Source organism: Phascolarctos cinereus, unplaced genomic scaffold (assembly GCF_003287225.1).
Source record: "Phascolarctos cinereus isolate Bilbo 61053 unplaced genomic scaffold, phaCin_HiC Scaffold_2;HRSCAF=192, whole genome shotgun sequence".
Lineage (NCBI taxonomy): Eukaryota > Metazoa > Chordata > Mammalia > Diprotodontia > Phascolarctidae > Phascolarctos > Phascolarctos cinereus.
In genome coordinates this window covers 43063310-43351667 of record NW_027555625.1, presented here as the reverse complement: position 1 = coordinate 43351667, position 288358 = coordinate 43063310, and the positions used below count along the sequence as shown (strand labels likewise).

Genomic DNA, 288358 nt, shown 5'->3' with positions numbered 1-288358 from the left:
CAAATCAGCCTCTCTCTGCCCTGGCCAGGCTGCTTGGGGCTGGGGTTGGAATTCTTGAAACTTCAAGGTGTTTTTCATATCCAAGTCATCCGTTGGCCTGTGATTTTTGCTTGAGCTAGCCAACCTACCCAAGAAGGAAAAGGTACTACAAAAGGGTTGTGACATAAGGTGAGGCTGTTTTGTTTAAAACAGAAAAACACCCACGTTCTCATTGCTTGATGGCCCCAAACTGTCCGAGTAGTCCGCTTGGAGGTCTGTGCACCCATTCCTCTGATGCTGCCATTGCTGTGGACCGTTGATTCCGTCATTGTCTTTAGTTATTTTCAGAATCACATGAGAAAATCATCTTCGGGTACTCCCTCCCTGCCTCCTCTTCCTTGGAATGTGAGGAGAAGTACTGAGGGCTCCCAAGCAGAGAACCATGAAGTACGCCAATCCTGACCACCCCTTAGGGTGAAGGCGAAGGGAGCCGGCCTGTCGGGAAGCCAGGGAGAGGTGGAAGGAAGCAGGAGGATGACCAGCTGAGCTGGGGTGCGCCTCAGGAGGCAAGGGCACCTGAGCTTCGTGGGAAGAGGCTGCTAGGAGCTCAGACTCTGAGAATGCTCAGGATTACATCAGCCCCCTGGGCCTGGAAAATTGAGGTCAGATGAGCTCTTAAAGTTCCTTCTGTTGCTGTGATACTGGGTGGGAGGGACATCAGTCATTATTGCTGGTAGGAGCTCCTAGCAGACCCTAGAACCTGACCGAGGAGAATAATCTGAGAGCTCCCTAGGTGTCACAGAATCTGGTGGATTCTGTCCCAGGTAAGCCACTCGGCCTCTCTGGTCCTCTGTATACAATGGGGGACTAGACCTTTAGGGTTCCACCTCTAAAACTCCATGATCCTGTGATTATGATGATCTGATATATAGTACCATGACTCTACCAGGCTGTCTTTGTCTCTCCCTCCCTTCATTTCTCTCTCTCTCCCTTCCCTTCCTCCACCACACTCTCATTCTCCCTCCCTCCCTTCGTTTCTCTATCCCTCCTTCCCTCCCTCCACCACACACTCTCATTCTCTCTCCCTCTCCACTCTCACTCTGTCTCTCCCTCTTTCTCCCTCCCCCTCTCCCTCTTCTGTGCTTTCTTTATGTCATTTAGAGCTGTTTTAGGAGAAAGCTTTCTTCCTCACTTCCCCCTCCTGCCACTGAAGATAAGCTGGGATGGGAACCAGTTCCATCTGGCCGGCTGTAAATGAAACCAGGGGACCCCTCAGCTCCCAGCAGCCCTTGCAGAGGAGGCAAGATCATAAAGGACTTTGGATATCATCAAGTCCAAACCCCTTATTTTCACAGCTCCAGAAGCCCAGAGAAATGCTGTGGTTTACTTAGGTCACACAGCTGATTAACTGCAAGTGCAGGACTAAAACCTGCTTCTGGATTTTCACCAATGGTGCCAACAACCAGGTTTTTTCCTTCCTTTTTTTTCCTTCATTTTTATTTAAAATAATTTAATATTTCATTTATTTTCCAACTAATGTAATATTCCTTTTTAAAAAAATTTTGAGTTTCTGATTCTCTCCCTTTCTCCCCTTCCTCCACAGTGAAAAGGCAAGCAGTATATTGATCATATTTTTTTTATAGACGAGGAAACTGAGGCGGAGGGATATTAAATAATTTGCCCAAAGTCACACAGCCAATGACCCTAGGTCTTCTGACTCCAGAGTCAACTGGATCCTTCTTGCCCTTCTTTGCTGATGGTCCCCCTTCCCCGGACTCCTTTACTCTGGGACCCCAAGGCCCAAACAAGGTGCATTGTTCTGTGCTTGCAGCTTTTTTTTTGGAGGCAATCAGAATTAAGTGATTGCCCAGGGTCACACAACTGGTAAGTGTCCAAGGCTAGATTTGAATTCAGGACTTCAAGGCCAGTGCTCTATTCACTGTGCAACCTAGCTGTCCCTTGTGCTTACAAATTTTAAACTATTGCGCAAGCAGTCTCTGGATTGAGGCAAGATGAATAGGGCCAAGACAAGGTGGACCAAGTTTATTTTGACAGCAGTCAGGGAAAGAAGGCTTTTTCTAAGCTGTTTGCTTAGCTACCCAGAATGTAAACTTATTTCACTTCATAAATGTGACTCTTTCTTGTGTCTGTTTCATTTCCTCAACTAGATCATAAGATCCTTCAGGGCAGAGAATATGCCTTGTTTCTTTTTAAAAACCTGTTCACATTGCAACGTGGCTAACTTGGAAATATGTTTTGCATGATTTCACATGTATAATTATATCACCTTTCTTGCCTTCACAATAGGGTGGGAAGGGGTGGGGAGGGGGAGGGAGAGAATTTTGAAACTCAAAAAAATTTTTAAATAAATGTTAGAAATAAATAGATAATAAAATTTAAAAACAAAATAAGAAAAAACATCAAAGATGTGGGAATTAACTCACCCAGGAACAATTTAGGATTTTTATGTGGACTAATTACTGAAATAAAGAAAAGACTAAATAATTGGGACAACAAAAAAATAACCATTAAAAAATCTGTTCACACACAATCGCTAGGGCAGGTGTCCCCTAACCAAAAACCATCTGCAGTCCCTTTCCCCTGTATGGGCACCTTAAGCTATTATCTTTCCTTCCCTTTCACTTTCAAACTCCTAGAAAGAATAGTCTATACTCGCTGTCTCATCACCCAGTAACTCCCCAAACCCTTACTCTATCCCTATCAATCTGCTGAGCCGATTCTCTCCAAGGTCACCAGTGACCCTTTATCACCAGCTCAAGTGGTATTTTTTCTGTCCTCATCCTCCTTGACCTCTCCATAGCACTTGGCACTCTTAGACTAGCCCCTCCTTAATGTTCTCTCTTCCCTTGGCTTCTATGACATTGTACATGACTCTCATGGTTCACCTTCTACCCCTCTGACCACTCCTCTCTATTTTTTGCTATCTTTGTCAATCTGACCAAGGCCTTTGATACTGTCAGTCAAGAGGGCTTCTGGGAAATTATGTCAAATAGAGTTCATCACTATTGTACATCAGTGCCATGATGGCATGCTCCCACAGGTTCATGGGATGACGGATGATGCTCTCACTCTTTCCCAGTCACCAATGGAATGGAGCAGGGCTGTGTGCTTGCCCCCATGCTTTTTAGCATGATGTTTTCAGTCGTGTTGTCAAACACTTTCAAATGGGGATGAACATGGGTCAGCTACCACACCGATGGGAAATTATTTACCTTGAAGAGGTTACAAGCCAAGACTAAAGTGGAAGGAGAGCTGGTGCATGATTTTTTGTTTGAAGATGATTGAGCACTCCATATAACCTCTGAAGAGGAGATGCAACAAAGTATGGATCAATTCTTTGTTAATTTTGCCCTAACAATTAACATCAAGAAAACACAGGTGCTCCACCAGTCAGCACCACACCATCAATACGTGGAACCACAGTTACAGCAAATGAAAAAGTTTTGAATACTGTGGGAAAGATCACTTACCTTTGCAGTATACTTTCCAGGGAGGCACACATTGCCAGAGCTAGCTCAGTGTTTGGGAGGCTCTGAAGGAAAGTGGGAGAGAGGTATTGGACTGACTACCCAACTGAAGGTCTACAGAGCCATTGTGCTGACCTTTGAAACCTGGACTATCTTATCAGTCATGCCAGGAAACTGAATTGCTTCCATTTGAATTGTTTTAGATGAAGCAGAGAAAGAAAATTATAGACGATTCATATTTGTATCATAGGAGTGTGGTAGGATCCTTTCTTTTCCCATTTTTGCAAATGATTTGTGTAATATTGAAATTAATTGTTCTTTGAATATTTTATAGTACTTATAAATTCATCTGGAGTTTTTTATTTGGGAATTTACTTATGTCTTGTTCTAATTCTTTTTCTAAAATTGAATTATTAAATTCTGTATTTTTTCTGTTAGTCTGAATATTTTATATTTTTATAAATATTCTTCTATTTATCAATTTTGTTGACATATAATTGGGCAAAATAGTTTCTCATAGTTTTCTTTATTTCACTTCAATTGTTTTGAATTATCTTCATTTTTTATAGTGGCAACTGGTTTTCTTCTCTTTTAAGAAAAAGTTAGACTAGTTTATTAATTTGTATATCTGTTTACATTTTGTAAGTTGGTGGTTTTTTTTTCAACTAGTTTCTGGTTTTATTGACCTGTGGATTTTTTGCTTTCTTAATCTCTTTTTGAGTTTTTCAGAATTTTTAATTCAGTGGTTTGTTTTTTTTGGTTTTTTTCTTTCTATTTTTTGTTTTTATTTTTGTTTCATGCTCCATTAATCTGTTCTTTTTTTTCTTTCTTTCTTATGAAAGCATGTAGAGATATATACTTCCCCTTAAGGACTATTTTAGCTACATCCCAAAACTTGTCTCATTGTCATTTTCTTTGATGAAATTATTTGTTATTTCTGTGATTTGTTCTATAATTTACTAATTCCTTAGGATTAAGCTTAATCTCTGATATTTAACCTTTTCTTTGATAGTTCTTTATTGAATATAATTTTTATTGCATAGTGGTCAGCAAAGTGTTTAAAATATGTTTAACATTTTTGCTTTTCTGTATTTGTGAGCTTTTATGAATCAATCAACAAGTATTTATTAAGCCCTTGTTATGTGTCAGTCACTGTTCTAGTTGCCTGGAATACAAGTACAAAGAGCGAACCAAATCTTACTTGGAAGGAGCTTACATTTGTAATGGAAGAGACAATACATACATATATAAATACAAAATGAAGTATACAAACATACACAAAATAATTAAATGCAATTAATTTTTGTAAAGGTGCCATGCACAATGGAGAAATACATATACTCCTTTCAGTTTCCATTCAGTAATTGCCAAAAATTTATCATACTTAACTCTTAAAATATTTTATTCTGGTCCTTAACTTCTTTTTTTCCCCTTTTTTGTAGATTTTCTAGATCCGAATATGATAGATTGAATCATCCTAATATTATTGTTTTATTCTCTATTTCAGTACTTCAATTAACTTTTCATTTAAGTATTTAGATACTATTTCATTTGGTACATACATATGAAGTATTGTATTGATCATTGTCTATAGTAACTTTAAGCATAATGTAGTTTCTCTTTTTATCTCTTTTAATCATATCTATTTTTACTGTTTCCATACCTGAAATTATAATTGGTACCTCCTCGTTCTTTTGAGTTGACCTGAAACACAATAAGACATTCCTTTCTGTAAGGACTCTTTCTTTGTTTCTTGTCTTCTCTCTTCTCTCTCTCTCTCTCTCTCTCTCTCTCTCTCTCTCTCTCTCTCTCTCTCTCTCTCTTTCTCTCTCTCTCTCTCTCTCTGTCTCTCATTTTCCTCTGGGTTTACCTCTTGGGTTTCTTTCAAGCCACTGGCCATTTTCTTTTGTTTACCCATATCTCCAGCCTTAGTTTCTGGACTGGGACCTTGCTCAGATTCTGTTCTTCCCTGTACTCTTGGATGCAGTCAGCAGGCCCTGCTTATTCCCAAAGATGGTGGCAAAGACCAGGCCTTACCATCTGCAGGAGATGCTGGGTTTTGGTTTAGGCTCTGGTGGCTCAATGTAGAGTTTTAGTTTGGGTTTCTGGTTTTCTCTGTCGCCTTTTCCTCGTGTAGCCCCAGACCCAGCATTGGTTTTGTCCTTTCCTCTGCCCCTAACAGGCCCAAATCCAATGTTGTTGACTGTGCTAGTAGAAGGCACCCTAAAAAAACCCTAAGTACTGCTTTCCAAGGCGCTGCCTTGGATCATGATGTGGCTCCAGCAAGGGTTGAACAGACACTGTAGTCCTCTTTGGGTGCCTTCTCTGCCTGAGCGTTGGATTACCTGAGTGCCAGTCTGGCCTCGTCTTCTGCTGTGGCTTGAATACAGGCCTTCTGGGCATTGGACTGGCATGGGTTGCCTGGGCACTAGTCTCGCTCTGGCACTGTCTCCTATTTTGTCTCTGGCAAGACTTCCTGGGTGCTGATCTGGCCCTGTCTGTCTCCTGTTATGGCTGGGGATGGTTACCTGAGTGCCCCACGGCCTAGGCATAAATAATCAGAAAAATACAAATTAAAACAATTATGGATATCACCTCACTATTCAACCAGAACAGCCAGTGTGATATTTCTGGTGCATCTGGCAAAAGCTGGGAAAATTCAGCCGTGAAGAGTCTGTGTGAAGCCAGGTATGCTCATCTTCTGCCTGTGGAGCTGAGGCTTTGGCCTGGGCTGTCTGCCTCTGCTAGCTTGTCTGTCCTCATAGCCTTTGCAGATTTCTGGCAGTCTGCTGGAGCAGTTCTCTTTGGTTTCTTCATGACTCTTCCTTCTGGTCCAACTTCAGAACTTTCCTGGGTCCCCTATATTCTCTTCATTCACACCGCCACAACCCCAGGGCTATCCCTTATCGCTTCACCCCTGGACTGTTTCAATAGCCCTATCTATGGCTGGTGTCCCTGTCTTAGGTCTCTCCCCGGGCACCCTCCACTCAGCAGCTGAAGTAATCTCCCCAAAGCAAAGGCTGACCATGACCCCTCCCTGCTCAGTAAACTTTACCAGTGGTTCTGTATTATCTCCAGGATCAAATATAAAATCTTCTATTTGTCATCCAAGGCCCTTCACAACCTGGATACAACCCCCTAGTCCAGTCTTCTGCTTTACTCTCCTCCAAGGATACCATGATTTAGCTACATAGGCCTTCATACTGCTCCACACACACAACATTCCATCTCCCAACTCAAGAAGATGATTTCAAGTGACCTTCGTTTTCTTTTCAGTAAAGTAATAAGAGCACTACCCTGCTACAGTGAAGGCCCAGTTGAGGTTGCATAACATGAAATTGTAATGTGCCCCATCAGCATATTTGTGAGACTTCCTCCAGCTGCATTAAACAGCTAGGGTTAAGAGTGGAGGAGGCTGATAGTGAGAGTAATTCAGAGCAAGAGATAAGCAGCAATAGAACAAGGGGGCTAGGGATTTGAGAGCAGAGGACAGGGTAGGGTTGAAATGGCTAATTATTGGAGTGGAAAGGGAGGAAAGTGAAATCAGAGCAGGGTTAATGGTCTCAGAAAATATGGGGGTCATGATCGAGAATAGGGTGGCATTTAAAAAGGTTCAAGAGACATAATTTCTGGGTAATTTAATCATTTTATTAATAATGCCAGCATGTTCATTAATAAAAGGATGGTCATTTGGCCATCTCTCTCTTAGACCAGACAATTATGGTGATGGTCATGGGTTTATATGCTCATTGAAAGGGGGATGTTCCCAAAGGTGGCATTCAACTCTGGTTAACCAGAGAAAATGAATATTACAATGAGGGGCTGGACCCGAACTTTGATTATGCCATTTACTTCTCAAATTGCTCCTCACCCCCACCCCCAGCCTTGGGCAATCTATTCAAAGAATTTAGCCCCGACCAAACCTGAGTAGAGCACAATGGCTTCCTTCCCTGGGTGGGGTCTGGATAGAAGAGAAGGTTAGCTCACTTTCAGAGACTAAGTTCTTAAAATGAAGTTAAAAGAAAAAGGGGGAAATCTGAATCTCCCCAAATCATTGGTTATTAATAATCATTTCTCTCAATAGGTTTAGGGTGGGTAAAGCATAGGGAGAAGTAGAATCATAGGAGGTTATGGTCAGTTGGGGGAATTTGAGAGTGTCTAATTTGGGATATGCAACACTTAGAGGTAATGGTGTGTGAACATCCCTATGCATAACTGAGATTAGGAGGGGTAGGTATGGGGCTTAAGGAGACTGAGAAAGGTAGGTTAAGGAGTTTGAAAGAACATCGATTTAAATGCTGAAGTCTCCTGCTATAACAGCAGGCATGGAGGAGGAAAGAAAGGTGGCGAGTCAGGTGCTAAACTCCTTGAGAGAGGAGAGAGAATGAATGACTTGGGGTCGGTATATTACAGCCACCCTAATTTGGACTGGGCAAGAAATTTTGCTTGAGTGGATTTCAAACGGGAAAAGGAATCTGAGTGCTGCAGATAAAGATAACCTGGAAACAAAGTACGTGCCCAGTGATTGGGGAAACTGCAGGAACTCAGGTGTGAATATAATGCAATATATTAGAGAAGCATAAGAAGACTTGAGTGAAGAAAACCAAGCCCAAAGAATACAGAGACTCTTATAACGAGAAATTAAATGTCTCAGAATCAAGTCCACTCCAACGGCGGGTGATGACACCATACTGCGAAAGTCACAGAAAACATCCTTCCTTTCTCTTACAATCAGTAAATTACGAAAGTGGAAGCTCACTGATAGACCACCTACAACCACACACCTGGGGGTTTTGCTTAACTGTTTAGGGAACTTAGGGTTCATGTTGGCTATACCCTTCATTTTACAGATGAGGCGACTGAGACCCAGAGAAATCATTAAGCAGCTAGCTTAGTATAACATAGAGAGTGAGTGGGTTTGGTGGGTTGAGATAGTGTATGTGGAGGTCATAAATCTTGTAACTCGAGGTAAGTGTGAGCCATTATTACTTTGTTGGGAGCTCCAAGGGCTCCCTATTTGATCCCACAGAACCAAATACAAATTCCCCTATTTGACATTAAAAACCCTTCACCTCTTGGCTCCTTCCTCCCCTCCCAGTCTTCTCACTCATTACAGCCCTCTACACACTTAATGATCTGGGCGTGCTGCCTATTTGCTGTTCCTCACTTGACATTCCATCTCCATCTTCTATCTCCAGGCCTTTGCAATGGCTGTGCCTCATACCTGGATTGCCTGGTCCCTCCCAATCTCTAACTCTCAGAATTCCAGCTTCCTTTTAAGATTCATGCATTCTAGGGCAGCTAGGTGGCACAGTGGATAGAGCACCTGCCCTGAAGTCAGGAGGACCTGAGTTCAAATTTGGCCTCACACCAAACACTTGATACTTACTAGCTGTGTGACCTTGGGCAAGTCACTTAACCCCAATTGCCTAAAAAAAAAAAAATAGAAAAGATTCATGCATGCTCAAGGTCTACCTCCTCCAGAAGGCCTTTTCTGGTCCCCATCTCTCCCTCCCTTCCAACCTCCCTGCTGCCAGCCTCTTTTCCTCTAAGACCTCTCCTCTTTCAACTCCAGATTCATTATCCAAGGGTTGATTTATATGTGATGCCTCCTCCATTAGAATACAAGCTTCTTGAGGACAGGGACTCTTTTTGCTTTTTCTTTGTTAGGAAATTTCTGTTGTGCGAATGTATCTATAAAAAAAAAAATTAAAGGAACATAAATGAACACTAAAGGGGCCACAGTGATGGCACTATGGGCCCGAGGTGGTCAGGAGGGCTTTGCAGAAGAAGCAGGCCTTGAAGGGTGGCTAGCACTGGGTGTTTGGGGAAGAGGGCTGAAGTGAGCAAAGACACTTGGGCATTCCCCGTGTCCCTCCATGCCTGCCAACTTGATGAGACTAGTCTGAGTCAGGCAGGGACACAGTCTATTTGGAGATATGTATCATATGCACACAGAGGTGATGAAAGCAGTGCCAGACTCCAGAGAGAGGCGGATGAAGGCAGCCAGAGGGGAAGGGCATCGGAGGCAAGGCAGCTCTCGGCATCAGGATTCCTCCTCTCCCTGGCCCATGGACCCACCTTGGGCTTTGGCTGTCATGTTTCTAAACTTCTAGAAGATAGAATTGGAGTGGAAAGGGGAGGATCCCAGAACCACAGAAAACAGAAAAGGCCTTAGGGATCATATAGTCCAACTGCCCCATTTTATGGAGGAGGAAACTGAGGCCTCACCCAAGGTCACACAGCTAGTTTATAGCAGAGCCGGAATTTGAGCCCACATCTTATGGTTCCAACTGCAGTGTTCTTTCCACCCCTAGAGTCAGAAAAGCCAGAAGTCAGGAAATTCAAAGTCTTTTATTTTTGCATTTTTTATTTGTTTCTTTAAAATTTTTTAAAGAATTTTCTTAAAAAATTTTTATCGATAGCTTTTGCTTTTCTATCACCTAAATATCTCCCTGGATCCCTTCCCCTTCCAGAGAGCCCTCTTGTAAAACAAAGATTTTTTTTTTTAAGAAGAAGAAAAAAATCAGCAAAACATTTAAACATCAAGGAAAAAATAATATATGCATGCAATATTCCACACCTGTGGACCCCCATCCCCCCTTGCCAAGGAGTGGGGGGAGGGTCTTGTCATATCTCTTCTTTGGGGCCATGCTTGTTCTGGGTAATTTTGAAACATTTACTTTTGCTGATTTTGTGGGTTGTGGTTCTTTCTATTTATGCTGTTGTGGTCTTTGGGTAAATTGTTTTCTTGGTGATATTCACTTTCCTCTGCATTAGTTCCAGTAGGTCTTTCCATGCTTCTCTGTGTTCATCATGGAAACTCAGGCTGTAATGTGAGCTCTGCCACCAACTAGCTTTGTAACCCTGGGCAAACCCCATCCATTCTCTGAGTTTCAGTTTCTTTCTATGTAAAATGAAACAAAATTCCATGTCTAGCTGGTCTCAGACACTCACTAGCTGTGTGACCCTGGGGAAGTCACTCTGCCTGCCTCAGTTCCTTCAACTGTAAAATGGAGATCATAATAGCACTTACCTCCCAGAGCTGTTGTAAGGATCAAATGAGATGATATTTGTAAAGTGCTTTGATGACTTTAAAGCACCATTTATTTAAATTCTAGCTATGATTATTTTTATTATTGTCCCTCAATGTAATAATAATAATCATACCTCACATTTACATAGCACTTTAAGGTTTTTCAAAATACTAAACACTATTTTATTTATTTAATAGACCTAAAATTCTGCTCCTGACCCCAAATAAGTTCTGCCATCATACACGAAAGTCCCTGGGATTATGGCATTTATGATCATGGATTAAGAAATGGAAGGGATATCTCATTTTACAGATGAGGAAACTGAGGCCCAGACAGGGGCAGCGGTGGTAAGTTTGGATTCAAACCCAAACGCTCTGACTGCAAGTCCGGTGCTGTTGCCACCACACCAGACCCGATTTTCTGATGGCCTTTAGGTACCCAGTCAGGAGGGCTCATGCTCCCAGTAACATGCCCATGAAAGGCTATGGATTTGCACTGGCTTAGCCATGCTCTTTTATCTGATGTGCTATGGGATTAAGAGCCTTCACTTAGAAGATAACTGGCTGACCCTAGGGCTTTAGTCGGTGACTCACAGGAATATTTATGGCCTTTATGGGAATTAAACCTATGGCTTCTGCCCCACTAGAGGAAATCACAACTACTCAGCTCACCTGCCACAGATGGACTGTGTGGGCTGTCAAGTCTCCAGCCCAGAACGAGCCGCTAGCAGATGCTGGGGATGGGCAGAGCCTGCTGGATAACCCCAGTGGGAAGATCCCTAGAAACCCATGACAGTTTTCAACCCTTCTTCGCATCCTGTTACACCAGCCCGAAGTTGCTAGATTCATCTCTTACCTACCTTGTGTTTCGTACCTCCCCCGTGTTAACAGATCACTACTGATCCCCCTAACACACGGACAACATTAGTTCCAATTCAGTGCTTTGCCTCCCTGTCCGTGGTCCACCCCCTCTCATCATTCCCTCAGATCTCGCTGGAGACCCCCATCCTATATAGGCATGTTTTCCTGCACCTGAAGGCTGATATTGATCACAGCCTTTGCCAGACAGTGTTATTAACCTGGAAGATTTTGGAACTAGTCTTTGATGAAGGGTAAATTCCTCTTTCATTTTTATTTTATTTTATTTATTTTTTGAGGGGGCAATGGGGTTAAGTGACTTGCCCAGGGTCACACAGCTAGTAAGTGTCAAGTGTCTGAGGTTGGATTTGAACTCAGGTCCTCCTGAATCCAGGGCCAATGCTCTATCCACTATGCCACCTAGCTGCCCCTAGTAAAATTCCTGTTTCTCTTTTTCCTCAGTTCCCCCACTGTAAATTAGGGATGACATATCTTGGATTAATCTGTCTTTTGGTCTAATGACCATTGCTGTTTCTTGAGTAGTAACTTTCTTTTTAAAAACTCATTTTTACACAGAGGCAGTAGTTGAAAAAAACTTTTTTTTTTGTCATCTAACTCTGAGAAATTGTCATTGGACCCACAAGGGTAGGGATACCAAATCTGCTCTCTGTTCTGTATACAGGCATGTCATTGGACCAGGTTTAGTCCTGGGGAACCTGGCGTCCGATGACACCAGGGCTAGGCTTCCTGCTTTCACATTCTTGTCTTGTTCAGCCCACGCTTTGGTGTCATGTGACAATTTTAATTATAGCTTAGGTTATGGTTTGTGTCTAGGGCTTTTTTTCCAAAGAAGAGAATAAAAAAGTGGTAATCCATGTACAATATGAATCAGATTAGGGACAGGTCATTTATTTCTACACACAAAAGAAATGCCAAACATAGATGCAGAGCAGATTAACAGAACAATTTAAAACAAGATTCAGTAATTTATGATTACTGTTACAGTCTTCTGAGAGGCTCATTAGAATATAAAGCACTTTCTAAAATATATACAGAACTGAGTCAAATTTATAAGAATACAAGTCATTCTCTAATTAGTAAATGATGAAAGGATATGAACAGGCAGTTTTCAGATGAAGAAATTAAAGCTATCTATAGTCATATGAAAAAAGTGTTCTAAATCACTATTGATTAGAAAAATGCAAATTAAAACAACTCTGAAGTACCACATTGCACCTATCAGATTGGTTAATATGATAAAACAGGAAAATGATGAATGTTGGAGAAGATGTGGCAAAATTGGAACACTAATGCATCGTTAGTGGAGTTGTGAACTGATCCAACCATTCTGGAGAGCAATTTGGAACTATGCCCAAAGGGCTATAAAACTGTGCATACTCTTTGACCCAGCAATACCATTTCTAGGTCTGTATCCCAAAAAGATCATAAAAATGGGAAAAGGACCCACATGTACAAAAATATTTATAGCAGCTCTTTTTGTGGTGGCCAAGAATCGGAAATTGAGGGGATGCCCATCAATTGGAGAATGGCTGAAGAAGTTGTGGTATATGAATGTAATGGAATGCTATTGTTTCATAAGAAATGATGAGCAGGAGGACTTCAGAAAAACCTGGAAAGACTTACATGAACTGATACTCAGTGAAGTGAGCAGAACCAGGAGAACGTTGTACACAGTAACAGCCACATTGTGCAATGACTAACTTTGATAGCCTTAGCTCTTCAAAGCAAAGCAAGCATCTAAGACAACTCCAAAAGACTCATGATGGAAAATGCTATCCACATGCAGAAAAAGAACTATGGAGTCTGAAGGAAGATCGAAGCATACTATTTGCTCTCTCTCTGTCTCTGTCTCTCTCTGTCTCTCTGTCTCTGCCTCTCTCTTTCTCTCTCATGGTTTCTCCCATTGGTGCTAATTCTTCTTTACAATATGACTAATTTGAAAATATGTCTAATGTGAATGTATATGCAGAGCCTATATCAGATTGCACACAGTCTTGGGGAGAGGAGAGGGGAGGGAGGGGAGAAAATTTAGAATTCAAAATCTTATGGAAGTGAATTTGAAAACTAAAAATAAATAAATAAATAAATTGATTTAAAAAGACAGAAATGATGAGCAGGCAGACTTTGGAAAAACCTGGAAAGACTTGCCATGAACTGATGCTGAGTAAAGGGAGCAGAACCTGGAGAACATTGTGCACAGTAACAATAACATTGTGTGATGACCAACTTTGATACATTTAGCTCTTCTCAGCAATGCAATTATCTAAGACAACTCCAAAACACTCATGATGGAAAATGCTATCCACATCCAGAGAAAGAACTCTGGGGTCTAAATGCAGATCCAAGTATACTGTTTCATCTCTCTCTCTCTCTCTCTCTCTCTCTCTCTCTCTCTCTCTCTCTCTCTCTCTCTCTCTCTCTCTCTCTCTCTCCCCTTCTTTCTTAGGGTTTTTCCCTTTGGTTCTAATTCTTCTTTATAACATGACTAATGTGGAAATATATTTTTAAAAAAGAATATAAGGCAGGCTGCAGGGCTGTCAATAAGACATTTCACATGCCACCCAGGATCTGTACTGTCTAAATAATTTCCCATGTGTCTGCTGGGAAAAACCCAGTCCTCTTGTTGGTGTCTATCCTATCTAAGAGCCCTGGGATAGCTGCCAGGAACTCCTGCCCTTCACCCTAACTGAATGGGACCCAGGACAACTAGACTTCTCAAACGCACAAAGTCACCTCTAAGCCTGGGAATGTCCATCTCAGGATAGAAACTCATTTGCCAATGATCATGAAAAAATAAACACAGAAACCAAAAAAGGCAGGCAGGGGCCCGGGACCCCATTTGCCTAGTTAAATCCCCATGCCCTAGCTACCATGTGGGCACGGTCACTACGATGCTGAGTGCAGATAGACAAGCTCTTCCCCACCACTCGTGGAAGTTGTGGAGTTACATGAAGTTATCTGAAAGATCAGAGGAAAGAGAGACTGAGACAAAAGCTGCCTCTTCTTCTAACTGGTGCAGCCCCCTGCCCCTCCTGCCCGTTTTGGAGTAGAGGAGTACTACGGGATCATTCAAAGTCTGCCATGCTGTACCAAAATTCCAAGCCCATTTGGCACTACGTCACTGGATGGCCAGGAGCCAAGTTCCTGCAAGGCCAACTGGAACCAGGTAGAGCAACTCTGAGCCTTCTACATTGTTGGCTTAAAAGCCAAACTCTGTTGGCATGTTTGTGTCTTAGATGCTTCTGCTCACTGAGGGCAGAGATCCTGAACATGTCACTTAATCTGTGTAGCTTTCCAGATAGTGCTGGTTACCTATTAAACATATTTTTATATGATGATAACCAAGAACTCCCAACTCCCAAATCTTTCCCCCATACACTCGAAGATATTTGAAAATACACAATTAGAGAATTCTTCCTTTGGCTTAAGGCTTTGCTTTGTGAAAATACAAAGAAAGATCTCTGGAAAGGGACAGCACATTAGGACTTTTCTTCATGTGAAGGAGCTTCTCAGATCTTTTCCTGACACTTGTTTCAATAGGGAGAAAGATTACCACGTACCCAAAAGAAAGAGACATTGATGATGTCACTCACAGCTATAAAAAGCATACAAAGGGGAAACCAGGGTAGGGAAGAGAAATGACCTATTTCTCGATTTTGTTGAGATTCAGCCCTGCCTGGGAGATGCTAGGTGTGGGAGGACACATCTCTCCTCTGTGGGCTCAAGGTCAGCCCTATTTGTATGACAAATATATGCTCCCCTCAGCACCATTTGACAGATTCCCACCATTAGAGTCTCCCATTTGTTCTCTAAAGTCAAGGAAGGGTCTGGAGCATGGGATACTGCACTGATGGGCCTTAGCAACCAAGACTGTCTGAACAGTACAACCAGAATTCAAACACCAATCTGCTGACTTCAGACCCAGTGCCCCTTTCTCCTAAATCTCTTTCTTACTTCTTAAGGTTCGATAGCTACCATGTCCTAGATTCCCAGAGTGGTTTCTGGAACGCAGGTGAGATGATATTGTCACTCACACTAGGCCTGTGGATTGGATCAATCGTATATCACCAGGGAAAGGAGGAGAGATGCAAGAGAGCCCCACTGGCTGGCTGGTGAAGGCTCTGGGATTGGGTTGGAGCCAGGTACTTTCCACAGCTGTTTCCCACAGTCCTTGTGGCATTCCCACGTGCCCCCGCCCCCATGCCAGCTATCCTGGCTCCTCCTTTGTTTCACATTTGGATCCTCGAGATTTGCTCCAAGTCCCTTATTTCTTGCCTAAAGGCATTAGGGTGATTCATTACGAAGACTTTCCCTGGCTACCTATAATCTGATTTGGGGTTTCTGTTTCCTTGTGGATACAAACCTCTGGCCCCAGCTTTTGTAATCCATAGAATGAGACCTGGGACTTTTTTTTTTTCAGTCTTTGTACCCTCAGTGACCTGCACAAAATAGGTGATTAATAAAGATGTATTGAATCGAATTGACAAAGGCTAGGGTCTTCCTTCAGGATGGGGGAAGGGCAGGAGGAAATTATACTTTCAATTTCCCCTAGCCAAAGAAAACTCACTTGTTATCTCTGAGTCCTAAGTAAATAGAAGTGCTATGCTTAATATTCTTATCAAGCTTTTCTAGTAGGGACCCTGTTACCTACATTTCGGAGTGACCCTAGACTCTTGCCCTTGCTAAGTTTTTAAAAGAGATTTCCCAAGAGTTTTACCCTTGGATGGGAGCAACAAGTCAGAGAGCAAGACTGACCTCCTTCCTCTCTTTAGGGTCAGATTCACCTCTAGAATGAACCTGTATTCCGTCAAAACCCCGGGAGGGAGGCGGTTCCCTAAGCCAAGACAAAGACCTGGAATATATTCCCTTCTCACCTTCAAGCTACTCAGCTCCAGCACGACATGAAACCTTTCTGAATTCCCCTCGTGCCTTCACCCACAACAGTGACCATCTATCTAGTTGGTAGACATTCTGCATATATTTATATCATACCCTCAGGGCTAATTCTCCTCATTTGTAGCTGACCAGCAGGTTGGGTCCCTAAAGAGCAGCAACTGCTTCTTCTACCCTTTGGATTCTAGGGAGCAAACCTCAGTGTTGAGTTTCTTCTAGTACAAATTCTTATTGATTACCAGGCAGACTTAATTAGCTTTTAGTTGGAGTTACTTCCTGAGATAGTGTAGCAAGAACAGTTGGTATAAATACATCCCCCTCCCCCACAAAGCCCAGAATGCATACCCCCCAAGAACAGAATCCAGTGGAAGAGGACTCAAGCTTTGGGAGCACATGGGGTAAAGGGTAACTCACAGTTCCAAGTTGGAAGGGAATCTCTCCCCCGCCCCAACCGTTTCCTAGATTTCTCATGGAATTCTCCTGAGGGTGGGTAGATCTCTGACTGATGGACCCTGGTGCTGAGGCTGAACTTCTCTTTGTCCCTAGAGGTTGGGGGGTTTGGGTGAGTGTTAACAAGCTTGAAGAGTGTGAGAAAAGGTAGTCTGACCCCTTCTTATTAGAGAGCAGGCTTCATGAGCACTGAAGCATATTCGGACTAGATTCCCAGGTTTCTGGAGTAAGGCATGCTGAGGGAGACAGAGTGAGGGAGAGCCCCCAGCCCTTGAGTCCATTAGTAGCTCCTTACAATGAAATTAATACAAATATTTGGCCATAGCAGGTACTTAAATGTCTGTTTATGGGTTGAGCTTCAGTTTAACCCTTGTGTATCTCCACAGTGAGGAAACTTGATGTAGTAGAGCTGACTCCAGAGCTAGGAAGACCTGAGTTCAAATCCTGTCTCTGACACATCTTGGTTTAGTGACACTAGGCAAGCGATTTCACCTCTTAGGGCTCCAGACAACTCTCTAAGACTACAAAGTTGCACACACTGTACCAATGTGCCTTGCTAGATTCCCAGATTCTTCATTAGGGAGGTCCTTATCGTAATGAAATTACAGGTCCAGTCTCTATCTCTATCCTCCCCAACCAGACTATGTACATTCCTGGAGGGCAGAGACCATGGTTTTGGTTTTTGGTTTTGGTTTTGTTTTTTTATCCTGTATCCCCTGCAGCCTAGTCTCAGGATAGAGTTAAGCACATAGTAGGTGTTTAATTGATAAATTAATTTTCAATAAGTACAAGTGGTATTTACTTGGTGGTGGGTCCTTTTCAATCCCCTCATCCCCTAGTAAAATGAGGGGTTGGAATGTGGTATTCTGCAAGGCAAAGGAGCTAGGACACAACCGAGAATCACCTATACGGCAAAACTGAGTATAATCCTTAAGGGGAAAATAGATATTTAATAAAATAGAGGACTTTCAAGCATTCCTGATGAAAAGACCAGAGATGAATAGGAAATTTGACATTCAGAAATAAGACTCAAGAAACATATAAAGGTAAATATGAATAAGTAATCATAAATTACTCAATAAATCACAAATTATCTCATAATCATAACTCAATAAAGTTAAACTGTTTACATTCCTATTTGGGAAGATGATACATGTAACTCGTAAGAACCTTATTATTAGGGCAATTAAAAAAAGTTTGCATAGACAGAGGGCATGGGTGTGAGTCGATGATGTTGGGATGCTCTCCAAAAAAAAAAAAAGAAAGGAAAAAGAGGGATGCATAGGGAAGAAGGGGGAAGGGAGATGCAGAATGGGGAAAATTTTCTCACATAAAATATGTGCACAAGGGGAAGAGCTTTAACAGTAGAGGGGAAAACATATATATATGTATATATACATACACATATATGAAATGAAATATGTATACCACATACACACTGTTGTGTATAGAAATGTAACTTACCTAATAGGGAAATAGAAGGAAAAGGGGATAAGAGAAAAGGCAGGGAATGATAATAGGGAGGGTGGATTGAGGGAAGCAGTGTTTATTGGACTTTTGAGGAGGTACAAGATAAAAAGAGAGAAAAGAGAAAAAGAAACAAATAAAAACGAGATGGAGGGAAATGCACAGTTACTAATCATCGCTGTGGACAGCTACGTGGTAGAGTGGATAGACCTCTGGGCCTGGACTAAGGAAGATCTGAGTTCAAATCTAGCCTCAGATACTTAGCAACTGTGTGACCCTGGGCAAGTCATTTCACCCTGTTTGCCTCAGTTTCCTCATCTGTAAAATAAGCTGGAGAAGGAAATGGCAAACCACTCCAATATCTTTGCCAAGAAAACCCCAAATGGGGTCATGAAGAGTTGCAGACAACTAAAATGACCCAATAACAACAGTCACAACTATGCATGTGCATGGGATGACCTCACCTGTAAACCAGAAGCAGACAGCAGAATGGATTAGAAACCAGAATCCAACAATATGTTGTGTATAAGAGACACACTTGAAACGAAATGACAGAGTTAAAACGAAGAGCAGGAGCACAATTGAATATGCTTCAGCTGCACTTAAAACGGGGGATAGCAATCGTGATCTCAGACAAAGCAAAAGCAAAACCAAATCTAATTAAAAGGCATAATCAGGGAAAGCACATTTTACCAAGAGGTACCATAGATGGTGGTGTCATTTAAAAACATTTTACAGCAAGTTTCTCTGATAAAGACCCCATTTCTCAAATATATACTGGGTATAGAACTGAGTCAAATTTATAAAAATAGGCACTATTCCCCAATTGATAAATGGTCAAAGGTTATAAACAGGCAGTTTTCAGAAGAAAAAACTGAAGTTGTCTATAGGCATATGAAAAAATGTTCTACATCAACATTTATTAGAAAAAGACACACTTAAAAGAACTCTGAGATACCATCTTACACCTATTAGAAATGACAAATGCTGGAGGGCATGAGGGAAAATAGGTACACTAATGAATTGTTAGGGGAGTAACAGCCATTCTACAGAAGGATCTGGAATTATGCTCAAAGAGCTATTAAGCTGTGGACACCCCTCGACCCAGAAATACCACTGCTAGGTCTGGACCCCAAAGAGATCAAAAAAGGAAAAGGACCTAGATGTAGCAAAAATATTTACAGCAGCTCCTCTGGTGCTGTGGAAGAATTGGAAATTGAAGAGATGCTTATCAGTTGGGGAATGGCTGAACAAGTTATGGTACTAATATGATTAGAATGGAATACTGTTATGCTACAAAGTGATAGAGAGGGGTGATTTCAGAAAAACATGACAAGGCTTACGTGAACTGATACAGAATGAAGTGTGAAGAACCGGGAGATCACTGTGCACAGTAACAATGTTGTAATGATCAATTGGGAAAGATTTGGCTTCTCTGCTTAATACAGTGATGCAAGACAATGCCGACAGATTCATGGTGAAAAAATGTCCTCCAACTCCAGAGAGTGAACTGAGGAACTCTGAGTACAAATTGAAGTATATTTTTCTCACTTTATTTTTCTTGCTTTTTTTGGAAATGTGACTAATACAGAAATATATTTTGTATGATTTCACATGTAGGATTGATATATTGCTTTCACATGTATAATTAATGTTATATCGACTTCACAGTGGGTGGGTGAGGAGTGGGAGTGAAGGAGAGAATTTGGAACTCAAAATTTAAAAAGAAAATAATGCCGATAAAAAAATTTTTTTAAAGTGAGTGTACTCCAGGATAGACAAGGAAAGTAACCTCAGTTGTGAGGAGCAGTGTCCTACTCTTTTCCCTTTCCCTTCATTGAGAGTCCAGTCAAGATCCCTTTCCTTTTAATCGATAGCCAGCTCTTGGTGGAGAGGAATGACAGAGTAGTGCCACTGTTGGGAAGAAAGGTGGGTGAGTACCTGGGGGTGGCTGGTTGCCTTCCAATGACCATTGTCTATGGCACATGAGAAGTTCTTTCAGATGGAAGGGTAGGGCCAAGGCCTTGGCCAGAAGGAGGCTCAAGATGGTGAAGCATCCAGGTATATATAGCTGGACAAAGGCAAGAAGAGGGTTGGGGGAGACCAGAGAGCAAGTGGTAGCTGGCTTTTTCCAGAGCTGGAGGAAGCAGCAGGAGGGAATTCCATCTCACTCTCTAGGGAGATGGAGAAACTGAAAAGCTCCGCTATTTGGCATCAAGGTATGTGATTCCTAAGTTACCAAGCTTGATGAAAAGGAGGAGAAGCAATCAGATCTGGGGACAGAAGGATAGTCATGGAATAAGCCCTGGGGGAAAGGAGAGAGAGAAAGGGGAGGGGGGAGAGAGAGAGAGAGAGAGAGAGAGAGAGAGAGAGAGAGAGAGAGAGAGAGAGAGAGAGAGAGAGAGAGAGAGAGAGAGAGAGGAGGGGGGAGGGGGAGACAGAGAAGAGAGACAGAGACAGAGACAGAGACAGAGAGACAGAAGTAGAGAGAGAGAGAGAGAAAGAGAGGAGAAAGAAGTAGAGAGAAATAAGTTGATAGATGATAGGTGGGTAGATGAATAAATAAATTGATACATAGATAAATGAATAAACAGATGGGTGGGGAGATAGATGAATAGATAAATGAATAAATAGGTGGGTGGATAGACAGGTAGACAGACAGAGGTAGCTAGGTGGCCTGGTAGACAGAGTACTGGACTTGGCATCAGGAAGACCGAAGTTAAAATGTGCCATACTTCCTGACTGTGTGACCCTGGGCAAATAATATCTGTCTGCCTTGGGTTCCTTGTCTATAAAATGGGGATAATAAGAGCACTTGCTTCCTAGGATTATTGTGAGGATAAAATCAGATAATCTATGCAGAATGCTTTGCAAATCTTAAAGTAGCTATGGAGACAGTAGTACTGAGGTCCTCCACTACCAAAAATTCTCTCTCCTCCTCTCTTCCTTCCCTCATCTCACTCAGAAGTCTTCCTCCACTATCTCCTCCTTCACTCCTGTCTCACATGATGATGTGGCTCTCCCTGACATGTGCACAAGTGATCCCATCCCATCCCGTCTTCTCCAGCAGCTCCCCCGCTTTATCACTCCCATTCTCTCACTAATCTCCAATCTCTTGCTCTCTCCTGGTTGCTTCCCATCTGTCTACAAACATACCCATATCTCCCCCATCCTCACGAGACTCTCACTTGATCCATCCATCCCCTGTAACTCTTGTCCTGTGTCTCTTTTGCCCTTTGGGATTGAATCCCTGGAGAAGGTCATCTACGATGGTATCTCCACTTCCTTTCTTCTGTCTCTTTTTACTTCTCCATATTCTGGCTTCCAACCTCATCATTCAATGGAAAGTTCTCTCTCCAACATTACCAATGATCTCTTCATTGACAAATCCGATAACCTCATCCTTCTTGACCTTTCTGAAGCCTTTGAAACCTGCAGTCATCCTCTTCTGGGTTTTTGTAACCCTGCCCTCTCCTGGTTCTTCTCTTGCTCTGACTGCTCCTCAGTCTCCTTTGCTGGATTTTCATCCAGGTCACACCCATGCCCATGGGCATCCCACATAGCTCCATTGTGGACCCTCTTCTCTTCTCCTTCTCTTCTCCTATCCCATCTCCAACTGCCTATTAGACATCTCAAAATGGATGTTCCATAGACATCTTAAAATCAACACATCCCAAACTGACCATTATCTTTTCTCTTAAAGCCCTCAAGTGTGGGCTTTTTAATCCAAATTAAAATTTGGATTCAGTCAAAAGGCCCCATGTAAGGATTTAGGAGGCCACATGTAGCCTTAAGGCCATAGATTCCCCACCCCTGCCCTAAACCTTCCCCTTTTCCTCATTATCCTATTACTGTGGAGGGCACCACCCTCCTCCCAGTCACGTGGGCTCAAAAGCTAGGTGTCCTCCTTGATTCCCCACTCTCCTTCACTGCCTACATTCAATATGTTTGCCATGTCCTGTGGATTCTACCTTGTCAACATCTCTCTTACGTACCTTGTTCCCTCGGATATTGCTACCATCCCGTGCAGTCTGCCATTGCCTCACACCTGGATTACTGCAATAGCCAACTGGTGGGTCTCCCAACTTCAAGCTTCTCCCCACTATAGTCACACAGCACTTAGCTGCCAAATTAATATTCCTACCAAGAGAAAAAGATAAAAAATTAACATTCCTAAAGCACAAATCTGACCATATCTTTCTTTCTTTCCTTCTCTTTCTTTCTTTCTTTCTTTCTTTCTTTCTTTCTTTCTTTCTTTCTTTCTTTCTTTCTTTCTTTCTTTCTTTCTTTCTTTTTCTTTTCTCTCTCTCTCTCTCTGTCTCTCTCTCTCTCTCTCTCACATACACACACACACTCCCATTCAATATACTCCAGTGACTTTCTATCACCCCCAGGATCAAATATGAAATCCTCTGTCTTTTAAAGCTCTTCATAAGCTTTTTCAGCTAGATGGCATAGGGCATAGAGTGTTGGGCCTGGAGTTAGGAAGTCTTTCGTTAAAATCCTATTTCAGACACTTATTAGTTGCATGTCCTTGGGAAAGGCACTTAACACCCTATTTGCCTCTGTTTCCTCATCTGTAAAATGTGAATAATAATAGCACCTGCCTCCCAGGGTTGTTGTGGGGGATGAAATGAGATCATATTTATAAAGCAGTTAGCATAGTGCCTAAAAGACACTATATAAATATTAGCTATTATTATAGCTACACCAGAAATTATTCTTATTAAACTCTCCACCCCCACCTTCAGTGCACTCTGCATTCCAGTGACTCTGGCCTCCTTGCTGCTCCATCTTCCAACTTCGAACATTTTCTCTGATTGTCCCCCATGCTTGGAATGTTCCCCCTCCTCATCTGCCTCCTGGCTCTCCTGGCTTCCTTGAGGTCCCAGCTAAAGTTCCCATCTTCTACAGGAAATCTTTCTGAATTCTACCTCTGAATTCTAGTCTGTTCCCTTTCTTAATCATTTCCCATTTATCCTCTATATCACTTGTATGTTGTCTCTCCCATTACACTCTCTTTTTTCCTTTCTTTGTTGACCTATTACAAAGCATGTATTAGGCACTTAATACGTACCAGGTACTGTGCTAAGCTCTGAGGACACAAACCAAGCAAGAAATACAGTCTCTGCCCTCAAGGAGCTTACAACCTAATGGGGGAAGAGCACATATAGAGGAGAGAGATGGAAAACCATTGTCCAATGGTTCCCTGCCTTCAGCCTCTAGGAGAGTAGAAAATGGAGGTACAGGGCACCAGGAAAAGACTTAGGACCAGAGATCACAGAATTAGAGTTGGAAGGGATCTCAGAAATGACTTCATCCAAATCTCCTCATTTTATAGATGAGGAGACTGAGTTCCAGGGTGATGAAGTAACTTACCCAAGGTCACACAGGCAGTGAGGGAAAGAGGCAGGATTTGAACACTCCATCTGAGGACTCCCAAGCTGTGTGCTTTCAACTTGACCGAGATTTAGATTAGAGATCATCGAATTCCCCCATTTCACAGAGAAGGGAAATGAGAATCAGGAAAGTTAAAGGACTTGACCCAAGTTATGCATACAGTATTCAAACCCCGGGTCCTGGTACTGTAAAAGTCTCTAGCCTTGATCACATGCTGCCTGGGTTCTGAAGCCTTCCGGGTATCTGAGCCATGCAGGATCAAAAGCTCTGCGGGGAAGAGCAGAGAATCGCTCTGAGCCCCCAGAGGCCTATTTATTTATCCTGGCTCTGTCTTCTGGCTCCAGCATGTCCTTGCTGCTCATTGCCTAACTTTGGGCTTTGACAGAATGTGGGGGTGTGGGATGGGGGTGGAATCTTAGTTCCCAACTGATGCAATTACGACATCACCCAGGGTGAATGGGGCAGAAAGCTAAGGAGTAGAAGAGGGGGTCCCTGCTCTCGGGGAATTTAGAAGAGAGTGGAGGGGAAAAGGATAAGTGCACAAATGACAGGAGGAAGAGAAATGGTAGGTGCCCTAAGGGAGGAGGGAAAAATGGCTTAGGGGTGAAGGGAGGGATAGGGAGGAATAGGGTAGAAATCAGGGAAGTCTTCATGAAAGAGGCGGCGTTGGAGGCAGCCAGGTGGTGACTTGGCTAGAGAGTTGGATCTGGAGTCAGGAGAACCCAAGTGCGAATACTTCCTCAGAGACTTACAAGGTGTGTAGGCCTGGGGAAGTCACCTGTTCAGCCTCAAATTGCTCATCTCTGAAATGAGGATAACACTAGCGCCTGCCTCTTAAGACTCTTGCCAGGATCAAACGAGATGACATAGGTAATTTTCAAACCTTAAAGTATTTTTATAAATGTTAGTTATTAGTTATTATTATTAGCTGGGCCTGGGAGGATGGGTAAGAATTTCAAAAGGTGGAAATCTGGGGAGAATGCCTTCTATCTGCAACAGGGGATATTAACCTGGGATTCACAAACTTGTGTGTGTGTGTGTGTGTGTGTGTATGTTTTAAAATATTTTGATAACTGTATTTCAACACCAACAAAACCCAGCAGGAAGAGATAGAAAGAGAAATTCCATTTAAAATAACTGCAGGCAGTATAAATGCTTGGGAGGCTACCTGCCAAGACATACACAGGCACCCTATGAACACAATTATAAATCACTCTTCACACAAATAACGAGAGATCTAAACAATTGGAGAAATACTAATTGCTCATGGGTAGGCAGAGTCAATACAATAAAAATGGCAATTATCAAATGATATATTAATCGTAAATTAATATAGTAGAACTATATTGTTTTATCATTATGTTACTGCATAATCATATGTTACAGTAATATAATACAAAATATTTTATAATATAATTATACATATTATGTTAAATATAATTATGCCTAAATTGTGTTTTATAGCATAATTAATATAACATAATATTATGATAAAATTATTATTCTAATATTAATTAGAAATATATTTAAATGTAAATTTTATCATATTTAAATGTCCTATTTTATTTTTATAATAAATATATTCCTTTATATATTATAAAATATATATTTAATAACATCATATAATATTTAAATATAATTATGCCTAAAAATTATTCAGTGCTATATCAAACTACCAAAGAATTATGTTATAGAATTAGGAAAAATAATAACAAAATTCATCTGGAAGGTCAAGAATATTAAGAGAATCAATGGGGAAAAAAGTGAAAGAAGGTAGACTAGAAGTACCAGATCTCAAACTATACTCCAAAGTATATGTACTCCAAAGTAATCATCAAAACAATCTGGCACTGAATAAGAAACGGAGTGGTGGATCAATGGAATCTATAGATTAGGTACATAATACACCAGAGCAAATGAGCACAGTAAGCTATGGTTTGATAAACCCAAAGATCTCAAGTATTGGGGCAAGCACTCACTATACAATAAGAACTGCTAGGAAAACTGAAAGCAATCTGGCAGAAACTAGGTGGAGACAGACATTTCACACATGTAGAACAAGATAAAGTCAAAGTGGGTACATGATTTCAACATAAGCTAATTAGGGGGGCATGGAAAAAATTGCCTGTAAGACCTATGGATAAGGAAAAAGTTGATGACCAAACAAGAAATAGAGAAGATCACAAGAAATAAAATGGATAATCTTGATTACATTAAATTAAAATGATTTTGAACAAACAAAACCAAATGTAGCCAAAATTAGAAGGAAAGCAGGAAACTGGAGGGCTCGGGGAGTTTGCCACAGATGTCTCTAATAAAGGTCCCATTTCTCAAATATGTAGGAAACTGAGCCAAATTTATACAAATATAAGTCATTCCCCAAATGATAAGTCGTCAAAGGATGTGAACAGCAGTTTTCAGAAGATATCTGTAGTCACCTGCTCTGTAACTGTATTCTGATAGAATGGGTTTCTTTCGCAATCCTAGGTATTTAATTTTTTTTTTTTTGCATTTAAAAACTTTATCCTGAGAAGGAGTCCATAGTCCCCAGACTGTCACCCAAAGGGTCTATAATACATAAAAGGTTAAGGAACCCTGGTCTAGAAGGAAGTGGGGCATTACATCAGGGAATAAGCCCTGGGCTGAGAGCCAGAAGGCCTGAGTTTGTATTTCGGCTCTTTTCCCTGCTGCCTTTGTGAGCTTGGGCAGGTTACTTAACTGCTGTGACCCTCATTTTTATCTGTAAAATGAGAGATTGGGATTATATGATCTCTAATCCGTTAGACCTTTTAGCTCTGGTCCTGGAGCAGAGGTTTGGCTGGCATGGAGGGCCCATTAGAGCAAATTGTGAAAGACAAGTCCAAAACAGGAGACTCCTGGCAGATTGGGGAGGGGGTGGGCACATAACACCAGGTTAAGAAATTTGAGATTTATTCAGCAGGCATTAGGGAACCATTGAACAGTTTTGAGGAGGGTGATGTGATTAGCAGAGTGTTTTAGGAAGATTAGTATGACAGCCTGCTTAGGGTGAGTTGGGTGGAAAAGCAGGAGGCAGGGAGACTGGCCAGTCAAGAGGCGAGGCCAGGAGTGAGATCATAAGGATAATCTAGGGTGGTGGCAAAGGAGGGGGCTGGTTTGAGAAATACTGCAGAGGCAGAGCCTGCAGGACCTGGTATCTGACAGGATGTGTGGGGGTTGGGACAGAGGGTGTGAGTGTGGGGAACGGGGGGGGGGGGGGAGGCACGGCTGTCACTTGGAGTTTCAAACCTGGGTGACTGGGAGGGGCAAGGGCCATCTGCGGCCGTGAGAGGAGGGATATTTGGACTGATGAGGCAGAGGATAGGACTTCCTAACAAGCTGCCCCTTGCATTCTGGCTTCTGGCTGAGGAGATGGCCATCAGCCAGCTGGGCCAGGCCTAGCTCAAGGGATTGCTATCGTTGCTATGGGGACCAGCTCCAGCAGGAACAGTTCTGGGGACAAGCCCCCACCCACTGCGGTCATCTCAGAACTTTTCAGATCACTAGAAGACTCAACCTCCCTCCCCACAGGTTCACTTTCTCAGTCTCAGGGTATGAGTAATTAATGATAATTAATAATAATAGCTGGCATTGCAAAGTGCTTTACCTATATTCTCTCACTTTATGCTAATAACAGTCCTGGGAGGTAAATGCTACAGGTATTGTTATCCCCATTTTACAGATGAGGAAACTGAGGCAGACAGGTTAAAAATGACTTGCCCAGGGTCACACAGCCAGTAAGTGTCAAGTGTCTGAGGTTGGATTTGAATTCAGGTCCTCCTGACTCCAAGGCCTGAGCTTTATCCACTATGTCATCTAGCTTCCCTAAGGCAGGAATTAAAGACAGGTCTTCTGGACTACCATTCCAGCACTCTACCCATTGCCCCATGAGTGAGAAGTAGATGGGGTGAAGGGAGAGAGTGAGAGAGAGAGAGAGAGAGAGAGAGAGAGAGAGAGAGAGAGAGAGAGAGAGAGAGAGAGTGTGTGTGTGTGTGTGTGTGTGTGACTGGCTGTCTTCCAATTTCCCTTTAAAACTCACCTTAAGTCCTTTCCTATGCCTCCACCTCACCAATTACTTTGTATTTATGTTGCATAGAAATATACATGTTTATCTACAAGCACACATATTTTTTCAATAGTAAATTTGTATTTCTTTATACGTACAAAAATATTTCATTGGGAATAGGTAGATCACATAGATTTGTACATTTCTGTAATTTTCATTCTGGACAACACGTGAATGAGACACAGAATGTAAGTAAGAAGGACTTTGTAAAATGGAAAAAAAATCCTTGGTTTTAAGGCAGCTAGCTTGACCTCGGAGAAAGATGAAATCAATGTACATGTACATGTACGATATATATACATTTTCAACAGAAATAGCTAGCATTTTTTATTTTTTTATTTTTATTAATTTATTTTGATTTATCAACAATCACTTCCATATGCTTTTGAGTTGAAAAATTTTTCTCCCCCTTCCTCCCACCCCCCCCAAGACAGTGCACAATCTGATATAGGCTTTATATTTACATACCCATTAAACATATTTTCACATTAGTGAAGTTGTAAGTGAAAATTAAAAACAATAGGAGGAACCACCAGAAAGATGAAACAAAACCCAACAGAAGGTAAAAATAAGTGATAGCGATTCGACTTCCATAGTTCTTTCTTTGGATGTGGACAGCATTTTCCATCCCGAGGCCTCTGGAGATGTTTTAGATCCTTGTAATGCTGAGAAGGGTTTAGTTTAACAATCTTAGTCATTGCATAACGTGGCTGTTATTGTGTACAAAGTCCTCTTGGTTCTGCTAACTTCACTCAGCATCAGACCATATAAGTCTTTCCAGGTTTTTCTGAAGTCAGCCTGTTCATCATTTCTTGTAATAGCTAGCGTTTTTATAGCACTTGAAGGTTTACGAAAAACTTTTCTAAGCATTGTACATGTGTTATCTCATTTAGCTGTGCAGTAAATAGAGAGCCTGGCTTAGAATCAGAAGGAGTTGAGTTCAAATCCAGCCTCAGACACTTCCTAGCTCTGTGACCTTGGACAAGTCATTTGACCTTTGTTTGCCTCAGTTTTTCCATCTGTAAAAAGGGGGTCATAACAGCACCTATCTCACAGGGTTGTGAGGCTGAAATGAGATATTTTTGAAACTCTCTTTAAACCTTGGAGCGCTACGTAAATGCTAGTGTTAACACTGAAGCTTTTTTTTTTTGTGAGGCAATCAGGGTTAAGTGACTTGCCCAGGGTCACACAGCTAGTAAGTTTCAAGTGTCTGAGGCCACATTTGAACTCAGGTCCTCCTGACTTCAGGGCCGGAGCTTTGTCTACTGTACCACCTAGCCTCCCCTAACACTGAAGCTTCTACAAGAATATTTCCTTCCTAAAGGTATAATCACAAATATACAAACTGACTTCCCCAACCGATAGGAGGCACAATCCCCCCAGCCCCAGCCTTTGAACCGTCTCAGTCTCTTGGAAGGGGGAGGAGGGATTAGGTTCATAGCTTAGCTCAGTTTCTATAGAACAGAGTCGAAACCTGCCCTGGGCTCAAGTCCAAGGTCCTGGCTTCTCAGGAGTTCCATGCCAGGCTAATTGGCTGCCCATTCCTCCTCCCGTCCTGCCCCCAAGGCTGCCATGGCTTAAACTCCGAGGTTCGATGGGGATCACCTATGGCACCTGAAACTAAGGAGGGCAAGCAGCACAGAAACAAACACCCCCAGACCTGTGTCTTGGAGCTGGGGTTAGAAGGATCAGGGAAGGAAAGTCCTTCCCCTCTCCTTGTTCAGTTCCTCATGCAGCAGATAAGAGTTCAGGCAAAACATGGTGGAAAAAACCCAAATGATTGGGGTTCATAGCTTTTAAAGACACAAGCAACTAGTCCAAGGGGGCTCCCTCCATCCACATGGAATTGGACACAGCAGGCTCCATGTTGAACAAGGTGGGCATGCTCTAAGGTCCCTTAGGGACAGTTCCATGTCAGAACTGGGCATGCTCAGAGAAGCTGAGGCTATACTAGCAATTAATTCATTACTTGTCAAAGTTGGACCTCTTTGAAGCATACTACGCCATCTCCTCCTCTGGACTGCAATATGTTTAGACGGCCTTGGTTTTGAGTAAATGACAGACTAGGACCCCCTGTTAATAATTAATTGACCTCTTTCAGTCTCCCATTTCCTCATCTGTAAAATGGGGATACTAGTACCTATCTCCCAGGGTTTTTGTGAGGATAAAATGAGTTGATATTTGTAAAGCATTTTGCAAACCTTAAAGTGCTATATAAATCCTAGTTATTATTATTATTATTTATTATTATTATTATTATTATTAATTATTATTATTAACTTTCTGAAAGGAGTTCAAGACCTTACTGCATTGTACCAGTGGGAAACACAGCTCTACTCTATACATGCCAGAGGATGCTAAAGGACAACACATCCTCTCCAGAGGCAGGTTTCTTTGTCTTCCTTCCTTCCTTCCTTCCTTCCTTCCTTCCTTCCTTCCTTCCTTCCTTCCTTCCTTCCTTTCTTTCTTTCTTTCTTTCTCTTTCTTTCTTTCTTCCTTCCTTTTTTCCTTCCTTTTTCTTTCTTCCTTTCTTTTTCTTTCTCTTTCTTCCTTTTTTCCTTCCTTTCTTTTTCTTTCTTTCTCTTTCTTCCTTTTTTCCTTCCTTTCTCTTTCTTTCTTTCTTTCTTTCTTTCTTTCTTTCTTTCTTCTTTCTTCTTTCTTTCTTTCTCTTTCTTTCTTTCTTTCTTTCTTTCTTTCTTTCTTTCTTTCTTTCTTTCTTTCTTTCTTTCTCTCTTTCTTCTTTCTCTCTTTCTTTCTCTCTTCCTTTCTTTCCTTCTTTCTTTTTCAGTAAGTAGTATTTCATTTTTTCCAATTACATGTAGAGATAGTTTTCAACATTCATTTTTTATAAGATTTTGAGTTTCAAATTTTTTCTCCCTCCCTCTCATTCCCCTTCCCCAAGATGGCAAGCAATATGATACAGGTTATTCACGTGCAATCATGTAAACATATTTCCACATTTCTTATATTATAAAAGAAGAAACAGAACAATAGGAAAAAGCCACAAAGACCTCCCCAAAACAACGAAAAAAGTGAAAATGGTATGCTTTGATCAGCATTCAGACTCCATAGTTCCTTCAGAGACAGGTTTCGAGGACAGAGGCAGAGAAACAGGTCAAAAAAATCCTTTCTGAATCCGTATCAGCATCCCACTGATTCCCTAGATGATTCAGGAGGAAGCACTAAGACCCATTCTCTTCCAACTCAGTAGGATGCTGCCAGTTCCAGACTTGCTGGAAAGAGAGTTCTGTATCTGTTCTTCAGAACTGTTAGGACTATTTGCTACTAAACCTTTTGGCAGAGGCTCGCCAATCTCTTCTGGTTTGAAATCTATTGATCTGTACAATCAATGGAAAATAGAAGGTCAAGAATGGGTCCTCCTGTCCCCCAGGACAAAAGAAACAAAATTCTACAAAGAGAGGTGTCTAGATGCTCACATGACCCTACATGGAGTCCATTCTTCTTGGTCTGGATGACAAATGCTAACTAGCTCCATGAAAGGCTGATCAATGGATCTGAAGATGAAAGGGGACAGGGAGAAAAATCTAGGAGAAAAAAAGGGAAAATTACATGTAAGAGAACTCTTCTAGGCTTGACTGCCTGAATCAAAGGCAACCTCATTAAAGATGTCCTCTGACCCACAGCCCAGGATGAAGCCAATCCTCAGTCTTTCAGAGAAACATTTGAAACACAGAGAAAAAAAAGGATTGGAAGATACAATAGCTAAAGAAGTCAGTCAACAAACATTTATTAAGCGCTTAGTATTTGTGAGGCACTGGGCTAAATGTTGAGGAGGAAAAGGAAGGCAAAGCAAATTGAAACCTAGTCTTGATAAGAGTGGCTTTTGTCCATAATCATAAAAATAATAACCAGCATTTATACAGCACCTACTAAGGGCCAGACACCATGCTAAGCACTTCACAAATATTTGAGAATTTGATCCTTACAACAACCCTAGGAGGTAAGGGTTACTATTATCACCCATTTTGCAGTTGAGGAAACTGAGGCAAATGAAGGTTATCCAGCCAGCAAGTGTCTGAGGCCAGATTTGAACTCAGGTCTTTCTGACTCCGATACTGGGCCATCTAGCTGCCTCTAAGTACAGAGGAGATAATTACTTTGCATTATTTCTATGCGCTACTGGGCAAAAATCAAAAGAGGAAAATACTGACAAGTATTTTATTTTTTTGCTGGGGGGAGGGGAAAGATCAGCATGAACACGTGGTGCCTAGGTGGGTGCTTGCCACGATGGCACTGGGCAGGGGCAGCAAGAGGAATAAGTCTTTACTGCCTCAGCTCTCATCAGTCCTTGCCTCTCCCTTCCTATGGCGACCTCTTACCTCCTAATTGGCCTTCTGGCTTCTGGTTTCTCCCCGTATTCAGTCTGTTCTCCATACAGCTGCCAAAAGGGTCTTCCTAAAACACAGGCTTGACTATGTTACTCTCTTGCTTAAGAAACCACAAGGGCTCTCTATTGCCTCCGGGATAAAGGGTACACAATCCAGCATTTAGAGACTCCTTCACAATCTGGTTCCAACCCACCTTACCAGACAGGACTTCAGGGTAAAGTAAGGACCAAGGGTTACTTTCCTGAGAGAGCACCCCAGGAATACACTTTAGCACATGCCCCATTTTAGAGATAAGGACAACTGAGGCCTGGTGGTATTTGGAGCCAGCTGATCAGAAAGTGGTAAGTCCAGAGCCTGGATCTGAATTGAGCTTAGACTTCACAAAGCACTTTGTTTTACAATCCTCTAAAGGGCTTGAATTGTAATATATTTTATAATTATCTGTATTTGTAACTCAACCTCAAAAAAGCTGCATGAAGGTACAGACCATACCTCAGGTGAACTCTGTATATCAAATGAAATAATATTTAGCATGGTGCTGGCACATCGTAGGTCCCTCATAAATGCTTATTTCCTCCATACCTCTATAGTTCACTTCCCTGCACACAGTAAGCATGTAATAGATATTTGTTGTATTTTTACCTTATTAGTCCCTGAATCTGGTTTCTTGCATGAGTCACCTGGTTTCACTGTTTGTTGGGGCACCCCTCTCCTCATTTCCTTCTTTGTGCCTGGAAAAGAGACAGACCTTCTCAGGACAAATTCCAGTCCCAATGCCAGTCATGGGACACTTCTCTCCATTGTCCTGACTGGTCAGTGGGCCGATGCCAGGAAAGTTCTCTGGGTTAAATGAATGAGAAGATGTCTGCTGCATAGCAGGTATAGACATGGAGTGAAGAGGTCAGGTATGCACAGATTGCATAAGTCTGAAGCCAAGGAAAGGAGGGCAAGGCCCAGTGAAAGGCCATTCAGTAAATAGCCTTATTATATTCCAGTCTCCACCTCCACCCTCCTGTGATATATCATTGTGCCTGAGAGGTAACCCAGGGTTCTTGAGGATAATGCCAGCTTAGCAAGTTCTGGCAGGGCCTGCCTGCCTAGAAATATCTCAGGTGCAGTCTTGAGGATGGCCATGCTTGTCTGAGGAACAGCCTGTTTCGGTTCAGAGAGATTCTCTTCCAGGTTGGCTGGCCATAAAGGGATGAATTTTCAGCTGCTAGCAGCTCATAAAGTCTGGATGCTAAAGGTACAAGAGATGTCATCTGTGTGGCAGAAGAACCCAATTAGTTACTCAGATAGAACAGTCTAAATATAACATTTAATGAATTAATAAGAAATAATATCTATTTATAATATCAATATGTTAATGTTAATATTTAATACATAATTAATAATAAATCCTTGCTTTTATTTTTTAGACAGCCTTTTAAAAAAATTCTGAACTTAATGAAGAAAATGAGCATTTCCATATAATTAGAGAACAGAAGGAAATTGTACATAAAACTGCAAATCTCTCCTATGTAGAGCCTGCTTTTCTTTTTAAGTATGTGATAAATTTCTCATATAGTTTTCAAAGCAATTCTGCTTCTCTGTTATTCCTTCCAACCTTGTTCCTATCTTCTTTTCATTTTTTGGGGAACCCTATCTCTACCTCAGTCTCTCTCTGCCACCTTCTCCTCCCAAGTGAAAAGAAAAACAAAACCCATGTCACAAATGTGTATAATCAGCAAAACAAAATCCCACATCCAACATTTCTAAAAATGTATTCCTCCTTCTGCATCTTGAATCTATCACTGTTCTGTCAGGACATGGAAAGCATTCTTCCTCATCTGTGTTCTGGAATTATGGATGTTCATTACATTGGTGAGATATATTGTCTTTCAAAGTTATTTTTCTTTATGTTGTTGTAAATTAATAATATTAATAAATAATAACAATATAAATAGTATAAATTGTCCTCCCTTCACTCTGCATCAGTTCATACAAGTCTTCCCAGGTTTCTCTGGAACCAACCCCTTCATTATTTCTTTTTTTTTTTTAATAGGTAATTGGGGTTAAGTGACTTGCCCAGGGTCACACAGCTAGTAAGTGGTCAACTGTTTGGTCTGAAGCTGGATTTGGACTCAGGTCCTCCTGACTTCAGGGCCAGTGCTCTATCCACTACGCCACCTAGCTGCCCTCATCATTTCTTATAGCACAGCAGAATTCCATTAAATTCATATGCCATAATTTGTCCAGCCCTCCCCCAATTGATGGGCACCTCTTTAGTTTCCAGTTTGTAGCTACTATGAAAGAAGCTGCTATAAACATTTTTGTACATATGGGTCCTTTTTCCTCTTTTTTTAAAAAATATCTTTGGGGTATAGACCTAGTAGTGGGATTGGTGGGGCAGGCATGGTTCAGTAGCTTTGTGGGTACAATTCCAAACTGATGTCCAGAATGGGTGACCCAGGTCACAACTCTACCAACAGCATGTGAATGAATCTGTTTTTCCCCAGCCCCTCCGATGGTTTTCATTTTCTGTCGTCTTTGCCAATCTGATGGATATGAGGTATAACTTTAGACTTGCTTTACTTTGTACTGCTCCGTCAGTGACTCAGAGCATTTTATTGCCATATGGCTGTTGATACTGTAGCAGCAGAAAGATGAAACGACTCGGGGAAACAAAGGTTCAATCTTCTGAGTGTATCGATTTATTAAGCAACACATGCCAATTACCCAACAGCCCAAGACCAGACCTCCTTAGCTTAGGCCTGGACTCCAAATACAAGGTGAGACAGATTTTTATACATTAAATACATTCTATATGTTAAAAACAATTAATCAAATAAGACCAATTAAGTAAAGGGAATCAACACAACATTAAGCAATCTGATTTCTAATTGGAAGAAAGATTAGGAAGAAAGTTGGGAGGGGGAGAGCAAACAAGTGTAATTCCCTGAATTCAGAAAAAGAGGTATTCTATTCCCCAAAAGTTTCTGTGAACCATCAAAGGAGCATGGAAATAATAACTGATTGCCCAATGTGGGGCCAGTTTTCAGATAAGACATATGGGTTGCTCTGAGATGTATAATTGTGCGTAAATTCCTTGCATCCATCTTAGGATCTGACCAAGTTTTTGATCAGCATAACCGAGGTCCTTAGTTAGGGATCTCTAAATAGCAGGGAGAGGTGGTCCAGCTTCCTACACACACAGGGAGTTAGGTTCAAACAGTGCAATAAGATTTTCTACAAATTCCCACAACTGAATCGTATTTTTACAAGACAGAAATTGGAGCAGACCTATAATTGACTAGAAAGAGAACTGAGCTAGATCCAGAATTGAGTCACAAGATGGAGTTAGTATGGTTGACTCAATTCCCACTACCATTTTCTGCTCCAATCCCCTCAATTCTCTCAACAGCTGGGATTTCTTCCCATGTACTGTTTTCTAAGGTTACTCTGGAGCACTAAGTCTTCTGTTACAAGAGAACCATTGATTGCCTGTCAGGATCAACAGGCCAGCAAACACTCCTAACTTTGGATTCTGAAGCAAGGCCTCTAAGGATCACTGAGACTCTCACAAAATCTTCAATGGATTGATTATAACGTTTTTACTGAATCAGATGCTCTTTATGAAACTGAAAACATTGATAAATTAGCGTAACCGCTTAGGGACTTGTGGTATAGTTACTGATTGTTTGATGGTATAGTGGGTTTATAGATTGATTAAATATGGAGTCAAATGATGTGGGTTTCAACCTCAACTCTGTGTGGCTTTGGGCCAGTCACTTACCCTCACTTTCCTCATCTGTCTAAAACAAAACTCATTTTCTTTTCCCCAAAACACATCCCTTTACCAAATTTGTCTGTTTCTGTTTTGGATACAACATTTTCCCAACTTCAACCTTATACTCTCAATGTTAACCTTAACTCCTTGTTCTTCCACACCCCACGTAGCCAATCAGTTGCAAACATGGCCATTATTAGCATCACAACATCCCTTGCATCTGATCCCTGCTGACTCAAGTATCCATCATTTCTCACCTGGACTATTGCAATAGCCACCTAATCGGTCCCAAGTCTCTCTCTCCACTCCAATTTCTCCTTCACCTAGTTACTAAAGTGATTGTCCTCAAATACAGATCTGACTTTGTTGTCCTCCTGCTCAACACATTCCAATGGTCCTTCTGTCCTCGAGGATAAAACACACAATCCCCTGTTTGATTATTAAAATTCTGAATAAACTGGTCCCAAATGATCTTTCTAGCCTCATTTTGCATTACTCCTTTTCCTGAATTCTGCAGGCCAGACCTCATGTTCCATGGAAAGATGTACAGCTCCATGGAAAGTACCCCAGTCTAAATCAGAGGGTTCTCCTCATCACCTCTAAATACTGGCAAAAAGAACTTGGGAACTTTGAATCAGAGAACTTGGGCTTCAGTCATGCTCAGACATTGGCTTCCTGTGTCATCTTGAGCTTGCTCTGAAGAAGTGTTTAAAGACTGGAAGAGAACCAGTATGTGTAAGGTGACTCCCAAGAAGTGAAAGAACTTTTTTTTTTTAAACAGAAGGCAACATAGGGTAGTGGAATGAATACTGCACATGGAGTCAGAAGACCTGGGAGGGAAAGAGAGACGAAGGAAGGAAGGAAGGGAGGAAGGAGGGAGGGAGGGAGAGAGGGAAGAAGGAGGTTGGAAGGAGGGAAGGAAACAAAGAGGGAAGGAGAGAGGGATAGAAGAAAGGAAGAAAGAAAGGAAGGAAAGAGGGAAGGAGGAAGGGAGGGAGGGAAACAAGGATGGAAGGAAGGAAGGAAGGAGGGAAGGAGGGAAGGCAAGAGGGAGAGAAGGAGGGAGTGAGGGAGGAAGGAAGAAAACAAGCATTTATTAATTGCCAACTATATGCTAGGTGCTGCACTAAACACTACCATACTACATCTTTTGATCATTGTTGAAAGTTGCTCTTTCAGAGCAGCACCGTGGGGATTTGTGCTGATGAGGCTCCCAACACAGCCCAACTCTGAGTCTGGAACTGCCCCGAGTCAGTTTACAAGCCACACGAGAAAACCGGTGTAGTTTTTTTATATTAACATCCATTTAGATCTTAGATAACCAGGGAAAACGTGGACACCTAAGCTCTGGAGTAGGGGTTCCTAATCCTTTTTGTGACATGGACACTGCGGGCAATCAGGGGGAGCCTTTGGAACCCTTCTCATAATTACAATTTTAAATGCAAAGAATAAAACATGGAGGAATTCAAAGGAAACCAAATATGCTAAAATATGATTTTCAAAAAATGTTTAAAAACATGTTCATAGACTCCCTGCCCTATGGGTAGTTGGTCTCTTCACTGCTTATCCCGTCTCCCCCCATTCCCAAACCCACCCCTACTTTTTCTTCTTTTGCTCTCTCCATTAGATTCTTAGAGTTGTCTACTAGGCTTCAGTTTCCTTATATATCAAAGATACATGAAACCGATGATGTGAAGGCCAAAGAAAAATGGATTTTCCAAACAATATCTGATATACCTTTGTTTCCTCCCTTATGCAGATTTTGCTTAATTCTTTACATCTCAAAAATAACTTATAAACTTTGAAAAACTTGAAAAGTTGCCTGTTGAGATTTTTTTGGGGCTGGAGTTGTGATGTTGTCAGTGTGGGGAGCTTTCTTTACCAACACAGGTCAGCACCTTTTCAGAAACTTCTGCGTAGGGAGGTTGCACTGTGAATAGAGCTCTAGGCTGGGAGTCAGGAAGACCTTAGCTGAGTTCAAATTGGGCCTCTGACAATCACTAGTTGGTGACCCCTGGCAAGTCACTTAATCTCTGCCTCAGTTTCTTCAACCCTAAGATAGGGGTAAATTATACCACTCACACCACAGGGTTGTGAGGGTCAAATGAGATCATATTTGTAAAGCACTTAACGCAGTGCCTGGCACTATATAAATGCTAGCTATTACTATAGTCTTAGCTTCCTGGGACATTGAGAGATTTGTCCTGGGTCACATAACCAGAAATGTGTCAGAGATATGATCTGAAGCCAGGTGTTTCTAGCTTGAATATTATCTCTGTATCAATTAGACATTTCTGTCTGTTAAAAATACCTACATAGTTTTCAGAGGAAGAAATCCTAGCTATCAATAGCCATATAAAATGTTCTAAATCACTGATAATGAGAAAAATATAAATTAAAACAACTCTGAGGCTTCACCTCATGCCCTTAATAGTAGAACACTGGGCCTGGAGTCAGGAAAACCTGAAGTTCAAATCCAGCCTCAGACATTTACTAACTGTGTGACCCTAGGAAAATCACTTAAACCACTGTTTGCTTCAGTTTCCCCATTTGTAAAACAGGGGTAATAATGGCACCTACCTTGGGGGGTTGTTGTGAAGATCACAACAAATGGGATGATAATTGTCAAGTGCCAGACACATAGTAAACCCTTCATATATTTATTTAAGCAATTGGAGTTAAGTGACTTGCCCAGGGTCATACAGTTAGTAAGTGTCAAGTGTTTGGTTTGAGGCCGCATTTGAACTCAAACTTCAGGGCCTGTGCTCTATCCACTGCACCACCTAGCTGCCCCTAATAAACCCTTTATAAATGTTAGCTATTATTATTATTTGGATTGGCAAAGTAGACAAAGAAGGAAAATGACAAACGCTGGAGGGACTGAGGGAACAAAACTGTCATGGGAGCCATGAACAGGTCTACTTATTCTGGAAAGCAGTTTGAAACTATGCCCACAAAAAGATTACAAATTGTGCATCTCCTTTGATCCATCAATATCACTACTAGTCTCTAGATTAAAAAGATCAAAGGCAGAGGAAAAGGACCTGTATGTACAAAAATGTTTATGGCAGCTCTGTTTGTGGTAGTAAAGAATTGGGAAGTAAAGGGGTGTCCATCAACTGGAGAAGGCTGGGCAGATTATTGCACAAAGTTTGGTGGAATACTATTGCACTATAAGCAATTATGAAAGGTTGGTTTCAGAGAAATCTCGGAAAACTTGTAGGAACTGATGCGGAGTGAAGTGAGCAGAACTAGGCAGTTTATACAATAACAACACTGTTGTACAGACGAACAACTTTGAAAGACGTAGGAACTCTGATCATACCAATAGCCAACCTGGACTCCAGAGGACTCACAATGAAACAGGATAGGATGCTAGAGAGGTGATAGACTCAGGCATGGAGATGGAGATCAAAATTTTTTTCAGGTTTGTCCAAGACAGGAATTTCTTTTGCTTGATTATACATGTTTATAACAGGGGTTTTGTCTTTCTTGCTTTCTCAATTAGAGAACGGAGGAGATGAGAGGGAGAGAAGGTGGATCTTCCTTTGGGGAAAGAAATTGTTTAAAAAAAATAGCTTACATAAATGTGGGACACGCATACATAATAACTTTTGACCCCTTTTCCAATAGTCTAGCAACAGATTGCAGCATTTAAAAACTTTTTCATCATGGCTATTACAGGAATCCAGTGAGATAATATATTTAGATCTTCTAAAGATTTCTGAGCCACCACTGATGTTACATTACTAATCTCAACCTAATTACTGCAAATTTAAAGTGAAAGCATTTAATAAAATCGACTATCGGGCAATATTTGGGAATGAAATCTGGTGTCAGACTTTCCTGGTCCCCATTTCCAGGGACTACTAGTCATCCTCCTAACTTTTGGTCTCACTCTCCCCAGACCAGTGAAGGGGGGGGGTGTCACATCAGCTCCTCATTCTTCTCACCCAGCTGTCTGCTTTCCAGCTTGGGACCTGACCCTTTTTGCTCACTCAGTCCCCAGACAATGGCTCCTCCTCACCCTCCCTCTCCATTAGCTACTTTCCTTTTATCTCACCTCCCTCCCCTTCCCACCCCTCATTCACTAGTGAGATTTCAATTGTTCTTTTCAAACTGGGGGCAGTGAAAGATACTGACTTGTGTAACTGCTTCTAGGGGAATGCAGTTTCCCACCTTCAAGTAGGAAGGCTATCATCTGGGCCTGCCTATTGACACATAAATATATCTTTATTTTCTAGCCATACCAAGTACACACAGTTCTTGCTTTATGTAAGCAGACCATTCAGCAGACCTCTACATAAAGCAATTTTTACCCAATGAGAATTTGAAAAGGACTTGAGGAAGGGAGGGAGGGAGGAAGAGAAGGAAAGGAGGAAGGGGGTCACATATATCCCAAGGGCACCTGGGGGGGCCCCTGACAAAGAAGCCAAACCAGGAAGGACTAGCTAGCCATGTGGGGGCCTGGCCAAATATAGAGGAAGGGGGTGGAGTAGACACATGGGGGGCCTGATGAGGACACAGACAGGAGAGGGCAGGGGTTGGGGACAGACACCATGCCAAATGCATACTGGACCCAGACATAAGGGCGGATGTATGGTACGGGCAAAGGTCTCCTTTCTCCAAATAGGATGTCCCAAGCAACCTCCTCCCCACATCTGTCCCTACCTTCTCTATGTCCATCCAGCTTTCCTGCTTTCACTAGGAGGACTTTTTCTAGGGTTTTATTTTTGGTGATTGTGGTGGGGGGAGAGGCCATGGAGGACCTAGCTGAACGGCAGGAGCAGGGAGAGAGAGCAGGGTACTGTATAACAAGGTTAACATAGATGTTCTTTTGGAATGTACATTTCTTTCTGAATTCTTCAGATTTGCATAATGTGAATCTATGTAAAGCAAGAACTCTCTGAGAAGTACTAGAAGAAGAACAGGAAAAGAGGGAGAGATTTGTGGATATTTGACCCAGCAACTTTATCAAAAGATGCTAGATCCCCCACATTCTCAACAACCACAGCTACTGAAGACCCAGTAAAGAAAGTTGGGGAAGTGGGTGGACTGGTATGGTAGATGAATATTTCAGGGTCAGTCATTCTGAGTCAAGATGGTAAAGTCCAGAGAGAATGAGAACTATTGCCAGGAGGGGAGCGAATCATAGATGGCCTGGGGCCATCCCCAAAAGGGAGGGCCCAGAAGGAACTCACCAAAGAAAAAGAGCCAATATGGCAGAGGGATGTTTCTAGGATGAGAAGGCAGTTGAATCATGGTGGCAAAGTCTAGAGAAAGTCAGAAGCATAGTCAGGAGGAGAATGATCTGGGACTTACTCATCCATTTGTGCCAGAGATGATGTGCTTTGCCTCTTCCACGAAGCTGGTTGCCTTGACAATGGGTACAAGGTCCTGGAATTTTTCCACTGTGTCTTTGGGCAGGTGGTAGTAGAAGTAGTGGTGGTTTTACCCACTTGACTCGTACTGTTCTCTCTTGCTGCTTCAATTAAGCCAGTTTACCTTACCTGCAAATAACTTGAGGGATATTGGATGCCAACCCACCTGGCTACATAAAAACCAGAATAGTAATATCATCTCACACTTCTGCAGTGATTCAAGGTTTACAAAGTGCTTTGCTCCCACTTAGTACCGTAGGTAATAAACAAGCCCTATTGCATCTAAAATCCTACCTTTTCTATAAGAAGCCTTTCCTGATAAACCTTAATGCTAATGCATCTTTCTATAGAGTATCTTTAGTTTATTCTGTCTACAACTTGTTTGTACAGAGTCATTTGCATATTGTCTCCCCCAACTAAATTGTAAGGTCCTTAAGGAAAGGAATATTCTTTTTCCTTTCTTTTTTATCCCCAGAGCCTAGCACATGCCTGGTACATGGTGAGTGCTTAATAAATGATTGTCTATTGACTGACTGACTTATCTTTAAAAATAAAATATCATTTCTCTGGATCATGGAGCCAGAGCTGGAAAGGAGAGTAGAGATCACTTAATTCACCCCTTTCATTTTACAGAGAAGGAAACTGAGGCCCAGAGAAGTTAAGCGAACTTTTTCAAGGTTCCACAAAGCTAGAATTGGGGCTTAGATCTCATTCCAGATTTAATAGTGAGCCTTTCACGAAGCTACCATTGAACCTTTCCTATGTAACACAAAGAAAGATAACATGGGAAGATGTGACCTTTAAGCCTCATGATTAAGAAAGGGGACAACTGGCAGGCCAGACCTAGAATGAATATCAACAGAAGAGTGTCAAAAGCAGAGACAACACAAAGATTTTTCTTCAGAGGCTGGACCTGCTCAGCGTACTTTATCATTTTCATTAGATACAGAAGAAAGACCTATGAAAAAAGGGGAAAGGTACTGGGAAGGTTTGGCCTGGAGAGGAGAAGGCTGAGGGACAGTTTAGTAACTACCTTTGAGTCAATGAAAAGCTCTGATGCAGAGAATGGAAATCATTCTTTCCCAAGGACAGAACAAAAAGGTACATATAGCATGAGGGACTGAGTTAAATATAAGGAAAACTCTCCTGTATAATTAGACTGGTGTAGTATGGGAAGCTTTCAGAATCTTCTTCTCAGGAAGATTCATCTATCTGGGAAATATTAAGTCTGGACCTTTCCGAAGGCAAGGGGTCATACGATGGCCTCTATTTAAATTTCCTTCCGGGACTACGATTTGCTCCAGAACGCTCTCAGACAAGACTGTGTCACCAATTCAGTGAACACTCCTTAAGAGTCTGCAATTTGCAAGAATCTGTGCTTGGTAATGGAGGGGAGGGAGGGGGAAATGGTGGAGGTGGTACAAAGATAAAGAATGATACAGTCCTGTTTGCTTTTCTAGGAGGATAGACAGATCCTGGGGCCAAAATAATGACAAACCAGAATGTCATAAATGCACAGGAGAGGTTCAGCAGGTAGGTGTGAGAAACTGAGGAAGGACAGATTACTTCTGGCTTTGGGCGCGGGAAGTGTTCTATGTACAAAGTAGCATGTGAGCTGTACCTTGAAAGAAGAGGATTTCAGCAGATGGAGATGAGAAGAATGACAGCTCACATCAGTGGTGTGAACCTAAATTGGTCCCGAAGTCAGCATTTCAGAGAAGGGCTCTGTTAGCTTTGAGCCTATGCTTCAGGTTTTGGGACTGACCTAGAGAAGTCATCAAAACATCTGGGCATTGTGGACAACTGTTGGTCTGCCTTTCAGGGCATTCTGGTTTAATCCATCTGAAACATTCCCTTCCATTCCAACTAACAGAGAAGAGCTATTTCTTTTAGAGGAGTCCCTTACGATGGGGAGAGGGGGCTGCTTGGGTGGTATTTGTGATTATGCATGTCCCAGCTTTATTCAAAACCAGATGTGGTTTGAAGGATGCTGACCCAGGCTACAACCGTTTGAATAAGGGGAAAAAATAAAGAAAAGAGGTATAAGGCCAAAAACAATTTCAAAGTAGCAACAGGAGAACAAGACCTCTTGCTCCCAAAGCCTTTTTGCAACAGAGAGCCTTACAGACACTATCTACTTCATGCTTATCGATGTCCCAGAGGGTCTAATATTATGAAGTAAGGCTCTCAATTTCTCAGGTAGGGAAACTGAGGCTCTGTGAGGAAAGCCTTTCCTGCTCTACTTAATGCTAGTGACCTCTCTGAGAGTATCTCCTCTATCTTATTTGGACATAATCGTTTGCATATTGGCTTCTTCTCTTATACATGAGCTCCTTGAGGGCAGGGAATATTTTTGCCTTGCCTTGTATTTCCAGCACTTAACATAATGCCTGGCACACAGTAGGTGTTTCACAATGCTTGTTGACTTACCCTGGATCACATAGCAAGTCGGTGGGGGAGCTGAAAATTGAACTTGGGTTTCCTGGCTTCCTGAATATGTCCATTGGACCCCACAGTCTAGCATGCTGAGGCCAAAATCTTTCAAACAAAGCTTCTCTGTTCACCAAGAATTCAGCCTTTCCTTTTGTCCTCAACTTGGGACATTCCTGAATCAGTCAGGGAAAAAAAATGTTTTCAGTTTCCCAAATCCCTGATGACTATCACAAAGTATTTGGCTAATCATTTCTACTACCTGACTACAGAGCTGTAATTAGGGTTAGGCAATTGGAATTTCCTCCCAAGGCACTAACAGGGGCTATGCCCCCGCCCTCTCATCTGCTCTGCAGTTACCAGCCTCAGGGTCCACAGTAGTGTACTCCACTCTTGGGGTCTGCCTGGTACAGTGGAAAAAGCACTGGCTCCGGAGTGAGAGGATCTGAGTTCAGATTCTGCCTCTGATACTTACTACTTTCGTGAGCTTAAGGAAATCCCTAAATCTCCCTAGACCTCAGTTTCTTCATCTGGAAAATGGGGGATTGGACTAGATCATCTCTGAGATCCCTTCCAGCTTGGGGTCCATAATCCTATGCACTCCTCATCTCTTACCAGGGCCGATTCCATTACTGTGTTTCTAGGCTAACAGTCACATGACTCACCTTGCACAGGAGATGTATGGAGTCTATGTCAGTATTGGGATTGTTCAACTGAAGTGGGATCCCAATCCCTTCCTGTTCCCAAGGTGAGCTTTCCCTAGCCAGGTTCCATCCTTTCCCCTCCTCAGATGTCTAATCTAGCAATGGTTTTCCCAACATCTTTTTATGTCCCAAGGTTTGGACATAAAGATCTCTCTCCAGGTCTGCCCTCTCTGCAACCAAATTTGCCCTCTCTACAACCATGTCCTGGAATTCCTAGTTTCAGCTCTGCCTGGCTGAACTGGAATCATGACTGTCCTTGAAATTTTGTAAGAGCAGGGATGGTGATATGGGGGGGGAAGGTTGGAATTGACAGGCAAAATTGCCATATGAAGGAGTTAATTGTGGTACAGAAGAGAAGAGCATTGTACAGTTACCTCTTCTACATCACGGGGGTTAGGGGTGCCCCCACGACCTGGAGAATCCACATAAAATTTTTTGGTCCTCCCTTCATACCAAAGAAATCTGAATTATTATGATATTAAAAGATAAAATATGTTGATATTATACAATACTGTACATATATTTCATGCATTTTTGAGTTTCTGAACTATTTCTGTGTCATCCGCAAAATTCCCATTTAATTTCTTATGCTGACCTGTGATATATTGAAACCATAATAGTCTTGATGGGGAAGCAACAACTGTATTGAGAACTTGCATCAGAGGACCTGGGTTCAAATCTTAGCTCTTCCAGTCATTCCATTTGGCCATGGGGGGCAGAACCAGCAGCAAAAAGTGTGGAAATTTAAAATAGGCCAATATGAGCTTGGTGTCAGGCGCTTCCTAAGTATTGGAGTTGTCCAAAAGTAGAGTGGTTGCCTTGAAGGATGTTGGGTCCTTGGGAGTCTTCCAGCACAGGCTGGATGACCATTTGTTGGTTATATTATAGGGGGGATTAATTTCATGGATGGGTTGGACTGGAGGCTGCTGAGGTCCCTTCTAATTCTTCAATTTTGTAATTTTTTGATGTCTTGGATAAGCCACTTAAACACCGAGTTGACACAGGTCTAATTATTGTCACTCCCCTATACAAAAGTCTTCAATGGCTCCCCATTTCCTCTATGGCACAATACAAAAGTCTCAGCCTGATATCTGAAGGCCTTTACATACTTTATGTCACACCATTCTCATTCAAGCATTTTATATTCTAGTTAAAATAGAACTCAATAAGCCATCTTGTCTTGTGTTCCTTCTTCACCTCCCCTTCTAAGAATCCTGAGATTCCTTCCATGGCTCAGCTTAGGTGTCACCTTATCTCCTGATCCCCTAAGTTGCTAATGCTCTCTCCTCAATTTTCCTTGGACCATAATTATCCGTGTAATTTGAGGAGGGAAGGGTCACCTCCTCTCCCTTCCCCCCCCACCCCAGAAAATAAGGTCTTTGAAATTAGGGAACTTTCTTCTTTGTCTATATATCTCCAGCAAGGAGCATAGTGCTTTGTATACAGTAGGTGCTTAATAAATCTTGGTTTAATTGGAACTTGTTTCTTCCTCTATAAAAGTTGGAGTAGATGATTGCTAAGATTTGATTTAGCCTGTTTGGGACCTGGCTTCAAATTCTATTTCTGAGTCTTACTGGTGGCCTTGAGAAAGTCATTTCCCACCTCCCTGGGCCTTAGTTTCCTCACACTTGCCTAAAGGAATTGGTTTTTCACTGACCTAATCACAGAGAAGGGGCTGCTTAAACAGGTGTCAAATGAGCTGTAAAATCCAGCCACTCCAGGTGATCCCAGAGGTTAGAATGGTTTCTCAAATGACTCAGAAAAGGAATAACTAGATAATGCCTCAGGGTGACCTTTAAAAGTCAGTTCCCTGAGTCCAGGAGACAGATTCCAAAAGGAAATCTGTTTTTTTTTAAATTAAAAAAAATTTTTTTCTAAGAGGAAATCTGATCATAGGAGCAAAAGCCAGGAGCCAGAGAAAGGATAACTGTAGGAGATGAGAGATGCTCAAAAACGGAAATGGCTTCAAAGGGACAGAACCCTGCGGTAGAGGTTACTCGGGCCTGACAGGAGACATGTGAGGACAGAAGTTGTAGAGGTGAACTTCGCCCCACCCCCACCCCAAATCTCTTTAAACTCCTTAGTGGAGTCCTGAAGCCTTTCCTATGGGGTTTGGGGGAGGAAAAATTTACCTTTCTGTTAAATATTTAGTTTGTCTTTCTAAACAGTGGTGACCACCAGCAATTGCTTACTGAGGTTGTACTCATTGGGAAAACCTGGGAAAAACTGAATGGGGGTAGGGCGGGGGGAGAGTGTTTTCAGGGAAGAGACAGATCTAACTCTGAGATGTTTTTCCGGAAGAGCGGCCTGTGGCTGGAGGCTCAAACTAACCAAAAAGTAAAGGGAATTACAGATCCTTTAAGGTTACTTTCAACCTGAGGAAAATCCATAGGCAAAGAGTTAAGCAATGGAGTGAGGGACAAGAAGTTGTTGAATAATTCCAGACACTTCACTATCTTCCCTAACCATTCATTGCTACATGAACAACACCATGATGAAGAAAATTCTTTGTTGTTGAAGAAGTGCAAAGAAAGCAGGCACAAACCAGAAGCTCCCAATCTGGACTCGAGCGAGAGCTTCCCCCTGCCTCGGGGTGTTGACAAAGGGTGATCTGTCGTTGATTCTCTGCCAAGCAGGTACCCAGCTAGTCAGGTGCTCCCCCATTCAGGAGGTAAGGGGAACGAGGTGCCCGTTTGGGCACCACCTTCTGCCACTTTGGTACCACCCTTTGTTATCATTACTGCCAAGAAGATATTCAGGAGGAGGAAGCCTGCCAGACAGGTGGGAATCTCTGTTTGTGCCTTCACGACGGGGGAGCACTAAAAAAGGGTGGGACCTGGGCTACACGTGAAATAGGCTGAATTAGATGGTCACTGAGGTCCTTTCCAACTCTAGACTGAAAATCCTCAGCTGCCGGAATGCGGCTACAAAGACGGGGAGTGAGAGATTGCCTCTGCCAGCCTGGCCTTGTCTGGTGTAAGCAGGCTGGCAAATGCTACCCACACACGCAGAAAACTACATTCTGGATGATGCCCGAATAGCTGCTGCAACCCACATCGCTGGAATCTCCGGGATGGATGGTCCTCCTTTCAAGGGCGTTTTTCTGAGCCCTGGGGAAGAATTCCCCTCCGCTTTCCGGGAATTCTCAGGGTTTCTGGCTCCGACTGATGCTGCCGCTGCCACCACGCACCGCGGCTCTGAGTCATCTGCGTGGCAAGCGAAGCCTGGGAACGAATATGCGAGACCCTCGCGGGAGTCAGCGCCAGCGCCGGGCGGGCGGGCTGCAGGAGGGCAGGGAGGCGCGCGCTTGAAGGCGCGTGACCGGCGAGTGGGGGGGCGGTAGGTGGGTGGGTGGAAGGGTGGGGAAGAGAGAGACAGCACGAGGAGCCCTGGAGCCCAGGCAGGCGAGCCGCACGGCCGCGGCGCGGAGCGGGCACGGACTCAGAGCAGCTAGTGAGACCGGCTGCGCCCGGCGCAGCCCAGGTAAGCGGTGCGTGCCGAGGTGCAGTGCTGCGCTTAAAGTTCGGGTGGGCAAGCCTGCCCGTGCATGGATGTGCATGTGTGTCTGTAGCCAAGTTGGAGGAACCGCAGGGACTAGTGGAAGAGTTGGCCCTGGGCATCCGGTGGGGAGCCTCTGAAGCCGCGCTGAGCCGAGCTGGGCAGGGCTGGGGGACCGAGGGGAAACCCATGCCACGCCGTGCAGCTCTGTGAACCAAGCTGGGGCGAGTTGCCTGCCAGGTGGGGCTGCAAGTGGCCCTACCCTGCCCGGATCCGCAGCCCACGATCACCCTTTGGGCAAGGGCTCCAGCTAGTCGAGGGGCAGCCAGACTTCTGCCGCCCCCTTACTTGGGCATTTGGCGAAGGTAAAGAAGCCCCGCGAGCGGCCGCTGCTGGAGCTGAGAGCGACGCCCGCGTAATTTGGGGTCTCACTGCCGGTTACGTAAGAGCTTGGGGAGCGGGGCGCTGATGATTCCAGGATCCCCGGACCCGCGCTCCAGCCAGGTCCCGTTCTCCCTCTTCGCCCTGTTTCCCAGGGCGTCTAGGGGCAGCAGTGAATAAGCAGGGCTGGCCCCTGGCCAGGCCCTGAAGGGGCGCGGGGCGATTGATGAAAGTGGTGGTGTCTGCGCGACTCGGGCGTCGGGACTGCGCTGCTGCCTTCTAGGCTGTGGGGCGGAGGCGAAGGTGCTTCGGGCGCTGCGCCCCACTAGGGTCTGTGGGAAGGACTGGGGGCGGGTGCAGCCCACGCGGCCCCGCCCGTCCACGTGCAGACAGGTGTTTGCTAGTTCAGCTCGCCCTCCGTCGGCCGTGCCTAGTCTGCCCAGTGCCTGCCCGAGCGACAGTGACTGAGCGAGCCGTCCGGAGAGCCCCGCCCGGGGAGGGTGGCAGGAAGCTTGTTAGGGGCAGGCCGGGCAGTTGTCTGCCAGCCGGCACCCGGCCCCTGCCTATCGGTGAGTGCGTGCACGCTTTGGAGCCCGCTCTGCGAGTACAGATAAGACTCGTGCGCTGGGGGAGGGCAGTGGCTGGCTGGGACGCTCCGCCGGGCGAGCCGGGGCTTCTGTTCACTGCGCTTGCACATAACCAAGGGAGAGGAAGCGGCGCTTCCCGAGCGTTTTCCTGGCTAGTGTTGGGTGACTGGAATAATAACTGACATTTTTATATAGCGCATTAAAGTTTCTGGGGGTGCTTTCTTGCCACGATCTCATTTGACCCTCAGGAAGCTGTGACTCAAGGACCGAGGGCATATCGAGGTGTATAGACAGGATAGTTCTAGGTCTTGCAGTCCTCAAAACTTGGGTTCAAATCCCACCTAAGACACTTGCTAGTCGTATGACCCTGGGCAAGTCACATAGCCCCTCAGCCTCAGTTTCTTCTCCTGTAAAATGGGGATAATGATAGAACAGTGTTATTGTGAAGATCCAATGAGATGGTATATGTAGGGTGCTTTGCAAGGACCCTTTGCTTAAGGAGCTATAGAAATTCATAATTAAAATGAAGGGGTTGGATGGGAGGGCCTTTGAAGTCCTCCCTATCCACGGCCCTAAATCCATGACTTGCTTGTACCTCATAAGTGTGTGTGTGGTTACTATGGGGGGGAAGGGGAGATTCGAACCCAGGTCTTCCTGGTGCCAGGTTCAGGAGTTAGGCTGTCACTGGGTGAGGAGCCGGTTAGCACTATCTTTTGCCAAGGTACTGGGTAGTGGAACCCTGGAGTTTATCCTTTGCTGTCACCTTGTTTTGGCAGGCTGCCTCTCATTCTGCAGAATGAATAGTCCTGGGATTCTGCAAGTGGGGGAGATTTCTCCTCCACATTCTTTGAAATTTGCAATTATGGATGTTTCTCAGTCCTAAATTTAGGAAGAAAGGGAGGCTCCTTGCTTCCTTCCATTCTGTATTATTCTGAAGGTTTTTTTTTTTTGCCAGTGTGTGTGTGGGGGAAGAGGGAGAACAGGGGGCAAGGACTTAAATGTGCATTTAAAGATTGGTACCACACCCTTGGGACCAGAGTAGTGTTTCTAGGTGTGATCAGGAAAGGCTATTTGCCGAGGAAGGGGGAGGAGTTGTGAAAAGACCTCAAGACCTCGAAGTTCTGAAAAACACCCGAGATAGGCCTATTTGTCAAGGACAGGCAATTTCAGGGCATATCTGTTCTGGTGAAAGTAGATTCAGAAACTAAGGCTTCTGGACAATTTTCTTTCCCTTCCCCCCCCAAATCTTGCCTCTGGACAAAGTTTACTGGTTGCTGGCAGATAGTTTTGTTCCCCCCCCCTTCATTTCCTGGGATCTCAGTTTTCCCATCCTCCTCTTTGAGAATGTCTCTAATCCCTAATTAACAAATTCATTTGAAAATGAAAAAAATATTCTTTTCATCATTATCTTTCCTCATCCCCTTTCAAATAATTTTTTGGGCTATATCCCCTCCAAACAAACCCAGTTACAGAATAAGCAAAATGAAGTAAGTGAAAAAGAAAATCCAAAGGAAAAAATTTACAAAATTATGTAAAAAAGAAATTGTGAACCTTTATGATTTTTGCTGTCACTTATTGGTAGGAGTGGTAGTAGGTGCCTGGAGGAAGGGAAGGAGAAGGAAGGCCAGGACCCTGGGGTTCTAATAATCCCAATGTTATGGAATCCCTAGTGCCTAGCCCAGTGCCTGATATATATATGTAGTAGGCTTCTCTTGCACTCTCACATGACAGTTTACTAAGGTTCCAAAAGTATCTTTGTAAAAGTGGATTGTTTGGAACTTGAAATCCATGGAAACAGTGTTACAAATGCTGATGAGGTTCCCAGACCTTCTCCAAAATGCCATTTTAACCCATAACATAGTGACAGTGTGGGGAACAGGCCAAGTGTAAGACTGTTAACACAACCAATAATAATAAATTGCTACCATTTATATAGCATTTTAAGGTTTGCAAAATGCTTTTTTTCTTTATTTACTCAAACACCAGAAAACAAATACAGAATAGAGAAAAGAAAAAGAAAAAAACCTATCATAAACTTAAGTGCTTTATAAATATTAACTCATTTGATACTCATCTTCAGTTGACCAAGTCGATGGGGTTTTCTTGGCAAAGATATCTGAGTGGTTTGCCATTTCCTTCTCATTTTACAGGTGAGGAAACTGAGGCAAACCAGGTTAAGTGACTTGCCCAGGGTCACATAACTAGTAAGTATCTGAGGCCAGATTTGAACTCAGGTCTTCTAACTCCAGACCCAGTGAGAGCTTCATACGTAGGTTAAATTTGCATGTAAGAAAGGAACAGTTTTGCAAAATACATTTTTTTCTTTATAAAAAGAAGGGAGTGGTGATTAGAGCAGTGGAGAGCAAGCTGGATTTGGAGCCAGAATACCTAAGTTCACACCCTGGGCAAGTCACCTGCTCAGGAAGACTCATCTTCCTGAGTTCAAATCTGGTCTCAGATACTTGCTAGCCATGTGACCCTGGGTAAGTCACTTAACCCTGTTGGCCTCAGTTTCCTCATCTATAAAATGAGCTGGAGAAGAAAATGGCAAACCACTCCAGTATCTCTACCAAGAAAACCCCAAATGGGGCTACAAAGAGTCAGACACAACTTACTGGCTAAACAACAAATAGGCCCCATCATGTCAAGTCATCTCCCCTCCTACTCCCTCCCTCTCCCTCCCCTCCCATTCAGTAAATTTCAGGCTTCCTATTACTTCTAAGGTCGTGTTATCTGTTTGACATTTAAAGCCTGTCACAATCTGGTCCCTTCCTGTTTTTTCCAGTGTTTTAATACAACATTGCCCTTTACAGGACCCACTTGCTTCAATCTCTATGTCTCTAGGACTTTCCCCACACCCGAAATGCTTTCGTCTCTTAACTGCTGACCCTTAAACTCCCTGTCTTCCTTTAAGACTAGTTCAGACCTGGGGGGGGACTCATCCTGTTCTGAGTGGTTAAGTGGGGAAAGAGAAGGAAGGGTAAAAGGAATACACTAATATAGAAAGGAGGGAGAAGGGGGTAGAACTTTCTGTTTCTCATGATCAGGATTTGTGAGAAGAGTTGGAAGAGGTGGGATGAGCGGACATTAGATGAACCTCGAATTTCTCTGCGATGAACAAAAGAATGGTGAACACGTGAAACAGTGTGAGATAGAAATAGATCAGACTCAATGGAGGAGAAAGTGGGTGGATGGGGCATTAGGGGGAAGTTGCTTTGCTGTACTGCTGTTTGTCCTTTGTTCTCGAAAAGGACTGTGATATCACAGCGGTGATGCCATGACTTGCATGTAAATTGGATTTAAGTGAGGGAGTGCTATGCAGAGTCACAAGCCTCACTTTCAGCTCTGGAGCCATCTGGGTTCAGTGGCCAGATATAGATCAGGCAACTGGAGATGGCCCAGGATGCAGTGGGAGGCCTTGGCCTTTTCAAGCTAAGGTCTTTAACATGTCTCAGTTTGACTGCAAGTGAAACAGTCTTCCTTGTCCTGAGTGGGGGAGTAAACATTGGGGGGAGAAGAACTAATTTCTGGTGGGGGGGATTGACCGTCAACCTGGGAATGGCTGAACACATTGTGGCATAGGAATATAATCAAGTAATATTACACCTAAGAGATGACTCAAGACGTGATTGCAGAGAATCTGGGGTCATGGGAACTGATGAGTGTAGAAGGAGCACAATTTACCCAAGGACAGCAGCATTGGAAAGAACAAAAACTTGGAAAGACTGAAGAACGGTGATCAGTGCAATGACCAGCCATGTCTCTGGAGGACCGAGGATGAAGTGCATTATCTGCGTCCTGACAGAGGGGCTGACTTGGGGCAGAAAGAGGCTTGGCCAATGTGGAAATTTCTTTTACTTGATTGTTTCCAAAGGTTTTGTTTCCTTTTGGAGGGCTGTTGGGAGGTTGGAGGGGGGGGCTAGTGGCAGAGATAGCAAATAAAAAAGCCTATTGAAACATTGTTTTTCTTAAATGCATGCAAGAAAACAGAAGGAAGTTGAGAAAGAGACATGTGGGGTAATTTATTATATACTTAAAAAAGGGCAAGTGGTATGACATAGAGATTCATGGCTTCATATGCAACCTCTGCGTTCTGTTGTGTATTTGAAAATGCTCCCCCCCCCTTTTTTGTTGTTTAAGTTCAGAATAAAAATGTCAAAAAAGACAATTTAAGGAGGGCAGAAGCTTTTCCCAGTCCCCTGAGCTGCTAGGGCCTTTACTTAAAAGACTGCCTTCTATCAACTCTGTGTCTGGTATGTAGTGATTTGTACGTAGGCTGTCTCCCCAATTAGGACTAGGCTTTTTTGCATTTTGTTTTGGTTTTCCCAGAGCTTAGCTCAGTGCCTAGCACAGACTAGATACTTTATAATTGCTTTTGATTGACTGTGAATCATGAATAACCATTCCTATTGTATCTCTCTTGGGGCTGTTCTAGGCGAGCAAATGAAATTGTGTATGGAAAGCCAAGCTGTAAGAGTATCTTGAAAAGAATGAGAGGCATCATCATCATTATTAGAATATTATCATTATTACTACCATTACTATAGCTTACTACTTTTCACTACTCATCTTACTACCATTACTGCTACTGCAGTTACTGCTGCTGTTATTATTACTACGGTTATCAGCGAGCAGCCATGTATGACAAGAATTGTTTAGCATATGCTCAGGATCTGCTGACACTGCTTAGTAGTGATGCTGTTGCAAAATATACATGATAGTAAAGCCGGTCCTCAGGGGCTTTAACGAGGCTTAGAAACTCCCTATAAATGGTAAGTGCTCCCTGAATGTGAATTCGAGAGAGGCTGACTGTGGAGAGACTGGACCCTAAGTAAGTGTTATGGCCTGCAGCCGCCTCTCTTGGCCCCGGGAGGTGATTTGCTGGAAACTTCAGCCAAGAGCAGAGGTTGGGACAGACTTTCCTGGGCAGGACAAATGACCTTCCTTGGCTTCTGGCTTTATTTCTGCTACCTGATGGAAAGAAAGAGTTGTTTGTTTGTTTGTTTGTTTGTTTTTGAGGTCTCATGCTCTAGAGGAGGTACAGCTAGGTCCAAATTAGGTGAATGATGAATCTTCATAAATTTGAATTCACACTATTCTAAAGTTATAATTATGTAAAACATGATAGTGGGTTCTAGCCCAGTAGAGCTATGTTATGCTCATTTAAATAATGTGAACGCTTTAGGGAATTCATTATTTATGTTATTTGGGGCATATATGTAACACTGGACACAAGGGTAGAATTCTTCATCTACCTACCTATTTTTAACATTCATTAACATTTTTTTAAATTCCAAATTCTCTTCCTCCCACCCCTTCTCCACCCATTTAGAAGGCAAGCAACATATCATTTATATGTATGAAATCATGCAAAACATTTCCATGCTGGCCATGTTGCACAAAACAAAAACAAAAGCAAACAATAAAAGGCAAGAAACATGAAGAAAGTGAAAAAAAATGTGCTTCAGTCTGTACTCAGAGTTCATCAGTTCTCCCTCTGGAGGGGGATAGCATTTTTCATCATGGGTCTTTTAAAATTCTTGGGGATCATTGTCTTGATCAGAGTAGCTAAGTCTTTCACAGTTGATCATCTATCATACAGTGTTGCTGTTACTGTGTACAATGTTCTCCTGGTTCTGCTCACTTCACTCCGTTCGGGTAAATTCTTCCAGGTTTTTCTGAAAGCATCCTGCTCTTCATTTCTTAGAGCACAGTAATATTCCATCACAATCATATACCCAACTTGTTCAGCCATTTCCCAACTGATGGGCCTAATGGACATCCCCCCAGTTTCCAATTCTTTCTACCACCAAAAGAGCTGCCATAAATATTTTTGTACGTCTAGGTACTTCTCCTTTTTCTTTGATCTCTTTGGGATACAGACGTAGTAGTGGTATTGCTGGGTATGCACAGTTTTATACCCCTTTGAGCATAGCTCCAAATTGTTCTCCAGAACGGTTGGACTAGTTCATAACTCTACCAACAGTGCATTAGTGTCCCTATTTTTCCAAATCCATGAAGGTAGAATTCTTGCGATTAATCATCTTCTTTGGGGATTAAATCTCTAGGCATCCACTCCAAGGAAATTCCTGTGGATAGGGCCCAGTATTTTTGGACTAGTGACATGCCGCTGTTCTTTGGATGACCTAGAGAGAAAATTAAAAAAAAAATTCCAAACCTCTGAAAAGAGCTCGATGGTATATATTTTATAGGACAGTGAGTCACAACTAGTTTTGTTTATAGAATTTCTTGGGAATTTCTTAATACTCTTTGAGAAAATTTAAGATACTCTGGAGGGTTGCAAAACCAAGGTTGGGAGTTCTGGGTCAGAATTTTCACCAGAAGGGGAAAACCAGAGCCATTAGGAAAGACCTGCTTTTATTGTGGGCTTTGGCATAACTGTGAAAAGAGGCTGAATTTGTTTTTTTTAAAAACCCAATTATAACACCTTATGCTCTAGAAAAGAAAAATGCCAGCCCATATCCCAAGTAATGAAAATGTCCTTTGACTTATATATTTCCCCGTAGAACCAGAATTGGTCCATCATACTGGACTTGTTCTTTGTAAGATAAAGCAGCACACTTAAACGTCTCATGCTTTATTTGAATGTATCTGATCAGTGGTAGACAAAGGAAAGAATGTTCGAATTATTCAAGTTTTAAAATTCTCTTAAAAAGTTATAAATATGGCATTCACAGTAGATACTGATAACTACTAATTCTCCAACTAAATTTAATTATTTACCTCTTAAAATTTATGATATTACATGAAATAGGAAAATAATATTATAAAATACATTAAAAAAGAAAAAATAAATCTGTTCAGTCTCCTCCTCCATATCTATGTATGCCTCAGTTTTCTCATCAGTGAAATTAAGATAATAATCCTTTCCCTTCTCCACCGAAGTTGACTCCATTTTTTAGCTTGGCCAGAAGATGACTTTGGGTTCCTGGAGGTTAGACCATAGATTGCAGTGGGCCTTTCTTTATATCAGAAGAATTTAGCACTTAAGTAAATGCTTATTGAGTAGATGAAAGGCTTCACCTATGACCCATTTGATGGCACCCATCAAACGACTGAGCTCACTCAGATTGGAGGAGCCTATTACCAAATTAGCCCCAGGTTGGGTGGTAGTGGCTGTTTTGAACACAGCAACCCCTGAAAGCCCTGAAGCTAAGTTGGTGAGGGGAGGAAATTGTTGAAAGATATACTAGCCTAGCCAGTGAAGTCTTCAATACACGGAGTGCTGCAATGAAGGAATCCTTGGCTTGCCTACGTCACAGGGTGGTCAGTGAGGAATAAATGAGTTCACATAGGTAAAGCACTTTGGAAACAATGTAAGTGAAAGGCAGGGAAGCTTTCATCATGATGTTTAATTTAATTTGTTATTTGTGTTGGAGGACACAGAGGATGTGTTTCTTGTTCAGGTGGGGGACAGGTGCTTAGCAGGAGAGCAGGAGAGGAGAAAGGGGGAGAACTGGAAGGAGGTGGAGGGAACAGAAACGAAGATGGTAGTGCGACTGGGTTCAGTCAGTCAATAGGCGTTTATTAAACACCAAATATGTGCCAGCATCTGTGCTAAGACAGTGTTTGCCCTTGCGAACTCGGTGTGATGGGGAGAAAGCATAAACACCAACTCTATACAGACAACGTCCATGTACAGGAAAAATTGGAGATAAGCAATAGAGGGAAGACACTAGAATAAAGGGGGATCGGGAAAGAAGGTGGGGTTTCCCGCCAGGGAAGGCAGGAGGAGGAGATGAGGAAGGAGGGCATTCCAGGTATGGGGGACAGCCAGGAAAAATGCCCAGAGCTGAGATGGAGTGTCTTGTGCCAGCAGCAGCAGGCGCCACAGTGTTTTGCCGATGCTGGGGGAGGAGGGTGCTCAGGGTATGAAAGACTGGAAAAATGGGGAGGGGAGGCTGTGAGAGACTTGAGTACCACACAGAGGATTTTATATTTGATTCTGGAGGTAATAGGGAGCCACTGCAGCTTATTGAATGTGTGTGAATCCTGAGCAATGACAGTTTTCATATAAATGCTCACTCTTGTAAAACAACCTTAAGGAATAGTGGGCTTTTCAGACTTGTCACCATATGTCCTTAACTTCCCTATCGCTCTGAAGGGGAGGAGTTGTGTGTGTGTGTGTGTGTGTGTGTGTGTGTGTGTGTGTGTGTGTACCTGCTTCAGTATTTTAAGGCTCTGTTATTTGGTGTAGACAATTCCTTCATCTTTGCAGATTATAACCCATCTACTTATAACTTCCTCCTAATTTATTGGCAGGAGGTGGCTAGGTGGCACAGTAGATTGAGCATTGTACTTAGAGTTCAGATCTGGCCTCAGACGTTTACTGGTTGCGTGACCCTGGGCAAGCGACTTAACTCTGTTTGCCTCAGTTTCTTCATCAGTAAGAAAGCTGGAGAAGGAAATGGCAAGCTATTCCAGTATTTCAGGACACGCCTGAAAGTGACTGTATGACAACAATAACGATAAGAACAATTTCTTGTCAAAGTCCCTTGCATGAGGTCACTTCCACAGTGAGATTATAGATTTGGGATTAGGACTCACCACCCTCTATGGCTCCCATCTTTCCCAGAATCACCTTTTCCTAGCCCTCTAAGGATGGTTCTGTTGTGTGTTGCTGCTCATTCTTTGTTTCTTTTTTCCTTCCTTCTCTCCCTCCCTCCCTCTTTCTCTACACCTCCCTCCCTTCTTTCTTTTTTCCTCTTCTCCCCTCTCCTCTCTTCTCTTCCCCCCCTCCTTCCCTCCTTCCTTCCAGAGTGAGAGACTTATGCTATGGATGTTTCTCCAACTTTGTGTTGGGTCTCTGAGCTTCCTTATCTCTCAGCAGTGCTTCACTGGTCTGCTTTGGGGTCCTCTGGGGCAAACCCTTTTATGATTGGGTTTCAGCCTGCTTTTCTAGCTTCCTTTGACATTTCTCCCCCTTATAAATGGTGTGTTCCAGCTAGACTCCTTAGCATCTTCCTTAGACGCCATGTCCTTCATAGAAGCCTGTCCATTAGACTGGGAGCTCTTTGAGAACAGGGATGGTTTTTTTGCCTTTCTTTGTGTTCTCATTGTTTAGCACAGAGTTATTGTTGTTCAGTCAATTTTCAGTTGTGTCTTACTCTGTGATCCCATTTGGGGTTTTCTTGGCAAAGATACTGTAGTGGTTTGTCATTTCCTTCTCCAGCTTATTTTACAGATGAGGAAACTGAGGCAAAGAGGGTTAAGTGACTTGCCCAGGGTCACACAGCTAATAAGTGCCTGAGGCCAGATTTGAAGATGTCTTCCTGACTCCAATCCCCCCCTTACTCAATTCCTCACCCCCACCCTGGGGCACTCTATGCACTATGTTGCCACCTAGCTGCCCTGTAAGAATTAAATGCATACTTTTTGATTGGCTGACTGACTGATCTTCCTAATTGTTAATTCCATCTCTCCTCAGACTATCTTGTATCTGCCTGTTTGTTTATATGTTGTATCTTACAACAAAATACTCTCTTCTTGAGGCCAATGACTTGTTATGCCTCGCATAACACCTTGTATGTGGGTGTTTTAATAAATGCATATTGAACTGAATTATTAATTACCTGAATTTCTGGAAAAGAGAAACCGAATAATTTTTAACCAGAGTAAAACCCAGTGTGGGAATGAAGCCCAAGATCCAGAAAAAAATATTCCTCAGAGCGAAGGTTAACCTTTTTTTGGATCCTGCACTACTGTGGCAGTCTGGTGAAACCCAAGGTTAAAACCTCAGGCCTAGGGACCTTGTTATATAGTAATTCATTCATTCAGTGATTGCTTACGAAGCTCCTTCTCTGATCAAAAATTGAGGGCAATGGGTGGGGGTGGGGTCAAATCCTGTCTGAGGCATCAGCCAGGTCTTACCTGAATTTGGTAGCATCTGAAGCTCCATGGAAAGTCATAGGATTTAGAGGTGGTAGCAATCTCAGAGGTCACTTAGTCAACCCTCCTGATTTTATAAAGAAGCAAACTGAGGCCCAGAAAAGTACACTGTAGGTATTTAATGACCCTATATACCTCCTCCCAGCTTAGCACTCAAACTTGCTCTCTCTGTGAGTTCCAGGTTGCAAGGATTAAAAAGCATGGCACCTACAACTGCCCTCTGGCAGCTGCCTCAAGTACCTGATGTGATCAGTCACCATCTTCAGTGAATGCTTGGCACTTGGTGCCCCCCAGGAGCTTCATCTTTGGAGTGGAAACAACACTCAAACACGCTGACAAGCTACAAGTGATGGGCCATAAATAAGCAGGTGTTGCCCACACATACAGAGAAACTTGTTGTAATATTAAATTTGTATTGCTGTATTATATCATTATGACATATAATATGAATAATTAATTATTATTATAATAATACAAAGTGTCCTTAAAGTCTTAGTGTAGTTTTAAGCTATGAAAGCTTTTATTATCATATTATATGATAATATAGTACCATAATAATGTTATATATACTATATCTCATATATGACAAAATTATGACAGATTTGTATATTATAATTATATTTCATATGATTATAATGTTACTATAATAACCTTGTGCCACAGACTTGAGGGTAGTATAATAGATTCTCTCCTCACCTCTACCTCTTAGAATCCCTAGCTTCATGGAGCAGCTAGGTGGCTCAGTGTATGGAGCACTGGCCCTGAAGTCAGGAGGACCAGAGTTCAAATCGGCCTCACACCAAATGCTTGATACTAGCTGTGACCCTGGGCAAGTCACTTAACCCCAGTTGCCTAAAACAAAAAGAATCCCCAGCTTCCTTCAAGGCTGAGCTAGATGTCTCTTACACACTTAGGTGAGGAGAGGCCTCGCCTAAATTTTATGAAGACCTAGAGACCCTCATCATCAATGTGCTAAAAGAGGATAAGCTTATAATTTTGGGTGACTTTAATGCCAGAGTAGACACTGACTGTCAAACTTGGCAGGAAGTCCTTGGGAGAAATGGAGTTGGGAACAGCCACAGTCACTTACTCTGAAGACTTGTGCTTCTCATGGCCTTCTCATCACCAACACTGTCTTCTGTTTACCTAAATACAATAAAATTACGTGGATGCAAACTCATAGAAAACATTGGCATTTAACAGATGGTGCCATTGTAAGGAGAAAAGACAAGATGGGATGTGAGAGTGAGGAAGGGGATGTATGGCACAGAGTGCTGGACTGATCATAGACTTATCCTCTCCAAGCTAAATCTTTGCATTCAACAAAAGTGGCAGCCCCAAGGCAAGACAGCTACCAGAAGACTTAATGTCAACAGATTAGAGTGCTTCTCTGAGGTGAAGAGGTCATTGCCAACTTGGAGGGAAAGCTGAACCAATATACAGTTGGCAAAGGAGGAGGAGAAAAGGAGTAGGCAGCTTTCAGAGATTCAGTGTTCAGTATCTCATTTACTCAGCAGGGTCAGAACATGCACGAGTACCAAGACTGGTTTGACAAAAATGATAGGAAAATTCAGAGGCTGCTAAATGAAAAACGAGAACTCCACAGGATTTACCAGCAGGATAGTTCGTCCATCTCTAAGTGGGCAGCATTTAAGTGCACCAAAAGTAAAGTGCAAATACCCCTTCTAGGTCTGTATCCCAAAGAGATCATATAAAAGGGGAAAGGACTTACATGTGCAAAAGTATTTATTAATAACCCTTATTGTTGTGGCAAAATATCAGAAATTGAGGGGATGCCCATCAAGTGGGAAATGACTGAAGAAGCTGTAGTATATGAGTGTAATGGGATACTACTGTGCTATAAGAAATGATGAGCAGGCAGGTTTCAGAAAAACCTGGAAAGACTTGTATGAACTGATGCAAAATGAAATGAGCAGAACCAGAAAAACATGGCCCACAATATCAGCACTGTGTGATGGCCAGCTATGAAGTCAGCCCTTCTCAGCAGCGTGATGATCCAAGACAAAGTACAAAGAACTCACAAAAGAAAAAACTCTCCACATCCAGATAAAGAACTGATGGACTCTGAATACAGATGGAAGCATAATTTTTCACTTTATTTTTTTTCATGTTTTTTTTCTTTTGATCTATTTCTTCTTTCACAACTATGACTAATATGGAAATATGTTTTACGTGATAGTCCATGTATAACCTATATCAAATTGCCTACCAATTTTGGAAGAGGGGAGGAGAGGGAGGGAGAAAAATTTGGAACTCAAAATCTTGTAAAAATGAATGCTAAAAATTGTCTTGACACATAATTGGAAAAAAATAAAATACTATTTTTAAGTAAAGTGCAAGCATAGATTAAAGAGATACAGTATTCTTGATTAAATAAGAAAGCACATGAAGTTCAGTTTTATGCTGATAGTAACAATCTAAAGTGCTTTTATGGTGTGAGGCCAGATTTGAACTCTGGTCCTCCTGACTTCAGGGCCAGTGCTCTATCCACTGAGCCACCTAGCTGCCCCATGAAGCTAGGAGTTCTAAGAGGTGGAGGTGAGGAGAGAATCTATTATACTACCCTCAAGGTCTGTGGCACAAGGTTATTATAGTAACATTATAATCATGTGAAATATAATACACAAATCTGTCATAATATTGTCATATATGAGATACAGTATATATAATACTATTATGGTACTATATTATCATATAATATGATAATAAAAGCTTTCATAGCTTAAAACTACACTAAGACTTTAAGGACACTTTGTATTATTATAATAATAATTAATTATTTATATTATATGTCATAATGACATAATGCAGCAATACAAATTTAATATTACAACAAGGTTTCTCTGTATGTGTGGGCAACACCTGCTTATTTATGGCCCATCACTTGTAGCTTGTCAGCATGTTTGAGTGTTGTTTCCACTCCAAAGATGAAGCTCCTGGGGGCACCAAGTGCCAAGCATTCATTGAAGATGGTGATTGATCACATCAGGTACTTGGGGCAGCTGCCAGAGAGCAGTTGTAGGTGCCATGCTTTTTAATCCTTGCAGCTTGGAACTCACAGAGAGAACAAATTTGAGTGCTGAGCTGGGAGGTATATAGGGTCTTCACTGATCAGAAATTGAGGGCAGTGGGTGGGGGCGGGGTCAAATCGTGTTTGAGGCATCAGCCAGGTCTTATCTGAACTTGGTAGCATCTGACTCCATGGAAAGTCATAGGATTTAGAGGTGGTAGCAATCTCAGAGGTCACTTAGTCAACCCCCCTGATTTTATAAAGAAGCAAACTGAGGCCCAGAAAAGTATACTGTAGGTATTTAATGAATGTTTATTACATTTAATTAAATTGAGCCAGGAACTTGAGAAATAACAATGATGCTAGGCCAGATTCCTTCTCCTTTGGGAAAAACAGAATTTAGTTTAATGTAACAACATTTGTTGTTCAGTTGTTTTTCAGTCACGTCTGACTCTTTGTGTCACCATTTGGGGTTTTCTTGGCAAAGATACTGAAGTGGTCCGCCATTTCCTTCTCCAGATCATTTTATAGATGAGGAAACTGAGGTAAACAGAGTTAAGTGACTTGACCAGTGTCACACAGCTAATGTTTGAAGCTCAGGTCTTCCTGCTTCCAGGCCCAGCTCTCTAGGCCTTACTCTTGTCATTTGTAGTGTTTGCCATCCATCCATAAAAATGATTCAAGGTTCTTTGAAAAGATAGAATAAGACAACTCTCTGATCATAAATGTCAAGTTAGGCATAACATGGGGAGATGTATGCTTCCCAAAGGTTGGTAATGAAGGAACTATATAGCACAGAGACTGGACTGGAAAGAAAAACCCCAGAAAACCCCCCAACTTCCTAGAGGTGGCGAGGCTCTCCAAATCATCCTCTTTACAGATGACATCATTAGATTGTAAGCTCCTTGAGGGCAGTGTCTGTCTTTTGTCTCTTTCTGTGTCCCCAGGGAGTCGCACAGGGCCTGGTGAGCACTTCATAAATGTTGATTGATTGCTATCAAGCTCTGCAACGTTGTAGAGTCGCTTTGTAGACATACATAGTCATGCAAAAGAATTTGGCCTAACCCACACTGGAGAAAACCAAGTAGGTGAAGAATGTCTGTTGTTGATTATGACATGCAGTTAAAGGGACAGTTTTTAGAGCTAGTCCATCAGAGAGACGGAGACAGAGATGGAGACATACCTACAGAGTGTTTGTGTATGTGGAACATTTATGCCGTTAAATAAATATAAAGTAACCTGAATGAGGAAATGATACTGGAAGATCAAGGAAGGCTTCGTGGAGGAGTGGGTACCTCAACAGGGACTTGAAGGAAGATCTAAAGATTCTGAGAAGTGTCAATGAGGAGGGAATGCATTTGAAGGATGGGGAACAGCTCGTACAAATGCACAAAGGTGGGAGACGAAGCACTGAGTTCAGGGAACAGCTGTTAGACCAGTTTGGATGGAACATAGAATGTCAGACAGCAACTTAGTGTGACCCTGGGCAAGTCACTTAACCCTGTTTGCCTCAGTTTCCTTATGTGGAAAACAGGTTGGAGAAAGAAATGGAAAACCACTTCAGTATATCTGTCAAGAAAACCCCAATGAGTTTTCTGGGGTCACTGAGAGTCAGACATGACTGAACGACACAAAGTGTTGGAACCCTGAGCCTCCTAGAATTGCTGATTCACAGGGAACGGAGACTGAATGTGCATCTTCTCTAGTCTGGCAAGAGTTAACGGCTGATGAAGATAGGTTTTTGAACACCTGCTCTGTGCCAGCTGCTAGAAAACAAAACAAGAGACAAAAGACTTGATTATCTCTCCAAATAGGACAGTGGCTCACGTGTCTCTCCTTGTGTCCGGAGGAGTTCTGGGATCATGTTTCCCCTACCTTCACCCTGGTGGAATTTAGGTTGGTATGGGAAAGCCCCGGCGGAATTTGTGCTGACAGAGTAAATCACTTTTTTTTTTTGGCTAGGCAATGGGGTTAAGTGACTTGTCCAAGGTCACACAGCTAGTAAAAATAAATCACTTCTTGCCTCACTCTTTTGTGGCAGAGAGTCAAGAAGACCTGGGTTTGAATCTTGCTTTCAGCTCCTACTATTTTTATGACCTTGGCCGTGATACCTAAGGTCTAGGAGCCTCAGTTTCCTCATCCATAAAATGGAGATAATCAGACCTATAACACCTATCGTAAGGGGTTGTGGTGAAGGCTAATGTGTGGTGTGTGGTAAAATAATGTACGTGAAGCATTTTGCAAATTTTGAAGTGCCATACACATATCTGTTGATGATCTCCAGCGCCTCACATTTATAAAGCATCCTTTGTCTAGACGGACTGAACTGTTGCTTTTATTTCATGTTTGTTTGTTTATTTATTGCCACATCCCAATAAGGGAGGGTGGTGCCATCTTACCAAAGAGGCAGCTGAGATAAAGGAGGAGGTGAAGTAGTGTGGTGTGATAAGAGCCCCAGATGGGGAGGCAGAAGCCTTGTGCTCTAGTATTGTCTCTGGCACTACCTTGCTCTGTGAGCTTGGTCTAGTCCAGGGGTGGGGAACTCTGGCCTTAGGTGCAGCCTTTGGCTGACTCCAAATTTTACACAACAAATCCTTTAAGGATTCTGTCAAAAGGCCACACTTAAGGATTTAGAAGGCTACTGTGTGGCCTTAAGGCCACAGGTTCCCCACCCCAGTCTAGTCACTTAACCCAACCTCAGACCTCAATTTCCCCCTCTGTAAAATGACAGTATTGGATTAGAACGTCTCTAAAGTCCCTTCCAGCCAGACTAGTTCTGTCCCCCTGAATATGCTATATGCCCCCTGCCTCAATGCCTTTGGTCTCTTCTGTGCCTGGAAGTACTCCCCCTTCTTTCCCCCTGTTGAATTCCTTTAAAACTCAATTCAGACTTTAAGTTGGGATTGGATTAGAAGTTCTAGGAGGCCCTTTCCTTGATCTTCCACTGTTGGTAATAACCTTCATCTTCTGAAATCACAAATACACTTTCCATGTAATGTTGTCTGTTATAGTTTTTCTTCATTTTGCAGATGAAGAAACCGAGGCAGGGAGAGGTTAAGTGACTTGCCCAGGGTCATACAGCTAATAAGTGTCAGAGGTGTAGGATTTGAACTTCCTGACTCGAGGTCCAGCACTCTCTCCACTGTGCCACCTTGCTGCCAAATTATGTAATGGAACATCCTGCTGAAATGATGGAGAGACTTTAGGTGAAACCAAGGGACTTGAGAGAATTAATGCAAGGTGAAGTAAGCAGAACCAGAACAATTTATGCACTAGCAACACCGTAAAGACAAACAGCTCAGAAGGCTTTAAGAACTCTGATCAGTACAGTGCCCAAATACGCTGGCAGAGGATCCATAATGAAACATGCTTCCCACTTCCTGACAGAGGTGATAGACTCAGGGCTCAGATTAAGACATGTTTGGGGGGAGGGCGTGATGAATGGGAACACAGTCAACAAAACTGGTTACTGAACATTTTTCAGACCTAGCCTGTCAAAGGATCAACATTAGATTATTTTATGTTCTTGAGGACAGGAACTGTCTTTTGCCTCTTTTTTTGCCTAGAGCTTAGCACAATGCCTGGAACGTAGCAGGCACTCAATAAGTGTTTATTGAGCGATTGGAACTGCCAGAGCAAATACCCCGGTAGTACAAGGAAGCTTTTCCTTCCAGGTCCAAGAGTAAAAACGAGGCAGACAAGTAGAAACAGCATTGGTTCAGTGACACTGATGTTTATCCTGGGAGGGCACAACCCTGGATTTTCCCCTGCAGATCATCAGAATCCTTGAAGTAGGTCATGCTCAGACCCAGGGACTGCGGGACCAGAGAGCAGTTTTGTCAGAGTCTTGAACTCCTGCAGGGGATTGGAAAGTAGGAGGAAGGAATTGGGAGGAGGGGAAAGGAAAAGATTAACCTGAAATCCTTAGGTAGCCAGCATGGTTCTTTAAGTATGATGCTTCCTGGGTTATCCTCTAAACATATTCAGGTTGGAATGAGCAGACAGAAAATACTCTCTAACAGGTCTGTCTGGAATTAATTAACTCCTAGCCCTGGGAAAAGAGATGCTTTGGGTGCTACAAACCCTGCCTTCTGTTGCCTCGATTCCTGGAAATGACTCCATTAGGCCTTGAAGTATGCCAACTTGTTTGTCTGGTTAAACCTCAGACAGTCCTCTGCAGCCTAAACCTTTCCCAGCTCAGGAGAGGAGGCAGGAGCTCAGCTGGAGGGGGAACTAGCTGTCCAGAACAGTCTTCTTGGAAAGTACTTAGTTCCCTGATGGGCCTTTGTGGGCCCTGTGGTGTGGGAGGTGTGGACAGGAACTGACTGGAGTCGCCTCTGAGAGCCCGGGCTAACAGCAGAAGTGAGCTTTTAAAATGTTTTTAATTTTAATTTTTTCCTGCAGCTCTTATGGCATAGGCTGGCAGGCATTCTCTCAGTGGCTGGCTGCCTGCACTGGACCTTCTGGGACTCTCCAGTCCCAGCTTTCTCCAGAGGAGAGGGGCATAGGGATGGGAGCCGGGTGGGGCTGGTTCTGATGAGTATTCAAGGCTATCTGGTAGGAGTGGTTCTGTGGAACTTTAGGGATGGGGCTGGCTGAATATGTTTGTGGTAATTTAGCATTTCTCAATTCAACAAGAATTTATCAAGTGCTTACTATGTGCAAGTCACTGGGCTAAAATGCTAGGGATGGTCATATAAGCAAAAGGAAAGAGGGTCCCTGCCCTCAAGTCGCTTCCATTCTAATGGAATTTTTGTAACAGTTTATTGTTAGAATGTTCTACCATAAATAGCGATCTGGGAACTGTATGAGCTATGTGGAAGGCTAGCTTGCTACCCTCTGTGAACTCACAAATGTACGTGTTACCAAACGATGTCTTCTCGGTCTTCCTTTGGCCTTTGAACGTTCTTGCCTCACTCTCTCCTTCCCCCATTCCCATCTGCAGCTTTCAGGTATGAAGTAGGAAGGGGGTGGGAGAAGGATGCTGAAGGCTGGCTGCATCTGATCACATTTCTGATCACAAGCTGGACTCTGGTTTCCTCTATCTTATCATGACTTAGCCTTTTCTCCAATGAACCTTGACCTGGCCACAAAGTCTAGGGCAGGTTATGGAGCTTGACCTGGGATTGCCTCTGTGTTAGATATTCCATTAAAATGAAAGAAGGAAAAAAGAAAAAGAAAGAAACAGTGATTCATGGCTCCTGTCTGCTTGGTGGAAGGTGGGTCCCCCCCATATCTTCTCTAGACTGTAAATTTATCCATTGCAGGCTCTTCCTCAAGGGGCAGAAATGATTTTTTTTTTTTCTTTGTAAACACAGTGCCTAGAACATAGTAGGCATTTAATAAATATTTGTCAATTGGTTGATTGCCCTATGCTTTGCCCACTGAACTCCAAGTCAGTATTAGCAAGGGGTGAGAGTGTTCGTCCTAGCTGGGGGTGGCAAGTCCAGTATAATGCCTACAGCTATGCACATGTAATCTGTCCAGTTCAGCACAGTTAAAAAAAAAATCAGTCAAACAAACCAAAACCCCCTGGTAAAATGTATTCAAGGTGGATAATGGAAAAAACATTCAAGAAAAAAACAAGGCAATAGCAGGAAATGGCCCGCAGATCAAGTGTCAGGGCTTTCCCACCAGGACACAGCGGTGTCAGGATGTGCTGTGGGGTCAGCATCGGCCACCTTCAAGGGAGGTTTATAGATGAAAGTTCTCTGGGTGAGAAGGGAAGAGAGGGGGTTTTGTGTGACCTGGGCAAAACAAAGCAGCCTGGTGCTGGTGTATGGGAGAGGGGGGAGGGGCAGTGTTGAATCCACAGCTGTTGAATCCCCTTTCAAAGCTCCTCTCACAGGGACAAAAGCCAAAGGAGAATATGGAAAAGGAATTTCTGGGTGGATTGGCCCTGAAGAGCCTCTCTTCTGGTGAGTTAGGAGAATTCAGGGCAGGCTTCGGCACAAATGATTGTGATTACATATAGGCCCATTGGAGGTAATTGATAATTTGTGTTGGAATGAATTGTATTGTGTTAAATGGGTGAAAACCCAAATACTAATCGTGCTTTGGCGCTTCTATAGCCTCATGTGGTTATACAGCACTTTACCTTCATTAAAGCACTTACCTGCTCCTCACGGAGGCCCCAAGAGGTTGAGAGATTTACCCAAGGTCACACAGGATTGGACCTGGGCTCCTGTGACTTTCCTGTGACTGCAAATTCCGCGCCCTTTCCCACTGCACTGTGGCCTTCATCTGATCATTGATAGAATGTGTGATGAACTTTGTAAACTTTAAATCCCCCCGTGAATATCAGTGGCTTGTCACTGCTGAGAGTCACAAGCTGTGGTGGGAGTGAGGAAAGAGAATCGGGGGACCTGGAAAATTCACAGCCTGGAGAATTGGCTCCTGAATAGTCCAGCTAATGCTAAGAAAAAGCATAATAATAATACTAATAATGATAAAAAACGATCGCTGACATTTTTATGTTATATGTGCCAGGCACTGTGCTAAGGGCTTTGCAATGATTGCCTCATTTGATCCTCGTAACAACCCCATGAGGTGTAGGTGCTGTTAATTATCCCATTTTACAGGTAAGGAAACTGAGACAGAGGTTGGTGACTTGCCCGAGTGTCTGAGGCTTTGTTTCAGGCAGATGTGGGCTTGTAAACCAGGTCTCTTGGCCCTCAGCCAGTGTATTTTCAGTGATGACTATCTAGCCTCCAAAAGGCCAGCCACTGGGTCTTTCTAGGTGTTCTGCAGCAAGTATCATGGATGCTTCAGTTACAGGAAGTTTGGAGGCTGTGTGCAACAGAAGAACAGCTGTTGACTCCGAGGACCTGGGTCCAAATACCGCCTGTGATGCTCACTAACCATGGGCAAGTCGTTTATCCTCCATAAACCTGTTTCCTCGACTGTAAAATGAAGGGGTGAGACTAGATGGTCTCCGAGTTCCCTTCTAGTGCTAAACTATGAGCCTACTAGACTAGCCCTGGTTATTCCTGTCCATCTTCTTTGGTCTGGCCTCTACCATGACCAATTCTATCAGAGTGGCAGCTAGGTGGCTCAGTGGGTACAGCCCTGGGCCTGGAATCAGGAAGACTCATTTTCTTGAGTTCAAACCTGGCCTCAGACACTCACTAGCTGGGTGACCCTGAGCAAGTCACTTAACCCTGTTTACCTCAGTTTTCCCATCTGTAAAATGAGCTGGAGAAGGAAAGGTCAAACCAGTCCAGTATCTTTGCTAAGAAAACCCCAAATGGGGTCACAAAGAGTCAGACACAACTGATAAATGACTGAAGAACAGCAGTACCACCAGCGAGTGAAGACAGAAGTGGGAAGGACGTTAAACTGAGGGGAGACCGTTTTCTTGTATTTCAGCTCCTCTGCTAAAAGATTGGGTTGGGGAGGGTGCGACAGTATTTTTCCGGCTCATCTGTGGCTTGCAGTGACCCTGTCCTCTCTTTGCCATCGATAATCACAAGCTGGCGGGGTCTAGGAAACAAGAGGTCCTCTCACTCGCGCCACCCTCCTGGGCAGGATTGTACCAGACACCACGATTTAGAAGAGTTCTGTGTTTGGAAGGAGATGCCCCTGGGATACTTTGCAGATGTAGCTACTGTAATCGCCAGTTGGCATGACCGGAGAATAATGTTCTGGTTAATTGGATTTCTTCGTTTAATCCCCTCTGTGTGAGTCTGCCCTCCTGTCCTCCCACACTCTTTGTCCCAGCCTCCTTTTGCCACATTCTGTCTAGTAATACAGTTATCTGTGGACTTGTTTGGTGCTCCCAGTGAGAGGTAAAAGCTCTGCGGCTAGGAAGGATATTCCTCTTTGTAGCCCTCCGTGTAGACATGAAGGCAGGCTGTTTCTGCATGGATGGTGTATTCCCTCTGCCACCTACCCCCCCTTCCAGATGCCGAACTGACATTCCTAAAACCCAGATCTGATTATTTCATAAACACACCTCTCTCCCCAACTAAAAAAAAAATATTCAGTGGCTCCCAGCTGCCATATAGAAACCTTAGCTTCCTTTGAAGCCCAGCTCAGATTCCACAAACCCTTTCCTGCTCCCTCTTCTTCACCCTTACGCTGGTTATGAGCATTCTCTCTTTCTCAAAGTTAACTTTGTTTTTATTTATTTGCTCACTTGTGAACATTTTGTTTCCCTTCAGTGGAATAAGCTCCTTCAGAATAGGGACTTTTTCGGCGGATGGGTGGGAATGGGATGGGTTAGGGGAAGAAGGGTAGCCCCCAGTATGTAGCAAAATGCTTTGCACAAAGTAGGAATTTACATGCCTTTTGAGTTGAATTAAATCAAGATAGGGGCCTATTAACAAAGCATTGGCAAAACTGTTTTGGAGAGACAGGGTGGGATTGTAGGAGAGACATTGGAATAGGGGCCAGAAGACCTTAGTCCTAGGCCTGGCATGGCCAGTGGTTAGCCTTTATGACCCAAGAAGTTACTTAACCTTTCACCTTGAACTTTCTTGTCTCTCTGATGAGGATAATCTTATCTGCCTGGTATAGTTACAGGTGTGTTCAGATGAAATGATGGGCATGAGAGAGTTGTGTTAACTGTATCCAGCCATGGTGGCAGTTTAGTCTAAACTAGGAGTAAATGGAAGAGGGCAGAAATTGATTTGGGGTTCCACAGAACAGAAGATAGTTTCCACCTGGGCTGTGTCCATGATTTGGTCATTTCCCCTTCTCTACACTTCTGTTTCCTCAGCCATCAAATGACATTGATAATCCCTGCACTACCTGCCTTGGTTGTGAGAAGAATGCTCTGACCAGAGTGGGAGCTTGCTCAGACACTCTCCAGAAGAAGTGAGTTCCAATGAGTCCCTTTTATCATTCAGCTTCCCTGTCCTGTGAATAAAGTCCCCCATGTGGGAAAAGACAAGGGCAGTGATTTGCCCAGAATTGTACAGTTAGAATTTACACTGGGAACCCACTCTGTCAGTTGAGTGGCCTTGAACTCTTTGGGCTCACTCATAATGCAGCCACAATATTAGAGGAAATGTGACCCTCTAGGTCCTCAAGTGCAGCCCTTTGACTTCATAGAACAAATCCCACAGGTTCCCTACCCCTGTAGAGAGATGGTCTCAGACGTGATGCTGAGAGCTCGTAGGGACCTATGTGCTGTTGACATAAACCTGTCAGCAACATCCCTGCTACTGTTGGGTATAAAGAAGGTTGGTTTGACTGTTAAGAGATCATAGGTGTATATTTTTTTATTTTTAAATTTAGTTGTTATTTTTTCTCAATTACATATAAACAAAAATTTTTAACATTCATTTAAAAAAATTTCTGTTCCATATTCTCTCTCTCCCTTTCCCCGCTTTCCCCTCCTTGAAAAGGCAAACAATTTGACATAGATTATACATGTGCAGTCATGCAAACATCTCCATATTAGCCATGTTGCAAAATTAACTGCAGACTAAAAAAATCTAAGAATAATAAAGAAAGGAAAAAAAGTATGTTTTGATCTGCATTCAGACTCTATCAGTTCTTTCTCTGGAGGTGGAAAGCATTTTTCTGTCCTGTGTTGTCTCGGATCATTGTATGCTGAGAAAGCTAAGTTAGTCATAGTCGATCATCATACAATATTGCTGTTTCTGCGTACAGTGTTTTTCTTTTTGGTTCTTCTAATTTCACTTTGTATCAGTTCATGTAAGTCTTCATTTATGCCTTTATCCAGGGTTTTTAGAAAGCATCCTGCCTGTCATTTCTTATGGCACAATAGTGTTTCATCATGGTCATATACCACAACTTCTTCAGCCATTCACCAATTGATGGGCATCCTCTCAATTTCCAATTCTCTGCCACCACAAAAAGAGCTGCTATAAATATTTTTGTACAACTAGGTCCTTTTCCTTTTTCTTCGATCTCTTTGGGGGACAGGCCTAGTAGTGGTATTGCTGGGTCAAAGGGTATGCACAATTTTATAGCCCTTTGGGCATAGCTCCAAATTGTTCTCCAGAATGGTTGGATCAGTTCACAACACCACCAACAGCATGTTAGTTTCCCTATTTTCCCAAATCCCCTCCATCATTGATCATTTTCCTTATCTGTCATATTAGCTAATCTGATAAGTGTGAGGTGATACTTCAGAGTTTCTTTAATTTGCACTTCTCTAATCAATAGTGATTTAGAGAATTTTTTCATATGATTGTAGATAGCTTTGATTTCTTCTTCTGAAAACTGACTGTTCATATCCTTTGACCATTTATCAATTGGGGATTGACTCATATTCCTATAAATTTGACTCTGTTCTCTATATATTTGAGAAATGAGGTCTTTATCAAAGAAACTTGCTGTAACAAAATTTTGCCGTTTCCTGCTTTCCTTCTAATCTTGGCTGTATTGGTTTTGTTTGTGCAAAACTTTTTGATGCAATTGAAAGTATCCATTTTATATCCTGTAATGCTCTCTCTCTCTCTGTTGTTTAGACCATAGGCACATTGAAGGTGGGAGCAGCAGATGCATTTTGGTCTATTGCATATTCCCTTCTGGAGTCTGGGTGCCCATCCTAGCTCTGTTTCCTGGGAGATAATACTGGAGTTTAGCCAAGAGACACAAAAGGCTTCTTGACTGTGCTGTTCAAGTGAACACTGGTGTCCTTTATTGACTGATTCATTCACATGGTCACTACTGTAGTTCAGGCCCTCCTCACCTGGAACAGTTACAGTGGCCTTCTAATGGGTTTCCCTGCATTTAGCCTTTTTCAGCCCATTCTCTATTTGTTGTTCTTCAGTCATTTTCAGTCGTGTCTAACTCTTCGTGACCCCATTTGTGGTTTTCTCAGCAGAGATACTGGAGTGGTTTGCCATTTCCTTCTCCAGCTCATTTTCCAGATGAGGAAACTGAGGCACTCAGGGTTAAGTGACTTGCCCAGGGTCACACAGCTAGTGAGTGTCTGAGGCCAGATTTGAACTCACTAAGATGAGTCTTCCTGACTCCAGGCTTGGTGCTCTATCCACTGTGGTACCCACTTGCTGCCTTTTCTCTTTTCTTTCTTCAGATTCATACGATACAGACTGATAAGCACAAATCTGATCCTGTCTCTCCCTTGTTCAGGAATCTTCAGAGGCTTCCCAAGGATAAAATACAAACTCTTTTAGACTGACATTAAAAGCCCTTCACAGTCTAGCTCTCTTTTTCCAGGCTGATTCCATTAATAGATAATCTACCCCTTCCCACTCTTAAGTTTTAGCTGAAAGAGCCCCCTCTCCACTCTATTGACCGTCAGCCAAACGAGCCTAGTTGGTCTTTTCCAGCTCCATTAGGCTGTGTCCTCTGAGCCTGGCCGGCTTTTCCTCTTCACCTCTGGACTTCTGCTTCCTTCAGGGCTCAGTGTTAGGGTCACTTCTTACAGGAAGCCTTTCTTGTTTCCCTAGTTATTCATATACTGCACCCCCATCCCCCCCAAATACCCCTAAGCACTTTATATTTGTTTATCTCCATATGTCTTGTTTTTTCACAGTTGAATCTGAGCTCCCTGAGGTCTGGGATAATTTTTTTGTCTTTGTACCCTCAGTACCTAACACAGCACTTAGTATATCCTTATTGAACTGAACTGATTGGCTAAATATGAGAAAATAGATTTAGGATAGAACCGAGAAAGGGACCTAGGTGTGAGTGCTCGAAGCTTCCCTAAATTTAGTTCAACAAATCGTGATTGGCTGTCTGCCCTGGACAAAGCCTGGTGCTGGGCATCAGGGTGACGAGGACATAGCCTGTTCTTTCCTGGAGTTTATAATCTAATAGCCACGGGTGGATTTGGCCAGATTGTTTTACAAACTCTCTCACAACCTAAGCATGAACCTTATCAGTTGTTTTATCTTTGGCCAAACCCAGCCCAAAACTTTCCTTTTCCAAGATGTTTTTCCTGATTAAATAAGTACAAATTATATAATGCGGTTGTTTTAAAGATGTTACAAGGAGTAAATAGCTGTGAAATTATTGTGGGCCTTCCTGATGCTGATGATAATAACTTTAAAGTCAGTTACAAGGATGGTAAAGAAACACTGGCTTCGGAGTCAAAGGTTTGAGCCAAGGTTCCTGCCAGCTTTGTGACCTTAAACAAAGCCAGTCTACCTTGCCCTTGTTCAGTCATTTCCATTGATTTCCCTGCATTTAGCCCTTTTCAATCCATTCTCTGTTTGTTGTTGTTCAGTTGTTTTGGTCATGTCTGACTCTTCATGACTCCATTTGGGGTTTCCTTGGCAGAGATTCTAGAGTGGTTTGCTATTTCCTTCTCTAGCTTGTTTTACAGATGAGGAAACTGAGGCAAAGAGTGTTAAGTGACTTGCCCAGGGTCACACAGCTAGTAAGTCTGAGGCTGGATTTGTCCCCAGACCCAGTGCTCTATCTACGCCACCTGATTGTCCTTCCTTTTTCATCTTAGTAGGTTCAGCCCAGTTCAGTTCTGGCCCATTGAGACCTTTCTGTATCTTTACTGTGAGATCTAGTATATTATCTTTCTCTCCCACCTTTTTGCTATCTGCCAATTTGACAGTCATGTCATTTATGCCTTTGGGGGCTATCTTTAGTTGTCCTGATATATATCTTACCGCTGGGCCCAGATGGCTCTGGGGGAAGAAAGTGAGGCTGGTGACTCTGCACAGCCCTGCCTCACTTAAATCCAATTCACGTGCAAGTCATGGCATCACCTTCCTGACATCATTGGTCCTCTTTGAGAAAGAAGGACAAACAACAACATTTATGCCTTTATCCAAGTCACTGATAAAGTGTTAAACAGCCCAGGGCCAACCACAGATGCTTGGGACATCCCAGTGGTGACTGACCCCCTTCCAAGTGACCTGCAACCATTACATGCTATTCTTTCGGGTCAGTCAATCCACCAGCCCCCAAATCGTCTACCCTTACTGTTGTCTTGTCCTCATCTATCTGTCTTGTCCACAAAAATAGCAAAAAAGACTTAACCAAATGCTGTGCTAGGATGTCTACATCATGCCCTGATCTGCCTGCCTAGTCACCATGTCAGAAAATAAATTGGCGTTAAGCTGGAGTGACTTGTTCTTGACGAGGGCAGGCTGGTTCTTCATGATCACCTCTTCTTTTTCAGATGTTTGCCAACTATCCCTTTAGTAATCTATTCTGGAAATTTGCCTGGAACCAAAGTCAAATTTACTGGCTTAGTTTGCAGATTCAGTTCTCTTCCCAGTCTTTCACTGCCCCAGACCCTTCCCTGCCTCTCACTTAAAAAAAAAAATCAGAATGTAAACCCTTCCCTGGTCCTTCAGTATCTCTCCAGTTCTCCATGATGTTTCAAAGATCCCTGTCAATGGCTGGGCAGTCCCTGTTCTCCAGGAGCTCACAGTCTAAGGGGGGATTTATCCAAGGTCAGGCAGAGAGTAAGAAGGAGAGCCAGGATTTGAACCCAAGTACTCTGACTCCAATTTCAACCCCCCTTTTCCTCTATCTGGAGACTTCTGACCTTGCTTACTTTTTTTGTATGTATCTTTCAAAAACTGAAGCTGTTTGGTGAACTCCCGTGTATTTTTACTTCAGTCTCTTTATTCAACTCTCGCTTTCCCTCCTCATCAGAACCTTTTCTCCTAGTATCTTTAGAATTTCATTCTTGAGAATTTTTCATTGCTATTGAGTTGCTTTCCCGTGTAGAATTTTAGGTTATAGTATTCTAACCATTCTTTCTCTGAACTCTTTGAAATCTGCCTTCCTCAAAACTCAGCTGCCTGGCTAGCTACTCATTTGTTCTCTTCATCATAAATTTTCAGACTGAGTGGTTACTCCCTCTCAAGTTTCCCATGCCTTTGCTGTGACACTTGTATAAAACTCTCTCTGGGATATTACCTCAATTTGCATTTCCACTTGTGGTTTGTGGGACCTAGAGGGAGATTCTAACTTACTCTTAGGTTTCTAGGGAGTAATCTGGAGGATCCAGGTTTCTAGTGGTACTGTCATGCATAAACCCCCACTGGTGTACTTTTCTTTGACAATCAGCCAGTAAACTTAATTAGCTTTTAGCAAATGTATTTATTAAGGTGGTATAATAAGATCACTTGCTACAAAGCATGTGAATATACATGAGGACTAGTGGTAGTGAAGAACATATGTAGAAAAAATATGTGGTAAAGAGTTGACTCACAACTCCTGGCTCTTTGTGGCCTGGAAATCCTTTCTTGAGTGCGAAGCTGCCATTCTTTTCTTGGTCCAACAAGGTCACTTCTTGAAGCTGCCACCCTCCGCAAGTGACAAATGGATAAAAATCCATTTGTCCTCAGTATGTCCATCTGCTCCCAATGGATATATTATCTCCTACCTGTCTAATGCTTCATACCAGCTGAATGCACTATTTACTGCTTTCCCAGTCTCTCTGATGGCATAGCCAGTGGGGTACATTGGGGTTGGTGAAGAGGAGAGGAGAGGAGAAGAGAGAGAGAGATTGAGATTGAGATTGAGATTTCATGGGTCAGGTTTGAGCCCTGTAATCCTCAGGTCTTGGACTTGGAGGTACAGGCAGCTAGACTGGTTTACAACTTAACTGACTGCCCTACTCATTCATAGGCCTAGAGGTATAACTGAGTCTTTCACTCTCAGTTACAAGATGTTTCCTATATGAGTTCATCTGCTTCTTTGCAAATGCTAGAGCCCTATAATACTCTCAAATTAACTCATAGCTTATTCACACGTTGTGATAGCTTGTAGGAAAATTCCTTCGTCTCTATTTTGCTCTGATTGATTCAACTGAGGTATCTGAGTCTTCTGTGATTACGTCACTTGATATAGGGGTAGGACCCTATATTCATTTTAGGGAGGCAGTATGCTGTAGTAGAAGCAATATTGGCTCCAAAGTAAGAGCTCAAATCCTACCTGTGATGTTTACTGTCTGTGACCTCGGGCAAGTTATTCAACCTTCCCAGGTCTCAATTTCTTCATCTTAAACTTAATGCTTTGGACTAGATGGCCTTGGAGGTCCCTCCACAGCTGCCCGCGATTCAGTCCTCTGAGGCCTGCTCCAGGTTTGCTGCAGCCTGCGCGCCCCTGCCGCGCTGTGCTGCACTCCCAGTGCGGTACACCTTTCTGATCAATCATCCAGGCTGTCTTGGGCTAGAAATTTGTTTCACTCTGTCTTTTTGTGGGTTCTGCTGCTTCAGAATTTGTTTAGAGCCATTTTTTATGAGTGTTTGGAGGGGTTTGGAGGAGAGCTCAAGCAAGTCACTGCTTTCACTCCGCCATCTTGGCTCCGCCCCCTCTTGCTGTTCTTCTATACTGTATTAACTTTCTGTGATAGCTAACTTGGTCATTCAGTAAATGTGTATTAAACATCTACGGTGGACCGTGTGCGTGCTCAACTTTGGAGATAACACAAAAAGAACCAAGGCAATTCCTCTTCTCAGGGAGTTTCCAGTATAATGGGAGAGGCAACATGTAAACGACTATGTATAAACAAGGTCTATAAAGGAAAAATTAAAGATAATTACAGAAAGATGGTATTGATCTTAATTAATGGGGATCAGGAAGAGCTTCTTGTAGACAGTAGGATTTTACATGGGATTGGAAGGAAGTCAGGAAGCAAAAACGAGAAGGGAGAGAATCCTAAGCATGGGAGATTGTCAATGAACAGTTGTAAGAGTTGGGAGGTGGAATTGGGAACAGTCAGTGTCACTGGGGAAGGAGGAAAATTGGAAAGGTGGGTGGGTGGGGGTGAGGAGGAGAAGGTTATGAAGGATTTTAATAGGCCAATGAAAGGATTTTCTATTTGATCCTGAAAGTAATAGGGAGCCATGGGAATTTATTGAAGAGAGAGAGAGAGAGAGAGAGAGAGAGAGAGAGAGAGAGAGAGAGAGTGTGAGAGTGTGTGTGTGTGTGTGTGTGTGTGTGTGTGTGTGTGTGTATGTGTGTGTTAGTTACATGGTCAGACCTGCACTTTGGGAAGATAATTTTGACAGCTGAGTGGTCAATGGATTGAAGTGGATATGTTGCAGGGATACCAACTAGCAGGCTATTGCAGTAGTCAGAGGATGAGGTGATGAAGGCTTGTGCCAGAGTGGTGGAATGTCAGAGGAGAGGAGGGGGTATATGCAAGAGATGTCACTAAGATAAAATCAAGGGGCCTTGGCAACAGATTGGATATTGGGGGGGAGGGTGAGAGTCAGGTGTCAAGGGCTTAGATATTGAGCCTGGATGACTGGGAGGATGGTGGTGCCCTCAATAGTAATAAGGAAGTTTGGAAGAAGAGAAGGTTTTGGGGGAAAGAGAGTTTAGTTTTGGACATAGTAAGTTTAAGATAATTAGAGGACGTCCAGTTTGAGATGTCTAACAGGCAGAGATGGGGGGAGAAGAAGAAATTCTTAGTGAATAACCTAAATTGTCTTTGTGAAATATTAGATGAGGTTCTTAGCTGAGAAGATGGGGGAGGAGCTGTGGGAGGTTTGAGGAGGAATAAAAAGGTTTGTGGTGAGATAGTGAGTCATTTAGAGAAGGATAAGCAGACTACCTTGCCTTAATGAGGGCCCATTTGAGATTATGTAACATAAATTTGTGATGGATCCAGTCGGCATGGTTTCATGATTTTTTCCAGCTTCTTTTGGTGACCTGTTAGTAGGAGTAGAGGGAGTGGATGGTGTGAATAATCCAGGCTTGAGATTGGCAGGACCAGATTGGTGATGAGGGGACAAGGGACTCAAAAGTGGACAGTGTAGAGTTGAACCCTAAGGGGTCAAGATGAGGAAGTGAGGAGAGTGTGCCAGTACAGAGGTGATGGTTTGGGAAAGAATTAAGAGGTGAAGGGATTGGAGGTGATAGTGAGGATGAAGTGAAGGATCTGGGATTGTAAGGTGGAGGGAGAGGCAGAATAATAGTAGAATGGGATCAGATAAGGACATTTCAGAGTTCATAAACGTGGAAGTGGTGTGTTTGTGGGTGGTGGCAAGATTAAAGATATGACCATATCTGAGGCTATGACCGTGGGTGTAGCTGAAGTGGAGTGGAAGGATAGGTCATGGGAAGTGAACAACTTTAGGAGAACTGGAAGGTTAGGGTTTTTGAAGGAGGATTGAAATCATCTAGCGTGAGGGCAGGAGTGAGCCAAGTACTGAACTCATTGAGGAAAGAAAGGGGATATCACAGAGGCCAGTAGACAACAGCTATCAGAATTTTGATTGGGTGGTAGATATGGAGTGAGTGAACCTCCCAAGAGGAGAAGTTGAATGTAAGCTTGGAAGTGGGGAGCAAGGAGTATTCTAACTGCCCCACCTTGACCAGTGAGTCAGGGGGTAGGGGTGGAGGGCAGGGAATGAATGGAAGTGCAACCAGTGTTGGCCAAGGAGGTCGTGTCATTAGGAGGGAGCCGGATGGAAAGGAAAAGATGAAAGATAAAAGATTTGTCACCAATGGAGCATCATTCCAGAGAGTATAGGGAAGTAGGTGGCATTAGAGTGGGATATAAAGCAGGGATGGGCTTGGACTAGAGGCCACAATGGTGTGCTGGAGCCAGCTTGACAATCTGGAGCCAACTGCTAAATTTTCAGCTTGAGCATTTATACCTTGGAAACGAGCAAATGTTACAAATCAGGGCTTGATTTATCGTTCTGTCGATTATTTTGACTGATGGAGAAAATGTTAATAATGCAAATTAAACTTAAAAGTGTGCCATAGGACTCCCCCCCCCCAGCTTGTGAAAAATTTATACACGCACCCTTGGTTGAGTGGGATGGGAATAAGGGTGTGGTCAATGGAGGATGGAGAATAGGCTTTAAGTTATATACAGGCAGGTTTTTCCTTCCCTCTTGCTTTCAGTTTAAAGACTTTTAAAAATTAGTTTTCAGGAAACAAAGCAAATACATTCTTGAGAAAATCTTAAATAATATTTGTTATTTTAATATCATTTCCATTTCTGAATATATCCCTTTTCTTTCCCCTTCCTCTACTAAGTAAACTGTTCCTTATAGTGAAGAAAAAAAAAGGCAGGGATGGGAGGAGTTCAGTAAAACTAACCAATACATCAATTGCCTGATAGTACATGCATGGGATGTTTTATATCCATAGTAATGCCATCTCTGTAATGTAGAGAGTGAGGAGCATTTTCTCGTTTCTTCTTTGGGGCCGTGCGTGGTCATAATTATGCAATATTCAGTTTCAAGGTTTGTTTTATTATTGTTCGTTCCATTTACACTGTTGTGAATTGTATGGTGAATTGTATTCTCCTGGCTCTGCTTATTTTACTCTGAACTTACTTACATGGAAGTCTTCCCATGCTTTTCTAAATTTTTATATTCATTTTTTTCTTAGAGGATATAATATTCCAGTAGATTCATGTTATGCAATTTGTTTTAGCCATTTGCCAATTGGTATGAATCTACTTTGTTTCCAGTTCTTAGATACCACAAAAATCCTATTGTGAATATTTTGGGGGTTTTCTGTCCTTAAATTATTTGGAGATGGATGTCTGGGTCAAATGGTATGGATATTTTGGTCACCTTCTTAAGCCTAATTCCAAGGTGCTTTCCAGACAGGTCAGATGAATTCACAACTCCTCCAAGAATGTATTAGCATGTTTGTTTTTATGCAATTCCTCCAACATTGACTATTGCCATCTTTTGCTTTTTTGGGGCACTTTGCTGGGGGTGAGGTGGAACCTCAGAGTTTCGATTGTTATTGCTTTTATTATTAGCAATTTGGAACAGTCTTTCAAATTGTTAATAGTTTGCAGATCCTCTTTTGAGAGCTGTTCATACCCTTTGGTCTTTGGTTGTGGTCTTATATATTTGTTAGTTCTTTATGTATTTTGGATAGCAGATCCGTATCAGAGATATTTGCTGAAAAGATTTTTTTTTCTGAATCAACTCCTTCCCTTCTTAGCCTACTTGCACTGATTGTTACTTCAAAAGCTTTCATTTATTTTAAAAAATATATCTTCAATTATAAAAAATGTTGAGTTCCAAATTCTCTCTCTCCTTCCCACCCCCTCCCCAACACACTGAGAAAGTAAGCAATATGTTATCAGTTATACATGTGAAATCATACAAAGCATATTTCCATAGTAGCCATATTCTTTTAAAGTAAGAAACGTAAAGTGAGAAAGTTATACATCAGTTTTCTCTCTGGAGGTGGATAGCATTTTTTCATCATGAGTCCTTTGGACTTGTCTTAGATCATTTATTGATCAGAGTAGCCAAGTTTCTGGCTCTTCTCACTTCACTTTGCATCAGTTCATATAGGTCTTGCCATGTTTTTCTGAAATCACCCTGCCCTGTCATTTCCCACAGAGCAATAGTACTTCATCGCCATCATATGTCGCAGCTTGTTCAGCCATTCCCCAGTTAATGAGCATTCTCTCCATTTCCAGTTGTTTGTCACCACAAAATGAGCTGCTATAAGTATTTTTGTACATATTGGTCTTTTTCTTTTTGCTTTGATCTCTTTGGAATATAGACCTAGTAGTAGTATTGCTGGATCAAAGGATATGCACAGTCACAGTGTCATTTGGGCCTACTTCCAAATTGTTTTCCAGAATGGTTGGATTAGTTCACAACTCTACTAACAGTTCATTAGTGTGTACCTATTTTTCCACGTCCGCTCCATATCCACTCCAGTATTTGTCATTTCTGAAGGTGCAAGATAGTACCTCAGAGATGTTTTAATTTGCCTTTTCTAATGAATACTTTAGAACATATTTATATGACTATAGATAACTTTGATTTCTTATTCTGAAAACTGCCTGTTCATATCCTCTGACCATTTATGAACTGGCAAATGGCATCTATTTTTATAAATTTGATTTAGTTCTATACTCGATATATACTTGAGAAATGAAGTCTTTATCAGAAAAACTTGCTGTATAAATTTTTAAAAAATGACTTCATTGTCTATGGTTCCTTTTTAGCAAAATGTAATTTCCTTCATTATGCCTTTTAATTAGATTTATTTTTGATTCCACTTTGTCTGAGATCATGAATGCTACTCCTGCCTTTTTTTTTAAGTTCAGCTGAAGCATAATAGATTCTGCACCAGCCCTTTTTTAAACTGTGTCTTTTTAAAAAAAATTTGGATAGAATGATTATTTTTATTATATTGACTCAGCCAGTTGTTTAGGTTTGCCTTTATTTGTGTGAAAAGTGTTTCGTAATTGTGTTCATAGAGTTCCTAGGTGTGTCTTGTTAGGTGCACTCCCCAATATTTTGTTTTATATTTTTAAAATAGTGTTTTTTCCAACTACATGCAGTGATATTTATCCATATTCATTCTTTTATAAGATTTTGAGCTCTAAACTTTTCTTCCTTCCTCCCTCTCTGCCTTCCTCTCCTCCCCCAAGATAGCAACCAATCTGATATAGGCTATACACGTGCACTCATGACAAACACATTTCCACCTTAGTCGTTCTGTGAAAGGAGTCAGAATAACAGGGAAAAATCAGAAGAAAGAAAAAACAAAAAACAGAAGTGAAAATAGTCTACTTCCATCTGCATTCAGACGCCACAGCTCTTTCTCTGGATGTGGAGAGCATTTTCCATTGTGAGTCTCTTGGAATTGTCTCAGATCCTTATATCGCTGTGAAGAGTTACGTCTGCCATAGCTGGTCATCGTACAGTGTTGCTGTTACTGTGTGGAATGTCCTGGTTCTGCTCACTTCTGTGTGTGTCTTTCTGTATCAAGTGTGTCTCTTGTAAACAACATGCTGTTGGATCCTGCTTTCTAATTCATTCTGTTATGTGTTTCCATTTTATGGGTGCGCTCATCCCATTCACATCCACAGTCATGGTGACTAATTCTGTATTTTTCTCCATCCAATTTTTTCCTGCTTCTCTTCCGCCTCCTCTCTCTCTCTTTTTATCCTGTGCCTCCTCAAAAATATTTTGCTTCTAACCACTGCCTCCTTTAATCTATTCTCCTTTTTATCATTCTCTCTTTCCCCCCATTCTGTTATCCCCTTCCTGTCCTGTTTCCCTTTTGGGTAAGTTACATTTCTATAGACAACTGAGAGTGTATATATATATATATTATTCCCTCACTGAACCAATTCTAATGAGAGGTGCTGTGAGGTTCAAGCATTGCCCCTGCATTTTCCCCTCCACTATAAAAGCTTTTCCTTGTATATCTCTTTAATGTGGGAAAATTTTCCCCATTCTACCTCTCCCTTCCCCCTTCTTCCAGTGCATCCCTCTTTCTCCCCCCCTTCATTTTTTTTTTTTTGGGATATCATTCCAACATAACCAACTCAAATCAACTCCTTCTATGTAAACTCCTTCTAACTGCCCTAATGTTAAAGTTCATACGAGTTACATGTAGTATCTTTCCCATATAGGAATGTAAACAGATGAACTTTATTGAGACTCTTATCATTACTCCTTCTTGTTTACCTTTCTGTGCTTCTTGAGTCTTGTATGTGAATGTTAAATTTCCTATTCAGTTCTCTCTGGTCTTTTCATCAGGGATACTTGAAAGTCTTCTACTTCATTTATCCATTTCCTCTGAAGAATTATACTCAGTTTTGCTTGGTTGTTAATTCTTGGTTGTAATCCTAGATCCTTTGCCTTCTGGAATATCATATTCTAAGCTTTATGCTTCATTAATGTAGAAGCTGCTAAATCTTGTGTAATCCCAAGTGGGCTCTGTGATATTAGAAGTGTTTCTTTCTGGCTGCTTGAAGTAGTATTTTCTCTTTGACCTGGGAGCTCTGGAATCTGGCTGTAATATTGCTGGGAGTTTTCATTTTAGAATCTCTTTTAGGAGGTAATTGGTAGATTCTTTCAATTCCTGCTTTACCCTCTGGATCTAAGATATTAATGCAGTTTTCCTTGACAATTTCTTGAAATGTAATGTCTAGTTCTTTTTTTGGTCATGGCTTTCAGTTGGTCCAATAATTCTTAAATTATCTCGCCTTGATCTATTTTCCAAGTTAGTTCTTTTTGAATGAGATATTCACACTTTCTTCTATTTTTTTCATACTTTTGACTTTGTTTTATTGTTTCTTGATGTCTTGAGCTTCCAGTCTCCAAGTTGGATTTTTAAGAAATTACTTTTTCAGTGAGATTTTATGCCTCTTTTTCCATTTGGCCAATTCTGTTTTTTAAGGTGTATTTTCTTCAGTGAATTTTTGTGCTTCTTTTACCAAGCTGTTAATTACTTTTCATAATTTTCATAATTTTCTTGCATCAGTCTCACTTCTTTTCCCAATTTTTCCTCTACCACTCATCTCTTTTTGTAATTCTTTGGGGAATTCTTGTTGGACTTAGGTCCAATTAACATTTTTCTTTGAGGCTTTGTTTGTAGCTGTTTTCACATTATTGTCTTCTTCTGAGTTTACGTCTTGGTCTTCCCTGATACTGTACTAGCTTTCATGGTCAAACTGTTTTTCAGTTGTTTGCTCATTTTCCCAGCCCATTTCTTGACTTTGAACTTTGTGTTAAAGTTGGGCTCTACACAATTGAGGATGGGGATGCACTGTCCCATAACTTTCGGCTTTTTTGTGTTACTGTTTTCAGAGCTAGTCTTGGGAGTCTACAAGTTTTTGATGCTTCCTAGGTGATGTGATCTTGGGAAAAGTATGGTCACAGCTTTCCTGGTCTATATTCTGGTCTTTACTTAGGAAGGGCCTCTGCTTTCCTGCAGTCACAAGCTCTGGCATCATCACAGCCAGCAAGTGTCAGAGTGGAGTGCGGACCCTGCGGCCTCAAGGCCACACGTGGCCCTCTGATTCCTCAAGTGCAGCCTTGGACTGAATCCAAAATTCACAGAACAAGTCCCAAACAAATCTCACCTTGGTTTCTTCTCTTTTTACCTCTCTCCCAAGAGGCGGCCAATGGGACATTGCCTAGGCTGCTGGCCCTAGAGAAGAAAGACCCGAGTTCAAATTTGGCCTCGAATACTTATTAGCTCTGTGACCCTGGGCAAGTCACTTGAACTTCATTTTCTTTAGTTCCCTAAATTGTTATAAAATGGGGATAATAATAACATCTACCTTTGCAGGGCTGTTGCAAGGATCGAATGAGACATTTGTAAAGCGTCCAGCACAGTGCCCAGCACGTAGTTACCACCGTACAAATGCTCCTTCCCCTTTTTGTCACCATCCTAGAGCACTTTGCACTGTGCTCTGTAAAGCATCAGGTGCTTAGTGAATATTGTTGCCCGACAGGCCCACTGTTCTCATGTAATGTTTCTTTCCTCTTTTCTCTTCCCCAGAACAGACTTAACACTGAGCAGCTGTGAAAGGAGAAACCTAAAGCCACCACCAGATTTTGATTGGACTCTGGAAGGCTGGAGGGCTCCTGTCTTCTCTTCTGGACCAGAACACCAGTTTGCCTGGCCAGGGCCAGCCTTTCCTGCTGAGGAAGGACGAGGGAGAGGATGTGCATCTTTGGCCAACAGCAGCCCACGCAGATGAGGAGATCAGGGTAGAAGAAGTTCACAGCAGGCCCACGACATTCCCCTTTACCCCCCTGCTTCTGTCCCCCTGACCTTGGTTCAGATCATTAGCTGGATTCTGCCCCTCACTCGGCAGGGCTTTGTGCCTGCCCATGAGGAGACTGTAGCCATGTAAGCAAAGCTCTTTTCTTGTTGGCTTTCTGGCCACTGTGGGGAGAGGCTGCCTGCGCTCACCTCCTGGACTCAGCTGATCAACATGCCCCGTGGTGGATACCTAAGTCTTTGTGAGTAGGATGGTCTGGGCCCGTAGCCAGTCAAAATTCTGGTTAAGCCAGGGGCCAGTGGTAACCATGGTAACTGTGGCACTCTGGGTTTTTTTTTTTAAACATATGTGAAGTTGAGATACTTAACCCTTGGCTCTGCCCTGGACAGCCTGTGTGTTTTCTGCCTGAGAACCATCCTTGGCAGAAGCCTCATGTTTGTTGGGGGGGGGGGGGTAGCAATGAGGGCCCAAAGTCTGGGGGTGGGGCATTTCCTGGGATGATGCTTGGGGATGGCTGGAAGGGATTCAGTGAGATCAGGAAGCAGCATCTGCCTTCTATTTGGAGAGAAAATATGGAGAGAAAAATAAAGGAATGAGGTAGGCAGGGAGCATATTTCTAGTCTCCTTGAGGGTTACTGGTTGAGGGTATCTCTTTCGAAAATTTTTATCTTTTTTTAAAAAAAAAAAAAAGAAAAGAAAATGATAAGCATTGCCCCAGCCCTTACCCTTCCCAAATACACTTTTTTTTTTTTAAAAAGCATTCCAATGTTTCATGAAGTCTTTGGGGAAGGCACAGCTGATCATGAAGACATTCTGACGTATTTAGGACACAGCACATTCTTCCTTTTACTCCACGAAGGAGGACAGAAATAGGGTGCAGCAATCATGCCTGTATATACTGTTAAGTGGGAAGGTCATTTTTAGCTTTGGTGATAATAAGTAGAATCAAAATAGTGATGAGGATTAATGAAGAGGAAAGCTGCTTGTCCCGGGACCGTTTCTATTGGAAACTCCACCAAACAGGATGAGGAGAAGCAATCACAGGGATAACGGTAGCAACAGCCGACGTTTGTTCGGCGCCTGAACATTTGCTAAATCTCTCTGAATGCCTGGGCATTAATACCTCAGCCCTGAAGTGATTTGCATCCGATTTTAGCAAGAATCTCTTTTTCCTGAGCGGCCATATAGGGTAGTGGAAATAGTATTGGGGTGGTATTGGAGTCAGGAGTGATTGGGTTCCAGTGCAGCCCCTGGTATATATTAGCGTATATGACCAGAAGTATGGCACTTAACCTCTCAATGGTGCACCTCCCCGGCCCCCCCCAAAAAGAAAAATTTTCAGACTATAGGTTACAGATCAGTTGCTACTCTACCTAAGAGGAGAGGCTTTCTGCAACAGGGATTCCCATCATTGATGAGATTGTGGGTCTAGAACCCTTCCCCCTAAAAAAAAAATCTTTTGCGTCCTATCTAGAGTAGCAATACTGAATGTCAACTCCCTTTCCATTTTGTAAATCTGGATGCCTTGGGCAAGATATGTTCATCAGTCTATTTTTAAATATTATTAAATATTTCAATATTTTAGCAAATGACCCCTTTTCCCCAAAATATGAGGCCAGATTGGGGTTAGATGTGGAGCAGAGGGGGACCCCCCAGGGTAGGGAAGCTGAGAGGTCAGAACTGTAGAGAGCTGGTGGTGGGGGCCAGTGACTTAGACATTAGCTGTGGTTTCCTAGCTTTCTGAGGGTTGGGGCTATCTGGATAATGGGGCCAGAGTCCAGGGCAGCAGCCATCCTGCCTATGACTTCTCATTTTCCTTTCGGTTTCTTAAGGCAGTGATGGTATAAGAAAAGACCTCTAATTAGCAAATGTGTTTTCTGTACCTGTCCAGTGGATCTACTGGCATTTCAGGGGCCTTGAGGCAACGTTACATATCAGAAGGCCTGAAAGTGATGGGCTAGCTGCCCTAGTTTGTGGGAAATGTTCATATGTAGGTCATGGATCAATTGGTCAAAAGAATTTATTGAGCCTAGTGTTTACTGGTGACCAGAACCCCACAGGGTGCTGGGGGTGAGGGAGGGTGGGGACATTTCACAAACATGGCTGTTGCTCTTCTGGCCTTATATTTTTTGGGGAAAAAACGGTCATTTGCTGAATATTTCAGACTGATGGACATAACCTTCCCCCAAAAGTTCTTGAAATAACTTTAAAAGGTAGCATGGTGAATCTGAAAGATCAGTGTTTGACAAACTTTTAGAAAATAAAAATTGGGAAAAGAATTAATCATTTAACAAATAAACTTGAGAAAATTGTTTGGTAGGAAAGTGATTTGGACCCACACCATATATCCTACTGAATTCCAGCTAATGAGAGATTTAAACATTAAAAAAAAAACCTCTGGAAACAAATAAAATTAATTTATCCCATTTATCCCAGTTATAAGGGGAGTTGATATTTTTCTGTTCTTGATTACATTAAAATTACACTTTTCTAGATAATAAACTGATAGAGTAAAGAACAAAATGGTGGATTAGCGAAAATATGACAGACTGAAAACTTGACATCTAAAATTGGGAGCATTAAATGATCTGTGCCTCAGGGGATAAGGAGAATATGGGTAGAGGGAAAAGCAGGAAGGATATTGAAGCATGGTAGAAGGCACAGATGAAGGAATACATGGAGACCTGCCTGCCTAGGACTTGTGATATGGAGAAATCACAAATCACATCTAAAATTTTTATCAGTGAATCATCAATCAGGCCCTATAGTCTAAGTCTGGACTGTGCGATATGAATGAATAAAGCATTTTATTAAGTGCTTTTTCAGGCACTGGAGATGCAAATAGAAAAGCAGGACAGATGATCCCTGGGGAAGACAACACAGAGAAAGTTTCAGCTGCAAGTCAGATGGAAAGGTCCCATGATATAGACATAGGAGTTCAGAGAAGGGGCGAACCTGTGTGGGCTTGAGTAGAATCACAAGACCATTAGAAGTAGGAGGCAACTTAGAGATCATCTCTATTTGGGCCTTCTTAAGTTAGATTAGGTAGTGCTGCATGGTGGATAGTGCCCTGGCCTTGGAGGCATGAAGATACGGGTTCGAATCTTATCTAACACTTACTAACTGTGTGATGTAGGCATGTCATTTAACTTCTCTGACCCCGTTTGCCCATTTGCAAAATGGAGATTACTGTACTACTCAATATACAGGCTTATTGTGAAAAGGCCATATAAATGTCAGCAGTTATTATTACATAGGAGGAAACTGAGGCCCAGAGAAGTGAAATATCTTGCTAATGAGTTAGTGGCAGAGATAAGACTAGACCTCTGGGTCTCCTGATTCCAGATCCAAGGCTGTGCCTCCTCATTGCTTAGCCAAATCATACCTGTTCTCCAAGGCCTGGCTCACATAGAGACTTTTTCCAGAAGCCTCCTCTGATGACTCTGACATCATCATATGTCCCTTTGTATTTTGTCCCCTTCCTACATTTCCAGTCTTCCTTTCACTTACTGGTAATCCAGGGACACTGGCCTCTTTGCTCTTCCTTAAACCTGACACTCCTTTTCCTGACTTGTAGTATTTTTAATGGCTATCCCCTTCTCTACCTGGATTTCTCTCCCTCTTCATCTCCAGCTGTTGGCCTCCCTGGTTTTCTTCAAGTCCAACTAAAATTCCCCCTTCTACAAGAAGCCTTTCCTGGTTCTCCCTAAACTTAGTGCCTTCTTTCTACTGATTATTTCCAAATTATCCCGTATGTCTCTGCATTAGACTGTGAGCTCCTTGAGGGCAGGAACTTTGTTTCCCCTTTCTTTGAATCCCCTGTGCTCAGCACAGTGCCTGGCACGCAGTAGGTGTTCAATAAATGCTTGTTGACTGACTGTCCAGGAAAATGAATGGGAAAAAGCAGATCATATTCATCCCTTAACAGTGGGGTTGGGCTGAGGGAGCCACATCGGTGCTTCCTTTCAGCTGGCTTCAGAAAAGCTTGCAAAATCACATCTCTCTCCCTTAATGCAGGAAGCCTTTCTTGGACTCATAATGACCCCCAGTGGTAAAACTTAAGAAGTTTTCAGGGTTTGACAGACTACCCTTTGGAGAAAAAAAAAATCCCTGCCAAAAAACCCAACCAGAGCCATTTGCAGTGGTTTCTTAAAAGCCCCTACCTGGTGTGATGGAGTAAAGTGTTGGACGTGAAGTCAGGAAGACCTGAGTTCAAATCCTCCTTTAGACATTAACCAGCTACATGACTCTGGGCAAGTTATCACTTGTTAGCCACAAGTTATCATCTGTCAGCCTCACTTTCCTTATCTCTAAAATGGGGATAATAGTACTGATTTCACAGGATTGCAAGGGTCAAATGACATAATAGATGTAAAGCACTTTGTAAACTTTAAAATGCTGTATAACTGCTAACTAGTGTTATTATTCATTAGCAGATTGGAGAAGTCGTATAGCAATATTGGTGTGGAACTTTAAAAGGGCTAGTTCTGATAGCTTATAGGATCTGGCTTTCTAAGTGTCCCCCAGGGTATTCATTTTTATACATTCATTTAACAAACATTGATTCTATACTTGCTATATGCCAGGTACTGTGTTAGATGCTGGGAATACAAAGACAAAAATGAAACAGGTCCTGCCCCTCAGAGAGCTTACATTCTGTTGGGGGGGGAAACAGTATATACACAGATAAATAAATTCAAAATATCTGCCAAGTAAAGACATAATAAATGCAGAGAGTTTGGGGGGAGTGGTAGTGAGGGCTAGTGCTATAGATCTCAGTCTGGGTGACTCAGAGGGGAAGAGAAGGGCCTCCAAACCCTGTAACTTGGGAGAGAGACTGCTGTCAACGGGAAGACATCCAGAACTCAGGAGAGTAGAGGTGGCAAAGAGTAGGCTCTGGGGGCAGAGGAAGGGAGAAAATATTGGTAAGTACTGTCAAATTTGGGGGGTGAAGCTGGGACGGAGATCTGGGTATAGAAATAGAAAGGAGGTCCTAGATATGACACACAGTGATGAAAGGAAGGGACCAACCTACCGATAGATGTTTGGGAATGGTTGTTGTTCAGTTATGTTCCACTCTTTGTGACCCCATTTGGTGTTTTCTTGGCAAAGATGTGGGAGTGGTTTGCCATTTCCTTCTCCAGCTCATTTTATAGATGAGGAAACGGAGGCAAACAGAGTTAAGTGACTTGCCCAGGGTCACACAGCTAATAAGTGTCTGAGGACAGATTTGAACTCGGGAAGACGAGTCTTCCTGATGTCAAGCCCAGTGCTCTGTGACTATGGCACCACCTAGCTGCCCTATGTGGGGTGGGTTATTTGAGTGATGATTTGAAAAGCACTGGATGCGGCACCTTCCTCCATCCCACACTGGCCTGTTCTGGTGCCAAAAATTCTACCATTAGATTCATTTTTTTTTGGGCTTTCTAACCACACCTGCTGCCTCTCCCCCCCCCCCCCAGTTAAAACACATTTATTGCTAAGAAGACGTTATTTGCTAACACCTTAGTGGGAAGTTTGCCAGTTAGGCCTCTGGGGACAGGGAAGAACAGGGATGGGTGTAAAGAGGATTCCTGTAGACACAAAGACAGACTTTCCTCCATTTTTGCTGAGGACCAGCCCTGCCAAGAGGGCCCTCAGAGTATCAGGGTGCCAGCCTTGTGAAATCTCAGGGTTCAGAGATTCTTCTCACAGGTTTTCTTAGACGGAAGGTGAGCCACAGAACAAAGAAGGAATGGCCATGAGTAAGCCAACAGGTCATTGGTAAGGCTGGAATTTGACTTCCTTCTGCTGACTCCCATCCTGCCCATGCTTGGAAAGTGATTATGTCCAGGCTGGAGGCAAAGTTACTAAGAGTCTGGTCCTAGGAAGGGGTCTGGGGTAGAGAAGAGGTGCCATTGTGCTGATGAGAACAATAGAGATCCTCCTTAAAACTGAGTTTCTACCCCATGAGCCCAGAAGTTAAGAGTGGCTGGGGGAGGAAGGCAGTGTAGACTCTAGGGTGAACCAATTCATGTCTACACATTTGTGCCTGGTGTGATTTGCCTCGGTGGCCAGAAACTAGGCAAAGCCATCTCTAGAGAGACAGACAGACCTGTGGTCCAGAAGCAGCTGATGGCCACCTTGATGAGTGTGTGTCCCCGCAGCACTTCAGCTATAGTGGAGAAAGTGCTGGCTGTGGCGTCTTAAGACTGGGGTTCAGATCCTACTTCTGACGCTTGCCGGCTGTATGATCACAAATCAAGTCTCTTAATTCCCCCAAGTCTGTTTCTTCCCCTCTAAAGTAAGATAATAGGACTTGTAGTGTCTACCTCGTAGGACTGGTGGAAGCTCATGCAAGAAGAAGGGAAGAAATGTTTATAAAGCACCTACTTTGTACCAGGCTCTGTGCTAAGTGCTTTACAAATATTGTCTCATTTGATTCTCACAACAACTCTGGGAGAAATTGCTGTTATTTCCCCTATTGAGGAAACTGAGGCAAACAGAGGTTAAATGACTTACCCAGGATCACACAGCTAGGAAATGTCTGAGGCTGATTTGAACTTGGGTCTTCCTGACTCCAGGGCCCAGTGATCTATCCACTGTGCCACCCAGCTGGCCCCAATGTAGGTAGAGTGGCTAAATGTAAATTATCACCATCATCATTATTGTTATTATTATTACTCTCTGGTATTCTGGTGGAGACTAGATTCCAGAGACCCTCCCCAAGGCTTTCTTCACTGCCAGGAGGGGCTGGAAGCAGAGCAGACATTTGAAGGGACTAACCTCCCCCTGAGTGCCCTTGTCTTTGTGATCTGCAGGTTTCTGGTTTTGCCTTGGCACTTTCGTGGGGAGTGAGGGCTGGAGGCCCAGACCAAAGAGTGTGCCATTACAGGGAGCCTCCGAGACAAGTTGCAATATAAGAATCGGGTCCGGTACATGGTGAGTCCGTGGGTCCAACCTGTCTTCTTTGTGGGTAGCTCCCCAGGCACCAAGGGCCTTGACTTGACTGGAGTCACAGGCTGTGATTTCCAGTCTTTCCTCCCGCACCCATCACCCTGAGCTGTTCATCCCTGGGTCTTCCTTTTAGCTATTCCAAGATGGAGACAGTTGTCATTGTTTGTCCTTTGTGCTTGAAGAGGACCGTGACATCAGAAAGGTGATGCTATGACTTACAAGTGAATTGGTTTTAAGTGAGGGAGGGCTGTGCAGAGGGTTCCATGGGGCCAAGATATAGATCAGGACAACTGGGGATGGCCCCGATGGAGACAGTAAGGAAGAGCCACTCTTGGAATTTACTGTGCCAACCAACAACCAGAGGCCAGAAACTCTCCCATCTCCTTCCCTGTCCCCCTTGCCACCCTGGAGCTCTCCTCCCCCCAGCTTCTCAGGCAGTGAAACAAAGATAGATTAACCATGTAATAACAACCATTCCAAGAAAACAAAAGCTAAAACTGGAAGACCTATACTTTTATAGCTACTGCAGCAGCTGTTTCCCTGGTGGTGTTTTCACACCTGGTGATGTTTTCATACTTGGTATTATTCTTGCTAAGAGTCCTTAATGGAGGTGTTGGTGGGCTGTTCTGTTGCTAGGCTATATGATTATCCCACTTCCTTTAGGTATTCACTTTGTTGTTCAAAAATGAATTCCAAAAAAAAAAAATTGACTCCAGGAAGCCTCTGAAAAAATTTTTGCTGCTTCTCTGGGTCTCAGCCAGAATGCTGAAGATCCCAGAAACTGGCCTGTTCAGTCATCTTTAGAGAGTTATACGCAGATTTGTGGGTGACTTAGAGCTGCTTGGGGGATGGGGAGGTTGTGACTTGCCCAGGCTCACCCAGTTATTATGTATCAGAGAGAAGACTCGAACTTGGGAGTTCTCCTGACTCCCAAGTCAGCCTTCCATCCAATATAGCATGTTGCCTCTCATGGGATACACATGTAACTCCTCACTGTCACTCATGAGATGTATGGATAAGGATAAGGACTGGATCTGTGAATGCCTTGGTGTAGGGTGAGAAAATTGTCTACTGCTGATGCAGGTTGGCATCTTCTCTGTGACTTCAGGTCTGAGAGAGCTGCCTTGAACATTGAGGTGACTTTCCCAGGGTCATAATTTTGAACATGTCAGAGGGGGTCTTCCTGGCCCTGAGGCTAGCTCTCTGTCCACTGTACCATGGTAGGGTGCAAATATCTAACAGTCTTCTCTTGCTTTTGAGTTTCTTCTGCTACTCTTAGAGCCCGAGCATCTCCTCTGCCTCTTCCCCTACCCTAGTTATGCCACAGGCCTGGACATCCTTTCCAGTACCAGTTTGTCTCTTGCCTTGCCAACACCCTGGTCCTTGTGCAGAAGTTAGACTACTCCTTGCTCTCCATTGCTGCTTCCACTCTCTCCCCATGCTGCTGCAGCCTCTCCTCACTCTGTCCACATTTTATCACCCAGTCCAGCTCCTGCTGGCTGTTATGTATTGGGCCAGGTCGTTCTCTCTCCTTTGGCCACACCTTTCATCTCGCCATCCTCCACTTCAAGAACTCTGAAATTTCTTTATCTGCTCCCAATCCCCCCATCACTCCCTCTCTCCCTATGTCTCACTCCTCTTATGAGGATATTATTGATCCTCACCATTGCCTCTAACCTTTCCATCTTTCTGGGCTTTACCAGCCTATCACCCTTGCCATGGCTTCACTCTCCTCTCTTTTCAATCTTGAACCTTTGTTGATCAGGTCAAATCTCCACTGTCCTCTACTCTCAAATCTCCTTGCTTTTTTGTTCAGTATTTTTCATATATCCACAAACCTACCTGTGGATGTCTCCCACCATCTGCCTCCTCTGCTCCTGTTCACACGATGCTGAAGGGAGTCGCACAGCAGGACTGACCAGGTCCACCAACAGTGTATGTTATCTGATGCCATCTAGGCTCTCACTGGAGCGAGGCAACCAACACTTACTCCTGCCTTCTTCACTCTCTAGCTCACTCCTCCCAATAGCTCTCCCAAGACTTCTCTTCTCAAGCCATTCTTTAAGCTAAAGACTCGATACTTTACTGAGAAAACAGGCCATTAGCCACAAACTTCCTCTTGCCCCTTCTCTAGATTTCACAACTGCTTGATATTGTCTTGAATCCTTTCCACCTTTATTCCAGCGTCTGACAGAGAGATAGCCTTTCTCCTCACCAAGACCAACCCTTCTACATGTATTCAGTAGTCCCATCTCCTCCCATGTTTTGGCAAATTACCCTCACAATTATTCCTCCTCTCTTTAATGTTGAGTCTCTACTCGAGAACAGATCTTGAGTTATCTACCGGCTCCTTCCCTGCTGCCTACAAACATTTCCCCAAAACAAAACCCCAAGCCCTCATTAGACTCAACTCTGCCCTCAAGATATTGTTTTATATCACGCCTCCTTTCTTCAGTCAGATTCCTAGAAATAAAGCTGGCTTTTCTCATACCCTTCACTTCTTGTCTTCTTGCTTCTCAGCCTTTTGCAATCTGGCTTCTAACCTCAGCTGAACCAGCTCTCTCCAAGGTTACCAGTGGTTTTTTTAATTGCTAACTCTTATGGCCTTTTCTCAATCCTTATCCTTCTTGACCTCTCTGAAGCATCAGCTACCTTTTCCTGGATATTCTTTCTTTTCTGGGTTGTTGTGACCTTGCTCCCTTTTGATTCTCTACCTATCAAATGAGATAATGAAATTCAAAGTGCTTAGCCCAGTACCTGACACATAGTAGGGGCTTAGTAAATCCATGTATCCATTCATCTATCCTTCCTTCCTTGCTTCTTCCCTCCCTCCTCCCTCCTTTCCTCTCTCCCCATCTCTTTTGCTACATCTTCATCCATTTCATAGAACCTGATTCTGGATATACTCCAAGGCCCTGCCTTGGCCTCTCTCTTCTCACTCTCTACTGTTTCACTGGGTGAACTCATCAGCTCCCATTATGATCTCTATGACGGTGACGCCCAGGTCTCTATATCCAGTCCTAGTCTCTCCCGATCTCCAGTCCTTGATCTCCAACAGACTATTGGACATTTCAAACTGGATGTCCCATAGGCATTTCAGATGCAGTGTGGCCAAGGCAGGACCCATTATCTTTCCCTTCAAATGCAATCCTCTTCTGAACTTCCCTTTTTTTTTTGAGGGTACCTGGGCATCCTTCTAGGTACTCAGTTTTACAACTTTGGAGACTTTCCAGACTCCTCACTCTCCCGTATCCACTTATCTACCCAACTTAGCAGTTGGCAGTCTTGTCATTTCCGGCACAACATCTCTCGAACTCATCCCCTTTTCTTGACTTTCATGGCGACCATCTTAGTTGAGGCCCCCATTGCCTCTCACCTGGACTATTGTGCAGCCTCTACATTGGTCCTCTAGCCTCACGTCTCTCCTCTCTTTAATCTGTCTACCACAGACTTGACAAAGTGGTTTTCTGAAAGCACAGGTTTAACTGGTCGTTCTTGGTTGGACATTTAAGGCCCTTCCCCGCCTGGCCCGAGCTGACCCTTTCTGGGGTTCCTGTTGTGCTGTCTGAGATTCAGCCAGACTTGTCTTCTTGCTGTTCCTCACTTGTGACCCTCTATCCGTGATCTCTGGGCCTTGGTCCAGGCTGTTGCCCAGACCTGGACAGCTCTCTCTCTCTCTCATTTCTACCTCAAAGAATCCCCTTCAAAACTCAGCAAAACTGTTGTCTTTTGTCAGCTTCTTGGGAGTAAGAATTTTCATTTTTTTATCCATGGCCCCTAACACAATGCCTGCACATAGTATCTGTTTAATATATTTACATATGATATATTTCTGGCCACAGTCTATAGGAATGTGCTTAGGTCCTTAAAAGTGCCCTTTTCTCCTCCCTTCTCCCACAAAATTACTTTCTCTGCATTTTATATATATTTTGTATTTATTTAGCCATTCCTGCCTCTGACACATACTGATTGTGTGACCTAGTCTGGCCCTGGAGTATCTAAAACCATATGAGCTTTTATACAAAGCAGCAGTAGCAGAGAAACAACTTTGAAAGACATAGGAATTCTGATAGGTGCCAAGGGTCACGTATCTCCAGAGGTCCAGTATGAAATGCGCCATGCACCTCTAGACGGATGCTGGAGTCAGGGTGTAGAAGGGGTCATACACCGTGGGGCATGGCTAATGAATCTGTTTAGCTTGACTATACATAGGATTTTGGTTTTCCTTTTTTCTTTATTTCAGTGGGACAGGGGTAGAAGAGACAAAATAGTTAACTGGAAAAAATTAATTGAATTTTTCAAAGATTATATGAGTTGCAGAGAAATTGCTATTTTATGTCTGTGAAAGTTAAAATTCCTTACTTACATCAACGAAATCACTGGTCCTGTATTTAAAAAAAAAATTCCTAATCCTTAGCATAGCGCCCAAGCACATAGTAGGTGCGCGAATGCCTCTCACCTTGTGTTTCCTCCTTGTGTCTGCAGAAACACTATTTCCCCATTGACTACAGGATCAGCGTGCCCTATGAGGGAGTGCTCAGATTGGCCAACATCACCAGGCTGGTAAGAAGCTCCCTTTCCCATGAGCCCATTCACATTTCAGGGAATGCAGGGCTCCATGTCACTTGGCTCTCATCACCTTAGTTTTCTCTGGAGTATCATCCTCCGATCCCACAACCAGATGCCAGTGATGGAGAGGCAGGGCATCCAAAGCCTTGTATCCCCCAACTAATCAGGGCAAGATTGTAAATTCCTCAAGGGCAGAGACAATGCCATTTAGGTCATCTTTGCATCCTCAACGCTGAGCATAATTCCTTGTATGTAACAGATGCTTAATAAAGGTTTGTTAGCTGTATCCCCCTTCCCCCATGACTGGCTGTTTTAATCCACATTCTGTTGAGATACTGGTGTTTGTCTTTGAGGCAGGCTAAGGAAAACATCAGGGAAGTTCAGCAGTGTGTCATTTTTCCCCTCAGACCTGATCCCCCGGGAAGCAGTCCAAGGATCTCCTTCTATTAAAAGTAGCCTACATTTATCTAGAGCTTTCCAATTAGTTGTCTTCAAAACAACTCTGGGAGTCAAGTTAACAAACATTTCTTAAGCACTTACTATGTGTCTGGCATTCTGCTAGGTGCTGGGCATACAAAGAAAATCTTGAGGGGCCCACAATCCAAGGGGGAGACAGCATGCAAACAACTATGCACAGATGAGATCTAGACAGGCTAAATTGGACAGAATCACTGAGGGAAGACACTAGCATTATGGGGGGTCAGGAAAGGCTTCTTGCAGAAGGGAGGATTTTTATCCGAGACTTAAAGGAAGCCAGGATATGGAGATGAGAAGGGAAGAGCATTCCAGGCTTGAAGGATAGCCAGAGAAAATGCACTGAGTTGGGAGATAAGAGTGTCTTGTGTGCGGAACAGCAAGGAGAGCCATGTTACTGGATTACAGACTAGATTAGGGTCGGAGGGGACTGGGAGTAAAGTATTAGAAGACTGGAGGGAAGCAGGAAGGGCTTTGAATGCCAGAGGATTTTATATTTGATGCTGCAGATGATAGGGAGCCACTGAAGCTTATTGAGTTAGGGGGGGTGACGTGGTGAGATGTGCATTTAAGGAAGACCACTTTGGCAGCTGAGAGGAGAATGGATTGGAGTAGGGAGAGACTTGAGGCAGGAAGACCAACCAGTGGGCTATTGCAGTTATCTAGGCCTGAAATGTCATAAAGAATATTATTTCCATTTTACAGAAGAGAAGAGCGGAGCTCTGAAATGTTAAGTGCCGAAGTGCAGTTAAGTACACAGCTGGTATCTGAGATGGGATTCAAATCCAGCACTTTGCCATGATCCTTTTCTTTGGTCAGAGTGGCCCCTAGGGATAGCTGCTTGGCTGGAGGAGGTCATAGGATTACAAGACTTCAGCGTCCTAGGGTCTCACAGATTACCTAGTCCATCCCTAAGTGAACTGGAATCCCCTTTGCTGCATCTCTGATAAGGGGTCACCTAACCTCCCTGCTTTGGATCTCCAAGGACAGGGACCCAGCAGCTTACCAGTGGCAGCCCATTCCCCTTATGCACAGCTGTATTCATTAGGAGCATTTTCCTGAAGTCCAGTTTAAATCCAATTCTATTTCCATGGGTCTGCCCATTGTTGCTAGAGCTGCCCTTTGGGTGCACAAACCAGCTTCTCTGATCATTGTCTTACCCCATAGCCTTTCAGATACTTGAAGACAACTATTAAGTATCTCTTCCCATCCTCCCTGCCTCCAGTTCCTTCAAGTGAAGTCCCTTCACCATGCTGCTTGCCTTCTTCTGGATGAGCTGCAGTTTGTCAGTGTCCTTCCTAAAAACCTTGGTGCCCCAAACTGAATAAGGCCCTCTGGACATGTTCTGCCCAGGGCCAGAGTCAGTGGAAATGTTATCATCTCTTATACTGAAGACTTCCTGTAGCCTAAGATGGAAGTAGCTTTATTGGTTGCCTGAATCTCTCTACCTCTTCTAGCTAGGGCACCTTGATACAAGAGTTGTCCAAGGATTGATAACTGCCAGTCACATACTGCTGCCAATCATGCCATCAACAGGCAGATGCACGAAAAACCAATTTATTATGTTATCAGAGCATATACTTCCTGCATACAAAAGTCAGTGAGCCCTGAGCAGCAGTTTTGTAATCTTAGTCTCAGTTGCTGGGGATAGGCACGTTGGAATTTTATAGAAGTCAAGTGGAAGGTAGTAATTTGTACATTCAAGAGCAAATGGCAGATGGAGAAGAACTGTATCAGGTAAAATAATAAACTAGTCAGTAAACACTGGTATCATAGCTGGAATTTGCAAACTAACCATTGACACTGGAGCTATAATTCAATGTCTCAGCTTGATTCTGCAGGGTCTAGCTGGTTATGTGATCTATGAATCTTAAGTAAATGGAAGCAGGACAAGCCAAAATTTTTCTTATCACAACTCCTATCCTGTACCTGTGCAATTGAATTTTGAACCCAGTAGATAGACTTTATATTTATCCCCATTACATTTCTTCTGTTTCTTTGTCAAGATCTTTTTGAATTCTGACTTTATCATCCATTGTTAGCTATACTTCCCAGGTTTGTGTGATATCCTTTTCTTCAACCAAGTTACTTACCATCATATTGAACAGCACAGGGACAAGAACGGATTAATGGAACCCTCCACTAAAGACCACCTTCTCGTTTGACACTGACCCATTAATCACTGCTCTGTGCATCTAGTGATGCATCCAGTTCTGATTTCATCAAACTATAAGCCAACCTCAGATATCAGGAGAGATTCTGTTATATGCCTTGCTGCAGTCTCAGTATCTCCATGTAAGTTCCTGTAGCCCAATCATTGCCTCTTGACCATTGTTCTGCAATAGGAGCTCTCTCAGCAATTCCACCCCTTGAAGGTGGCCCCTAGGACTCCTTTGGAAAGTGAGTTTATCAGGCCCTCCTCACTTTATAAGGGAATGGGATATTCTCATGGGTCAGAGGTATTACGCTTTACTCAAGTGTGAATTTCTTACAGTTAGACTGGACCCTTGAAATGGAGGGAAGGTGAACTTTGTGCCTTGTAAAATAAAAGTGTGCCTTTCTGTATTAAAACAGAAATTGTGGAAACTTAACATTAATCTATGGAAGCCATACAAAGAAGAGAATGATGGTGGAGATATTAAACACCTCTTAGCATTGGACACATCCTTTAGGACAATGTCAGCTTTATGTACGTTGGGATTTCTTTTGGTTTCTTTCTAATTCAGTTCAATAAATATTTAATTAACAACTTTCATGTCCAGGCACATGTGCCTTTTACTCATGCCTCCCTGCTTTGGGAGGATGAGTTTGTGGAAGTCCCAGAAAATGGCCAGGAAAAAGTCCTATCTGAGTGGAAAGGTATGCTAGTGATACTGGGAATCTTGTGATCTGCTCCCTGTACATGGATCTGAGAGGGTTCAGGGTGGGGCTCATCGGTTTTAGTGAAGCAGAGTTTGGTGTGGATGCAGGACTAGTGCTCAGCTAGATGCAGTGCTGAAAAGGAATAATAATCACACTACCTCCCAAAGGCTGGTCTTCTTGTGAACATTCTTCCTGGGTTCAGTGGCAGTCCAATGGGTACGCTCTGGCATATACTCAGAAATTGCCCTAAATGGAAAACCCTCTACCTTTCCCCCACCCACTCCAGCCTACAAATAACAGTCATATAATTTATTAGTCACATCAAATAAAACATCCAGACCAGCTAGACATTAAAACCATGCAGAACAAACTGCGGTAATATGGTGCCTGGGTTTCTTGATTTCTTTTGCTTTCCTCCCTATCTTCCCTCTCCCCATTCTTTCTCTCCATTGGCTGGAAGGGGAGCCTGACATAGTAAGTGGTTAATAAAAGCTTGTTGACTGATTGGAGGGGCATGATCTAAGCCAAGTTTATTTGTGATAATGGTGATGACAGTAATAACTCATGCTTCCCTAATACTCCTGAGTTTTCAGGCTTTTTACTGTGTTTCCCTTGGTTCATTTGCAGCAACAGGCAGAGGTGAGTCAGTCAAATCTTCGATATCTGTGGGCCTCACTGAACTGTAACACTATGGAGATCATCCAGAATGTCCTATTGGAAGCGCACCCATCCTGGAATTATATCAAGGAAATATATGAACTTCTGATCTATGTCCGGGACATTGCAATGGTAAATTACTCCCTACTAGGCTCTCTTCCTCTCCCTTTTGCCAAATGGTTGAAGAGAAGGGGTCAGCATTGACCCCAGCTGACCCAGGGTATGGGAAGCAATGAATTGGGGCTGTGTGCCAGGAAGTGGGGAGGTAGCAGCCAGGTGTGGCATGGGCACTGGAGGCTTCTCCATATGCAGACGTGTGTATGTGTGTGTATATATAATATTTATTATATATTTTACATATAATATATATAATATATATTCTACTCATCCTTCAAAGCTCTGCTCATATTCCACTTCCTCCATGAAGGCTTTCTCTGCTTCAGATGCCCACGGTGACCTCTTCCTTCCCTCAACACTTAGAGCACGTCTAGGTTGCCTCTCACTCTCTGATTGTTGCGTGTCTGTCTTGTTTCTCCACCTAGTCTTGAAGCCCCTTGAGAGCAGAGACTAAATCTCATGCCCCTCTTGTATCCCTCACCTAATTCCCCAAGCCTCAGTTTCCTCATATGTAAAATGTGTGCCAGACATCTGAAGTATTGAGTTTATTTTTAGGAAGGACACTGTTAAGCTGGAGAGTGTCCAGAGGAGGGCTACGAAGATGGTGAAGGCCATGCTAGAGGAAGGTTCATGCTATATTAAGACTGATTGAAGGGACTGGGGATGTTTTTCCTGGAGAAGAGGACGGTGGCTCTCTCCAAGATAAGCCCTTTGAAGGGCTGCCACATGGAAAGGGCATCAGATTTGCTCTTCTTGGCCCCAGAGGACAGTGGGTGGAGGTTGCGAAGGAAAATTTAGGCTGGATGTAAGGGAAAAACTGACTAGCCATGGGAGTTATCACAGAGCGGAATATTCCACCTTGGAAAGTAGTAGGTTTCCTGTCCCTCATGACCTTCAAGCAGTGCCTGGATGGCCAGCTGTTGGGTTTGTTGTATGGAGGAGCTGTGGGTGGCCACGTGGCTTTATTGCCTCCTGCTCCTTTGCCATTTTGGTTCTGCCTTGTTTCAAGCTTGTTATAGGGTGGGAGTTTGGACTAGATGGTCCCTGAGGTCTCCTGCTGCCCAGAGCTTCTGTGATTCTTCTTCATGGGCCCTTTAAGTATTAGAAGATTATGCCCTTTGGGGCAGTTGATCTACTGGTCTTTAGGTTAAAAATCCTTGTTCCTTTTGCTGTCTGATGGTTTCAAGTCCTCTCATCTCCTCTGGCTGTGCTACCCTTTTAAGTGTTGCTTTTAAAACACGGTGCCCAGAACTGAATGTAGGTATGGACCATGATGCTCCTGTTTTACAGAGCAGTCCTGATGGCTCAGTGTGTTTATCTTCCAGGACCTGCAGGTGGACCCACAGGTGGAGACAATCTTGACTCTTGCAAATTCAGGCAGGGACCGGAAGTTGGTGAAGCCAAAGGCACTTCTTGACAACTGCTACAAAGTGATGGACCTACTCTACTGCTTGTGCTGTAAGGATGGCAGGGGGAGACAGGGAGTGGGAGGGAGGAGGATGATGGGCCTCTTCAAGGTGCTGAGGGAGCCCTCAGGACCTGGATGGGCATCCATTAAGTGTTGCCACATGTCCTACCTGCCCTATACCACATGTAATATATGCCCTGTGCTTCCTTACCTTGAACTGGGGAACTAGAGGTGCTTAGCTTGGAGAAAAGGAGACTCAGGGTAAGGGACTGGGTCCCTGTCTTCTGGTTTACGAAGGGCTTTCCTGTCAGGGTTAGACTTGGGCTTTTTTTGACCCCAGAGGGCCAGCTGAAGCGCAGTGGGTGGAAGCCAGAAAGTGGACAAATTTAGGCTTGATGTTTGGAAGAGCTTTCTAACCACTGGAGCTATGCCCAATTCCAATGGTCTGCCTCCAGGTGGTAGGCTCTTCCTCACTGGAAGAGACTGGATGACCATAGTGACATGCCATGTGTTAAGCCTTTGCAAACCTATGTATCATCATCATCATCATCATCATCATCTTCATCATCATCATCATCATTATTAATGAGGATTCCTTTTTAGGTATTGTGTAGCTACTCTTCCCACTTTTAAAATTCTGTGACTTTCACATGTATGTCTCAAGAGGTGGTACTCACCTGGGGGCAATTCACAACATTTCCAATAGAATCCCAGTATGTTAATTCTAGTGGCATTTTTTTTTATGGACTTGTGATGGGAAGGTGGCTTTCCTCGGAGGATAGATTTAGAGGTGTGGAGATTGTCTAATGATACTCTCCGTCATATTAGAGATGAAGAAATTGAGACCCGAGAAATCATAAGCTTGTAGACCTAGAGGTGGAAGAGACCGTGAGGTCCAGCTCCCTCATTGAGGTTAGGTGGCTTGCCCAGGGCACACACATAATGAGAGACGTGGGATTTGAACCACAGCCCCCTGATTTCTGTCTTCTCTCACAGGTAAAGAGAGTAACATCCACAATTGGGAGGACTGCGTGGTCCCCCAAGCTCAGCCTCACAGCCACCACGCCCCTCCCCAGTGTGCTGGCCCAGCCACTCTGCTGTACCGTCATTCAGGAGCCCAAACATCTGTGGTGGCAGAGAGAGAGCCGAGGCCCCCCGAGGGGAAGGCCACTCTGGGGGAAGAGCGCTTTACACCCTGAGCAAGTCCTTCTAGTCTTGACTCTGCTCTGGAGCCCAGGGGGACCGCTTGGGCCCAGCCTCTCAAGCGTCTCAGGCCTGTAATTCTCACCTCAGCATTTGGGAGGGAGGCCCTTGGAATCCCCCCGCCCCCATTTCCATCCTGGGAATAGTCCCTTGTGGAGCAGCTCAGAGAAGAAGCCCCTCTTCCTTCTGGAGAGATCTTGCCAGAGAAGAGCTAGGCTGTCTTCTCACTTACTTATCCCCTCGAGCCTAGTCTCTCTCTCTTTTTCCTTTTGCCTCAGAAGCCCTTAGTGACTGAAGTTGGTGTGGTCAGGCCTCAGCCCCTCCCATGGGCTCCCATAGGCAGGGCAGAGGGCTCTGCCTATGGAGCAGGCCTGTCCTGTTTGTCTGCTTTAGCCCTTGTCTTCATGGTTGCGAAATAGATCCCAGGCCCCTGCCAGAATGAAGAGATGTGGGGTTCCTCAGTACCAAGAGAGCTGAGTCAGACCCCAGTGGAGTGGGGCAGAGTGTGCAGTCAATGGTAATAAAGCTGAGGAGTGGCTGATGGGGGGAGCAGCCTGAGCTTCTGACCCCAGATTAGCTCCCAGTTGAGTCTGTGCCTTCAGTTTCAGTAAAAATAAGATCCGTCCCTGCCATCTGCCTCCCTTCCAAGGGCAGAGACCAAAAGCAGGAAGGGGAATGTTGTAAAAGTGCTTTGAGCTCCTTGGGCCCAAGGAACACTGGGGAAATGTAGGGCTGTTTCTGAGATGGAAGAAGAGGGGAGCAAACTTTCTGTAACGACACCACTAGCTGTTCTCCAGAGCTGGTGGCCTGGGGTGCTATTCCAGGAGAGCTAGGAGGTACCTGGAAGAGGAGGAACTCGAAGGCTGGTGAGGTTGCTACAAGCCTACCTACTGATGGAGAATGCCGCCTGCGCAGTTGGGAGGACCTATCTCAGAGAGGGAAAACCATGTTCTATAGAGTGAAGGGAGTGCTAGTGTTCCAAGGTCAAAGAAGGACTCCCAGAAAGGCTGGCAGAGAAGCTCATTGGGCCAGTTTGCTGCAGGCCCGTCAAAAGGCCTTTGGCCTGGATTGGGGATGGTGGTGGAGTTCTGGGAAGGGAGAAAAACTGGGGGGGGGGTCACTGCTCTTTGAGAGCTGCCATCCCCTGAGGACTGCTTCCAGGATGCTCAGGGAGGAGCATCTCATTGGCTTCTGGGGCTGCTGCCCCCCTTGGCCTTTGGGATCTGCCAGGGGTTCTGGGGGTTGGGGGCTGGGAGTGGGCGATTGGAGTGAGGGGCTGCCCTCACTGGAGACAACAGCCTGGGGACTGGGAAGGAGGAATGGGGTGTATTAAAATGCCATGTCTTGCCATGCTGATTCTTTTCCATTTCTTTAATTTTTTTTCCTATTAAATACTTGTTTTTCATTTTATTTGATTTGTGACTTTGTGTTTACCCAAATGAGGCAGCTGGGCAGGGGTGCAGTGCTCTTCCTTAGGCCCTTTTTTTGGTGGTGACGTGTCAGCTTCTGCCAGGCTGTGAGCAGGCAGGACAGGAGGGTTTTTCCTCCAACACTCTTTTATAGGATCAGAGATTTGGAGCTGGAGGGATGGTCCATTATAAACCCCTTTCTTTTGCAGAGGGGAAAACTGAGGCCCAGAAGGTTTAAAATGTTTTCCCAAGGTCACACAGGTTGTAAAATGAATCTAGGTTCTCTGACTCCAGACCCAGGGTTCTTTCCGTGGTACCTTGTTTCCTCTACTTACCATGGCCTGGCCTCTAGGTCTCCCCAGTGTCTTTCATCTTCCCCTGCCCCAGCTTTCTTTTTTGACCTCAGTAGGACAAGAAGATGCTCATAGCTCAGGAGAGGCTGGGGAGCCTTCCTGGAGGCTAAACTTTACCCACTCTTGGGGGAGGGGAGCAGTTCTGTCAGATCATATACAACTTCTTGGGGCTTTGCTTACTCTGCTGGTGGGGGGGTTACACCCTTGGTTTCCCCTTGGAAGTTGATCCATTTTTCCAGATGTTCACATTTGGAGTGGAAAGCCTGATACACATTCCCTCAGAGGGACAGGAACCTCCCCCCCTCCCAAGAGCTTCAGTGGACAGCCGAGGCTGCCAAGCAAAGGGGAAAGGAACAAACATTTACTGTGTGCCAGGCACAGTGCTGAGTATATAGCAAATATGATCTCATTTAAGCTCTTCCCTCCTCAAATCTCCCATGTATCCCCCTCCACCCATTCTCTCGACTGAGAACCCTGCCTCATACTCTATGGAAAAAACAGAGGCCGTTTGCCGTGAGCTCCCTCATCTCCCGTCACTCGTATGCCTTCTGCCGCTGTCCTCTACCCATGTGACATGATGAAGTGGCCTTACTATTGCTAAGGCCTTTACCTGTAAGCGATCTTATTCTGTCCCATCTCCTCCAATGGATTGCCCCTTCTGCCATCCTCACTTTTCCACTTATTTTCAGCCTCTCCCTCTACTGTCTACAAACATGCCCATGTCTCCCCAATCTTGAAGAAACCATCACTTGATCCTTCCATCCCTGCTAACTTTCACCCTGTATCTCCTCTGCCCTTTTTAGCTGAACTCAGAAAGGCTGTCTACAAGAGGTGTGTCCACTTCCTCTCCTGTCACTGTTAATCCTTTACAATCCAGCTTCCAACCTTATCATTCCCCAGAGCTCCTCTCTCCAAAGTTACCAATGATCTAATTGCCAAATCCTGATTCTCCTTGACCTCTCTTTGGCCTTCTACACTGGTAATCACCTTAATCCTTGGTGCTCTCTTCTTTCTAGGTTTTCCTCCTCCCTCTCTGACCTCTCCTTCTGACTCTCCTTTGCTGCATCTTCCTGCAGATCGCACCTTCTAACTGTAGGTGTCCCAGAGGGTTCTATCCTAGGCTCCTTCTCTTCTCCCTCTGTACTACTTTACACAGTGATCTCTTCAACTCCCATGGATTTAATTACCGTCGATGCTGATGATTCTCTAATCTACCTATCTTGCCCCAGCCTCTACTGACCTCCACTCTCACATCTCTAACCGCTCTTTAGACATCTCAAACTGGATGTCTGATGAACATCTTAAACTCGGTATGTCTGTGACAACTCATCTTTCCCTTGAAACCTCCTAATTTCCCTATCACTGTTGAGGGTAACACTATATTCCCAGTCCCTCACACTCACACCTAGGAGTAGTCTGGGACTCCTCATCATCTCTCACCACCCTCCATATCCAATCTGTTGTCAAGATTTGTTGATTTCACCTTTGCATCATCTCTCAAATATGCCCCCTTCTCTGATGCTGCCACCCTTCTGATGCGGGTTCTCATCACTTTATGCCTAGATTATTGCAATAGCTGTGGGTGAGTCTGTTACCTTCCATCTCTTCCCCACTCCAGTCTATCCTCCGTTCAGCCACCAAATTAATTTTCCTAAAGCACAGGTCACCCCCCCCCCCGGCCCCAATTCAATAAACTCCATTGGCTCCCAATCACTTCCAAGAACGAATACAAAATCCTCTGGCATTCAAAGCCCTTCATAACCTAGCTCCCTACTACCTTTCCAGTCTTCCGATTCCTTCCTCCTCGACATACACCGTTCTCTCTGGTGACACTGACCTCTTTGCTGTTCCATGAAGAAGACACTTAATCTCTCAGCTCTGGGCATTTTCTCTGGCTGTCCCCATGCCTGGAATGGTCTCCCTCCTCGTCTCCACCTGCTGCCTTCCCTGGCTTCCTTTAAGATCCGACCCAAATCCTGCCTTCTACAGGAAGCCTTTTCCAACCCCTCTTCATTCCATTTCCTTCCCTCTTTTAATTATTTCCTATTTCTCCCGTCTATAGGTTGTTTGTACATATTTGTTTGCTTCCTGTATCTCCCGTTAGACTGTGAGCTCCTTGAGGGCAGGGACTTCCATTTGCCTTTTTTTGTATCCCTGGTGCTTAACACAGTTCCCGGCTCATAGCAGATGCTTAATAAATGCTTCTTGCCTGATAAACTGTGCATCTTTGTGTCCCTTTGTCAAGGATGTCCAGGGAAGAAGTTCCCTTCTCGTCCACTGGTCTGGCGCCCATTCCACTTTGGGATGGCTCCAGAGGTCAGGTGTTTCCTTACTGAGAGCCAACATCTGAGTCTCTGCAGCCACTAATCAAAGGTTCCTACTACTGCCCTCTGGAGCTAAGCACCCGATGCCTTTTGAAATACCTGAAGATCTCCATGACAGTCTTTGTAACTTCTCTCTCCTCCCTCCCCCAGGTCCCTCAATGCCAAGTTTTTTTGTTTTTGTTTTTGTCCAGACTAAACATTTCTAGTTCCTTCAACAGATCTTATGTGGCGTGGACTGAAGAGTCCCTTCAACATCTTGCTTGCGCTCTTCTAGAGATCCCAGGGCTCCACTCTTGGGCTCCTCCCTGCCCTACCCCCCAGTTTTTTGTCTTATCTGGCCAGGAACAAGGCTACAAGGTGCCTTCCTCTCCAGGCCTCTTTACTAATATTCTCCTCCCCCCTTTCTAGTATCCCTTTATGTAATCTCTCATTAAAATGTAAAGTCCTCAAGGTCAGGAGCTGTCTTGTTTCTTGTTTGCATAATATGTGTGTGTATGTATATATACACATATAAACATACACACATATATACATATGTCCTCAATGTTCCAATGTTTAGCACAGTGGTACATAGTAAGTACTAAATAAATGCTTTATCTACTCCAGATACCTTTGGATATTGCAGAGAGAGCCATCAGCCCCAGGAACCCAGGAAATGAAGATGATTCCCTCCCCCCAGACCTAGCTATACCTTTTTCATAAAAGCAGCAGCAGGTAATGCTGGGTGGCAGCTGGCATGAGTGCTAACAGCCTTAGCCAGATTCGTGACCTTTCATGACCACCTGATAGATAGCCGTCCCGGCTCTGCTGAGAAGTCCTCTGAGATAACCCATTCCTTTTCTGGATGGCTCTGATTATTTCCTAGCTAGGTGCTTTAGGCTCATGTAGTCCCCACACTGAGCCGACACTGTGCCTTGCATGGCAGTGGAGAGCGTGAAACCAAGAAGCCAGGACCAAGCAAGTGTCCATCTTCCTAGAGGAAGGCGCGGAGAGGAGTAAGGCAGAGGGAAGAAAGGAGGTGGATAGAGGCGAGAGCAGCTGAGTAACAGGAAGCCAGGCAGGAGTCTCGAAGAGGCATTCGTTAATTACAGTACAGCTTTTATTAATACTGGAGTGTTCACAGTGCGTCTGTTACTTGTAGCAGTGACTATTCAACTCAAGGGCTGGATCATGGTGGGGCAGGAGAAAAAGGATAATTTGTCCAAAGTCCAACAAACAAACCAACAAAAAGAACCGATGGCTGGGTAGAGGGGTAGGGGAGCGGGTGAGGAAAGGGGAGCCAAAGGGAAGACAGAAGTACGGGGCAAAAGGGAAAATAAATTAAAAAAAGAAACAGGTTAACAACAGCACCAGAAAAGTTACGTCAGTCAAAAGACACTTTTGAAAGGGATTTTTCTCTGTACAAAATGAACAATAAAAACAAATCCCCAAACTAAACAAAAAAAAAGTCTGTGTGGTGGTATTGTTGGCTCCGGTCTGAGAGGGCTGGCGGGCCGGGGCCTATGTGGTTATTACTAATCACTAATGACAGGGCTGGGCCAGAGCCCGAAAACAAGGGCAGAATTGGAGCTCTATATACAACACCAGGGGTGCTTCCAGGGCAGTGGGGATATGATGGGCTCAGCCTAGGGAGGAGTACTTGGGGGCATCTTTAAAGGCCCTGTGACTTTCCTGATTCTCTCCTGCATTGCCTTCTCCTCTAGTTTGTCCTATCTCATCACTCCAGGAAAGCATGGCATGCAGAGGGTGATGGGGGCCTTTTCTCTTCCTTTTGGAAGAAAGAACATTTCTTATTCCTGACTGAAAGGGGTCAAAGAGCAAGAGAAAGAGAAGTGTTACTTTAGGAGTTGAAATGAGGAAAGAGCATTCATTCTGTCCAGTATCTTGCCAGCCCTCTCAGCAGAGCCCTCACCTGAAGCCGTACAGGAGGACAGGAGGCTCCCACTGTCTCTAACCAAGGGATAAGAGCGTCCCTGGACATTCTGGAGAAAAGCAATGGGGCGGCCATGGTATATCTTTTCTCTGTTTGCATGGAACACTCAGAAGAAGGAACTCAGGGTAGTAAAGTAGTACAAGGCCAAGGTCAGAGCTGGAGTCCCCCCCCCCCGCGGAAAATTCTGCCCCGCAGCCACAGAGTGAGCCATCCCTAACGCTGTTGGTCAAGAGGGAGAATGGGTGAGAGAGTGGAAAACCTGACACCCACACATCCTCCCTGGCAGTGGGTCAGAGTATCCTTCCTCCAGCATGGTTGGACAAGTAAATAGTTTGGAGTAGTGACCGGTGCCTTTGCACAGGCTACAGCAAGGATCTTCTGACCAAATGGGCCCCTGAAAGTCCCTGAAAAGCAGTCAAATGACTTTCCTGGCATATAAGGGAGCACAGGGGCGGGGAAAGGGAAGGCACAGAGGAAGAGGAACCCCTTATACTTCCCATCATTTTACACCAAAAAACTGCTCCTCTACACCCCCCCTCCCTCAGCACACACACTACCCCACCCCTTCCCACCCCAACCACACTCACTGGCTGCAGCCCTCAGCACGTCCCACATGCCACACCACCGCAAACCATCAGCTTACATGTGAAAATGCCAGGCCCATCACACCAGCTGCCTAGCAAACTCCTGCCCAAAGCTTTCCGAACCGGCTACTCAGCAACCTTTGCTCTCTGTCCCCTTGCCATCCTCAATACCTGCTACGCGGCATCACCACCACTCGACCTCCAGCCTCAGAGCTCATGGGCCTCAGCTTCCTCTCTGCCCTCATGCTTTCTAGCTCAGAAATGCTTCAGATGGCTCTTGAGACTGGGTTTAAAGGACACCCCCAAAGCCTGAGAAAATGTGCCCCCAGCATAGATAATGTCCTTTGAAGTGCCCAATGGAAAAGGGAAGGGAATTCAGGTGAATTTGGTTTTCTTGCCATGAATCCAAGGACCCCTTTATCTTATGGCACAAGAAAGATGCCTTTGGGCTCCTAAGGCAAAGGGCAATGGAGGAGTGAGGCTCAGATGTATTCCCAACCAGTTGAGATACAAGGAAAAACCAGCTTTCCCAAACCCACTGAAGACCCTGTCTCTGGGAGCTGGTGGTGATGGTGATGGGCCCGCAGCCTGAGTCCTTTTTGTCCCCTTGGACACTTTCCTCTTGGGTACAGGACCCACTCCTCTCGCCTTAATCTCACATGCTTTTTACCCTGTTTAGACTATGGAGTGGTGGAACAAAGAGGGAGGAGAGGTGGAAGCTTCTGTAGCAACTCTCTCCACGGCCTGAGCCCCCACCCCTGCCTCTGCCCTAGAATAGGGCACATATTTTGGCACTGTATGGGGGCAGACAAGGCCACCCCCACCCTACTACCCTGTTGCTTCCTGGCACAGGCTTGGAAGGCTAGAGCCACGGATGGGGTCTTCATGGATGGCATCTCCTCTGGCAACAGAGGGTCAAAGCCAATCTTCAGTAATCACCCCCCCCCCGTCTCCTGCCTCCCTCACTGCCCTAACCCTGCCATGGGCCACACAGGGGTCTACAGCTTAGACCCCCAGGCCCTTCCGACCTTTTGGGCCAAACTCCAGTCACTGGAGAGAATAGCAGCCACTCCATGGCTTTCTAACAACAAATACAACTTCCCTTTTCCTGCCAAAGGCCCATACGGCTACAGTTCAGCTGCTTCTGTCACACGTGTGTGCACAGCACACACACACACACACACACACACACACACACACACACACACACACACACACACACACCCCTCTGCAGAGATACAACTTTTACGCCAACACACACACAGCCATACCTTCCATTCACACACACAATCTTCACCCAGGTATAATCGCCTTCATTTTATTATCATATTAACAAAATAATCCCCACCCCCTCCCAACACACATACCCTCTGTACAGCTCTAGCCCTCGACCCCAAGTCTTGGGTTGGGGTGACAGGATGGCTGAAACTGACCCAAAAGTGCCACCAGAGTTACTGTCACAAGGTGCTCCAATTAGACCTGGTTCCCTCAGAGACATTGCCAACTGCCTCCATGGACCCGAGTTTCTCCATAGCACTTGGGACATTGCTTTCCTTTTCCCAGTGTTTTCCTCAGCTCCTACAGGTCTCCTACCTTCCCCACCAGAAAGAACCAATTCTGCCCACCAATACATCTGATGAGTGGTAGGAAGGTGTAGACTCGAAAAGACCCTACTAAGACCAAGGACTGCTTCTGGTTACTCGCACCTCTGACAGGCTTGGTCTCAGGGGTTCCTGTTCCTGAGGCCATATTGCCTATCGCTACAGAGGCCAAGGCAATAATGGACTCCAAAGTGAGGCCCTGAAGCCTACTGGCAGGCCCTAGCCACCTTGTTGCTCCCTCAAATGAAGTAAAAAGACCTCCGCTGGTGGGCCCCATGACGCTGAGGCGCTACTGGCCTCATGTTCTCCCTTTCCTGCCGTCCTGGCTAATCGAGAGAGCAGAGACATTGAGAAGGAAGGAAAGAACAAAGGAGAAGGGGAAGGCAAGTTAGGGAGGAACCAAGCCGCGGCTCAGACTAGTGGCCCGGCTGGAGGACGAGATGACGAGATGACGAACGCAGTCCGAGAAAGACCGTGAGTCATTTCCTTCTTTTGTGGGAAGCTCTGTGTGTGTGCATGGGTGTGAACGTAGGGGGAGCTGTGGAGCTACTGGTTCCAGGCCTGACCACTCACTCGGGAGGGGCAAGAGGTGTAGAAGGCAAGGGGTGGCGAGGAGATGAGGAGAAGAGAAGGGAACAGATGGGGTGAGAAAAGTATGAAAGAGACTCCAGAAGAGTTCAAGGCTAATGGCTCCGCCTTTCCAAGGTTTGTTAAAGAAGTTTTTTTCTCGTTTAAATTTTTTAATCTAGATTCTGTGTCTCTATCCATAAAGTGGCTTTGCCTTGTATATTTTTAAAAACTTTTGTTTTTCTCTCCTTTATTGTTTTTCTTTTGTATTTAATGTAGCTCCCGACTGTTTTTCTCTCCTCACTCCTCTCTCTCGAGGCCCCAGCTGCTCAGTCCAAGCCATGAGGGCTCCCTTACTTGGGAGGCCGGGGAGGCAGCAGCAACATCACAAGATGCGGGGGGCAGATCTGTCGTTGGTGATGGTCCTTCGAAGCCGCACCCCACGCCGGATGGCCACCAGCATGTCTTCAGCTGGAGGGTCACTCGAAGCGGCAGGGGGTGGTAGAGGCGTCTCTTCCGCTGAGGTGCCAGATAGGGTAGTGGGAAAGGGAAACTGCCCCTCTCCCAGAGCATGGGCACCTGCCACCAGCTCCCCAATCTTCTCTACCAGGCTATGGCGATTGGCTGCCAGCTGCTGCTGCTCTTCCTCAGCCTCCTCAGCTGAGAGAGACTGTCCTGCTCCTGGGTAGCTGGCCACCTCCAGAGAGGTGCTGCCCCATGCAGTGTTGGGGAGACTCAGCCGTTTGGGGGAGGCCTTCGCAAAATCAGGGGCATGGGATGAGGCAGCATCATCAGCATAGAAGACGCACTCCTCGCTGCCCACCCGGGTGGGGCCTGTGTAACCAGGTGAATCGGGCACTGTGGGGGTCTTCACTGGGACAATAGGTGGGCGAATGGGGATGGGGCCAGCATTTGAGAGAGTGCGGCGCACTGAAGGCTTGGTGGAGGGTGTGCGGCGGATGGTGGCCACGCCTGGCGGGGCACCTGAAGGCAGGGCCATGCCTGTGGGCAGTCCGGCCGTGGAGGCGGGTCTCTTGGTTTGGATCATCCGGCGGTAATTCTGGGCAATGTTGCTGTTTCGGGGAATGGTGGAAGACTTGTCGAACTCACTCTGCCCCTCGACTTCCACGTCCCCGTTCACAGAGTAGGAGTCATAGTCTGAACCTGGGGCACCCATGAAAGACAGCGTCACCATACATGAGCACACACACCTGAAGGCAGTCACTGTCCTAGGTGCTGAAGATACACAAAGCCCCTTCCATAAGCTTCTTCATTCCTTCATCTCCACCCATCCCAGCACATATTAGGATAGGTCTTATATTTTTCAGCATTAGATGCCATGTTATGGGTAGGGCCTGCTGCTAGGAATTTTTTCACCTCCTGACCACCTCAGGGCTCTATATACATAGAATCCACCCCCTCATCACTACGCTCTTCATAGCTCCCCCCCTCAACCAAAGCTGAACTCCAGCTTTTCTTACGCAGAGAACACAGGGAGATGAGACTGGATGGAGCAAGGAGGGCCTTGTGAATCACATCCTACCCATGCCATGATACTGACTTCCTCTCTCCATCTGTTATTTGGGTTTGTACTTCAGAAGGCAACATCTCCAAACATTTCTTACAATAGAGAGTTGTTAATCTGGGGTCCATGAATTTGTTTTAAGAAAATTCTGAGGGGCAGCTAGGTGGCGCAGTGGCTAGAGCACCGGCCCTGGATTCAGGAGGACCTGAGTTCAAATCTGGACTCAGACACATAACACTTACTAGCTGTGTGACCCTTGGGTAAGTCACTTAACCCCACTGCTTAGCCAAAAAAAAAAAAAAAGAAAAAGAAAAAAGAAAATTCTGATAACTGCCTTTCAATATAATAATTTTCCTCTGTAATCCTGTGTGTTTTGTTTTATGCATTTAAAAACATTAGTCTGAGAAGGAGTCCATAGGCTTCATCATACTGCCAAAGGGTCTATGGCACCAAAAAAAAAAAAAAGAGTTCAGAACCCCTGCTTTATATGATTATGGATTTAACACTGGAAGAGATTTTTTAGAGATTATTATTAGAAATTATTACTTGTCTGGGCCTCTCATTTTACAGATGAAGAAACTGAGACCAAATAACTTGCCTAAAGTCAGAGCAGAGCCAAAATTTAATCTAGCGGGATAGTGGAAAACGTATTAGATTTGTGGTCAAAGCCCTTAGGTACCATTTGCTTCCTCTTTGACCTCAGGGAAGTCATTCCCCTTAGAATTTTTGCTCCTTAGTATTAGACCTTAACCTATATTATAAGAGAGGGCATTGTTGAAGTGTAAAAAGGTTAATTTTGATTATTTTAAATTAAAATTTTCTTGTATAAATAAAACCCATGTAGCCAAGAATAGAAGGAATGCAGAAAATTGGGAGAAAAAAAACTTTCCTAGACAGTCTCTCAGATTGGATGTGATTGGGTTGGAAGATTGCTGTGGTGTAGGACGTGATGATCTGGTTGATTTAGAAAAACATGGAAGAACCTGGACTTACGAAGGAAGACGCTGTCCACCTTCAGAGAAACAAGTGACAAGTGGAAATAAGCATAATACAGTCTTACAAATATGTACGTGAGTGCATATGAGTCTACATGTGTATGTTTATAGATATCGATGTATATTTGGATATCTACCTATCCATGCTTGATTGTAGCTTTCTTTAGGTTGGGGAGGGGAGGGAGGGGAAAAAATAAAGTCCAAAGTGCACAGCAGAAAACAAAAGAAAACCAACAAGGAAGCAAAGAAAAGCTGGGCAACTTTGCAAACCATGAGTCGTGTTTGTTATATTTGAAATGGAAATTTATTGCTTTATATTGAATCCTCTCTTATGGTCTGCTGTGTACATTGCAATTTTTTTCTTTTCTCATTTTGTATTTAAGTTTAAAATTAAAAAAATTACCAAAAAAAAAAACCCTTAAAAAAACAAAAGAATGTGTGGTCCTTGAAGGCAGGGGCAGTTTTTCCTTTCTTCGTATCCCCAGTGCTTATGGTGTCTGGCACCTGGTTGCCAGACTCAACTTTTTTTTTTTTAAGGCAATTGGTGTTAAGTGACTTGCCCAGGGTCACACAGCTCGTGTTGAGTGTTATGTGTCTGAGACCATATTTGAACTCAGGTTCTCCTGACTTCAGGGTCAGTGCTCTATCCACTGCGCTACCTAGCTGCCCCTAATAAAAGGTTTTTGATTGACTCAACTTCTGTGGACCTCAGTTTCCTCCTCTGTAAAATGAGGGCATTGGACTACATAACCTGTATCACCTCTAAGTCTATGATCCTAAAAGCTTCTGCCCTCAAATCTAATGTGTCTTCCATTTTTTTGAATCCAGCTTCGGGCACTTAGTAGCTGTGTGACCCTAGGCAAGTCACTTAACCCCTCTCAGTCTCAGTTTAGCCATCTGTAAAATGGAGATTTATAATAGCACCCACTTCCCAGGGTTGCTGCGAAGATCAGATGTGACAATGTTTATGAAGTGCTTAGCAAACTTTAACAAGCTAGATCAATATTGACTGTCATCGGGTACTACGTGCTGTCCTCCGCCTGTTGCTCTAAGAGCCCCGTCGATGGTGCCAGAGCAGTACCTTGAGAGGGGATGGTGTCCTCGGAGCAGGAGGGGGTGGTTGTTTGTGTGCTATAGCCGCTTGAGTACTGCAAGGAGTCCCGGCTGCTCTTCTGGTGCTCAAGGCTCAGGCCCCGCGTCAGCACCATGGCCAGGTCACTGGCAGCGGGAGAGACCTCTTCACCGTGCTGAAAGAAGAGCCAAGGTGGGATGAAGGTGAGCTCGTCTAGACAAATCCAGAAACCAGAAGGTAGCAAGCTGCCCCAACCTGCAGATATCATATCCCTGACCTTGGTCGTGTCTATACCCCACTCCCACCCGGGCCACATCTTTGGCACTCTGCTCACAGAGTCTGCATCTACACTTTGACGGCACAGTCCTTCCTTCTTTCCTCCCCTCAGCCTCACAAACTAAAATATTTCTCCTTAGCTCTACCTACGTAGAGTTCTTGCTCTGTTCCTCTGAAGGGACCCGTAGACTTCTGGCATTTAAAACTTTGGGGGGTACCCATCAATTGGAGAATGGCTGAACAAATTTGATAGAATGGAATACTATTATGCTTTAAGAAATGATGTAAGGGATGGTTTCAGAGAAACTTGGGAAGACTTTATGAACCGATGCAGAGTCAATTGAGAAGAACAGGAGAACAATTTCTACTTTAACATCGACACTATAAGGGCAGCTAGGTGGCGCAGTGGATAGAGCACCAGCCCTAGAATCCAGGAGGACCTGAGTTCATAATCCAGTCTCAAACCAGACACTTGACACTAACTAGCTGTGTGACACTGGGCAAGTCACTTAACCCCAATTGCCTTGCCAAAAAACAAAACAAAAGATCAACACTATAAAAATGTACAATTTTGAAAGCCCAGCGAATTCTGATCAGTTTAATGATCAACCATCATTCTGTGGACCAATGATGAAGCCGTCACCCACTTCCTGACAGAAAGACTAAGATGCGGATTGAGACACCTATTTCTGGACAAGACCGATGTGGGAGCTAGTTTGTTTGACTCTGTTTAGTAGTTATGAGGGTCGGGTTTTTTGGTGGGGGGAGGGAAGGAGGAGGTAGAAGGGAGGAAAAAATGTTCGATAATTAAAAAAAAAAGGAATTTTGATCTTGTGGTTTTTCCTCTTCCACTGCTGTGCTCCAAACTGTCCTCTTTCTAAGCTCCCATCTCTGATTTCTTGCTCACACCACCTGGTTACCCATAGTCAGATGTCTCAACATTCTTATCAGGGGGCTCCTCCCATACTTCTGACCCTCATATGCCAACCACTTAGCTCAGGGCAAAGGAAAAGAGAGCCAGGGAGAAGCTGTGCATGGAATGACTCCTGGGTCTCAGGGCATCTCCACAGTTCAGAGGGTACACAGGTTGCTTTTGCCAATGTTGCCCCCTCAGGGGATGGTGTACCTTAGCTGCGATGGTTGCAGGGGACATCCTGGGTCGAGGTGTCTCTTCCCCACCAATGCTGGGATAGCTCCCGCTGCCTGGGCCCCCTTCTGCTTCCCTCAGATGTTCTACTCGGTCCTTCCTCCGCTGCAGAGTGGTTGCCATTGGCTGGTCATATGGGCCGGCCTTGGACCAATCCTGAAGGTGGGGAGAACAGTTATAGATTGGGTGACAGGAAGGTGGGCAGGCTTGTGCCAATAGGATCAAGGTTAGAGCAAGAAGATGGCAGGGCACGGGAAAGCTGGCTGTGCCCCCACTTGCCTCAAGAAGGAGCCCTCATCTGTGCTGGCCCTGAGAACGGCCTGCTTCCAAAGCACTGTCAATTCCTTCCTCGACCCACCCCTCCAAAAACCCCTCCTCTATTTTGGGGATGAGGAGGTGAAAGTTGTTTTGAGAGAGTATGGCTCACATCACCAAAAAGAACAGGGCCGTCAGCTGGTGGAAGTCCAAGAAGCCCATGTATGGACCACAGCCTGATCTCCTCATCCCCTAAGCTGAATCTTGATGCCTAAGCTGGGGCATATGGTAGATGAATCAGGTTCACCTGTCCTGCAGCTGATGGAGAGGATGGGGGATGAAGTGAGATGGGCTACTGAGGGAGACAGTTTCAGAGGAACTGTGGCCGTGGGTTTCATTAGGAGATCAGCACCTCCTTATCCATTCCCCCATCTTATTCTCACCTCCTGTTTCAGTTCTCCCAAGGCCTGGCAACAGAGGAGACCTTTCTAGAGTTGGCTACAAAGCAATAAACTGAAACACAGGCAGGAGAGGGGAGGGATGAGAGGTGTGGGACAGGTAGTCCCCAAGCAGCCCAGGGCAGGGCCTGAGTACAGGTTAATGGCAGTGAGAGGGGAAGGATGGAGGGAATGGCATGCAGAAACCACCTCCTGGCTGGTGCTGGCTAAGGAGCTCCTCTCCCTTCCCCCTATGCCCCACTGACTCTTGAGGAGGAGGGATGATCTAAGGGCAGGAGGGGAAGAGGACACAGCTTTCACCAAGCATCTGCTCCAGGAGCAGCACTGTGAGGACAAGAATGCTCTCCTGCCCTTCCTTTCCCTTCCCACGCCCTGCCTGTCCTTGGAGGCAACACTGACCGAGGTGGGGGAGCTGCACTCGCTAACTGACTGGCAGGTTTCCGAAGCCTCAGAGGATGCCGAGCTGGAGGACTTCTGCGGTGCAGCCAGCAGGAGCAGTCCACCAGAGATACACGCGGAGAGCGAGAGGAGCAGAGCAGAGTGGAGGAAGGAGGAGGACAGCAGAGTGGAGGAGAGAATAAACCTGGTTAGGGTGAGGGCATGCAGCAGCAGAGACACGCACATGAATAAACAACACACACACACACACACACACACACACACACACACGTGTTTGCACATGCACTGATGCACCTTTCCCAGAGCTCTAGGGCCAAGGCCACAGTCCACAGCAAAAACCCACCTGACACACACCATCCCAAGGAGGAGGGAAAGTCACATACATGGACACACATTCACACAGTCATGTGTATGCCCATACACATGTGAACAAAATAGCTCAAGCACCCTGTGCACGCAGAACATAACCCAGAAGACACCCATCCCCAACTCACTCCTAATGCCATGGATACCCCTCTTTCTAAATTTATACATGCTGCAGACACAGTCACTGGCCCACACAACATGTATGGTCCTCTTGTCCTTCTAATTGACCACGCCCCTCCCCTGTGATTCGTCATATTGCTCATCATCCCCTAATCTTTTAAAAATGTAACTTTTACTTTACTGATTTTTTAACTAAAAAGTATACCTCCCTTGTACCCACTTCCCTAAGTGAAAAAAAAATAAAATAAAACTCTGGTAACAGAGAGACATAGTCAAGCAAAGCAAATTCCAGCATCGACTATGTCTAAAAAAAGTATGTTTCCTTCTGCATCCTGAGGTCTGGCTCCTCTTGGTCAGGAAGTTCGACTCCTGGACTTGAGTGAAATGGACGGGCCGTGCTCTTGTGTGGGAGACCTTAGAGGGATGGGAACCTCTGTCTCTGGGGAGAGGGTAGAAGAAGCTACTTGGCTGTCTTTCTGTCTTGACATCTCAAAGCATCCTGGGCAGGCCCATAGGTACAGTGGGCCCTTCTGCCGAAATGGAGAGGAGAGTCTCCCCAGAGACTTGGCCATTGAGCCAAGCTTCGTTGGTATGTCAGGACTGCGTAGAGTTGAGTGTGTTGTCTTTTGTCCAGGATTCCCCTTCTCCCCCACAAACACACACAGAACTGCTCCCTTTGCCCCTCCCCCACTTTAAGTCAAGTTATTGTGACACCTTGTGAAGTGGGGACAGTTAGAGTGCCAGCAAAGGGTTAATTTGAGCCTAGCCAAGGACTGGAACATGCAAGCAGACAGACGCGCCTGTAATCAGAAAGAATCCTCTTCTACATGGAACAGTAGCTGCTAGTTCATCCCAGCTTTGGTCTTCCCAGAGACCCTCTCAATGGCTTATGGGTGGAGAAAAAAATTGCCTCCCCTTGGCGGGCCTCTTCTCCTTAGCAAGGCGTAAACACATGCCTCCCATTGAAGGGCTAGCTGTGATCACTGCTACCACCTTCTTTGGACATAGAGAAGAGCAGCTGGAGAAGGTGCCCTACGATGGCCTTGGTTCCCAGGATTCTAGGAGTCTGGGTCAGCTTAATGTCTACTTCCCCTGGTCACCATTTGCCCTCCACCTTCCAGATTATTTCCTTATTTCCTAAGTTTTATTCTTGCTTTCTGTAGTCCAGAAGTCTCCTTTGACCTGGATTTGCTGTCTTTCTTGACCCCTAGTTTTCTCTACTCCAAGGCCAAGAGTGTTCATTTGCCTCCAATTCAAGGTACATCCATCTGTATTGGATGGCCAAAGTTGGGGAACCAATTATCCTATTGGCCACCAGGGGGAGCGTCTATCCTTCTAGGACGGCATTTCAGGCTAGCTCCTTTTCCCCAGCAGCGATTTTAGGACCATAAATTTAGAAGGAACCTTAGACCAACCCCTTTACTCTACAGATGAGAAAATGAAGGCCTACAGGGGTTTTAAAGAACTTTAAATTTTAGAGGGGTCACAGGTGCCTGAGTCATCCAGCCAGTAAATGGGCAGAGCAGGCATTTTACTGGGATACCTTTTTCTCTACATTGTTAAGAGAAGCAGAGGAGGGTCTTCTCCCGCCTTTCCCCATCCCTGCCCTGGCCCTCCCAAACCAATCCTCCTCACCTGGCTGGTGATGTCCGAGGGCATTGGCGACGGAGGTTTGGAGTATGTGGCATCTTGGGAGATGAAGCCAGAGTCATGGGAGGAGACACTGGAGAGGCGGGTACTGGGGTTAACTGGCTGCGCCAGGCTGCGGTAGCGATAGGTGGAACTGGGTGAGTATGTTTGGGACCCGCCGGGCCATGGGGCGCCACCCTTTGTACTGTTACCACTGCTGGGAGGGGGATGGCAGGGGAGGGGGAGGAAAAAAGTGCGGTGGGGGAGGAGTAAAGAGGGGAAGAGTGGTAACAGCGGTCAAAGGGGGGACGAGGGGGAGTCAAGGTGGGGAGGAGAGAAGGGGGGCAAAGGAAGGAAAAGACAGCGTAAGACAACAGGTTCCGAGACACAGGCATCGTAGGCAGGAGTTGCTGAGCCACGGAACAGCGTGTCAAGGACAGGGAGGGGATGGAGGAGAGAATCTGGGAAAGGACTGGGCGGGGTCACTCTTGGGGGCTTACTCCACAGGGTCTGGGCCAGGAGCAGGGGCTTTGTCCCACTGCTTCTTGGGTCAACAAAGGCCATGCCCGAGTTTGATCAATCTGACGCCTTCTGTTCGCTCTACAATCCCAATGCAATAAAGATTGGGGGGGGGGTCACCATGTGAAAGATATAAAACTCAAGCAGGGACACTAAGTAAGGAGTGGAATCACCCAGAGTGACCCAGATGTGTCTAAGGAAGCTTGGACTAATGCCCCGATCTTCTGACCCTCAAACTGGTCCTCTGTCCCAGAGGTAACTAGTGCAGTGGAGAGTGCTGGCTTTGGAGTCAGGAAGCCCTGAATTCAAATCCTGCCTTTCACACTTACTAGTTGGGTGACCTTGGACAAGTCATTTCACTGCTGCCTGCCTCAGTTTCCTCATCTGTAAAATGGGGATAAGAATAGTACCTACCTCCCAGGATTGTTGCAAGATACTGCTTTGCAAAACTTTCTGCCCACTAGGCCAAAATGCATGAAAGGAAGCATGATGTAGTATTAGTTATAGCTGTATATGTTTCTGTGCATGTAATATAACATACATGGAGCAATAATGACTAGCACTTTCAGGGTGCTTTAAGGTAAACAACGTGCCTTCCTTACAGCAATTCTGGGAGGTAGACATTGCAAGTATTATTACCCCCAATTTACAGAGAAGGTAACTGGGAGTTAGCAGTCAAATGACTTGTCCAAGCTCACATGACTAATAAGCATCGGAACTGGAATTCAAAACAAGCCCTCTCCTGATTTCCCCAGAGGTTTTCTGCACTGGGTCACACTACCTTGGAAGCTGTGCATATACATGTGTGCGTGTGTGTGTGTACAAAAATATATGTGTGTACACATACATTTATGATGTTATTCAGGCACATTTTTTCTACACATGGAAAAATGAAATCTGATCACGGTAAACCGAGGATTCTTAACCTTTTCTGTGATGGACCTATTTGGCAGTCTGGTGAGCCTCAGGGATCTCCTCTCAGAATTATGCAGAAAACAAAATACATGGAATTACAAAGGAAACCAATTGTACTGACATATAGTTATTGAAATATTTTTTAAAGACAGTTTCCAGACTTCAAGTTAAGAATCGTTGGTATACATACATAGGTGCCTGGTAGAGCCTCAGAGTAAACTAATTGAACTGATTTAGGGCAAGCTTTGATTGAAAAGCCAAGTGGGATCAAGCCCTCAGGTCACACCCTCCCCCCATCCTCCCCCCCCCACGTGTCCCTCCAGGACTCAAAGGGCAGAGTTCCCATTGGTTAAGCACACTTACCTACACATGCTGGACTTCCGAGAGCCAGAGCTGCTGGGGGAAGATGGCGGAGTCTGGTATGACCAACTGTAGTCAGAGCCCTTCAGATCTTTGATCACCTGAATGAGGGGCAGAGACCAGGGTCACCAGAGCCAGGCACCCCTCCCTCACAGCCAAGGCAGCTGCCATCGGCAATTTAGGGAGACAGAGACCCCTCCTCCCACGCCCTTCTCCGGATCCCTCGGACCCGCAGAAGCCTCTTTTGGGCCATGCATGGACAGTTCGCTGTTGGATTCCTCCAGCTCTATTGCCCCTTGTATCTAGTGGGAGGGGGCGGGATGGTCTTTGTGCTCCAGGTTGACCCTAGACAGGGAGAAGCAGCTCCCCCTGTGGGATGCCTCGGTATCCCCACTTCTCCCTATTTCCTTGCTCCCACTTCATGAGCAAACCCCTGGGGGTTTACCACTGTAATAACAGTAAGAGTCAGAAGGACTGGGCCCAGTGATTTCATCAGCATGGAGAATATTCCTTCTACCAGCGCAGGCCAGCACCTTCTCTCCAACTTCTTGGTCTCAGGACCTTTACACTCAAAAATTACTGAGGACTCCAGAGCTTTTGTTTATGTCTGTCATATCTACTGATATTTACTGTGTTAGAAATTAAAATATCTTGGTATCATTATGAAAATAATTTTGATTCTGCATATTCCCTGAAAGGGTCACAGGGACCCTTGAGGGGGTTCCCTAGACCATACTTTGACAATCACTGATCTTAGGGAGTGACTTAGAGCTCTGGTGTCAAGTGACTTGCTGGGGCAGCTAGGTGGTGCAGTGGATAGAGCATGAGCCCTGCAGTCAGGAGACTAGTTCAAATCCGACCTCAGACCAAACACTTGATACTTACTAGCTGTGTGACCCTGGGTAAGTCATTTAACCCAAATTGCCTAAAAAAAAAAGTGACTTGCCTAGGGTCACACACAGTATTTGTCAGAGTCTGGACTTGAATCCAGATCTGCCTGACTCCAAAGCCAGATCTTTTTCTATTGCATGAAAATATTGAAATATAAATGCTTTAAGGCTCACAAAGTACTTTACAAAGTACTTTACACACATTGGACCCTCACAACTACCCAGAGTAGGTTTGATGAGGTTTATTAAGCTCTGTTTTCCACATGGGAAAAATGAGGTTCTGAGACATGAAATGTGTTCTCTGTGGTCATACAGCTAAGTAAGTGCCAGAAGCGACATTTGAACTCGGGTCCCTTCAGACTCCAGGTCCTGTGCTCTATACTGCCATGTTGCCTCGAGGCCCTAGAGATTTGTTTTTCCCCTTTCTCTGTTCCCATGGTCATACAGACAACCCTTTTCTGAACTCCCGGAGTATCTGCAGTCTGCATGGCTCACGTGAGTGCTTCTGACCATGCTGTACATAAGCCTTCCTTAATGGGCCAGAGCTAAGAGTGCCACTCCAGGCAAACTCTGTCCCTTCCTCCTTACCCATAGCTGCCTGGCTTTCTCTGTTCTCTCCCAGACATCTCTCCTGGCCTTCCTCCCCCAGGCACAGATGTGTGCCCAGTGATGTGCAGGCCACTGGCCACAATTTCCCCTCCCAAAGAGCCCTCACCTGCTCACTGGCTGGGGGCAGCTTGTGGGGCTCGGCAGTCAGCACCACCAGGTCATCAATGATGCCTTGCAGGTGAGTGATCTCTCCCAACATGGTAATCTCTCCATTCTGGGAGGGAGGAAGGAAGCCAAAGGGGACGGTCAGCAAACATCATCACACCTGTCCTCGGGGGGTGGGATCTATCTCCCATCCTCCTCTTCCAGTGTTCCGCTACAGAGGGACACTGCACCCCTCTCTTAGGTGCAGCCTGATTCCTTCGTGGTACAGGATTGGGAGACTATACTGAGGCCTGGCATCCTGTTTTCTCTCCCTCCCTCCTGCCCTCAAAGCTCAATGGGGTCTTAGCTTGGGGTGTCCATGAACTTGTTTTTGAAAAAAAAGTTGCGGTACTTGCATTTCAGTATTAATTGGTTTCTTCTGTAATTCTACATATTTTATTTTACTCATTTAAAAAAGTGATTCTGAGAAGGGGTCTGTCAGCTCCCTCAGTCTGTTGTCAAAGGGGTCTATGATACAGAAAAGAACTCCTAGGCTACAATCCTGAAATGGCTCCTGAACCACTCAAGAAACACGAGTTCACAACTGGTTTTGTCAGAAGTATTAGAATCCTTGGAAAATGGTCATCTGGGTGTGCCCTATACGGCAGCTCTCTATTCAATAAAGAATTTATCTAGCCCTTCCTTTGCTTGGGCTAAGTACCCAGCTAGGTCCTGGAGATACAAAGGAAAGGGATGGCATGGTCCAAGTTAGAAGTTTACATTGATTAGAATATTCAGTTCCTCAGAGCCCCTCATTCTATCATCATGCCAGAATATGCAATGCCTGATGGTGAGGGAGAGGTCCACCCCTAGGCTCTAAGGAGAAGGCTTTGGGGAGCCAGCTCAGAATGCATTCTTCTCACTCCTCCAGCATATTTCCTGCCCCACCCTCGCTGGTAGCGGCATACCACTACAGGCTGTAGGAAGGTGATGAAGGTGCAGAATCGCCCCCTCTCCTCAATCAGGGCTCGCCGAACAGCTTGCTTCTCTGTTTCCTCCAAGAGCAGATACATGTCATTTACGTCCTGGAGGGCGTTGTCCAGCTGTGGCTGCAAATCCCCTTTCCCTGTGGAGGACAGGAGGAGATGCCCAGATGGGGAGGCCACCCTTCTCCCCAAGTGGGCCAAGCCAGGCTCCTCTCTGGGAGAAGGCCCCTTTATTCAGCCTTCTCACTCCCCACAAGTCTGCGGAAGGGTACAGAGAGCACCAGTCCTGACCAGCAAGGCAAGGCTTCTGCCTGCAGTGGGGGCTTTCCATAGGTGCAGGGGTGGAGGCTGGAGGGAAAGCATGAGCCCACATGATGGGAGGAGCCCAGGGCCTTGTAGGGTCTCGATCTAGGGCAGAATATGCAGCGACCCATGCAGCAGGGGTGGGCGTGGAGAGCTTGTCCCAGACAGGGAGGGCGAGAAGGCACACAAAAACACACAAGTATGGAGGATGCCAAAAGCCAGAGCCAAAGCTGCAGGGCCACCTGGGGCCTCAGGTGTCAGGGAAAGGTCTGTCTGGGAGCGCAGGCCAGAGATGCCCTGCACTGAGGCAGCAACATGGCGGGCGGAGACTGCAGACCCAAGCACACACGTGGCTCACCCACTTAGGTGAAAATAGAAGCAGTGCATGTTGGGAACTGTTGCTTGGTGGCCAGGGGCAAAGGGACTAGATTTTCAGAGGCCTCCTCTGATGTGAGTCCAAAGAATAGGAACCAGGCACTCCTGTCACCCTCCACCCCGTCCAGGGCCGAGAAGACCATATGAGCAGGAGAGAGGCGGCAACAAGACAGTTTCCCAGAATGCAGCTGGAGTGGGCAGATGAGGATGGGACAAGGCAAATGCTGAGCCTGAGGGTGGTACAAAGCACATAGCTATGGGCTTTGTGGGCTCCAAGAATGGACTGGGAAATGTTTTCCCATTCTGGTTACCTACTATGGTGAAGGCCAGTAGAGGTATAACAGCCTTAGGGCTACGCTATGAGGAGGGTGCACCTCCTCACTGCAAGGGACAAAAAACAACTGAAAGGTTTGAATTGTCCTGCTCCCTGAGCTCCCGATGGAGACAGTGGGGAGGGAATTCCAGAAGGAGGGGGCTAGCCCAAGCCCATTCAAATTGGTCTCAGCATTAGCCCCAGGGCTCACCCCAGATGACTGCCTCCCCCAGGAACAGTGTGGCGAGAGACGGAAAGAAAGAAAGAAAATGAGAGAATGAAGGAAAGAGAGTGTGTATGAAGGACAGAAGATGAGATACAGGGGAAAGGGAGACAGGGTGTTAGCAGGGGGAGGGAGACATGTAATGAACCCCATGTCATTGGCTGTGGGACAGCCATGGCCAAAGCAGAGTTGAGTTGAGGTCCCATAACGGCTCCTTTCACCAATTTCCAGAAGGCAGTAGGTTGGGTTGATACCATTCTGCCTCATACCTGGGAAGATGGGATCATGCCTCCCTCCCTCCAGATTCTCCTGGGGAACAATAACAGCTACTGAAGACCAAACCCACTGGGACATCAGAGAAGGGAGGACTCATGTAACCAGGTGGAAGAGACTGAGCAGACACCTTACTGCCTTCCCACCCCAATCTCTCCAGGATGACCGGGCTTCCTTGATACTGCGGTCTGGAAAGGTTCATTCCAAGCCCCCTTGGAGCGATATGAGACAGAGAAATGCGACACAGACATGAAAGCAGGGTGAGGGGCTGGGAGAGAAGGGCCTGAGGAAGGGCCAGGGAGGCCAGCTGGAACAGACAGCGACAACATTTGACTTACCAAGTAGCTCTACAGGAAGGATGTGGGAGGGAGGAGAAAGAAGAGAAGAGAGAAAGGGAGAGACAGAGAGAAAGAGAGAATGTGTGAAAGACAGCTGATGGACAGGAGCTATTTCTCTCATCTTGAGGGGAAGTAGGTGGAACCCCTTGACCCTCCCTGGGCTCCCTCTTAACAACTCCCTTTGTCAGGTGGGAGGGTTCTTGAAGATGAGGTGGGCAGTTTCTAGAGGGGCTTATGTTAAGTGTGTGTGTGTTAGAGCTCTATCACCCTGAGGCTTCCCTAAAGCCAACCTGAGATCCTTCCCTAAGATGCCAGCCAGGAGGAACCCTGGTTAGCTGGTTTTGCAAAAGACCAACGGCCACCTCATTGGCCTCTTTCCTTCTTGGAACAATGCAAAGCATTGGGAGATGCCCTGGCAGAAAGCCAGAAGCTATGTGGGCTCCTGCAGGGTCTGCCTGCTGTACCATGCCCACAAACCCTGACGCTGCCTCCCCCACTGGGGCGGGGATGGAGGGGATGCCGCCCACCCGTAGGCTCTCGGCTACACAGATCGGCGGGTCTTTATACCATTCACCCTGTCCCTCCCAATGTCTGTAACTAGAACCCTTTTCCTCGGGCTGGGGGGCCCTACCTTTTCGCGCTTTCTTCTGCAGCTTTAGTGTGTCTGATGATTTCTTCTTGATCTCATGGCGAGCCCGTTTGTACTCTGAATGGGAAGAGAGGAATGAAAACAAGACCCATGCCACGGGGGCCACTGAGATGTGCACCCAACAACCGAACCTTCCTGGCCCCCCTCACCTGACACCGCTCCTCCCCCTCTTCTTCCCTCCCTTCGTAAGCACCTTTTGCATGGTCCTTGTCTAGCTGGTTGGCGGTTTTTTTCCAGTCCTCAATCCTCTCTTGCAGGGGGTTGATGAGGCTTTCCAACAGGGCGCTGCAAGGGCCGGAGGAAGATTAGAAATGCAAATTTCCCATTGGCCGTGACCAGGTGGCATGTCCCCCTTGTAGGCATGAACAAGGTTAGCTGTGAGGGAGAGGTTGGGTCCCCGCCCCACAAAATTTGGAAGAATCAGGGGTGAGGAGGCCTCCCTGGGCCTAGTGTGGGTCCCAGCCCTGGCCTCAGCCCCTGCCAACCCTACTCACTTGGTGAACTGCCGAAGCTTGGTCTCAATGCTTCGGTGACGCATGCACATCCGGGTGAGGGCTGAGCCAATGTCTCTTGTGGCCCCTGGAAAAACAAGAGTCCCTTCCATGCTGAGAGGCTGTCATGGGACAGATCTGGCTCTCCAAGGATGCTCAAGGAGGGTGGGGTTGGGGGAGGGCCTGGGTTGCTGCTGCCACTGCCCGGGACACTGAGTCTCTGGCAGGTCCTCCTGCTGGCCGCCAGAGGGCAATGCTTGCCCACAGAAATGTCCAGCACTGGGGAGCGGCCAGCACCCTCCCGCTCCAACTTGGCCACCTCCCTATTTCCCTGTCCACCTCCCTGGACATCTTCCCAGTCTGCTCCCATGTTGTCCTCAAGCCTCTGCAGGCCACCTGGCCCAGCCCAGGCCTAGCTGGGGAAGAGAAGCAGTGGGTAGGGAGGAGAAAGAGGGAAGGCTTGAGTCTCATATAGTACTTGAGGGTTTCCATAGACACACAGAATGTAAAAGCTGGTCAGAAATCTTACAGGAAGGAGTTAGATAGTCCTATCCCATTTTTTTTTTTTATAAAGGAAGAAACAGACCCAGAGAGAATCATTTGTCCAAGGTTGGAAACTGAACTCCTCTCCTGACTCCCCCGGGCTCCTTCTACTTCACCGATTCTAAGTCCTACAAAGTCCTGAGGCTGGAATCATCTCTTATCCCCGTGGTTGTGAGACCGGTGATCCTGTTCCTGGAGCCACGCTCACACTCACTCACCTCTATTGCTTTGATCATTACCATTGTCAGTGTTGAGAATGCCTTCTCTTCCTAAGCCGACGTCCATCCAAGGCCAGTTTCAGTATTATTGCTGGAGCTCTCATCATCTTTATCATAGGATCAGGGGATTTAACACCAGTAGGGACCCTAGAGATGATCTAGTCTAACCTCTTCATTTTTATAGAGGAGGAAACTGAGGCCCAGAGAGGGAGAGTGGCTTTCGGAGGTCACAAAGCTACTAAGTTTTATCTAGACGCTCATGTCCTCTGTTTTGAATCCAGTGCATCTCCACTTTTTATCACATATGCCTTCAGCCTTTTGCTATGCACATAGCCCATCTCCCTAATGGACTTTTAAGCTCTGGGAGGGCAGGGGCAATGTATACTCCTCTGTATACCAGTCCCCTGCCCTCAACACTAAACATAGTGCCCTGCATATTGCAAGCACTCTCCTAGCAAGATAGTGTAGGAAGACCTGAGTTTGAATCCTGCCTTTTATGCTTACTAGCTGTGTGACCCTGGGCAAGTCAGTTACCCTCTCAGCCTCAGTTTTCTCATCTGTAAAATGGGAATAATAGAAGTATTTCTCCCCTCCCCTTCCCCCCTCGCCCCAATCCTCTACCAGGGTTGGATCAAATGAGGTAATGTATGTAAAGGGCTTTGTAAATCTTTTTTTTTTTTTTAAATTCGTAAATCTTAAAGCACTAAATTCTAGGTGTCATTAACAGTAAACTCCAAGAGAGAATGGACTAAAGCTTTTTTATACTTCATGTTTCCCTCAGCCTTGGGCCCATGGCTCTGTACACAGAAGATGCTTAATAAATATTTGCTGAACTCAGTGGAATTGAATAAATACCAGATGCCTGAATAAAAATGGACACTGGCCCCATGGGCTGGGGTCTGAGATGCCAGCTGCCCTCAAGGGTTTGACTAGAGGCACATTCCTAACATGTCTGGAAGCTCCAAGCTTCAAGGAAGGATAGGCAGAGGTCCAAGTGGCAGGGCCCACTCAGCTACAGGACTTGGACAGCTGGCATTCCCCTTTACCACTCCCTACCTCCACCCAGAGCACAGTGACCAGGACCCACACTGCCACATGCCAGGGGCTGCCTCCCTCCCTTTAGGGAAGCTGGTGGTTCATCTTGGGAAATGTTGACCGATCTTTGACATCTCCATAGGATCTTATACTATAGGCTTGCAAAGGATAAGAGTGGCAATCCTGGATGGTGCCCTTCAGTGCTCCTAGGTGTTTCTGAGCCTCGTGTCAAGGAACCATCCCTAGAATTTCCCTAATCATAGGGCTGACATGCATTTGGGCAGAACCCCCAGTGGTACCCCAGGGGAACACCACAAGAGAACAGAGAGAAGGGTTGAGTTGTTTTTTAACCGGAAACTTAGAGGGTGCTCATCTCTTGAGGAATATAATGGGATAGTATTGTGCCATAGGAAATGATGAAGGGAATGGTTTCAGAGAAACCTAGGAACACTTTTATGAACTGATGCAGAATGAAGGGAGAACCAAGTGAATAATTTATGTCATAACAACAACACTGTGAAGACAAACAGTTCTGAAACACCTGAGAACTCTGGTCGATGAATGACCAGCCATCCCAGAGGAGCAATGTTGCAGCCTGCTACCCACCTCCTGACAGAGAAAGGAAGGACTCAGTATGTAGGATGAGACATACAACATGGGAACTTCTGCTTGACTATGTATATTTATCATGGGAGTTTTCTTTTTCTCGTTCAGTGAGGGAAATGGTAGCAAGAGGGAAAGAAAACAAATGAGGCAGCTGGGCAGTACTATGGATCGAGTTCTACAACCTGACCTGGAGTCAGGAAGGCTTGAGTTCAAATCCAGCCTCACATCCTTAATATCTGGGTGACCCCTGGTATGTCACATAACCTCTCTCAGCCTCGGTTCTCTCATTTATAAAATAGGAATGATAATAATAACACCTATCTCCCAGGGTTGCTTTGAAGATCAAATGGGATGTAAAGTGCATTGCAAACTTTTAAGTGCTTTAACTTATATGGTCTGATGCTGAGTGAAGTGAGCAGAACCAAGAGGACTTTGTACACAATGACAGCCACGTTATGCAATGACTAAGATTGTTAAACTGAACCTTTCTCAGCATTATGAGGATCTAAGACATTTCCAGAGGCCTCGGGATGGATAATGCTGTCCACATCCAAAGAAAGAACTATGGAAGTCGAATAGCTATCACTTATTTTTACCTTCTGTTTAGTTTTGTTTCATCTTTCTGATGGTTCCTCGTATTTGTTTTAATTTTTACTTACAACTTCACTAATGTGAAAATATGTTTAATGGGTATGTAAATGTAAAGCCTATATCAGATTGTGCGCCGTCTTGGGGAGGGTGGGGGGAGGAAAAGGGAGAAAAATTTTCAATTCAAAAGCATATGGAAAAAATAAAAAAATTTAAATTAAACTTTTAAGTGCTTTATAAATACTATTATTAGGTTAATTAACATTTTAAATTAAAAAGAAAGAGCATGGTTGCTCTTCTGAGGAGCAAAAAGGGGCCGGAGGCAGAATCTGGAATAATCCAGGATGGAGCCATACCAATGTCCTACCCACTTGGGCTAGCCTTCCCCAGTACCCAGGTCTGGGGTATAGACAGACATTTCCCACTAGTCTACTCTCCATGTTACAAGCCCCTCCAAATAACCCAGAGCTGGGTGCTTGTAAGCACAGAGATCTCGCCCTAGTTCTGGTTCCCAGGGCTCCACTTTCTCCGCGGCGCTCAGGCTAAAGAACACAACGTATTGGAAGGGCCATCCTGGGGATGAGGGGGTGGGTTTGTGCTGTTTGGTCTAGAGGGCAAAACCAGGAGCAATGGAAGAAGGCTGTGAAGAAGCCAATTTTGTCTTGATGTCAGGAAGAAATTTCCTAATTCTCAGAGCTGTTCCAAGGCAGGATGGGGGGATGGGCTGCCCCAGAGGTGGAGGCTTCCTCCTCCTTGGAGGTCTTCCGGCAGAGGCTGGATGGGTATTTGTTGGGTATTTTTACTGCGGATTCTGAGGTCATAGACTATAATTTAGAGCTAGAAGAGATCTTAGAGGTCACCAGGTCCAACCTCCTTATTTTGCACATGAGGAAACTGAGGCCCATAAATATTAAGTGGCTTGCCCAGAGTCCCACAGTTAGGATAGGAGGCAGGTCTGAACCCAGGTTTTCTTGATTCCAAGTCCAACACTGACTCTCCTCAGCTGGGTCCGAGATCCCTTTGTCCACTGCCACTTGGGAGTGGGAGAGATGTCGAGCTTGTGTGCCCGTGGGCAGAATTGTTCCTTCCTAACCCTCCTCAAGCCTCTCTCCTGATCATTAGCCTCCCTTAGAGATTCTAAAAAAGGCAAAGGTGTCTGCACTACAGGGGTCAGAAATGGCACATGCCTATCCTTTCTCTTTGCCATGCCAATCTAAATGGGCACCAGGGGGTCACCAGGGTGGTATAGGGAGCAACTTGCCCAAATCAGTTATGTTTTGGGTACTCTACTGGGGGGTGATGGGAGCTCTTGTTCAAGGGGGGCACCAATCTTTAACCCTTGTGCCCCGCAGGGCCCATGTTGGTCAGATCAGGTCCCTGCCCCAAAGATGAAGAGTTCTTCTCCGTAGAGGGTGATGTTATTGGGACTTCAAGGGTCCCTTTCTGTCTCTTCTCACAATGGGCTGAACCCAATGCCTGACTCAAGTATTTCTGCCTTTGGTAAGCACTTACTAAATGTTGTTGACTGTTGACTGGTAGCCTCCCCGAGTGTCCAGGCCCTTGACCACAGCTAGCTGTCTTCCCTGGGCCCCTGGAGGTCCCCACTCACCTCCACCACCACCGCCTCCACCTCCCTGACTCAGGGAGGTGATGTCTTGCTTCACTGCCCACCAGCCAGACTAGAGAACTCTGCCTAGTCCGACAGAGTGGGCTCTGTGTTTCAAGCCTATGGGCATAATGAGCTTACTATCCCAGAGTCAGGGTGTAGAAGGGAAGAGTGGGCAGGCAGAGGTGGGGTGGGAACACTGTGTCCAGTTGGCTATCCCTGCTGGCTCCCACCCTGTTCAAGGCCAAGGCTCGGTCATCACTCATCCCTGGAGTGTTATGCCACCAGGTCCTTTGGGGACAGCCATGTGCCAACCCTGTGAGCCTTCTCTTTTCAGGGGAAGCAGTGTTTACTCTCCCTTGGTCTTTTACAATTCACTGCCCTTTAGGTACCCTACATTCCAGCCAAACTGTTCCTTGCACAAGACTTTCTTTCCCAACTCCATCCTCTTACATAGGCTGTGCCCCGTGCCTGGAATGCCTTCCCTCCTCATCACTACCTCTCGAAAGCTTTCTTCAGTACTCAGCTCAATGCTACCTTCTACATTCCCCTCAGTTGGTATGGCCATCCTTCCCGATGTTAACATTGTACATGTGTTGTATTTAGTCACATGAACGCACGGTGCTTCCTCTCGGTATAATGCAAGCTTCTTGAGGTCCAGGTCTGTTTCATTTTTGGTTTTATATCCCCAGTGCCTGACACATAGTAGGTGCCTAATAAATGCTTGCTGAATGAATGAACAGATTTAATGGGGCAGTGCTAAGGTCATGCGCTAAGCCCATCATTGCCAATTCTCTGGAAAGCTACTGAGATACAGAGGAAAAGGGCCAGTCCAACATCCATCTTATCCAATCTTCAGTGCTACCTCCACCATGAAACCTTCCAGGACCACTTTAATCTGAAGTGATTGTTCACTGCCTTTAGTCATTAGTTATAATTCACTGTCACCCCAGGGAGGGAGCTCCTTAAGGGTGGAGGCCCATGTCTTAAATTTCTTTGTACAGGGAACCTAGGAAGCTAAGAAATAAAATGTTTATTAACTTATTTAATCTGTAATTAATTAAAATTAGTTAATTCATTAACTGATAAGTATTGATTTGATTTAATATTAAATTAAAATTAATTAATTTAATTTATTAACTGATAAGTATTGATTAATTGATTGGGAGTTCCTTCTCAATTCATAGGATCATAGGTTTAGAATGGGAGGAGATCTTAGAGTTCACCTAGTCTAGCCTGTTTATTCTATAGATGAGGAAACTGAGGCCCACAGAGGTCGATTGACTTGCCCAAGGTCAGGAAGTAGGTGGCAGAAGCAGGTTTTGAACCCAGGCTTTCTGAATCCAAATCTAGTACTGTTCTCTATTTGCAATTACTGGTCACATGTGTCTGTGACTATCCTCAGAACCTTAGAAGCCTCTCCAGTCCTTGCTGACAGCACCCGGAGCAGCTGAGGGATGAAACTCTCTGGACCACAAGCCCGCTTTCACCGCGAATCTTTTTGTGAGGACAAGGGGCAGACAGCTCCAGCAGGTGTCCATCCCGTTTGATGGAATCAGATGGAGTCTCTGGTCTCCCCCACCTCAGACCTGACCCTGGAGTTGTCCATGGTGCTGCTTGCTTGTTAGACAGGGTAGACCAATACCAGAACTGCTCTGGGCCCCTAAGGAGCTCAAAGCCCTCTTCAGACATGATCTCACTTGCCCTTGGTATATACCCTTAGGGGTGAAGAACAGTAATTATCCTCCTCTCATAGAATGGTGGGGAAATGAGGCCCAGAAAGGTTAAGCAACTTGCCCAACAATTCAGAGCAAGTTTGAGAACCCAACTCTGGGTCTTACGCCCCTTCCACTGGTTGTGACATTGCATATCCCTGTTGCTTTCTGCATCCCCTGTCCCTGTTCTATTCCCTGACTCCTGCTTCCCTGCCCTCCTTCTCCCCATTTCCAGCCTCCTACCTCTGGTGTTGGTGGCCATATCAGCCACTTTCTGGAAGGCATCCAGGAAAGCAACTGCAGCCAGGACCGTGGTCCTGAGGGAGACAGGAGGATGGCAGAGTCATTGGAAGAGCTGATTCTCTTGCAGCCCACCCCTGATCAAAGTCAGGAGTCTGAGCTATGGACCCCTCCCATGGGGATAAGACTCAGCCAAACAGCTGGGAGGAATCCTCAGGCTGCCTCTGTTCTCTTGGGCCATGCCAGCTGGGCACCAGGAGAGGGAGTGGGCAACATGATGAGCCTGGGCTGCCCATTGGGGGTCTTGAAGATGGCTTCTTTGGGGTGCCCAGCCCCACCCATCCCAGTGCCACTGAGGAGCTGCAGGACTGCCTCACCTGAGCTGAGAGTGTAGCTTAGTGGCCTTCGAATTGAAGTCTTCCCAGATGGGATAGGAGCTCTGGAGGGAGAAAGAGAAGAGAGAGCAAGGCCGGTGACATAGACAATAGTGAATGACAGTTGCTCTCTAAGATTCAGCCCGGCCTCTCTGTTATCATTTGCTACATGCCAAGGAATGGAAAATGAAGTAGACTGGCCCATTCCCATACTCTGATGACCCTAGGACTTGTAATTCTGCGGGCATGGGTACTCCTCCTGAGGCAGATTAACCCTCTTTAAAGCTTAGTAAATGGTCTTCAAGAATTGCTGTAGTCAAAAATGGATGGCCATGATGCCAACCTGGTGATGATCCTCTCTGAGTGGGCAAGGCTGGTCACTGGACAACAGATATGTACGTAGTCCTTCTCTGGGGCCTCCTTCAATGAATTAGCAGTTATCAAGTGCTTGTTCTATGCCGGGCACCAGGGATGCAAAGATAAAAACAGAAATGGCTCCTGCCCTCAGGAAGCTTAAGTTTTATTGAAACCTTTACAGCTTGGTAAGAGCTCTCAGAGCTTGTGCATCTTTGATGTAGCCTCTGAGGTCATGCAAGCCATGAGTGGGGATCACAGGAGGGCTTTCGTGGACGGAACATTTCTCATATTGCGGCAAAAATGGAAGTGGAAACTTGGTCCTGCACCTTCTGGAAGAGCAGAGCTTGGGAGACCCCACTGGGTCTGGAGAAGGCTAACAGGTCATGCTCCCTTTCTGGGTCCCTGGCAAAGGCATATGGCCCATCTCTTCCCTTAGAGCCCCATGAATCACAAGAGACCCGGAATTCTCATGGCTTTCTCCATTACAGCAGCTGTTGCTAGGGTGCAGAGAAGAGGCTGGTGGGGAAGGTGAATGAAGGGGTGCTGGGGTAGTCAGAGGAGCCGGAAGCTGGGGAGCAGCAGTTACCTGTGCAGGTATGCTAGCTGCCTTGGGACTATATTCTTGCTGACCTTGTATTGGCAGACAAAGACAGGGATGGGATGGCGAAAGAAGGGTTTTAAAATTGTTAGGATCATAAATTTCAAGCTGGAAGGGATCTTAGAGGTTATCTTCATCCAGGGCCCTCATTTTACAGATGAGGAAACTGAGGCTCAGAGAAATGGAGGGACTTGGCCAACATTACAGGTCAAAACCAGGTCTTTTCACTCTTTCCACCATGCCATCCACGGCAGGATGTTGGCAAAGCAGACAAGAGGGACCTAGAACACCGGTCTCCCAGATCTTACCCACTGTCCCTGCACTGAGCAATGCCTTAGGGGAGGGACTCCTAGCCACGGCCCTAGGAGGACTCAAGCCAAGGTTCACCCCACTGTCTAACCTAAATGGCCAGGGTGGTTATTTCATCCTCATTCCTCCAGCTCTGCCCTCAGCGGAGATGGAGAATGGTGAGTGGCCGTCCCTGTCCAAAGGACAAGCCAACCCAGACTTTCCACTATTACTGTTCTCCACTCCCTAACCTCAAAGGAATGGGCAGTCTAGGGACTGAGAAGGGAAGAGAACCACATTTGCATTCAGAGCAATTCACTTCCTTAACAGTTTTAAAAAATAATGTTTATTAATTGTTTTTGTTTTTATATCACTTACATTTTCTAATGCATTCCTCCTTACTTTCCCTCTTAGACAGGTATCCTTTACAACAAAGAATTAAAAGGAGGGAGGAGTGTTCAGCAAAACTAACATATTGAAGAAATCTGACATTGTATTTAGCATGCCATAACCATTGACCCCTACCCCTTCAAAGAATCCAAGAAGCCTTAAGCTATGTGTCTATGTGGCCTGTGTGACTTACAATGGGTTCTAGAAACCCAAGTTGACCCAAGAGAAGAATATAAAATATCTCCAAGATATCCCTTGGGGCCATTTCAGAAAGCTCCATGTCCACCCCTGACTCCTATCAGCTCCCAAGGAGTGGAGGGAAATACATACATACACACACAGACACATGTAGAGAGAGAATCTATATGTGTATATGTATGTATGTATGCATACACAAACAAGGACACCAAGGTACAGAAAGGGATATTTATTAGCTTTGGGTCACACAGCAAGTGCCCCTAGATGGGAGTGGCAGAACCCATGTCCCTATATTCAGCTGGGGTTAAATGACTTGCCCAGGGTCACACAGCTAGTAAGTCTCAAGTGTTTGGTCTGAGGCCAGATTTGAACTCAGGTCCTCCTGACTTCAGGACCAGTGCTGTATCCACTGTGCCACCTAGCTGTCCCTTATGTCCCCATATTCTTGTTTGTTTTAGGCAATGGGGTTAAGTGACTTGCCCAGAGTCACACAGCTAATAAGTATTATGTGTCTGAGGCCAGATTTGAACTCAGGTCCTCCTGACTCCAGGGCCGGTGCTCTATCCACTGAGCCACCTAGCTGCCTCCCCTCATGTGCCCATATGCTAAGGATGTTCTCTGCTTTACTCCTGAACAATGAGCTAGCCCCTCTCCCACAGCTGGCTAAGGGGGCTGACCACCTTTGAGCCTCAAGGACTCCCATGAAGGATGCTTGGCATTGCTCTGAGATGCTCCCCTTCCCTGGCCCTGCTCTGCCCCCTCTGCTTCCCACCTTAAGACAGGGTCTGTAGCGGTGACTCTGACATGAACTGACCAGGCCATCCCTGTCCTGGGGAAGGATTGGCTCAGATTGGAATGGTCATGGTGGCTGTGCTGGGCCCTGCTGGCTTTAGGGGGACAGCCAGCCACCCAGGCCCTGAATAAGGCACTTGTACTGGGGACAGAAGTACCTTTCTCTTCCCTATGGTGGGGAGGAAGGAGGGGGGAAACAGTATGGCCTTTATCCTGGCCTGGCCCAAAGAGGAGGAAGGAGTTTCCCGTCTGGGTCCATTGAGGGGAGGCGGACACTTCCCCCCAAGGCCCAAATTGGAGCTGTTGTGTTTAGCTTTGGGCAAAACAAGTTGGTTGGTTTTCTTAAGAGCCTTTTCTGGCCCACACCTCCCACCCCCCCCCTCCCGGGCTGCTCAAAGGCGTCTTTATGACAGCCTTTTACAGGCTCACCCCTCGCTTGACACATACTGCCCTCTGATGAGGAAGGCCGGAGCGAAGGGAACCAGTGTGACTGCATCGGGCCCCCGAGCCAAGTCCCACCTCAACACCCACCCCTCCAGAAAGGGCCGACTGGACCTGAGCTGAGGGTGGGCTAGCCCACCCAGCCCTGCCCTACATAGGCGACCTTTCCTGTTGAAGGGCTGGCAAGGCGGAAGCCCAGTCTTGAACCAAAGGCAGAGGGGGGCCAGTGCTGAGGCTGAGGCAGACCTCAGGAGTTCCCAGGCCTCCCTATCCTGGGCTCTCTCCTTCAGGAAGAGTGAGGCTCGTGTGTGTGTGTGTGTGTGTGTGTGTGTGTGTGTGTGTGTGAGAGAGAGAGAGAGAGAGAGAGAGAGAGAGGGAGAGAAAGTGTGTGTGTGAGAATGTGTGTATGTGTGTGTGAGAGACAGTGTGTGTGAGACAGTGTGTGTGTGTGAGTGTGTGAGTCTGTGGGAGAGACAGTGTGTGTGTGTGAGTGTGTGAGAGAGAGTCTGTGTGTATGTGTGTGTATGTGTGTGAGAGTGTGTGTGAGTGTGGGACAGAGTGTGTATATGTGTGTGTGTGAGAGACAGAGTGTGTGTGAGACAGTGTGTGTGTGAGTGTGTGAGAGTCTGTGTGTGTATGTGTGTGGGAGAGACAGTGTGTGTGAGTGTGTGAGAGAGACAGTGTGTGTGAGAATGTGTGTATGTGTGTGAGAGTGTGTATGACAGAGAGTGTGTATGTGTGTGGGACAGAGTGTATATGTGTGTGTGAGAGAGTGTGAGTGTGTGTTAGAATGTGTGAGAGTGTGTGTGTATGAGTATGTGTGTGTATGTGTGTGAGAGAGTGTGTGTGCATGTGTATGTGTGTGAGACTGCGTATGTGTGAGTGTGTATGTGTGTGAGAGTGTGAGTGTGTGTTAGAGTATGTGTATGTGTGTGAGACAGTGTATGTGTGTGCGAGAGTGTGTGTGTGAGTGTGTGCATGTTTGTGTGAGAGTGTGTGTGTAAGAGGCAGAGTGTGTATGTGTGTGAGCGTGTGTGTGAGAGGCAGAGTGTGTACGTGTGTGTGAGTGTGTGTGTGAGAGAGAGAGAGCCAGACGCAGACACAATGCCTGGTGTTGGGGGAAGGGCCTGGCCAGACTCCCATCCGGGGAGGCCCCACAGGGAGAGGGAAAAGAAAGCTCAAACAGGCACATGGGGAAGGGGAGACTCACGTGAGTAATGGCTGATACTTTGAGGTTGGCAAAGGTCCTCTAGGGTGCCTCGTCCGAGCCTCCCAATGGCCCCGGGAGGGAGGTACTATCATTCTCCTCCTTTTACAGGTGGGGAAACTGAGGCTGAGAGAGCTCAGAAGGGGCTTGGCAAGGGTCACCCAGGTAGTAAATGTCTGAGGCAGGGTTTGAACTCAGCTCTTTCTCCCTCCACATGCTCTACTGACTCCCTCCTGTCTCTCTTCAAACTTCTAGAAGCTTCCTGGCTTGCCCAAGCAGCACATTTGACCTGGTTTCTCTCCCCACTTCCCTCAGGAGTCTTCTGGTCAAGGCTTCAGGGGGAGTTGCCTTCAGCCTCCCCCCCCCTCCCCCCCAGTCTATAAAAACATAGAAAAAGACATTCTTAGCTCTGAGGGGCTTCTGAGCCTAAGGTGAATCCCCAGGCCCGAGGAGAGTCAACTTTAGGCCTCTCTGCTTGGGGTCTGGGAAACTGAACGGAAAGGGCATTGAGGGGGTGGGATGGGAAGGGAAGACAAATGAACTGCAGGGAACATAAGAATTCTACCTCCCACCCTCCCACCCACACAGAGCAGCCCCCAAACCGGAGCCTGACCGTCCCAGGAGAGGGAAGGCAAATACTGGAGAAACTGCGAGCCACAGAATCCCTGGGTAGGGAGTGGCCAGCAGCTGTGGCTGGGAAAAGTCTCCCACACCCTCACCCTGATCCCACAGGGCCCCAGGTCCAGCCCTGGGCTGTCTCCCTCTTTACAATCCCCAGTGCCATGAAAATTCCCTCCTGTTGGCACAAGGAGCCAGTCCCTGAGCCTGGAGAGAGAGGGATCTCTAGAAATGACAGGGTTTGCTGCAGCCATTTCTTAACTACCTAGACCCGTCCCTGTTCTGGAAGCTCATCCCTGCTCTGGAGGACCATTCCTGTTCTGGAGGTCCAGCTCTGCTCTGGAGGACCATCCCTGTTCTGGAGCCCCACCCCTGCTCTGAAGGACCATTCCTGTTCTGGAGGCCCAGCTCTGCTCTGGAGGACCATCCCTGCTCTAGTGGCCCATCCCTGCTTTGAAGGACCATTCCTGTTCTGGAGGCCCATCCCTGCTCTGAAGGACCATCCCTGCTCTGGAGGACCATTCCTGTTCTGGAGGCCCAGCTCTGCTCTGGAGGACCACCCCTGCTCTGGAGGACCATTCCTGTTCTGGAGCCCCACCCCTGCTCTGAAGGACCATCCCTGCTCTGGAGGCCCAGCTCTGCTCTGGAGGACCATCCCTGCTCTGAAGGACCATTCCCGTTCTGGAGGCCCAGCTCTGCTCTGGAGGACCATCCCTGCTCTGAAGGACCATTCCCGTTCTGGAGGCCCAGCTCTGCTCTGGAGGACCACCCCTGCTCTGAAGGACCATCCCTGCTCTGGAGGCCCAGCCCTGCTCTGGTCCCTGTGTGTATGGGGGCAGGACCAGTGGGCTGGGGCCCCTCAGGGCAGGGCAGGGATGGTACCGGGTGAGGGGAGCCAGGTCAAGCCAAGCCCTCTGAAGTTGACCCTTTGGAGAGACAGAAAGCCCAGTGGAGAGCACAGAGTCTCCAGGGCAGTTGTGAACTTAACAGAATCCAGAGTGTCAGGGGGGAAGAGACTTTTAGGCTCAGCCAGTCAAACCCTCTCATTTTGGAGGAGGAAACTGAAGCCAGGGAGAGGAAAGCGATTTGTCTGAGGGACTAGAAACCACGCCTGCCAGCTGCCGATGAAGTGTTCTCTAAGCCTTAAAACCCTCCACAAACAGTGGGGCTCTTACTGGAGCTGTAATTACTGTTGTTAGGGACAAGGCCACCCCTAACTACCATTTTTTTGTGGCAGAGGAGGGTCTTTGCCTAGTATTTCAATCAATGCGGGGAAATCCTAGTGTGGACACTCCCTCCACTGAGGCAGACCGGGAGCTTGTCTTCGACGTACGGCCTTGGCCCCGAGAACGGCAGTGACACTCCCACAGTCACACAGACCTGCCAGGTCAGAGACAGACCTCAAACCCAGGTCTTCTTCACTCCAAGGCCACCACTAGAGCCGGAAAAAGCTCCAGTTACTGTTTCTATTGGATGAAGTGGATGATCAAGGCATAGAACAAGCTGAGAAGCCATGGCAGAAGCCAGATCCTAGCGCCTGGGCTTCCAGATCACATTCCCTCACATGGTCTGGCTCATCTTTCTTAATAGGAGCATATATGATATAATATATATACGTATATATATGTATGTATGTAATATGTATATATGTGTGTATCTATATGTATCTTCAATAGCTTAAAACTCTGCTAAAATTTGGGGGCACCCTGTATTAAAACTCCTATTAAGAGAGATGAGGCAGACTGAGGAGAGAGAGAGAGAAGAGAAAAGGAGAGAAAGAGAAAGAGAGAGAGGGGAAAAGAAAGAGAGAGAAAAGAGAGAGAAGAGAAAGAAAGAGAAAATCAAGAAAGAGAGAGAGAGAAAGAGAGAGAAAAGGGAGAGAAAGAGAGAAAGAGAAAAAGAGAGTAAAAAGAGAGTAGAGAGAGAAAAAGAGAGAGAGAGAAGAGAGAAAAGAGAGAAAGAAAGAGAGAAAAGAGAGAGAAACAGACAGAGAGAAAGAAAGAGACAGAGAGACAGAGAGAGAGAAAGAGAGAGGAAAGAGAGGAGGGGGGAAAAGAAGGGGAGAGAGAGAGATGCAGATACATATGAGTATGTATGCATATATATGTATATGTATCTCTCTCTCTAATGGGCAGCTATGTGGCACAGTACACAGAGTGCTGGGCCTGGAGTCAGGAAGACTCATCTTAGTGAGTACCTATCTGGCCTCAGACACTTACTAGCTGTGTGACCCTGGGCAAGTCACTTAACCCCATTGCCTAGCCAAAAAAAAAAAAAGATGCTGGTCTGATTTGGGGTAGGCTTATGACTGGATTAGACTTTTGGGACTCCTCACATACATGACACACACACACATGACACACATACCTTTAAAGTTTGCAAAACTCTTTCTGCACACTATCTCATGTGAGTCTCTTAGTTCTCTGAGAGAATTTTTAATTTCCCTTTTACAGATGGAGAAAATGATGTTTCAGTTAGATGTGAGGTGACTTCCACGGGGTCATCGAGTTCTAAGTAGAAAGGTCAGGATTTGAACCTAGGTCTTCTCGCCTCTACGCCCAGAATTCTCTCTACAACACCCCCATGCTGCTGCGGGCATCTCTGGGAGTGAGCAGAGGTACCATCACTATGAGTCTAGACCAGAACTCAGTGGGTCCCTAGGCCTCTATCAAGAGTTTCCCAGTGAGGGAACATTCTTAAAGCCCGGGCTGTTGACCACAGGACTGGATGGGCAGGGAGGGAAGTAGATTCTAAAAGCTGAATCCCCTCCCCCCCCAAAGTGGTGAGCTCATGGCAGCAAGGGATAAAGTTGGAAAGATGAGGGCTAGAGGGGTTGGGGTGATGTCTCGGGGCTGAGGCCTATGGGCCCTGAGGCTCCTACACATCCTTTGGGTGCCCACTTCAGACAGACATTCCACCAGTGATTTAGACAGAGCTCGCCCCAGGCTACTGGGCACAGCTAAACCTCCTCCTGTCCTGTGTGCCCCTTACAACTGGCCTGGGAAAACCCGGCTTCCCTGAGCACCAACCTTTAGATTAGGGGGCCTAAAGCCTTCAAAGAGAGGCTGGCCCAGGCCCTGGGCAGCTGCCGAGTCCTCACTGGCTTCCTCGGTTCCCTGAGGGTCTCTCCTCTTTAAGGGACCCATGATTCCAGGGTATAAACCCTGCAAAGATACCCACTTCCTGCTCTGGGTGTCAGGGACACCTGTAAGTCCTTCCCAAAGAAGGACGGAATTGTAAGATGGGAAAATTGAGACAGAACCTGGAAGGGCGAGGCTGCAGAGGGCAGGAGGAGCCAAGGTTCCTTGAGGAGTTGTGTGTGGGGGAAGGGAGCAAGCATTTATGAAGTGCCTGCTATTTGCTGGGTGCTGTGCTAAGCACTTCAGAAACATGTTCTCATCTGAGCCAGCTTTGACCCCAAGGACAGCAACAGGACGCAGAACCAGGCAGCATCGTGAAGAGATTGCTGGATCTGGAGTCAGGAAGACCTAAACTCAAATCCCAGCTCAGGCGCTTACTAGAAACCTTTCTTAGCCTTGATTGTCTTGTCTTTAAAATGGGTATAACAATAGTTTGTAAGAATCAAATGAGATAACAGCACTTTGTCAAAGCCCTATGTCAATGCAAGCCATTATTATTATTATTACATTAATAATAATTCTTCTGGGTTTGACAGTTTCGCTTGTCTTGCTCCTGGGCTCTCAGGACACTGCCACACCTTACATTTGTGGCTTCGGGGATTTGGGTGTCTCAGTGACAGGCAGCACATTGCGGGTGGAGGGATTGAGTGAAGAGAGAGAAGGGCAGGGGCCGTGGAGATGGGGAATCCCCATGGCCTCCTATCCTGGCGTGATCTCACCCGAGCTATATAGACGTGGGCTGCAAAGAAAATACTGTTGGGCACGGCTGTATCGTCCCCCTCTCTTCCCTATAACACTGCCTTTCACAGCTCCCTGGTTTGGCTTTGTGACATGGTGTGGGGGGTGACAGGGAAGAAAAGTCATACCCTCCCTAGCCCTGAATGCACCCTATTGCTCTCAAGCTGGGATTCCTGAAATCTGGAGAAGTCTTTTAGGAGGAGGCCAGAGGGGGAGGGTGGGGGTGGGAGTCTGGGCAAAGGTGGGGGTATGGGGGGTGGCTCACAGACTTCTCCAAACTCCTCCAGCTTCTGATGACTCAGGTCTCCAGCTTCCACAGCCAGGTCTGGTAGATGGGATAGGTGCCAGAAACTGGAATCAGCCCCCGGGCTCTGGGATCCCACAAATTTAGGCCCCTCAGAGCCTCCCCAGTGCCCTGGGGCCCTTCCTCATCCTTCAGGTCCCAAGGAGTCAGCTGATTCTAAACAATCTTTGCATTTGGGGATAGGAGCAGGCAGCCACAGTGTGATGAAATCACCCGGACTCCCTGGCCTGAGGAGGCCAGGAGAAAAGGCTTCTAGCCCTGACGCTGCCTCTAATAACGACCTGTTTTCCATCTCTGAACCTCATTTTCCTCACCTGCAAAATGCTTCCAGCCATGAAATCCTCAGGCTCAACTAATCTCTTTTGGCATCCTGTTTCAGCGTCTCAGATCAGAGAGCCAGAAAATTCTGAGATGCTTATCCTTCTCACCAACTGGATGACCTTGGGCAAATCATTTAACCTTTCTGAGCCAGTGTGTCCTCATCTAAATCTACATTTCTATAAATCCAGGCACATTCCATCTACAAAGAAGCAAGGACTCAGCTGTTGACAGGCAGCCATGGAGAGAATGCTTGATTTGGAGTCAGGAAAACCTGGGTTCAGATCCTGCCTCAGATACCTCTTAGCTGTGTGACCATTAGGGAAGTCCCTTAACCTCTCAGATTCCTCATCTGTATGGGGGGGGGAGGGAAGGACTGATCTTTAAGTTCCTTTCCACACTGAAATCTATGAACTTGTGATCTTGTTCCCATAGGAGTAAAGTAAGTCAGAAGGACAACAACCGAAGCCTTGGGAGGGCTCCAAGGATCTGTCTCCACAGCTAGGGGGCACAGTGGATAGAGCACTGGCCCTGGATTCAGGAGGACCTGAGTTCAGATTCGGCCTAGACACATAACACTTACTAGCTGTGTGACCCTGGGCAAGTCACTTAACCCCATTGCCTCACACACACACAAAAAGGATCTGTCTCCACACTATGTCTTGTTCTTGGGGTGGAAGGAGACTAAGGTTTGCCTGCCTTCCTGGGTAAAGAGATGTTTGAACAAAAGCTGGTCCTTTTATCTTTTGTTTGCAGGGCAGAAAAGGGAAAATATAGGGGAAGAAAGGAATGAGGAAAACCCACAGCCTCATCAAAGTCTCAGGGAGCATGAATCTGCTGGGCGACCAGCTTCGAAGGAACTGGACCTCCTTAGCCCTTACTAACTTTCATTAACAGGGGCTCTGGAATTGGAAGGGCTCTCGTGACATGATTTTGTCCAACCCCCTTATTTTACAGTTGAGGAAACCGAGGGCCACTTTATCGCTCAAGGTCACCCAGCAATGGAATGACAGATCTCAAATCTAGCGGTCTTTCCACTTCTCCCCACTGCCTTATCTCCTCCACAACAGAAATGGGGGACACTGGCACTGCCATCTCAGCATGGCTTAGCTTCTACAGGCACCTGAAAAGCCTGGGAACTTGGAAGCTGGTGCTGGGAATCAGAGGCTATGGAATTGCCGTCGACTGTTGCATGCAGAGGTCTTAGAAAAGGGGTCACTGGAGGTGCAAAACTCCAACTGGATGAAACTTTGGATTTTTTTGAAATACATAGAAGCACCAAGGCTGACTTCAGGTGGGAGGGAACTCAGGATGACTTAGGTTCAAGTCTAACACCTACTGGCTGTGTGACCCTGGCTACGTCACTAAATCTGTCAGTGTCACCAGGAACTCTCTAAGACTATAAACCGGAGAACAGGAGTTAATTTTTAGTCTGTGTTGGTAACAGTTTCCTCACAGGGAATTTCCTGTATTGATTAAATCACAGGCCCTAGGTTGGAGGGCCAGGGGAAAGATATGCATAGTAAATAAATAATTGAGCAATGCTGATGGGCTCACAGGATGTAGAGTTGGAAGGGACCTTAAAGATCAGCTAGTTAGATTTCCCTTATTTTGCAGACGAGGAAATTGAGACTCAGAGAGGAGGTCACCCAGGCAAGTAAGAGGGCCAGGATTTGAATCCAGGTCTACTAACTCCAAACCCAGTGCTTGTTTCATTGAGGTAGGACAGCAGATAACAGCCTGTGGCCAGTCGAGTCCGTGGCACACTGACTAGTGGGCTGGGGGTGCAAGGTGGGATTTGACCACCTTCTCTTCTCTAGTTCCTCCAAGTACATTTCTCAAAGTCTTTTTTCTCAGCCTCCTGCTGCTATTTGAACATCAGGCCCCAGGCTGAGGATGCTCCTAGGAGCCAATCAAATGTAGAACCCTCCCTCTCCACCCCCACCAAATCTAAGAGGTAGGAAAACAGTCCTGGAGCAGCAGGGGGGTGAGAGATGGTGGTGGTACAACCAGTCCTGCCACGGGGCAGCCTGCCACATTCATCTCTCCAGCTCCCTGTGCCAGGGTCCTAGCTCTACCCTGCATGCCCTCTGGCCTCCAGAGTGGCAGAGATTCTAGTAATGGGGCTCCCTGGGGGAAGCTGGCTTTGAAAACTCCACAGCAATGGGAGCAACTCTGCTTTCTGCTTGGACTAGCTTTGCCTGTCCTAGCACCTTGTTAAAGCTGGATGGGTCCTTCCTGAGTGCTCGCTCGAGCGCTCTCTCTCTCTCTCTCTCTCTCTCTGTCTCTCTCTGTCTCTGTCTCTCTCTCTGTCTCTGTCTCTCTCTCTCTGTCTCTCTCTCTCTCTTTCTCTCTCCCTCCTTCTCTCTTCTTCCCTCCTTCCCCCTCTCTCTCTGTCTCTGTCTCTGTCTCTCTCTGTCTCTCTGTCTCTCTCTCTGTCTCTGTCTCTCTGTCTCGCTCTCTCTCTCTCTCTCTCTCGTTAGCATACATTCATATGATGTATGTAGTTAGTATGTAGTATATTGTAGGAATGTATTACCTGCCCCTTAGTTTTGCCCCAGAGTGAGGTATTCTGGATTCTAATTCCAGCTCTTCTTTCTGCCCCATTTCACTGGATCAGAATCTCACTAGGCTCCAGAAAACAAACCAAGGCTGACCCCTCCCCCTCCCTTCCTTAGGAGAGGGAGTTAAGTGGAAGACTTGGCTCGGGCCCTTTGATAGAGAAGCTGGCATCATGTAGTTCCAAAGGCTAAACTCTAGAACATCTAAGTCCAATTTCTGGACAGATGGCATCTGCCAAATTGAGCCCCACCCCCAGTCACCCCAAGTCTGCTGTCTAACCCCATTCTTTACCCTCAGATCCCTTCCTCCCCTGTCCACCCAAACCAATTCCTGACTCTTCTTCTCTGCCCTGCCCTGCTCTGCCTTCCCTAGGGACAGAAGCATTGCCCTCTGAAGTTACCTGATCCCCAAAGGTCCCTCCCTTTCTTTTGGCTTCCTTGAGGTCTTGGGACCTATACCCCAGGTCCTGGTAACCCCAATAGGGAGAGAAGGGTCACTAGGCTCACGGGTCCCATTCTCTCTACCCTCCCATGCTACAATTGCAGGGCAGAGAGGCTACTGGAAATACAGGAAGGGGTGTTAGCCGGGGCAGCAAGCTACTAAACTCTTAACCAACTCCCCCTGGTGACCTTGAATTTGTTCCCAGGCCTCAATATCTCCGATTGTGGAAACAAGAGATAGCGTCTTCCTTCTTCCTGACTGGGGGTAAGGGGGGCATAGGGCTAGGTCTCAGGTGAAAGAGGAGAGAAGGTGTGAGATGGACATTTTAGGAACCTGGGATAAAGGGAGTAGAGTAACATATGTGGGCCGGAGGGTTGGGTAGAGAAGGGGAGTGACTGCTCTTTAGGCCTTTCTTCCCAGGCCAGGGGACAGGACAGGCAGGAGGCTTTGCTGTCCCAGCTGAGTCCACCAGCTCCTTCCCCGCCCCCAAGCCCCGGGACAGGCCTGGGAAACTGTGGGTTTGATCGCCCTTCCCCCCCACTTCCCCAAGGCTCTGGGGGGAGGGGGAAGCCCTGGAGTAACAACAACCAATCCTGGCCCTTCGGGTCAGCAGGATACATGTGCTCTGACTTTCGTCCGGCAGGACCCTGGTCCCTGGGTCTTCGAAAAGATGCAGGCCGGTGGGGAAGGAGTTAAGTCCTCTCTCCCGGCTTTATTATTTTTTCCCCCCTGGCCTTGGCAATGACAGCATTGTCTGGGCTCCGGGGCTGCAGTAAGGAGCCAGGGGGAGGAGAGGGGGGGAAGGGGGAAGGAGGGAGGGAGGGAGGATTGGGGGATGGGGGAAGAGGGAGAGGGGAAAGAAGGAGGGAGAGGGGAAAGAAGGAGGCACCCAGTCTCGAATAGCCAGAGCCCAGGGATTTAAAGGGCGGCGCAGAGACTTGTCGGCTCCCTCCTGGGCCATCGGGTCCCCGGGTAATAATGAGATCCTTTCTGAAGGCGGGGGTCATCCCAAAGCCCCCTCCCCCCGAAAGCTGAGGTTTCAGTCCCTCCCAGCCCCCGTTTCCCTTCCTCGGTACCCCCCGCTCCCCAGCCCCGCCTCAGCCTTTTTTTTTCAGGAGGTAGGGAGAGCGGGTTTAACGTTCTGGGCAGTCTGGAAGGGCTCTGTCCGGCAACCGAAGGCAGAACCCCCTGACCGCCCACTCCTCCACCCCTAGCATCTCCTCCCTCTACTTCCCCAAGCCAGACTGAACAAGGACAGGAGACCCGGCCCGGCCCATGGCCACGGCCACAGTCACAGCCACAGCGCGCTCACACGCGAGAGCGCGCGCGCGCACACACACACACACACACACACACACATACAGACCCACAGACACACATACACACATAAGGGCGCAGAGAGTCCCAGCTCTATACATAGGTTCCTCCCAAGTGCCTACAGACACACAGTAGACGAGAGCACATGGGTCTAAGCAGACGGACTGACAGACGGGCGGACAGGAGGACAGAGGGACGGAAGGGCGGACGGGCGGGGGACCCCAGGACTAGGCTGCCCCCGCGCCCACCCCGGTCGGGGTCCCTCACGGTCGCAGGCTCCCCCAGAGCGTGAGCTGCGCGGGTAGGAAGCGAGGGGGCGGGGCCCCTTTCTCTCCCCGTTACCTTCATGTCATTGACGATGGCCTGGAAGAGGCCCCCTAGGGCCCCGCACTCTTTCTCAACCGTCTCCATGCCGGCCGGGGCGCAGGGTCTGGGACTGGCCAAGCGGGCGGGGGGGGCGCGGCTCCCGGGGCTCTGCGAATCCGCAAGGGAGGAGAGACAAAAAGCCGTGCCAGACCCCCGGGCTGCTCCTGCTAGCCTGGGCGCGGTGGGCCCCGCAGGCGGGCGGTCCAGAGCCCCCGCCTCCGGCAGCGCTAGGCTTCAGCGGCCGGCCGCCCCCCGGGCCCGGGGCCCGCGCAGCCGCCGGCCCTCCGCAGCCATATCCCGCGGCCGGCGGGCTCCGCTCCGCTCCGCTAGTGGCCCCGGCCCTCCCCGCGCCAGAGGGAGGCGGCCGCCCCGGGATGGAGGGCCCGCAGCGGCCCGCGTCCGTTCCCCCGCGGCCGTGGGCGCAGGGAGCTGGCGGGGGCGCAGGGCAGCGCAGCGCAGCGATCCCGGGGACTGGCGGGGAACGAACGGGGCGGTAATCCGAGCCCAGGAGGCTCCGGCGTCACATGGGCGCGGGGAAAGGGGGAGGGACCCGGCGGGCGGAGGGAGGGAGAGGAGGGGAGCGGAGCCGAGCGGAGGGGAGGGGGCGGCTGTGGGAAAGGCCGAGCTCAGCGCAGGCCCATTCACGACCAGGAATGAAGACTTTGAAATCCGAGCCCCTGGGCTGCCTTACTGGTTTGGTGAGCTCGGTCCCCCAGAGCCCAGGCTGCGGGGTGGCACAAAGGGGACCCAGAGGGAGGAGGGGGCGCTGCTGGGAAATTGGGACTGGGCATGGATGGATCCTCATGAGACCCCCAGGCAAGACCACTTTGATTTCCGCGGAGGCTTGGCGCCCCCCCCGCCCGCCCAGTCATCCAGATTGGGGGAGACACCTAGAAGAGGTTCCTGCACGTTGAAGGCAGAAAGCTCTAATCTCGGGGCTTATATTTGCGACCCTGGTTGAGGAGCTTGTTTTAGGGGGCACCAGAAAAAAAAAAACATAACACAAAACAAACCCCAAACATTCCTTCCAGGAAACTCCTGAGTTACAGAGGTAGGCAGGTATGTTATGGGGGAGGGGGAGGAGGTGCATCTTCCCTTCCTTTCACGAAGACTCACGTTCAGACGCACGAAAAGACACCAGATGAACCTATGAGGTTCTTTTAGCCTCGTCCCTCACCGGGATTCCCTGGAGAGCCAGGCACTTCTTCCTGGCGCCCCCCTTCCCCCCCCATGAAGTCTGGCCGGGGAGGTCTTAAGTCGCCAGTCTCATGGACATCCCTTCCGGCCGGCCCATCTGGGGGCTGGTGGAGGGTTATTAAGAGTTGGATGCATTATTAGATGTTTACTATGTCCCAGCTACTGTGCTAAGGAATGAGGATTAAAATACGGGCAAAGGCTACGACTTCGGTCTGGTCGATGACTTCAAAGGCAAATGAGCATTACGCTTCTTTTGGGACCTAGGGAGGCAAGCCCCTTAGTGCACAGTGAGAATCGTTGGTGAGGGAAAGGCATCACAGGGTCTGCCAACCAAAGCTGAAGTCCCGGGCACTAGATGGTCATTGGTCACATATGGCTCCTCTACTCAGTTACGTTCCAGTGGCCTCCCTCCCCGCTCTCTGCTTCTAGGCTCAACATGAACACTCCCGTTTGCCCTTTGTAACCCTTCACAAGCTACTTTGCCAGGCTTATTAATCATTGGTCCCCTTCCCAGCCAAACTGGCCGTCTTGCTGGTCCTCCCAAGACCTTCCAGCTCTTCTCTCTGGAATTTTGCATAGCTTGAGTGCAGCTCAAGGGCCATCTTCCACATGGAGTTCTTCCCTATTCTCCAAGTCGTGGAGACCTTTTTGTGGGACCCTGTTTTGCACAAGTTTTGGATATTCCCATCTATATGCACTCCCCCGGTAGAACGTAAGGTCCTAGGAGGCAGGGGGCCATTTCATTTCTGTCTTGTATCCCTGGTTTTTAGCATAGTGAGACAACACATTGGAGAGAGCTGGTTTTGCAGACAAAGGAGGTCCTGCCTTCTGGGACACACTGGTGGCCAAGTCATTCAACCTTGGTGCCCCAGATCTCTCTTAAGTCTGTAAGTTATAGAAAAGGTGTGACCTGCATCGGTAGAGGGCACTTCATCACCTGGGAGTTCTCTAATGAAATCACAGGTCTGATCTCTATCCTCAGTGCCTGGCACACAGTAGGGACTTAGTCTTGTTGACTGCTCCCAGCCAGAACCACTCTGTGAACTTAGTTCAAACTGAAGCCAGCTAATGTAGAGCTAACCAATGCCTAGTAGTCCTGGGTGACGATGGGGACTGGGGCAGCTGACTGGTGTCTTTGCCCTTGATCCAGAAAGGAACTGCAAGGATGGGGGCAGGTAGGGCATTTGGACTCCTTCCCAGCTTTACTTCTGTGACCCTCTCTGCCTCAGTTTTCCCCATCACCTGGGGCTCTGTTTCCCCTGCCCCTTGGAACCCTGGGAGGTTTGGAAAGCCTCTCCCAGAGGGGCCTTCCCCCTGGTCCTCAGACACCACAGCCATCCTGCTGCTGGGAAATAAATCACATTCTAATTTTACAGGGGGTACATAGCCTTAAAAAGTATTTTTAAAATAAAAACTGGTTCTGTTGATAATTAAGAGGCCTTTGGGATGAGGTAATGAGGATGAAAAACCGGGGGGGGTGGGTTCTCTCTGCACAAGGCCTCCCGTTAGATCTGTTATTGTGGGATGGGGGATGAGAAGACAACACAAGGTGACCATGAGCACCGTAGAAATCTAGGTTTCCGGACTCCTCGGGCACCACTTGGGCAGCTGGGGGCCTGGTCTTGGTGCCAGGGAGGGTTTGGCCTGTCAGGACCTTCTCCTGGTTTAATGCATGGAGCCAGGGCCAAAGTGACAGAGAGCCCTGAAGAATATAGGGGGTTTAAAAAGGGAAAAAAAGAGAGCAGCACAGATGTGGGAAAGGATCAAAGTTACCATCATTCCTTTATTTTTACCTGGGAGATCTCCAGTCTAACATACAAACCTCTGTGATCCAGGTGGAGACTAGATTAAGAGCCAGAACATTTACATCTGTGTGTACACAGACACACTGACATGTCAAGAGATCTGGGCTAGGGAGGGAGCAATCGAGTTCTGCTCTCAATCCAAATGGAAGGGGCCTGTTAAAAGAGCTGATTATGGGGGGGGGGCGCGTTACTTCTGAGGCAGAGGGGCGCATCTCAAGGCGACTCAGGGCCGTCTCAGGGAGAGCTGGAGGGTCAACCCTGCCGCTACTGCGCTACTCTAGCACAGCCGGGAAGGGCCAGCAAGCAGCAGCTAGTGCTGGCCGCTCCTGGCCATAGGATGGAGAGGCGGGCAGCAGCCTTTCTTCCTCCGCCCTTGAACGGGCTTCCTATTTGGCTGCAGGGCGTGCCTAGCTACAGTAGAAGACAGCACGCTCACTACCTGTTCACCTCCCTGCTAAGGTCCTGGAAAGAACTTTGGGAAGGCCACAAATGGTCCACAGGACCACCGCACCAGCCTCTGCCCCCAAGCTGTGCATGCTGAGGGCTCAGAGGACGATCCTGCGGTCCAGCTGGTCACCACGCCCACTCCGCTGGTGTCTCATCTCCAGATGCTTGTTCTGGACCCTGTCAAAGTGCTGCAGCAGCTCCACATAGTCAATGCTGGGGGAATCCACCTTCCGGGAGCTTGGGGCTGTCTTTACACTATCCCTGAGAAGCCAGAAACAGAGAGAACGCTGTGAGTCAGGAGAGTGCCCGGCCAGAGCCATCTGCCCTGCCACACTATGGGAAGCCTAGCCCTGGTGAGAGTGTCAGAAATGTGGAGGACCAATAATGAAGAAGTCAGGGGCTGGGGTTCAGGCAGACTGTCCCTTGCCTAGAGGGTAAACTGATATTAAAAACAATAACAAAAAATAAACTTTCCAGGCAGAGAGCAGCCTGTCTTCTTTTCCCTAATGTTTAACAAATGTTTGAAAAACAAACTGCATACGGTAGGTGCTTAACAAATGCTTTAAAGCTATGCAATTATAACGAACAAGCTAGGATCTTGGAGGAGAATTGAAAAAAAAATCTTCCTTCTGTGCAGAGGTGGTGGACTATGGGTGTGGAACACCACATACAACTGTCTCCTGCTGGACACAGCGATGGCTCTGCTGGACTGTATCTGCTTGGTTACAAGAGCAGGTTTGATGGAGGTGAGACGAGGCGGGGTATATGAAAAAATGAGTGTAATTGAAGAAAAAAGGCATTCATTAAAACAGGGACTGCAGTGCCTCCAACTCTGTTGCTGTCCATTTCACGTCCAGTTCAGTTGTTTGGCTCCATCTCCCTGTGACCCCGTTTGGGGTTTTCTTGGCAGAGGTACTGGAGTGGTATGCCATTTCTTCTCCAGATGAATTTACAGATAAGGAAACTGAAAAAAACAGGCCTAAGTAACTTGCCCATGGTCGCACAGCTGCTAAGTGTCTAAGGCGGGATTGTGAACTCGGGAAGATGTCTTCCTGCCTTCAGGCCCAGTGCTCTACCCATTATGCTCTTATTAAAGGCCGTGGTAAAGGCCCTACTGCCCACTTCTTGTCATGGTGTGTGGGTGACCCTGGGTCACACCAGGGACGGCCAGGAAGGCTGCAAACACGAGCAGGGGGATAGCCTTGCCCAAGGACCAACCTTGTAAAGTTGGGTCAGGCTCACCAGGATCATGGAAGATTTCTGCTACAGCCATTTTCAAAGATGATTTACTAACTTGTAGAGGGCTGCGATCTGTATTGGTGGAAGAGCACCCACGCTGATGAAACTATGTGACAGGTTAGAGAGACCAGAGATCATCCCTGGCTTGTGTCTCCATTGCTCTGGAGGACAGGGCGAATGTTGATGCCTGCTGGTGGACCTTGAACTGTCCATCTGGGTTACTGGCCCCCATCCATGTGGCCCCTGGTTTGACAGGGGTGGGATGGGACTGGAGACAGAGCCCAGAGCACACATCATTGGGAAGCATTTCCTGTTTATGAGTTTCTCCCAGGGGGGGAAGGGACTGGAATGACATTTGAGCTAGCAACAAGCCAGAAGCCAGCTGGGACTCCAGGATGGGGTGGGATGGGTGGGTGCTATGTTGGAGGGAACAGGCTTAGCCCTCTGAGTGGGTCAGGGTAAGGCCTTGGGAAAAGGTTGGAGGTGCTAGGTCTGGGGCAGCTGAGGACAGTCACAGCTGGGCAGAAAGGCAGCCAAAGCCTCGCCTGGCCGGGAGCTCTGACCTCTTCGCCACCCCCTCATCCCCCAGCTTTGGTCACTGTCTCTGCCCTCACCTTCCTGAGGAGGCTCCTCATGGAATTCTGTCCCCTCCCTAACTCCTCACCCCCACAGCTGCACTTTGATTCCTCTTGCTGAGATTCTAACAAAATAGTTAACATTTTTGGTTTCAGCAAGAAGCAAAACCACAGCTCTGCCCCTCCCCCTCCCCGCCTGCTCTTTGAGGGAGCCAGAGGCATGTCGAGAGGATGCGCCAATTGCTTCCACCTCAGGGGAAGGAGTAGCCCTAAGTGGGGGCCACCCAAGGGAACCTGGGGCACTGGACAGAATCCTCCCTTGCAGGTGGGACCAAACTCCTTCAACCTCACGTGGAGGGGCTCACGATGCGGTCAAATAACAGGAGGTACGGGACGCTGCCATGTGAACTTTGAGGAAATGGTAGCCCTGCAGCTTCTTGGTTCAATCCATGCCCTGGGTGGGGATCCCTCCCTGGAGTTGGCTGGGCTGGCCACAGGAGATGAGGCCACTGGGCAGTGTCCAGAGGCTCCGGCAGATCAGAAGGGCTCGTTGTCGGAAGGTCCTCTGGGAGATCAATCTTGGGCCAAAGCCAAGACCCTTTCGCGTTACCCAAGATGCCCAACATCACAGACACAGCAGCATTCACACCCCCTGTCGCCCCAGATCTCCTTGAAGCTCTTCCTGGACCACACATAGTCTGGGGAGTCTTGAGCTACAGGTGGGGTTCTTCAGGCCTGATGCCCCAAATCCCAATGCTGTTTCTGGTGGGGAAAGCCAGGCTTACATATACTTGAAGGTCTGCAAAGCACTCAACATGGTGTCTCATTTGGTGCTCATGAGAACTCTGGCAGGAAGGTACATTACTGTGCCCATTCCACAGATCCCACTAAGGCAGACCGAGGCAACGTGGTTGGTCCAGGAGCCCACAGCTCAGACCAGGCCTTCCTAGCTCCAAATCCAGTTTCCTTCCACCCCTGCTACCTGGCTGCTGCCAGATCCCTAGACACAGAGTGCTTCACACACCCTACGACACACAGGCACTTAAAGGCACCTGAGTTCTGCCCCTGGCAACCCAAGGACTTCACGTCCAGAAGGAAACAAGATCAGGGGTTCCCAGGGAGATGGGAGAGCACATGGTTAGCTAATGCCAGGCCTCGTGCACGAATGTGGCCAGGCCTGGGGGGTGGGGAGAAGATGGACAGCGGCCAGCTGGATCTACTTTCCCCTGCCCCCAGCAGAGGCTGCCTGCTCTTGCCTCTGGGGGGCTGTTTGGATAGGTTTATTTTCAGCTTGGGTTGGATGGAGCACAGAGAATGCTCATCTCCCCAGGGGTGGGCGTAAGCCGAGAGTCATGCCCAGGAGTGCGGAGCTGGGGGAGGAGCCCTGTTAGTAAGACTTCTTTCCTGGGAAGGTTGATCCTGGCCTCAGCTGGGAAGGCAGGGGTGAGGGGCCACTTTCCCAGGTGACTCTGGTGGGGATCAGAAGGTCTCCCGTCCCCTAGACCCAATCCTTCCCTCTGGCCTCACTAGGGAGAGGCTCTCCTCGGCCACCATCATTCCGGGAGGGGGTGGAGAGGCCTGTGGTCTCAGGGTATGTTCCTGAAGGGTGACAAGGCCACTCCCAAGAAAACGGCATCAGGGATCAGCAAGTGTCTCTGAAAACCAACTCAGCTGTTTGTTCCCACATGCTAAGGCCCCATTCCCTGGGCAACCTGACACGGCTGCCCAGCTGTCTGCCAGTCAGGGCCTTCAAAGGAGTCCGCTCTGCCCCAGTGCAGCGACCTCGCCCCTCCTGCTCCCCTTCCCAGCTGCTGCTGAGACCCCTCTTTATCCTCATCCCACTCCCCTTCTATTTTTGCTGAGGCCACTTTCCTAGACTCTTTGGGACCAAGGCCGAGGCAAAAGAGGATATAGCTGTGGAAGGGCCTGGAGAGCTCAGCTTCCAGGCCAATGACACCTGCATCTTACAGAGAAAAGAAATGGGAAGGCCAGAACCAGAAGGCAGGTCTCCTGACTCCTGACTTCAGAGAAAGCTCAACTGGGACAGAAATCCAAGTTCTTCTTGCAGTTGTTAACAAACTGCCAGCTTTCTAGATCAGGACTGCTCTGCCTCTGGCCACGGGAGAGTTTTGGGGGACGATCCTCTTCCCTCTGCCCCCTTCGGGGTAGGCAGTGCCAGGAAGGCTCCTCAGCAGGGCCTGGGCCTGGGCTCTCATCACATCCAAGAGCCAACTTAGCTCTAAGTCCGGGTGACCTAGAACAGTGAGTGTACTGGCAAGATCCCACCCTCAGACAAGAAGACCAGAAGCACTGTCACTCAGCCAAAGACAGGAATGGGGGGCAGAGGAATTACCTCCCAGCAGCATGGGCCCCACACAGGCCTCATCATCCAGGCACGCTGGCCTCCTGGGCCATGCAACACACACCATCTCCTGACTCTGCCCCATGCCCGTAACACTCTCCTCATCTTCATCTCCTGGCGTCCCTCGAGTTCTTCTACAAGAAGGTTCTCCCAGGGGCAGCTAGGTGGCACAGTGGACAGAGCGCCGGCCCTGGAGTGAGGAGGACCTGAGTTCAAATCCGGCCCCAGACACACAAAACTAACTGTGTTACCCTGGGCAAGTCACTTAACCCTAACTGCCTCACCAAAAACCAAACGAAGCCAAACCAAACAAACAAGAAGGCTCTTCCAGCGGCCCGAGGGCTGGCAGATACCCTCCGCTTTATCCTGCCTCTAGCCTGTCTGGTCATAGCTGCTGGCCTGTCACGTCCTCAGGTACCCCGGGAGTGCCTGGAGAGCAGTAGACATCATCTGGCCTTTCTTGGTATCCGCAAAACATAGCACAGGGCCTGGCACACAGCAGATGACTAATAAATTCCTTCTGCCTTGACTCGACTCACCCTCTGACTTCTCCCCACCTCGGAGACCTGTTCTCACATCTGCATCAGGCAATGCCCACAGCTCTGAATCTTAACCTGGCATCTTTTCGTTTCAACAGAAGGAGGTGAGGAATGGGGGGAGGGCACCGGCTTGGGGTGGCCAACATCAAATTGCCAAGGGCCTGCCCTCCTTTGAACCCAGAGTTTGAGGAGATTTAGTGTCCCTGAGGGCAGAAACAGCCTCCCCAAGTGGTCCTAGAAAATGTGTGTGTTTTGCCCTAAGCAGGGAACCTTGGGTAGCCTAGCTGGTCTAGGTTGAGGTCAGTCAGAGGCATAATGTTTGGGCAGGGTAAGGGACCCTTTCCAGAGACTCCTGCCCTCACCAAACTCCTGCCAGTGCCTTTTGCCCCGGGTGCGACACAGCCAAGCAGAGGTGGCGGGACAATGGGTAGGCCCCACGGTGGGGGGTGTGATGGAATGTAGGTCACTGCTAATCAGACCTCAGGCTGACAGCTCTATAGGCCAGGCAGTGGCCGGCTGAGGGAGGGGAAGGTGCCCTCTCTCTCTCTGGCTCTCCTACGACATCACTTCCAACCACGCAATCCCATCTCTCTTTTCCTGAGGCAGAGAGACCAAGCCCTCTGCTATGCTGGGAAAGCTGGATGTGTGACCACACCAGGCCTCTCAGCCAAGGAAAGTAGAAACCTGGTCAGCAGAAAGCCCAGTTGAGCTCTGCCTTCTAGGCCTCCCCGAGGGCTCCCTGCTCTCCGGGGTGGAGGTGGGCTGAGGACATGGGTTGCCACCAGGACCGTGCAGTAGGCCAGCCCCGATGGATGGCTATCCAGCTTACCCTTGCGGCTCATGTGTGAGAGAGAGGAGAACTGGCAAGTCACAGCAGTGCCCTTGAACTCTCTCTAGGAAAAGGGGTGGGAAGGAGTTGGGCTGGACTGGGACATAAACCAGAGGAAGGAAAAAAGTCCAAGGCATGCCTTCCTTGAGCCCTGAATCCAAGGGTAAATGCAGCTCTCCAGCTGGGCCTTGTCACCCCCAGCAGTGCTCAGACAGAGAGAGCACAGTCATCCCCACTCCTATCTGGGGAAGGCAAGGCATGGGATGGTAAACAGGCCAAGGAAATCTTGAAACGCAGAGGTCTGGGCTGATGCTGTATCTAGTAAGGTGGGAGGGTGAAGGACAGTCAGAGCAGGTCAGATGAGCTGGCAAGGGGAAGTCACTCCTCCCAGAACTAGAGTGCAGGCTCCGTGGGGGCTGTTTCAAGGAGCTCCCCCTCCCCACCCCCAGCCAACTGGGGCTGCAGCAAGGTTGGCCCAATCATCATACAACCTGGGGGGTGGGGTGGGGGTGGGGAGAGAGGGATTCCAAACAAATGGGGGCATCTGATTCAAGCTGGGCTCCCTCCATTCAGTGTAAATCTTCTCCCTGGCTCTGCTTGTTTCCATGGTGACCTGACAAGTGAAATTTTCCATCTCAGATGCCAAATGCCTGTGGATGAGGCAGAGCCCTCCAAGGGTTACCAAATATAGACAAAACCCAACAGGCTCCTAGGGCCTGGCCAGGGATGGACTCATGGGTGGGAGCCTCCCCCTCCCCCACCCCTGGGGCAAAGGCCCAGCTCTCCAGAGGCTGCCAGAGCGAGTGAGCCCTCTTAGGTGTGCCCGGTGCTAGGCCGGGCACCCCCCCGCGAGAACGGCTCTTCCCAGAACATGGCTGCCCCAAGCCCGCTGCATTCTGGGACCTGTGCTCATACTCAGCCAGCAGCTGGCAGACAGTCAACAACCCTTGTGGGCCCCTCAGTTGTTTCCAAGACATGTCCCTCGGTCCCCAGGATGCCAACGTTTCCTCTCCTCCTTCTGTCCAACTGTCCTGGGAGGCAGGTCAATGGCTCAAGGCTCAGCCTTCTCTGTATTCAGGGGCTGGAGCTCAGGAAACCAAAGGTCTAAAGCCTCACCAGCCAGGTCTTTGAACCAGGGGGCTGGGAAGATGTCTGTAGGGAGCGAGGCCCACCTACCCTGTCTGGACATCCTTTGCTCGGGATGGCACTGATGGTGCTGCCCATACTTCTTTCCAAACTTCCCTCTTTCACTAGCTCTGTGACAACCTTTGATTTTTTGGGATCACATAACAGCCTGGGATACATCAAAAGCTTGCTCTGAAACTGTTTCAGAAAAGCATTCCCAGGAGGTGCTAACCTGCCAACACCCAATGGCTTCTTGATATTCCCACTCCAGGAGGTGTGCGTCCATCTACCACAAGGTTCACAGATCCCTCCTGGCCGTCTGGGACCAGAAATCCGGGGCCTGGTCACCTGCATGGGCTCAGGGCAACATCGCTTCCTGACACAATCCCGCTGAAGCGAGGGAAGCAAACCTTAGCTATAGTTCTCCCATTCGGCGAGCATCCCCGGGCCTGCCTTGGAAGGTTCTCTCCTCCGGCAGGACGGGCGGGTGGCGCTGGGCCCTCAGGGAGATGCGGCTGGGGAGGCGCGGCAAGCCTGAGGCACTTACTCAGTCTGCATGAGCTCCGGGTTGGGCACGCACTGCAGGCGGTGGGAGAGGAGCTGGAAGGCACTGCTCTGAGGGAGAAGCATGAGCAGACCGTACAAGGCCTTGATCAGGTAGGGGTTATTCTTCACATCCAGCAGCTGCAGGCGCAGATCTGAGGAGAAATGGAGGGAGGCGATGAGAAAGGCTCTGGCCCTACTCCCTGGCTCTGGACTGGCGCCCCACCTCCCCCATCCCCATCTGTCCAGCCCTTGAGGTCAAAGCCCCTTCGACCAGCAGCAGAGGAACGAGGATGAGCGGGAGCCATCCCACGAGGCTGGCCGCTGTCTGCGCTGAACTCCATCTCCTTCTCTCCTCCATATGGAGCCAGGCCTTCCTCACTGGAAGAGTAGTCCCCCTGCCTGTCACATACACCCGTCCTTCATGATGGTTCCCTTGTGCCCCCAGGGCCAATGGGATGAGGGGAATCCCTCTGTCTCCCAAGGCTCGCCACATCACTGTTTCTGGGCCTGGTCCCAACTGGACAAGAAAATAAATAGCCTTGCTCTACTGAGAAGACACAGGGTCAAGGGGAGATTTTATCTCCTTTCCATCCCAAAGACCCATCTTTCTTTCTAGTCTTAGGCCCTCCTCCTCAGGAAGGGCAGATGTCTGAGGTGGGAAGAACAGTAAGCCCCAGTCTTGCTATTTTCCTTTGACAATCTGATGTTTCACAGAAAGAACCAGGAGCCTGCGCTTGCCTTGAGACCCCAGAAAAGAGAAGGGAAGCTAGTCCCTGGCCTGCCCTTGGCTCCCCACCAAACCCAGCTTGGGCTTGCTTCATCAGCTAATTCATCCCCTCTTTCCCAGGTGCCCAGCAACCACCCTCACAAGAGGGTCTAATGCTTGTACCAGATTCCTGTGTCTGCCTCTGCACGTGCCAGCGCAGCAGAGCTATAAATAGTGTGATCTGGGGAGAAATGCAGTGGATTAGGACAGCTTGAAGGGAGGACAGAATGGAAAAATGCTTTCATATTTGGCTAAACACACACACACACACACACACATATACACAGAGTATGTGCATGAGAGCATCTGGCTTCTAAGTGCAGAGGAAGCTGGCTGGCGGATGCTTCTGGAGATCAGATTGAAATCGTACTCCAACATGCTGCCTCTCTAGACTTCCCAGGTTGGGAAATTCCCCTTATGGCAACTAAGGGTGAGGGAGACTGGAGATGAATGGGACACCTCCCTTCTGGGTCTGTTTCTAAAGAAGGGCAGGGAAGCATGAGGCAGAGAACACACATGAGATCTGCATTAGCAGCGCCAAGACTGGGCTTTCTGGGCCCCCCTTGGATGAGAGGGGTGCAACCTCCTGAGGCCTGGGGCTGCTGTGGCCTCAGACCATAGCAGCTTCCGAAGGCAGAGAGCCTCTCCTTACCTATGAACAAGAGAGAGTCTGAAGCAAGCCAGACTGTCCTTTTTAGAAGTGGACATCTGGGCTTTAAACTACAGGGACAAATCTGATTTTGCTGCTCGCTCCCTGAAACATTTCCTCTGTCTCTTCTGTAAGGGGAACCCACAATCCTCTACTTGTAGCAGCCCTACAATTATTCCCCTGCCAGCAGCCAGGTCAGTGCAAATCCAAGATCACTGCCTTTGCCCCCTGGGGAATGCCAGGCCAGGAGGAAACATGGCCTATGAAAGGCCATGGTGAATTCCCTTTTTATTGGTGAGAGAGGGCAGGAAGGAGCCTGTGGATGCCCTCAAAAGACCCTAAGCTGTGCTCACCTCCACATTCTGAGGTGAGGACCTGATGCTCTGTCCTGGCCTGTGCTTTCAGGGTGGGAATAGGGAGGCGGATGGGAGCTCAGTTGATACTCTGGAGCTTGGGGGCTAGCCGGCGTTTAGCACAGTAAGTGATGGCCTTCTATACACTGGAGGTGTCTGCATGTGCCCAGCAGGAGGAAGGGCTCTTTAAACCATCTACTTGGCCAGCTGGATCAGGCCTACAAGCCTTAACAATAGCTCCAGAGAACTCTGGTCCAGGAGTCTTCATTCATCAAAGCAATGGGATGCTTGGATTCCTCTGCTCTGGGTCAGTCCAGAGGAAATAACCACTCTGCTGTCGATTTTTAAAAAACAGCTGTTCAACTAGTTCCCGCCTCCAGCAAGCGTGTGGCACTTAATTAAGACAACAAAGAGGAGCACGTTCTTCGGACACGTCCTCTTTGTCCAGTCAGACAGCGAGCCCCCCGAAGACAGGGCTCACTCAGCACACAGTAGGCATTCAATGACTTTTATTGATGGAAAAGACTCTCCCTAGCTCTGGATGATGGCGGTGTCGGGTGTGAGTTAAGACCTTTAAGGCTGGGTGTCCACTGGCTGGTGCTGAAGGAGAGGAACACATTGGATCAAACCTGAGCCTCGGTGGACTGTTGTCCCTGGTAAAAGGCGGCCAGAATGGAAGAGAAGATAAAGCCCTTGGGAGGGGCTGCTGTTACCTCATCCTTCGGGGAAACAGGGTCTCTCTCTGTTTCTATGGCACCAATCACTGGGGCAGTCTACTGATGATGCAAGCCAGCCACATGAATGTGAGATAAGTTGAGGCAAAAATCTCCCTTGCTCTGAATTCAGCCTCGTTGTCCAGGGCACGGGGGGACCTGCGAGAAGCAGGCACACCGTGGAAGGGTATCCATCCACACTGGCTGGAGGCAGAGGCCAGGACTGTCTGGTGGGAAAGGCAACCTGCACAGGCCTGTTCCCCAACTACTCCAGGGCATGTGTTTCTAGCCGTACTGTAAACACATATGTTTCAGAGCAGAGTCTCCTCAGAAGCATGGGAGGTGTGAGTGTTCCTAAGCCAGACTGCTCTCTCCACTGGCTGCCACTCTCACTCGGCCTGTGTTTAGTAAGCATAATTATTTCTGCTCTGCTCCCAGCAGACAGTACTTCCTCTTTTTACTTTTTAAGGTGATAAGGACTCCATTCTCTGGCCACCAACAGGACAGATAGTTCAGGGCTCTTATATGAACAGATAAGACACTGAGAGTTGGGAAGGTACTTGAAGGAAGCCTTTTTTGTATCAAGAAACCCCAAATGTCAGGGAAAGGTCTGGGGAAATCCTCCCAAAGCTTAGAGGCTGGGCTAGGACCACCCCAAAAGGAGACACAGAGAGACTCTTTACTATGTCCATTTTACCACTGGTGGGGGAGGGGAATGACTAAAAAGGATCACTGTCCGTGCCACAGAGTTGTACCCTCAAAATTGAGCTGGGCATAAGTGATCGCCACATGTCCTCTGACTGTATTATACAGGACCATGTTCAGAGCATGCTCATTTTCACCAGGCTCCCCGGGGCTTATATCTTTCCCTGTTGTCTCACACTGTTTCCCCTTTTCCTTAACAAGAAGCCTCTCAGACCGATTTCTCTCCTCCCCCATCACTGTTCTGCTCCAGCCCCAAGCACCGTCCCCCTTCTCCGACCCTTTCAGCTGACAGCCCTTCTTGGTGGGGGCCACTAGCTTTGCCCCATACACAATCAGAGGCTCTACAAAGGTCCTGGCTGGCTCCTGGCAGAAAGACACATAACTTCTGCTCTATTTACTTGTAGAGCTGGAGCAATTGGTTGGGGAAGAAAGTGGGGCCCTACACGAAGGCACTTGAGTGCGCGCACATACACACACACACACACACACACTCAAATGCTCTTACATGTGAAAATGGGACACTCAATCAGTTGCACAAGCTTGTCCACTTCAGTGAGAAAATCCACAGTGACTTCTAGATCACCACTGGACATTTAGTCAAGAAAAGAGGACCTTAATCAGAAAAGTACTTGACTGGAAAAACTGCATGGAGCCCCACTGAGGCTGGGCCTAGGCAGGATCTTGTACACAAAGCAGCTGTCAGGGTGCATGCTGACCAGCTGCCCACTCTCCTGACATTCCCCCACCCTCGGGAAGCGACTGAAGAAGTGAGGAGGGCGTCTGGGAAGAGCCTGGCTCCCAAGGTGGTGTTCAGAACAGAACCGAAGGATTCCAATCGCCTTCTCCCTAGCTCAGACTCCCACCTTGGGCTTGGCACCCACGTGTAGACCCAGGTTCAACATAAATGGGAATGGAATTTTTTTTCCACCTTTACTCTCTGCTGCTCTTAATGAGAAGTAGGCCAAGGTTTCCCTCCTTATAAGTGAACTGTTTCCGCTTCCTTAGCTCTCTCCTGGCCTGCCATATTATGACATGGCCTTAGCCGCTCCAGCCCAGCCTCCTGCTGCCTCAGTGAGGTGGAAGACGTCGGAGAAGGGAAAGGCCTAGAGCTCTGACACCAGCGGGAGGGCCTACACTGGGGGCCTGAGCAGATGAATAACAGAAGCCTGAACAGCTGTCACCATCATCAATGCACCTCAGGGTTGGACCATCCACTGGTCTTCAGGGTGGCCGAGGCCGGAGAGGGAAGGCTGTGCAGACTCTTCCCCAAGGGCCAAAGTCTGCCCTAATCAAAAGCAGTCCCAGGAACACTGCTTCAGTCTCCCCCTTCCACCACATTCCTCCCCTGCCAGCTAGCTGCCCACCCCCAGAGCTGCTCCAGGACTCCCACTGTCCAGTGGCTCTGGGCAGGGCACATGGCCCTCTGTGCCCACCATGTGCCCCGGCAGCTGTAGAAAAGGATACAACTTCTGGATGAGGTCGTAGGCGTGCCGGTAGTTTTGGGTAAGGAAGCAGAGGGACACTGTCGTGACTGGGTTGTGGCACCAGGATCGGTACAGACAGCAGAACAAGCTTTGGCTCTCCTGTGAGAGGAGAGAGGGAGGAATGGGCAAGGAGCTGGGTGGTGTGGGGGAGGGGCGGCAAGACCAGGACCCAGACCTGTGGGGGCAGGGCCAGCATCCATGGCTTTGTCAGGCCCTGAAGCAACAGGAGTTAGATACCCCGGGGGCCGAGGCCAGGCTGGAAGGAAGGCCTCTCATCTGTGCTGGCTTTTTGGTCTTCAGCAAAACTGTGCTAATTGGCTCCCCTGGACCCTGTGGCAGGCTCCGGGAGAGGCACAGGGAGCTGGGCGGCAAGAAAGCTCTCTCTGGGGGCTAGCACCACACTTCTCCCTGCAGCATCCCACCCGGTTCTCTCCAAGGCATTCACCACATGATAGCAGTTCCTCCTGCTGCTTCTCAGGTCTCCCAACCCCATGGAGAGGGTCACCCAAAGGCTGAGCCTGAGCTGAAGGGAATTTCTGCCCCAAGGGAAAATTCTTGAGGAATTTGCAAGTGTCTGGAAATAACCGCAGTGATGATGGCTCCTTCCAAGAAGTCCAGAGCAGTTTACAGATATGGACTTGTTTATTCCTAAGAAGCCCATGTGAGGCAGGTCCTGTGAAACTCGCTATTTAGAAGGGAAGAGACAAAGCTTAGAAAGAGGGAGTGAGATCCCTGAGGTCAGCCAGCATCTGGAGCTGAGCTGAGCTCAGCTGACCTGGGGGATCTGGGTTCCGATTCTAGCCATGAAGCTTACTGTCACTCTCACCAGGGTCTATCGGCTTCCCCTGCTGCCCCTCAATCTCGTGTCTAACGCCAGCTTTGTGTGTGCTTAGGAGACCGACCTCTCTGTGTGTCCACACGACTTTTTAATCCCCCAAATGAACGCCCCCTCCCCCATGACATTCTCTCCCAATCCACAGCTTTTAGCTTCTTCCTCTCTGCTAAGCCTGGGATGAGAGACACTGGGCTCTTTATGGGACTCTAAAGTCTGCCAAAGAAAGTCTGTGGCAGAAAGCTGTGGTTCTAGCTGGGCTCATCTGCAGTCTCCTTCCTGCCTCTCCAACCACCCTGACTCAGAGTCATCAGATGGGGCCCAATTTGTCCTTGGAGACCGAAAGGCAACAACATGAGGCTGTTCCTGCGTACAGATGTGCACAGCTGCAGGGGAGAGAGGTAAGGGGCCTGGAGGGACGAAAACAAACTGGGACTCCTGCCCCGGACCTTCTCCCCTTCGCACATGAAAGCACTTTGAAGCGCTCTGAAAGCTGGACCTTCAGACAGACAGCTTCGCGGGCCCTGTCCCCAGACACGGGGGCTGGATACCAACCTGCTCTAGTCATGGACCCTAGAATTCTTCTCCACTCACGGAGACAGAGTCCCCCCAAGTCCCTTGACTGTCAACAGGGACCTCAGAGAACCCTGTGCTGCCATTTGGATTCTTTATCAACCTGGACGATGGGAAAACTATGGCAGGTGCATGTTCTTTTAACTGAGGATGGGATGGGGAAGGAGAGAAGGACACGGGAGGTTTCCAGGGCTAGGATGGCCCATGGACCTAAGGCAAGGATCCTGAGCTCTTCTCAGGAGATGTCTTGGGGAAAAAACAAGGCTGGAAATAAAGGAGTGGTACACTTCTGAGATAGGAGCATTTAGCTACTTACCGGGGGTGGTTCAACTTTTATGCTAAGTTAGTAAAGAAACTCTGAATGACAATTCTGTTCACTCTTGGTGCTCTTGGGGTGTGCAGGTGGGAAAGGAATGGGGGATATGAGGAGTAGCTGGGCCAGTAAGTTCCTGTACTTATTTGCAAGACTGCATTACACACTTCATGGCAAAGGGAAGAGACTCGTTGGAGTGTGTGAGGATTAAGTACCAGAGTCTTCAGATCTTTGAGCTGATTTCTCAGCGGGAAGAGCTCTGTGGAGGTCAGCAAGATAGTGTTGAGGGCGTGAACCATCGTTGAGGCAAACTGGAGGTCTTCTTCTCGGAGAAGGATGTCGGCCATAGAGTGGAAGATGTTTTCAGCGTTCAACAGTAGACAGAGCTGCCTGTACAAGACAGAATAAAACACGTGGGGTTAGGTGACCGGGGTGGGCAAGTCCTAAGGTACCCTTCACTTGTCCCTTCTTCCTGACCTTGGTCAGGGGCAGGACACCACAGAGAACTCCTTGTCTGACGGGCGGCAGAGGAGCCTGCCAGGCCAGGCAGGGCCTCAGTGTTCTGGTTCTTTGTGTAACCAGCACTATCCTTGACGTAGAGCCTTGTGCTGGCAGAAAGGGGCTTGTTTAAACAAGCAAAGATCTAGAAAGAGGCTGGACTCCATTCCTTCCAACAGATCTCACCTACAGATCCAGAGTGCAACACCCACATCCTGACCTCATTAACTCTCGACAGCCCCAAAAGGCTCTGGGGATTCTGCTGGACCCATTAACTATCTTCTCTGTTAAAGACTGGAAAGCAAAGAGGTACCTGAGACTGAATCTCCAGAGGGACCCTCAGAGTGCTGTCTTTCATGCTTACTTGCTTGGTCACTGGGGAGCAGAAAGACAGAGAGGTCATACAACTATCTACGTCTGAAGGAAAGCTTCTCAGTGGGTAGGGAAGGAGTAAGAACCATGGCAGGGAACAGGGGATGGGGCTAAGTATAGGAAGCTAACCCAGTACCGGCCAGGTAAATATGAGAGCAAAGGCATGTGGAGAAGGCAGATATGCAAAGGAGATGTCACAAGATGAACCGGAGAACAACTGATCTCTATGCCCCTCAGAAACAGAGAGGATGGGGAAAAACGAAAGAGGAACTAGGATGTGGGCTATAAAGAAATCCGGAAAGACCTCTGTGACATCAGTGAAAGCAAAGCCAAGCAAAACCAAACCCAAAGAATGGCGCACCTAACTGACCACACAAGGAAAAATGAGGGAGAGTGTCCAGAGAATCATGGCGAGGAAGAGTCAGGGCGCTTTAAATGCAGCACTTTTAAAGCGCCGATCATTATCTGTGTTGGTGCTTAATGTTACTTCTAATGAAGCAGAACATTAAAAAAAAAAAAAGCCAGCAAGTCAACAAGCACTCATTAAACATTTACTAGGTGTCAGGAACTATGTTAAGTAAGGGAGACACACAGAAAGGCAAGGTCCCTGCCCTCCAGGAGCTTACAAAAGGAACTTTCCCAAAGTCCCACAGATGATGGAGTAGAAACAACGAGGTTCAGGAAGTGGCTGGTAAAGGCCTTCTCCTTCCTCTCCCAATTTGCTCTGTTTAATAGCACGGGGGAGCTAAAAAGCCCCCAACGTCCCACACGGAAGCACCTTGGAATGGCCCTGGCCAGCACTCTACATTTCCAGACTAGGGTTTCATGTGGCCCTCTAGGTCCTCAAGTGCAGCTCTTTGACTGAATCCCAACTTCACAGAACAACTCCTTTTATTAAGAGGGCTACCTGTGGCCTCGAGGCTGAAGGTTCCCCACCCCTGATGAATCTACAGACTACAACTCAGCTCTGAGTGAAGAGGCTTGCTGGAGATGGGGCTGGAGGGGCTGAGCCAAAGCCGCCTCTGACGCACGGCGGCCCCGCAGCTAACAAGGATACAACCAGGGGCTCACCGCTCTCCCAAATCTGCAGGGCTTCTCTCTCCCCATCTTCACACTCCATCACGCTGCTGAGTAGCATCCAACTTGGCCAGAATCTCCATCCGAATACAAGCCCTGGCCTTGTTGTCAGCCTGGTTTTGATTAGCTGGGGAGGTTGGTTGGTTTTTTTTTTTTTTGGTGACACTAGGAAAATCCTAGAGCATTTGGTAATGGAGAAATAGGGTAACATCCCCAGGACCCAAACCGCCAAACAGCAAACGTCAGACAGGCTGCCTTGATCCCATCCCAATCCCGTGCTCTGCATCCTGCAGAAGAGGGAAGAACTGAGCACAGAAAATCAGAGTGCGGAGATGAAGTGCCTGGAGCTTACCACCAGAAGGGGTTCCGAGACTCCTACCGGCACAATGCCTACCCCTACCTAAGTGCTAGGAGATCAAAGGTATGAGTGGAAAAGCACAAAGTTTCGAATTATCAGGACTTCCAAACTTAGAAGGCCCATTATCATTGGTAACCACTCATACCCACTGTCTTTAAAGAGAAAGAAGGCACCCATGACCGGTGACGAGCCCAGGCCCGCGTCACAGACACCTCTAGGCATCGGAGGCAGCAGGATGCTTACTGCAAAGGAAGCGCTAAGCCACTGTGGACCACAAGCCTCCACGCAGCTGGGGTCTGGTGGGTTTGGTACCAGGAGGATGAGCACCGATGCAGCAGCAGGTTTTCTTCTGGGCACGCCTTAGCCCTTTACTGAGAAAACCAAAGCTGCCTAGGGCTTCCCCTTCTTCCCTGCTCCCAGGCTCCTTTCCACCTGCCACCACCAATGGACAGACGGAGCTTCCTGTGGCCAAGCCCAGAGCCTGCACACCCCCACCCTCCCAAGCCGCCGTCTTCTCTGGGAGCGTCTCTCCTGGACCGCTCTCTCTTCTCATCTTGAATTGCCTTTCCACTGGCTCCTTCCCTAGAACGTGCCCTGGTCTCCTTCTTACTTAAAAAACCCTCCCCTGACCCAGGCCTTCAGTCAAGTAATCATCCTGTGCTCTACTCTCTTCCACAGCCAAGCTCCCACAGAGCGATTCTAGTTACCTCCTTCTCTCCACCTCTTGTGCTTTCTTAATCCCTCCTTGAGGGCAGAGACTGGTTTGTTTTTCTCTTTGCACGCTCAGCTCCTAGTGGAGTGTCTTACACATAGTAGCTGCTTCATAAATATTTGTTGCAATGAAGTGAGAAAGCAGATGGATGTCAGAGGCAGGAAACACCCAGGGCAGAGTGAACCAGAACGCAGCAGCAAGAAGGCTGAGGTCAGTGCAAAGAGCCTGGCTTTTAGGAAGAAAAGCTTCCTCAGACCTTTAAGGGACACAAATAGTGCGCTCCATTCTCCACAGCGTTCTGTCTCTGAGATTACGGATCAGGCATGTTTGTGAGCACTGAACTAAAGAGGAAGGGGCAGGAGAGCTGGAGGGGACAACTGGTCAAACACACGTGTGAACTGCAGCTGCCGCTGCTTCTGTGATAAGATCCAGCAGCTGAAGCTGTCACCAAGGCAAGAGACGCTCAGCACGCCCCCCTTCAATCTCACCCCCGACGCGAGGTGCCGGCACAGCTGGGCCGTGTGTGCGAGAGCACGTAACAGAAAGGTTCCCATCTGGGGTAGGTCCGATGTGTTTAAGGAGCGCAATGACCGCCTCTCAGAGATGCTGCAGAGGGTTCAGGGCACAGCAGAGGCTGGACCACAGAGGAGGGCCAGGAAAAAGGCAAGAGGAGCCAGCCAGAGTGATCAGGGAGACCCTGGGGATGTGCTGAAAGAAGACCTCTCCTTGCTCTAGGCTTGTTCCCATACCAGCAAAGCTAGAAACCACGAGGGAAAGCAAGAAGTGGCTTTACAACAGCCTCGTGCCAAAAGCGAGTGCACGGAGCCATTCTTAACAGGCCTCCTTCTCTTCCCTCAACCCTTCCCAGGAAGAAAACCACTAGAAGATAAGTTACCACACCTCTAATTCAGAGTCTAGTTCAGCCCATTTGTCTGTGGTCAAGTCACATCAATAAGCACCTGCTATACATCAAGCCCTGTGCTAAATGCTGGGAATACAAAGAGTGTCCCCCCACCCCCCAATCCAAGGGGCCCACAACATAAAGGTGGAGACAACACACAAACAACTAAATGCAAACAAGACAGAAACAGGAGATCATCTCGGTGGGAAGGCCTCGAGAAAGGCTTCTTGCAAAAGGTGGAACTCTGGCTGGGACTCGAAGGAAGCCAAGAGATGCAAACATGGAGGAAGGGCATTCCACACGTGGGAGAGAGCCAGGGAAAACGCCCGGAGTTTGGAGATGAGTGCTGAGTGTGAGGAGCAGCCAGGGGCTGGGGAGGCTGGACCGTAGACCACATACGTGGGGAGTAGGGGAGGGCCAAGCATGAGCTCGAATTCCTATTCCAAGATGGCGGCATTTGGGCTGCGACACATTGCTCACTGATCCCAAAGGATGTCTTATTCTCCCCACTTCTCTGGTTAAAGCCAAGCACAATGGGCCCTCCACGGCATGATCAATGCTTCTCTGGACAGACCCAGCAAGGACACAAAATGCCTATTCATCCTAGGAGATTTCTGAGTATGTGTTTCCTTGACACCCTATAAAAGGTCACAACAATTCATCACACATCAAGTCTCCTCGAAAGGATTTTCCTTCTCTGTGCTCCACTTATTAAAAAACCACCACAGGGAAGGAGAAGAAGGAAGAAACAGCCGTCCACAGCTGGCAAGGGCCAGAGGCCAATCACATCTTTTACCTCCTCCCTCCACCAAACTGGTTATTAGAATTCTCAGGACACCAGTTCCCTTTATTTGTTGCTGACTGCTGAAAGAAGACATGGCTGCCATGTTGATAAACAGATTGAAAAATTCATCTGGCTTCACCAGGGTAGTGCCCTGGAGCCCGGAGCTTGCTGGAGGGATCTGGCAGCTAACGAAGCTCCTCGGTACCTCGGCTAGGAGCTGTGTTTCGTCACGGCCTCCTAGCTGGGGCTGAATTTTCCTGGAACTTCACATGTTGTCTGAAGTTGGAGTCCTAGCTCTGGGGAACGAGGCTCAGTGGGGGCAGTTCTGATGAGAAGGTGACACCTTTCTGAGCACAGAATAAGAATGGCGTGGAACCTACAGCTGAACGATGAGCAGACCAGACGAAGGAAGGGAAGGCCGGCAAGGAAGTGTCCAGTGACACAGGCTAGGGAGTGCCCCAAAGAAGCATCTTGAGAAATGACCTCTGCGGTTAGAGAGCAGGGCACTGTTTTCATGTAGTATGCGGGGCCTGCAAGAGGAACAGATCCCAGGGCTGCTGTATCATCATCTTCCCCCACAGAAGCCCAGGTCGAGAGGCTATGCCAGCTCAGGATCAATAATGGAATGCAGACAGCAATCATTAAACATTTACCTGTGTTTTAAAATGTGTGTGTGTGTGTGTGTGTGTGTGTGTGTGTGCGCGCGCGTGTGTGTGCGTGCGCACGCATACACACTCTTCACTAAACAGCCGTCTGGGAAGTTCTTCAGGACAAGGTATGCGAGTGTGGCAGGAGAACAATGCAGAAGATTCTGGTGGGGACACGACGGACAGAGGGACCATCACTACTCTCTGGAGTCTCCTACTCTGCTTGCTTTATGCCACAGAGGTGGCTGAAGCTTAAGCCTGGTGAGTGCATGTGTGTGCAGCACTCTCTCACACATACCTGAGAGTATAATGGGAGGATCAGTGTGACCCTGTGACAAATGGAGACATGGTAGGGCACCTCCGGTCCAGATGGCTCAGCTGGTGCGATGCCCTGGTCCACGGGCTGCCTCAGCAGGCTGCCCCCTTTTCACACAGACCTCAAGACTCGAGTGGGATCTCCCTCTCCGGTCCACTGTGGCTGCGTCGGTCAGGGGGCCCTCCTGTCACTCGCCTGGCCTGTTGCTAGAGTTCTATGGACTGTTCCTGACCTTGGGGGTGAGGGAGTGGAAGAGCGTAGGATGGCAGAGGGATGCTGATTCTAACTCTGCAGCCATAAAAGGGACTCCCAAGTGATTGGCCCCACCCTAGCAGGCTCCCCCGAGTCTCTATCCTTCCCAGCTGCCCTGGGAAGACAGGCTGGGCATGGCCCTGGGGTGGAGGTGCATCCCAATGACATTTCAGAGCATCAGCCCTGCCCGAGGCTGCCTGCTGCACGAGAAGACCCAAACACCTGCTATTTTTGCCAGTGTTTCTGTCCAGGCCTTCTTTACTGAATGCTCTTCTTCTAAAAGAGAGGGCCGCTAAAATCAGAAGGAAGAAACTCCCAGGTGGGGCTTTCTGGCCCTTATCAGCTCATTCAGATTTTCTCCCAAAGAGCCTTGGCTCAGCATGTGGTCATGGACCATCAAAAGATGGCAGAGCCAATGGGAAGCCCAAGTTGGAGAGCCTCTCCCCCCGCTGCACCGGAGGCCCCGCCTCGAGAGGGGAGCAAGGGTCTCTCTGCTTCTCTCTGCTCCCTGCGGTGCAGAAGGGGGGGGGGCAGAGAAGGCCTGGCAGGAGCAGGGTGGGCTCCAAGCCGTATCTTCACAAAACATGCAGGCAAAGCCACATTCTGATCTACCAGCAGAAAGCCATCTGAAGTCAAGCCCCAAATATACAGACCACCTGTGAACCCTGCAGTAGTCTCCTTTTGCCAATGGAAGGAAGGAAACAAGCATTTATTAAGCGCCTGCTGTGTGCCAGGCCCCGTGTTCTACTTGTGTTATCTCACTGCATCCTCAGAATGGCCCCAGGAGGTCGGTGCTGGGATTGTCTCCATTTTACAGTGGAGAAAACTGGGGCAGACACAAGTTAAAGACTTGCCCAGGGCCACACAGCTGGTCAGTGTGACTCCAGCTCAGCCACCTAGAGGCCTCTCTCCCTACTTTTTGCCCTAATACCCCAGCATTTCCACCACTTGGCATGGCACCCTTGTGGACGGTAAAAAAAGCCACAGAGGTACTCTGTGTCAGGGTGGCTAATGAGGCCTCGTGCTGCCCTTGGGACCACATGCCACACAGGCAACTTCCTCTGCCCATGGCTCCCATGGAGATCCTCTGGGCTAGGCAAAAAGAACCAGGCTGAAAGGAGAGGCCTTCTACGGAGGGCAGCTGCCTAGCAGCAAAGGGGACAAATATAGATCTCATCAGCCTTGTGGGGTGACCAGGAAGACCTGTGAGAAGAGATGAGGGGAACAAAGAACTGGGGAGGGGACAATGGGGAAAGTGGCCGGGTAGGCGCAGCTGGGACAGAGGGCAGCCGACCTCACTTGTGCTGGTCTGGACACGGTAGAGACCTGGCCTGGTGTAAGAAGGGGGAGAGACCGTAACATGTGCTGTGCCACCGTCATCACTGGAATGGACCCCAGCCTTTGTGTCTCTGGCATCTGCAGTGCTCCCCCATGACCAAGTGGCAGATAAAGAGCCTCCCCCCCAACTCCTTTTCATCCCCTCCCCAAGACAGGATTAACTGCTATCACACATCTAGGACGGTCTGGCCTGACCGAGGGGGCTGAGCAGCACGCTGCATATCTCTGCGATTTCTCCTCCAGCTTCTATCACCAAGTAAGGACAGAATCCAATGGCTCTTCCAGGTTTCTTGTTATTGTTACAGCATTACAACCAGACCATGGATGCTGGACTTGGAAACGGAGCTAATCTCAATTTGTTTAGAATCAACCAGCCAACTTTCAATCTCCCTCTCCTTGTTTCTTTACCCTGTTCTCCTTCCCCAGCTCTGGCCAAAGAGGCCTTTCCAAACAAGTGATAAAACCCAGAAGCAGACGATGTGTCTGACACACAGAAGGGACGTTTGGGCAGAGACCTTGTGGAGAGCACGGGAAGGGTGGGGAAAGGCTGGGAATCCAGCAGCATTCCACCATCTTCAAAGGAGGTGCCAGACCCTGGGGAAAACCATTCTTTGGCACCTTAAGGCATGTCCAGCCCAACCAGAGGAGAGGGCCCTAGAGAAGACCTGACCCAGACTCACAACGAACCTAAGGTAAAAGGGAGGCAGTTTAGACCACCCAAGGCACCCTGATCCAGCTTCTTTCTGGTCACCTTCAAACTCTCTGCACACTGTACCAACAAGGAGATTACGAGTCCAGAGCCCAGGCCAGCTCTCCAAGAGAGGCCCTGCCGTCTCAGCTGCGCTTGGTTATTCCCCTTGTTGCCTGAAGGAAGGTGAAAGCACCCAGGGAAGGGCGTGTGAACCTAGAAGCACCTGCCACTTCCTGCTGCCTCTGCTTACTATCACTTGGATTTCAAGGTTAACTTCCCCTGACTAACACAGAAAACTAAGAACAAAACACCGGCACCAGCCTTCTAAGTTGGCTGCAGTTTCTTTAGTGTTTTCTTCTCAACCCCCAAAGCGAAATCAATCAGGGACTTTCTTTCCCAAAATATGGTTTGGGCTCTGAGCAACAGTGTGCCACATAATTAACCATGGGATTTGGGCAATTTCATTCGGTCCCTTCCATTTCACTAGAGCAGAGCAAATGGACCCACTGAGTCAGTGTGGAGAGCCAGTGCCCTTGGGCTGCTCTCCAGAACGGGCTGTTTCCCCAGATCCTCCAAACCACTCACGTGCTCCCTGTCATGAGCACCACCACTTAGGTCCTGAGACACAACCCAACCGCCTCCCCTGAATCACGGGTACGTTCTCTACAACAACCCTGCAACTGGTTCCTTCACTCAAAACTGGACGTCTCTGATACAGCACCAGCTCAGCACGTCCAAAGCAGAAATCACCACTCCCCTGCCCCGCCCCTCCTTCTGTCAAAGGCAGTCTTCTGTGATCACGGCCTCATCGTCACCCTTCCATTCTGAATCGCCCTCACCCTCCACAGCCAATGGGCTAACCAAACTCGCTGTTTCCACTCCCACAACTGCCCCGGATAGTCTCTCTTCTCCCTCCTAACAGCCACTTCCTCAGGTCAGGCCCTCATCGCCTCTCACCTTGACGAATGCCAAGGCCTTATCTTCTCTATCCTTGGATGCCAATTCTGACCACGGATCTGAGGGGGGCCCGGGGTGTCTCCAGACTTCAGTCTGGTGACTCGGTAGGCAAGTATTTAGTTTGGGTTGGATACAACTGGGAGCTCGAGAATGGAGCTAATCCCAGAATGCCCTGGCCACCCTTTGCTGGACTAGGGGACCTCTTCACGTGGCACCCTGAGGGGAAAGCTGAAGCCTTCCCCACTTCCTGCCCAACTACCTAGTGCTCTGAGAGGACAGATGGGTCAAGGCCCTGGCTTCTTCCTCCAATTAGCCACTCCCGGAGGTCCGTGTCTATTTTAGAACCACAAGGCTGGGATGATATAGGCTACTTTCAAGCAGGCACCTGTTGTTTTGTATTCAAGAAATCCAAAGAACAACCTAATACCAAAGCTGGGAAACACACATGCCTTGAAGCAACCCAGACCGGAAGAGGGAAGCCCTCCCTTCCCCCGCCGTCTTCACCTCCTTCATCCCTGTTCAACAGCTGTGATCCTTTAGGAATTTAAAGAGGAAGCAGCTTTCAGAAAGAGGATAAAATTAGGACAGGGAGGAAAGAAAGGCCCCACACCCCAAGTTCAGAAAGCTAAAAAGCTTCAGACACATTCTCTTCTCCCCACCTTACTCCTCTTCCCCTCCAAAGCATGAAAACTGTAATCCCTTTTCTTTCAATCAGTCCTCAGCCAAGGCAGGCAGAGCAATCTTGCCAGCTCATGCTTTAAAAATTCATCGTGCTTAATGCAGTCGATGTGGCTGATACACTGAGAAGTTTCGGGTTGGGGGTGAGGGTAGGGAGGGTAGAGGGAGTCTTATTTTTCTGGTTTTTTCTGCAAGCTGCTAGAAGAGGACTGAGGGAGTGGCATGTGATGCAATATAGGGTGAGGAAAAGGGAAGACAGACCCTTGGCCATTTTTTCCCAGAGTTGCCTAAATCAAGTACTGCCATACTCATGGTGATCAGAAAGATCTCCTCCTCTTGGCCTCTTGCCCAGTCATCCTTGTTGGCCATTCTGGTGGGGTCTGGGGGCTCTGCCTCTAGGGCAGGCTGGAGCAGAAGTCCACCTAAAGACTAAGCTAGAACTCAAGGAACACTAGCTTCATGTTCCACTGGAAAAAACCAGAGCCCACTTCCCAAGAGCTCCCTCTTCTCTTCCTTCCCCATCATGCAGATGCCTTCTGCCACCACCTCCTCCTTCACCTCTACATCACAGGAACTGGTGGCCCTTCTCTTTGCCAAGGCAAACCTCTCTCTGCAGTATAAGTGATTCCATTCCATCCCATCTTCTCCAGCAGACTGCCCCCTCTCATTTATCTGTCAGCTCTCCTTTTCTGCTGCTGGCTACTTCTCTACCATCTACTAACACACCGCAGTCTCCCTCATCTTGACCCATCCATCCCTGCTGGCAACTATCCTCCCTTTCTTCTTCTTTTGGTGCTAATGCCCTGAGGACATCTACACAGGTGCCTTCAGTTCTCTCCCTCCGACTCTCTTTCAAACTCTGCCATCCGGCTTCTGACCCTTCACCCAAAGCTGCTCTCCAAAGTGACCAGTCATCCCTCAGTGGCCTTTTCTCAAGCTGGCTCTTCTTGGCCTCTCTGCAACCTCTGACAGTGTCAGCCCATTCTCTTATTGTGGGGGTCACTGTGGGATACCACTCTCTCCTGGTTTTCCTCCAGTTGTCCAGCTGCTCCTCCTCTGGGTCCTGCTTGCCAAAGCCAGGTATTTCCTATGGCTCTGGCCTGGGCTTTATTCTTCTGTTCCTTTCTTCTCCCTCTGTCCTACTTCACTTGGTGATCTCATCAGCTCTCCTGGATTCTATGATCTCTCTACGCAGAGGATTCTCAGATCTGCTCATCTAACCCTAACCTCTCATTTAACTTCCAAACTCACATTTCCAACTGCTTACCAGACATCTCAAATTGGATGTTCTGTGGACATCTGAACATCAACATGTCCAAAATTGAACTCATTCTCTTTCCTCCAAAACCCTGCCCTCTTCCTAACTCACCCATGATTGTTGAGGGCACCATTATCCTTCTAGTCCAGGGGCAGGGAACCTGTGGCCTTGAGGCTACATGTGGCCTTCTAGGTCCCTGGCAACAGCCTGGATATGGGGGGTGGCGGTGGTGGAGATATTGAGTAATCCAGGATGACTCCCAGTTTGGGAGCCTGAGGGACTGGGAAGACAGTGTTACCCTCCACAGTAAAAGGAAAGGTAGGAAAGGGTTTAGGGGGAAAGATAAATGAGTTCTGTTTTGGAAAGGTTGAGTTTAAACTGTCTACTAGACTTCCAGTTCAAGATGTCTGAGAAGCAGCTGGAGATTCAACATGGGAGTTCAGAAGGGAGGCTAGGGCAGGAAAGACAGATTCGAGAACTGTCAGCATTAAGAAGGTAATTAAATCCACAGGAGCTGATGAGATCACCACAATGGTGCAGGCCCTCATCACCTCTCGACTGGACTACTGCAACAGCCTGCTGTTTGATCTTCCTGTCCCCTCTGCATTCCAGCCTGCACTCCAGCTGTCAAGGTGATCTTCCTAAAGCCCAGGTGTGACGACATAACTCCCCCATGGCTCTCCATCCCCTCTGGATCATATAGAAAATCCTTTGTTTAGTGTTCAAAGCCCTTCATACACCCCCCCCCACCCCCCAGTCTCCTAGTGACAGCAGCCTTGCCGACCCTAGCACCAGACACTCCGTCTCCTGGTTCTAGAAGTTTTCTCTCACTGTCCTCTGTGTCTCCCATCTCAGCTAAGACCCCATCCTCGACACGAAGCCTTCTGTGATCCCCTCAGTGCTGGGGCTTTCCCTCCTGATCACCCCAATGGATCCTGTTTATATCCTGTTTGTCCAAAGTTGCTTTCATACTGTCTCCCCCTCTTAGACGTGAGCACCCTGAGAGCAGGAGCTGCCTTTTGTCCTTCTTGTATCCCCAGTACTTTACAGTGTCTGGAACAGGGGAACCTGCAGCCTCAAGGCCACGTGTGGCCCTCTAGGTCCTTGAGTGTGGCCCAAACTTCATAGACTGAACATAGCAGAGACAGCTAGGTGGTTTAATAGATAAGAGTCCTAGACCTGGGGTCAGAAGGACGAGTTCAAATCCAGCCTCAGATACTTCCTAGCTGTGTAACTCTGGGTAAATTACTTAAGCTGTCTGCCTCCTTTTCCTAATCTGTATAATGGGGATAATAACAGCACCTCTCTCCCAGGGCTACTGTGAGGATAAAATAAAATAAAATAACATTTGTGGGGCACTTCGCAAACCTTATCATATTATACAAATGCTAGCTATTCTATTTCTATAGTAGGTGCTTAATAAATGTTTATTGACCGACGTGAGTCCTCACAGACAAGCAAACAGCCTGATCCTGGCTGCCAAAGCAGCACCCAATCTGCTTGGGTCGACACAAACGCCAGACTGGCATTTCATTTTAAGGACTATGTTAACAGGCAAAGAAAATGGCGAGATCATGGGATTTAGAAATCGAGGGGGCCTCAGAGGTCATCTGAATCAATCCGTGCTCTTTATAGATGAGCAAACAGGTCCAAAGAAAAGGAGTTGTCAAAGGCCATGCTGTTAGGAAATGCCACAGCAGGGATTTGAACCCAGGTCCTCTGGCTTTTAATCCAATGCTCTTTTCATGACATCATGCTACTTGTTGACTCAAGGTACAGACACCTCTTCTTCCCCACCATTCATCCATTCATTCATGCATTCAATGAATAGTTATTAAAATCCTGCTATGTGTCAGACACTGTGCTAAGGACCACGGACACACACAGAGGCGAACAACAGTTCCTGCCCTCAAGGAGCTCACAGGCCTGGAGATTTACACGGAGTACATCATCCATTCTCAGTCATGTTAAGCTTCAAAATAATAACAATAACAATAACGATGATGAAGATGATGATGATGATGATTCCCTCAGAATAAAGTTCAAGTCCTTTAACCTACATTCAGGGTTCTCTATAATCTTTACCTTATTTCCTCTTATTTCCTATGTATATGTGTGAATGTGTGTGTATGTATACATACATGAAAAAACATATACATATTCATGTCTATACACACATGAAAAGACCAGCCTTCCACAGGAGGGTGTTGGGGGTGTGTGTGTGTGTGTGTGTGTGTGTGTGTGTCTACACGCATGGGTACCTATCTCTCTGGTCTCCTGTGCCTCAGAGTGCTTCCTCTTTGGAGTGTTCTCCTACCAGCTCCCTCCCCGGTCAAATGCTTGACAAGATCCTGCCTAAGGAGCTTTTTCCCTGTGTCCGATTCCTTCAGCCCCCACTGCTAACTTTGTTCTCTGCTCTCCTATGGCAGTATTCACTTTGGCATTTAATTACATCCTGCGCTTTGTACTGTCACTTAACGGTTTCATTGATGTCTGTCTTGCCTCCTGAACTAGATTTTGATTATATTTCAAGGGCAGGAACTTTTGTATTTCCTACAGTGTCAAGTGTTGAGTATATTAAAAGTAGTCAATTAAGACAATTTGAATTGGAAATTGATCGGAGCCATTTTTATGGACTAGGGTGTGGACTTGAAACTGCAAATATAAAGGGAGATAAGGTAGATTTTGGTCCCTCATACCTTAGAGATCTCTGCTTTCTAAATCTTGTCACAGCTAGAACCCCTTTGGAGACTGGTCTCCAAGGTCAATCCCCTGAGAGATCAAACAACAGTTATTTCACCCACAGGCGACTACCTACATGCCTACAACAAGGTGACAAAAAGCAAATCTGAATACAGCTTTGCAAGGGAAACAGTTAATGGGAAAGACTGGAGTGAAAGGGCTGTTACCCAAATTGGAGGCCTGGGGGGCCAACTTAAGCTAAAGTAGCAGACTGGGAAAGGTACCTGGAAAGACTGAGAAGCCAAGTGGAGGATCTCTCAAATCCCTGGGGAAGGAGGCAATGTCAGGAGAACAAGGAAAAGAAGCATGAGGAGACAGAGCAGGAAAAGTAAAACTAGGTAACAGGGCCACGAGGAAGGGGCCAGAGGCCTACAATGCATTCAGGCTCTTGAATTAGCCATCACACTCAATGTCTTTATTTATCCTTTGACTGTTAAGCCCTGGGCTTCTCAGCAACTGAGCTTCAGTCATTTGGACAATCAGGTCAAACGAAAAATAATAAAATGTTAGGCCAAAGGGACATGATAAGAGAAGTCCTGCTGTCTCTGTGCTGACTGGCTGACCAGATATTCCTAAATCCTTATTGCTGTATGATATTCACAACAGAAACTTGTCAAAAACCTTTATTCAACTGAAATTCCTTTTTAATACCAACTTTTATTTCAACTCTCTCAATGTCTCCTCTTGGAATAAGAACTTCAAAGAACTTTTGCCCCAGTGATGCAGGTTTCTCCCAGGGGACCCCAAGTTACTCCATATGCAGCCTTAGTATAGGGACCACCTTTAACTGGGAAGGAATCTATTCTGCTACTGAGATGGAGGAAAGAAGAGTCTATTTTTTTTTTTCCAGCATCTTCCTGATCAATATATCATGTATGCTGTGGCAATGGGAAGATGATCAGCTAAGCTACAAGCCAGCTGCTGTACCTGTGTCTTTAGAGGGGCAGCTAGGTGGCGCCACAGTGCACAGAGCACTGGACTTGGAATCAGCGAGACTCATCTTCATGAGTTCAAAGCTGGCCCCAGACACTTAACCAGCAATGTGACCCTGGGCAAGTCACTTGGCCCCATTTGCCTCAGTTCCTCATCTGTAAAATGAGCTGGAGGAAGAAATGGCAAACCACTCTAGTATCTTTGCCCAGAAAACCCCAAAATGGGGTCATGAAGAATCAGACATGACTTCAATGACTCAACAACAAATGTTTTCAGAGGCCACACTTCAAGGACTGCTGTGTATCAAACCTGGTGGAGCAGAATGTTACAGAGGGGCAGGAGGCTGTTGGCACCTCTACTCACCCCCATGGACCCTAACCTGCTGAAGGGACAGTATGCTTCCTCCAGAAGAAGATGGAAAGAGATCCCTCAAGCCTGAGACAGAATCCTTTAAAGGCAGGGATTCTAACAGCAAGTTCCCAGAAACTTTCGAGTAGCACATCCCAGAGGTGGGTTATCTGGCCTCGCTGATTTCCTGTGGCCTGATGTGGTAGGGTTTTAATGCAGCGGCAGGCTGCCAAGAATGACCTCGCTAAAATAATTACCATGAATCCAGAGCTATAGTTACAAAGACCATCATGCCTAATTCCCAATAACCCCAGAATCTCCCTGTTCGGCAATGGGAAAACACTGAGGAAACAACTACCCCAAGGTCCTATGATCACTGGTGGTAGATGCCCAAATAGAACCCACAAAATTACACTGCCTCTCCAAGGCTTCAAGACTGTGGTTCCACTTGGCTGGGGAGCAGCCGACCTTCCCAGATCTTGGTACGCTTCAGAGAAAGGACCCCACGAACTCAGACGTAGCATTGCCCTCCCACTGAAGCACTGCTTTCTTCCCATGCCTTTAAAGAGATGGAGATCATGTTTCCTCCTGATGTTCCTGTCAGCCCATTCCCGTAACTTACATCTCTGCTCTAAACAGAGATGGTTGGTCACACCCTGATCTTGGCACCACTCACAAGTGCCCATTTTTATGATTGAGAACTCTGTAATTCCTGTCTCCAATCTCAATCTCCTGGTCTATCTCTCCCTGTGCTTTATTCCTTCCAAACTTAATCTCAACTGCAATCTCTACAATCCTGAGTATTTTGTGAGCTTTGGCTCCACTTTCCTCCTGCCCAAGCTCGACCCCTCGGCTGAGCATTCAGTAAGCATTTATTGAACACCTACTATGTGCCAGGCACTGAGTTAAGCACTGGGATACAGAGAAAGGCAAAAAACAGTCCCTGCCCTCAAGAAACGCACAGTCTGATATGGGAGACAACACGGACAACCACTATATACAAACAAGACCCATATACAGGAGAAGCTGGAAACAACCAAGAGTCGGAAACACTACCACTACAGACGATCAGGAAAGGCTTCATGTAAAGACAGGATTTTAACCAGGAAGCCAGGAAGTGGAGATAAAGAGGGAGAGCAATCCAGGCACAGGGAACGGCCAAAGAAAACGTACCACACAAGAGATGGAGTGTCTTGTTCAAGAAACATCCAACGAAGAAGTGTCACTGGATAGAAGAGTAGGTGGGGCAGAGTAAGGTATAAAAAGGCAGGAAAGGAAGGGGGCCAGGAAGTGAAAGACTTTGTACCCCAAACAGATAAGTTTATATTTGATCCTAAAATAAGGGAAGGGAAAGGGAAGAAGCATTAATAAGTGCCTACTGTGTGCCAGTTACTGTGCTAAGCCCTTTACAAATATTAGCTCATTTGATCTTCACAACAATCCTTTTACGTAGGTTCTGTTATTATCATCCCCATTTTACAGCTGAGGAAACTGAGGTGGAGAGGTTAAGTGACTTGCCAGAGGTCACTACTAATAAGCGTCTGATGCTGGATTTGAACTCAACTCCTCCTGCCTCCGGGCACCATCCACTTTGGTACCTAGCTGCCTCTGGAGATGATAGGGAACCACTGGTTTAAGTGGGAGTGAGGTGGGCTGACATGGTCAGACACCTTTAGGAAAATCACTTTGACAGCTTGAGTTGAGAATGAATGAGTCACTTGAGGCAGGCAAAGCCCTCTCTAGCCTCCAGCCCCCGCTACTGCAGCAGTCCAGGTGAGAGGGGATGAGGGCCTGTACCAGGGGCTGGCTGGCTCATAGACAAGGTGAGCACATACAAGCTAGGTCACTAAGGTAAAACGGACAGACCCTTGCAACAGATTGGGTATGGGGGGGGATGGGAGTGAGAAGCCAAGATTGTAAGCCTGCGGGGCTAGGATAGTGGTGCCCTCGACAGCAATGGGGGAGTTAGGAAGAGGGGAGGGTTCTGGAGGAAATACACCAAGTTCAGTTTTAGATGTGCTGAATTTAAGATGTCTACCCAAGATCCCATTTGACATGTCTAATTGGCAACTGGAGATGTTGAATGTGGAGGAGAGAGGCTAGGGCTGGATAAAGAGATCTGAGAAATCTCAGCACAGGGATGATCACTGAATCCACGACAGCAGATGAGGATCACCAAGTGAAAGTCTAGAGGGGCTGGAGAGGAGGACCCAAGACAGACCTTTGGTGGGTGAGATCTGGATAAGGATGCAGCAAAGCTGACTGGGAAGGAACAATCACACAGGTAGGTAGGAGGAGAAGCAGGAGAAAGCAGTGTTATAGAAACCTAGAGACAAAAGAGTAACAAGGAGAAGAGTGTGATCAGTGGCGTCAAAGGCTGTGGAGAGGTCAAGAAGAATCAGGACTGAGAAAAGGTCATGAGATTTGGCAACTAAGACATAACTGGTAGCTCTGAAAAGCAATTTCAGTTGAATGATGGGGTCACAAGCCAGACTGTAGAGAGTGAAAAAGAGAACACGAGCAAAGGAGACGGAGAGAATTATTGTAGATGGCCTCCTCCAGGAGTCTGGCCACAGAAGGAAGAAGAAATGTGGGATGACGACCAGTAGGGATGGGGGGGATGCATCTGTGTTACATTAGGGCTTGTTAAGATTAGGAAAGACAAGGTTGTAGGCAGCAGGAAAGCAGCCAGGAGACAAGAAGAGACCGAAGCAAATAAAGGGGCGGGGATGACAGAGGGGGCAATCCATCCATGCCTTTGTCATTGTTCAGTCGTGTCTGACTCTTCCTGACCCCAACTGGGGTTTACTTGGCAAAGATACTGGAGTGGTTTGCCATTTTCTTCTCCAGTTCCCTTGACAGATGAGAAAACTAAGGCAAACAGGGTTAAGTGACTTGTCTAGGGTCACACACCTAGTTAAATGTCTGGGCACTTAACTCAGGAAGATGAGTTTTCCTGACTTTAGGCCTGGCGTTCTCTCCACTGCCTTACCAAATCCCAACCATGGATTACTGCTCCATTCAGTTTTTCTGTTCCTACCCCTAAGTTACTGAATGGAGCTGTACAAAGTCTTGAAACTGTGCTTTCCTGATCTACTATATACTTAAAATTTATGATACCTAATTTGACCAGATCCAACATAGTTACACAAATTTATGTGATGTAATCTTAAATAGGCCCTCAATGCAGCAAGGGAATCCTTTTTCTCTTCCCTAATTAATTCTCTATTCCACTCTCCCAGGATTCTCTCCTCAAGCTTCTAATAGCTTTCTTCTTTGCCTCCTCTGAAGACTTGGGGTCTGCACCTCATACTTAACTGAAAACACAACAAAAACCAAGTTTTTTTCCCCTAGTACTCCCTTCTTTCTCCTCATTTGATAACCCCTTGACATCATCATCTACCATTTTTCTCTTTTGTTAAAGTCTATGAAGAGGTGACCACATTCCTTCCCAAGGTCAGCCTCTCCTCATGTACCTTCGATCTTATCCTTTCCCATCTTCTCCAGCAGAGTACCCTAATCAGCATCCCTCCTTCTCTCTCTACTCTTTGGTTACTCCCCTTTACTGATTCTTTCCTTACTGTCTACAAATATGGTCAAATCTCTGTCATCCTACAAAAACAAACAAACAAAAAACCCCAAAAAACAAAAAACCCAAGACCGTACATCTCTGCTAATTATTGTCCTAGATTTCTCTGCCGTTTCTCAGAAAAACACTTTGAAAAAAAGCCATCTCCATGCAGTGCTGCCGCTCCCCTCACTCTTTTTCACCCACAGGTCTGGATTCAGACTTCTCAGCCTGAAGCTGCTTTCTCTCAAGGCACCACCAAACTTAATGGCCTCTTCTCCGTTCCTGCCCTCTCTGAACTCTGCAGCATCTGGAGTGCTGGTCACCCTCTCCCCTCCTGGATGTTGTCTGCTCTCTGGGTTTTGGCGACACCCTTCTCTTCGGGTTCTTCTACTCATCTGACCACTGCTTCTTAGTTTCCTTTGCTGATTCAATATTTCTGCCATGCCTCCTAACTCTCAAGGCCCTGTCCTGGATCCTCATTTCTCTCCTCTTGACAATATCTCTCCTGGTGTCCTTATCAGCCTCTTTCTGCAGAGCACTCCCAGACCTACATACCCAGCCCCCTTCTCTCTCTCTCTCTCTCTCTCTCTCTCTCTCTCTCTCTCTCTCTCTCTCTCTCTCTCTCTCTCCTCTCCCCTCTATTTCCTCTTCTCTCTCTTTCAATTTTGCGCACACTCCAGTCCTGCAACATGAACTGCCTACTGGACACTCCTAACTGGGTGTCCCATTGGCATCTCAAGTTCAACATGTCCAAAACAACTCATCTTTCCCCTCCAAACCAGGCCACATCTAAACTTCCCTGTTTCTATAAGGGTACCACCATCCTTCTGGTCACCCAGGTTCAAAACACTGAAGTTACCCTCCTTCACCCTACATATGATCCATCACCAAATCTCGTTTCTAACTCCATGACATTTCTCTCATACATCCTCTTCTCTGCACTCACAGAACCATTATCTGCTCACCTAGATTCGTGCAATAGCTTCAAGACTCTGGTTTTCCTGCTTCAAGGTTTCCCCACTTGAGTCCACTTTTTACACATCCCCCAAAGAGACTCTTCCTAAAGCATGGGTCTGGTCGTGTCCTCTTCTCTCTCCACTGCTGCCCAATAAACTCCAGTGGATTCCTAGTGCATCCAGGATCAGATGCAAACTTTACTGTTTGGCATTACATCTCCTCACAGTGTGGACCCTTCTTACCTTTCCAGTCTTCTTACACACGATTTCCTTCCTCGAATTCTGCAATCTAGCCATACTGTCCCACTGAAAAATCTGCATACAACCCTCCCTCTCCTGCCTCTGTCTTAGAAAGCAGTCCCCCCCTACTCCAGCCTTCAGAATCTCTGGTTTCCTTTAAGATTCACATCAAGCATCACTTGCTATGTGATGTCTTTCGGCCCCAACTGCACGTGCCCTCCCTCCCCAGACGACTCTGCACTGTGTATTTAGTCTTTATATGCACACATGTATACATGTGAATGCACGCATGCACGCCTGTCGTCTCTCCCAGGGGAAGCTCCCTGAGGGAAGGGACTGTTTGACCTGCGTTCTTGCTTTTGAGCAAGTGCTTAATAAATGCTTGTTGCCTGACTCACTCTAACAGTCTTTCGGTTGATGCCAGGAGCCAGAGCCCCAGAATGCTCAGGGATATGCTATGAATAAGGTGCTCTGGGTTTCTAGGTGCCCTTCAGGGTTGCCCACAAAATTACCCAATGACTACGGACATCAACTTCTATTAACAACAGTGATATAACCTATATCTCCTTTTTCTACCCCCAGTCAGGGGGATGTTATTTGTTTCTTGGCCACAGATCACTGCGTTCTTGTGTTAAATGCTGCCCTCTCTCTAGATCTTTCCCGCACATCCCTATTTTTGTTGTGGGTACCACCTGGCCTTCCAGCCCCCTCTTGGAGTGATCCTCTAGTCTTCTCTTTCCCGTACCTCTTCTGACTGCCCCCAGATCTTAGCAGTCTCGTCAAGGCCACCTCCACAACATCTCCCTTTCTCTCTGCTCAAGTTAATGTCCTCTGAGTCCAGGTCCTCATTACTTCTCACCTGGACTTTTTAGTCTTTCGGCCTCAAGCCTCTCTCCTTTTCAGTTCAAACACCATACAGCCACCAAAGTGATATTCCAAAAACACAGGCCTGATTAAGCGGCTCCTCTGCTCAAAAGTCTCTAATGGTTTTCTCTCCTCCCTAAGATAAAACAGAAACTCCTGCGATTGGTAATCCAAACCCTTCCCCCCCGGCCTACCTTTCTGAACTTATTCCGTCGGGTTCCTCTTCCAGCTATATTCTAGCCAGCCAGCTACTCCCTATTCTCTGTCCAGGCTTTCTACCTCCTGCGTGTCCTCCATGCCTGGAATGCACTCCCTCCCTATCTCTGCCCTTGGAATCCCTGAAAGCTCAAGAGCCACTGCCTACAGAATTACTATCATTCTGCTCCTAGTTGCTAGCAGCCTCCGCCCCCCACCACACTGAATTTAATTTGTATCTGTTTTGTATTCACTTATCTGTGTATGTGCTGTCTTCTTAAGGGGGCAGGGATGATTTAGCTTTTGGACACGGGTTGCCTGGGTCTAGCACAGAGCCTAGTGGAAAAAAATCATTCTGCTAATAGATCAGCCTCGCAGCAGACAAGAACGTTCTTTGTGGTATGAGGATTATTAGTTGTTCTGCTGCACAGCAGTGAAGACTAGAGCACAAAGACGGACAGGAACTTTATTCAGGCAGAATTGGGACTAGGCTCTGGCCCTTTTGGTTCAAAAGCCAAACCGTCATCCATCAAGCCACAATGCCTCTTGTCAACACCTTGAAAGCTTCTTCCCTCAGGCTGCACTGGCACCCCAATCCAAACGCCTGAGTCTCCTGGGAAGGATGCTGCCCTTGATTACCACGCAGGGTGCCTGCATCTTGCAACACGCTGGTGGTCAGGTTTGAAGGTGGCCCCAGACAGCTCTTTCTGCATCAGTTAATCTAGGCAGAATTCTGTGGCTTTCTATAAATCTCTACTAGTTCTAGGTTTTGCTCCCTGTCACTGCACGAGGCTAGGCTGGACCCACTGAAGAAGGTACTTTGGCTGTAGAGTGTTACTTCTTCCTATCCCAATACCTGTGGTCCCCATAGAAGTCGACAAGTTATCCAATTTAACAGCGGAGGGATCATGTCCATCTCAGTCTTCAAAGCTCTATTCCAAGGGTTTTCTGGAATGATCTGAACGGAGCTTTTAAAATAGCTCTTTACAAGTGTTCTTTTAAAGGACTAAGATAAACTCCAGAAAAAGGAATGGGAAGCTCAAAGCTACTGCTTGATGTTGGTAATGAAGAACAAATAACAGAGCTGCCTGATTGCTAAGTCTGGTGGAGAAGGAGAAAAAGATTCAACTTTGAAAGGCCTGGAAAGCTGGGAGGAGCCAGGCAAAAGAAGAGACAAAGGAACCTGTTAAACTCTTCTTACCCAAACTTCAGGGTGACTTCTGTAGTCTGGTTTTTTCTTTCTTTTCTTGAGAGGTTTTAAAAGGCCTCCTATGACTAAACATCCTTTCAGGGACTTCTGAAATCCATGGTTTCATTCATACACTTTTTCCAGTGTAAGCCACCTTCAGTGTGTCGCCCTTGTGAGAATCGACATCAGTGCCTGTGTAGGAGTGACTCTATTGCAGCAACAGCTAGGGAGATCCAGGTCTCGGGCACACAGGGCCCAGGTCCGGGAGCTTTCAGCCTCTCTGTGGGGAAGCCCCTCAGCATCCCCCACTGGGCAATGAGAACAGAAAAGGCAAGAAGTCACCCACAAGTCCACTCCTTCCACTGAAGGTCTTCCAATTCCTTTTATTTTTTAAACTAGAAGTGCCAACATAAGAGCAAGGGAAAAATTCATGTCTCACCTCTAATAAGAGTCTTCAGAATCCTATCCGTTTAGAGCCTATTTCGGACTGGCTCCCAGAGATTTGTTACAAGGCAGGGCAGGGACATGTGGGTCCTCTGATGTGGGGCTGCCCAAACCAGAGTCATTGTTGGCCGATTATAACCAGAGCTTCCCTCAGGCCAAGTGGGTGTTGCAGTCGATTTAACAATGGAAACATGCATTTTACAAACGAAAGGAACAACAGCAGGGAAAAGATATTTTTAGTGATTGTGGCACTGCTTAAAAGGCGTCTATTTCATTCGAAACCAGGCAAGCCTCCTACAAAGTCGGCCTGCTCTCAAGAAGTGATTAGCATAATCCAGGCAGAAAAAGGGCCCGCCTTCACAGGAGGCGGGGCAGGTGAGGAGGAGGCTAAGGATGGAAGTATTCTCAATGGAGATGTAGTCTGTCTCTATCCTCAATTAGAATAGCTCTGCATGAGTCAAGAAAGCTCAGGGTGGGCGAGATAGGAGTGCTGGCACAGAGGATGACTGGGGGAGCTTGGTGAGGTCCTGCACCTTATTCTAAGTGCTCACCGTAAAACCCTCCGTGTTTAGCTACTCCTCTTATGTTGGAGGAGGAGGAGGAGGGGGAAGGGAGGAGGGAGTGGGGGGGGGGAGGATGGTGGGTCACTGCAGAGCATGATGGGAGCAGAACTGGCCCTGAGCATAAAGATGGTAGATTTAATGGCAGCCCACTGTAGACCCTGCCCACCAGTGACAGCTGGAGTGACTGCCTGAGTCAGACGTGATCATTCTGTCTTCAACGGGTTCTTGCATCTGCTTCTAGTCTGTTCATGCTTTCTCTTTTTGCCCCTTGACTACCAAACAAACTCCGCCCTCCTCTCCTATCCCGCCCCTGCTCCCCCCCCCCCATGTGCTTTGCTTCTCAGCAGTTCTGCAGCCTGTCCTTTCTCCCCTGAAAACCCATTAACTCGCACCTTGAGACTGGGCCTGGGTGATAGGCAAGTGAAGAGAGGATTAAACTTTTTAGCAAACATCACAGAAATGAAATGAGAACTCTGGCCTTCCCCAAGCTGTAATTACAGATACTTATCTATGGAGTCAAGCTGTCCTGCAAACTGAGAGGGGGTAAATAGAACCAGCCTGCTCCAGGCCCACTCTCCTTGGGTCTGTCATCGTGATGCCCAGTAACAGAGCACGACCTGGGGCGCCAGGGCAGCAGACAGCTGGGTGAGCTTTGCCTTTTATTTTAAGCATCGTTTCGCAGAACAGGAAAGTGGGAGTTAGGAAAGAGGGTTGTGGGGTGGAAGTACATGAAGGATTAGTATCTCTCTGTTTCACACCTCTCCCTTTAGGGGTTCTCCAGAATGGTAAGTTTGCAGATGTCCCTAAAGAGGGTCAGGAGATACATGATTATGCATGGGCAAACACAGCGCAGGGCTAGAAAACCGATTACTACACCCTGAGCATAAGGAGACCTTGAAGGGGAAAGCTGTGCAACTGAGTCGATGTGCTGGCCTGGTTTAACTAAAGACTTGGCAACTGTCAGGGCTGGAAGACACTGAGAGAAAAATTGAGGGACCTCCTGGAATAGAGGAGGTTGGCCAAGGACGTGGTATCTGTCTTGGGTTGGATTCATACACAGCTCACCTCAAAGGAAGGAAAAATGACCTTGGGAGGGAAACTTCCAGCTTTAGGACTGACAGAGAAATGAACAGAGGGCAATTAAATTAATATCTGGAGGAAACAAAGAAATTAAAGTCTCTGAAAAGCCTACCAAAATCACTGGCAGAAGTGCTCGGAGCAAGGAAAACTATTTCACAAAGTCCCGATGAACTGTGTCCAGGCAAGGAGCCTCTAAAAACCTGAACCTCCCAGGACTCTGTGCAGCCATCAGTTAAGGATTCGCTGACCGACGAGCTTCCTGCCCAGGTTCTCAAGTGGCCCTGTGACGCCCTGTGGCATGTTATGAGCTAAAGGCAGGACGAACACTGAATGGAGCCTGCGGCTTCACAGCCGCTCCAGGCAGAGTTAGGAAATGTGAACCAGCTAAGTAACCCCTGGGTTCCTCTATCCTCCCCTTGGTGAGCCCAAGGGACCACTTTCTTCTTGAGCTGAAAGTATTGAAAATGTTCAGCAGGGTAGCTCTGATGCTTCAGGGCCGGGCACAGCTCCCTGCCAGGCCTCAGGCCCCTCCTGCATGGAAACCTAGGCCCTGCTTCAGGAGGCATCGAAACATCAAATGGATCCCTAAGATAGACACACATTAGCTTTTCCCATTTCAGCTAGATAATGACAGCCACACATTCCCTGCCCCTTAAAATGTCCTGGCTTGGAATTCCCCGTGTCAGCAGTAGCAGGGATCTCATGCTCCAGATACTCTCTCCCTACAGGATGAATCAATTATTTCCTGCTACGCTCCCATTTCCCCAACATTCTGCTTTCTTCTCTGCTCCTGGGTACCTATATTTAAAAAGGGGAGTGGTAGAGGGCGCTGAACAGTTGCTTGGGGCAGCTCCATCCTCAGAGATGTATCTGCACTTGCTTGGCCTGACAGCTGTGGCCTAATTTTCCAAGGAAGCAACCAAGCTTCTTATTGCTCCTCATTCAGTTTCTTTTCATTACGAAAATAAGGGGGTTGGAAGAGGAAAGAGAAAAGAGGGGTTAGAAATGAGGGGAAAATTGTGATGCTGGAGAAGTCTGCCAGCAAGGGTAAGAAGCAGTGGGTAGAGAGAGATTCTAGGACCAATTTCTACAGCCTGCCAGCTGAGCATGTTGATGGGAGGAAGGATTGAAGTATTATTCAAAACCAAAACCTGTAAGCATTTTAATCTGTATCACAAATGCACTGGGGCTCTAAAGATTGTTTTGATTTTAAATCGTAGCAGGCGGTCTTTAAATGCCAATCCCTGACTTAGTTACAGCTGCGGTGACTAGGGGCTGGGGGAGAGGGAAGAGTGAGGGGGATGAACACCAAATGCTACTTTGAGAGAGCATTAAACCCAGGTCCATGTGAATGGAAGAGTGGAAGCAGAGGGGGCTCCCTACATTCCAAAAGGTTTAAGAACTGAGTAATGCACCTACCCTGCCCTGATCAATTCTCATTCTTCCCCTGTTCTAGTCCTTTCCTCACTCTCATTCAGAGTTCATTTAAGCCTGGAGGCCACACTTGGCCCTGCTTCACTTTGTCCATCAATACTGAATTGAACTTGGAACTCAAGCTGAATACCACAGGCTTTTTTCAGCTACCTTCAGGTGTCCACCATTTTGTGAATGCCCAAGTCCAGCCGGGAAAAGGGTGCCAGAGAAAAGGCAGCATGTTGTAAATCACATGGTAATAACCTGCCTTCTCAGTCTCAGTCTATCATAAATTAAATGTTAGAAAAGAATTATTTATTCTTTTGGATGAATTTAAAATAACCAAGTAGCAGGTGGATTCCTCTCTCAGGCATGGAATGATGATGGAAAGAAATAGAGATGGCTTATTTTATCCCCGCAGAAAGCTGTTTCACCTGCATATTCCAAAGCACCATTACCTGCCCCTCTCCACTCTATGGGCCAGGTCATTATTTTCTTAATGTAACCTTTATTTTTGTATTTGTTCTGCCCCTAACTCCATTAACCAATCCCATCATGAACATATTTTGCTGGGAAATGATGGTGGCTACTACTTCAGAGCACACTAACCCAGTGAGCACTCAGGTCACTGGCTACTGGACCGTACATTCTCCCACCATAAGGATCGCTTGTAAGGCTGAGTCTGAGTGATCATACAGGTGGCAGCACAGGCCTAGGTGGAGGAAGCCTGAGTTCTAATCTCAGTTATAATACATAGCTGACCCATTATTTGACCATGGAGAGATTCCCCTTCTTGCCCCGTCTACATATGTGAAGGGTGATGTGGTAAGGGCATTTGAATATCCATTTCCAGAAGGAAGAGTTTAGTTTTTTGGTGTTGCTTAAAGAAACAAAAACAAAACCAAACCATTATGCTAAACTCTAGGGCAACGGGAACAGCCGAGGCAGCCATAAAGGGGAGTTCCTGCCTGAACTCCCCATCGGCCCACTCCAGTACCACGTTCAGGGTGACAGAGACAATGTTTCTGACCAACACTCTCCTAACCAGAAGGAGAAGAGAGGCCAAGAACTGGTGATTATGGGCCACAAAGAATCTGAAGGAAATAAAAATAAATGTGTTATTACGGGGGGGAGGTAGACAACTAAGTCTGAAATACTGGCTGGAAGCCAGTTTTATGCTATGTTTCTCTATGCAGCAGTAACAAGGGCTGGGTGCTTCAAAATGATGCCATGGATTCCTCTTCCTTTCTAAATGGCCGGAGAAGGAAAGAGCAAACTGGGCACATCAGGGAAGGCCACTGGCAGGCCAGATGCTTACTGATGACCAGGATAACATAAGGAGGCATGATAAGGGTGAAAGTGAGATAGGTAGCACGTTTCCACAGTAAAGAAAGGAGCTTACTGGGAGAACAAGGAGGCTTAGATGGATTCAAGTACAGGAAACTGGCCAAGTGAAATTGGGGAAGAGCCTGAGGCATGTGACTAGGAGTGGGGGTGAGGGCAGCCAGCGTGACTCCTTCAGGGAGGGAGAGGCAGAAGCTGCACAAAAGTCTGAATTTGGGAAATTAGATACAAAAGGAGGTAAAAAGAGATGAGGAGCAAAGGAAACAACAAGAAGGATTTGAAAAAGTGTGCTCCAGAGAGTAAGGAGGGCATCAGGGCTCAATGTGAACAGGGAAAAGGGCAGGAGCCGAGAGAAAAGCCGAATAATTGGGAGGGAGGAGGGATGCGGCACAGCTCAACAAAGAAGGGTCAAGCAGCACCAGACCAAGCGGCACACTGGCCGTCCAACTATCACATGGTTCCAGTGATAGCAGAATTTCCCAAAACGGCTGGGAGGTAGGACAGGGTGACTGATGGGGCTAGGGCAGGGGAGAGGAGAGACGGGGAAAAGCACTGCGAGATCTGCCCTCCGAAGGGGGGCAGGAATTACCTTCTCTGGTATAGAAAAAGAGGCAGAGAGATCAGCTGCAGTACACATGACTAGTTGGGCCCCGGACCGGACAAATCTCTCTCTCATTAATCCCTGGCCAAGAGCTGGCGCTTCCCTGCTGCCTTGAGAGAGCCCTTTCAGCAGGACCATAAGTGGAAGCATTCCACTGCTTACTCTAGGGGTCCTAAATGCCAACTGTACCCCCCTGTGCCTGGGACATTTTATCACCTCCAGGGATCTCCAAGGTAGGGAACAGTGGAGGTGGTCAAGAAGGGTATGCCTGCTGTAGGGCTGGCTGTCCTAAAGGTGATGCCAAATGGACATTTCCTCATTTCCCTCTGACCCAGTGTGCGGTCTCCTCCTTTATGCTTTCCATCGACAACTCAGTTAAGGGCCTGTACTCATCTAACCATGAAAGACCAATCAGCTCAAAAGCACTGACAAAAACGGACCGGTCCGTGATATTTAAGTCAGTCCTTGAAAGGGACCTCAAGCCCAGGGGGCCTCAGTACCGACTCTGAGGGAGTTTAAATACACCAGGAAGGTTCTGGATCACACCTACTCTCACAATGAAATGAATGGACTGGAAGCAACTTATATTCTTCAGTAATAATCTCACCCCACTCCCACAAACACGAAACATTCCCCCGGTCCCACCTCCAAACAAACTGTGTGCCCTTCTAGGAGACAGAGCCATGAATATTTTTTTAAAGTCCATCATTCACCTTGGAAACTAAGAACTCAGAAGGACCCATTATAGCGTGGATTAAAAATAGGTATCTGGACTGCTCCGAGCACTTCCCCACACACAGACTCAACCGGCTGCTTCCCAAGTGATTCTGATCTGCCACAGAGACCCAAATCTAAGGCTCCCCTCCCCCGTAACCAGGCTCCTCTCAGCCAAAATCACTACACATGCTCAGCAGCTGTCTTACTTTTTTTTTTTACAAGGAACAGGCAGCTTTATTTAAGCTTTTCTTAAAAACTGTTATTTCTTCAATGAATATAAAGTAAAAGCTTAAATGATTGGAGAACAGAATTTTTTTGGAGCGTAAGAACTATTAAATTCTAGACTTGAATTCTGAATCTACAGAGCCTACAGCACTTAAAAACTTTTAAAAATCAAGACACCTAAATATATTTACAATGGCTTTGATACAATCTTATCTAATGATTGGCATGGGGGGGGGTACGGAATTAATTACTTTTACAGGGTTCTATTATTTTCAAAAAAGATGCCAAGCTATGATCCATATGAGCTCCCTGCAACATTTCAATTGATCAAACTGCCTGAGTTTCTAATCAAACCTTTCAAAGTTTCCTGGCACGCTTAGGTAAACTGTAACAAACAGGCAGAGACCCGGAAAGCACTGCAGACTCCCTATGGAAACCAAGACTCAAACTTCAGACAAAGGTCCAGGGCCTTGCTTTTTGAAAACAAGTTCTCAATGTGAACCCTGTGACCACCCTGGCTCTTCCAAGAGATGGGGTTGGGGAGGAGAAGGGGTGCAATAAAGGGAGCTAAAGGTTCCTGATGTGTTTTGGCTACAAAGAGAAAGAGCTTTTCTGGGTTTGGAAGGACAAGGTAAAGGAGGAGGAGGCTGGGGATGTGTCTGGGGAATTGGGTGTTTTAAATGAGGATGCCAGAAGCACTGGGACTTAAACTGGACACACAGCCCTGGATAAAGTGAGAAGGAAAAGGTTCCCCTTGGAGGAAGAGGACAAGGAGGAGGAGGGTTTCCCTACTTTTCTCAGCTTTTTCTTCTGCCCTTGGACAGATGTGAAGAGAGCGGAGGGGAGGCTGAGTCTCAGGGCAGCTGGAGCCTGACACAACCTCAACAGTGCCACAACAGTGGCACCCACTCGGTGTCTTCTAAAGTCCAGAAAGTGTCTGGTTGAGAGTATAGGATCCTTGGGCATGCTTCCCACTTCCTTCTAGTGAGGGGGATCCAGGAGGACGTTTGAAAATTGGGGAGAATGCCCTTTGGAGAACCTCTGTGCAAAGGCCTGTTCAGGCAGTATCTCCTCTCCTCCTCCTCATTCTCCCTGTTCCCTCACTCCCACACACTCACGCACACACTTATAATACCGGTCCATTCTAAGGAGGCCAATCACATGTGGTTTCCATTTTCCCAAAGAAAACATATGAAGTTCTTACAGGCAGTTTGGTGCAATCTGTGTCCCCGTGCAGCTCCAAAACGTAGGACAGTGAACTCAACTGGAGATGCTTTGGGGAGGACATTTAAAGAGACCAGCTCCTAGCTTCATCTTACCAGGACCCAAATCCTAACTTCTCTGCATCTGAAGGGCTGCTCTGGAGTAGTGTAGACATCTCCAGCCCTTCTGACGGCCTTTTCCATTCTCTGGGAGGGGTTTCTAAGATGTTGGGTGGAGTGCCAACAAATAAGCTCATACAAAGTACCGGAAGCAACTGAAAACAAGGTTAGGTGAGACACTCCTGGGGGCCCATCTTCCAATTATATTCCTTAAGAATGTCTATCCCCAAGGGCAGGATTCTTTTTCACTGGAAAACTCTTGTCTTCTTCAAGTTTGTAAAATTCTACCCCAGTCTACCTGCCCCTTACATTCCCCTAGCACTCTCTACTTACAAGCTCAGAAGGCAGCAGCATGTGCAAAATGACTCTGGACACCACATTCTGCCTGGCTGGCCAAGGGGTGATGACAGATTTCAGAAGGAGCATTCCCATGGAGATCAGCTGCTGGGGGTACCAAGGGACTACAAAATCTCTGCAAACTATTCCCACTCTGTACCTTCCCCGCTGTGCCAGGGCCCACAGTAGACCTGAATAAGCTGGTAAAAGCAAAATCCTTCAGCAATCTGGGCCCTTCTATTTGGATCCTCTTATTTTTTCATTTCATTCTTACTCCAATAAAATGAATGCAACCCATCAAAGCTGAAAGTGGCAGGTAAGAACTGAAGACAAACAGGGTGTGTGAAGTACATGTGTCCTTCAAATTCTAGGACCTGGTTGAAGGCTGGGCTCGATTTTAAAAAGGTCATTTTAACTGGGGACGTGTAGATTAAGACAGACTAGAGGCCCATAGCTTCATTCTTCATAGAACTTACAGAGAAATTATTTAGGAAAAGGAATGAGTGTGCAGGTATAGGACAGAGCAAAGGAATGTGTGGCTGATTCTGATGACACAGGCAGAGGTCTGGGAGGCCTTAAGGGGAATAGGAAGGACAGTAGTGATTCAAAGGGTAAATGTCAGCCTGGGCTGCCTCAATGGCGATTTGGCCACGATTAAACAAGAACATGGCATCCATAGGCAAAACATGAGTCCAGCAGACTGGAAATTCCCAATGAGTGTATAAAAGTTTTTTTTTCTCTCTTTTTTTTTTAAAGGCAATTGGGGTTAGGTGACTTGCCCAGGGTCACACAGCTAGTAAGCGCAAAAGGGTTTTTTCTTTGGGCCACCTCTACACTTAGAAACAAATGCAGATTCCAGAGGCTGGTGAGCATTGTCTGGGTTGCTGTGCCTTCTCCACGACACACCAAAAGACTAGACACAAAAGGTTTCAAAGTAAGCCTGCCTTATCGAGAAGCAGCTTGCAGTCCCAGGACATACTGTCAATGACGCAAAGAGAAGACAGAAACAGAGAGAGCAGGTAAGCGTGGGAAGGGACTTCTACAAGTGTCCCACATTGTTCCTCTCTCACCTAAGCCAGCTGAGAGAGCGAGGGAGCCATTACTCTCTAACTGAAGGGAAGCATGACCGTCCTTATCATCCATCCATCTGTCACCTTTTGTCAGTTCCTGGGATTCTCCTTTAAGAAATTTCCCACCTACCTGACATGCCTATTTCTAGGTAAGAAACCAAGCGCTTCAGGAACTCTCCTTCCCACCAGAAGGAAGCTCCTGAGTTTACAAAGCGGACTGAGGCCTAATCAGGTCAAAGTCTTAAGAGTTCAGTGCTTGGTTACATTATCAAAAAAGTGTTACAGAGGTGAAAACCCCCAAATCAAAATAAAAAGCATGTTCTGCTCATTCTTCCTTGCAAGACAACAGAGGGAAGGGAAAAATGCAGTTCATTAAAGCAAAGGGGCAGCTGGCCAGAGGGCCGTCGTGGCAGGCCAAGCAAAATGTCTTTGCAGACTTGCTCACTTCCCAGCACAGAAGCATCCCTTGTAAAGATCACAGCTGTTTGGATTATGCCTGAGTTCATATCGCACTTTATCAAAGAGGCTGCTTCCTACCCCCTCCCGCCTTTTTTGCTGAGTCCATGTGAAAACAAGCCCTGTGTTTGTTCTGCCCACATTAGCATGTAGGGTGGGAAGGAGCTGAGGGAGGGAGCTTACACACATGCCCACCTTCTAGTGGTATTGTTTTAGGGTGGACAGGGGACTGTTCCACAGGACTATCTGAAACCCAAGGCCCTACATGTACTTCTCTCGAGATGGGGGACAGACAGCCTGGTGCCCTGAGGCTAGTACTCAATATGGTGGGCTTAATCATCAAAACCACAGGGTCTCATTTTCACAGGCAGGGGATACGAGAGATGACCTGATCCTGGTGTCCAGGGAGGTACACCCTCCAATTCCAGGAACCAAGAGAATAGGAAAGAAGGCAGAGAGAGCTACAAGTCCCAGGAAGGCTGCGGGTATGGTTTGCTGACTAGGCCTCTCTCCTACAAGCGTCCTACGTGACCTCCAGCTTCTCTCTGGCCCTCTGGCACACTGCTCCACAATCAAATGGCACTCGAGAGGAAGCCAGAGAAGGTTGGGCCACACAACAAAGGCTCTGCATCATTCCCCTGTGGCCAGGGGGAATGCTAGACCCTGGACAACACCATATTGTTCCTAAGGGAAGTCTGAGTGAGGGACAAGGGGTACAGGGCTACACAGAACCTCCCTAATACTGACGTGAATTAGAACTGTTTCACAAGACAATGGAACACGAGACAATGGGTGATAACACACGGGCTATGGGCCTTCCTCATCTCTGGGTGAACTAATTCTAACTTGGTCACCAGTTCCAATGTGTTTCAAGCAGTGCTCTCAGAAAGCTAGGCATAGAGAGGGCAAACATTCATGCTGGACCTTAGAGGGAACACAAGCCTTCCACACCTACCAAGAAACCACCTCAAGAAAGCTCCTAAGTCACTCTTCTCTACTTTATGCTGTCTTATCTTCTGAACGTAGGCCCTGCAGCCAAGAAACCGTGGTTAAACAGGACCAAGATCCCACACCTAAAGAGTTTTTCACTCTCATTTGGGTCTCTGTCTCTCTGTCTGTCTCTCTCTCCCCTCCCCCTCTCTCCCCTTGCTTCTTACAGGGTACTAATCTAGGATGTGCTTAATGATGATAGACAGTTATGCCGTGGGAGAGGGTTAATAAATTATTTACTGAATGCTTTATCAGGTTTGAAAGGGCTCATCTCAGGCATCTCCAAGTGGAGGCCATTTCTATCCCTGCAGTTGTGAGTAGAAAGAGAAGCAGCAACATGAAGAGAAGGCCAATGGTTCTGCTGCTCCCTGTTCAGTTCCATTTCCAGTTAAACGCTTCCTGCAGGGTCTCGCCCTGTAACAGAAACAAGTCTGCAGGACTAGGTGATCACAGATTCAGGGCTGCACGGGTCTTCAGAGGCCCCTTAATGCCATATCCTCATTTTACAGTAGAGGAAACCGAGGCCTAGTCAGGTGAAGTGATCTGCCCAGGGTCACACAGCTAGCATGTGAGGGCTGGAGATGAGATGTGAAGCCGGGTCTTCCTTGCCTTAAGCGAGCACTAAATCTACCAGTCATGCTGCCTCCAGAATTCTGAGAATCCAGATGTTTCTCTTTGAGCTGATTGGTGTCCTTGAGATAAAATGGCATGACATGGGTTGGCTTTTGGGCACAGAGGTGGTTGGAATTGGCAGAAAGTGCTGTGCTTCTGGTCTCCTGGACACTGCTGTGGGCAAAGGCCACTCTGGAAAAAAGGGTGTTGTGGGGTGCTAAGCACTGTGGGAGAAAGGCCAGACTCAGGCCCACCAGAGAACCTGGGCTCTGCACAGGGGGGAGGTCTGTGCTCCATAAAGAGACAGTACATGAAGTAAGGAACCTGGCATTTAGGTGGCCCAGACTTGTTTGGGGCTGATCTGACAGAGTCCAAGGTCACAAACTGCTTTCACCATGACCCCCAAAGGCAAAATCAGATGAAGGAGACCTGAGAAGCTCCAGAGCTGCCCCCAAACCGAACGTGCCTTTAGCTGCAATGAGACAGTGTCCAGGACTGGAGAGCGGGCGGCTTTGCTACACTCCACCCCCATCAGACTGCATGGTGAATGTGCTCAGTTCTGGGAACAATGGCGCAGAAAGGGTGCTGACAAATGGGAAAGTGCCTCCGACGGCCCCCTGATGAGGAAGTGCCTTGGGATGACAAAGCCTGAAAACGGAAGCAGCTAAGGCTACTCACCCTGAGGAAGAGAAGATGAGGCATAAGAGCTATGCTGGCCTATGTGAACGGTGGCACGGTGGAAAGGCCGCCAGCTGGACTCTTCTGGGCTGCAGGGAACAGAACCAGGAGCTGCGGATGCCTGCTGCCAAAGGGCAGACTCGGGGGTGGCACAGAAAGAAACTTCTAAACAATGGAAGGCATAGCCTCGGCAGGTAGTGAGCTCCCCCCAAAGCCAAGGCTGAAAGATAAGCTGTTAGAGTGCTATTCAGAGAGGAGAGCCTTGTTCAGGTGCAGGCTGGACCAGCTGGCCTCTGGGCTCCCTCCCAACCCTCGGACTCTGGGCTTGGGTCTGTTTTGGAGATTACTTCAGTCTATGCAGAAGCAAAATTGCAGGGCCTTCTTCCTTTCCTCCTATCACTAAAACCCATATTTTTGACTTGCTAAGTCTTCAGCTTAGAGGAGGAGGGAAGTCCAGAGAAGCCTGTGTGACGGGCTGGGCAGTAGAACACAAGAACAGTCATGAAACAAGGACAGAAAAACAGAGTGGAGTCAGGTTGTAGAGGGCCTTAAATACCAGGAAAGGAGGAGGCAGTAGGGAGACGCTGAAGACTTCTGAGCAGGAGAGTGACTCGGGAAGATTTGAGGAGCTGCATGAAGAATGGAGAGGCTGGAAATCAGGATGCCAAGCCTCCTGGCTGTTACAGGAGTGGTTTAGATAAGAGGCGATGAGGGTCTGATGGAGTGGGGGCTGGGTGGGGAAAGGAGGATGGAGAGAGGGAGACTTAGAGACATGGACACATAACTGACCAGACTTAGCAACTGAGAGTTAGGATTGACTGGGAAGTGAGGAAGAGGAAGTCATTGAGGATGACTCCAAGGTGATGAACTGGGATAAGAGGGAGGCTAGCCGTGTTCTCAACCAAAACGAGGCAACTTAGAAGATAGCCTGGGGTAGGAGGGAATGTGAAGGCTTCCATTTGTGACAGAATAAGAAGCTTAAGGGCTTCCATGAAGCAATGAGCAGCATAGAGCTGACGATGTGGGGCTAGAGCTCAGGAGAAAGGACAGGATTAGACAGATGGATTTTGGAGTCATCTGCATAGATATGAAACCTGAATCCACGAGGGCAGGTGAGATCCCTAAGGGAGCACGTGGAGAGAAAGAAGGCACTCCAGGACAGAATCCTGGGGGGACATCGGGAAGGGACAGTCTGGACAGAGCAGTGCGAGGAAAGTCACCGCAGGAGAGAGCACTGAGGCCGAAGTGATGGTCAACAGCATTAAGGTCAAAGAGCGTCCAGGAGGATGAGGGCAGAGAAAAGGCCAGTGGAAGTGGAGATAAGAGATAACTGGGAATCTTGGGAAAGGCAGTTTCAGTGCAGTAGTGGGGCTAGAGACCAGACTGCAAGTATTTAAGAAGTGAGTGAAGGTGAGGAAACAGAGGCCGTGAGTACAGATGATTCTTTTGAGGACCCTAGGAGTGAAAAGCCACCTGTGGGGATGAAATACAGGAAGGCACTTTCAGAATCAAGACTGTATAAATGTAAGAAGGTTTGTAGGCTGTGGGGAAGGAGCCAGTAGGGAAGAGACTGAAGATTCCAGGGCGAGGACAACTGATGGGGAACGTTCCAAGGGTAAAAGCAGAGGGGATGGTCTTCAAAAGGAGAAGGGCCACTCTGATTCAGGAACTGGAATAAAGGCACAGAAGGTGGGTGAAGATGAAGGGGGTCTGAGGCCCAGAGCCAAGGGATGAGTGCTCATTAAGCACCAAGGTTATCCTGGACTCCTCACTGTTCCCCCACCCCCTATCTAAACAGTTTTCAAGGCCTGTTGATTTCATCTCTGCAGCACCTCTCCAATGCACCCCCTTTTCTCCTCTGTCTCTGGCCTTACAGGGGACACACCTGCATCCCCTCAGGTCTGGATTACTGCAACAATCTGTTAGGGCTGCTACGGGGTGGCTCAAGGAGTGTCTGCCTGCCTCCTGTCAGTCTCCACTCCCAGTTCCATTCAGCCACCAAAGGGATTATCCCAAAGTGCAGGTCTCCCCGGGTCACCCTTCTACTCAGCGACCTGCAGAGGTTCCCCTTTGCCTCCAGAACCAAATACAAATGCTCTGTTTTTCATAAGCAAGCCCCTTCTCCTTTTCTGGTCTTCCCCCTCTTCGATGCAGTGACCCGGGGCCTCCTGGCTGCTCCACCAATAAGAGCTTCCAGCTCTCAGCTCCAGGCATTCTCTCTGGCTGCCCTCCATGCCTGCACTGTTCTCCTTCCCATCTTCACCTACTGGTGTCCTTCTGGTCCCAGCTAAAATCCCACCCTCTATAGAAAGCTGCCCCCAACCCCTCTTAATCCTAGGGCCTTCCATCTTTGAATTCCTTCCCATTCACCTTGTCTACCGCTTGTCTGCACATACGTGTTTGCTTAGCATCTCCCCCATACACCGTGAGCTCCTCAAAGGCAGGGACTGTCTTCTGCTTTCTTCTGTAACCCCAGCATTCGGCTAAGTGCCTGGCACATATTAGGTGCTTTTAAAAAAGGTGAGCATTAATGACTGAGTTGCTTTTCATATTAAAGCAGGAGGTAAGGACATCTGCTGAGAGAGAAGGGAGCAGGGATAATATTGGGGACTTAAGGAGAGAAGAGAAGGTTTCAAACAACTGATGATGGGAGTCAAAGAACAAAAGGATTTCTCTGCGACAGTAAGAGCCTGGGTGGCTCATGTGGTTATGTGGCTTTCCCTGGCAGCTTTGAGCAGCCTGGGAGGGCAAGCAGAAGAGGAGGAAGGAGTGACGTAGGATCAAGGAGGATCCTTAGGAGGAGAAGGTGGCCGGGGTCAAGACTGGAGTAGAATGGATTGGTTAACACAAGGCCCAGCTCACCAAAGTGAGATGTGAGCCACGGAAGGACTGGAGATCGCCTCAAAGACAAAGAATAGGTTTAGCTGGAATAGGACCGAAGGGCAGAAGGAGACATGGAAGGAGAGGAGGCGATGACCAGAGAGGGGCTGTAGGAAGGCTGCTTATCAGGTAACGGCCAGCATCTCAGGGATGAGTGCTGTGGGTGGTTGGTGCAGAGTGAATGTGGAGGCGATGTGAGCTCATGGGGCCAATGAACTGAGAGGCTGGCGGTTTGAAAAGACATCAACAAACCCGCTGAAGAACCCCAAATAGGAGATCGGGGAATATAACGGGACAGGGATTGTCTTAACTCGGGATTTCTCTAGCTGCCAGGTGAGGAAATTCCTGCCACCAACGCAGATCATCACTCCCTTCCTACAACTTGAGAGTCTTGAAGATCTGCCTAGAACACTGAAAGGTATAGGGACTTGCCCATCAGAGGCAGGACTTGAACCCAGGTCTTCCTCGAGGCTTGCTATCCACTAAGTCACGTCATGCTGCCTCTCCTATGGGAGAGGCTGGGGTGATGCTGGCTGAGGGTGAAGTAGCTGGGAGCATGTGCTAGATCTCAGTCCAAGATTGGACTGAACTTGGGCACAGACTGACTCTGAAGCTGTGGCCCCAGATGTTGGCGTCAGGCACCACAGGCAGCTAGGCTGTCCACAGGGAGCCAGGCATGGCAGGTGAGGCCCTGGTCCTCTAGGCACGAGCCTGGGCCAATGCTCAGTCTGGCTTAGATGGACCTAGGAATCAGGAGACAGGAGCTCTCTGTGGATTTTCTCTTTCTCTCCAAAATGTGCTTGTGAGATGTCCTTTGATAGTTCAGATAGCTGAGCGTCACGTGAAGCCAAACCACCTTGTGTGTATGAGGACGTGTCCAAGGCACCTCAGCACCTGGCGCAGGACCCGGCACCTGGGAGGTGCTCGATCAATGTGGCTGAATGCAGAGAGTGCAAGAGCTGCATCATTCTCACCTGCCTCAAGGAGCCCAAGTCCAAGAAAAACAGAAACACACCAGCAGCCCTCTTATCACAGAGAGAGGCTGGGCCCCTCCCAGACTGTCCCGTCAACAGGGCATCACAGCCTCCAAAGCCTTTCCATGGCCACTGTCCCATTTACTCCTCACAGTAACACTAGGAGGAAGGGCAAGGCAGACGTCAGAGACAGGGCCTGGAAAAGAGAAGGTGGCCCTGAGGGACTTGCTCAAGGTCCCACGGACTCAGCACAGACCCTCAGGCTCGGGTCTGCCCACTGCACCAGGCTGCCTGCCGCCCACACTAAGTGGGAGATCAAAGCTGAACGCCTCATGTGCGAGAGCAGACAGGATTTGCTGTTTCTAGTCACCTTCCTTCCTTTTGATTCCTCGAAAGGAGGAGCTGGACAAAGCAGAGATGTTCTTTAAAGCGTTGTCATACTGCACTGCCCGGCTGTCATCGGAGCTCCCTCTCTGGGGTGGAGGGGTCTGAGGGAAAGCAAACCATCCTCCTCCTCGTCACCCTGCTTTCTGCCTTCTGGGGCTGCCTGGCAGCAGCTTTACACTTCCGATACAGAATGCCACATTCAGCATTTAATCCTCCATCATGGAATGCCTTCCTGAATTTTCATTTAGATGGTGAGTCCCGTGAGGCGGGGAGCAGAACAAATTTTCCATTCTCGACAGTACCCAGGGGCAGCATGGCCTCTCCAGAGACACACCCCTAAGCGACTCCATCAGAATTTGCTTCTGTGCCCTAGATTCAATGGGCCTGAAGGTGACACTGTGCCAGCTGTCACAGGCCGCTCTTCCAGTGACCCCATTCCGGAGTCAAGTGGGAAACAAAGGTTCAGGCTCAGCAACTCCCCTTCAGATCACAGTGTTGGAGCCCGCGGGTCAGGCCAGTCCCCACATACCATGGAGGAGGCGGGGCCGCCAGATTCGTCTCAACAGCAGAGCCTGGTCCAGGCAGTGCTACCGCTGACCCCAGACAAACCACGAGGCTCAGCAGGCTGACTCCCTAAAGCTCAGCCTCATTTCATGCTCCATCTGGCTCATTTGTCTCCCCCACCAAATAGGATCTGACAACAGAGCTTAATAAGAGGATATTTAACCTCCGGGGAAAATATGGTCTCTCAATATGTAAAAAATGAATCTCTTTGTTTTGAAACATCAACCTTGACTTGCCTTGTAAAAGGCAACACTAGCAACGAGGTGTGATGTTCAAGGTGTAGCTGAAGAAGTCCTGAGTTCTCTTTAAGCACAAAGACAGGGTAAGAAAAAGAATAGGGTGGAGGGAGGGAGGAGACCATGGTGGGGAAAAAAGAAAACAGTGATTCTAGAACGTGGAAAAGCAGGAACCTGGTGAGGAAGAAGGCGAAGGCTGACCTGATGATGAAGGCTCCTCTGATCTCCAGGAGTTTGCGCTCACTGCTGAACCTCTTCAGCAAGTTGATCATGAACTTGTAAAAGTAAGAATTCATGGTGGGAGAGGAAGGCGAACACTCCAAACCTCTGGTACCTGGAAAGAGGGAACAGCGCTGCTGGTCAGACTGACTGAGACACGCAGGGCGCTAGGACCCGCACGGAATCCAAACAAATGTAAATACCCTTGGGGCAAGCAAATGTCTACTGCAGAGTGGGAGAACTTTCCTTCTGTCGAAGGTCAACAGTCTAGAGAAGGAAGTCAAAGACCCTGGGCAGAAACTCTGGCTGAATTTGTCCTTAGAGAAATGCAATACAAAATACAATTCCATGCAATTGTTTACTTTTAAAACACAAAACTCATTTTAGCAAACAATATTAAGCATCATACAAAAAGCAATTCAGTTCTCGACTACAGCTATTTGCAGGAGAGAAAAAGGAAAGACAGGTAAGACCCATAATTCCAATGTCTGCCAAACTTATGAGGGGCAGAGAGGCAACTCATTTACTAACACTGCTTTCAAAGAAAGGAAAACTACAGTACAATTTGATTTTTATATTGTCTACAAACATTGGCAAGATCTGTGTCACAAAACAGTTTAACTTCTCCCTGACGTTGGCATCTTTGAAACCACCTGAGCTCATGGGATCGTTGGTACAGAGCTAGAAGACAGCCTCAAGACCAGATGAGGAAGTCAAGAGCTATCTTCCTGCGTTCTTCTCAATGACGGAGAGTCCTACTAACTTCCTACTCTTGGGTACTGTGGAGTCCCTCACCTAGCTTTATTCAGAAAAGGGTCCCTTTCTCAGCCAAACTCCTTGAAATAGCTGTCTACACCTGCTGCCTGTACTACCTTTCCTCCTAATCACTCAGCTCTGCAGCCTCAGCCTCCTTTCCTACCTCAGCATTGCTAACCACCCTCCTGGACATGCCTTCCTCTCTGGGTTTTCAGGATACTGGGTTCTCCTCCTACCTACCTAATAGCTCCTTATTCTCCACCATGTCCCTTAACATGTGGGTGTTCTCCGTGTTTCTGTCCTGGGCTCTCTTCTTTTCTCTATAACCTCACGATTTCTTAGCCATCCCCTTTATGCACAGGACTCCTCATCTCTCCCTTCAGTGTCAATCCTCTATCATCAATTGTCTTTTGGACATTTCAAACTGGATGTCCCAGAGATATCTTAAACTCAACATGTCTTAAACCAAACTCGTTATCTCTCCTGCTAAGCCCTTCCCTCTTCCTGTCAAAGTCACCCTGATCCTTCCAGTGTTTTGGGTTCATTATCTTGGCTTCATCCTGGACTCCTCACTCCTGCTCTCACCACATAACCACTTAGCTGCCAAATCACTTTCCCAGCACCTGGTATCTGACCCCCTTCTCTCCACTGGCACGGTTACCATCTTGATCCAATCCCTCATTTGCTCAACAGCCTCCAAATGGGTCTCCCTCTCTCAAGGGTCTCTCCAATTCAGACTAGCCTACAGACAGCTGTCAAAGAATTTCCCCTAAATATAGATCTGACCATGGACTCCCTTAATCAACCAACTCTAAAGGTTTTCTGCTGTCTCTAGGATAAAATGTAAACTGCTCTGTTTGGTTCTGAGAGCCCCATGAAACCTGATTCCAGTCTAGCCTCCCAGTCTGCTAGACAGCATTCTTCCTTCTGCACTCCATCTGAGGTTCTCTCTGCCCTTTACTCAAGAGACTCTCTCTCGCTCTCTGGGTCTTCGCACTGACTGTCCCCCAAGCCTGGTGTGCCTCCTCACCTCTCACGTATAGTCCCTCTCTTCCCATAAGATGCAGCTCAGGCATCATCCTCTGCATGAAGCCCTTCCTGGAAGCACCAGCCACTAATGGCTTCTCTTCGTATGTATGCAGGCTGTCTATATTTCCATATGTACTTGTCTTCTCCTTTACAAGGCAAGCTCATTTTGAGTGGGTATTTTTTCACTTTGGCCTTACATCCTCAGTACTTGGCACAATGCAGGGCACAGAGCAGGGACTGAATAAGCAGTTTTAGGGTAATGGGTCATGGAGGTACTGCTCCACTGGTACCCCTTCAGAGTATTTTAGCTAAAAACCTTTAAAGGCCTGCTGCGTCTTTGCCATCCTATTTGCTCACCCTGTGGGCCGGAGGAAATTAAAGTGAGGCTCAAATCTAGCCACCCTGTGTACAGAACCTTGTCTGCAAAGCAGCGAGCTCAGGACTCTAGCACTCTAATGTTACCAAGCAGCTTCTATAGAGTCTCACTGGATCCTGTGAAGTAGAGCATGTAAGATCTTGACATACTGGTCCTTCATATGCAACAAGAATATAAACCATATCTGTGTGACTCCCCCCTCAATCATGCCTCCTGCTCTTCCTAATAAATGTGGATATGGAGCATAGATGTGTGACGGACAGGGCTTTTATTTTCCCTTAACCCAATGCTTTATGCCATACTCCCTCAGGCCCCACAAGCAAAGCGCTCTGAGCAGATTTTAGAATGATGAGACAGAGGTAATTTGGCAGATAGGCAAGGAGGAGAAAAAGAGAGGGACCAGGGTCAAAGGAACACGAGTAAGTCTGGAGTTAGAAGTGAGGTTGTACTTCTGATGTGGGAATGGGGCTTATTTCCCAGTATAATCTAATGACCTTCAAAGCAGAGCATATCCCAGACATCCAGGCCCAGCAGAATCTGTACTGTGGCTTTACCATAAAACTCTTCTAACCCTGGAGGCTCCACACTGCTGGGATTTTATCTCTGTCTCACATATGAAGAATGCGCACGACTGCCAACTGAGTGCTACACTCTAAAAAGACAACATGCCTTAATGAGGCACCAGCTGCTTGACTAAATGCTAGGGCTACAAAGACAAAACCAGAAAAAGTCCCTGCCTTCAAGGGCCTTCTACGGCACTGGGCACAGGGAATGAAGACAGCACACAAAGAGATACGCACGTGGAAGAAGATCTGAGGGGGAAGGGAAGAACACTCACAGCCCAGTGGATGAGGAAGGATTTGGCAGCGATGGTGGCACCTGAGCTGAGCCCTGCAGAAAGCTCCAGATTCTGAGACGCAGCATGGGGAGGACTGGATGCAGTCCAGGCACAGGGGCCACCTTGTGCAGAGGCAGGGAGAGGGGCCTGAGGAGTCATCCACTGAGTCAGTCTGTTGAGAATGAAGAGTGTGTGAAGGGGCCTGATGCGCAATGAGTCTAGAGCAGCAGGCCGGGGTCTGGGCTGAGAAGTGGGCACCCTAAAGGCAGCAGAGAGGCACTAGGCGCTTCTCAAGTGGGCTGGGCAACGAGACCACATGGGCTTTCTGAAAGCTACATTGGCACTGAGATGGAGAATGAATTGGAGTCTAGTTGGGAGATTGATGCATCAGCACGGACAAGAGGTGACGAGGACATGGGTGGCCATGTGAGTAGAGGGAAGGAGACAGATCTTAGAGACATGAAAAGTGGTCCAACCATGTATTCCTGAGGATTCTATGCTAGTTTATTTCATTAGCACTCACATTTGAAAAATCAGCAGGAAAAATCCATTTCCCAGAAGCCACCTCTTTGGAAGGCTTTTGACTTTATTCACCTCCTCTCAAAGTTCCCTTTGAGGAAGAAATTAGATCTATTTAGAAGAAGAATTTTTCCTGATATTTACCCTAAGAAGTCCTCAGGGCCTTCTGCTTCCTTGGGAGACACCTAAAGGATGTCTTTGCGCACATTACCCCGTATGACTTTCAGGGAGATGCGAGCAGGCCTCATTCTGGGATCCCTACTGAGAAAACCTGTGGCCTGTTTAGTACTAGGTGAGCAGAGTGGCAAACACTCTTCATTCACCTGCCCATGGGGGCTATTTTTAGTATCAAGTGTCACATTCTTGTACATGGAATTAATCCAACACTCGGGCTTAGGTGAGGCTGATGCCTTACAAGAGGAATCCCTAGGATACAGCTACTCTAACACAGCCTGATTTCTTATTCATTCTTTAGCTTTCCCTACCTTCATGCTGCCAATTTAGTTATTTGTGGTCTGTGCAATTAAAAATTATGTTTTCTGGCATGCATATACACATATATCCATATACCCACAAACACCCAGTACCCTGTATAAGAAGACATAAAAAGAGCTAGCTTCTGTGGGGTGCTTCCTGGTCGTCTGATCTCCTGCCATACAATGTCAGGCCCATAATCACCCAAGGTTTGCAGAGACTCCCAAGAAGAAATGGGACCCACCTGGGTGTCAGCCAAAGAAGGCTTTCTCCTCTGCAGAGACCGATTCAGGAGTCCACCTCCTCCATGACAGAGGTGCTGGATGCCTTTGTGGGCATTAGGAAGAGATGCTACTTAATAGCTGTGAGGCCATGGACAAGTCACAACCTCTCAGCCAGTTTCCCCATCTGTAAAAGCAGGGACAGTACGTATATTACCTACTTTACAGGGCTGTTATGAGGCACCAGCGAGAGAGTGGACGTACAGTACTTTATAAACCTCAAAGCGCTACATAAATGTCAGCTATCATCATTATTATTATTGTTATTCAAGTCTCCAGGTCTTGATGGTTACAGTCCACAATGCCTTAAGTCCCCATAAGTGCCACACTGAACTAGTCTGTTTTCTCTTTGTGGTCCCTCTTTTTTCCATGTAGAAGAGCAGCACAAAGAATTCTGTTAAGTGCTCTGAGTGTGGGCCCAGGCAGGACAGGCTGGGGAGCCCCATCACCATGTTACTGGACACCACCAGCTCTGGTCTGGTGCTTGGGGTGCCTGGCATAGTTACTGCCAGGGAGACAGGACCCCAAGTCAAATGTTCACAGAAAGGCCTGGCAGGAGGAGCCAACTCCACTGTTCTCACCAAATTTTTCATGACAATGATCTTCTCTGATGCCTACTTGGTAACCAAGCTGTTGGACTGTGTTCTGAGTCAGGAGATTAACACCTATAATTTCAAGAAACTGCCAAAATGTTCTGTATTATCAATCCCTACAGTGATATGTATCAGAGCAACTCAATACTAACCCAGCACATTGGAATCCATAACAAGAGCAGGGAGGACATAATGACTGCTTCAGGATCACCAGAGAAGATATTCTTGATTTCAATATTCTGAGGTCACGGAGAATGGCTAGGCACTCATTTTATTTTTCAAAAAAGCATTCCAACCTCATTGAGGACCATCTCCAGTTGTCCTATCTCTGTCTTATCACTGGACCCTGATAGTTCCAGAGGAGAAAGCGAGGCTGGTGACTTTGCACAGCCCTGCCTCACTTAAATCTAACTCACTTGCATGTCATGGCATCACCTCCCTGATGTCATGGTCTTCTTCGAGAATGAAGGACAAACAGCAACCACCACCACCAATCTCATGGACCTCCTCTGTCAACGACTTGGCTCTTATTAATCTGGATGACTCCATGGCCTTGAAAACCATCACCAAGTTTTACAGCTACCACTGGCATTTTATTTTCAATGACACATAATTGAGAAAGGATGGCACAGAACCTCCAGCTTCTCAATCTGATTAAGTGATCATGACACAGAACCACTACATAGGGGGACCAGGTGTTCCCCAAAGCTCAGTCATGGGACCTCTCTCTCTCCTCAGTCCCTTAGCATTCACTGCTATCGTTCAATAAGGGTCTCCGGATGTACTAGGCCTTGCTGGACATTCGTACGTCAATATATTGTCGGTACCTCAAACTCAATCTGTCCATAACTGAAGTTACCATTTTGACCCCATAAGTCTATTCTTCTTCTAAACTTCCTTATTTCTATGGAGAAAGCCACCATTTTCCGAGCCACACGGGCTCTTCTTCCTCCCTCAGTCCCTTTTTGTGACCAATCATCAAGTCCTTCCAAGTGTACCTTCCAGCCATCTCTGAGCCCGGCCCTTCCTCTCTACCCACATAGCCTCGAGCCTAGGGCAGGCCCACAGCACCTTTCTTGGACTCTCCTGACCACTCCTCATTTGGTTTCCTTCTGCCACCTCTAACCCATCCTTCACATAGATGCCATAACAGGCTTCCTAAGACATAGATCTGGGGGTGGCATTCTTGTGCTATAACACCATCAGTTGCTCTCTCCTGCTCCCATGACAAAAATCTCCTAAAGCTTGGCATTTGAAGCCTCTCACAATCAGGCCCCAATCTCCCTTTGCTAACTCATTTCACATGACTTTCCTTCACTCAGGTCAATATTCCAGCCTGAATGAACCAAGACTCTGTGCTTAGCTGTGTGTGTGTGTTTTTTTTTAATTTTTAGGCAATTGGTATTAAGTGACTTGACCAGAGTCACACAGCTAGTAAGTGTCAAGTGTTTGGTCTGAGGCTGGATTTGAACTCAGGTCCTCCTGACTTCAGGGCCGGCGCTCTATCCACTACGCCACCTAGCTGCCACATTGCTTAGCTGTTTTTCAGGAACTTGCTATTTCATCTACTAACTCCATGCCTGGAATCTACTATTCCCTTTTCTTTCTTGCCTTTAAAAACCCAAGCTGAAGGGTTCAGTTCAGGTGCTCTCACCCCTGAGTCCTCTTTCCCAATTTCCCCCACTTCTTATTAGTACTTTCTCCCCTCCTCAAATATTCTTGTGCACTTGGTCTGATCCCTCCTTTGCCCCTTTCACTCTCTACATGGCCTATCTCCTAGCAAAATGTAAGCTCCTTGAGGGCAGACTGCTTCATTTTAGTCTCTGTATTCCTCAGGAGCTATCACATAGTAGGTGCTTAGCGAAGATTTACTGCACTTGCAGAATTTAATGAATTTGGAGCCCCTGGATTGAATGTCAGAAGGACATCTGAAATTCTCTGGGAAACTTTCAAGACAAGACCTAGAGTGAGCACCCATATCTCTGAGCTTGCTGGGAGGCTCTGGTTGGAGAAGGATGACTCGCAGATGTACAGCCAGAGTCTCTGTCCATTTCTCAGATTCTGTGACTTAATCAACCTATAACACCTTTAGGTAGGGGAACTCAATCTGCTTATAGGCAAAGCAGCCTGGCTAAAGAGAAGAATCTGGGCCTTTCTGGGATAGGAACCATGACCTCTGACATCTTTTAGGCACTGATCTCTCATTGGGCCATATTGTTCCCATACTAGCCAACCTAAGTACAGAGGCCACCACGAGCTATGTGGCCAATGAGTATGTGTGAGAGGGAACGGCAGGGCTTTCAAGGAATGAGAGAAAAGAAGGCAAAAACATGTTAGGAAACCTCTCAGATAATTCAAATTCTCACACTGCATTTCTTTTTAAGAGTCTTGGTTCATAAGCTCGCCAGACTTCAAAATTTCTCTGACATGGAGTTCCTGTGAGCAGTGGCATCAGCTGCTTGGGGACCTGCTAGGGGCCCGGGGCCCTCTCCAGGGGCAAAGGAAGGTTGAACACTAGTCTGAACTGTGCCTGGGTTTCTCCCAAATAAGAATGAAGGCCAGAACTCCTACTCTCTAATCTAAACTTTGTCTTCGGCAGGTTAGGTAGCAATACGTCCGTCAGGGATTGAGCAGAAGGATCTGGAAAGCTCTTAGAGATCCCTGGGAAAATCTGACCAGGGAACAGCTGACTCCAGACTATTCTGCTGCAAGGGGGAAGGTAACATTTCTGGGCTTCAGGTAGGACAAAGGAATTCTGGTTTTGGAGCCAGGAGTTCACAAACAAGCTTAAAAGGAATCAGATAACTATGAGGCCTGGAGGTTAAGGTAGCAGATGGGAAGCTGCTCCTGTGCTCAGCATGGAGTGGAGTAAGAAGGCTGAGCAAAAGCCCAGTTTGCCCTCATAAAAACCAGCCTTTGCCAAGACTCCAAGTGCACAGAGTTAAAGGCACTGTCAAGAGCACTAGGAGAAGCCTGCATCTCCCAGTAAATGTGGGGAGAAGTCAGTGGTGGATGGAGTACAGAGTTGGGAGGAAGGGGAGTGAGAAAAGGGAAGCTTGCCTCATCATTTCCCAGGCTCTCCCAACTCTGGGTAAGGAAGCCCTCTGTTAAAGAAGAATCGTCTCCCCAAACTACTTTGCAGGCACCCAATCAAACCCAACAAAAAAGGATTTCTTTTCATAGTCAGGGCTACACAAACATGAGCGAGAGACAGACAGAGAGCTAGACAGAGAGAATGAACACACGGGTGCGATACAGCACACTAAAGCCAGTTCAGGAATCAGAAGGAATCTCTACCATGTTCTCCTCCAGCTACAGCTCCTCGTCTTCTGTGTGACAAAGCTCAAAGGTCCCTCACATCCAACCCTCCTGCATCAGTATGGACTCAGTGCTTGGATGGAAGGGAAATGCTTCCTTCCCACCAGTGGCCGTGGATGCCTCTTGACAAAAGCCAACCCTAGAGCTGCTGGGCGACTCTGTCACACTGTTTCCCCTCATTCAGAGATGGTGGCAAGGGAGCATGGGACAGAACAGCTGCGCGGGCTGGGAGTCTGAGGGAAAGCAGGGCGTGTATTAAGTGGAGAAGCAGAAGAGTTTGGAAACTGTGCTCTTTCTGTGAAAGAGCGGCAAAGCCGGCAAGGCCAGCATACTGTACAGGCTGCCGATGCGGGGGAAGACCGAGTGCTCCTAACGAGCTGCTTCCCATCCGTCTCCCAGACGCTGCCGGGAGCACTCCGTCTACAAAGCCAGCTCTCCTCCGGGCAGCGGCTGCCGAGCCGGGTTCTGCAGATGTCGCCGAGTGAAGCCTGACGTGGTGACATGAGACTCTGCAGAGCGTCTCACAAACAACCTTCTCTGGGATGTTTCGGATTTCAGTTTGGTGGATGTGACGTGAAAGAACCTCCCACGTCAGGATAAAAATAGCCCTGTTCACTCAAACCAGACGTGACAACGTCAGCCACTGAGCTCAGTTCCAGTCGGACGGCCCCCACTCCACCCACCTCCCCTGCTGGGACGGGCGGCTCAGAAGATTCAGCCTCGAGGCCTGTGGGGAAGGAGAACCCAAACCTGGTGGTCTCACAGGACAGGAATGTGTCAGATGCGCGGAGGAGCAAGAAATGCATCCAGGCACAGCAGCAGTGCCCCCCAACTGTGTCCACAGAACGTTCTGGCCGATCTGCAAAATTTTTTATTCCCAAACATGCTTAATTCTTAAAGCCCATACACTTAAGTGTTAACTCCTCCATCCCGGGTCCTGATCCCGCTATCTAGCTCTGGTTCCAATGAAAGTCACTAAACAGCCAGGACAAATCAGGAAGAAAATGGGTTCTTAATGATTTGAGGAGCAGCAGAATCATGAAGGGAAGTAAGCCCCCTGACAGTGCAGACAGAAGGGAGCTTAAGATACAGGTGGGGTTGACTCCAGCGGTTTATCCCCTTTGTCATCTACTGGCCACCCCACAGAGACACTCCAGCGGAGGAAATGTCCAACCTGGGCAATCTAACTTAATCCAGCATGGATTTTTGGCTGTAGCTTTTACAGTAAGAAATAAGTCAATGGGTAACAGAAGAATCTCTAGCTGATAGTGGCTAATGAAAATGTCCCAAGAAAACAGCTGTTGCAAGGAAGGAGGGCTGGCAGCCAAGTGCAGCAATGGCAAGGCGGGGAGGGGGAAGGCTCAGCACCATGTATGCAGGAGGAAACTACAAGGGGCTGAGGAGACAGCTGGGGAGAGGACACCTCCCCAGCTCCCTCTGGGTGGCTCTGTGTCTGGGGACAGGCAGAGGTCTGGCACCAAGAGCAACACCCACCTCCCAGGAGGAATGGGTTCTGTGGCAGGAAGGGCAAGGCGAGTGGAATGAACACGGAGGGGAGGACCAGCCTTGACATGAACTCTTTTTGCCCCACATTGGCAGGACCAGTCAGGCACGTAGGCCCAAACTGTAGGATTCTGCCAATCTGCATCCCTCCAGGTGTCCTGGCCAGCCACTTCTCCTGTAGCAGAGAAGTACCCTGGGTCACTTGGTGGGCCTAGTAATGGAGGAAGGACAAGCCAAAGACCAGTCCTTTGATCAAAGATTCTACACTTTGGCTGTGGCCCTTTGAGGGGATGAAGAAATTATCCCAGCAGGAGTACTACTGCCTTCTCTTTAAGGGCTTAGCAAGGCTCTCCCACCTTCTAGTAACCAAATGGTAAAAGGGAGGGGGGGAAAAGCACAGAAATAAGCTGAGTCACACCAGGCCCAAAAGGTTTTCCTCATTCTGGGCCACCAGGCTTAGGAGCCAGAAACACCTCCAGAAAACACCGAGACGTCCGCCCCTGCATCTTCGTGAGAAGCAGCATGTGGATTTGGCCTCTGTCACCGCTGCCATCTCCGGCAGTCACGCTATCATCTCACACCAGCCTCACAAACTGCTCTCTTTCCTGGCCTGGGATTCCACGGACACAAGTGTCTCCAACAGACGAGACCAAGTAACAGGGATGAGGAGTGCAAAGGGAAAGGCCAAGCAGCCATCACCTCTGGGGCAGCCCAAGAGAGGAAGGCCCCCCCGCCCATGGCAGCCACATCACAACAGGCCGGGGCAGCACTGACCTTTCTTCCACGATGTCATTTTCTGCTTCTTGTCACTGTACCCAAGTCCCTGAGAGCTTTGGCTTTCAGACTCAACATGAAGGGAGGGGCATTCAGTTTCCTATAAAATCTTACGGTTTTCCCTAGATGCCCTGTCTCCTATGCTTTAAAAAAAACACCACACAACTCTTCGCACATGTGATGGGGGAAGGGGAGGGAATCAAACCGATAAAAAGAAGCAGCAAAGCAGAGCTTAGACTGTTAAGTCCTAACAGCTACACTCCTGAGAATGGGAGGGAAGTCGTTCCCCAAACAGGAGCCTCTGGTTTATGTATGCAGCAAGAACAAGACACAGAAAAGACAGCCTCTCCTCCCCTCACCACATTTCATGAGTCTGAGAAACCAAGTGGGAAAGGGCTGCCCAGAGGGCAACTTTGACTGACGGTTTGCTTCCCCCAGTGACCCCAAACCTCTTCAGCCACTGGCGCGTCCCTTCACCTTCCAGAGAAAAGGCCGTACCGGCTGGGCCCAGGGCCAGGGCCTCTGTCTATTCCAATACTTGCTGGGTTCCTTCTGGGTTGATAATATTGCCTCACTGGGCCTTTGTCTCTCTGTCAGTATCCCCGATATTCTTAGAAGGGCAGGACGGTCAAGGAGACCACAGAGTTTAGTGAACAGCTGTCCATAATTCTTTTCAGGCTAGGATTCCCTCCTGATCAGACTATTTCATCATTTCTTTAAATTTGGAGTGAAGTATATCGTGGTCTTTGCCAGGCCCATGGCCCTGGAAGCAGACAGAGCAACAGACCCCTTGCTTTGCCTCCCTTATAACTCCACCCGCTCCATGTTTCAGAAGCACCTAGGCCAAAGAGAGATGCTTCGGATCCCCCAGGATAACCTACTCACTCTTCTAGACAATAAGGACCCAGACACGAGACAGACCTAAGGCTTTGCCAGTCCCTACTTGGGACAGGGTACTCGCCCCATCTTCTCCCTACCTAGCTGGGACAAAACAACTCAAAAATCCAGATGTGCCATTGTCCCTCAGGCCCTCTGCTGGTAAATTCTAAAGAAAACCAGTGCTTTAGAGGACCACCCTCACTTTGTGGAGACTGTCTCCTTTGTTAGAAAAGGGGTCTCTAAAGATGGGGATACTAGGATCCTGTGGGATCACAGGAAGGCCTCAGCAAGAGAGTGGCCTTAGCATTTGGCTGTGCCTTGAGACTGGCACTCTCTCTGACCGTTCCGCCTCAAATAACTTTGTGTTTCAGTAACTCTGAGAATCAGGGAATATGATAAATCCTTTCCTGGCACCAGGAGACATGAGGTGTTGACGCTAAAGCACTCGCCTCTTCCGCTGGCCTCCTCCCCACAGGATGTGTTCTCCTGGCGGCTGCCCCTCCCCACCCACAAGCTGTTCTCAATCTTAACCTCTCTTCTCTCTTGGGTCCTTCCCACTATGAGGAAGACAAAGTCTGCCAGATCTCAATGCTCCAGGACAACGTACTCTCCTCTTCTAAGCACTGTTCCACAAATTACTCCATCCGCCGCAGTTTTAAGTTGTGAGGCTAAGAGAGCACCCAGTTCTTAGCCTTGCTGGGGGTGAGGAAAGGAAGGGGAAAGATGGTCTGTCAGAGCGGAAGCAATCCTGAGCAAGACTCAGGAAGTGGGATGTTGCTTTCCTGACTGCAGCTACTGAATATGCCTCAAGGAAGCCTAGTTCAATGGCATGGAAATAAGTGTATCCTGGGCAGAATGGGAAAGAGAAGTCAGGGTGAGATTGGGACGCCCTTCCCTTTTCCTTTTCCATCTTTATTGAGAGCTAGGCGGCAGCCAAGGATTGGATGCGGCTAGAACGTAACTGATGAGGAAGAGGGTTCAACCGTACCCTCTTTCTGCAAAAAGAAACAGGCCAGTTTATTTGGGGTAAGCTCACATCTTTTCATTTCCTTCCTTTACAAGACCTCTGCCCCCACACATCTCCTTTCCCAGACAGTCAGGCAGCATAGGAGGGGGGTCTGAGGGAAGGGGATCCTGGCTCTTCGCTCCTAGTCCACTGAGAGCAGCTCACATTTGCAGGGCACTTTGGGGGCGTATTTTCCTCAGCTCCCCTGTGAGAGGGTAAGACAGATATTATCTGCCCCCATTTTACAAAAGAAGAAACTGAGGTTCAGAGTGGTTAACGGATCTAGGAAGTGTTACCCCAGGCCTCCTGATCTCAAGGCTCTTGTGCTTGCTACAAGACCAGCCAGGGTGCTGGGATGGGGTGGCTACTGCTGCACCCCCACAGCCACTGAAATGCAGCGCAGGGCTAAGGGAGGGCCTCTCAGAGCTCCCTCCGCATCAGCAGTGTCCCACTGGTCAGCGATCACCACGAAGGACGAGAGACAACAAACAAGGCTCATGTCTTTGGGAAGGAGAATGTGAGTAATGTCCAAGGATGTGGACAACTGCTGCCCCCTTAGACGGGGTCACCCTAAGGGAAGTGCCGGAGACACCCCAGGCATCACCAGGGCATACCATCAGGGTCATTCTATTTCTCCTGACAGGCCAAGGACAAAAGGAGTTGGGGCACACACTGGTGGAAAGAAAGAAACTATTGACAATACATGAAAAAAAATGTTGAAAATCTCAAAGAATCCAAGAAATGCAAATTAAAATAAGTGGGAGATTTCACCTAGCATGCATCAACCTGGCAGAACAATGAAAGAGAAAGGCCAATGCTGGCACAGGAAGGGCAAACCAGGCGTGCTATAAGTACACTGCAGAGGAGTCAGAGGCTGGGCCATCCTTTTCGGAATGCAATAAGGAACTGTACAATCACAGCCATAAAAGTATGCAGAGCTTGTGACTCCATTCTTGGGATTATTCCCCAAGCAAGTTACTGACAGAGAAACAACCCAACCTGTATAAAAATATTCCTAGCAACACATACAAACAGCAAAAGACAGGAAACAAAGAACGTGCCCATCGGCTGGGGAAAGGTTAACCACACTGGCTAATGAATGCAGGAAGAACACGGCACACTAAGACGTGAGACATCTAGAAAGTCTAAAGGACGGGAAGATGTAGGGGAAGCAAAGCAGAGTAGAGAAAGCAGAAGCAAAAACACGTCCCCATCAACTGTGTCCGCAGGGAGCGGCGACGTGGGTGAGGACAGGTGGTCACGGCGCTGGGGAAGGCACAGAACAAACAGCCAGCCAGAGGGCTGTTCACAGTTCAAGTTTATGGACACACAGAATCACTGAAAACCCACTTCACCTTGCATGCTCCTTACTCTGTACTTGACGATAAAAGTTAAAATAAAACTTACATGGAAAACAAAACAATAAACCTCTAAACTGGAAAGGTGACAAGAGGCGAAGCATGGGAAGGTGAGGCAGAGCCTCCAGTGGCCTCTGCTCCCCTGGTCTGCTCTCCAGCATCCTGTCTGAATCATTCTTATCTCCTGTCTGGGCTGCCTGCCTGTCTACTATTTTTAGATTTTTAATGAAAAAGGTGCTGTCAGCCTGGTCATTGTGCACCTGAGGCCACCCCCAGTCCTCAGGCCCCTGACAAAGGGCACAGGAGGCTCTGTCCCTGCAACATAGACAACTCCATGAGGGGCAGGTGCTTGATCCAGAGGGCCCCACGTCCTGAGCGGGCCTGGAGCTCGTGGAAGTCAGGTTCAGGATCCGGAGCTGTTCCAGGGGAAAAGTTATGTGAAGCCCATTAGTTTTACAGTGAGTGAATGTTACTGAGTGCCAACAGAAGTGACTGGTCCAGGTGTGGAGGAAGGTCGATATGAAGGGAAGAAAGGTTTTTCCTCATCTCCTACAGCTTGAGGTGGGATCAGAGTGGAAAGGAAGAAGTCTCTGGACATCTGCAGTCCTTCAGAGGGGGAAAGAAATCATTGACAGGAAACTTTCTGATCACTTAGGCCTGAGAAACTCTATACTCAGACCCTGGCTGAGTTCCAGGGCTAAAGAATGATACAGTCCAGTAAACTGCCCTGCTTCTGGAGAAAAAAAGGGATACCCGTCTTGTCAAGGCCCTCAGGGTCAGGGAGGCAGGGCAGAGCTTCTTCTAGCACGCCAACTCCAGGGGAATGCTTACCTGGGGGACCCAGCAGGCTGGTTCTGCCGGAGGTGGGCGCCTGCAGCTCCGAGTGGTTGACCCGCAGATTGGGACTGTCGAAGGGGCCAGGACCTTCTGTTTGGCCTGCGGGGGATGATGCAATTTCTGCCAAAACCTCCAAATCCTTCAGGATAACCTTAGGGGAGAGAAACAGAGTAGCAGGGGATGAGAGCTAGAGGACAGGACATAAGCTGGGGAGAAGCTTAGTAGCCCTTTCCCCTTCATAAACTGAAGGCTTAACTCTGAATATGGAGGAACATGACAGGCAAGATTAAAAATCAGATTTCAAGATGTGGGAAGGGGAAACAAAGTCAGCAAATCTGGCTGGTTGCGAGAACTGTCTGAGACCAACAATGAGAAAGCACTTGAAATGTTACATAAATGTAATGTGATGTGATGGCCGATAATAAGAAAAACAGTATAATTTATTGAAGAGGGAATCTTGAGATCTAAAGGCTGCCGACCAACCCATAACTCACTGCCCTCTTTGTCTGTGGAGAATTAAGTCCCTGGATAAGAATGAGGGGAGCCCAAGGGGAAAAGGGACCAATGAGCGACCCGGAGTCTTGGACTTCAGCTCTTTATAATTCACTGCCTGTGTCTGTTTCGGCATCTCCCCCTGGGCCTGTGGTGAGCCCTGTGTGATGCTATGTAGTATTTCCCCCCTCAGTTTCTCCTCTTGTTTAAGGCATTATGCCACAACACTGAGAAAATGATGTCAAGCAACCCTGGCCCATCCTGGCCTGAGGAGCAAGGGTGTCCTGAGCTCTTCTCCTTCATGCTACAATTCAGAAGCTCTGTGATTTCACTGATGTGAACAGTACTTCCACTTCTACCAAAAGTCACACCTCTTCTACTTCTTATTGATTTCATGAGTGGTTCAGACTAAAAACTGTAGTCTCCCATGGCCAGGCAGTCTTTCGGTGACGAGCCTGTCTCTCTATACTCCACTGGGTCCATGCTGAGGGCAGCCACTGCACCAGGAGAGGCAGAGCAGCAGTTCAGATCGCCCAGGATGGAGACCAGGCCAGAGTGGAGTTAGGCACAAACACTATGTTACATTCCCGACAACCCTAGTGATGGCATCCACCCTCATCACTGACCAGCACTTGTCTGAGTAATCAGTACATTCTCATGTTTCAATATCAATTCCCCTCCCCCTGAAACAAGTCCCTCTAGGGCTCTGCTCCGGGTATTCTGCTCTTCCCACTATACAGTACACACAGGGCACTGTGACTGCAGCAGTTCAGACCCACAGGCCTGGCAGGGGCACTAGCACTGCCCACTAGGGCATGTCAGGAAGTGTCCCTTCACTCTAAGATGGAGCCGTCTGCCTTCTCTCCGCCATCCTGCCTGGCACTCTCATTCCCTCAAAGGACTCAGCCGCCAGCCTGCACACTGACACAGCTGTATCTCGATGCCTCTTTTTTGCTGAATGATTGCCCTTCTGGTGTGGCACAGCCCTCTGCTCCTTCCAGGAAGCCAGATCCCATTCTCAGTCCAGCCCCAGATCCTCCCCTCCATTTCCTTCTTAGGTCCAGTCTGACCTTCAAAGTCCACTCTTCTGTTCACATGCCTTCAAGCCTTCTCCAAAGCAGCACAGGGTGCTTGAAATGTCTCTTCTTCAACAAGTTACTAAGCAATTTCTCCTATCACAACAGGAACTCCTGAAATCTAAGCCCTTCCATGAAGCCTCCCTAAACTGATCAGAAGAGAAGGGAGGGTTCCTTCATCCCACATAGTATGGGTACAGAACTAATACACTTACTTTCCCTGAGCTCTAATCAATTATAGAATTACCTTTGTCTCATCCCTAAAATCCACTTATTATTGACCTATATGACAAACACTTAATTGTCCTTTGACGAGTTCAGAACTTTATTCTGTTTTCAGTAAATGAATTTATGATGAAATGGATGAAAAGTCAGTATCCCCTCATTCTGTACACATGTGGGTGTGTGTATACTTAGCAACATAAACATAGGATAACAGCAGGAATGCTACCAGAGGGCAAAGCAGTGTCCAAACGCCACGGCAAAGTGTTTCAGAGCTCTTAAGAGATCAGAATTCAGCAAACTGGCAAAACAAGGGCTCAGAGACACAGGGAAGGTGCCTGTGTTCACAAACATGGTAAATAATTGCCTGCAGCTCTCCACTGGGAAAAGTAGCCAGCAGGCTGAATGCTCTATGCCCCAGTGACAGAAGGAAAAAGGAATGGAGGGGATGAGAAGGGGAGGGGATGGGAGGAAGCAGAGAAGAAGCCAGGAAGACCATTGTGCTATCAGGGAGGATGCCACTGCCATGCTAATGGCTGCTTCCATGCTCCCTGACTACTTGGGACATGTGGACCCCGGGCCACAGGAACTATTTCCTCCTACTGAGCAAACATACATCTCCCTCCTTTATTTTATAAAGGAAGACAACTCTTACATCAGGAGGGGACATGACTTGCCCAAAGTCAAACAATGAGGCACAAGCCACGTGACCTTACATCTCTAAGGGTTTTCAGCCTCTTGGCCACCTCCAGCTAGCTGCCTAGCTCACCTCCCATCTCTCCCAGAAGAGGGACGACTTGAGACATCAGGCAAACACAGGGAAAATGTGATCACGAAGAGAAAGGAGTCAATAAACTGAGGCCCACCTGGCAGCAGCTGGCTGGGAAGACGCATTCAGGTGAGGCTCAGGGATGTCTATGTTCGGCATCTATGGTGGGGCCCAACACTACCGTGCTTAGCCTAGCGCTTCGAGCACTACAGGTGCTTAACAAATGGAGGCTGCTGACCCAGAGGTCTGGTTCTCTGAGACAACCAGCAAACTCTCTTAGCACAGAGGGCTGAATGCAGAGCCTCCTCTGCCACAGGGGTGGCCGGGTGCCCAAAAGGGCAGGGCTGGCTTTCATGCTGCCTGGACAGGCACCTACTTTTGGCACGCGTCAGTCTCAGGTTAAAAGATACACTGACGCACGTCGTCCATCGAGTGCCCAACCTGTGACTCCCTATCTAAAGCAGGCCTGAGCTGTGACAGTCTGTGATCCTGTGGCACAGTTTAGATATTGAATTCTCTTATTTTAAAAAGTTTAACACCAAGTAGCAAATTAAATTTTGGTTATACAATTACAGTACAAAATTTAGCTTTTGGGTTCCAAAAATAACAGCCAGTCTTTGGTACCTGATGGCTGGCAAAAGCCCACCTGTCTCAGAAGAGAGCTCAGAGAACTGTCATCCCTGGCTGCAGGCTTACCCACTTCTCAGACACAACTTGGGAAGAAAGCAGAGGGACGGGGAGGGGAATGACTTGCTCTGTGGCATCTGAGGCTATGAACCCTGGCCTCACACTCCGGCTGAAGGGATCAGCTGTGCAGCAGCAAAGTCCAGAGCCTTGGGTTCCAATCTTAACTTAGTCTTGGCCTCTGCCTCTGGTCAAGTCACTTCCTCCATCTATGCCTCCCTCTCTTTGGGAAGAATGGCAATTAGAGAGTTAAGAGGCAGTAGAAGCACCAGCATGGAGCACAGAAAGACCTCTCCCCGCCCCCACCAAGGCTCACCTGGGTCCTCAGAATCACAGGGTTCAGGGCTGCAAGGGGCAAAGGGGCCACCCTTTCGGGTGCAGTTTCAGACTTATTTCCTGGTCTTTTAGGATCTCTAAGCCTCAGAGGTGGGACAGCCCTTGGGAACATACGAAGGGACATCCCTGAGGCAAGGAGATAAACATAAAGGTCCTCTTTACAGGATGCACAACAGCCCTACAGAAACAGATGTCATGCTACTTTTCTCCTGATCTCCTACCTCCAGAAAAACGAGTACTGCCTACTTCTCCTTGGCTGGCTAGGCTGTCTTCTTTCCTGGCTGGGGTTTTCCTGCAAGGCCTTGGCTCTTGGAATTGGATAAGGCCCTGGGAAGTCAGGAGCAAGCCAGACAATTAGTATGCACTGCACAGCCGTTTGCAAAATGAATATAAAACACTTGTGCTTTCTTTTTGTGTGTGAGAGAGGGAAAGGGAGGAAGGCTACAAGAAAGCAATATTCTGCAGTAACAGGAGTGCCTGCCATTGTCATGGCAACAGGCTGGGTGTTAGAAAGGCACATTAGCTGGGTCCCTTCGTTCCGAAGTGGGGTGGCCATTAGCACAGTGAAAAGACCAGTGACAACTGGCTACTAGAAACACTGGACAAAGCAGCTGGGGAAGGGCCTACAAAGGGGAAAGGGGCAAAGACTTCTTTGCCTTCTTGCCTTCCCATGGCTTATGGAGCAAAGCCAGGCTCTAAGACCGGCAGACCAAAGCAAATGCTCCTCTCTAAGTCCAAGGAGGGTCTGTGGGGGGTGGAGTGTCCCCCCTCTTTAGAGCAAAGTGAGCTAGGTTACTTCTCCAATCCCCTACAGAACCCTCCCAAAAGATGAACCCTGATGTTCAAGGATACATCTACCAATCTGGATGTTTCACTCTGCTGTGGCTCCTCCTCCATAACCTTAAGCTTACAGGGACAGGCTGGGCCAACCTTCACTGCCAAACCAGCAGGTCAGGAGGCCCCAGCAAATGAAGCCATTGCTAGGCATACAGTAGGTTCTTAATAAATACCTGAAAACTGGCCAGCCCCCCCCCCCCCTTTATTCTCTCATCTCATGGAAAATTCCACCAGAGGATTTACAGCTAGCTGCCCAGGTCTGCTGGAATCACTGACTTCCCTTCCAGTTTCCCAAAGATCGAGTTCAATACTGGCGAGCTGCTTCGGCCCTAGAGCTCAGCCAGCCGGTTTCACAGGCCTATGTAAAAGCGAGCTCCCTCTTTACTCTGGAAGCTAGCTGACTTGACAGTGAACTGTGCCTGCTCTGGGGCTGGCCAATAGGATGACCTAGGAGCATACTGAGGCATGTCCTTGGGGTCAGATGGAAGGAAGGAGCATCTGGCTAAGGAAGGTCAGAAGATAAGTCCTACTTGGGGAAAAGCTGCTTCGTTTTTCTTCTCAGAGGATTCCAGGAGTAGTAGGATAGGAGATCGGAGAGTCTGCTCAAATCTAGGTGAAGTCATATCACATAGGTCAAGTGGGGCCACTTAGCACCATACTAGTTTGAGAACACAAATGCTCTATAGGAAATCATAGTCCTTCCTCTGGGAGGGTCAGGACACAGAGCTATCTTTCTGAAGTCTCTGACTACAAAAGGCAATTTCTGCAGTTTAATAAGGATAGGAATAATCCAGGCAGCTGGGAAGCTTATCCTAAAGATATCTGGAAACCCTGCTCCCCACTCCCCAAGATAGCAGGGAACTCGAGTAAAGGAAAAATCAGCCCCAGAGTGCCTGCCCTCCTGAGAAGACTCTGGAGGAATGCAGTCCCATCTGGTACCAGGAGCTGGAGGCCTCGGCCCTGGTTACCCAAAACAAACAGGCCATCACAGATGGCAGCAATGAGACCCCCAGGCCCTCACCATCCATCAGGCCCGCGAAAGGGCAGCCGGGAAGGACGATGCTCAGAAAACCTTGTGCATACAATCTGGGTCCCAGCAACCCAGACCAAGCATCCACCCAAGAGCTTTCCCTTCTCATCCATGCTAAGGAACAAAGCCCCTCAAAGACAAAGTCTAGACTGCGGGAGATAAAGGGGATAGATTTCTTGGGTTAGGTGGAACCAATTGTGTTTCAAATCCAGGAAGACACAATACTAACAGGGATTCTTAACCTTTTTCTGTATCATGGACCCCGCTGGTGACAGTTTGGTTAAGTAGGTTTACAAAGGAAACCCCATTATATTGAAATATAGTTATCAAAATAGGTCAAAATCAAAGTCAATAGGCCTTAGGCTAAGAGCAAGCCCTGTTCTTGTTCAACAAGAGGCCTTATTCGTGTATTATGCTTCAATTCACTGTTGTCTTGACTTCAAACATATGCCGAGATGTGGATTCTAGGGTGGTTGTTTTTTTTTTTTAACTTCTGAAAGCCTTTCCTGAGTGCCACACATGTAATAGGCACTTCATATTTGTTACACAATGCCCATTAACTAATGATGGAAATAGTAAACACAGGACTCTGGGGGCCATACTAGCAACCATCTATCTTCAGGAAAGGGAGAAGAAAAATAGGAAAGCAGGCTGTGTTTAAAGCCGCATGTAACCCAGGTCACACTGCTCTGCCTCTCACCTCCCTGAGGTCTTTTCCTGCTGGTTCCAGGCACTGTTCATTTGCGTCATCCTAAGCTATTACTTTGGGAACGAGGGGGGTATACTCATAGGATATCAATTCACTGTGCGGGCAGGAAACAAATGGGGAAGAGGTCTGCTGTGCCAACTGCAGCATATAGCTGTGTACATAACACCAGCTATATATAGGTTACCAGGCAGCCGGCTGAGTGGAGAGGCCATTCTGTCTCCTGGGCACCCATCACATGGTTACTAGGAGAGAATACAGACTCTGGGCTCTGTGGGTTTCCTCGGAACCTTGAGAAAGTCCTAGTGCCATGGCAATGTCCACACACAATCCCGAGGAAAGTGGGCTCTCAGCCAAACTCTGGCCTCATCTGCTCTGGCTGGGGTGGACTCCACTGGGGAGGGGTCTGCTCTCAAGGAGCAGGGAAGAACCTGCTTTCAGAGATGCGTGGGTGCTTAGCTGGATGACCCAGGTCCTGCAGCAGGGTCAGGGACATGCTGCTTCTCCACGAGTGTTTCTCCTGGTCTGACCATGTGTGGTTCCCAGGCACTGGGGCCAGGGAGTGGCTTGGCTCTATCCACAGCAGCAAATTGCCCAAGAAATTCATGCCAATTCGGCTTTTAGCCATCTCAAGAGAAGGAAAAAAACCCCAATACACAACTTGGAAGAAATTCTGGTTTCTGAAAAGAAACCACAAGCACGCAAGCAGAGCAACTTGCAGGACAGCAAGGGAAAATGTGAGCGAGGCAGCCAATGGTGTGCTATGGGCTGGGAACAGAAGTAAAGGGTGAGAAGATACCAGTAACAGAAGCAGCCAGCACTGGGCTCTGTAAACATGACCAGCTCCTCAGGCTGAAGATTTGGAAGGAATATCATTACTGGTCAATTCTTATTTCAAGTCAGCTGAGCCAGCTCTATTTTAGGGGACAGAGTTCTGGTCAGGGGACAACCCTGCCTCAGCATGCCAGATCAGTGCCTCGACCGGAACAAGGACGGATCTATTGTTTGGGAGTGCTTTCTGACACTGAGATGTAGGGTCATTCTGGCTCCCAGATGCTGATCACATGGCAACCATGGGAGTGAGCTGTGAGGTCTGGCAGTCTTCTGACCCCAGGAAAATTCATGCCTTTAGCATGAGGAAAATAAGTCCTTTCAAGCATCCCTGCCAGAGTCTGCTAGGATTGTTCCTCTCTCAAGGGAGGCCAGGAGAAGCGCAGGCCGCCCCCTCAGCATCTATTAGTGTTGGCCATCAGGCTCTGGCCTCTCTGATTCACAGTTTATACTGCTTCTGGGCTGAGCTTCCCCAAGGACAGCCCTTAGCTGAAAACCTTCAACGGAGCCTACGAAGGCATCACGGGTCAAGAGGAAGAGTGCCATTCTGGACCTGGAGGACCTGGGTTTTAATTCTGCCTCTGACACTTATTGCCTGTGTAAACCAATGAACTTCCCTCGGTCTCAGGGGAAATGAGAGGGATGAGAGAGCCTTTGAGGTCCCTCTTAAGCCCAGACCTAGGATCCCATGATCTTTAGCCTGGGATTCAAGACTGGCCATAATTCCTCATCTCACCCTCATTTTTTTCATGTACTTGGACTCCTAGGCAGCTCCCACCTGTGGAGATGCCCTGTGCTGCACTTGCAGCTTTGTCCATGCTGCTCCCTGTCTTTGAGGCCTGTACCCTTCATCTCTATCTGGTAAGATCCCACCCATTCATCACGAACCAGCCAAAATGTTGTCACCCCTCCAGGAAGCCTTCCTTTATTTATCTAGTTCTAAAGTCTTCTGTCCTCAGACCCTGAAGAACATTAGGGATAGCGATATAGCACACTGGACAGATTCTTGAACCTGGAGTCAGAAGACCTGACTTTAAAAATCCCGCCTCAGACACTTGCTAGCTGTGTGACTTTTGGGCTCAGTTTCGTCATCTGCATAAAAACAACAGTAAATAGCATCTACCTCTCAGGTGTGTTGTTAGGATCAAATGAGGTAAGGTGTGAAGTGCTTTGCAAACCTTCCAAGCACTCTATAAATGCTGATTTTTATTACTCTTACACATTTATTTCCCATTTTGTATAAGTTATTTGCACGTGTGCCATGTGACTCCTCCCACCAAGTGTAAGTTTCCTAAGGGCAAGGTTCACATCTAATGGAGCTTTGTGTGTCCCCCCCCCCCTGCCCCGGGTTTGTACAAAGTGTTCTGCACACAGCAGGAATTTATTACATTTGTTGGGTAGAGTTAGTAGCTTAGCCATCCACAAAACCTGTCCTATATTAGTGAAAATAAAGATAGCCCTATGGCTCTTCCTTATACTCTCACCAACTGTTGAGCTGGGATGAATGCGTCAGGATCGTGGCCCAACCAATAATGAAACGTGATTGCTGCCCACATTTTGAACCAAAATATGAGAATACCAAAGCATGGAAGAAAACCCTCATGGTAGAGGGCTAGGGGGTCTCACATGAGTCTCCAGACTTGCATGCCCTAGTATAGGGTCTCACTCAGAGTCCTCTCCAGCCCCCTAGCGGAGACTGTGTCAGATACTTGCCTCCATGACCCTCAGGGTGGTTGGGAATCTGGGCACATCCCAAGCAGAGGGGCTAAGGCTATTCACTGGCAGGAAGGCTCCTGGCTGTGACTGGAATATAGTTTCCTCCTCTTGCTTATTGGCTTTCTTTTTCCTCCTCCCTCCCTTCCCTCTACCCCCATTCCCTTCTCTGAATTTCTTTCAGAATGCAATGGATGGGGAAAAACAGAACACCCCAAAGGAAGTTTCAGGGAGAGCCAAGAATGAGCAAATGTGTCCAGCTTTCTGGCATGATCCCAGTTGAGACATGCTGTGAAAGTAAATGTGTGTTCCTCATTTAATGAAGTCAAAGCTGAATGTCTTGATTCCTCCTCCAGGACTGAAGCAGTGGTGACTTCTCAGCTCCCCTCTTCACTGTCTGTGGAGACAGAGGGCAGGAGAGCTCCCTATAGGAGTAAGATCTCCACAGTAATTTAGAAGAGGCAGTGGACGACAGTGAAGAGGATGCTGGGGTTGGAGTCTGGAAGAGCGGCATTTGATTCTTGCCTCAGACTAGCTTTGTGACCTAGGAACTCTGCTGAGCCTGTTATCTCATCCACAGAATGGGGATGAACTGTTGTGGGGATCAAACGGGAAGTGCTCTATAAATGTGCGCTACTACTGGAGTCCTTCACTTCAGCTAAGTTTACAGAAATCTGGAAGATCTGGAGGGGGTGGGGGTGAGGGAAGAAAAGACCAGTGTAGATTCAGAACATATACTGGAGGGAGAATGGAGAAAAACCCTAGCAAATGAGAACTGTGTTTTGGGGAGGGGGAAGAAGGTAGAAAAGATTCCACAAAAAGCAGGAGGCCCGATGAGTGACTAGGGAAGAACAGAGGGGAGGGACGACTAGAAGTGCTCTGGGGGATTCAGAAGACAAGTGACAGCCCAGAGCCCCACACAGAGAGCAGGGGCATTTGGTTTTCCTGAAGGTATTTTATAAAAACAGACTTGTTACTCCTCCCCAAAGTTAAAAAGCCAGACTGGCCTTCGTATGTATCCCCAGACCCGCCCCCCCATTCCCCCCCGGATCCACTTACATTTGAGGAGCTGAAGGAAGAGAATGGAATGAAACAAGACAGGAAGGGTGACGGCTCCCAAATGGGCAAGCTCCGTGCACTTGTGTTTACTGGCTTGCCCTGATGTGGGGAGGAACATTAAAAGGAGGGCTGCCCAGAAAACACCTACAAGGCCACAGAGGCACAGTAGCATCTGAGGGAAATTTCTTCCCATGCGGCCCAAGTCCAGTGCCACGGCGCCTCTCCTACAGAGGCAGGAGTAAAGGAGGTCAGGGCTGAGGGCTGTATGCCAGAGGCTGCCTTAGACAGGAGCAAAAAAGGGCCCTGGACCCACATGGACAGAAACATTTATAGCAGCTCTTTTCGTGGGGGCAAAGAATTGGAAATTGAGGAGATGCCCATCAACTGGGGAATGGCTGAGCAAGCTGTGGTATATGAATGCAATGGAATACCACTGTGCTATAAAAAATGATGAGAAGGCAGACCTCAGAAAAACCTGGAAAGATTTATATGAACTGATGCAGAGTGAAATGAGCAGAAGCAGGAGACCACATAGGAATAGCCACATGGTGTGATGGCTGACTTTGACAGACCTAGCCCTTCTCAGGATTACAAGGATCTAAGACATCTCCAAAGATCTAATGATGGAAAATGCTATCCACATCCAGAAAAAGAACTATAGAGTCTGAATGCAGAGTGAAGCATATTATTTGCTCTCTTCCCCCCCTTTTTTTTCTTTCTCGTGGTTTCTCCCATTGGTTCTAATTCTTCTTTGCAACATGACTTATGTGAAAATAGGTTCACTATGAATACATATGTAGAACCTATATCAAATTGGCACACTGTCTTGGGGTGGGGAGAAGGGAGAGATGGGAAGAAAATCTGGAACTCAAAATCTTATGGAAGTGAATGTTGAAAACTGAAAATAAATAAAAAAGGGCCTTGGAATGACTCCAATTTTGGATAAGGGATGCTCCCCCAAGCCAGGCTGGATTCCCCACCCCCTGGGTTATTGCACTTCTCTTGGTAAATACGGTAAAGACCATTTCTCTCTGCTACAAGCACATGTATGTAAATATGTCTTCAGACATGCTATATACTGTACCTTACACTGATCACATGTAGGCATACAAGAGATGATGTAGCCTGGTTTTGGACAGCTAACCTTCTAACACGTCTTGGCTATAAGTTCAATGACCCTGAAGCAGGCCTAGTAATCAAATGAAAGTGTTCATGTCACTGAGAGGGAGTTGGGACCGGACACTGATTAGAAACTCTCCCAGGACCAGGCAGAGAGGCCTGAGTGAAGAGAGGGTCTCAGGACTCTGCCTGTCCGCACTATCTACAGCAGTAAGGAATAAAGATGAGGAGGGCCTCGTGGCCTGGGGCCCTGGATCACATGTCCTCCCATAGCTCAGCTCCTAGGCCGAGCTGTCCCGCACACTGGACAAGAGCCCTAAGGTCCCTTGGGAAAGGAACAGAGAATAGGGATTTGTTTTGTGGGGAGGGCCATTCATTCGGTTGGTAAAAGGTGAGTAAGGAAAGCAACAGATGTTGAGATGAGAAAATGGGACCTGACTCCTGAGGGAGATGAAAAGAGAGGTGATTCTTACGCCCCCAAGTCTGACAGGGTGTTCAGGAGTGCTGCCAGTGCTGACGGTATTACAATGGGTATTTTCATAATCCAAGCAACAAGGCTGCTTGTTGTCATTTTAGAGAAGTGTTGGCCTGTCTTTCCTTCCCTGGCACCTGGCAGCACAGCATGGCATCACTGGCCTTTTCCTTGGGAGCAAGATTCTATTCCCTTTTTCATTTTTCTGTTCTAGTTCCCCAGGGAACCCGGACCATCAAATAAAAAAAAAATTCTCCCTCCCAGAAACAAATTATTCCTCAAAGGGAGAGGCCTCTCTGCAGGCTAAGGGGCTGGGAGCTACAGTCTGACCAAAGCTTAAGCAGGAAACTCATCATCAAGGAGATTCAGCTTTGTTCCTCCCACCTCATCAGTACCCTCAGCTGCTTCTGCCCCTCTGACTGGAGGGCTGAAGGTGGAGCAAAAATCTCATTCATACCCTCCCTTTTTAGAAAGCCCCAACTCTACTAATGTCTTCATCACACCCTTGCGCTGGGTACCCTCTGGTCCTCCCCTCCTCCTCCCCCTTTAGCTTCCTCCTGTGTATTGTCTTCTTCCATTAGATTGTAAGCTCCTAGAGGGCAGGGATGGTCTTCTTCTCTTTTGTTTCCCCAGTTCTCAGCACAGTGCCTGCACACAGTAAGCGCTTAATAAATGTTTGTCCTATTGTATTGTGGCAGCTTCACACACAATTCATACAATTCATGAAGAAAAAGCCAAGACCTCCCTTTTGGGCTGTTCGTGGTTCTTTTAGGCCCCTGCCCTTGATGAGGTTTCTAAGCGCTGGGAAAGCCACCTTACAACACGGCTTCCAGGCCTTCATGGCTTCACAGGATGACTAAGCATAGCAGGGGCAATCTCTTTTCTGATTTGCCAAGTCAGCTTGAGGTGGAATTCTTGTTTCATTTTTGAATAAAAAAAAAAGTGTGACAAGAGGAACTTGGATTTTGGGGGGGATGTGAGCTGTGAATGTCAGGCGACCCCCCTCTTTCCCTCCTCCCAGGATGCAGGGTCACTAGCTAGCTGAGTGCCCTCTAACTCAGCAGAAGGAAGTCTGCAGCGAGGGCCCAGATGAGAGGGAGCTGCTGCCGTGCGAGGCTGGGCACTGCAGGCAGCTCAGTTCTCTTGTGGCTGGACCAGACAGCATAGTTCCACTGTTTGCGAGCAGCCTGGGTTAGTAGAGTCAGCAGCTCTGATTAACAGGCACATAGGAGACTGAAGGGAAGGGGCTGACGGGGTGATGGAGAGAACAAAGGGTGGGGAAGCTGGTAATCCAGGTCCCTGCACACTCTGACCCTCACCAATTTTTCTGTGAAAGGGGAGACTAAATCTAAGTTCATTCTATCTGCTATGCACAGATTCAATAAGATTGTCTATTCTCCACAGACAGTTGAGATAGCAGTGCCTGGCTCTCTTCTCAGTTATTGTTGGAATTAGCAGAAATGGGCTGTTGGGGCAGGAGGATTTAGGACAGATGTGCATTAGACCTTCCTGACTGCAAGGAGTGACTAATATTGGAACTAGTTACAGTGAAGCTGTGAAAGAAATGTGCTGAGCAGCAGCTGCCAGGGATGTCATTGAGGGAATTCATAAGCTGGTGGGAATTTAGGCCAAGTGACCTTCTTAGATCCCTTCTAAGATCCTACCATCTGAGACAGTGGAAGCAAGGTGGTTCAGCAGGTGCCCTGAGGCCTCTTCCAGCCCCACCATTAGCTCCTTTCAGGGTTTAGAACTGCACAAAAGGCACAGGTCCTGACTTCTAGTAACTCACATTTTTGTAGCAACAGTCCAGTGCATGCACTAATCCCATTAATGCTACACTGACACCAAGCACCTACTATGGGCAAAGCCACTAGACTCCTATTCAACCAGGAGCCAGTGACAGGCATCTTTGGGAGGGTGCAAAAGCAAGATTATTCCCAACCACAAGCCCCACAGCAGCTGCCCATATGCTTTCTGCCTTTGATACTACTGAAATCTAAATCACCTTTTCTGGGAGCCTGGCGGAATAAGACAGGAAATACCAGGCTCTCCAAAATTCTCCCACAAACAACACAGAACATCACCTCAAAGTGCATTCCGAGTAGCAGAAATAAACAAAAGCTGGGGTAAAGCAGCTGTCCTCCTAAGACAACTGAAGAGAACCTTAGGAAAGAAGCAACCTTCCTGGTTCCACCCTTACTGAAGTGCAAACACCTGCAGACATCAACAGAGAACAAGGCCCGGGGGCAGCCTCCTGGGCTGCAGGAGCATTCACCTGACTCTGTGTGTGTGTGTGTGTGTGTGTGTGCGCGCGCACGTGTGTGTATGTGTGTGTATGCGCGCGTGTGTGTGGGTGCATGTGTGTCTGGGTGTGGGTGTGTGGGTTTGTGTGCGTGTGTGCGTGTATGCATGCGTGCGTGTCTGTGTGTGTGTGTCTGTGTGTGTATGCGCGCGTGTGTGTGGGTGCGTGTGTGTGGGGGGTGTGTGTGTGACTCTGTGTGTGTGTGTGTGCGTGCACGCATGCGTGCGTGTGTGTGTGTGTGTGTGTGTGTGTGTGTGTGTCCCCAACAGCTGAGCAGGGGAAGACTGAAAGGTCCTCTGCAGTTGCTGGCCCATCCCAGCTGTGCAGACCAAATGCTGACCAGTGGTCCGGCTGCGGCTGTGGGTGAGAAGGAGTGTGAGCACATGCCCAGGGAGTGTGGTAGCAGAGGGGAGCAGACTTTGCTGGCTGTGGGCACTTGTCAGAGAGCAGAGTCCCTTGGGTTCGGTTCCAGGGCAGAGGGGTGAGCTGAAGCTTGAAGCCAAGGGAAGGACTTCAGGGAGCAAGAGCTTTTGTGGTGACGGTGTGGCTTGGTGTCCTAGCTCGTGGGCGGAGAGAAGTACCCGGCAGGGCCCTAGACGGTGCTTAGAAAACAACAATATGAAAAACTTGAAGCCTGAGGCATCACCCTCCCCACAGAATCAGAAGCTGGGATCAGAAGCTACCTATAATAATAAGCCACTAAAAAAATATGAGTAAGCAAAAGAGAAAGAATCCAACCATGGATATCTACTATGGGGACAGTGAAGATCTGGGTCCATACTTAGAAGAAGACAGTGAAGTTAAAAAAGCCACTCCTACTTCAAAGAAAAATGTCAAATGGTCACAGGCCCAGAAAGAGTTCTTGGGAGAACTTTAAAAATCAAATAAGAAAGGCTACGAGAAAAAAAATAAGAGCAATACAAGAAAATTATGAAAAGAAAGTCAAGAAATTAGAAAAAGAGATTCAAAAATTTAAGGAATAAAGTAACTCCTCAAAAACTTGAACTGGGCAAGGGGAAGCTAATGACATTATAATACACCAAGAATTAAGAAAACAAAAATCAAAAGAATGAAAAAGAAAAGAGAATGTGAAGCATCTCATTAGGAAAACAACTGAAGACAGCAGAGTGGATCAAAAACCAGAACCCTACAATACGCTGCTTACACAAAACACACCTGAAGCAAAGAGACACAGAGAGAGTAAAGGTAAGAGGCTGGAGCAGAATCTACTATGCTTCAGCTGAAATAAAAAAAGCAGGGGTAGCAATCCTGATCTTAGACAAAGTGAAAGCAAAAATACACCTAATTAAAATAAGGAAGGAAACTACATCTTGCTAAAAGGTGCCACAGACAATGAAGCAATCAAATTAGAAGAGTAAGGAATAATCAGATCTAAAGGGAGTGGAAGAATTTAAGACCAAACAAGAGAAAGACAGCATTACGAAATGTAGAATAGATAATTTTGATCATATTAAATCGAAAAGCTTTTGTACAAACAAAACCAATGCAACCAGGATTAGAAGGAAAACTGAAAGTTGGGAAACAATCTTTATAGCAAGTGCCTTTCATAAAGGCCTCATTTCTCAAACAGGTAGAGAACCGAATCAAATTTATAAGAACACAAGTCATTCACCAACTGATAAAAGATCAAAAGATATGAACAGGAAGTTTTCAAATGAAATCAAAGATATCTATAGGCATACGAAGAAGTGCTGTAAATCTCTTTTGATTAAAGAAATGCAAATTAAAATAACTCTGAGGTACCACCTCATACCTATTAGATTGGCTAATATGACAAAAAAGGAAAATTGTAAGTTTTGAAGTGGTTGTGGGAAAATTGAGACACTAATGCACTGCTGGAATTACGAACGGAGCCAATCATTCTGGAGAATTTGGAACTATGCCTAAAAGGCTCTAAATCTGCGCATAACCTACGATTCAGCAATACCACTTCTAGGTCTGTACACCAAAGAGATCACAAAAAAGGGAAAATGACTTCAACATGCAAAAATATTTATAGTAGTCCTTTCTGTGGTGGCAAAATATTGGAAATTGGGGGGATGCCTACCAATTGGGGAATGGCTGAACAAGCTGTGATAAATGAATGTAATGGAATACTACTATGCTGTAAGAAATGATGAGCAGGCAGATTTCCAAAAAACCTAGAAAGACTTGTACGAACTGATACAAAGTGAAATGAGCAGAACCAGAAAAACATTGTACACAGTATCAATAACACTGTGTGAGGATCAACTATGAATGACTCAGCTCTTCTCAGCAACGCAATGGTCCAAAACAACTAAAAAGGACTCGTAAAGGAAAATGCCATCCATATCCAGATAAAGAACTGATGGACTCTGAATGCAGATCAAAGCATATTTTTTCACTTTATTCTTTTCTGTGTTTTTTTCCCCCCTTTTGATCTATTTCTTTTTCTACAATTCTGACGAGTATGGAAATTGGTTTTACATGATAGCACATGTATAAACTATATCCAACTGCTTACCATTTTCAGAATAGGGAGGGGAGATAGGAAGGGGGAAAAATTTAGAACTCAAAATCTTATAAAAAATGAACACCAAAATTTTTCTTGGTATGTAATTGGGGAAAAAATAAAATACTATTTAAAGCAAAAAGAAAAAAAGGAAAAAAAAAAGAAAAACCAACTGATTTGGAGAAGAGATTGAGGAGCAATAATATAAGAACTGTCAAACTACCTGAAAGTTATGATCAAAATAAGAGTCTAGATACTACATTACAAGAAATTTTTTAAGGAAAATTTCCTCTAAGTCACAGAACAAGAGGGTAAAACAGAAACAGAAAAAAAAATCTGTCACCACCTAAAAGAGATCCCAAGACGAAAACTCTTGGGAACATGTTCTGAAGTTCCCAGGTCAAGGAGAAAATACAAGCAACAAGAAAAAACAAATTGTGGAGTTACAGTCAGGATAACACAAGATCGAGCAGCTTCTACATAAAAGACAAAAGGACTTGGAACATTGTATTTCAAAGAGCAAAGGATCTGGGTTTGCAACCAAGAATAACTTACCCAGCAAAGCTGAGTATAATCCTGAATACAAAAAAAAAAAAAGGACATTTAATGAATTGAAAGATTTGTAACAAAAAGATCAGAACTCAATGGAAAATTTGACATATAAGAGCCAGCAGAATCATAAGACCAATGATAATTAAAGACCAATTTTAAGTGACTCAATAAGGTCAAATTTTTTATGTCTTATATGGGAAAATTATATTTGTACTCTTTAAGAATGTTATCATTACTTGGGTAGTTTGAAAGAACATATATAGATAGAAGGCTGAGAACTGAGTATAATGGGACGATTCTAAATGATAAAATTGGGTAGAGAGAGGTAAAAAGGAGTACTTATCTCATACAAATGAGGCATAAATGGAAGAACTGTTACAGTGGAAGAAGGCAGGGGTGAAGGGCTGGTAGTGCTGGAACTTTATTCTCATCAGAACCTGAGCTAGAGAAAGAAAAACATACATCTAGAAGGGTATAAAAATCTTCTAAATTTATAAAGAAATAGGTGGTGAGAGGACAGGATAAGCAAGAGATTCTTGGGGGGATAGATTAAGAACAGAAGGGTAAACAGAGAGAATAAGGGAGGGATTCTTTAAAAAAGTAGAGATTAGAGAGGCAGAGATTAGAAATAAATGTGAAGAAAGATACGGTAAAGAAATAAATGGTAAAAAAAGGGGGGGAGTGGAGCCAAGATGGCTGAGTAGAAGCAGTGACTTGCTTGAGCTCTCCCCCAAACCCCTCCAAATACCTTTAAAAAATGGTTCTAAACAAATTCTAAAGCAGCAGAACCCAGAGAAAGACAGAGTGAAACAAATTTCCAGACTAAGAGAACCTGGATGGTTGTTTGGAAAGGTCTATTGTGATGGGCTGGGAGAGGAATGCAGTTCAGCGTGGGCATGCAGGCAAAACAGGCCTCAGCAAACCTGGAGCAGGCCTCAGGGGACTGAATCATGGGCGGCTGTGGTGGTTTCCAGACTTCTCAACCCACAAATGCCAAAGACAACTTAGAAGGTCAGTAGGAAAAGCCTGTGACTATGGTGTGAGCCTGGTCCCCAGCCCCAGTCCCCACGCATGGCCCCGGGGTGGTGGCTGCTTGCTGAGCTTCCAACCCACTGACTGAGGAGGAATCAAGTGGCTGATCAGAGGGGGATCTCTTTGCTGGTGCTGAGGCAGGATTCTCTTACTTTGCTCTACTTGGATCTGGGTCACAGTTCTGGGGCGAGGAGGAACCCTGACATGGTGGAGCTTGTAGTGGCTGTGAAGAGAGAACCCTCCTCACAGTCCCAAGCAGAAAAGAGTGCTTGTAGTCACTCACAGACCAGAGCACAATCCAGAAAAGGAGTAAACACCTCATCCCTTATCATATCACCTTGGGAGAATTGAAAATTTACAGATCCCTAGAAATATCTCTGAAAACAAGCTGCACAAAATCCCTGAAGCTTGGGATAGTACATTCTCCACATTGGAAGCAGACCTCTACCTTAACAAAGAATTTATAACTCAATTGGCTGGGATCATGAGCAAATTGTGCAAAAAAAAAGTCAGACCATAGAATCTTTCTTTGGTAACAAAGAAGATCAAAACATATAACCGGAAGAAGACAACAAAGTCAAAGCTCCTACATCTAAAGACTCCAAGAAAAATATGAATCAGTCCCAGGCCATGGAAGAGGTCAAAAAGGATTCTGAGAAGCAAGTAAGAGAAGCAGAAAAAAAACTGGGCAGAGAAATGAGAGTGATGCAGAAAATCATGAAAAACAAGTCAACAGCTTGTTAAAGGAGACCCCCAAAAAATACTGAAGAAAATAACACCTTAAAAAATAGCCTAACCCAAACGGCAAAAGAGGTCCAACAAGCCAATGAGGAGAAGAATGCCTTAAAAAGCAAAATTGGCCAAATGGAAAAGGAAGTCCAAAAGCTCACTGAAGAAAATACTTCCTTAAAAATTAGAATGGAGCAAATGGAAGCTAGTTACTTTATGAGAAATCAAGACACTGTAAAGCAAAACCAAAAGAATGAAAAAACAGAAAACAATGTGAAATATCTCACTGGAAAAACAAATGACCTGGAGAAATCATTTAAAAATTATTGCACTATCTGAAAGCCATGATCAAAAAAAGAGCCTAGACATCACCTTTCCAGAAATTATCAAGGAAAACTGCCCTGATATAGCAGAACCAGAGGGCAAAATAGAAATTGAAAGAATCCACCGATCACTTCCTGAGAGAGATCCCAAAGGAAAACTCCTAGGAAAACTGTAGCCAAATTCCAGGGTTCCCAGGTCAAGGAGAAAATATTGCAAGCAGCCAGAAAAAACAATTCAAATATTATGGAAACACAATCAGGATAACACAAGATTTAGCAGCTTCTACATTAAGGGACCGGAGGGCTTGGAATATAATATTCCAGAGGGCAAAGGAGATAGGATTACAACCAAGAATCACCTACCCAGCAAAACTGAGTATAATCCTTCAGGGGAAAAAATGGTCATTCAGTGGAATAGAGGACTTTCAAGCATTCTTGATGAAAAGACCAGAGCTGAATAGAAAATTTGACTTTCAAATACAAGACTGAAGTGGAACATGAAGAGGTAAACAGGAAAGAGAAATCATAAGAAACTTATTAAGGTTGAACTGTTTACATTCCTGCATGGAAAGATGATATCTGTAACTTATGAGACCTTTGTCAGTATTACGGCAGTTGGAGGAAAAAATTATATGCATGTAGATAGATAGATAGACAGATAGATAGATAGACAGATAGACAGATAGATAGATAAAGGGCACAGGGTGAGCTGAAGATGAAGGGGTGATATCTGGAGAATAAAATAAGGGGTGAGAGAGGATTATACTGGGAGAAAGAGAAAGGGAGAGGTAGAATGGGGTAAATTATCTCACATAAAACAGACAAGAAAAGGCTTTTACAGTGGAGGGGAAGTGTGGGAAGGTGAGAGGGAATGAGGGAATCTTATTCTCATTGGATTTGGCTTAAGATGGGATTAACACACACTCAATTGGGTATGGAAATCTATCTTACCCTAACTGGGGGGAAGGGGGATAAGAGAGCAGGGGGATGATAGAGGGGAGGGCAGATTGGTGGAGGGGGTAATCAGAAGCAAACACTTCTAAGGAGGGACAGGATCAAAAGAGAGGAAAGAATAAATGTAGGGTGGGATAGGAATTAAGGGAAATATACTTAGTTTTTCACAACATGACTATTATGGAAGTGTTTTGCATGACTACACATGTATAACCTGTATCGAGTTGCTTGCCTTCTCAATGAGGGTGGGTGGGGAGGCAGGAAGGGAGAAAATGTGGAACCCAAAGTTTTAAAAATAAATGTTAAAAAAAAACCTTTTCACATGCAACTGGGAAATAAGACATACAGGAAATGGGGTATAGAAATCTATCCTGCCCTACAGGAAAACTGAAGGGGAAAGGATAAGAGAAGGGGGAGAGAGATAGAAGGGAGGGCAGATTAGGGGAAGGGGCATCCAGAATGCATGCCATCTTGGGCTGGGGGGAGGGATGAGACAGGGAGAAAATCTGGAACTCAAAATCTTGTGGAAGTGAATGTTGAAAACTAAAAATAAATAAATTAATAAAAAACAACAACAAAAAAAGAGAGGGGTGAGAAGGATAATAGTGAGGAAAAATATGATGGAGGGAAATACACAACTAGTAATTATAACTCTGAATGTAAATGTGATGAATTCACCCATAAAATGGAAACAGATAGCAGAATGGATTAAAAATCAGAATCAGACAATATGTTGTTTACAAGAAACACATTTTAAAATGAGAGATACACACAGAGTTAAAATAAAGGGCTGGAGTAGAATTTATTACGCTTCAGCTAAAATAGTAAAAAAAGCAGGGGTCACAATCATGATGTCAGAGAAAGTTAAAGCTAAAATAGATGTAATTAAAAGAGATAAGAAGGGAAACTACATTATGATAAAAGGTACTACAGACAATGAAGCAACATCAATAGTAAACTTATATGCACCAAATGCCACAGCATCTAAATTTTTAGTGGAAATAAGTGAATTACAGATGTAAAGAGAAAGTAATACTATAATAGTGGGGGACTTTAACCTTCCTCTCTCAGAATTAGATGAATCAAAAAATTTCAAACTCAAAAAAATTTTTTAAATGTTAAACAGTGTCTTTATATGTAATTGGAAAAAATAAAATACTCTTTAAAAGAAAGAAAGAAGCATCAGGACCAGATGGATTTACAAGTAAATTCTACGAAACACTTAAAGATCAACTAATTTGAATATTAAATAAATTATTTGGAATAGTAGGCAAAGGAGTTCCGCCAAACTCATTTTATGAAACAAACATGGTACTAATACCTAAATCAGGAAGAGTAAAAATAGAGAAAGAAAATTATAGACCAATTTCATTAATGAATATGAATATAAAAACCCTGAATAAAATACTAGGTAGGAGACTACAACAATATATCACAAAGATTATACATTCTGAGCAAGTAGAATTTATACCAGAAATTCAGGGATGGTTTAACATAAGGAAAATTATTAACATAACTGATTATATCAATAAAAAAAGCTACAAAAATCATATTATATCAACAGATGCAGAAAAAGCTTTTGATAAAATATAACACTCACTCGTATTAAAAACAATTGAAAGCACAGATATAGATGGATTTTTCCTGAAATTGATAAAAACCATTTATCCAAAACCATCAGCAGGATTATCTGTCATAGAAATAAGCTAGAAGCCTTCCCAATAAGATCAGGAGTGAAAAATGGATGCCCAATGTCACCAATATTACTCAATACTGTATTGGAAATGCTAGCAATAGCAATAAGAAAAAGGAATGGAAGGAATCAGCATAGGCAACGAGGTAATAAAACAATCTCTTTTTGCAGATGATATGACTGGAAAACCCTAATTAAAAAGTTAGTAGAAATAATAATTTTAGCAAAATAGCAGGATACAAAATAAACCCACAAAAATCCTTAGCATTTCTATATATCATCAATAAAACCCTGCAAGATAGTAAAAGATATCCCATTTAAAATAACTGCAGACAATATAAAATACCTAGGAGTATACCTACCAAAACAAACCAAAGAACTACACGGACATAATTATAAAACACTTTTTATACAAATAAAGTCAGATTTAAATAGCTGGAGAAACATTAATTGTTCATGGGTAGGTATAGGCCAATATAATGAAAATGACAATTTTACCTAACTAATCTATTTACTCAATGCCATCCTAATCAAATTACCAAAAAAAATATTTTACTAAGCTGGAAAAAATAATGAAATTCATTTGGGAGAACTAAAGTTCAAAACTATCAAAGGAATTAAAGAAAAAAAAATATAAAGGAAGGAAGTTTAGCAGTACCAGATCTTAAACTATATTATAATGCAGTAATTATTAAAACTATCTGGTAATGGCTAAAAAATAGAAATGTAGATCAACAGAACAGCACAGACTTACAATACACAGGAGGAAATGATTACAGTAACCTTGTGTTTGACAAATGTAAAAATTTAAGCTTTTAGGGAAAAGAATTCATTATTTGGGAAAAACTGTTAGGAAAGCTGGACAGCAATCTGGCAGAAAATGGGCTTAGACCATCAGACCAATATCTAACACCATTTACCAAGAAACAGTCAAAATGGATACATGACCTAGATATAAAGGTAGATATACCAGGGGCAGCTAGGTGATGCAATGGATAGAGCATCGGTCCTGGAGTCAGGAAGACCTGAGTTCAAATCTGACCTCAGACACATGATACTAGCTGTGGGACCCTAAGCAAGTCTCTTAACCCCAACTGCCTCACCAAAAATAAAATAAAATAAAATAAAGGTAGATATCCCAAGAAAATCAGAACATGGAATGTGTTAACTATCAGACTTACGTATAGGAGAACAATTTATGAATAAACAAGAGAAAGAGAACACTACGAGGTATAAAATGAATAACTTCAATTACATTAAATTAAAAAGGTTTTGTACAAATAAAACCAATGTAACCCAGATTAGAAGGAAAGCAGAAAACCAGGAAAATTTTTTTATAGATAGTTTCTCAGATAAAGGTCTTATATCTCAAACATATAAAGAACTTTGTCAAATTTTTAATAATATGAGTCATTCCCCAATTGATAAATGGTCAAAGAATATGAACAGGCAGTTTTTTGATGAAGAAATCAAAATCATACATAATCATGAAAAAATGCTCTAAATCATTATTGATCAGAGAAATGCAAATTACAACAACTTTGAGATATCATCTTACACTATCAGATTGGCTAAAATGATAGAAGAGGAAAGTGACAAATGTTGGAGGGGATGAAGAAAAATTGGGACACATTCACTGTTGGTGGAACTATGAACTGATCTAACCATTTTGGAGAACAATCTGGAATTATACCCAGAGAGTTATAAAATTGTATATATGTAACCTCTGATCTAGTAATACCACTATTAGGTCTGTTTCCCAAAGCAATTAGGTAAAAAGGAAAAGAACTTATATGTTCTAAAACATTTATGGCAGCTCTCTTTGGGGTGGCAAAGAACTGGAAACTGGGGGGGATGCCCATCAATTGGGGAATGGCTAAACAAGTTGTGGTACACGATTGTGATGGAATAGTCCTGTGCTACAAGAAATGATGAGCTGGCTGATTTTAGAAAAACATGGAAAGACTTGTATGAAATAATGAAGAGTGAAATGAGCAGAACCAAGAGAAGGTCATACATAGTAACAGTAATATTGTTGTAAGAACAACCTTAAACAACTAAGTCATTTTGAGTATTATAAATACTCAAATAAACTACAAAGGACCTATGAGGGAAGATGCTATCCGTCTTCAGAGAAAGAACTGATAAACAGAAGGATGCATGGTATGGTTTCCCACATATATACATTTTTGCATCTAATGGAAGCCCTTTCTAGGGCAGGGTTCTCACAGGAGAGAACAAAAGAAAACTTAGGAGGAAGCAGAGAAAATCAGTGTAGCTTTGAAAATGATATGCAGTATTTATTACGTAGTTTATTAAGAAAAATAAACTGTGAAATAGAAATCATGGTTTTATACTGACGCCTCTCTTTTTGTGTTGTGCTGTGTACATGGAAATGTTTTTTTCATCTTTATGTTCAAAATCAATAAAAAATTAAAAAACAAACACCAAAGAAAGCCAGTGGCTCTGCAGCTGATGGAGGGGTGTAAGGAAGGCCAACAATGTTCACTGGACCCCTGCCAATTCTTTTTGACAAAGGGGATTTTTCAGATGAAGATGGAACAGAAGTAGCAGTGGAGAAGGAGCCACTCATCCTGAAGGATGAAAAAACAGGTAACTGAGAATATCAGGGGAAGGCCAGACCTAAAGAATGCTTCACTCTGCTATGACGAACAAAACAAAATGGAGAAGTAAGGGGACGATGACCATCTGGGGCTCGAGCACAGAGTGCCATTCAATTGTGGGGATGATCTACCACCCGCTCTCTAGGACCTGCTTGGCACCCATATAACCCCTGGGTTACTTTCCCTAGTTCAGACTCAAATCTCTGCTTCCCCTCACCAGCACCAACCTGAGGAGAGAAACCCTCTTTCAAAGGTCCAGCCCTGGTTCAATATTAGGGAAACTATCAGCATACATGACCATATCAATAACAAAACCAACAGAAAACATAATTATCTCAATAGATACAGAAAAAGCTTTTGACAAAATACAGCACCCATTCCTAATAAAAACACTGGAGAGCAGAGGATGAAATGGAGCTTTCCTTAGAATGATAAGTAGCATCTATCTAAAACCATCAGCAAGCATTCTATGTAATAGGGACAAGCTAGAAGCATTTCCAGTAACATCAGAGGTGAAACAAGGATGCCCATCATCACCACTATTATTCAACACTGTACTAGAAATGTTAGCTTTAGAAATAAGAGGAGAAAAAAATGGAAGGAATTAGAATAGACATTGAGGAAATAAAACTATGTCCCTGCAGATGATGTTACATTTACAGAATTCTAGAGAATCAACTAAAAACTACTTGAAATAATTAACAACTTTAGCAAAGTTGCAGGATATAAAATAAACCCACACAAACCATTTCTGTATATTACTAACAAAGCCAAGCAGCAAGAGTTAGAAAGAGAAATTCCATTTAACATAACTGTAGACAATACAAGACACTATAGAATCTACCTGCCAAGACAAACCCAGGAACCATATGAACATAATTACAAAACACTTTTCACACAGAGTCAGAAAACAATTGGAGAAATATCAATTGCTCATGGGCAGGCTGAGTTAATATGATAAAAATGACAAACCTGACTAAACTAATTTACTTATTCTGCGCTGTACTAACTACCAAAACTTATTTTATAGAGCTAGAAAAAATAATAACCAAATTCATCTGGAAGAACAAAAGGTCAAGAATATAAAGGGAATTAATGAAAAAAAAATGCAAAGGAAGGTGGCCTAGCCATACCAGATCTAAAACTATATTATAAAGCAGCAATCATCAAAACTATTTGGCACTGGCTAAGAAACAGGATGGTGGATCAGTGGAAAAAGATTAGGTACACCAGACACAATAATAAGTGACTAAAGTAAATCTACTGTTAGATAAACCCCCAAACTCCAGCTTCCGAGATAAGAACCCACTATCTGACAAAAACTGCTCAGAAAACTGGAAAATAGTATGGCAGAAACTAGATAGAGATCAACATCTCACACCACATACCAAGATTAGGTCAAAATGGGTACATGATTTAGACATAAAGGATGATACCATAAGCAAATAAGGAGAGTAAGGAATAGTTTACCCATGAGATCTATGGAAAAAGGAAGAATTTATGACGAAATGAGATAGAGAGAAGTATGAAACGCAAAACAGATCATTTTAATTATATTCAACTAAAAAGTTTTTGCACAAACCAAAGGTCCAGCCCTAACTCAAGTGTAATTCTGGCCTCTAAAATTTCAGTTGGACCAGGAGAATATGGATGAACTTTCAGCACTGTGACTAAAGACTTGGAAAATAAGTCCAAAAAACATTTTCCTGGAAGAAAGATTACTGAAATTGGAGCAATTTAACCTGGGAGAAAGGATGAAGGGAAACATAATTAGGTTATAAAAGCTGAACAAATGGCAGCCAATCACCTTCCATCTCCTCTGAAGAAGGGCCAGAGGAGATAAAATAAACTTAAGCCAATCACCTTCAAAGCCACTAAAGTGACTTCCGAAAAGTTAGGTCTGATCATATCACCAGCCTACTCAAACTGCAGGGACTCCCTGTTGCCTTTAGGACAGATTATAATAAACTGCACAGTTGGGCAAATACTTAAAGCTCTTCCCAGTCTTTCCACACATCTCGCCCCTCCTCAAACACTATGGTTTAGCCATTTTGGTCTACTTTCTGCTCCTTACACAGGACGTTCCTACTCCTTCCTAACTCGCAAGGCCTACAATGGGAACCTCCCTACCACATGCCTACTGGAATACTGGGTTCCTTTCAAGACTCCGCTCATGAGCCCTCTGCTGGCTGCAGCATTTCCTGATTCCTCCAAGGGCTGATCCCCCTCCCCACTACCCCTGTAATTCTTTTGTGTAGGTTCTGTACATGCTTAAAAAGGCACATGCTGTCTCCCCCACTAAAATATAAGCTCCTTGAGGCAGAGATTGTTTCACTCTCTCTTGTACCCCCTCCACTAAGCACTGTGCCTGGCACATAGTAAGTGATTCATCAAAGTTTGTTGTAGCTGAAAGAAGCCTTGGAATCTTCCACAGCTCTTTTTCAAAAAGGAAACACTGGGAAGTCTGGGATGGTTGAGGTGGTCCTACCTCAGGGCAGAGGGATTGACTGGACCTATTCTTACCTAAAGAGTTTGGAAAGACAGAAAAACTAAGGCTACAGCAAAGTGAGGCCAGCCAGGACAAGTTACAGAAAGAACACCTAGTGCCTGGTTGGGCCAAGGCTCTCCCCTAATTATCAAGGGACTTAAAAACTAGCAGAGCTCCCACACGCTCCCCCATCACCCCATTCTTTCTCTCTTCCCCTCAGCCTCTGTCCTGCACAATCATCCTAGACAGAAGCCTCCCATTCCTTCCTCAATAGGCCCCAAAGCCCTGAAAACACTTGCTATTTCAGCAAACAAATTTCCACGGAAGCAATCTGAGAAAGTTGTTTAATGTACTCAATCTCCTCCTGAACCCCTCAAACACACACAAAAAACCAATTTCAAGGGAGAGAAAGTTGGATGGGATTAAACAACCCAATTTAAAAGACTCTGAAAACTCAGCTGTTTCCACTGGAGTGCTAGGAAAGGAATCAATCAGAAATATTCTTTCCCTTTTTGTATTCAAATGAGGGACCTGACTGTATTATGAGTCATTTCAGTCTGACAAGCCGTCTATCTGGGACTTGCAGGCTGCCTACAGTGAAAGGTCTGGGAGGAAAGGGGGGAAGGGAGAGAGGCAGGATCGCAGACTTTGAGCAGGAAAAGACCTCTGCGGTCGTCTGGTCCAGGGCTTCTTAAACTTTCCACACGCGACCCTTTCAGTACTTCTTAAACTGTGGGTCACAACCCTATACAGGTCCACAGTGCGCACAGTTTAAGATGCACTGGCTAGTCCAACAATTTTACAGATAAAGACACTGAGACCCAGAGATATGGGCTGACTTGCCCAAAGTCACATGGGTTGTAAGTGGCAGAGCCAGGACTGAAACCCAAGACCTCTGACTATAAACCCAGCACTGATCCCACTGTCCCCCTATCATGTGGTCTTGGCCCTTCTGGATCTGGAGGATCACCACTGACAGGGCAGAGAGGGAAAAGCACATTCAACCCACCAGGGCATCTGCCCTTCCTAATGGAGATCCAGGTAGGGAAAATCAGGCTTCACCATAAAGGCCCATGGGAAATGTGGAGACCAACTGGCCACCTCCCTCCATGGGAACCTGTCAGACCCGTGCTCCCCGGCCAGCCCTCCCACATCCCAGATTCAGATAGGGCCTGGGCTGGTGGGTCTGTTTCATTTGGCTTTTCCTTTGAAGTGCCCAAATGCCCCAAATACCCACTGTCTCGAGCAGGGCACTATGTCCCACAGCTACCCTTAAGCCAAGGAGAGAGGGGAAGAACATTTCAGTTTGGAAAGGGAGAGAAGTCAAGACTCATCCCATTAGTCCCAAAGAGGCACCAAAAAGTCATCAAGTATTTATTAAACACCTACTATGTGTCAGGCACTACATTAAGTGCTGGAGGTACAAGAAAGGCAAACCCCACAAAAAACCAACCCCTGCTTTCAAGAGGTTGCTATTCTAATGGGGGGTGGGGGAAATGACACTATGCAAACATCTGTGCACACAGAATAAACTAGAGATATTTAAGGCATGGAGATGAAGGACTGCTGTGAAAGGCTTTTTGCAAAAAGTGAGACGAGTGCTAAGATTTGCAGGAAGCCAAAGGGCAGAGGCCAGAAAGAAGAGTTCTAGGTTGTGCAGAGCCAGTGACAATGCACACACGTGGGAGAGGCTTGTGTGAGAACGAAAGGAGGCCCATGTTGGAGAACACACGGGGGGCATGAGAAGACTGAAGAGGGAGGAAGCAGCCAGGTCAGGGAGGGCTTTAAAAGCCAAACAAAGTATTTTATATTTGATCCTGAAGGTGAACTGGGAAACACTGGAGTTTACTGAATAGGTCTGAAGTGAGGAGACCTGAGCTTTAAGACTAACCTGGCAGCAGGAGAGACCTGGGGCAGGCAGATCCACCAGAAGCCTACTGCAATAATGCAGGCTCAAGGGCAGGAGGGCCTGCACTGGCGTGATGGCAGCGTCAGAGGGGAAAGGGGACACGTTCAGGCTATAAAACCGCGCAAACCCTTTGACTAAACAATACCACTACTAGGTCTCCATCCCAAAGAGATAAAAAACAAAAAGGAAAAAGACCTGTGCATACACAAATATTTACAGCAGCTCTTTTTGTGGTGGCCAAGAATTGAGGGGATTCCCATCGGCTGGGGAATGTCTGAACAAGCTGTGGTATATGAATGGAATGGAACACTATTGTTCCGTAGGAAATGATGAGTAGGGGGCAGCTGGGTGGGATAGTGGGTAGAGAGCACCGGCCTTGGAGTCAGGAGGACCTGAGTTCAAATCCAGCCTCAGATACTTAACACTTACTGGCTGTGTGACCCTGGGCAAGTCACTTACCCCCACTGCCTAGCCAAAAAAAAAAAAAAAAGGAAAAAAAAGAAAAAAGAAACGATGAGCAGGAGGGATTCAGAAAAACCTGCTAAGACTTACATGAACTGATGCTGAGTGAAGTGAGCAGAGCCAGCAGAACGTTGTACACAGTAACAGCCACATAGGGTGATAACTAACTTTGATAGACTCAGCTCTTCTCAGCAAAGCATGAGCCTAAGACATCTCCAAAAGTCTCAGGATGGAAAATGCTGTCCATATCCAGAGAAAGAACCATGGAGTCTGAACGTGGATCGAAGCATGCTATTTGCTCTCTTTTTGTTTTGTTTGTTTCTTCTTTCTCATGGTTCTTCCCATTGGTTCTAATTCCTCTTTACAACATGACTAATGTGAAAATGTTTAATAGGAATGTATATGTAGAGCCTGTATCAGATCGCATGCCATCTTGGGGAGGGATGTGGGAAAGGAAGAGGAGAAAATTTAGAACTCAAAATCTTATGGAAGTGAATGTTGAAAACTAAAAATAAAGAAATTTAAAAAAAAAAAGGGGACATATTCAAGAGCTGTTGGCAAAGCAGAATTGACAGGCCTTGGCAACAGCTTGGCCATGGAGGGGTAAGAGAGGGAAGCTGAGGTTCACACCTAGGCTGTGAGCATGGGTAACTGGGAGATTGGCAGTGCCCTCGATAGCAACAGGGAAGTTAGGAAGAGGGGAGGTTTTGGGGGGAAAGAGAATGAGGTCAGTTTTCAATGCGCTAAATGTGTAATAGGCAGTTAGAGATATGAACCTGGAAAGAACCTGGAACCAGAAAGCTGGTACAGAATGGTCAAGAAAGGCCTAGCCCATCAGAATGTGCCTTCTTACCTGACCCCTTGCTCCCTTCAGAGAAAGGAAACACCATCCCAAGTAAAAGTCTTCCCTGACCCAGCTCTGGCACGCACAGCCATCAGCAAGACTGACTCAAGAACTCCAGAAGCAGCATGCCACCGTCTCTCCTGGTCATCTCATGATCAGCAAGCACTTACCGAGCACCCATGTGTCACGCACTGTGCTAGGCACTGGAAATACGAGACGATCCCCACCCAAAAGGAGCTTAGACTCTAATTCAAATGACTACCCCCAGAGACACTTATCATCAAGACTGTTTTTAGCTGTTCCCCATGAGCTAGCAAGCCTAAGACACCAGGCAAAGGAAGGCTTAAGCCAAACTATTTTAAGCCCCTAAACCCCATCTAGAGACAGTCATGTGAGAGCTATTTGCCAAGAGGTGTCCTCACTCACATAGTATTCTATGAAACGTTCAGAAAACGCCTGAGGGAAGCGGGTGCTCCACTGGTGTCATAAATCAAGTCACTATATATTTCTATAGCACAGAATACTTAACTAATTTTAATAAAAAATAATTTTTATTACTTAAAAAATGTTTTCTTTCTTTGTCTTTTTTTCTTTATTATAAGAGATGGCTCTCTGCAAAGGGATAGAGACAGTGGGAAATGTTACGTAATATTTTTAAAAAGGTATCAATAAAAAAAAAAAGAGGTTCTTGGCCCATTCATTTGGTCAGAGAGAAGGATAGTGATTATGAGGTCATAGCTTTTTGGCATGGATGTGAGAAACAGACACATTAGTTTTCTCTTAACCCCAAGATCTTACACTAAAAGACAAGGGAGCTCAACAACTAGTGATATAAAAAGATTTAAGCCACCTTACCTCATCTGATTCATCTGACAAGGTCCGAAGTAGGACTGGGAAAAGGTTGTCGGTATGTCGGAACATCTGGAAAAGAAAAACATGTTACTAATTTACCTGAAGTTTAACATGCAGAAAGGAAAAACACAGTTTCAGTTCTATTTCATTAAAAGCCTTTCATGTCAGAGTTTTATGAAGAGAAAAGGGATTTTTACAGAAGAAAAGTGCTATTATTTTTAATTACTATAATCTAGGAAAAGGGGGGTGAAACTTGGTTGTAGTATAAAGAAATTATTTATTTGTCATGTTTTTGTAGTGTTAAGAAAGTTGTCTTGGTAATAAATCACATTTGATGTGATGCTAAAATACAGTACAAAATACAGTACAGTACAGGGAAACAGTACAAAATGGTGATTGGCATTTTATTATTTAACGAAAAATATTACTCTTCAATAAGTCATTTTATTAAAAACAGCATTCAAGTAAATTTACCAGTAAAATCTAGAGATAAATCATACTGGTTTGCCTTCTGCTGCATACAAGTTGCATAAAATTTCCTTCTCACTGAGCTGCACCGAATAACACTATATATTATACATATATGGTATCCAGAGTTTTTTATTCTAAGATTTTAGATTTTGTTTATGAGGTCATGTTTGATGTACAGCTAAAAATGACCTGGCAAGTAGCAAATCTTTCCAAGGACATATTTATCACATTTTAAAGATCCCAATGACATTTATGTGCTTCCATTTTTCTTGAGTGACAGCTTCCACTTAATAAATGTTTTTGAGTGACTTAAAAGAAGGGAAGGAGGAATAAGTATTTATGTAGCACCTACTACGTGCCTGATACTGTGCTAAGTGCTTTTTATAAATATTATCTCATTTGATCCTCACAACAACTTTTCAAGGTAGGAGCTATTATTACACGCATTTTACTGTTGTGATAACCAAGGCAAACAAAGGTTAAGTGACTTGCCTATGGTCACACAGCCAGTGTGTAAGTGCCTGGATAGGAACCTAGGTCTTTCCGACTCCAGGCCCAGTACTTTACCCACTGGGACACCAGTTGCCCCTAAGACAAAATAGTGACCTATTTTATTGAAATATACCTTCTTTGGAGGGGAAGAGAAACTCCCCTCATTTATCTGCCTGAGTCAAGGACATATTTTCAACTGTAAAATTTTTAAATGCCCACTGAATGTGTACAATTTTGCTGGTTGTGGGATCTGTAAGGTGCTTTTCTATTTGGTAAGCACCTGAGAGCTCTTAAGAGTTAACTCTTTAAGAGAATTCTTAAACTTCACCAGATGTTAAAATCTTATTTAATGAACAGTTTTTTAGTATAACAATTATGCTGAGTTTCCATTTCCAAATAGAAAATAAATTTATTTTAAAAAACAGGAAACATAAAATAGATGCTGGAGGATGGAGGGAGAGGCCAGGCAATACGCCCTTGTGAAGTTAACCCTATCCCCAGACTATGGGCCAGCTTGGAAATCATCTCCCTCTCCCCCAGGGCTAATTCTGAAGGGCCCCCAGACAGCAGGCTCTCCTCCTCCTTACTACCCACAATTCTCACTGTAAGCACTCATCACTCTTTTGCTCGCCCTGGCTGCTGTCATCCCGCTGGTCTAGGAGTGCCCTGGCTTACCTTTCGGGGAGTCTTGATATACAAATGGTAGAGCCACTTCAGGACAGCGATCCTGGTCATCATCCCAATGGCGGGGTCATGGAGGTGGCCGTTCAGCACCTGCATGATCTCATCAAGGTTCAGTGTCACTGGTAACCCTTCCGCACTGCGTGCAAGAGCAGGAAGACAGAACTGAGCCACAGCCATCCAAATCCAACTGTTCCCCAACCAAGGGTCCAACCTGGCCCCTGAGAGATGCAAAGTGAAGCTCATGCCCCAGCCACCCAGAGGAGTTGGCGAGTGAGCAGAGGCACCACGTCACCATGTTTCACAAGCACATCCCTTTCCATTCCTCATCTGTCTGCAGCAAATTCCCAGCAGCTCCTCAATCACACATTCCAGAAAGACTTGCGACTTGTTCTTTACCTGGGGAGAGGGGAGAGGGGCCAGGCCATTGGGTCCCGGGGACGTCTTCCTTTTCTCGACACCAGCCAGGTGAAACTTCCCACACACCACTGAAAAGGCTTCCACTCAACACTGGGTCAGAGTGTCAACCAGCTGCTCTAAGGCATTTTACTCCAGATTGCGGTGATATCCAGCAATGGAGGGGTATGAAGAAAGTGAGGATTAAGGGCTTGAAAATACCTCTGCCCTGCTCTATCAGGCCTTTTACTGATCCTGCATGATCCTGCATGCCTTTTTGCTGATGAAGAAGCAGCTGAACAAAAGCCTCCGCTTGGCACCCACCAGGGGTGTAACTTTTTGGGGGTTCAGGCTGACACACTTTCCCCCCCAGCCAGAGAGGAGGGTTCTCTTAAACAGCAATAATACTAATAGTTTAGACTTCTATGGCACTTTCAGAATACTTTTTCCACAACAACTTTGTAAGGATGACTGGGCAAATATCATGACTTCTATTTTTTTTTAAAGATCTTTTTTTCTTTTTTTAAAATTTTTAAAAAATTTTTTCCATATGCTTTTGAGTTGAAAATTTTTCTCTCTTTTCCTCCCTCCCCCACCCTCCCCAAGATGGTGCACAATCTGATATAGGCTTTACATTTACATACCCATTAAACATATTTTCACATTAGTGAAGTTGTAAGTAAAAATTAAAACAAATACGAGGAACCATCAGAAAGATGAAACAAAACTCAACAGAAGGTAAAAATAAGTGATAGCGATTCAACTTCCATAGTTCTTTCTTTGAATGTGAACAGCATTATCCATCCCGAGGCCTCTGGAAATGTCTCAGATCCTCATAATGCTAAGAAAGGTTCAGTTTAACAATCTTAGTCATTGAATAACGTGGCCGTGTTATTGTGTACAAAGTCCTCTTGGTTCTGCTCACTTCACTCAGTATCAGATCATATAAGTCTTTCCAGGTTTTTCTGAAGTCAGCCTGTTCATCATTTCTTACAGCACAATAGTATTCCATTATATTCATATACCACAACTTGCTCAACCATTCCCCAATGGATGGGCATCCTCTCCATTTCCAATTCTTTGCCACCTCAAAAAGAGCTGCTATGTATATTTTTGTACATATGGGTCCTTTTCCCATTTGTTTGATCTCTTTGGCATATAGCCCTAGAAGTGCTATTGCTGGATCAAAGGGTATGCACATCTTTGTAGCCCTTTGGGCATAGTTCCAAATTGTTCTCCAAAATGGTTGGATCATTTCACAACTCCACCAACAATGCATTTGTGTTCCAATTTTCCCACATCCTCTCCAACATTTATCATTTTCCTGTTTTGTCATGTTGGCCAATCTGATAGGTGTGATGTGGTACCTCAGAGTTGTTTTGGGTTTGCATTTCTCTAATCAATAACAATTTAGAGCACTTTTTCATATGACTACAGATGGCTTTAATTTCTTCTTCTGAGAACTGTCTGTTCATATCCTTTGACCATTTATCAATTGGGGAATGGCTTGTGTTCTTATAAATTTGTCTTAATTCTCTATATATTTTAGAAACGAGGCCTTTATCAGAAAGACTGGTTGTAAAAATTCTTTCCCAATTTTCTACCCTCCTTCTAATCTTAGTTGCATTGGCTTTGTCTGTGCAAAAACTTCTCAATTTAATGTAATCAAAATTATCCATTTTGCTTTTCATAATGTTCTCTATCTCCTGTTTGGTCATGAATTCTTCTGTTCTCCATAGATCTGATAGGTAAACTATTCCTTGTTCTCCCAGTTTACTTATGTATCAGCCTTTATATCTAAGTCATGAAACCATTTTGACTTTATTTTGGTACGTGGTGTGAGATTTGGGTCTATGCCTAGTTTCTGCTTATACTCTTTTCCAGTTTTCCCAGCAGTTTTTTTCAAAGAGGTTCTTATCCCAGAAGCTGGGGTCTTTGGGTTTATCAAATAATAGATTACTATAGTCATTGACTACTGTGTCTTGCATATTTAACCTATTCCACTGATCCACCTCCCTATTTCTTAGCCAGTACCAAGCAGTTTTGATGATTGCTGCTTTATAATACAATTTAAGATCTGGAATTGCTAGGCCACCTTCCCCTGCATTTCTTTTCATTAGTTCCTTTGATATTCTGGACCTTTTGTTTTTCCAATGAATCTTGTTATTATTTTTTCTAACTCTATAAAATAATTTCTTGGTAGTTTGATTGGTATGGCACTGAATAAGTAAATTAGCTTAGGTAGGATTGTCATTTTTATTATATTAGCTCGGCCTACCCATGAGCAACTGATGTTTTTCCAATTATTTAGATCTGATTTTATGTGAAAAGTGTTTTGTAATTGTGTTCATAGATTCCTGGGTTTGTTTCGGGAGGTAGACTCCTAAATATTTTATAATGTTTACAGTAAGTTTAAATGGGATTTCTCTTCTATCTCTTGCTGTTGGGCTTTGTTGGTAATATATAGAAATGCTGATGATTTATGTGGGTTTATTTTATAGCCTGCAACTTTTTAAAGTGTTTATTATTTCAAGTAGTTTTTCACTTGATTCTCTAGGATTCTCTAAGTATATCATCATGCCATCTGCAAAGAGTGATAGCTTTGTTTCTTCTTTGCCTATTCTAATGCCTTCAATTTCTTTTTCTTCTCTTATTGCTAAAGCTAAGGTTTCCAGTACAACATTGAATAACAGTGGTGATAGTGGACATCCTTGTTTCACCCCCAATCTTACTGGAAATGCTTCTAGCCTGTCCCCATTACATATAATGCTTGCTTCATGACTTCTATTTTAAAGATGAGCAAAGCGAGGTAAAGAGAAACTCAGTGACTTGCTCACCGAGTTATGAAGCTCTGGAATTGGGATGTGAACACGGATCTTCTGAGATCTCAGCACTTTTAGCTACAAGAGGGCTGCAGCCTTCTGGTAGTGACCAGGAGCTGTGCTTTCAGAGCCACTGCCCCGAGAAAGGGAAGCAGGCTTTGTTGGCCAAGGCTATTCTGCCATCTCAACATGACATCTACTAGCAAGGTGACTTCACAAATACCCCCCACGATGTGGCATTTCCTACGCACCCAGACATGGCAGTGAAGATGGCCGCCTGGAGGAAGTGGTATTTCTAAGATGCTGAATTATTCATGTATACCAGGAATTCAGCAGCTACATCTTTTTAATTTGCCTGAAGCCTTTCTGAAGCCCATTTGAAGTGAATTCCTAAAGGGCACACTCTCACTCTGATTTTCAAATGGAATTACTAGCTAATATAGTTCTACGTTCCCCACGATGCCCATGACGGGGCAAAGGTGGCTGGCCTCATCCCCTTGGTGAGTTTGGGTATGTGATCTGCAATACAGAACAGAAAGTGGGTTCTTACTCTTGCAATTAGATTTTCCCCCAGTGGAGGTGGTCTTCCCCAAGTGTTACTTCTGGCTGGTACTGGTATCTGAGGGTCCAAAGTCCCCAGTGCTTTGGCAGCCTCACATCACAGACATGGGCACAAAGCTGCTTAGCCTCTCTCATCAGATTCCACAGCAGAATGCTGTGTGCCAAAGCTCAGCTTGCAGTCTCTATACTAGGGACTCGTAAACCTCCTCCTTTGCAATCTGACTCAATTTCTTGGATTTCATTGATTTCGGTTTCTCTCTCCTCCTCCACAGGCCGAGTTTATCTTCATGACATCTTGAAGCTGTGACCTATCTCCAACTTGGCTGGTCTAAGCAAACAATGCCTTGGTCCTCCTGTGGCTCTTAGGCACTTCCATTACGTCCTTTTCTTTACTGCCAGCAGAATCCTGTTATCCTGAAAGCCTCCTGGGGCCCATGGGCCAGTGCATGACACCAGAAACTGCTGCGTGGCTTTCCTGAACACCTGACCCAGCACTCTCTTCGTGGGCCTGGGTCATCCACAATTTGGTGCTTCTGTTTCTTACTGTCAAGGCACAAGAGCCTGACTGCTTGGTCTCCTCCCCAAAGGCAAGGGAAAGGTATAGTTGTTTAGACGTTCTCTGTAGCACTTTATGCACAGCTAGCTAGCAGTAAAACATAATTCTGTTCTCAGCAGATACAACTGCCCTGGAGTGGAAACCTTGTTTTCACCAATATTTGAATTTAGGATGGTAGACTGCCAGGAGCTACTTTGCCTTGGACCTGCTAAGTGAAGGATCCCCTTTTCCCCACCCAAAAGGTCAGTCTCAGAGCATACATAGGAGAAGAGTGACTGTCAGCTCAGCATCTCAACCTGAAGCAGGATGACAAGAGCCATACCAAGGAATCACCTCTATTTGCCTTCTTGCAGTATAGTTGCTGTGAAATATACAGTGTCCCTATGTAGCCAGCCCCGAAGGGTACTGGGAAGAGGGGAGATCAGAAACTGCAAAGAAAGTCCCTGGGGTAAAAACAGTCCCTGCTCTTTCCACCCCCTCCAAGCTAAGACACACTGTGCCACAGAGCTAAGTACAGATCCCGAGACACCAGGTCTAGGAGAGTTAGCTGACAACTGTGATGAAAAGCTAGCTATTGGTGGCTGGCGGGAATCAGGAGCCCTTCCTGCTCAGCACATACAAAGCACACGTTCTGGACAGAGCTTCTTACTGTCCTTCTCTGTTTCTTGATTTGGGAAGCTTGGCTGGCCCATGTAGGAGGGTGGGTTAGATAGTATGGTTCACATTTACCCCATTACCTCTCCAGAAAACACCAGCCACATCAATGTATCCCCACAAGTGTACGCATGCATCTCTGAGACCTCGCAGTGGCCCTCTGTCAGAGTGTCCAGGAGTCCTTGGCTGACCAGAAGACACCTCATCCTGGGCCTCTTTTCCTCAGGCTCCCAAGGCAGGCTGAGAGGCAGCAGTGAGGCTGCCCGGCAGGAGCTAGGCCAGGAGAGCATGCGGGGGTCCCAGCTGCCTTTGGGCTAGCCACTTTCAAGCAGCTGCCCAGCAGCAGGAGCTTAGCTTCTGAGGAGTGCACAGACTGGATCCTGGACCCAGTTTGGTTGGCCTGTTTTTGAGTTACTGGTCCACCCTGCCTTCTGGGATCCTGGCCAGCCGGAGGCACAGGCCACGCTGCTTCCTCATCGGCTTAAAATGTCTTTTTTCGTTGACCTGGTTCAGGAAAGTCTAAGCCTTTGTGGGAGTAACTGTGGGGGTCAGTGAATAGCCATCACATACTTTAGATTTATTAGCATGAATGAATTTTTACCCAGTCTTTACAACTCATCTACTACCTGAGCCTAGAACTTGAGAATGCAGTGGCATCGATAATCCCAAGCTCCCGTAAAGATGTGCCTGTGAGCTTGTTTAAAACTGCTTAGAAGAATCTGCCACTTTACCCTGTGCTCCATGAAGGTGCCTGGCCCTTACTGACCAGAAGGTAGAAAACAGGCTTCTGGCTCTAGCGAGGCCCAAACTCCCTGACTTCCCAGACCCTTCTTCCTGCTTCTGTTCCGAGCTCTCCTTCTTCTCGCCAGTGACAGCTAGAGTTGAAATAAGAAGTCAGGTTGCTCTGGATCCACAGGGAAAGGGCAGAGAATGAAAACATGCTCTGCTATCATATACCAATTTGGAAGTAACTAGTTCAGAGGAGGCTAACCCAACCGAGATGCTTTTCTGCCAAGTAAAATGATTATGTTTGCTAGTATGGAACATGAGGCAACTGTGGAGGTTTAATGAACAATCAACCTACCCAGCAATTTTAGAAATGATCTTTCAGCTATTCAGAGCCTGAAAAATAACAGTTTGCTAAGCCTGTGCCCTCCTCTGAGCTGGGTGAGATGAGTGCCGAGGTCCCTTCCAACAGAGAAACTGTAGCTTTGTGCTAGCAGGAGTAGGTTTCCCTGCTTCCAGTCTCTGCCCTTTCCAATCCACTCTCCACTCTCATGCCCAAATACCCTCCCCAAGGCACAGGTAGGCACATCCCTCTCCTGGTCTGAAGACTTCCAGGAGATTCCCATTGCTTCTAGGATCATATGCCAAGGTCCTCAGCCGGCCTGGTAGGCCTCCTCCAATCAGGCTCCCCCTCTTTGCCCAGCCTTCTTTCACACTCCTCCTCTTCATGAGTTCTAGCTACCAGCTCCACTGGGCCACACACATCTGCACTAGCCCTCTTCAGCTGTTCCTCAAAATCCTTGTCCTCTTCAAGACTCCGCTCAGGGGTCACCTCCTGCAACCTTTCTGATTCTTGCCACTGTTCTGTTCTCTCCTTCAATTTTCCTCACACTACACTTGTGGATGCACAGTATCCCCTAATAAAATGTGAGGTCTTTGTGGGCATGGACTATTTTCTCTGCGTTCTTTGTATCCCAAATGTCTAAAATGCTTTGTGAACTGAACTAATTATCCTCAGCTAGCCAACCGAAGAATGGGTGACCTTTGGGACTGCTAGCTTGTGAAAGGAGTGTTTAGTTTATATGACTAAAAATCACCAGCAGTGATCAGCCACAAGTACGGCTCAGGTCCCACGCCTGCTATGGACCAAAGCTCTGATGAAGCACGTGGAAAAGGAAGACCAATGCTGAAGAGTGGGTTGTTCAGGAGCTAGGGCCTAGTTCTGGAGAAGAACTTTCAATACAAATTGCAGGGAAAGTCAAGCGGTTTCTGATGTGTCAATTTGGCACACATGCTAAGAATGCGGGACTAGACTGGGGGGCGGGGAGGAGAATCCTCTCCTGGTTACACACGACTTCTGCAGGGCAGAGCCAGTGTCCAGTGGAAGAATGAAAAGTCCCTGGCAAAGCTGTTGTTCATTCCACACAAGAAAATGCCATTCCTATGGTTGTCAGAATTCCCTAAACCAAAAGTTTCGATGGATAGAGCAGACCCTGTAGTCTGCCTAGGACAGGATGGGAGTGGAATGGTCCCTCCAAGGGGCCTCTCATCCCCCCACTGAATTTCATATATTTCTCAAAGAAGAAAAACACACATTTGCTTCAAGCCATTCTCAATGGTGGGGAGCCTAGGGGAAACACTGTAGCAACACTGCCACCGTGTGGCGATCCCACCACACTGCTCTACCCTCTACCCAAGATTCCTTTCAGTCAAAGGCAACCCTGAGGCCACGTGGGTGGCCCTTGAGGAACACTGGGAGACTTGAGTTTCTGCAGCCTCTCGAGCTCTGACTCCTCTGACCCACCACTTCCATTTGCTCTGGGGTGTCCCTTTGGGGCCCTCCACCTCGATGGCAGTTTGGGAGCTTCTGACCATGTTCCACAAGGGCTTTCCTTCAGGAAACATGGCGCAGCGGCATTGGAAGTTCAGTACAACCTTTGGCCCAATAACTCATCTGCAAAATGAGGAGGATGGGGAGGTGTAACTTAATGGCCTCTAGGGTCTTTTCCAGCCCAGATCTAGGATTCTCTGGTGTTTCACCTCCTTTTTCTACAGACCTTCCTGTGTGAGGCATTACCCTCCATTCTTCTTCTGACACCCCAGCTGCTAAAGAATGCCCTGATGACAGCGGTTCTGTGGTTCTCTTCCCAGGCCACCTCCCTCCTGGCAAAGACCTTTCAGCAGCACAAATGACTTACCTAGCTGGAGTGAAGACACTGAAGCTGGAGTCACAAGAAGCATCTAAGCAGCCTAGAAACAGAACAGGAACAGACTCATTAGCTTGAAGGCAAATGATCCCTCAGAAATAAGGGACACAGCCCAAGGACTTATCGAGTTCATAATGAATGTCTTTACAGAAAGGTGAAAGAGGACACATAGCTGTGATTCCAGTAGCTCCTTACTTCCCTGAAATGCTGGGACAATGGATGGTTTCAACCCTGGGGCTATAAAATTCTCTCCAGGTTGGTGTTAGACCAAGCACTGAGTAGCTTGGAGAATTCCAAAGGGGGTCTATAGTCTCTGAAGGATGAATTCATGACAAAGTCTATGTCCCCTCAATTCCTCTTCAGTATGCTGGCTAGCTCAAATCTGTTCACTGATATTTAGCCAATCAGCTCATTCCTTCTTGATAAAATGAACCGAACCGTCATCCAAAATTGATTTCCAGCACTCAAGGTGAAAGGAATAATATCAGAAACTTTAACATTTTTTCCCCTTTGTCACATGATCGTGATTTCTGAGGCACTGAGGAGCTGGAGAGCCTTCTTTAGGATTCTGGCTGAAATTCAGGATGACTATACTTTACAAAGCACAAAGAGGGAAGAAGTGGGTGCTGGTAGTGCTCGATTTGTCCGAAGAAGGACAGGCGACATTCTGAGCTCTTCTCTGACATCAATCTAATTACAGTGAACATTCATTATGGGAATGCCCATAGTTTTTGGCTCTACTAGAATCCAAATGTATCAAACATTACCTCAAAAGCACTAGATAAAACTGGTCTTTTTTTTTTTAAGTGGAAAATGTTATTATAAGAGTGTGTACTGTCACAGGACTCATCCCATCATTTATAGGAGGAAAAAACAAATCCTTGTCTCCCTAGTTCTCCTCTGCCGGTAAGCACGCTCGGAATGGCCTAACACGGGGTAGTGTGGACACTGATTCTGGCTCTGAGCTCTTTACATCAGTAGGCGGGATTGGAAAGTCAGGCCAGGTCTTCCTCTACTTTGACACAGAGACTTGATCTCTCTTATGGTCTTATGAGGCCACCGTTTGGGAACTCAATTTTCAAAGGGAAAGTCAGGCGACAAAGAGAAAGCCCAGCAAGATTCCTTACGCGTGGGCTTTTTCATCACCGGAATGACTACCCTGCTCAATGACTTAAGCACCGAGCAGAAGCCGGATGATCAGGTTTGCTACTGACTGATGGCCTTCAGTCAACACTCTTCCCTGAGCCTTGGTTCACTAGTTCAACTGGCCATTAGAGCCTGCTATACACATGGAATATCACCCAGGAAGCTGTGGTGGGTGAGTGCTTCAAGGAGGAGTTACCATACTGGGCCGAGAGCCCACAGATGAGCCACACCCAGGGAACAGCTAAGAGCTGACCTCTTAGCTGCCATAACACCATTTATAGGGCATTAAAATCTGAACTCATGCTGTTTGGCTTGTGTGGTTATGCGAACGCTTTGGTTGGAATGCAGCTGCTTGAAGAATGTGAAGGAATTTCTTTTAAAAGATAAGTCAGCTGCATTGGCTGGGAATCGAACCCGGGCCTCCCACATGGCAGGTGAGAATTCTACCACTAAACCACTGATGCTCCTGCTGGTAGAAAGACTTCTAACAGCTGCCATGTCACTGCAGGCTCATTCCTCTTGTTGTTCAGAGCAATTTCTTCCCTCTGAGCTTGACCCGGCCACATGAATGGCACGGGGTGAGAAAGAGCTCCACCCTGGGAGAAGGGGAGCTAACTAACTCTCAGGCTGTGGGGTAGCCATCCAAAGCCATTATGTGGCTGAAGGTGGACAAGAAAAATTTAAGATCCCCAAGATCTTCCCCCACTAAGAAAACTCTCCTTAGGTCACTAACAAAATATCTTTAGAGTGCCATATTAATGACAGGTTAAGAGAGAGAGAGAGAAAAAGTAACTAGATTTTAAAAAACTCTTTCAAAAATTTGCCGCTGCATTGGCCGGGAATCGAACCCGGGCCTCCCGCGTGGCAGGCGAGAATTCTACCACTGAACCACCAATGCTCCAGCTGTGCTTGGCTCTGCCTCCAGCTGTTTTATTCAGCTCAATTCACAGTGGCAGGCAGCATCACTGTAACATGATACTCAGAGGCCTCCCGCATTCCGCTCTGCTCTGCACCACATACCAGACACATCGAAGGCTACACGCGACTCTGGTTTTCTGATTATGTTAAAAATGAAGAGCCTGAGAACAGACATAAACTAATTCTAAATTGTGAGATCTCTTTTGGTCCCCTGGGTAGTCTGCTCAACTCTGAGGACCCTGGGAAGCTACAAAGGAATTCATTCTCTGGTTCTTAATTTCAGAAAGAGTTCTAAAGAGTTCCAGGGCTCCAGAGCTAATGGAGACCCCTTCACCATAAATAACAATGCTAATCCAACAGATATGAAACTATTCAAGCTCTTAACACCCTCTAGTGGTCTATGCAAATAAGCACAGAAATCAATTTGATGCCATGTGTATAAATGAGAAAAGACAACTAAGTTTATAAGGACAGAGAAAAGCAGCTCCACTTCCTAAAGACCCTTTGCATGACCCAGGATGGGCAGGGTGCTGGCCAAGGTGGCTGAGAATGGTTCAGGAGCAGGCCTACAGCTCTCATATGCCTCCTTCCCTGTCCATAAATGTGAGGCCACCTGCAGAAGCCCTGGGGCACTCCCATACATGGGGGGCCAGGGCAAAGGCCAGCCTGCAATCTGCTCTGGCCCAGACACTTCTCCTTCTCTTCCTGCAAGAGGCAAATCCCCACAGGCTTCAGAGGCTGCCTTCTAGGATGAAGCCAAGAACAAGACCTGAAGGGACAGTTACATGCCTACGTCTCATACTCCTCAGTAGCCTACAAAGCAGATCTGGCCCCGTGTGGGTAGAGCCTACCCCAGGAATCAATCAATAATTATTTATTAGGCACCTACTGTATATGTAAGATGCAGACCATAAAAAGACAAACATGAAACAGGCCTTGAAACAGGAGCTTGCATTCTCTCAGGAGAGACAGCAGGTATAAATACATAAATACAAAAAAAAAATGCCAAATAAACTCAAGGAAATTATGTGGTAGGAGACACCGGCAAGTTTGGGGTGGGGGAGGGGAGGAGGGGAGATCAGGAAAAGCTGCAGGTACAAAGACAGTGGCCATTGAGCTGAGCTTTGAAGAAAACCAAAGACCGCAAGAAGTGAAGGTGAGGATGGATGGAGTGGTGCTCTAGGACCAGGGGACAGTCCAGACAAAAGCACAGAGGTGGGAGATGTATGAGAAGCAATGAGAAGGCTGTCTTCGCAGGACTGTAGGCCCGTGCATGGAGCAGAACATACAGGTTTCCAGGACAAAGGAGCTTGTATGTGGGCCTAAAGAGAAGAGGGAGTCACTGGAGGTTTCTGATCAGGAGAGTGATGGGGTCAGACATGAGCTTTAGGAATATCCCATGTTCCAGCAGTGGGGAGAATGGAGTGGAAAGGGGCAAGACTGGAGGCAGGGAGACCAAGGAGGAGGCCTTGGCAACAGTCCAGGTGAGAGGTATAAGGGGCCCGAACTAGGTGCTGGTGTGTGAATGGACAGAAGGGCTCAGACACAGACCTGCAGAGGTAGATACCCAATGGTCCTTCCAATAACCAAGCCCCTGGGATCTCAGTTCCCCAGGGCCACCCCCTGGGGCAGGGGCACTCACCACTGGCGGTCGCCTCCTGCTTGGCTGAGTCGTCTGGGCTGGTCTCTGGATGGCCCAGGGCTCTGGGCCTCGGTTCATCTGGCTCATCGTCCTCAGGGGTGACCAGCTTCATCAGGCTCTGGTTGCACACGTTGGCCATCTCCTTGATGCCTGATTGGATGGATGTAAGGGGCAACACAGTACAGCGGGAGGAACAGAGAAGTTGGGCTCCTACTCTACCCCTGTGTAACCTCATCTAAGACCCAACCTCCCTCGGGGGCTGGACCGTCTGGCCTCTGAGGACCCTCTGAGTTCCAGGTCTATGATTACATGAACTTGGGGTTCTCCTTCAAACGTGGAGGCCACAGCATAGACAGAACACCAGGCCAACATTACCTGACTCATCTGCTCCCTTGGTCACCCCAGTCCCCGCCTCCTCTAGAAGGCTCTGGTTTCTTTTGCCAACACCCTGATCTGGTGCCTGCTCACCCTAACTGGCTTATTGCTTAGATCCCCACCAAGGGGTGGGGCTGGACCCCAAGGAAAGCGCTCAGAAGGTGACCCCAATGACACTTCTGTCTCTACTGAGCAGAGATGGCAAAGACTCTCCAATTCAGTCACTCACTGATCTCAGTCAGAAGTTGCAGTTAACAAAGCTTTCCAGGATTCCCCAGCTCCTCAGCCCCTCCTGGTGTCACTCCTATCTCTGCTGCCCAAGGACTAAGGATACTTTTCTTTCGGTCATCGTAGGCCAGGCAAGGCAAAACGGCTGTCAGGATCCCCGAGGAGTAGGGTAACATCACCCGGCCAGCCAGCTGGATGAATTCCCTCATCCAGCACATAGCTGTGAGTTGGATCAGGTCATCTGAAAGAGAAGGCATCAGGGGCACTTCGAGTGCAGGGACAAAGGGTGAGGGGAAAAATAACCCCGGGATTAAGGATTCTTCCCAACCTCATCCTAGAAACCCGGCAGCAGCCTGCGCTGGGCTCTCAGGCGCGAACAGCGATCCCTGGAGCTCTGTGCCCCGATATGAGCGTCACTGCTGCACGCATCACCAGCAAGAGACAAACGGGCAGCCAGCTAATTCCTCTCCAGCACAGGCTACCAGGCCCCCATCTTGGTTGCCACAATGGTGCTATTCTATTTCTCAAGAAGACTCCCGCCCTCCAAGGTGACAGACAGTCTTTCCAGAGTCTCGGTTTACTCTTCTGCTCACAGCCCAGAGGTTCTGCAGAAACAGCTGTAAAGAACCAAGCCCCAGGAAGAGCCCAGAGATGCAAAGCTGCAGCCCTCCAACACTCACCTGAGTCCTGACAGTGAATCACCAGCGTGTTGGCCATTTCAGCAAACTTGACACTGGAGGGATTCTTCTTGATTTCTTTTAAGAATTCTCCGAGAGCCACCTCACACCTGCCGGGAAGAGAGAAAGAAGAGATATGCGCCAGCCACACCTACTCCTGGCTTTGTTTTGTCTGTGGCAACTGTGGTGGTAGCGGTGGGATACAATGGAGGGATTCTAATCTGGCTGCAAATTGTGGGACCTTGAACAATCACTCAACCCTCTCCAGCCTAAGTCTCCTCCACTGGAAAACAAGGTGGATGAGCTAGATGACTGAGCTAGATGACTGTTCAAATCCCTTCTAAACTGAATAAGCCAGAGACTCTTTTAGAAGACAGATGACCCGGCCAGAGTTTCTAGGGAACAGAGGGTCATGTCTGTACTAGTTACTCCGTGTAACAGTTGGTGAGGTCAGGAGGACGCTCTGCTCTTCACACGCACACAGATGTCTCCACTGGACCACTTACACCCTGGACTCACATTTTCCGTATTTCTTTGCTGTTGTCTCCCAGGATGGGGAAGAGCCCATCGAGGATCTCAGGCAGGTAATCTAACAGGTTAATATCAGGCACAGACTCGAGAACCAGGATCTGGGCCAAAAGGAAGCAAATGGAAGAGTCATGATCTCCAAAGAACTAAAAAAAGAGCTGCCTTCCTGGAGTCACCCTGTCAGCAACGCGTGAGGCCCACAGCACCAGTCCCCGGGAAGGCCGGCGCTGAGCTGCCACGCTTACCCAGGAGATGATGAACTGCCGGGCGTACTGGTTGTTGGAGTAAATCCTCTCACGCAGCAGGGGGATGAAGCTCACTAGGTCAAACTTGTTGTTTTCAGTCACGATGTCCTGTAGGCCAAAGCAGATCTTAAATCCCGAGTTAGAACTTGGCTAAGACATCAGCCTACTTCTCCACCCTCTCCCCAGAATACCCAATGGGCCTAGGCATTCTGTCAGGAAAACATAGGGGAGGAGCTGATACTGACTGCTGAGTTATGATTCTGGGAAAAGACAAGGTCCCTAATGGCTAAAGGAAAGGAAAAGGGAAGGGAACCAAATGAGGGGAGGAGATTCCAAGGGGAACCAGCTGGGAGCTATACTACAGATGGAGGGATGGAAGCCCAAAGGCAGAAATAAATATGTGACACAAGGAAACAGCAAATCCCAAGAAGACCAAGGAAAGGTTTGCACTGAATAAAACTAGCATATTGTTTCCCTAAAAAGAGCTGGGAGGTAAGCGAATGTAAGCCACAAGGAAGGCAAAACCAGAGAGGAAGAAAACTATACAACTTCTTGAAGAGGAGGGAGTGGGATCTGAAAAACACAGCAAGAAGGAATGTCAAGGCCAAAGAGCCCCATGTGGGAAGGAGGGAGCAGCAGCTCGTGAGCAGCAACAAGGCGTCCCAACGGTGGATACCTTCAAGAGGCGGTCCAGGAGCTCGGAGCCACTTTTGACATTGGGATCTGGATCAGCGGCCAACTGGAAGCCAAGGAAATGAGAGCAGTTTAGCACATCACAAACCTCCTAGACACAGAAGGCGAGGAAAAAGGACTAGTGCGGCTTTGGCGCTTATCAGCAACCTAGGCCTGAAGAACCTGGGGATGGGCAGAAGAAGCTGGGTTGGGTGAAACGACACCTCAGCAAGGAGCTGAGGCCCAGCTGAACACCCTTGTCTTTTAGAGACTGAATTATTGCTACGTGCAGATACTTTCCCTTCCTCCCCAGGCTTCAAAATTTAATATTACGCCTCTCCCCATCCCTCCCCCAAAACATCTCATCCTGAGAAAGTGGACCAGAGCTAGGCCCCAGTGCCTCCACAGGGCTGTCTACAATGCAGCAGGCCCCTCGAGTTGCCAAGAAAGGTACATAAAGGGGGCTGGGAGGCTAGCATGTGATTTGTTAAGTCATTTTCAGTTGTGTCCAACTTTTCATGACCTCATTGGGGGTTTTCTTGGCAAAGGCACTGGAGTAGTTTGCATTTCCTTCTCCAGTTGATCTTACAGATGAGGAAACTGAGGCAAACAGGGTGTAAGTGACTTGCCCAGGGTCACACAGCTAGTATCTGAACTCAGGCTTTCCTGCCTCCAGGCACTCTATCCAGCATGCCACCTGGCTGCCCCGGCATGTGATTAGGAGAGGTCAAAGGTTTCATACCGAATGTGGGCCTTTACAAAAGCACAGGCTCATCCCAGGAGCCCAGAGTCCCAGCTCCATGGGAAAGGGAACTCTTTACCTTGCTCAGCCCATCAAAAAGCACATCAAAGTGGGGCAGGACAGAGCCCCGGGCCACCTTGACGATGTTGTACAGGGCTTCGCAGGCATAGTAGCGCAAGCGGCTATCAGCATCATTGAAGCACGTTAGCACTGGCTCAATCAGCTCCTTCAGATACAATCCAGAGTCCTGAGGGGCGCAAAGAAAGAATGAATAAATAAGCCCCCCAAATTCCCTCAGATCTACATTCAGCTCCTACTTTCACAGGAGTTCTCAGGAACAAAACTAAGGGCAGAACTTAAGGATCTGGTTTAGGGTCTGCAAGGTAAGATACCTGCCTCCTAGGACTGAGCAGGGGGCTGGGCATGGTGACTAAGCCATCCTTGACGGTCCTGATATACAGAGAATACAGCTAGGTCTGCAGAAAGACTGGGACTTCGCATTTCTCAGGGGATATCTGGAAGACTCCCCAGACCTACCTTGCCCAATGCAATGGAGCAGGCTGCCAGGCCGATAAGGCCCCCTTTCCGGCTGTGAGGGTGCTGAGAGAGAGCAAACTCCTGAGACAGAATCTGGATCACATGCTTAACCTGTACTGTGTTATTCTGGGTCACAAACTCTCGAACTAGCCTAGGGACAGAAGAGAGAGAGAGGGGTGGTAGTGCAAAAGCCATCTGGGAAGTAGGCACACCTCAGAGAGCAGAGCCTCCCTCTAGCGCCTCTTTCCTGGCCATGCCTATGACTGTTCTCCTCACTATCCCACCCTGAGCCAGATTCTGCATGAAGCCAGGGCAGCCTCCAAATCCACCGTCACGGGAGGCAAAGGTGGATCTGAAGCCAGCTTGCTCTGGTTCAACAAAAAAATCCAATCAGTCAGGAGAAGGATCGCTATGATGAAGTTCCACACTTTGGGTCAGTCTAGTGAAAGGAGAAGGATGACTAGTTTAGAAAGGGGAATAGGGAGTCAGGAAGGCTCGGTTCTTTCCCAGTTTTCTAGCCATTTCCCCACTTTGTGCCAATTTCCCACAATGTAAAATGAAACAATCTAGGGCTCCATTCTGATCAGCCTTCTCTTTTTCTGCGTGCTCTCCCCCTTAAAAAAAATATTTCAATTTTATTTTATTCTTAGTTCTAAATTTTCTCCCTTATACCTCATACCTCACTCACCCACTGAGAAAGCAAGAAAACCAAAACCTGGTGCAAATATGTATAGTAAAGTACAATAAATTCCTGCATTGGCCATGCCACACCCACACACCCACACACCCACACACACACACACAGTGCATATCTATCTACCTACCTATCTACACTCCACTCTGCACTGAGTCCATCACCTCTCCTTCAGGAGGGTGATGGCATCTACGTGCTCTCCTGATCTCAGCAACTCCCATGAATTCTACTACTGGTCCCTATGCAGACACCCCTCAGATCCAGATTCGCACACAGCCTCTCTCTACACTGCGCTGGACTGACGACAGATGAGGCATGTCTCTCTCTCCCCTGAGCTCCAGCTCCACACCACCAACACCCACTGGACACCGTCAGTGGGATGTGCTGCTGACCTCTTAACTCATCATGTCCCAAACAGAGAACATCCTTCCCCATTTCTGTTGGGAGGACTATCGGGATTGCAGTCTTTCTCAATAATTCCTCTCCCTCAGCCACAGCCAACCAACCTCCAAGTTTCATGGATCTGACCTTCAAACTACATCTCCCATGTGTTCCCTTCTGTCCACTCCCACGTGCACGTTCAAGCCCTCATTACCTGCTGCAGTAGCCTCCCAATTCATCTCCCTGTGAAACTGATATTCCTAAGACACTGTCCTTACCATGTCCCTGCCAGGCTCAAGAAACTCCAGTGGCTCCCTATCACCACCAGAGAAAAGCAGATTCCTCTACTTGGCTTTCCAAGTCCTTTCCAGCAGGGCTCCAGCCTAGCTTTCCAAACAAAGTGGGTATAGGGCTATTCCCTGTCCACAACATTCTCTCCCCTGCCTCCATGTCCTTGCAGAATCCTTGGTGTTCTTCGAGGTTTACCTTGGGTGCCATGTCCTATGGAAAGCCTATGTACATCCCCCCCATTATTAGTGCCAATCCCCAAAACATGTGCACGTGTCTCCCCCCCCCAAATATAATTAACATAGACTTTTTGGGGGCAGGGCCTATTCAGTTTGTGTTTTTGTTATCTCCTGTACGCCTGGAGCATGGAGCACAGCGGGCATTTAATAAATATTTGCTGAATGGACGAAATCCGCGAGCATTTGCTATCTGTCTTACTTCCTGGAGTTGGGAGGATCAAGTTCCTTAAAGTTCATCAGCTCAGACATGTGACAGGGAGATGTGCACTTTTAAATTACTGCCTTATTGAACACCCTAGGCAGTTTACTTCTGAGGCCTGGCCTGGAGCAGAATGAGGCAGGGTCTGCATTGTAATAAACATTAACAGAAGAGGGTAAAGTCAGTTCCTCCGCTATGTCTAAATGAGCAGATTCAGTCATCTTTTGGCATTTTCTACTCATGGAAACAGATATACTTCTCTCCAGCTTATTCGCACGATTCAACACCCAGTGCTAAGTCAGGTCAAACTGGGGAGAGCCCAAACCCCAGGGAACAACCTAGCTAGAGGACTACCTAATTACAGACCTCGTAGGCCCTTTCCCTCCTCCTGGGGCCCAGCATTCACTAGCACTCTCAGATTCCTGGCAATCTCTACATCTCCCCTCAGGGGGGTGAGTACTGGAGAGGATTTTTAGGACTCTTATGTTGGGATCTAGTTGATTTCCATAGCAACATGGGAAGATTTTCAGTCCAAGCTGAGCATGAGCAGGTCCACCTAACAAACCTGTCTGTCAACTTCTGCTCCTCCAACCGGACAGATCAGTCAGGTGAGAAACCCTGGAGTTTGCTGGACAGGAATTGAGAAGGCACTGCAGATGCTGCCTCACACAGCATTGGTGGTTCAGTGGTAGAATTCTCGCCTGCCACGCGGGAGGCCCGGGTTCGATTCCCGGCCAATGCAGAAGTTTTTTCCCTTCCTCTCTTGTTCTGCTGCTCCTTCAGAACACAAGGGCTCTTTCAATCACTGCACACTTCAGATCTGTGAGTATATAAACACACTCCATATGGAAGAAATGCTGACCATTCCACAGCCTTGCTCACATCTTTAACTTCCAAAGGAATGCTTACCACACTCCTACATTCTGTCACCAGACTGGGAACCAATTCAGAAAGTGAACAGTGCTCAGACAGACTTGTCAAATTCTTGGGACTGAACAGGAAAAATGCCCAAGTCTTCATGTTTTCCTTTTCCCCTGGGGAAAGAACGCATCTAACTCCAGTTTCTGTCCCCACACATCTGGAAATTCTATCGACTCCTGTCAAATGTACAGACACACTTCGCCCCGCAGACCTTAGCCCTGCTTTTCAGCTGCTGTGCTGTGAGCCAGCACATACACAAGGGGGCTGAGGTGGTTGCTGTAGAAAGCTGCTAGCACAGCTGCTGACAGCTGGAGCATTGGTGGTTCAGTGGTAGACTTCTCGCCTGCCACGCGGGAGGCCCGGGTTCGATTCCCGGCCAATGCAGTAGCAAACTTTTTTTCTTTAAAAGAAATCCTAACAGGATAAACCGATGTTTAGTTCTGAATAATAGACTTCCAAAAAAGTTATTTCCTGGCTCGTCTTCTACCTTGAGTTATAAATGTCCTTAAACAAAAAGATCAGGTCCTTGGAAGCTACAGAAACACCAAGTCCTTGACTGGGGGGAATCAGGGGAAAACGGTCCTGTTCACCGGCAGCTCAGTAAGCTCTGAAATGTATCCTAGCACCTTGATACTCCTCAGTCACCCGGACTCTTCTGGCCGTTCTCCCACATGCCCAGGCAGGCACTGCAGCTGGAACAGCACAAACACCCAGAGGATAAAAGCAGCCCCACATCTCAAGTGGAAGAGAAGCCCAAATCAACAGGTGAGACCATCCCTGGATCTCCAGTGTCCCTTGTACAGCCCCCTCCCTCCCCCGCCCCGTAGCCACGACCTGCCGCTCAACAGGCATCACCTGGCCTGTGGGGGTCACCCCAGAAATGAAGGCCACCTGCAACCCCTCAGCCCTGCGCTCTCACATCCCTTCAGGAAGCTACTGCCCAACTCTCCCAAGTCCAAAGTTGATTCTCCCCAGGGTCCCTTCTGAGTCATCTCCTCGTCTGTCTCCAGTTTCTCTCAAGGAAAGCAGGGCAGGCCAGTACTGGACAGGCTCGAGTCAGCTGAAGCAAACTCTGAATGGTCTATGTATGCTTTTCTAGGCTAAACAACGGGTTTTGCTGAATCTAAAGCGAGGGGGAAAAGAGAGAACTCCCCCAAATGCCCGAAGCCCTTAGGCAGCTGACCAAATTCATCAGCACAACAAACATTTATGAAGCATTCTCTCCCCGCCAGGTACTGTGTGTTTGCTAATGGAGCTACAAAGACAAAAACTAAACCGTTTCTGCCCCCCAGAAGCTTAGGTTCTACAGGGAACACAGCACACCCCTGTGAGGGCAGGCCCCCGATCTGTGATCTCCTTAGCACAGAGAGCACCCAGCTAAGGAAGCTCTTCAGCTGGCGTAGGTTTGCACCTTCCCTGTACGGAGCAGAGTACATAAGGGGGACCAAGGTGAAGTCAGTCCAGAAGGGCAGCTAAGAGCCACGGTGTAAAGAGCTTTAAATGCCAAGGGGGGAGTTGACTTTTTCCCTGAGACACAACAGGGAGCTGCTTAAGTGTCCTGCACAGGGCACTGATGGCTGGCCACAGGCTTTGTGGGATATAAATATGGCAGCTCAGCGGGGAATGGACTGGAACGGGAAGGGAGCAGAGGGGACTGGAAGGGAGATTTTAACAGGCGACTGCAAGAGTCCCACTGGGTGGCCATGAACAGACCTGAACTACAGTGGGAGTTGTGTGGGTGAAGAGAAAAAGAGCAGCTAGGAAGGATGACACGGAGGTAGGAAGACAAGACCTGTGGGAGTGAGGGAGAGGGAAGAACAAAGAATGAGTGCGAGGGGCTGGAAGGACGGTGGTGCCTCCTCAGAATCAGGAGGATCAGAGAAAGGGCAGGGATGGAAGGGCTTCTGCTCTTGGACATGCTGCATGTGAGGGACCCAACAGGCAGCAGGTGATGCCTCACTGGCACCTGGGAGAAGGCTAAGGAGGAGACCATTGGGGGAAGGGCTTCCTCAAGGAGACAGTGCAGGCTCCTGGCCACGGCCCAGCTGGCGGCCTTTTGTTGAGGAAAAAGGAAGAGATGGTCTAAAACACATGATCAGGATTTGAAGCAGAAGGGGACCTTAAAGATCTGCACTTTACAGACAAGTAAACAGAGGCTGAGAGACATGAAGTGATTTGCTTAGGTTCACAAACAGGACACAGGTTCTCTGTCTCCAAATACAGTTCACATGTTGTAGGCCCCATGTCTTCAGCTTTAGCTTTTGTTTCCCTGATGGCCAGGTGGGGCACCTTGGCTTCCCCACCTCTTCCCCTCTGCTCAGGGACCTCCCCACTGGGGTGCTCTGGCCCTATCTCCCCATCCATCTCAACTAGGCAGCCCCTTTATGGCCAACCTCTCATTCCAGCTGGCCACACTCTCCCAACCACTCATCTGGCAGACGTGGGACACGGTTGGGATGTCGTGTGCACGTTCTGTTACCTCCCGAACAATGCTCTACCAGTTGCCAGTGCTGTGGTCCTTGTATTTCAGTGGCAGGCACATAGCAGGCCTTCAGTACATATGTGACTGACGGGAGCAGACTCCTGATGCTGCCATTATCACAGGGTTTGGGCTTTCAATTAAGCCACATGGTCCAGCCCGCCTGGCTAATTAACACCACGTTTTGGCTCAGTAATTCACGTCTGAGGAGCTGGTTTTGAAGAACTCAGGAGGAAGGGGCAGAATCAGGTAAAAGAAATGGGACTCCCTTGATAAGTGGAAAGAGCACTGCCTCTGGATTCTCAGCTCTGCCACTCCTGCCTCAGTTTCCTCATCTGTACAGTGAAGGGGTTAGACCTGATGGCCTCTGAGTCTGCTTCTGGCTCTGAATCTATACACTGAATACAAAGAAATGAGTGCATGCGCATGTGCGTGCACACACACACACATACACGCACACACACATACACACACACGCGCGCACACACACAATACACACACATACACACTTGCACGCACACACATACATACACATACACACATGCACACACATACACATGCACACACACAGCGCTACTTAAGCCACACACTTAAAACAGCCATATCCAATCACATTCAGCATTAGTCTTGTGGTCACAGAATTCCAGTAAAGGTGAGCAGTAGGGTACAAAGAAGGGGGAAAGTCATATTAAAGCAAATGAATGAAGAATCAGCTCAAACTCTCCTCTCAATTCTCCTAAAGCTGCATCAGGCAGCGAGTTAGTGTTCCCAATCCATGGATCAGATCCAGAGTGGGCTAGTCACAACTGAAGCCAAAATGTTGACTCTAAGTCCCCCAGGTTCATCCTTCAGACCACTTCTCTTTTTGGCTTGATGGGGAGAAATCTCAACCTGGACCAGCCCAAACCAAATCAACATTTACTTACTAAGGACCATCAGAGACACTGTATGTACCAGGTGCTCAGTGACCGACTAGGTAATATGACATAACAAGTATCTTAGGAAGTCACAGAACAAAGTATCAGGGCGATACTTCTAAATTACTATCACTGGAGCCGAGAATCCCTACGTTGGAAAGAACCTCCAAGTCAATCTAGTACAACTCCCACCTTCAGAATCTACTCAACAACATATTCACCAAGAGGTCATCTAGCCCATAATGAAGACCCTCCTAACATAAGAAAAAACAACTGTTTGCGAGATGCCACTTTTTAAGAAATACCCCAGGAGAGTAGACTGTTTATCTGCTAAAAGGCAGTAAGCATAGTGCATATTCTTAAAGTGAGCACATCTGGGCAAGGCCTCTGCATAAAGAATTTCAGTATTCTCTCAGACATGGCTTAGAAGTCCAGGGCCCATCAGTGCTGTCCTAACTTCACAGGAGAGGAAACAAGAGTCTGTCATCATTTAGGCAGGAGGATGGAATGCCTGAGGGGACTGAACACTTCATCTGATATTAGTCTAAAGGCTGCCTCAGTAAAAACCAACCTGTGGTTCTATGGGAAAATCTAGATACACTCTCATTTTATTTTATAAACTTCTGTAGGAGGAGCTGTTAGGACAAAACGGCAAGGAAGTGAGCACATGAGACGATGCTGAAAGGGAGTTTAGGGAGGATTACAGAACATAAAAAGACAATTTTAGTTATGTAAAACTGAAAGTTTTTTGCAGAAACAAAACCAAGGCACTTAAAATGAGAAGAGAAACATTTCTTGGGGAAAAATCTTGAAGCAAGTTTCCTAAATCAAAGTGTCTTTTTTAATATACATACCTACAAATTATATGTGTATATAACTGATCAAAATTTAAAAGGAGTCATTCACCACTTGATAAATGGTCAAAAACACGAACAGGCGGTTCACAAAGGAAGACATCCAAGCTATCAACAGCCATGTGAAAAAACGTTCCAAATCACGAACAGAGAAATACAAATGAAGGCAACTCCAGCATCCACCTCACACACAGGCAGGCAGTCAGCAAGTATGAAACGCTTACTGCGTGCCAAGCACTCTGCTGAGCACTGGAGATGTAAACATAAATACAATGATGACAGGTAACGTTTACACAGTGTAAAACAGAGGCCAGGATTTGACTGTTTACAAGACTGAGTCCTTTGTAACAGCTCTCATGTGTGACCCCTCCTCTCCTCTGACACTGCCATCACCTCACACTGCACTAGCGCAACAGGCTGCTGGCTGGTCTCCCCACTCTCCAGTCCACCCTCCCCTCAGCTGCCAGTCACACTACGCCCGCTGCCCCCTACTCATCAAGTTCCGATGATTCCCTTTCACCTCCAGGATCAAACACAGAATCCTCTGGTGTTCAAAGTCCTGCAAAACCTGTTCTGCATCCCCACTCCTTTCCAGGCTTCTTACCCCACACACTTGATCCTGGGACACTGGCTGTCCCTCAGGCCTGGAATGCTTCATGTCTACCTCCTGCCTTCCTTCAAGTGCCTGTTAAAATCCCACCTTCTACAGGGAGTCTTTTTTGATCCCTGTTAATTCTAAACCTTTCCCTCTACTGATTATCTCTAACATAGCCTGTATATCGCTTGTCTGTACATAGTTGCATCCTCTATGAGGCCACGAGATACCCAAAAGCAGGAAGTCTTTTGCCTCTCTTTGTATCCTCATCACTTAGCACACTGCCTGGCACATAGGAGGTATTTAATAAATGTTTACTGAATGACTGACTTTGAGGGAAATGTCTGCACATTTATTTCTGTTATATTTTAGAGGTAAAAAGTAAAAGTAAAGTAAAAGCCAATGGATGTTAAGTGCTTAAATGGAAACGGGGGCCTAGTAATTGATCACCTAACAACAGGAGGGATAACCACTGGGAGCTTGAACTAAGGCCAGTAGAGAAAAGCAACTCCCACAAGCCACTCAGGGATAGATCCCCCCAAGGAATCAGGAGTGAAGGTGCTGATCACAGGGCCCTTCGGGTAGACTGGGGGTGGCATCATTTCCCAAAATGATTTCCCAAACCCTGGTTCCTCTTTCAGCATTTTTTGGGGAGGCTTTTTGGTGAGGCAATTGGGGTTAAGTGACTTACTCATGGTCACACAGCTAGTAAGTGTCAAATGTCTTTCAGCATTTTTTAATGTGTTTTCTCCTTAGAAGTGTGAGCTCCTTGAGGGCCAGAAAATGTCTTTCTGTCTTTGCATCTTCAAAAAAAAAATCACTCTGGGAGGGGACTTTTGGCCAAAACAGAAACAAGCACTGTTTATGCTCACTCTAAGCCATCACAACCCCAACAATGACCCAGTGAGGCTTGAGCTGGGACCTACTGTTGGCCAATCAATGACAGCCAGAGTGATCTGGGTCTAAGTATGGTCCATAAAAAAGAAATCTAGCCTGTAAACCCCAAGATAACTTGTGAGGTTTCAGTGATCAAAATTTATATTCCTTTGGGCAGAGCACCCACAAGTTAAGGATATGATTCCCTATGTGGACAGAGGGAGAGGAAGGAGGGGGGAAGGAAAGAAGGAAGGAAGGAAAGAGAGGAAGAGAGGAAGGAAAGAAGGAAGGAGCTGGCTAGTTGAGTCCCCAGTGGGGCAGCTACTACTACTCATAGGTTATTATTTGTCCTTCCTTCTCAAAGAGGACCACAGCATCAGGAAGGTGATGTCATGATTTGCAAGTGAATAAAAGGTGCTTTACAAATGTCTATTGACTCTGAGTAAAGACATACAAGTTTCTAGTGGTTTTCTGAATTTTTAGTTTTTGTCATTTCTTTTTTTAAAATAAATTTTTATTGATTAAAATAGTATATGATTGATTTTTTTTAAACATGCTACAAATGAGTTCATGTCTCTTGAACCAGATCAATTAATTATACTTCAGGGTATTAAGAAAGCCTGCAACTGTGACTGCAAAGCTACTGTTGATAATCTTTAAGGAACTATGGCACCCAAGGGAGGTTCTCAGTAATGAGAAATGGATAGATATGGCCCTGATTTTCAAGAAGGGGAAGAAAAGAATTCTTCAAACTACTTAGTGACCTTAACATCATTTCCCGATAATTAAAAAGTCTGTGAACACTTAATCAATGACCGTTTATTAAGTACATGCTATATGCCAGGCACTGTCCTAGGTGCTAGAGCAGGGGTCAGCAAAGTCCAACTAAAAATGATTTTTATGCTTAGAATGGCTTTCACATTTTAAAATTCCATTGTATAGTAGTTGGCTGACCCCTGCCCGTGCCAGAGATACAAAACCAACGAAACTGTCCCTCCCTACAAGGGCCACAGCATCAAAGAATCAGAAAAGTTGAACTGGGAGTGATCTCAGAGGCCATCTCGTCTCATTTTACCAATGAAGGAGGTTAACATCGAGAGCATCACGAATAGGCATTCAATTGGCAGGAAAATATGTACTCATACAAGAATATACAAAGTGTATACAAATAAAAACAAAGTAGTTTGGGGGATAGGCCAGAAGAATTATTATTCAGCCTGGCAAGGTAGGGTGCAATCAGGCTGTAAAGGGCTTCAAAAAGAGAAAGAGTGAGTTGGCTACCGACACACTTAAGAGCAAACCAAGCCAAAGTAATTTCATTTTCATTTTTGGTAAGGTGATTCTACTTCTAAATTGGAAATGCAGACATAATCGATTTGGAATTTATCAATGCACTTGTTATATCATAAGCAAACCTATCGTGACAGTCTTAGGTATATGACAGAGAAACATAGGCTGCACAACAGAAGCATCAAGTAGACTCAGAACAGCTGAGCAGCTGCTCTCAAAGTGTTCACTAATTGATTCAACCACAGACACTTATTATGTCCCTGCTGTGTGCAAAGTAGAATGCTGAGAGGGGGTGAAGGCGGCATACAGCACAAACACAGATATGCGTACTACAGGGTAGAGAGCAAAGGGTAAAGATGAGACCCAGACTGAGAACTTTAGGAGCGTTTGGGGGGTGAGGGTCCTCATGGTTGAGAATGATCCAGGAAGATTTTAGAAAGGAGGCAGTAGGAGGTCAGTGACTAGACCCTCAATTTCCATTTAACCACTTAATATCAACTGGCTTTTACAAAGGGATGTTTACTTTAAAAACATAGCAAAAATAAACGTACAGGTATGTATTTCCTTCAAAGTCAGTCGGTTTGGAAGCTGGATAGAAGACAAGGATTTTGAAGGGCAAAACTGAGGAAAGCGTGCTCCAGGGATAGACCCCAGCTTGTTCAAATGCACGGAGGGCAGAGACGATGTGCTCAGGTCATAAAATAGCAAACGGTCCTTTTTGGCTAGAAGGGAAGGAAGGGAATAAGCACTTAATGAAGCATCTCTTATGTGGCAGGCACTGGGCCAAGGGCATTACAAATAGCATCTCACTGATCCTCACAATAGCTCTGAGAAGGAGGTGCTGTCACGATCCCCATTTTCTGTCGTCCAGCTATTTCAGTCACGTCCAACTCTCCCCGTCTGAGTGAGTGTCTGGGGTGAGATCTGAACTCAGGACTTTCTGTTTCAGGCCCAGCACTCTGTGCACTGTACCACCTCTCTGCCTCAAGTACAACAGAGGGAGGGGATGAATGTGAAATTAGGCTGGACTGCCCAAGGCTACAAATGTGAGGCTGAGGTCTTATTCTAGAGGCCCCTGAAAGTTTCTGAGCAGGGGAATGGCCGACGGATGAAGCGTGAAATAGAAAGGGGGACAACTAGCATCAAGCAGTGCAATCACATTAGGGCTTCTTCACCCTTTTGTGCTCTGGCCTCCTTGGTAGCCCGGTGGAGCCCGGGGAAGCCTTCTCTGAATAATGCTTTTAAATAAATACTTTCTTTTTTTTTTTCTTCAGGCAATTGGGGTTAAGTGACTTGTCCAGGGTCACACAGCTAGTAAGTGTCGAGTCTTTGGTCTGAGGCCAGATTTGAACTCAGGTCCTCCAACTTCAGGGCTGGTGCTCTACCCACTTTACTACCCCAGCTGCCCTGCTTTTAAATAAATAAAACAAGATGGGGTTACAAAGGAAACCAATCACATTGAAAGCCAGTAATCAAACAACATTTTTTTAAAGTTCTTGGGCCCCAGCTTAAGAAGCTCTGAATCAGCGGATTATTACAATGGTACAGATAAAAGGTGGTCACGGGAAGTTGGGAGGAGATGAAGGTGAGAGCTGCTGAGAAGGCTGAACTGACCAGATGCAGTAACTAATGACATCCAGACTCTAGCCAGCGAAGAAAAAGGAAGATTCAACAAATCTGAAAGGTCACTGGTCCCATCTGATACCCACGACTGGTACCGTCACTGTACCATCCACCGAGAGAAGGGAGTTAGGAAGGTGGGGGGATGGGGGGCAAGATAATGAACTGCCTTACTCTGAGTGAGGGGCTGACAGGACAAGCAGGTGGAGACGTGGAGCCAGAGCTCAGGCTGGACTGTACAGAGGTGGCCAAGACATGCACGCATGCATGATCATGCACACACTGCCTGAACCCTCGGGAACAGATAAGAGCACATAAGAGAAAGACCCTGATGTTGGGAAAGACTGAACGCAAAGGGAGACGAGGACCACAGAGGATGAGATGGACAGAAAGTGTCACGGAAGCAATGAACATGAGCTTGGTCAGACCGAGAGAGAGAGGAGGACGGAAGGGCCTGGTGTGCTACGGTCCACGGGCTCACAGGGAGTCAGACGTGACTGAACACCAGCAACAACACGAGGCAAAGAAGGCGGAGAAAGAAGAGGGCTTAGGACAGAGTCTTGGGAGACTGCTCATACTGAGGGACAGGCCAGGAGGCAGGATTCTCCCCAGTGGTACTGTAGCCCTATTTCCGGCTGAACCATTTTACTGCAGATTCAGAAGGTCTAAACAGCATGCTTATCCTGTGGCTCACACAGAGCAAAAGGAACAATTAATAACTAGGATTACAGGATCACAATGGCCATGAAAAGCTGAACCTAACTAAAATGTGTTAGAATTAACTTACAAAGTCCCATACTTAAGGCAAAAAGATCAACTGCATAAGTAAAACATAGAGAAGAAGTAACTTAATAATTCTTTTCAAAAAATTAGCCTTTTCAGCTGAGTCTAATAATCTACATGCAGGTCAACAATATAATGTGGCCGCCAAAAAATGCCCATGACATCTCCAGCTACATTAATCAAAGGATATTATCCAGAACAAGGAAATTAGTAGCTGCAATTTATTCTAAGCTGGTCAAACAACATCTGGAGTGTTTTGTTCAATTCTAGGTGACACATTCTAAGAAGTACATTTATACACTGACCCACAGCAACAAGAAAAGTGGCCAGAGTAGTGAGAAGACTTGGAACCAAGTCATATAAGAAAGGGCTGAAGGAACTAGGGATGCTTAACCTAGAAAAGAAAAGGCCTGGGCTGGGAGGTATCGGGGGAAGAGAGGGAAGGAGCAACACCACGGCCATACTCACATACCTGAAGGGCTAGCACATGGAGGGATCACATTTAGTTTGTACAGCTCCAGAATGGAGAACTGAGACCAAGGGGCAGAAGTGACAGGGAGGTTGATTTTGACCTGGTACAAGGATTAATTTTCTAAACAATGAATGATCTCCAGGAAGAGAATGGGCTCCATTAGGAGGTACTGAATCTGGGGTCACTGGTGGTCTTCAAGCAGTGGTGGATGACCTTGCCGAGATTCACGAAGACGGTAGGAAATGAGAATAAATCCAAGGTTTCCTCCAACTCTAAGATTCTATAATTTGATGGTTCAGCCATCTTTATCTTCAGTTAAACCACCCCATTTGCAAATGTCACTACAGTCAATTACAGCCATTCCCAATAATTTATTACAGTTGGAGAACTAGACCCCGAAATTAGAAGTTCTCAACACGGGGTATAAGGACCCCTCCCCTTGCTTGGGAGGGGGTCCAAGAAATAACACGATATTATCTGTCCATTTAAAATGCTCCTCCCTTTCCCAACTACAGTACATATCAGTATAATATTGGACTCTCTTCATATATTTCAAACCAAAACAGTGCATCACAACAGATTGAATACAGAAGCAGATATGACCATACAGTTTTCTTCTATTAAACCAGACATTAAAGAGATTTGCAAAAACATAGAAAACAATGCCACTCTTCTCGCTAATTTTTTTTATTTTGGAAAAAAGCTATTTTTCATAAAAAATGTTATTTACAAATGAGTTTGTCATTGTTCTTTTAAAATAATAATTTTTTAAAATCAGTGTTAACTTCTAAGATAGTAAATATCAATAGATGTAACTCACACAAACAAAAGCTCTCTTGCGGACAAAAGTCCTCAGTAATTTTTAAGAGTATGAAGGAGTCCTGAGATCAAACAGTTTGGGAATCATTGCCCTAAATGATAAAACTACACTGTAAATACCCAATCTTGTAGTCCCTACCAAGTTCCCCACACTGTCAACTTTATGCACACTTTTAATGAATTGCTTTGCCAACCAGGAAAAGGAATAAGAAGGCCATTCAAAGCCTATTTTAAACTGGCCTTCAGACCCAGTCTTTGCTCTGGCTTAAAGAGGAAATCCAGGATCCTTCTAGCTGACCAGAGACCCATTCAAACACGGCCAGAATCAAGGTGACAGCACCATTCGATTCAACCAGCAAACACTGTAATGCAGTAAACACACTGTGGAAAAAAAAGACAAAACCAATAGACAGCTATTCCCTGGCCTCAAGGAGCTTAGAACTGACAGCTTCAATGCACAGAGCAGAGCCCTCTGGAGCTCGCAGCTCATCCCGGCACTGGTAACAACTGCAGGAGCAGCCTTCTTCAGGCAGGTTTGGGTCTCAGTTCCTGTTCTTCTGCTGCTCTCGGTGGTTCAGGGATTCAGGCACAGCTCTTTAGACAGCACTTTCCAAAGCAAGGTTTGTAGCAGATTTCCAGAGTCAAGCTTTTTTTTTTGGCTTTTTGGTGAGGCAATCAGGGTTAAGTAACTTGTTCAGGGTCACACAGCTAGTAAGTGTCAAGTGTCTGAGGCCATATTTGAACTTAGGGCCTCCTGACTCCAAGGCTGGAGCTCTATCCACTGTACTACCTAGCTGCCTCTCAGAATCAATCATTTCTAACTGAGACTTCCCAAGAGAATCTGGGACAACCTTCCCCACCTACTTTGCTAGGAGATTCACATTTGGTTTCCCAATGTCATCAAGCTGAAATGAATCAACTGGAAGAGCTAGAAACTGTGTTCCCTCTCACACCCCTGCTCCAAAGGTCTAGAAGTTAAGTCAGCAGCACATTTACTGAACACTACTGTGATGACAGGTGGGGGGGAGGGGCCAAAAGCTGGAGACCAAGGACAGAACAGACATTTTGGATCTCTGAACTAGTGAGCCCCTAAGGGCGGCCCAATGAAGGAAAGAGGTCAGATTTGAGTCCTGCCTCTGCTATCTGCTATCTAGGTGACTCCAGGCAAGTGACTGACCTTCTCTGGGTCTCATGTGTACACAGACGGGGCGGGGGGCCCTAGATGGCTTCAAAAGTCTCTTCTGGTTCTAAATCTATGATCCTAGAACAGGTTCTTTCACTTCAACTAGACTACAGCGCCTCTGGAGTGCTTGTAGATCAGGGACTTCTCGAAAAAGACACAAATGCAAGTTGTCTGATGGGCCTTTTACCAGATTCTGAGGGTCAAAGCACTGGGGACCAGCAAGTCCTACAGGGAGTCTTTTAGGTGAGGATGCCCTTACAACTTACAGGCTTGAGAAAACTGGCTATTTTCTCCATGTCACTGGTGATGCATTTAGGGCCAGGTTCAAAATTGGGACTCTGGGCTAATGTTTCCTTCCCAGGAAAATAGCTATGGTACTTCTTTCCCTATCTGTTCCTCTCCTGTGACAAGAAGTAAAGTGGAAAAGACTCTAGACTTGGTAGCCAGAGACAGTGTGAGTCTAACCCAGCCTCCGGAAAATCACTGAAGGTCTCTGAAACTCAAGTTTCTTCATCTGCAAAATGAAGATATCCCACCGTCATTCAAAGGGCCATTGGAAGGGCTGAGTGACATTGTTCATAAAATGCCACCTGCAAACCTTACAATGAGCTCCATAAGTGTGGGAGTCCTCCTTCTTCGGAGGTCCACAGGACGTGGTTCCCCTTGTACTCTCATGGTTTCCCTCGTCTCAGTGTTCTGTAACAGAAACCCCGGGCCTCCTTCTGGAGAGCGGGGATCAGGTCATCTTCTTGACATTCTCCATAGTGCCTCAAAGGATTTTGGACACAGGAGATGCTCAATAAATATCTGAACGGACAGGTGCCAAGAAATGCAAGTGAAAAACATTTTATTTCTTTCAGTACGATGACTAATTAATGATGTGGCCAGACCCTGAAAATGACTATCTCCTATCATCCCATGAAAGGTGGTGTTCCCATCAAATCCAAAACAGATACACTGAAATCTCAGCCCAAAATACCTCACCCTCTGGAAAAGGGTTCTGAGGATGGGGGGGGGTTTGAGGGAGAGTGAAACAAGGATAACATAACAGCCCTGAATGTAGTAGATGCCCCATAAATATTTACTGGGTACTTACCAAATCCAGTTCATCACACAGTTTCATGATCTCAGGGTTAAAAAAAATTTCTTCCAGTTTCTAGATTCCAGGACAACAACAATCCATACTTATCTAGTAATATGTGTTATTAACCATTTTCCTGACAATCTGTGAGATAGGTATTGCATGTTCTTATTATTCCCATGAGAGATGGGATGAAAGAACTGAGGCCCAGATAGGTTAACTGAACTGCCCAAGGTCACACGATGAAGTGATGGGGCTGGGATTTGAAGCCAAGTCTCCAGAACACAAGCTGAGCACTCTCTCCACCATACCAAGCTATCTCCACTTAAACGGGGAGGTCATTTATCTGCCTAAGCATCTACCCAGCAAGGGGAGGGTCATCCTAGTTCCAAGAAGAGATGCTTCTTGGTTATACGCTACCATTTATAGTTTCAGTTTCTTTTCAATTCTTGTCAAAATGGGGCTAGAAACTAATCAGAACTGCTACTGGAATTACTGGCTCCCTATAGCCACCCTTTGGGGCACATGGCTCTGTATTCCCTAAAAGCTGCTCCATTCCTCAAAACAGCATAGATAACGCTCTTCATAGGAGAAGCCGAATTTTATCACAGTATCACAACTGTGTAAAGATTTAGCTGGTACTTGCTCAGAGAGGTTCAAAGCATCATTCAACCCTTCTCACCTTTCATAATTTGCCTGAGTGGTGCCTCAGATGCTATGTTCTACTGCCTCGGCAGCTCTAAGGTAATGATGAATTTGGCAAAGGAACACCACAGGGTAGGAAAGATGGCACAAAATGCCCCAAACACTTTAAAAACAAGAAATCATGAAGGCATCTGATCTCGTTACCCCGGGAACCAGGTTCTCTTTCTTCCCCGACATGAGGATGATCCCCAGCCCAATTTCATTCTGAATGCCGACTCCTCTGCTGACAAAGTGTTTAAAAAAGGAGCAGATGAGATCAGAGGGCCTTTAATGTCCTTAGCAGCTCTCAGTCTACCATCCTGTCTGGAGAGGGCAGCAGACAACCTAAAGGTAAATGCTTTATAACAGGGCCATGCTTTTCACTTTTAGACTCAAAGTTACTAGCTGATTTGTTCATCCTACATAAATGAGTAATTGCTGTGACTCTGACTCATTTGTGGCTTTGCAGTCATATGGGATTATGTGGAGTCTACAAGACCATTTAAAGGCTGTGAAAAATCAACTTCTGAAACATCTGCTAGAGAACATGTCAAAAATGGGAAGAGAAAGATTCCTTACAACATAGGTAGAAATGGTTCTATTCTGGGGCCTCCAACAACGAGTTATCATATGATAAAGCTGAAGTAGAATTGGATAATCAATAAAAACAATCCAAAGCCAAAGGTACTTGAGATAACCTGCTTAGAACAAGTGTAGTTCAATGACACTTTTTACTAAAAGCTACTATCTACCAGCAGTAAGAAGAGAAACCTGCTGTTGCCTACCCAAGCGAGGAAGCACATAAGTAGGCTGAAGTCTTTCTTTCTGAAGCTACTCACACAAGTCATTATTCCACTAAGTCATAATCATACTAAGACTATTCTGTGTGACCTCCTACAAAAAAACCCACACCCAACAAATACATGGTAACACTCAGCAGCATTTCCACCTGAGAGTTCTACCATCAAATACCATGCCTTCTCTACGGGACAGGAGCAAGACTTTAGATAATGTTCACTCTAAGTTTGGGGACATCAGCACACAAAGGTCCAAATCATTCCACTTAAAGCAGCAAAAGATAGTTCTCAGAACTGATTTTTTACCTTGGTCACTGATAACTTTACAGTTCAAAAGGAGTAGTTTAAACTTGGGTTCACATTGTTTGACATTTGTTAGCTCTCTCAACCTCATTTCCTTACATGTAAAAGAAAAGAAGAAATGGTTCTGTAGGCTTCATTCAATAAACTTTTATTAAGCACCTGCTACACTGTGCGAAGTGCTCGCGAGTGCTACCCAAGTCTGAGTTATTCATTCACTTGTCTGGGCCTTGGGTAAGATAAGGCAGAAGAAGTTCATGGTTACCTTTTTTCATTAGATGGAGAGCTGCTGCCTAAAACCAGTATTCTGGGACAGTGTTTGGGAGGGAGGAAGGTGGGACAGGGAAAGAAAAGAGACAAGGCATCTTTCATGATAAACCCATAAAATGGAAAGACCCCGAAGGCAAAAGAATGACAAGTCATAAAGCCAAAGAAAGAGACAGGAAGAACCAGCTGGAAAGAACACAGGGCTTGGAATCCCTGAGGCCACAAGTTCCTCTGATACTGGGGCAAATTATCCATTTCTACAACTCTCAGCTTTCTGATTTGGCAAACAATGAAAGACCCTGCCCAACTTATGATATGCACTTATTAAGGACTGACTACTAACTTCCAAGGTTCGAGATGAAGCTCGGAACTATTGAATTGTTCAAGGACCCCCGACTCAAACTGGAGCTTGGGCAAGCCCCATCCTCTCTCTGGTCTCAGTTTCCTCCTCTGTAAAGTGGCAGTCCAGTGACTTTTTGAGAATCTTCCAATTTTCTGCTCCTCCAATAACTGCACCAGTGCACTCACTCACTTTCCCACAGCTCCATTCCACCAACAATGCACCAGTGCACTTGCTTTCCCGCAGCTCCACTCCAACATCGCACCGGGGCGCCAGCTTTCCCACGGCCGGGGAGTGCTGGGGCTCGGGGGCGCCCAGGTTGCTCCGACCCCGACCCCCTAGCCCCGGGACGGCTCTTACTTCTCGATTTCCAGCGCCGCCACCTTCCTCTTCTCGTACAGCTTGTCGTTGAGGGCGCGCACGATGTTGGGCGTGAGGGGCGCGAAGTCCTTCTCCGCGTTCATGGCGGCGGCGAGGACGAGGAGGAGGAGAAGGAGTGGGACAACGGGGACGAGGAGCGGGGGCTCGGGGGCCCGGCGGGGATATCTGCAGCTCCGCGCTCGCCTGCCCCGCGCCGCCACTGCCTCATGGGCGCCGCCGCCGCCGCCGCCGCCTCCTCCTCCCGGGCCGCTCTGGCGGCTCCGGAGCCCGCCTCCCGCGCGTGCGCACTCGGTGGCTCGCGCGCCCCAGGCGCCCGGCTAGAGGGGCTCCAGCTCCGGTACTGCCTGACGCTCCGGCTCGGATGGCAGCTCACGGGGCGGAAGCCATGTTACTCGAGTCACATGACCCGCCCGGGGCCGCTTCCGCTTTCCGCAGCGCGAGGCCCCGCCTCCTCATCCTTTTCAGGCTCGCCCCCGCCGAGGCCAGGCCACGCCCCTTACGTCGGAGGCACCGCCTCTGCCCGGAAGAGGCCTTCAATTTCCAGCACGTGGCTCTCTCAGAGAAGTTGTGAGACTGAGCTGGAGAAGAGGCTTCCTAGGATCCCGGAATGTAGAGCTGGGAGGGGGGCCTTGAGCCCCACTCCTTGCATCCCTGCAGTTGTTGTGTTTTTACGTAATAACCAGCATTTCTAAAGCTCTTTAAGGTTTGCAAAGCACGTGGACTCATTGGCTGCTCACAAGAACAGCTGGGAGCCAGGTGCTATCATTATTCCCATTTTACAGCTGAGGAAACCAAGGCAGAAGTGAAGCGACTGCCCAAGGTCACACAGCTACTAAATGTCTGAGGCTGTATTTGAACTTATATCTTCTTGACTCCAGGCCCACTCAATGTAACTTTTATTTTGTTTTACTTATTTTTTCAAACATTCTCCTTCCCATTCCACTCTCCCCACCCCCTGAAAAAAAAAAGACAATAAAACTCTTGTAACAAATCTTCATAGTTGGGCAAAACAAGTTCTCACATTGCTCATGTGTGTCTCATTCTGTCTCCTGAATCTCTCATTTTATGTCTTGAGTCCATCATGTTTCTGTCAGCTGGAGGGTAGCAGTCTTCATCGTGAGTCCTCTGAAACTGTGGTGGGTCATTTCATTGATTAAAGTTCTTAAGTCTTTTTAAAGTGGTTTCATCTTTACAATGTTGTGATTACTGTAGAAATGGTTCTTCACTCAGTATCAGTTCATAAAGATCTTCCCAATTTTCTCTGAAACTGACCCTTTCACCTTTTCTTACAGCACAATAGTATTCCATCCATTCATATCCAATAATTTGTTTAGCCATTCCTCAATGGATAGGCACTTATTTGGTTATAATTCTTTGCCAGTTAAAAAAAAACGCTATTGTAAATGTTTTTGTACATTTGGGAAGCTGGCAAAGCAGTAGATAGAGTGCTGGACCTGGAGTCAAGAAGACGCGTTCAAATCCTGCCTCAAACACATAGCTGTGTGACCTTGGGCAAGTCATCTAACCACTGCTTGTCTCAGTTTCCCCTCCTATGAAAAGGGGATAATAATAGCACCCATGTCCCAAGGTTGTTGTGAGCAAAAAATGAGATAACCTAGGAAAATGATTTTTAAACCTTAAAATGCTATGTAAATGTTAACTATTATTATTATGAGGAAATGAAAACCCAGAAATGCCCATTGGTGAGATCTTCCAGAAGCTCCTATTTGCCTATGACAATGTGCTGATTGAACTAAGCCCTGGAATGTTGTACAGCCTCCTAAATGAAATCTATAGTCACTCCAAAGAGTTTGGCCTATCTACACAGAAAAAAACAAGTGTGTGAGAAACACCTACTGTACAAACTAGGATATGCAGTTGGATTGATAAATCCATATAACTCATCCACCAATATATGTGTATGTTATATATACATACACACATGTCTTTTACATGTGTATGTTGAAATGAAATCTTGGACAGACACTGCAGATGTACAGCATATTGACCCCAGAACTGAAAGAAGGCAAGACGTGGCCTGTCCTGGCATCAGGGAACAGGTGAAAGCGAGAGATTTATTGTTGTCAGTGAGTGTGTTTGGGGGAGCAGGGTATCTTGATACCATGACCCAACTTTGGCCCCTAAGGTTAACTTATCATTTCCTGGCCTCCAATTTAGAAGATCAGGGAATTTTTTCCCCTACTGGTAACGTTCCTTGTATTCTTCCTGAGAACAATTTATTCCCCCAACAAAGAATATATTTTTCATTATTATTTAACGTAAGTGGAAATCAAAAGAAGACACAAGCACTCTGAGGAAGTGCTTTCCCTGGAAGGCAGCAATTGAATGTGACCATTCAACTGGAGAAGAGATGCAGACACTCCAGGCATTGTGGGCACGTGCTAGAGAGCTGCCCTTGCTGGAGAGAGAAGTAGGTGTCCCTATTAATGAGAGTGAAGGGGCTCCCATCTGAGCAGGAAAAATGAGGGTGAGAATGAGAAATGGAGAAATCCTTCAGGGCATTGCCAGGCCTCTCCTGGCCAGTGAAAGGGGCTGATACAAGGATTATGTCAGGATCCATGGTGCCAGATGCATAGGCTTCCTTTATCTAGTCATGTGTTCATAAGTGAAGTCTTTTTTAAAAGAAAATATTTTGATAACTGTATTTCATTATTTTAAACTGTATTTGTATAACTGTATAACTGTAGTCGATAACTGTATCTCTATTTGTCTAACTATAACTGTAATTGATAACTGTACTTCATTATT

The 288358-nt window shown here is 46.5% G+C and overlaps 3 protein-coding genes and 3 non-coding genes across 13 annotated transcripts; 3 read left to right on the top strand and 3 right to left on the bottom strand.

Annotated features, from left to right (window-relative positions):
* Positions 1-47660: 47660 nt before the first annotated feature.
* IL34 (interleukin 34) lies at positions 47661-104737 on the top strand. Its single transcript, XM_020963674.2, is given in 8 exon segments — positions 47661-47792; positions 84876-85342; positions 91902-91940; positions 91943-92022; positions 96523-96600; positions 100570-100731; positions 102042-102174; positions 103121-104737. Coding segments are annotated over 7 exon segments (723 nt in total). The 5' UTR covers positions 47661-47792; positions 84876-85314; the 3' UTR covers positions 103324-104737.
* A 3753-nt stretch (positions 104738-108490) lies between these two features.
* MTSS2 (MTSS I-BAR domain containing 2) lies at positions 108491-149156 on the bottom strand. 6 transcript variants are annotated; one of them, XM_020963566.2, is made up of 14 exons: positions 148645-149156; positions 134597-134658; positions 134223-134296; positions 127672-127756; positions 127371-127462; positions 127160-127234; positions 124686-124843; positions 123740-123847; positions 122138-122235; positions 120347-120557; positions 118226-118300; positions 117093-117269; positions 115700-115865; positions 108491-113262 (listed from the first exon to the last, which is right to left on the bottom strand). In XM_020963566.2, the coding sequence occupies exons 1-14, from the start codon at positions 148711-148713 to the stop codon at positions 112484-112486; spliced, it is 2229 nt and encodes a 742-aa protein (XP_020819225.1). In that variant the 5' UTR covers positions 148714-149156; the 3' UTR covers positions 108491-112483. The 6 variants fall into 6 exon arrangements, with proteins under 6 accessions (XP_020819225.1, XP_078005470.1, XP_078005473.1 ...); XM_078149344.1 differs by having other exon boundaries at positions 120347-120554; XM_078149347.1 differs by having other exon boundaries at positions 120347-120434.
* Positions 149157-151628: 2472 nt separating this feature from the next.
* VAC14 (VAC14 component of PIKFYVE complex) lies at positions 151629-285982 on the bottom strand. 3 transcript variants are annotated; one of them, XM_020963592.2, is made up of 20 exons: positions 285569-285982; positions 267130-267280; positions 266672-266839; positions 265855-265917; positions 265179-265286; positions 264925-265034; positions 264409-264515; positions 263835-263969; positions 263126-263275; positions 259411-259462; positions 251492-251636; positions 249857-249922; positions 219244-219400; positions 204691-204823; positions 165936-166110; positions 163983-164101; positions 163024-163103; positions 159334-159484; positions 156285-156483; positions 152291-152378 (listed from the first exon to the last, which is right to left on the bottom strand). In XM_020963592.2, exons 1-20 carry the CDS (start codon positions 285670-285672, stop codon positions 152373-152375), a joined length of 2379 nt encoding a protein of 792 aa, XP_020819251.1. In that variant the 5' UTR covers positions 285673-285982; the 3' UTR covers positions 152291-152372. The 3 variants fall into 3 exon arrangements, with proteins under 3 accessions (XP_020819252.1, XP_020819251.1, XP_078005469.1); XM_020963593.2 differs by lacking the exon at positions 156285-156483 and having other exon boundaries at positions 151629-152378; positions 285569-285980; XM_078149343.1 differs by lacking the exons at positions 152291-152378; positions 156285-156483 and adding an exon at positions 156509-158274 and having other exon boundaries at positions 285569-285981.
* Positions 261393-261463, bottom strand: TRNAG-GCC (transfer RNA glycine (anticodon GCC)). The gene has a single exon. It is a non-coding gene; the product is annotated as a tRNA-Gly (tRNA).
* On the top strand, positions 269602-269672 carry TRNAG-GCC (transfer RNA glycine (anticodon GCC)). The gene has a single exon. It is a non-coding gene; the product is annotated as a tRNA-Gly (tRNA).
* TRNAG-GCC (transfer RNA glycine (anticodon GCC)) lies at positions 270165-270235 on the top strand. The gene has a single exon. It is a non-coding gene; the product is annotated as a tRNA-Gly (tRNA).
* Positions 285983-288358: the final 2376 nt, after the last annotated feature.

Bases quoted from the DNA above. Each gene is read 5' to 3' on its own strand.
- VAC14 (XM_020963592.2), bottom strand. From the start codon at position 285,672: ATGAACGCGGAGAAGGACTTCGCGCCCCTCACGCCCAACATCGTGCGC. The intron at 265,287-265,854 runs GTATCCACCGTT...TTTGGCCTACAG, and splicing joins TCCTGGACCGCCTCTTGAAG to GACATCGTGACTGAAAACAA. The intron at 219,401-249,856 runs GTAAGGTGGCTT...CTCTCCCCTAAG, and splicing joins TGTCAGATGAATCAGATGAG to GTTATCCTGAAGGATTTGGA.
- MTSS2 (XM_020963566.2), bottom strand. From the start codon at position 148,713: ATGGAGACGGTTGAGAAAGAGTGCGGGGCCCTAGGGGGCCTCTTCCAG. The intron at 127,757-134,222 runs GTAGGAGGCTGG...TTGTTTTTCCAG, and splicing joins TATGGCCACCAACACCAGAG to GGGCCACAAGAGACATTGGC. The intron at 123,848-124,685 runs GTATGCCGCTAC...CCTCCCTCCCAG, and splicing joins CCTTCCTACAGCCTGTAGTG to AATGGAGAGATTACCATGTT.